The following is a 288,358-nucleotide window of genomic DNA, read 5'->3' as shown; positions in this document are numbered from 1 at the left end:
ATGCTCATTTAAATGAGGGTGGGAGACCAAATCTCGAGCGCATCTCTCCACAGCACTGAGCAGCTCCGAACAAAAACTCCAGTCCTGAAAGGTGAAGCGTACGTCAGGCCATCCACGTCTTTCCATTGTATCAGGGCTGTTATCCACCTCTGTCTCCCCACTTTGAAGGGGGAACACGCAGCACGATTAGACACTAGTGGTGCAACTCACTCAAGTTTTCCATTTTTTTCAACTTTTTAAAAACAAACCCTATGCGTCATGGTCCTGTCAAGCAACTATGAGTTATGAATACTCTAGAGCAAAATTCATGTTGGGAAGAAAAGAATTAATACATGTATCTCAAAAGTATTATAAATACTACCCATACCAACAATAATGTTTGTTTCTTAATTCATAACATGTTGTAGGACTACATAGTTTAACCCTCACATCTCATAGCCAGGAGGAGCTGGCTTTGAAACAACTCTAGCTCCATGAGCATTAATAGGAGTCCTGCAGGGAATGGCAGACTGTCAGTCAGGTTCCAGGGGACACCCTCAGGCTCACTTGTCCCTGCAGACAGAGGGCAGGAGAAAGCGGGTGTGGCCTAGCCGCCTGGCCGTAAAAGGACTGTCTCTGTGATGAGATGATTAAGAATAGGTGGATGAGAACCTAGGAGGGCCAGGAAACAGCGGAGCTGAGGTCCGAAGATGGCCTCAGACCAAAGCCAGAAGTCCCAGGCAAGCGCAGGTGAGCGGAGCCAGACAATGACGGGTCAGCTTCAACAACCTGACTCCAAGTCCAGTTCACTAAAGCATCCAGTGCCCACATGATGATATCAGGGCTGGAGAGTAATCCTCACATTCACTTGTACTTCTGAGAGCCAGCAGTATGTAATGTTCGGGAAATTGCAGTTTCACTATGAACATTAAATTATAGAGGATAATAATCTTATTCTATAGGGAGGGCCCGTTCTCTCTGCTCATAAAACCCATATGATCGGCTTTCTCAGAGAGAATTTTCTTTCTTTTTTCTACTGCCTGTTGCTTCATAGGCCTTGGTAATAACTACACATCAGGACCCACCACTTTGAGCCAGAGAAAAGATGAGAACAGAAAGCGGAAACAGAGGTGGTAGCTTAGACACCCACCCGGGTGGCCACCCCGCTCCCCACCCCCCTCCTCCACCAGGCCTCTGCAAAGCACTGGGGGGGAGGGCACAGAGAGAAATCACACCCACCTCTATTCCTATAGCACCTCTCTGCTGGGTAACACAGAGCCCAATACAGGAGAATCCTGAGTGTGTGTTCCCTGGAACCCCACCAGGTCTTCTGTACTCCATTTGTTTTCTACAGATAACAATCTTACAGAACTAGTTCATGGGGATCCTTACATATCCTTGAAGCTCCCTGGGGTTGCAGGCAGGAAAGTCAACCTGCACACTGGGTGAAAATGTACTCAGCCTAAGATTCACCCTCAAGTTTCTCGCCAAGTGAAAATGTTGAAACACAAACTTTTGAGGATATTTGCATACGAATTTATCTTGAAAAGAGTTTTCATAAGCCCTGGGTTTACATAGTTTATTGTTTGTATTTTATAGCTTGTAATTTAACCCAAACACTTGCCTATCCTTTTTAAAAAGAATGCAGGGCCTTGAACCTACAGCCTTACACAAGGGAGGCCAGCACTATATCACCGGGCTACATTCCCAGCCTTGATTGTTTTGCTGAGACAGGGTCTTAAAGACGGTTCAGGCTGACTCAGGCTCACAGTTCATATGCCTTCACCCCTCAAGTGCTAGGGCTACAGGTGGCCTTAACTCTTCACGCGCTTCCGAAGGAGCATCGCGACAGCAGGTGACATGCCACTCTCACGATGGACTTTCTGTTTCGAGTATTTGCATTTTCACTGACTAATCTATTTGAACATCTATCTATTCTGTCTTCCTCTTCAGGCTCTCTCTTGTAAGGGAAGAACAGAAAGCAGCAACGGGGGGGTCACATACGAAGACAAGCCACAGTCACGAAAGCAAGGCTGAAACTGTTCTTCCAAAGGAAAATAGTTTTGCTGCTGTTTTCAGTACTTAGTTAAAAGTACTACTTATGCCAGAAATTAAATTAAAATAAACACAGAAAGATATAAAGGAAAATAAAAACCACTCTCAAATTATAACGCTTAGAAGTTAATCATTGTTAATGTTAAAGACATCATAATTGTGTCTCTTTATATGGACATTAATTTGGGTGGGGTGGAGAGAGAGACAGAGACAGAGAGAGATAGAGACAGAGAGAGACAGAGACAGAGAGAGAGAGACAGAGAGACAGAGAGAGAGACAGAGAGAGACAGAGACAGAGAGAGAGACAGAGAGAGAGAGACAGAGAGAGACAGAGAGAGACAGAGACACAGAGAGAGAGAGAGACAGTCTCTTAACTCCTCACGCCAAACCTGGTACTGTCCCTCGATCTGGTGCCTAAATGTTGTCACCTAGGACAGATAGATAAGTACACCCCATGTTTCAAAATTACCCACAGCGTAGTAGCTCCACAGATCAAATTAACCACAGGACAACCCTAAAGATCACTCAGGAAAATTGCTAGAACCACACTGTTATCTTGTTTCCAGAACAATTCAGAGCCTCTCTGAGGAAACCGGGGAGCTATGAAGCCCTGTCTGACGTACACAATCATCTGATGGAGCCGCAGCTCCCGAGCCGCCCAAAATACCACAGTAGTGGGTGGGGAGAATCTCTGCAGCATTTTCCTACATCGGACTCAGGAGAAAGCCTGGTTTAATACCTGCAGTTTACCTTTACTTAGGGAGGGAGGTATCCTAGAAAACCCCAAACAGAACTTTTGGAATCCCTCAGCAGCTGGCTCAAGGGCTGTGCTGTTTTCTGGCTTTTTGTTGTTTTGTGTTTGAGGCAAGGGTTTCACCGTGTAGCCCAGGCTGCCTTGAACGCAGTGTCCTCTCATCTCCATTTTGGGTGCCGAAGTAACAATGTACTCAATGTTCTAACCACTGCTCTCTGACCTACCCGCTCCAGAACATGAAACTGTCAACTTTTGGGGGAAATCTGTTTGTAAGTTAAAATAAACATACAACATAAAACTGTTCTAGCCAGGGATGAGGCTCAGGATTGGTATTATTCCCAAGCAGAGGTTCAGGTAGGTCCTGGGCTTCTGTTTATGGGTCTGGCAAACCCTCCACCAACTCACTGATGCTGCACAGGCACTTTCTAGAACCTTTAGCTCCGACCCTGTCTGGTCCAGGAAATGACCAGCTGTGTGGTTACTGAGGAGCAGTGGGCATCCATTAAGCAGATGTTCATGGACTGCTGGTCACTCAGGAAGTGACACCCATCCCCCACAGATGACTGCTGAACAGCACCTCTCTCCTTCAATGGTGATTAGCATAGACAGCAGACGCTCTGTTTGAGAAGATCAAACAGATCCTCTATGACATTCTTCTGTGACAGACAGCTTCATGGTGGTGACTATTTTACTATGTATGCGTGCATACATCAAAACACTATATAGCATAAATACATACAATTTTCCTTTGTCAATTCTATCTCAATAAATCTGAACAAAAATATTTCTTTGAATAAATGACACTTGAACTTTAATGTATATACCCAAATGTATGTCCTTGCGTACTTAAAATGTCAGTACCCTACCCCTCTAAACCTGCCCCCTCCATTTTGTTTTGTTTTGGGCACATGGTCTTGCCCAGGCTAGCCTGGACTCTATGCGACCTTGAACACGAAATCCTCCTGCCTCAGCCTCTGAGTGGTGGATACCAGGCCCATGCTGTCTTTTGCTCCATGGTCTTAGCCCTCAGTTATTGGGGCACTTGCTACCCATTGATTGTCCATGTGAGGGTCCTGGTCATTTTAAACTCAATGGTAGTTTATTAATTATGTTTAAAACAAGATGTTTTACCTCCCATCTCTGTTCCCTCTTCCAACACTGCCTATGAGGCTCTTTTGATACTATCCTAACCAGGCAGGATGCTGCAAGTCCTGAGCCTTGTGACTCTGTCACTCTGAGCCACTGTAGTGCTGTGTATCTGTATGCTGTGCAGGCTGTGACCTCTGCCTGACCCACTTTCCTCCTCAATAAACCCTGTCTTTCAAGACTGTGTATGGTTTCCTCCAGGAAGTCTCTTGTAGGGGAAAGCCAGACAAGACTGGGGCTTGCTGTTGATGCTGAGTCCATTGGGAAAGTCTCAGAGTTCTGTGACTGTCTCAGCGACCTGGGCTACCATGTCTACTAGCCCACATCTACCATCTTTGTTAAGGTTAACTATACCAGGAGAGCCACCAAACTCAAAGACTTCCATAAGTAGACGGGCCCTACTCATGAATTCTGTTCTGAGATCCACTTGTCTTCAACAGGGCAAAGATGGCCCAACTCTCTTGGGAGTTTGAATGGAACAATCAGTCTCAATGCCAATGTTCAGCAAGAGTGGGAGGCACAGGAAGGAGGCGGGAATGGAGCTCTGATGAATAACTGTAATGCCAGATGAGGCATCAGTCTTCATGAGACACTATACCTAAAAGCCCTCGGCTCCCCATATGTTTTTCTAGAAGAATTGCTATTTCTTTGTGTGTGTGCATGTGTGGGTGTGTATGGCCTCCCATGCATATGTATGGGGGATTAAAAAAAGGAACCCCAGATACTTGCTGTGTTGGTCAATTTCCCAACTCCATGACAAAAATACCTAAAATAAACAACTTCAAGGAAGGAAGATTTATTTTGGACCCATGGTTGTTTGGTTCTGTTGCTTTGGGGCGAAGGGGGTGTCAGAGCATATGCTGACAAGGTCTGGCTCTCCTCTTTGAAGACAGAATTGTTCCATTTCACTGGCACCCCTGAAAGAGGTAGGCCTTGAGATGCCAGCACTACTCCAAGTACGGACTCCACAAGCAGGGACTACTGTCTATTAAATGCCAGTCAACCTGTCCATTGTGATTAGAGTCGGTGTGATGTTGACATCGAGAGGGAAGCTTCCATGGGACTCCTCCAGGACTGAGCATTCCTGCAGGGACCAGAGAAGAAGCCGGTAGAACCTCCTCTGAACAACTTAAGTCCAGCTGCATGGACTGTGTCAGAGTCACCCTGGAGCTCACCCAAAGCTCATCCCTAGCCTCAGGCTGTGCAAACATAGGCACAGTCAAAGCAGGGCGAAGCCCCCAGGGCTTCATTGATGTGGCATTGTAGGAAATATGAGACAGCTGCTGGGAAGCATTGAATACAGATAAAGGACCAGGCAACAGCAAAATACTGTAAGAAAAATGATTCCTTACACAGCTCTTATAACAATGGGTGGGAAAAGGCAGTGGTGAAAAACGTTCTATCACATTGTATTAAAAGGTTATGTTGGGCTAAAGGCTGCGAACACACCGTGGGAGGTGAGGTGCCAACTGGAAGGAGCCGGTCAGAAGTGGACGCTACTACAGATGACTTTTTATCTTCTTGGCAGCTTTCCCTATTTACAAGATATTTTACAAGGAATAAGCAGCACTCTCTAATGGTAAACCTGGGTATACTGCTGGGTATAACCAGAAGTTCGTTTATGTGGTCTCGGCCAGACTTTTACTGGAGACAGGGCTAAGCTAAATGGTTCCAACGTTCCCCTCTCTGTCTCCCTGTGGTGCCTTAAGATTCACTCCTGGGCAGTAGATAACCTATTCAGGGGCATCAGAACTGTTTTAAAAGCAACAATATCCCACATCTTCCCAATACTAGACAGTACTGAGATGCCTGAGATGGCAACTATTAAAGAGCCTGGAAAACGTGGAGCTGGGTGTGCCCAGCACTGGAGAAAAATACCTGGTAAGAATTCAGCCCTTCTAAGATGTCACAGAATCAAGCCAGTCAGCATTCTAGTATGGAGTGGGAAGAGGTTCACAAGACCCCCCCCACTCCCCCCCCCCCCCCCCCCCCTGCAAATAAGGAGCTGTGGACAGCTAGTGGATGGCACCTGTGAGAACAAGTTCATTTTCTTCAATGGTGTGGCTTCCAGTAGGTCAATCAAACTCCAGTGGATGGCCCTGCATCCAGGAGCATATGGTCAGCACGACTGGACTTGGCTATAGAAGGATGAGGATGAGGACAGGAAGAGGAGGAGGAGGAGGAGGAGGAGGAGGAGGAGGAGGAGGAGGAGGAGGAGATAAAGTATGGGAAAGTTGGGGAGGTGGGGCAGGTCTGGGAGAAGTTAGGGGAAGAAATAGGCAGTGAATATGATCAAAATTCATTGCATGAAATTCTCAAAGAATAGATACTTTCTTCTTATTTTTTCTTTTCTGTTCTTCTTCTTCTTCTTCTTCTTCTTCTTCTTCTTCTTCTTCTTCTTCTTCTTCTTCTTCTTCTTCTTTTTAAAGAATTCAGTCCTTCGAAGAAATCTGTGTCTGTTTGAACTCAAATATCCTGGCCAAAACTTGAAATGTTTTCTAGCTTCTGGGATGTCTGGACTCTGTCCCCCAACATTTCCCCTAGACCTGGGCGCTTCTTACAGCCTGGTCCTTACTACACTGAGCAGTGAGCTCCTAAGGGTGTGTGGATTTCATGAGGCACCTCAGGTGTTGACTCTCTACTTGCAAACCACATCTCATTAAAAAAAAAAATCAAAACTCTGAGAACAGATAGCATTTCCCCCTCAAGATCCATTGTGAAGCACAACTAGCTAGTTCTCCAGATTTGGAGATGTAGAGTAATTTCCCATTTCTGTTTTTGGATCCTCTGGAGGCTGAAGTGGGTAGGGTTTCACGGCAGCACCCTAGACCCAGCTTGGAAGGTTTGTTCCTTTGTGGGGGGGGGGGGGTGGTGTTCTGTTCCAACAGAGCAAAGGATGAAAAAAAATGGTAGAGAGAGCTGTTTCCTCTTGGCTGCCTCTGGGATTCCAAAGATTCTGAGCAGTTTTGACACAGTAAGAGAGTCTTAATCCTTACTCTGCTTAGATAAGGCTAGCCTGGGAATTGCGGCAGCCTGGCAAACTGATCTCTTTGCTTGCCCTGTCCTGTGATCCTATCCTAGGTGCTATGAGAACCAGTCAGGACATAAGGCAAAGCTGAAGCCCCTCTGCTCTGATCCTTCTTCTCTCAGCTGCGCTTGCTTCAGTATCTCTCTGAGAGAAAGAGAGAGAGAGAGAGAGAGACAGAGAGAGAGAGAGAGAGAGAGAGAGAGAGAGAGAGAGAGAGAGAGAGAGAGAGAGAGAGAGAGAGACGAGAGAGAGAGAGAGAGAGAGAGAGAGGCAGGAGCCAGAGCAAGAAGGGGACAACCCCGCAGGAAGGCAAAAAAGTCCTTCGGCAGGCAACTCTCTGAGCTACCAGAGCTAACACAACCGAAGTGACTGACTCACCGGGAGTGAGGATGAGACACCCGTCCCCACACTGGACAGCATGAAGGAGCTATGATAGCAGACCTGTAGGCTGTTTGTGGAGTAACAGGAAACCAAATTAACCACAGCTTCCTGCACCTCTATTGCGACTTACTTCAAACCAATTGGACTTTTCTGGACAGGAACCCAGGAAGTTTGAAAGTAAACCATAGGGCAGCAGAGACCCAAGCACATGGTCTATGGTCCTGGGGAAATACCATCAACAGGCAACACAAGGAATTCGAACCAGATTGTGTTATATTCTCATTCTACCACAAACAAGTTCATTTCCAGATTCTGAATTACTTTACATTAAACTAAATATGTACTTCACTAGTTTGATTTGTATAGCAGATACCATGTTTGGCTTACCCAGACCTTGTCTCACAGCCACGTACCAACAAGAGATAGTCATGGGACATTACTCTTGGGCTCACAATATGTAAATAGAATCACTAGCCCTCCTTTTTTCTACCTAGAATATAAACTTGATATCTTGAGTGGCAGCATTCATTTTGTGATCATGAGATAATACGATATGCACATAGTTTACGTGTGTATGTGTAAGAGGCCGAGAATCACAGACACTAATCATGATGTGGAGTTTCAGGGCTAACACAGCAAATACATATGGTCAGATTCCTTATGTGACACAGATGCATTTTGTTTGAGCCACTCCATTGATGTTCTGTTACTTTCAGCCTTAAACATCTCCTAATTGGTTTGGGGTGCAGCAGCCTGGGTGAGGCAGTTAGGTATTGGAGGTTTCACTTTCTATTGCTTCTGTTACCCACAGTCAACTGTGCTCTGAGAGTACTGAATGGAAAATTCTGGGTGTAAACAATTCAAAGCAAGGCTTCTGTTGCCACTGAGGAGCATCCAATTTGACACTAAATTTGGACATGAAACTGAAGTAATGTTAAGTCTCAGAACTAAATGTGAGGTGCAGTTTTTTGAGTGGGAGGATGAGGTGGATAGCAGTGAGCATCCCTGGCTGAGAGGTTGAACCTCAGCTGGGAAATAATTGGTAAAAACAAGGACCCTAGTGGATAAGCATGTGCCCACTGAAGCTGTGATGCTGGAAAAATGATATGGAAATGGGTATTGGAGCTGGTCTCCCGCTTTCTGCAGACGGAGTAAAAAGTCCCGTGACAGACGACAGAGAGCTGGGGCCACGGCAGCCCCGCTGACAGCAGAAAGACACAGGCTTTCCTCTCTCCGAGGAGACATCCTTTCTGTGGGTGGCTGAGAATCTGCTGAGAATCCAGTGTTGTCAGGACTGCTTGTTGAAAAACAAAGACGAAAGGAGAGAGAGAAGCAGGAGACTGGCGTCCAGTCAGCTCTGGCCTTCACTGTGGAGGTGGTAAATGTCAGCACTTCCTCACCCAGCTTGATTTCTCTTGAAGCAAAAATGCTTCTTGTCTTTACAGGGGAGGAACTAAGTTCTTACTTGTCCATCCATCCTATTGGCCGACTGGCTAGAGTCTGTGTAGTAAACTAGCAGAAACAAAAGGAAAGAAACAAGTTAATTACCAAGTGCATTGCTTATGCACACAGGCACTCAGGAGCTCTGTGGGGTTAGAAGGAAGGTGGTGGTCTAGAACCTAACAAACAGTGATAAATTTACAGGGAAGTTGAACTCCTAGGGACAGCAAATTGTAGGAAGGTATAAATATTGGGAAGAATGGATAGTAATATTTGTCTTCCTTGCAAATGTGTGTGTACATGTCTAACTATGGGGTGAAAAGGGCCTAAAATTGTCTCTAAAGATTAAAATCTGCCATTCCTGGCAATGATATGTTTACAAATTCAGGAAAAGGAGGAAGACAAGAATGTTCCTGCTCTCTATTTCTTGTCAGCATGCTTTCGGCTCCAGATAACCAGTAGCCACAGTGTCGTAGTTAGGACAGCACATGGCACAGCAACGTCTATCAGCCTTTCCCCAGAGAGCCTTACCTGCACCGTGAGCCAGCGTTTCCTGAAAGCACTGGTATCTTAGAAACCAGGTCCTGATACAATCGAATTAGCTCTACAAGGTATCTAACCATCAAATGAAACAATGTTTTTAATTAAACAAAGTGCTTGTCATTTCCCCATGAAACAATGTCCCCAGTTATGCAGCAGGGGAGCATTTGGAATGGTGTCTTGCCTGCCTCTCTTTCCTTTGCCTCCCGCTGTGTTCCCAGGCCCTGTGTATGGAAGAGAAGCTCTTCCGGCTGTCTGGAACCCAGCTGCAAGTCAGGAAGGTCCACTGTGAGGTTCTGGCCAGAGAAGGAGACTTAGCACGAAAGGGGGAGACCTCACCCAGTGTGTGGTCTTTCTAGACATGCTGTCTTTCTAGAACTCATTTCTCTCTCTACCATTTAAAGCTCTTTGCACCCCGAGGTCCCCAGAGATGAGGTTTGAAGTGGACAGTGCCAGCTTTGGATTGACTTGCTTTCTCTGTCAGTTCCTGTCTCCAGCATCTTTGAAGATCAGGAGCTGCACAAACCTGATCCAGCAACAGTTATCTGGAAAACCGAGCCACACAATCTTCTGTGCAGAACTGCAAGACAACGACTCCCCCGTGGAGTTCCTAAATCCCTCCACTGTGCTATGGGTTTGTGATGATGTCATCTATTTTTTCCTTGATATCAACCTGACTTAAAGTTGGGAAGAAGGTGCTGTTTCTCAAAGAGTGAATCTCTATGAGAAGAACAGTAAGAAAGGAGTTTAGGTTTTCCCAAGATCTTTGTGCCAATTCTTTCACCTCCTCACAGGCTCTTACTGTCTACCCAGAAATGTAGAAGAAAAATCAGGTTGAAAAAGAAATCTGATTGAATAGAAAACCAAATTTTAAGACGATGGTATATTAACCATTTTCCATGTAACTGATTTGATAAATTTAGTGTTTTATCTATTCTATGTCTAGTTTCTGACTTAGTTATGATTTAGAGCAGTGGTCTTCCATCTTCCTAATGCTGCGACCCTTTCATACAGTTCCTCATTTTGTGGTAACCCCCAACCATAAAAATCATTTTCTTTGCTACTTCATAAATCACAGTGTATTTTTTCCAATGGTCTTAGGCGACCCCTGTGAAAGGGTCATTCGACCCCCACAGGTTGAGAACCCCAATTTGTGTGGTCAAGCAACATAAAAACCCACTAGAATAGTGAAGGCAGGTGTCTGGAGAAGATGCCCTCTTGTTAGTAGGCTGACTACAGGCGCTCATAGGCCACAGTGAGCGACAAAGGCCACTTTGTACCTCTCCCCCATGTGACTATTTACAAAGTTTCCGACTTCTTGTCAGGGCAGAAGCAAGTGTGTGTGTGTGTGTGTGTGTGTGTGTGTGTGTGTGTGTGTGTGTGTGTGTGACATGTGTGTGCAGGTGCACGTGTGTGTACCATGTGCAAGTAGTGGAGGCCAGAGGTTGACATGGAGTATCTTCTTCAGTTGCTGTCCACCTTAATTTTTGAGACAGGCTCTGTCGTTCATTTAGAACTTGGGGATTGGCCAGAGTGGCCGGTCAGTCCTGTCTAGGGCTGCTCATTCACCAGTGTGGGGTTAGAGTGGGATGCTGCCATGCCATGTGAGTCCTGAGGATCTGAACTTGTTTTCATCTTCTGTAGCAGGCTCTTTATCAACTTAGCCATCTCTCCCTTCCACTAGAAGAAATAGTCTTTCACCCTGATATTTAATTTAAGGCAACACTCTTTCAGAGTTGGTATGTTTTTTTTTTCTGCCAGAAAATTAGTAATAGTTAGACTAATAGAAAGTATAAAGTTATTCAACTGTAGTTCTGAAATATAAGCCATATCTATCCCAGTATAAATATACATCACATTTTTTCTAAAAATACTTAGCATAATCATATAGAGAAAGCCATAAATGTTGTCTTTTGTTGGAAAGGTGACTTCAAAGTGGAAGACTTCCAGGAAAGTATATGCTTTCACTTCAGATTATAAATAGCCATCAAAAAAAGAAAAAGAAAAACAGGGAATTTATACTTCACTGCAGATAGAAATAGCTAGAAGGTACAAAAGGGGGTTTTGCTTTTCTAAGAGTGTGACTTTTCTCCAATCTGCTCAGAGGACATGTTCTTCTGTAGTCAGTCACAAATCCAGGAGACCATCTTCCTGCACTAACTCTCCTCAGAGTACAGGGATACCCACCAGGAGAGGTAATCTGACCTTACTTTTCAATTTTTTAAATTTGTTTTAAAATTTATTTTAAAAAATCTTGCAAAAAATCATACAGTTAATGAACTGCTACACTGTTGAATCACCATTGAAATGGAAGCTGTGAGCTTCTCCCTGGATTTTAACTTTTACTACTGAATATATTTTATGCACTTATCCACTACCAAAACCAAACAAAATTCACAACAAAGGTAAACTCAAAAAACAATTAGTTTTATGTCCTCTCTCATAATAATTTGTTTCTATCTCTTCAGTCCCTTATTTTTAGCCTTTCTTGTTCTCTTTTCTGCATTTATACTGTGTCCATGTGTACATTTGTTTAATATATATGTTTATTATTGGCTACATTCTGCACATGAAAGAGAGCATGTGTTTTCTTTCTTTCTGAGATCTTATGACATTTCTAAGTCTATCCATTTTCCTGCAAATTTTGTGATTACATTTTTCTTTAGAGCTAACCAGTATTCACACATGTAATTTTCATTATCTGTTCACTTGTTTATGGACAACTAGGTTGATTCTAATTCTCTGTGGTCGCAAACGTGGAGTGCAAACATCTCTATGGTAGGGAATTGAGTTCCCTGGGTATATGTCTAGTAATGAAACAATGGCACTAAATGGTAGTTCTCGTTTTAATTTTTTGAGACTTCTTCAAGCTTATTTCCACAACTACTGTATTAATTCACCCACCAACAGTGAGTAAGGTTCCCCCTCTCCTCATCCTCTCCAACATGTGCTCTCAGATTTATTGATGGCAGCCTTTCTGACAGTGTAGACGAGGTCTCTCAAAGTAGTTTTGATTTGTATTTCTCCGATGGCTTGAGATACTGAACACTTTTAAAATTAGTCATTGGTGGTTTGTCTTTCTTTTTTTTTTTTCTCTCTTTTGAAAACTATCTGTGCAGGTCATTTGCCCATTTGTTGATTGGAAGTTTTACTCCCTCGGTATTTAATTTCTGTCATTCTGTAAATTCTGAGTGTTAGCGCCTGGTCTGCAGTGTGGCTGGTAACGCTTTTCTCCCGTTCTGTGGACTGTTTGCTCTGCCCTACTGTTTCATGTTTTCACACCGTCCTGTCTGCTGATGCCTGGGTTAGTTCCTGAGCTGCTGCTGTTCCTTAAAACATTCTTGCCTCCCCCAGGATCTGGAAAGGTATCCTCTATGTCTTCTAGGGGCTGCAGTGTTTCATGTTTTAAATTAAGGACTTTGATCCAATTTTGGTTGATTTATTTGCATAAAGTGAAAGATGAGGCTCTAATTTTTATATCTCTGCAGGTAGAAATCTAGGATGCTGTACCTACCGGGAGGTACATTTTGACCTTAAAAAGAAAAAAAATAAAGGATTTTCTTCATAAATAGGAATTCCCCAAGAAGTCAGGACATCAAGAGGATGCAGGCACACACATCTCTCTTGTACCAGAACTCCCCCAAGGAATCTGTCAACACGAGGACTAAGTCTGCCCTCACAACAGCATTGTTTCTTTCATTATAAGCGCTTTAAGACAATTAGGTAGCCAAGTAGACATCAGCAGTCTGGAAAGCAACCGAGAGCGTACCTTTGCCCTTGTCACCAGCAGCTTGTAAAACCAGACCTGAAGCTGCAGGCTCTGATTCCTGACTTAAAGAGTGGGGTCAGAGTACATCTCTGGCCTTTGGCTGAGATATGACAGGCTGAGCTACTAGCATTGAAGATTACTTGAATCCTGAACTGCTAGGGTTTAAGATTACAATCAAGCCAGTTGAATCACTATTGTAATGGACGCTGTGAGCTTCTCCCTGGAAGAGTTAATCCAAATGGGCCTATCAGTCACTAGGCAGGAAAATGCCTACGAAGGAAAGCTGTCTGTCCTAGACGTCATAAAAACAGCAGATGCAGCCTGCCTAAATGTGTGGGTTGATGCAGTGGGCTCTGGCTATTTTCAGTCTCGCCCTCTAACACTGCTTCACTTTCCCTTGTAATAAACTCTACTTCTCACCCACACTACATCCCACACGTCTCCTCTGAATTGTTTTGATGCCAGTCATGAAGACTGTGCCTGATGACAGCTGGCATGCATGGGCCACAGATTTGCACACAAATCTAAGGCTGAGTGTCCTGCTGCAAGTGACACGCAGCAAACAAGTTTAGTCAAGAAAGCACACGTTGTCTTCCTAAACAAGTTCGGCTCCAAATAGTGTTCCTCAGAACTTGAACAGGAATTCACCCACTGGTGACCCTCTCTGTATTACTTCTGTAGGAATCGCTATAAAGTGCAATAGAAATTTTCCATGGCACTCCGGAAAAATCTCACTTCTTTAGAAAGACATACTGAAGGAATCTGTGGAGTGACAATCATCTATTAGAAATTGTTACGAGTCCTGGAGTTTGAAACAAATAAAGCTGCTGCCTTCACTGAGTTCAGACAAGTACCAAGAAACAAGAAAATTAGGCTGTGTTGGGAAGTGATAATGAGCCATACAGGAAAGAAAAGGCAAAGAAGAGAAATTGTTATTTTTTGGAAAAATCAATGTTACTAACATCATCAAAGGTCTCTGTAGCTGGAAGTTTTCCTGTGTCCCACCTGGCCCCAAGGTCAGGACAAATCTCTCCCACCCACGGTCAGCAGCAGCTTGGTTCCAAGTAAACACACTGAGTCTTATATTACTTACAAGCTGTATGTCCATGGCTCAAGCTTTTTACTAGCTCGTTCTTTTATCTTAAGTTAACCAATTCTTTCCTATTAATCTATATGTTGCCATGTGGCCATGGCGTTACCAGTCTGCTGGCATCTTGTTGTTCCTTTGGTGGCGGGTTGGCATCTCTTGCACCTCTCCTTTCTTCTTTCTGTCTCCTTCTTGGATTTCCCACCTGGCTATAACCTGACTCACCGAAGGCCAGAGCAGCTTCTTCATTAACTAATCATGGTGGTTTAAGGTTAAATTCTGAAAACAGAACAGACAAGTTTGTGTGTGCATGTGGATGTACATTTGTGCATTTCAATGCATGTGTATGCTTAACTGAGTTGAGAAGACCCATCCACTGTGGGTGGCACCATTCCATGAGCTGGAGTCCTGGAAGGAGAAAGTGAACTGACTTTCATTGCTCTCTGCTTCTTGGCTACAAATGCAACATGAACAGCTGCCTCAAGCCCTTGCTGCTGTGAACTACCTGCCATGGTGGGCCAAACCCTCCAATTATGGTTCCTTTTTAAGTTGTTTTTTCAGGGTATTTTATCACAACAAAGAAGACAGTTTTATCTGAGATGTAGATAATAAGAAATAAAGTCAGGAGTTTAAGTGACTGTGGTTGAAGTACTTTGTACAAGCAGGTGGCTCAGGGGAGAGGTCAGTGATGAGGTCCTGGGATGCTGCAGGCCGCAGGAATATATCATAAGAACTCAGCTGGTTATGGCAAAGTCACTACCTGGAGGAATCAGGGAATTCCTCCAGAGGAAGCCAAATCCCAAGGAGTTTTTGGTGTTACTTGGCTTGTTATATATCAGCTGTATTCTGTTATGAAAATCATGTGTGCCTTCATAGTTTTCCCAATTGACTTTTCCCTAAGAAGGGCTAACAGTGTGGACTGATCACTCTCTGGACATACACATTCCAGGTATTTGGAGAACAGCCTCGGGAAAGGCTTTCTCTGGAATCAGATTCTCCCTTGGCCACTTTCAAGGACTAGCAGTAATAACAGTCCACATGCAAGTCTCCTGGTAAATTCCACAAGGAGACACCACCTAGGTCAGGTGGACGTTAAGTAATAGCTTTACACAATTCAGCTCGGACCCCTCTTTCTTACAGCCTTACTAACTTTATAGACTGCTAACTCCTTACCTAACCACTTCTAGGAATATTTAGATAACCTCCTGCACTGACAGCTATGCTCAGCCAGAACCCCAGTTCAAGCCTCCCTGTAATTATCATCATTAGCAGCATCCGGCCAGGTCCATCCCCAGATGGAGGAGAGTACTTTATCAGAGATACCTCTGTATTCTCTAAGAACAGACTTAACCATCCAGGCTACCTGTTTGAGAAGGCCTGGCGGATGTGCCAATTAAGCATTACTTCCTCCTTTCCCAAACCTTACCTCCAGTTCCAGATCTCCCTTTAACTATCACCAGAGGCATCCAGCTGTATACAGGTTGCCTAGCAACTGAGCACACTTTCCCCCACCCTGCAGAAAAACGGCAGATAGCTTGGACAGATAGGAGGACAGTTTTACTTTCTCCCATTGACCTAGCAACTTATAGATTCTTAACATTTTCTACCAATCACATTTAAGATTATAGTTGAGCACATAAGAGCCCTCTTCTTAGATATTACCTGAATTCAGCCTTTAGTTAATTCATTTCCCCATTGGTCACTTCCCTTTGGGGTTGCAAATGATAATTAACGGTTATTGCCTCCCTATGTGATTCTTATCACCCCTCCGTTTGACCCTGGAAGCCTGGCTTTATATACCAGGACTTCCAGGGCACGGAGAGACGGAGAAGTGAAAAGAGAATGGAAGAACTAGACGGGTAAGAACTTGAGAGGAACAAACTGAGATGGAGAAGAACTAGATTGAAGGCTAGAAGAGAGTACTAGAGGAATGAGATGGAAGATGAGGATGAGCCAGATGGGGAACAACAAGATGAGGAAGAACGAGATGAGGAGAGAGAAAGAGATGGGAGAGAAGATGATATGGGAAGGAACAAGATGGATGAGAACCTAGAAGGGGCAGAACAAGATGAAGGAATTAAGATAGAACCCAGAGGGGACCGCGGACAAGTGTAGAGAGAAATCAGGCAAGAAAAGACCTAAATATGAGAGCAGAATATAAGCTTGTAACTGACACAGAATAATAAAGTATATGGACTAAGGAGTTTCATGTACATAGATTCATTTCTCCTCATCAAAGATTAATTATCAGCTGGTTGTAGAGTCTTCCCGGACCCTGGGAGGGGACTATCGAGGGGCTGGACCCCCTTAGTCCCCGATACTGGGACACTTAACACTGAGAAGATAGGAAATGAGGAGGAAACGGCAAAGGGAACTGAGGAGGATCCACCAGAGAGCAAGAAAATTACCAACCACAGCATGCTGTGCAGACCAAGGAAAGGGGTCTGAAGGAGAGAGCACAAAGCATGAGACTGACTGAGCAAGAGAAAGAGTGAGAAATGCCCATCAGAGCTTGTCACATGGAAGCAATGGGGGCTAAATGCCTTTGACACAAAATATGATCCAATATAATATTTATAAATGATGTTTTAGTGAAATAGTTTTCATACTATTTCATGCACCAGGGTTGTAGCTCAATTGGTAGAGCACTTGCTCAGCATTCACAAAACCCTAGATTCAATCCCTAGTACCACAGACATAAACATAAATAAAAATGTATGCATAATTTATAGGTTGCTAGATAGAACAACTTGTCAGGAGGGTTAAGTATTTCCTTGGAAGATTTTTTTTTTTAATTATAAGAATCTAGAAGAGGGGCTAGGGAGATGGCTCAGGAGTTAAGAACACTGGTTGCTCTTCCAGAGGACCCAGGTTGGACTCCCAGCACTCATACGGAAGCTCACAACATCTGTAACTGGAGTCAGGGGGATCCTCTTCTAGCCTCCAGAGATACTAGACTTGAATACTGTGCACAGACATATATGTAGGCAAAACACTCACAAAACAAATTTAAAAATAACTCAGAAGAGATGGCATGCTTTGATCAACACTGTTATATTACACTTATTTACTCCTCTGTTGTGTGAGTGTGTGTACTTGTATGCATGTGCACACATGCTATGGAGTACATGTAAAAGTCAGGGGACAACTGTCAAGATTTGGTTCTCTCCTTCCACCAAGTGGGTTTGGGAACTGAACTCAGGTTGTGAGGTTCTGTGGCGAGTGTCTTCAGCCAGTGGGCATCTTGTTGGTCCCCGACAAACACTATTCTAGAATAGTGAAAAACAAATCAAGTTAACAAATGAAGTTATATAAAATGGTAGGTGTAGCATAGAGATAAGCAGCTTTTTCTTTTTAAAAAACATTTATTTCCTGCATAGTAAAAATCTGGATGTATACTGAAGATTGAAAGTGAGAAAATAAGATCGTTACCCTTTATACACTTATTTCCCTTTTATAAAAAGAATTTACTGTATTTGTATTCATAAATAATAACACTTAAAGGAAATTTCAAGTCTAGCACATACCTTAATCTGCCTCCATTTTCAAATTAACTAGCCTAGTTCTAGACCACAGCCAGAGAAGGTTCTTTGTGTCTGAGCCATCTTTCCTGCATAAATGTAGCCGCCACTATCTCTTATCAAAGAGGCTTCTCTTTACAGGACACGGAGTCTATCACAGAAAACCACAACTGGACACAATGCAGAGATCAATAGATTGTGGGGAGTCCAATCACAATGGATTAATTGACATCACAGCTCCAGCTTCTAAGGCTCAGAAAACATCACAGAAGAGGGGTCAGAAAGACTGTAAGAGCCAGAGGACCAGGAAGTCTGCTGTGAAACAGTCTCTCCTAGAAAACAGACTCTCCTAGAAATGGCTGCATAAACATGACCAGAGCAATGGTGATACGAACAGACATGATAACATAGAAGGGGCAAAATCCTTCAGGGTCCCACCCCTAGATAAAAGACTATTGGCATCCAGTGACTGCTGGAATGAGGAGAATTAGGCTCTCCCAGGGATGATCTCCCTAACTGGTTATACAATACAGACTGAAACTATATACACACAAACAACAAAACTGACTCAGCAGGTTGTCCTTGTAGATTTGCACATGTGCACACACACATACACACACATACACAACATTTATAAAGAAAAAGAAGCTACTAACAGGTGAGGGGTCGTGAGAGGGGTCAAGGAAGGGTAGCTGAGAAAGGCTGGAGGAAAGAGAGGGGAAGTGATATAATCTTTCCATTTAAAACATAAAAAAATAAATTTCAAGCTAATTTAACACTAAATTATTAATAATATTAGTCCTCAGGTAATTATTTTTATTATATTACTTTGATTATTATAAAATGAATTATCTTAAAATATTTTTGAAGTTCATTTTTTTCTCCTAACTTAAATCTACAAGTAGTGAGTCAGAGTATGACCTTATCACCCTGCTTGTTAGATATTCTTCTTTGAAGAATGTTGCAGGAAAAGTTCCTGATCAGTCCAGTAATCACCAACTCTTGGCAAAAATATGCACTGACAAAAAAAATATAGGCAAATCTCACATTTAATTACTATTTAGATAGGAATTGTACTAGTGCTGTGGGATGTCTTTCTACATGCTGTGAATATGTGTTGCTCTGATTGGTTGATAATCAAAGCTGTTTGGCCAATGGTGAGGCAGAATAAGGTTAGGCGGGACATTCCAACTGGAGAGAGAGGAGAAGAAAAGGAGAGTGGGGCAGGTGCTGTGAGCCACCACCAGGAGAAGCAAGACGTGAAAGTAACGGTAAGCCATGAAGCCACATGCCAATGCAGAGATCATTAGAAATGGGCTGAGTTGAGTTGTAAGAGCTAACTAGTGAGAAGCCTGAGCCATTAGGCCATACAGTTTGTAAATAATGTGTGTTTACTTGGGACCAAGCCACTGAGGGATGTGGGTGGGAGAGATTCATTCCCACTGCGGGGGTCGGGTAGGACTGGAGAAACTTCCAGCTACATACTAGGCAATCATCAATCATAGCCAACGAGGGACAGAGTCCTACCCTCTGAAACTTAAGACCTTAAAGGAGATATACATTAAATGAGTAAGTGCAAACAAATACTTAATTTCAAATTATAAAACGCTCCCCTGCAGACTCCAGAGCACAGTATATTTGCATACTCCCTCTCCTGAGCAGTGAGGCTGTGGTAAACACACAGACCCTGCTAGCTAGTCTATCAACCTCAAGACCCTGTCATCAGCCCATTCCTGGACTGCCGTGGTGGGCTGACTGTGGTCTGAATGAACCTGATTGCCAAGAATGGCTGATTAGCTGACTGGTGAGGAACTTTCCTGGCAAATCTAGACTCAAAAAGACTTTAGGATTTAGTTCAGTGGTAGAGCAAGTGCAAGGCCCTGGGTTCGATCCTCAGCTCAAAAAAAAAAAAAAAAAAGAGAAGTCACTGCATCTTCAAATGTACAGGCATCAAGGTAAGTTTCCAAAAATCACAAAGAATCAGGGAAACATGGCACCATCAAGGAACAAAATGAAGCTTCAGTATCCACACCTAAAGAAATGGAGACCTATGAACTGCCTGATGAAGAATTTAGGTCTGAAAGAACCTCAGTAAGTCACAAGATAGGACAAACAACTAACCAAATCAGGATGGCAAAAGAAGAAAAAATAGGTTCAACACAGACAGAAACCACCAAAGAGCCAAGCAGAAATTCTGGGGCTAAAAATTATTAATTTTTATGATCCAAATAAAAAAATTAACATAGAACTTTGACCACAGCCTTCATCCAACAGAAGAAAGGACTAGTAAATTCAGAACTGTACAGGTGGAGTGACAAAAAAAACCCAAAGTCCAGTACGTAGTCTTCTCCTTGGCCACTGAGATTTGCATGTGTGTGTCTGGTGGAAGTTGGGTTGTGAGGAACTCACTCATGAGTGAGCTAGTGGTGTGTTGCAAGAGAAAGTCAAGACCGACAAGAGTGGATTAGTTCCTATGAAACATCAAGCCTGGCCACCTTGCCTTGCTGCTCATGCATACTCTTCATATGTACATAGCTACTTCTCTTTCCACTGCCTCATCATGCTGTGATGTAGCTGACTGGACCACAAAAGGACACTGGCACCATATGTTCTGGACCTTATAGCTACCAGAATCATGAGTAAATAAATCTCTTTATTTGTAGATAGCAACATAAAATTGACTTTGTTAAGTGCACATAGAACCTTCTCTGCAACAATCAAATGCTAGGTCACAAAACAAATATTAACAAGCTATTAATATTTAAACCATTTTAAATATCTTTTCTAGAGAAAAGTTAGGGGGATAAAGGAAGGAAAATGGACCAGCACACTCTTGAACAACCATTGAACAACAACCAAAAGGTTGGAACAACTCAAAAAAAAAAAAAAAAAAAAAGCAGTAATATACAGGAAATTTAAGAGCAAAACACTCCTTTAAAAAGATGAGAGCCAGGCCTGCAGGCATGCAAATAGACAAGAGGCACATGAAAAGATACTGTATCAAAGAAATGCAGATCAAATCTCAGTGAGGTGTCCTCCTGCACCTGACAGAATGTCATTAGGAAAAGACAGAAAGGTGGGGTGGGGATGTGTTGACACCTGCGCATACCATTGGGAGAACTCCTAGGGAAAACTAGAATTTCCTCTAAAGATTAAATCTAGGACTATCAAATGATCTGGCAGTTTGTCTTCAGTGTATAGTACCCAAAAGAAAGGACACTAAGGCTCAAGAAGATGGTGGCACTTCAAGTACATCCCCCTGTTCACAGCAGCTAAGTGAGGAAACAACCTGAGTGTCCGCCAATGAATACTCGGTAAAGAAAGCCTATATGTTGGGGTGGTGGGATATTATCTAGTCTAGTCCCGTCCGTTGCAGCAATATGAGCATGGGGTTCATATTGCTGATGAAATAAAGAAGATGCAGAAAGACAAAACACTGCGTGAGCTCACTTGAATATGGAATTTAAAACAGCCAAATTAGGAGAATGGTCACTGCCAGGGGCTAGAGAGGCCAGTGGAATAGAATGCTGTTTTTCACAGGTGGTAAGGACTTAGTTGTGCAAGATGAATTAGTCATGGAGATATAATGGCAGCAAGGTGACTATTGTTAAGAATGTCCTACTGTACATTTGTACTTTGCAACAAGAGTAGATCATAAGTATTCATACCACACATATGAAAAAGATGCAGTTATATGAAGAAATTGATATATTAGCTCTCTTTCAGTGGCAATTTCACAATGTCTACACACAAACCAGTTGTATATATTAAAATATACCAATATATGTGTTCGTATGGTTTTTATTTATTAAACGATTTATTGCTGCTTCAATTTTAGGCATTACTGCACTCATTGGTATTATGGGAGCTATTGCTGCCTCTACAACTGCCTTAGGTTCATACTGCAGAGCATGTTAATCAACTCTCAAAAAGTATGTTTCTGGCACTTATCACTCAAGGAAAATTGATAAAAATCTAGAGGATAGGGTAAATGCTTTGGAAGAAGCAGTCTTATTTATGGGTAATCAAATTCAAGACATTAAAGTTAGATCAATTGTTTCCTGTCATTCACAATTTAAATGGATTTGTGTCAATCCACTTCCAAACAATGCTTCTAAGATGACCTGGGCACAGGTTAGGTCCCTCCTCCACAGCCTACGGAACAATTCTGAGTTATCTATAAACATGCAGTCTTTACATCAACAAATTATAGCCCTTAGTTCAGCTCAATGGGAGTCCACCTCGGCTTGCAAATAGATTCTTACCATCTCTCACTTCTTTTGTCTCGGGACAGGACTTTTGGTCTATTATCATTAATTTGGGAGTAATCCTGGGAGTTGTGCTTATTTTGATTCTTGCCCTTCCAATCTTCTTCCAAGGACTGAGAAATGCCCTAGGTGTCACACAAGATCTATAGACTCTCAAGTTAACAAATAAGGGGGAGATGGTTCAGCCACATCTGATGTTATGGAGAAAGTCATAAAGCCAGCACAGCTGCTTGACAAAGATCCAGCAAAGCTGAGTCACATGATGACCTCCGTGACACTTTTGGTTTCGATCTCCCCACATTGCATGCTTAGGGGGCTTTTAATATTTTCACAACTTGGGGATATTGGATGGATGGGAACTTTCTTATGAATTATTTATGCTTTCTCTTGGTAGTACTGCTTCCAAGCTTCCCCAGTAAGTCCTGAGCATACTGCCCCCCTGCTTTTAGGGGAATATCCTTATCTATAGGGAGGTCTTCCTTACACCCTGGAATTTGTGACATACATAAAGAAGTCAGAGGTCTTCCTAAGAGGCTATGAGATATTTTTGAAACATCTGCCCCTGTACTTCCTCAGGAATAAGACAATCAGAACACAGGACAAGTCTCTTCCTACTGTGGCATATACAGCAACAAAGTTAGAGTGGCTAGAATTACCTCTGTTCTACCCAGGAACTCATACTGATGGACAAAAATGGTGTGGAAAAATGATAAAAGAATGTAGTATCTGGACCTCCCTTTCTTAGAAAAGTTATTATCTTGTGCAGGGCCACTGTAGTGTCATATGACCAAGGAGCAAAAGAATGCCAAGATAGGCATATAAATAAATTCTCTCTCTATATATAATGTAACATTATGTCAGAAATTGAATAATAACTGCAGTAGGTTTGACCTGAGGAGTTTTTCTTGGGCACGCTGACCATTAAGAGTTAATAATACACTGCTCAGGGCTTGACAATCTGCCTGAGCTGCCTTGGAGATTTTTTCTGTTTCTAGTGTCCTTGAAACCACAAGAGCTGCCTAGAAGTTGGGTTATGGGGTTGATGAGGAAAAATGGCTATAAAAGATAACTCTGTTCTGGTTTATCAATGATGACTAAAAACCATGCAAGAGGAACTTAAACATGTGTCTGGGAAGAGAAATGATATGATCTATGTTTTGGAACATGAATCTATCTCTGCTTACTGAATTCTGTATAAATATAGAAGCTGCCTGACTGCCACTCAGTCAAGCCGCAAGGTTTTCCCAACTACCAACGGCCTCACTTACTTCTTCCCTTGCCTACTCCTTGCATCCTCTCTGGAATCTGTCAACTGCCAAGCAACCCATAAAATTTGGGAGGAAGAACACTGGCCAAATGATCAGACTGATATTGTAGATTTCACAGAGATCAAAAGTGATTCATACAGATGTTTTTAGACACGAAGTACTTTTGTGTCTCTTTATTAAAAGTTCATAGCAGTTTTATGAGGAAAGGCAGGAATGCTGTCCATTTGACAGATGATAAATCTGCTTGTAAACAAAAAACAGACTGACTAGGTCATTAGCAGTTCAATTTAAGAGCCAGCTCAAATGCTTACTGTTTTACTGGTTTTCTGAGGTGATCACAAAACTCCCATAGCTAGGCAATACAGAACAGCTCTGTCGTGATCAAACACTCTTACTCAAAATAATATACGGAAGGAAAGGGTTTATTTCACCTTATAAGTTATTGTCCATCATTGAGCAAATTCAGACAGTAATCAAGCAGTAACTTGGAGTTCCATGGAAGAACTCTGCTTGTTGGCTTGCTTACAGGTTCATACTACCTGCCCAGGGAATGCTGCTGCCAGTAGTGATAGTCCCTCCCATACCAATTAACAATCACAACAATCTCCCACAGGCCAATTTGATCTGGCAGCCTCTCTATTAAGACTCTTTTCTCAGGTAATTTTAGCTGTGTCAAGTTGGCAGCTAAAGGTAACACGGACAGGAGCTGAATCCAAGATCAGCAGGCCCACTGGCCTTTGGCAAAGGCTTCATGGCAGATGGCGTAGGCATAGGGTATGCAAAAGAAATCCCAGTGTAAGACAAGACAGGAATTCAGAGATCAGGCTTTTCCTTTTTTTAAACAAGTTCTCATGAGAACTCACCAGAACTCCTTCTGATGAAGGTACTCCCAATGACCTATGTACTTCTCACCAAGGCCCACCCCCACCTCATAGAGATTTCATTAGCTCAGCAGTTCCCCATTGGAGGCAAGGCTCTGGCACATGAATGTCTAGAGAACATCCACAAACTGTCCCCAAACCATTGCACCTACAAAGTCAGATTTGTAATATAAGGAGTGAAGTGGCCACTTGTAAGTGCACAGGTAACCACTGCATGAAGGCATTTAAGGGACAACAGTTCCCAGCATCGGCATATGATGGCCAGGGAGGCGTTATCTTCAGATTTTCAAAAGAAGGTGTAGTAGAGGATTCTAGGTTAAATAGCTCAAATTAAACATAATGTCTTAACTGAAATATAAAATAAACATCATAAGGCTAAACACATACAAGCCACTTCTGAAACCACAGACCTTTTATTTTACTCAATGTTCTGCTAGTTCTATGCCAGCCAGAGGATGGACAAGCAGGCATTTGGTGTATCTTCTCCTGTAGAGATTTGATACAATTGTTACCTCATATTAAGTATAATGGTTTGGGGTAGCACATACCACACTGATGACTGCCGCCTTTTCACTGGCCACACCACCTCTCTATCGTAGTTGTTAACACCTCTATTTTCCTTACAGTGAGCTTTGAAGCATTCGGATGTGCTAAGTTGAAGGATACAATTTTCATTTACTATCATTTATCTCTTACATTGATGCTTATGAGCCACTTTGATCTGAAGGTGAAATAAAGCTCCAGCCTCATTCTTCCACATGCACAAACCTGTTCCCCTTGTGCTACATGTTACAAAGACCACTCTCCCATATGGTTATCTTGGCACTCTTGTCAAAACTCAATCACAGATGTAAGAGTCCATTTTTGAACTCCATCAATCATATCGTATCCATCTATATGTCTAAATGTATGCCAGCAGAAGCTAGACCATTTTACACTTGGGAATTAAGTACTTCCCCATCCCATTAAAGTCATCTTCTCATATGGGAGCAACCCTAGGTGCCTGTCTTTTACTAAAATATAACATTCTTAGGCCAGAGAGAACTATGCATTTTTATGTCCCATAGCCAATGATGACATTTAACAATATTCCTTAAACACTTTGAATTAGTCCAATGTGCATTTCTAGAAAGAACGTGACCTTACATACTCACAGCACTGCCACCATGTACACAGCTGTGATCAGCCTGCTTATTTTCCCAAGAGAGACACACAGAAGGCTTGGTCCAGGGTAGCAGTGTTGAGAAGAAGTGGAATCTTGAGAGCTGAAATCTTGTGGGAGGTCCTTGAGTCATCTGGAGTCATGTTCCCAAAGACTACCACAAGGTCTCCATTGCTTTCTTTGTCTTCCATTTCCAGGCTCATGAAGTAAATGGTTGCTCCACCATGTGTTCTCATCAAGATGTGCTGTCCTCACTAGTGGCCCCCAAAATAGGGGTCACTTCATTTTGGATTGTAACTTCCAGAACCCTGAGTCCAAATACAACTTTTTTCTTTATAAATAAACTGTCTCCGGTATGCGGCTACAGTGGAAGGAAGTAGGCCAGCTCGATGAGGAACCCAAAATAAAAGTGGCTTAACTGACATGTTTGTTGTCACTCACATGAGAGAATTTAGGAGCCAGAACCAGAGTTTATCGGCAGCTCCATGTAGCTGTTTGTGTTGTCCTAGAGAGTGGTAGGTACCCTGTCCTCATGTTCCAGACAATCATTAGAACTCCAGCTACTGACTGTACCTGTCCATAACTCCTTGCAAAGATCATTGGAGAACATGGTTATTTAATGAGGAGCAACAAATACATCCAGTTAAAAATCAGGATTCTGTTTCTAACCAGGAAGGAAATTAATTGCTATTAGGGGAAATTAGCATTCTCCACAATGGAAAGGAGAAGTTAGCTTTGAAAACTCGGCTGGGCCTAATGAAAGTGGAGTATTTAGGAATGTCTAGCTGCCCAGGAGCAATGGACTTGAAGTTTGGTGTGAGTGGAATTTGGATGGGTGTGGAGCCTGCTCTTTCTTTCTCCAGGTTCTGGGGCCCTAGAGCAACCTGTGTGTGTTCTCCCTGTTGGGGTATGACACCTGAATTTATATTCCCTAAGAAACAGCATCATTTTATGCCAACCTAAATCTCCCCTAAATGCCTACTCCATAAAATAGGTTGCTGGAGCTGGAGAAATGGCTCAGCAGTTAAGCGTGAGTACTGCTCTTACAGAGGACCTGAGTTCACTTCCAGCACTGACATCAGGTGGCTTGTGACCACCTGTAACTTCAGCTCCAGAGGGACCCAACATCGAAGTCCCCCACATCCATGGACACCAGTATTCACATGCATGCATCCCCCCAACACATACACATACTAAAAATAAAATTAACTTTTGAAATAGGCACTTGATGTTCCATTCCCCCACAAATTACTCTAGGATAGAAAACATTTAATTAAAAGCTCTTGAAACATACAAGTTTATATTGTTTATTATAGGTAGTATGCAATTATGTCAACAGAACTTGCAGTGATGTTTGGCCCCCAGAAATATTTCTAGTAATTGAAAATTTAGCTACTACAGCCAAGATAGTTACCCATGAATGATGAATTCAGGAGCGAAACAATGTTATGTCGGATTATAGAGCTTCCTTTCAGTATAAAGTAACAAAAATTCTTTCCTTCTGTTTATTCAACACAGAAAATATATTCTGCCCCCTCACCTCTAATTGCAATTCTCAAGAAGCTTTTGCTCTTTTATGCTGCCACTATCCTCTCCATAGGGATTGGTTTTGTTCAGAGACAAGATGTTGCTATGTTGTTCAGGCTGGCTTTGAACTCACACTCATCCTTATCTCAGCCTCCAAAGTAGCTGGGATTACAGGCAGCTGCCACTCTACCCAGCTAAGGTCTATTAAATCAAAGAATAATAATTCCTTACGTGAAAAGGAAATACAATTCTTAAGAATTACTATTTTACCTCCTGCTAGTGTTCATAACACCACAGAAATAAGGGGATACATTAGAACATCAAAGCACAGAAACTGAGCAAGACCGAGCGAGACTCGGAATTTCAAACAGTGCTGAGGCTCAGTAAGCACCCATGCTATAGCCTCTTTGCCTAGGCTCTGTGCTGTCTCCTGAAAGTCATGCTCAGAATAACAATGTCTAACATGCCTTCTCTCTCACTCCGACCACACCAAGAGTTTACTTTTACATTGTTGGCTTCGTTCTTTCTAAAATGTCATATAGCCAACCATTACTTCACAACTTGATTTCTTTATTTTATTTTTAATGTATGGATATTTTGCCTGCATGTGTATCATGTGTGTATCATGTGTGTACTGTGCTCTTAGAAGTCAGGAGACAGAATTAGGTCCCCTGGAATTAGAGTTACAGGTAGTTGTAAGCTGCCATATGGGAGCTGGGAATCAAACCCAGGTCCTCTGGAAGAGCAGCCAGTTCTCTTAACTGCCGAGCTATCTCTTCAGCCCCTGTAGCTGAAATTTTTAATGTGTGTATAATGTGTGTGTGGGCATGTGTGTGAAATACAAGTGTGTCGGTATGGCATATCTGTATGTGGGTATGAAGGCCAGAAAAGGACCCCTGGTGTCCTTCTGTATCACATTCGGCCTTATTTCCTTGAGACAAGGTCTTAGTTAACTTGTAGCTAGGCTGGTGAGCATCAGGCCTTAGTGATCCTGAATCTGATCATCCCCACGGTGCTGGAGGCCCATGCAATCATGCCCAGCTTTTGGTGTGGGTTCTGGGGACTTGAACTGTCCTCCTGCTTGTATACCAAGTGCTGACCTGCTGGGCCATCTCTCCAGTCATCTAAAGAGAAGATGGTAGGTGATAAGTATTTTGGCTATACTTTATAATTAAATTAGCTAAATGGTTTTGTAAGAACCACTCTATTATTTTTTGGCTCACAATATGGAAACTGTATATGGAGAAAGTGAGGTAGGCAGAGAGGAGAGAAGAGAATCTCAATTTTTCCAGGTTAATGTCACACGAAGTATTATTGACATGAATATTTTCAGTGATTGCATGTTTTTAATACAGGGGAAGACTTCTTCATGTTTGTGTGAAGGCTGATACCATGGCATTAAACTGGCAACATTTTATTCCTAGGATAAATACTGGTAGTGATAGGTATTCATCACAATTTATGGATCAGTTTAAGTTATCTCATGGATTTGCCAACTCCTGAGTCTATATGTATTGGTTACAAAGACACACATACATACATACACACACACACACACACACACACACACACACACACACACACACACACACACACACGTTTTTCCTTTTGGGTGCTTTCAGTTACTAATAAACTAACCCAAGAAATTCATTGTATTATTTTTCTTCTCGTGTTTCCAAAAATGGTTGTACCATAAATTGAGGGTTTGTGTCTCTTGGAAGGAATGTACAAGCAGTCTAGAACCTCAAAGGACAGAGATGGGGAAAACCAAGAGTTCCCAGGGCTCTTTCAGACCAGAAACACGGTTTCCTAAAGTTTTGCTGTTGACTCCAGGCCGGCACATTAACATACAGCTAGCTAAGCAGAAGCATATTACTACTAACTATCAGAATAGGAATTCATTACTTGGACTGAGTGACTGGTGTGAAAATCTGACTGTGGTTCTTGGAAAGATTGTGGTCTCATCCATTGTGTTCTCTACTCTGGCGATCTTAAATCATGAAATCCTTTTGTTCTCTTTGTACTATTCCAGACCACCAGTTTGGCAAAGGAACCCAAGTCACCATGTTAGTGATTTGGGCAATTTTTGCCTTCACTTATGCACTGTCTTCACTTATGTACTTCACAGTGATACATACAAGTTTTCCTCATGAGATCCGATATCAGCTAATCTAAGTCAACTCTGTCCTATTGGTCCAAGCTGTAGGAAATAGAGGTCCTAACTTTGTAAGAGAGAGGAGGTCTATGCAGGGAAATCTGCAAACAAGGAGCCCAAGAGGAAATGAATTCTACAAGAACCCTAACATCATCAGCTGAGGAGTGCAGACTTGCTTGTCTGATGTTGGAGGACTACACTGGTAGTGGTCAAGGACAGAGATGAGAATTAAGAATGAGGTATATACTGATAATCTTCACAATTATATGAGGCAATGTTTTTAATTGAAAAAATGTTTTCATACAATATATTCTGATCATGCTAGTCTCCCTCTCTTAACCCCCCTAGGTCCTCCTTTTCTCCCTACTCACCCAACTCTACACTCTCTCTTTCTATATTTACAAAACACTCAAAAAGTAAACAAACAAACAAACAAAAACCTCATACACGCAACAACAACAACAACAACAAAAATCCACAAAAACACAAAATGGGAAATCAAAATATGCAAGGAAAAGACCAATAAGACAAAAAATGCTTAAAGCTATATGAGACAAAAGGTCTACAAAAATATAATTGAGTACATTTTGTGTTGGCCATCTACTCCTAGGTGTGGGGCCTGCCCTGAAGTATGGTTAATATGCCTTAGGTTTAAAATTAGTGACCCATGTAGCTTTAGTTGGAAGCCCTAGCCATAGACAAGCAGTGACCCTGAAATGACGGGCACTCCTTCCTCTCCACAGCAGGAGCTACCTGGTTTTCTCTTGCACAGTCTCACTGCCCCCAGCATCTCCATGGGTCTTGGCAGACATTCTGGCTTCCTTCACTTCCTCCTCTTCTCCAGAATAACTATTTTTTATAATAATAATTTTCCCTAATCTTCAAAATTGTGAAGCAATGTAAGTTAACAATTGCTAGCTTTAGTGGGCAAGACTACAAGAGATTTTTTTTTACTTATATGTTTTTAAAAGGCTTTGCATTTCTGAAATTTTCTATAATAAATATATATTATTTTATTTGGAAAAATGTGTTATGAAATGTTGAATAAATGGGCTAGATTCCTGTAAGAATGTATTATTTAGAGTTACACTCCAATGGACTCTGCCATTAGTCTATCCAAACCACTGTAGGAAAGAAAAAAAAGGAGCTTAGGGAAAGTTATGACAGGAACCATCAGGTGCAGATGAGCTGAAAAACTAACTAATAATTTTATTTTCACAATTTTGATGAATTCACTTGCCCTGACAGAGAGAAATGCTAGTATTTATCTGTGTTTAACATATAAAGAAAGTCACTGGATATATGAAACTGTTTCATCAACAATTTAGTGAAATGAGATGACAAGATAAAGAATGAGATATATGGATGTGAAAGTGCTGTATACATTTGCCGTGTTTGGCAAAGCAATCACCACTGTCAGAAGAGAAGTACATTGAGTCTCTAGGCCTGGCCTGTGATCTCTATTTACTTGAGACTCCTCAGGGTTTGAAAGACGCTCCAGTTCTTATCACAGGTAGTAGCAGGGTTCTACTGGCTATATTAAAAGTCACCAGGATGTTTTCCTGTCAGCTTTGGGGCACTGCACTTCTAAAAGCACTATGCTACTTGGATGCACTGTGAGTACAATCATTTCCCTACTTTAGATGGAAAAGTTAAGGACCACCAAGGGCTCTAGCACTTTTAAAGGTCCTAAAATATATTTTAAAACCTAAGCAATACCTAGGCTGCCATGTCCTACACAGCTCTGGACTTGATCTGAATGGGCAATAAGGTAGAAGAAAAGACAGCCACACAGATACATGTACAGAAAAGCTGGGATGGGGTGGGTTGTACATACTCTGATAGAGGGCACCTACTGTGAAACAGCCCAGAGACAGCACAAGGATGCAGGCTAGCTAGGCTCGGTGGGAGGTATCTGAAGGGGAGCAGTCATCTGGGAGGAGAAAGCTATGGTTGCTAGTTTTTGTGCATACTGGTCCATCATCCATAAACACTCGCACTTGGATCAGAGGAAGGTTTTCACAATTTCTCGAGCCTGGTCCAGGGAAGGTTTTGACAATACTTGTGGGTCTGAGGCACTGGGGTCCTCGCCATAGCTCTGTAATACACATTCACTCAGGACTCCATCTGCTCTCCACACCAGGATTTGGAGCTACTGTGTAAATCTAGCTATTCTAAGTTCTGTGGATCCCCAAAGCTGCTCAGATGACTTGTAGGCAAACAGAGCCTTCCCCGAGTTCCCCAGCTGTCTTTCATCGGCTGGAGTGAGATGGAGCAGCAGGCACAGTTGAATTCAGCCTGTCTCAAAGGGACTTCAGCTTCACTGTCTTTCACTTGACAATAGATGGGATGGTGAAGAGGTCAGGAAGATTTGGGTTTTCACTACAACCTGCCACCAATCGAGAAAAGAATCATGGAATCACCCAACCTCCTTAAACATCAGATTTCTTATCCATTAAATGTGACTCAGCGAGAATGAATTTGAAAACTTGTGAAAATTAAAAGTACCAAAGAAATAAAAAAAAAAGTTTCCATGCTGAAGGCCATAAACATCATTAAAAATTGCCTAGTAAAGACCAAGTCTGGGCACCACCCCGAGGAAACAAACAGTACATCCTACTTTCAAAGGGAAATGGCAGGATCTTTACTGAAAGCCAAAAGGACTTTAAAGAAACCAATGAGATGAATAACACTGGCCTCACACACACCAGACCAAACTGAAGCTTTAAGCCCATGGAAAAGCAGGAAAAAGAAATTCCTGAGGGAGGCAGAGTCCTCAGAAGTAGTTTGCACAGATGGGCCGTATGTACAGTGGCTGACTGCCTTCCTGGTCAGCAGCTCTAGGGCCTGGGGCTGCCTTACCAAAGGACTCTGGAGCAGCTAAAAGCTAACGCTGAGCAGCAGAGCTCTGTGGGTTATGACACAGGTGGTAGTCAGGCTGCTACTGATTATATCACCACTTCAGCCAGAAACCCCAGCTGCTGTGTCAAGTATGGTGAAAATGGAAAGTGCACCCACCGTACTTGATGGTGGCTTTCTTCCCGAGCACTTCAAGAAACTGTGAGGCCATGTTTGTGCTTGTCTATTATGCAGTGGCCTTAGGGGTAGACTCTGGCCCCAGGAACTCCACTTTCTATGGCCTTTAGAAATGCAGCCATGTAAATTTCTCTAATGGAAACAGCTGGAGAAAGACAGGTAGCAAGCCCGTGAGGCCATCAAAGGCCTCATTGTGGGGGAAAGCCCCGACACAGGAAAATATGTGGGCCTGACTTCTTCCATTCTGGAAGGGGGAGACCTGAGTTGCTTGGGCTGGGATGAGAGACTGAAGATCTGAGAAGTGAGACAAGAGCATTGACGCTGACAGGTCATCAGGTAGCCTGGCCTCACAATGGCATGCTTTAGTCGGAAAGGCACAGACAAAAGTCTTTTTTAGGTAACAAATAAAGACCAGGAGACCTGCCCCTGACCTGCCTTCCTTCAATCATGTCACCAAGGAGCTGTCATGCTTACTGCAAGATATGTGCGGAGTTTTGTTTTGTTTTTCAGAATTTGCCCAATGCATGGAGAAGTGTCCCAGAATCATTCTCTCTGTTATTTGTGAGAGATTACAAGCTAATATTCTCTACAATGCTTAACCTTCCTGCTTCCACTATCCCCAGTGTCAAAATTCACCTTAAATAATTGTCTGATTTTCAAAATTCTTTACAACACTCAACATCCACCATCTATTTCATTTGTCTACGCCCAAGCATTAGTTCAACAGGAACACAATGTCAAGAGAGTGGATTCTGGAGTCAGAACATTCTAGTTTCAAATCTTCATCCTACTCTATACTGGCAGCAATGGCTAAGTAACCTCAAACAATAACTTCTGTGATTCTCATTTTCTTTCTTTCTTTCTTTCTAAAAAATGAATTATATCCATTGTTATTTCCTATATGTATGCATGACGTGTATGTGGGTACATGTACCCACAGTGCACACGTAGCAGTCAGAAGACAACTTTGTGGAGTCAGTTCTAGCCTTATGTGAACTCACAGTTCTTATGTGAGTTCTGGGATCAGGGTGCATGGTTTGCGCAGCAAGCACATTGCCCCTTGGAGCCATCTCATCAGCCTTGACACTCAATGTTTGGATCTGCAAAATGAGATCATGTCACAGGTATGTGGTAAGGCTTAAGTTAATCTGTGTACTTGCACATCTTTTCCCTTTCTATGTACCCAAGAGTGGTTTAGATGCTAGATAAATGTCTGCATAAAGACTAGACCAATATAAGGTACTAAAAATGGAGAGGTCACAGACAACCTCTTTGAGAAAGTTTTCATCTTTACCAGTTGATTCGGAAGTGTGTTCCTATCCCATCACTCAGCCAGTGTACTACACTGGGGATGAAGGATCTGATGTATCCTTCTCAGTCTACCCACTGAGAACACATGGTAATATTCCCTTGCTATGACTCTCACAGTGCCCCAGGTACTTTTGAGGAAAAATCCAAAACTATTCAAGAAGGGGAAGACAAGGTTGTCGGGATGGCTCAGTGGGTAGAGGCATTTGCACACAGACCAGATGACTCTAGTTCAAATTCCTGGGTCACACAAGGTGATGGGAGAGAACTAGCTAGCAAGAGTTCTCTGACTTCCACAAGTAAACTGTGGTGCATGCACCCTCTCTCTCTCTCTCTCTCTCTCTCTCTCTCTCTCTCTCTCACACACACACACACACACACACACACACACACACACACACACACGAAAATATTCTAAAAGAATGAAAGTGCAACTAGAAACATAAAAATAGCATCAACATCCTTAGATGCTAACCTTTCTGAAAATTTGTTAGACATCATACTCTTTTTAAAACGCATAATAAACATTAAGACTTTTGAACAGATACAGAAACATGTTAAATTAAGTTTAAAACAAGTTAAAGTAGTACCGCCAACTCGAAAGTGCTTTAAGTGTCCTGATCTTACTATTTCCCTGGCTAACTGTAGGAAGCCACCTATCTATCACCTTGTGTGCAATTAGCTCATCGTGTAGATAAGAAGGTAAAACCATCCTGAAACAGGAAACCAATAGTCTTCCTGTCTAATCAACAAATCTAAAAGATTTATTCTTTTCATCTATCTCCTCTTGCTCTTGTCCACCACAACAGGCTGCTTACAGGCTCAGAACGGTTTTGACACAGAGTATTTTCATGAGTTACTTTTGTATCTCCACCCCCTTAAAGAAAAGAGGAAAATTTGTTTCATACAGAAGGCGTTCATTGTATGAATGAAAACTGCCACCTAAGTGTGGGCTAACTCAACCAAGAGGGATTTCACCTACATCCATTCAGTCAGTGTATGGGGGTTTAAAGAAATTCCAGAGAGTCATCAGAAGAGGAAAAACAAAGGTAATGCTTTCTGCCACACAGGTAGAGTCTTTGAAAATATGTGTAATATGTAAAACATTCTGACACCCCCGTATTATTTTTCCAGCATTAACAGTATAAATTGCCTCCCATGCTGAAAGGCTGCCTATCACCCTCGCTAATCACTACTCAGTGACCTCAAGTCCTGCAGGCATGTACAACATGCAGCTTGCATCCTGTGTTGCACTGACGCTCGCACTCCTCGTCAACAGCGCACCCACTTCAAGCCCTACAAAGGAAACACAGCAGCACCTCGAGCAGTTATTGCTGGACTTAGAGGTGCTTCTGAAAGGGATCAATGTAAGTGCATGCCCTTCCTATCTATAGACATTACATTTAGCTTTCTTGCCAAAGGTTGTGTTTTAATAACAATGCGTTATGCTTTCTCAGAATTACAAGAACCCGAAACTCCCCATGATGCTCACGTTCAAATTTTACATGCCCAAGGAGGTAAGTGAGTTTCTATGTTCAATTGGTGCTTTAATGAATTCAAAGTGGCATGCCTGTTTGCACACTGATCAGATGAATAGTACCTCATCTAAAGAAAAAAGTTACTTCAATATCTCTGTGTAAAAGTTCCTGTTTGATAATGGCATTTCTTTTAAGTAGTTTTATCTAAATTTTTCTTATGTATTTGTGTGTTGGGAAAGAGGAATTGAGAAGAAAACACAGGATAACTGCATTTTGATTCTGGGATAATTTAAAGACTTTGCTGATTTCTGTTTTATGCTTATCCTAGAGATATTTGAATATGATGCATTATTTTAGCTTATGAAATCAAAATTGACTTCAGAAGGGCTCATTTTATGAATACTTTACTGTTTTAAGGAGGATTCCTGGGACTCCATGTTTGAGGAACAGCATATCCAGTATTCATAGATTATAGGGCAGATGGTCTGAAATGAAGTCCCAGCTCTGCTAGGCACTAGCTCTGATGGCCTCGAAAGTTGCCTATGTTCATTCACCTACTTACATAAATGATAATTGTATGCTTATAGCTTGGAAGGCTTCAGAACAGTGTCTAGCCAGCACCACATAAACATGCTATTAGTGCTAGTGAAGAAAAAGTCTGAGATGTATAAAACAATTTTGGGTTTATATAGTCTTTTTAAAACCAGGGGAACCAGAGAGCTGTAATATTTCTACATGACACTATCTTCCAATATTGAAAGTTTGTTTTGTGTCTTGTGGATGCAGAATGCTGTATAATAAGCAACAGCTCACCCAAGCTCCTAGAGCTACATCAAGGGTAGAAGTTTGCTACAGTCCTGACAGTCAAAAGAGGGTGAAAAACTTTGGTGCTAGAAAGAGCTTTTCCCAGGATAAATCCAAGCCTAGAGCAAAATGGGACCTAAGGGGACAAAGAGGCAATGCTGTTGACGCACTTGTATGAAGTCAAGGGAACTCTGCCTCTAGCTGTTCTGCTGGAGATGAAAAGGAAATGGCCTGTAAGTGCTCTTCCAGCTTAATTAGAGTCACATAACTTTCAACTCCAACAATAAAAAACTAGATAGTTCTGTGAGGGAAAGCTCCACACTGAATATATAGAACTCATCATAACAAGTTGGAAGGCAATAGATAGACAAATCCAGAAATAATGTTGTCTGGTCAGACCTCTTCCTCTAAGGTTTGTTAGAGAGACATGAGATCATGTTAATGTAGAAAGTGGTGAAGTTCCTAGAAATCCAAGTTTTTAAATAACTATTGGAAATGAGAGTAGTGCAATAAAGCCTGTTTTTTTTTTTCAATTTAACCTCCATTCTGTATATATGTAAGATTTAAAAAATAATAGAGGCATTTAATTCAAAGGGTGCAGTCAATGAAAAGGAGTGACCATACCATCCATGACCCACCTATTTATGTGGCTATAGGGAAGACACAAGTTCTGAGACTTAGTAAAATGGAGATAATCCAGTTCACTGCTTGCTTCTAGAGAACCTGCAGACTTAAAGTGGATGGCTTTTATGGAAATCACAGTGTACTATAGTACTAGACAATATTATTTCTCACTGTATATATGCATAAATATGCATGATATATATGTATCTATATATTCTTCCAGAAATGTATGGGAAACTTCTCCAAATATTCTTTCCAAATATTGTGACTTGATTTCATTGAGACAAATAGTTTTAGAATTATGTATGTATGTATATATGTATGTATGTATGTATGTGTGTGTGTATGTGTGTTTGTGTGTGTGGAGGTACATGTGTACCACAGTGTACGTGTAGAAGTCAGAGGACAAGATGTGAGAGTTGTGTCAGTTCTTCCACAATGTGGGTCACTGAGATTGAACTCAGGTCATCAAACCTGGTAGCAAGTGCCTTTATCCTTCAGAGTCATCTTTCTAGCCCTGACAAATAAGTTTTTAAAAATTCATCTTTAGTAATTGCAGAGAAGTAAAAATTTCAGAAATATTAAATGTGCCTTCCTGGGTATCTTGACAGTCATCATTCTGGGTCATGATAACCTAACCTGTAAGATTTGGGTCTGTGACAGCTGGCACCCAAGGACTCCTGTTCCTTATCATTCTGTGATTCTCAACTCTGGGATTATTAGACATTAGAGTGTAGAATGTGAATCTTGTACTTCCACATTCTCTATGATTTCTTTGCAGCTTGGAAAAATATTCTACACCTGTGATATGCATTGCGACAGGGAAATGCAGACTTTTTACAAACTCTAATGAAGCCAGAACAAAGGACTCACTAGAGTGACCTAACAGTTAATGTTAACCATAGGACTTTGAGCTCTTGCTCTTCTAGATTTACGGTATCCACTACTTTAGTCCCTCTTTACACTGAGAACAGGGAGTGGGTAAAAGCTATGCACTGCCTACTCTCGATTAGATAAACTGTGGATTGCCTTCTGGTTCTTCAGAGTGGTGAACTGAGCTGAGAGTTGTGCTTATTACTCCTCTAGGCCACAGAACTGAAACACCTTCAGTGCCTAGAAGAAGAACTCGGAGCTCTGCAGCGTGTGCTGGATTTGGCTCAAAGCAAGAGCTTTCGCTTGGAAGATGCTGAGAATTCCATCAGCAATATTAGAGTAACAGTTGTGAAGCTAAAGGTAAGATGTTGCTTTATTTGCTAAGCTGGAAGTAAAATAAAGGAGAGAAGCATGCATTTTAAAGTGGCATGACATTTCTGGTCTTTGCCAGGTTCCATGCATTTAATCAAACAAAATTTAAAGTCACTGAGAGCATGAATACTTCCACTACAGGATGATGCTAGAGTCCCCACCCATCACCATCTGCAAGGAAATTCTGGGAACACCCTGCTTCTTCTCACACTAGCATATAATTTGAAGTGAGAGAAAGTACTGAATTCCACAAGGGAACAGGCAGCTTTGGTTGCCTTCACATGTTTATCAGAACAGGACCAATGATCTGAAAGGCTTTTCCAGAGGTTTGCGGTCATTGACAGAAGAACACAGAGATTTGTCTCCAAAATAGCAGACATTAAAATGGACAGAGGAAAACAGTGAGAGGCCACTTCAGGTTTTTGTTTTTCGTGTTTGTTTGTTTTGATTTTTCAAGACAGGGTTTCTCTGTGTAACAGTCCTGGCTGTCCTGGAACTCGCTTTGTAGACCAGGCTAGCCTTGAACTCACAGAGATTCACCTGCCTCTGGCTCTCAAGTGCTGGGATTAAAGATGTGTGTCACCATTGCCCAGCAGGGTTTTATTTTTAAATGCACAAGAAACATGGACTTTGGTGAGGCAAAGGAGAATTGTAGTTCTCTTTTCTCATTCCATCTGCCAAACAAAATTGCTGAGTTGACAGGTATCCTGAGCAAGCAGCATCATTTTGATTTCTGCAGTAGCAGCAAGCCTCCAAGAGGGTGCCAGGGTAGTCCTTTCCAAACAAAATTCACTTTTTCTGTGCACTGCTTTCTTTTGTCTGAGGCTTGTAAAATAGGCTGATGTCCATGTCATCTAGGCATTGAAAGGCTCAGGTTCTTAGCTATGCAAAGAAGTCTGCTCTAAAATCTCTAGCCCACACTAGAAAGCTCACCCCAAATATAATTTTATGTAAGTATACAAAATATAATTTTATGTAAAGTTTAAGTTTTAGAGGTGTGTGAAAACTAGAAAAGCATATTTCAAGAACCACACTTAAAAAATCCAAGATATCAGAACATTCAAGTAACTATGTAAAGAGGGTATATAAGATCATGGCAGCTTATTTTAAAAGGAACATTTATTCAAAATAAATAGTCTACCTCATTTGACTTACAAAGATTACTCAGATTTGGAAAAGTCATCCCATAAATCTATCAAAATATTTCCTCTCAGCTTGTTACCTAGAAACAGAGTTGAAGTATATCCTTTTAGCAAAGGAAGTTAGCTTCCAAACAGCCAATCTACACAACCAATTTATAATATTTCTAGCTGTATAAACTGGGAGAATCATCTGTATTGATACCAGGGTAGGTATCTCCATTAAATGTTCTCCTCCAAATTTCCCCCAATAGACTTTTGTCCTAACCTACTCTGGGTTGTTTCTATTCTGTGACTTGGGGAATTAAGAGAATAATAGAATCTTAAGGTTTCAAAAAGAACAGGTAACATGTATCATTTCTTCATCCATACAACCTAAATCGATGCATAGCTGTTTTCACTTACCAGAATAAAGAGGTCAAACAACTGCATTCTACAGAAGTGTTCAAAGCTTTCATTCAAATGTTCATTTGTACTCAACTCAGGAAAATTTTATCTTGTATGCTTTTATCATTTGGCATCATAATAAAACATAATCTGACAATCTGGATCATTCAAGAAGTGTGAATGATTAATGTATTTAACAAGTGTTAAAATAAATGCCTAGAGAACTTAGTGAAGAATAACTGTATGTAAGTTAAACTACCTTAGCCTAAAACTTTCTATTCTTTTTTAGGGCTCTGAAAACACATCCACGTGTGAATTCCATGATGAGACAGTAACTGTGGTGGAATTTCTGAGAAGATGGATCACCTTCTGTCAAAGCGCCATCGAAACAATGGCTCAATAATCATGTGCTCCTGCTTACAACACACAAGGCTTTATATTTATTTAAATATTTAAATCTATATTTATTTTGGATGTATTGTTTACTATCTTTTGTAACTATTAATCTTCAGATGATACATATGGATCTTTAAGGATTCTTTTTGTAAGCCCCAAGGGCTCTAAAATGTTTTAAATTATTTATCTGAAATTATTTATTATATTGAATTGTTAAATATCATGTCTATGTAGATTAGTTAATAAAAGTATTTACAAGAGTTGGTGAATATAAAAAAGCTCAGATGTCTGTCATTTTTAGGGCAGTACAGAGTAAGCTCTAGAATGTTTCTCAGTTATTCTTGTGAACTCTATGATGGTCAATATGGTAATAAGAATCACTCTTCCCCTGGAGAAGGATGTAAAATGAGACAAGAATTTCTCAATTTCCTTGCACTCTTCTTTAAAGTATTGATTGGATCTTTAGTTCTGGCCTAAGAAATGAATATATTATTTTCCTTTGCTTTAAATTTAAACAGGATACTAAACAAAAATTCTTGAAACCTTTTGTCATAATCTGCTTTGTGTTGTAACAACACAAAAGTCTTGATACTTTATACAGAGAAGTTTAGCTCACAGTGAGTTTAGTTCATGTGAGGATCTCATGGCAATATGGCATCAAAATAGTGGGAGTATGTGAAGAAGACTGATAATCTGTGTATATGTGTGTGTGTGTGTATGTGTATGTGTGTGTGTGTGTGTGTGTGTGTGTGTGTGTGTGTGTGTGTGTGTGTGTGTGTGTGTGACTTACAACAACTCATTCTTGCAGGAAATAGTTCAGTCCCACATAAACTGACCCACTCTCCTGAAGTCCTGGACCATAACATAATTACCTTGAACCAATCCTACCACTACCTACCACTTTCACACCACCATACTGACAACCAACTTTCCATCACATGAACCTTTGGAGGACAAATCAGCACATCTCACAGAATAATGTGCCTTCTACAGTTTAACACTGCTCTCTGCCTTTAAGACCCTCATCTGGCTAAATCAAAAGGTCTCTCCTCTTCTCTGGTTTCTCACTGGGGCCTGACAATGGCAAGTACTGGTGAGAGGTCTAAGAGAAAGATCCCCCTACCTTTGGCTGTGTCTCTCGGCCAAAAAGCCCACCTTCACTCACGGTGGTTTTATTGGGTATATTTTCTCCCTGGATCTTACCTTTCATTCCACAGCTCCTTTAAAGCTGTGGGTTCTCCTTTAGTTGTTGCTAGCTATAGGGTACCTGTGTTGTCCTTTACAGACTTTTATTTTGACCAAAACTTTATAAAATTACCCCTTTATCAAATCTCCCTTCTTCTTGGGAATGCCATCTGTTTTTTGCTAGGACTCAAATGAACTAATTATATCAGAAACAGCATGAAGAAATACCCCCCCAAATAGGACTCTGGAACTGTACTGCTCATATATTGAAGGAACACAGTGGTAGCACCACATGGTATGTCCTGAATTCATGCTATACCAATGGTAGCATGTGATGAAATAAAGCTAAAAGGCAAGCACTACATGATATGTTCTGATTTTATGGTGTGCCAATACCACTTATATAACTATTTATATAATCTCGTTTACTTAAAACTACTCTAAATAGAAGAAGGAACACTTGAACAGGAAATAGCATATGCTACACAAATACTAATCCTGAACAACAACAACAACAAAACAGAACAAAAGCTATACGTAGCTAAAGCAGACTTTAAAGGAAGAAGAGCAGAGAGAAGGGCATTATTTTATAAAGATCAGTGAGTTCATTCAAAAAAACATACACCAGTTCTAAATGTGATCCATCTCATTGTAGCACAACTTTCAAGTACACAGACCAAAGCTTCTGCATCCAGCCTTGATAGAGCATGGTACCAGAGCAGCCCTCTTGTGACTACCCATGAAAATGGCACTCTGAATCACAGGCAGGGACATGTGACATTAAAAAGTGGACAAAGCTGAGCTCCCACAAAAAACACTGTAATTTTGCTGACTTAAAGAAATAGAGGCTAAAGTTCAGGTTTACTAAAATAATCTTGAGGAATGAGTGAACCACAGTAACAAAAGAGGCAACTATAAAAGTAGCTACAGAAATATGAATAAAATATCTAATTTTTGTTTTCTGGGCAACAAACATATTTTTAGGTACTAGAATCTACAACTCTAAACCAAGAGTAAGAGTCAGGTAAAGAATGTACACTGGAACACCATAACCTCAAAAACTAATGATGCTCAAACAAGACTGGAAGGCATCCAGGTTCAATCAATCAGATCGGAGAAAGCCTTAGACCACTCTGGGCATGTGTCTTAGAAGTTAAGAGCCACATAGCCTCCCAAACCTGGAGTAGGAACCTCTGAGCATAGAATACTCTAGTCTGCTCTAAAAGTTTTAGAACAGCCAGCAATACAGTTCAGCAGCGACAGCACTTGCCACCAAGTCTGATGACTTGGTTGAAGGAGAGACTTGCTCTGCAAGTTGTCCTTTGATCTCCATAAGGGCACATGCCCAGCGAGACAGTGTGCACTATGTAGCTCAGCCTGGCTTTATACTCATGTTCCTTCTGCCTCGTGCTCTTCAGCGTGGGGCTACAAGTGTATAATGCTGGTTTTAGCACCATTTTTGCTCAATGGTCTGACATGGGTTTAAACAAGTGTGGTGAATGTGAGAAAGGCAGGAAAGGGTTGCAAGGAATATGTTAAATTATTACTCACAGATGTGTAAATGAAAGATATGGAATGAAAAATACTAGGGTAAATGGGTGAGCTTAATGGGATTACTAATAATATGGTTAATATGTATATGCAGTCAATTGTATTTTTATATGTCAGCATCACAAAGAATGTATTTAAAAACAATACTATGTACAATAGAACCCAAAACATCAGATATCTGGGAATAATTGTAATAAATATATGCCTGTTAAAATAAGAAATTAAGTGACATTAAAAGCTAAATAAATTGAGTAATCTAATAGTTTACTGAATTGAGGCTTCAAATCTTAAGATGTTAATTCTCCCTAAGTCTATAGAATAAAATTACACTAAATATTCAGTTAATTTGATATGAATGTATCCGACAAAGGAAAACAAGGGCTCAGACATTGGTATTAGATGTGTTAATAGCTTTAATGCTTAGGTCTTTTGACTACAATCCTATAAGTAAAAGTATGCCAGTTAAAACAAGGCTACCAATAGTTAGACAAGATGATGTAAATGGAAGGGTGTTTTTCTTTTTTTTTAGTGGATTACCTATTTTTCAGATGTTTTGTTCATCATTTAGGATGTGAATAATGGATCCTGAGCATATAAAAAACATAGCTTTGTATAACATGAATCCCAAAAGGTCTTACTAATAAAAACAAATGCGGAACCAGGTATTGGTGTGAACGCTGAAAGATCAGAGAAACAGAACCAGCCACAGCTAACCTCACTTCGCCAATTCCTCAGCTGATCTTCTTTCCTCAGACTGGAAGCCTCTGAGTCCTCATCCGGAATGAATCTAGCTGAACTGCTACTAAAAGCCTAAAAGCTTAACCAGACTCTAGTTCCTGGTTTTCACACCTTATATACCTTTCTGTTTCCTGCCATCACTTCCTAGGATTAAAGGCATGTGTCACCATGCCTGGCTGTTTCCAGTGTGGCTTTGAACTCACAGAGATCCTCATGGATCTCTGTCTCCAGAATGCTAGGATTAAAGGTGTGAGTGCCACCATTTTCTGGCCTCTATGTCTATCCAGCAGCTGTTCTGTTCTCTGACCCCAGATAAGTTTATTAATGTTCACAATATACTGGGGGATACAATATCACCACAGCTTTGAAGAACACCATGTGCAAATGTGAAGGAAAGCTAGATAGGATTGATTTACACATAAAGTTACTATAATAAGGCCTAGTTGGCTGGACATAGAAAATGCTACCATTTTTAAATGTCATTTTTAGTAAGTGCACAGATGGCAGTGAACAGTGTTGGTTAATGAGCCAGGGCATAATGTAAGTGTCAGAACAGTACTATTATTTGAAATACATGGGTAAAAGCAGGCTAATAAGATTCCTGCAACAGCCACAGTACTTGAGTGAAGGAGAGGTAGGGCCATCTATGGCTGATGGGAGTTAGGGGAGGAGGCCAAGTTGTTCCAATTTGCCTGGGGCTGCCATTAGAAGGCCAAGGAGAGGAATTCAGTTGATGTTGTTGGAAAGAAAAATTTGTTAAAGATCTCAGGAGTTGGTGTTTAGACAGAATCATATTGTAGTTAAACTGAATCCAAAATCTCCACTGTGATTAATAAGATTGCTTATAGGCCTGCAATGTCTGTGTCGGCTCAACCAAATCATCAGCTGGTAAGAAATGATATAGTACCAGGCAGTGGTGGTGCACACCTTTAATCCCAGCACTCGGGAGGCAGAGGCAGGCAATTTCTGAGTTCAAGGCCAGCCTGGTCTACAGAGTGAGTTCCAGGACAGGCTCCAAGGCTACAGAGAAAGCCTGTCTTAAAAAGAAAAGAAAAGAAATGATATAGTACCTATGCCTTCCTAACCTATAAACAGCTGTTGGCTGAGGTAAGGATAATTATGGTGATTAAAAATAGAAGGTATTTGATAAAAGAGTTTAAGTGTTGGAATGTATAAATCATGAGGAAAACTCTATTATTGATCAGGTTACAAATTTTAAAAGAAGGACCAGGTAAAAAGATGCAGAAATAGTCAAATTTTAAACTGATATTTTGATAGAATTAATAGCAATTCTGTGTCAGTAATTAGGAATGTTAGGGTAGAAGAATGATATTAGGGGTAATAGGCTAAGAAGAAAAGCATATTTGATAGATGAAGTTATGTATAAGGGAAAATTAACTGATTTAATAATGTCAGTTATAGAAATAAAAATTGGAAAGCCAAAGATTAGAGAAATTAAGAAGACAGAAGATGGGCTATATTTATTACTTTTATGTGTTGTTGCACCAAGTTTTGACTCCTAAGGCCAATGTTATTACTTCTATCCTATAAAAGGAAGGAAGCCACATGTTTATATACGGAAGCATGAATTAGCGGTTCTTGTACACTTTATTGGTAGAGAAGCAGCTGACAACTCCTGTTTTTATATTCACAGTCAAATATTTTTTGTATTCTATATTTACAGAATGTGTGTCCTATAATGAATTTGGGGTTAATAATTAATAAAATTAGGGGATAATGTGGAAGGTTTTAAGTGTAGATTCTCATGTGTATGAGTGGTAATACTGTTAATGTGATTAGCAAGTGTGCCTCGTTGAGCTGTAATAATTATGTACATAGAGTATTTGGTGGTAATAAGAATATTTATGCCTGTAAGGATGAGGGAAAAATTAGAAAATCAACAAGTTTTAAAATTTTATAGACATATACAAACTTAAAATATTCAAGGTATTTTTGATGAAAAACAAAGGATTCGCACAAGCACCAAGAGGCTTGTGCCTTCTCTTGCAAGTACACAACACTGGGCCAGAGCATGGTTCCATTGGTGAGAGCTCTTGTTCTGAAAGCCTGACTACCTGGGTTCCATCCTAGGAACACACGACGGAAGGAGAAAACTAGATCCACAAGAGGAGAACTTACTCCCAAGTTGTTTTCTGACCGCCTCCCCCATACACAATATAGTATTTTTTTAAGTACACAACACTGTACACAAAAGCACTCTTGTTTAACAACCTGATACTGAATTTGGGGCCTCCAGATTCAATATTGGTTTCAGAAAATGAAACAGACTGGTAAATGTTATTGTGGAGATGAAAAAGACAAAACTAAGATTGTGGAAAACTTTACAGAGGAGTCAGTATATTGGACATATTCAATTACAAAGACTAAACAAAGTGATAAGAAATCCATAAATTAATACTTAGCAACTAAATTCCACTATACAAATGTCATGGCAATTCTGGTATCCCATATAATGGGATACTATTATGGTGTACTAAAACAGTTGAGGAATTTTATGTGATCTTACACTACCCACATTTAAAAGCTGTTAAAGCAATATGATGGATACATGGAGACTCATTTACTATTCTCTTTTTTAAATCCTCACAATTTCTGAGATAAGGAAGGACTAGGGATGTACTCAATTGATACAGTGCTTGCCAAGTATGCATGAAATTCTGGGCTCAGTTCTCAGTGCTACATAAACCTTGTGTGGGGGTGCATGGTTATAATCCCAATATTTGAGAGGTAGAGGCACATGGATCAGTTCATCCTTAGCTATATTGCAAGCTTAAAGCCAGCCTGTAGATGAGGCCCTTTCTCAAACCAGAACCCTGAAATCTTTTTATTTTCACAATAGGAAAAAAATGTTTTAGAAAATTTCATTTCCCAACATAAATCCTTCAAGAGCTTTCTCCCTACTGTGTGCTAGATTTAACTCTGAATTTTTCCTCCAGTGGTCTGCATGATAGCTCCTAAGTGCTGTAACATTTCTTGTCTTAGCATTGCTTCAGTGTTTCCATTCAGAATGCGTTTTCCTATCTCCATCTGCCAAATGTTACCCGCATCCTTCAGTGTTTGCCCCAAACAGTAGAACAATGGAGCTAAAAGAGACTTAGCTGTAGATCCAACTACTTTAGCTAGTGAGTTTTGAACAAGCTTAGGAGTGGAAGTTTAAAAGTCTGATTTTAGAAGCTTCCTCAAATGAACTATCTTGCAGAATCTAAATAGATCACAAAGAAAGAGGCAAAAGGTAGAGTTGCTTTTGATAAGGTATCCAGGGTCCTCAAGCCTTAATCTCTGAATGATGAATGACAACCACGAGGATTCATCCTTGAATGGTAAGAGCTTGAGCTAGAAGATTAAATTCCTTCCAACAGTCATAGTCAATAGGCCCACGCTGCCTTCAGGTCCATCTTCTTCCACTTCTGTTGACTCACACTGCCTTATACCAACGAGTCTCCTCTTGGTACCCTCTCTATACAGACACCCATGAGTAGGAATAGTATCTCGAAACAGTCAATGACTAGTTCTGCCATAAAGTTCTATGACAGATGAAGAGACAGCTCAGTAGTCACAAGTAGACACTGGTCTTGCAGAAGACTGGAATTTGATCCCAGAACCCACATCAGGCAGCTCACAATCAACTTTAACTTCAGGAGATCTGACACCCTCTTCTAGACTATGGGTACCTGCACTCATGTGCACACCTCCCCCACAACTGAAAATAAAATCTAACTTAAAAAATTAGAAGCAACTGGGCATTTGTTTTATTTCCCCTCAAAACTGCAACTTTGAGAAGAGAGATCATTTTTTACTGACTCTCATTGCAGGAGAGCACTATGACCCCTGACTACAGGGACTTCAGAGACTAGCCATCTGCTGCTGCCTTCCCAGATGGTATAAACGTGAGAGGCCAAGAGAAGGTGAGGCACTTCAAGTTTTCAAAGGCAATTTTACTGTTAAGTAGCAAAATCAAAGAAATAAAGGCAGAAATTTTTCCTTGAAAGGAAGCAGCTTATAAGGAGATTAAAAAATATTTACAAGGAAATGTCAGCTAATCATAAATATCATACAACTGACTAAGATGTAATTTGCTAATATAGTTGTGCTGATCCATAGGAAACTGCCTGTATTTTAATCATTTTTATCCTATAAAAATGCAATTTCCCATGGTTCAACCTAGTAAATGGTCTAGACCAGCCAGAGACATCAGTGTTTTTACAGAACGGTTGAACACACACTCAGAGCAGAACAATCTCATGAGAACAGCTTGTGTAGGGTGAGTAGGACTCATAAATTTAGTAAAGATATAAGAGGAACACATTTGAGAACCAATAATACTCAATAACACTCTGATTAAAAAGGAATAAAATAAAAATACTAGGTGTGGAATAAATAATTACACTAAAGATACCTAAATGATTAAGCTGTACCTTCATCTAACTACTATATAAACAAAAATGTATGCTGCTCAGGAATGTTTTATTTCCATATAAATTAAAAATCTCTGCTAATTTAATTATAAAGAAGTAAATTACATGTGTTATAAATTCTATAAGGCACTTAAAATGGGAACTCTTTTTTTAAGAATATATGGAAATTATGTATTAATCATAATCATTTACCAGACCCTTTCCTACTGTGATTAGATTTTTCAGGTATTTGTATGTGGAGTATACTCATGAACTTCTGAGCCACAGATTGACATTCTAATTATTGGTTTTCTATCACCTAGCACGGTGAATGGCATGGATCATACACTCAGATGCCTGCTAAACTAATCACTAAGCTAGTATTACTTTTATTCTTGATTTTCACTTTTAATTATAAAAAACCTAGCTGGGCGGTGGTGGCGCACGCCTTTAATCCCAGCACTCGGGAGGCAGAGCCAGGCGGATCTCTGTGAGTTCAAGGCCAGCCTGGACTACCAAGTGAGTCCCAGGAAAGGCGCAAAGCTACACAGAGAAACCCTGTCTCGAAAAACCAAAAATAAATAAATAAATAAATAAAAATAAAAAACCTATAGTGGGACACCAGACACAACATTGTATATTACATCTGTAAGGATAAATTTAAAGTAAAAACAAAGGAATATGAGTTCTCTTTTAAACTATAAAAGGTTAATGGCTTCTTAAACTATATAAGGGCTATAACAGCTTTATGTCTATAAAAATAAATGGAAAATGTCTACATGTTTAGTCAAGTAATTCTTTTTATAAAAGGCAAAGGAGCATAATGTTTCAATCAAGGTGACATAGGTATTTACACTTTTAGCAATATCTGGGCATTGCTGTTGCAAGATTTCTACTGTGAAGGCTGAAGCCTCCATGTTTTAAAACAGTCAAACACATCAAAAATAAAAGCTTTTTAATATGACAGTGTGTTGTCTAATTCACATACTAAATTGCTCTATACAGGGAGACTTCACAATCCAGGAGCCGTAGCCGTGCTGCTGTAAGTAGGACTTCAGTAGTGCTTTAGCTTCTTGATAGGGTCCAGACATACACTAGAGAAGAGAAAAGTTGAACTGAATCAACTGGCCTACAAAGTCAATAACCCTACACTGCTTAACTTTATGTTAAAAAAAACTAATAAAAACTCAATTCCTGTGCTAATTTAAAACAATTATTTCCCAACACGCCTAAAAAGGCAATTTTGCTTGTTATTTAACATTTGCTTGTTATTTTAATTAAGAGTAAACAAATTCACGACAGAAAAACTGAAAGAAAAAAACATATAAAGTATGCACTATAACACCCAAACTGTAGATAACTCCCATTGCTATTTTCATGTATTCTCATTTTCTATAAACAAACATATATATACCTTTAAAAAGCTACTTTTTATGATTTATTATAAAACTCACCCACTGCAAGTGTACAATTTTGTCTTTGTTAAAGTTATTGAGATGTACAAATGTCATCCAAATCCAGTGATAAACTTCCACCTCTAAATCTTCCCTTGTGCCTGCCTGCAGTCAGTCTGTATTAGCCCCACGCAACTACACATTTTTCTGTCTCTAGATTTTTTTCCTGGAAGTTCCATATAACTTTATTAACACATTAAGCACGCCACTATGTTAGGCTAGCATAACATTTTCATGCTATTCCACGTCAGGGTTAGGTTTTTATGGTAGATTAATACCATTGTATAAGTCTACCACATCTGTCCATTCACCAGCTTATGAACTTGCATTGTTTCCGGTTTTTACTATCAGGAAAATGCTGCTATAAACATGTCAGTTTTGTTTCTCACAAATACCAGTGGTACTGCTGAGTCCCACAGCAAGAATGTTTACCTTTGGTGGTGGAAGAAGCCAAATTGTTTTCCAAAGTGGCTGCACCGTTTTTCCAGTCTCATTGTAATGCATGAGCACTCATTTCTCCAAATGATTAGCAGCACCTGGAGTGGTCCAGCTTATGGACTACAGGTTGTTCATGAGGTTTAGAGAAAGAAGCTTACTCCACCAAACTGTGAAGTGTAACAGCAAGTGCTGATGAAGAAGCCGAAGAAATGACCCATCCCTGTCTAGAACTGGCCAATGAGACTGAATTACACAGTGTTCATTGTAAAGTAATCAGCTTTATCTTGAAGAATATGTCATCTATGACTTATAGAGAAGTCTATGCCTGGCTTAAAGTTTCAAAGGATAACCTGATTGTTTTGTTAAGGGCTAATGCAGATACTGGCTATAATTGAAAGTCAATGTTCATTTAGTACCCCAAAAATCCTTATAGTCATCGAAAGAATCATACTAAATATATTTTTTGTGATTTATAAATGAAACAATGAAGTCTGGATGAAAGCACATCTGCTTACAGCATGGTTTACTGAATGTGTACACAAGTATATTTTTCTAAATAGATATAAACTCTGATGTATAAGATTTGCTAATTATTAAGCAAGTAAAAACATAGATAATAAAACATTAACGTGAGTACAGAATAAAGTTTTTCATTTTGTTTGACAACTATAGTTTACATTATTTATGACATGCTTCAGAGTATGCTAATGAATAATCACTACTTTCTTACAAAATACTATTGTGAGATATAAACAAGTACCTAAAATACAGTGTTAATAAATTTTTTCTGAATATACAAGTAAGATGTTAGGCTTTTATGAAAAACTTAGGGGAAAAAGCTATATAGATTCGTTCCACAAATAGAATTTATTTTAAAATATGATAGATCCCTTGGCATATCAGTTTTTTAAACATTTTTTTCTCAGTTAGTGAACAGCTTTATTCTAAGGAGAGCACCCCATTTTTGGCTGCTCCAGCAATGGGGCATCTGGAATGCATGACAGTAGAAAAATCAGTCCTAAGAGGATGAGCACATCATTCCTCTTCATCTTCCTCAGCCATGCCCAAGGCCTGGGTGCTTGGGGCCCGAGCAGGGGTTGCCTGCTGAATAGAAACAATGCCACTGAGCAAGGCACAGCCCACCATGGTTGCCAGCCCTGCCAGCACAGATAGAATCTGGTTCCAGCACCGGTATGGCTCCTCCTCGGGTCTCAGGGCCTGCTGGTGTCTGGCTCAGCTCCATCTCAGGGAAAGTAGAAGTTAAGGATGTGGGTATAGTAGACACAGAGGTTGTGTAGCCCATGAGGGTGGGCCTGCAGCTTCCCACTGGGCAGATTTGCCTGCAGCAGGAGGACCAAATGGCTAAAAACAAAGGCATCCAGGGAGGCAGGGGCATCGTCAAAGAAGAACTTCTGAGAGCCCAGACCTTGAGAGAGAAGGGTTAGGCACTCCCGAGCCTCTTGATACAGCTCTTTCTCTAGTTCTTCTTCAACCTCTAGTTTGTGCTCACCACACAGCAGCTGCAGCTGCTCCATGTACTGGCGTTGCATGCAGCCTGGAAGGAAGAAATTGAGGGAAAGGGCAGAGCCTCTGCATACCACTTTCAGGTCACTTCCACACAGTTCTTGGCATCTATCCAAAAAGTATGTATTAGCACAGGGAGTAGTTTCTCCTCCAACAGAGACATGAAGGCTAGGGTATCTGCTCCTTGCCCAGCTAACAGATCATAATCAGCATTATACTTCTCTTTACAAAGATGGGTGATGATCTTGTGTGGTATTGAGATGACCTCTCCACTACTGGTTTGAAGGGCAGGCAGAATTCCTGAAGGGCTCTGCCAAGAACTGCTGATCTTATGTAGCTTCAGTGGAGCACCTGTAAATCTGGTATAGGTCAAAATGGCCAGACTGCCCAGGTCCACAGATGGCAGGCCCCAGGCCCCTGACCAGCAGAATAGCCCCATGAGTGCTGCCATCTTGCACTCTCTCTCCAGTTTTTTTTTTTTATATTTCTATGACACAGAAAAGTCTAATAGATTCCCTAAACTGATGTTTGCTACAACTGCTCCCTGAAACACAAGTATTTTTGTTGTTTGGAGGCAAGGGTCTTCTATGTAACTCAGGCTGGTCTCAAATTCATGCTCTTCCTGCCTCAATCTCTCAAGTGCTTAAGGGGGGATCCATTCCTGGTAGAGGCTGTGAACATGTTGAAATGACAACAAAGAATTTAAAATATGACTTAAATTTACTTGATGAACAGTGGCAAGGTTTGAATGAAGTTCTACTTGGCTTAAAATGCTAAAAAACATACTATTCAGAAATCTTGCATGAAAGAAAAAAATGAATGTGACAAACCTCACTGCTATCTTGAGAAACTGTAGCCATTTCAGCATGTGGGATGTGGAGGAAGGATGATTGCTGAGAGTTAGGCTAGCCTGGGCTATATATACCGAAGCCTTGTTTCTAAAGAGCATCTATATGAAAGCAAGGCCCTCCACTGCCAAAGCAACTCACTAAGTTTTTAATGTTGTTGTTCTTAGAAATATTTAAAAAATCATGTTTTAAAGAAATGATGTTACCTACACACTTAACAGGCTACAGTATTATACAAAGTTAACTATTACACACATGACCATAAAACTCTGTGTGACTCCCTGTATTGAATGGTCTGGAACAGATCTGCAGTATCTAAGGTACGTCTAGTTTAAATTGTGAAACAGGTAAGTTTTCCAACTTTGTTCTTGTTTCCCCTCCACTTTCTACACAAGCATCTGTAGCAGCATTGATTTTTGCACTGAAGCAGTAGATTAAATTTGAAGACATGTGCCATCTTAACACTTGAGATTTCCAATTCATGAATTTGTTACATCCTCTCATTTATTTACATCTTCCTTAATTTCTCTCAGGAATGTTTTTGCTTGTTTGTTTTTTGTTTTGTTTTGTTTTTTTTCCGAGACAGGGCTTCTCTGTGTAGCTTTGTGCCTTTCCTGGAACTCACTTGGTAGCCCAGGCTGGCCTTGAACTCACAGAGATCCGTCTGCCTCTGCCTCCCGAGTGCTGGGATTAAAGGCATTCACCACCGCCGCCCGGCTACTCAGCAATGTTTTATCACTCTAGTGCACAAGTCTTATAGCTCTTTTGTTAAATGTATTACTGTGTGTATGTGCCTGTGTATTTGCTGTTGTGTGAAATGGCTTTCTAAAATAAGATTTTTGGAATATCTGCTCTTAGGATGTAATTATATAATTTATTTTTCATATTGTTCTTATATAGGGGCTGGAGAGATGGCTCAGAGTTAGTTCTCGCTGCTTTTCCAGAAGACTCACATTTGGTTCCCAGCACTCACATCAGTGGCTCACAACCACCTGTAACTCAAGCTCCAAGGGATCTGACACCCTCTTCTGGTCTCCACAAGTACCCACATACAACATAATTCATACATATACACATACATACAAATAAATAAATTGTTCTTATCTGTGACATTCCTAATTTACATACAATCTAACAGCACATGATAAGTTATCTAGCAGATACCCAGGAAATCTATCCTATAGTTTTAGCAATGTTATTTCCTAACATTTGCAGCCCACAGAGGAAGAAGACATGCTCCATGTTGCTGTTTGTTCTTTTATTTGGAAACCTCACCCAAGGGGACACTCTGCCTAGGTCCTCCAGGTGATGGTCTTACAGGGCTTCTCCAGTAGGTTTCTGCACCAGATTATTTATTATTAGTAAATTTATTATTATCATTAGTAGTAGTAGTATTGTTATTATTTTGCCATCTATCTCTTGCTGTTTATTCTTTTACTTTGGCTTGCTACATACTCGATAAAATTATTCATTCTAAACTGAAACTATGGTTATTGTATATTGCTCTATGGGCCACCAGAACAGATGAACAGAATAATGTAAGAGGGGTAATGGGCCAGGTAGTGGTAGTGTACACCTTTAATCACAGCACTTAGAGGCAGAGGCAAGCAGATCTCAGTGAGTTTGAGGCCATCCTGGTCTACAAAGCAAGTTCCAGGACAGCCAGGAACATTACACAGAGAAACCCTGTCTCAAAAATCAAAACAAAAAAAGAGGGGTAACAGATAACATTTCTGTCTTTTTTCCAGTCATAGCTACTAGGGAAGGGAGATTTCAGGTTTTTCACTATTAGAAATAATACTACTGTTAAGTTCACTGTTGATACCCTTTATGAAGTTGTAGTAAGTTCACTTCTATTTTTTTTACTTCCTTAGTGCTTTATTATAAAATGCTAGACTGTTCATTTTGAACATATTTAAGATAATTATGAAAGCTTTAAACTTGTATTATTAATATAGTGTTTTACATAAAAATAATTTTCTGATGTTAAATCAACCTTGTAAACCTGATATAACAAACAAACAGAGTAGAATACTTATGATTTCTATATGCTGCTGGATGGTTTTTCAGTATCTTGCTAAGGTCTTTTCACATTTATGTTGGTATTGTTATTTCCATTCTGTGATACTTTTGTTAGTTTGGGTATCAAGGAAGTATTGGTCTTGTAAGAAGACTGGGGAAATGTTCTTTTTATGTGAAAGTGATTTTGTAGGATTTATATAATTTTGTTATGTAGAATTCAGGGTCTGATATTTTAAATGGGAAAAGAACATGTTAACAATTCACAACTTCTCTATTTGATTAAGTTACAGTTGGATATTGTTTATTTTTTTAGTCGGATTTTGTTATTTGTGTCTATCTAGTAACATGTCCATTTTATTTAACTTGTTAACAAACAGCTGCTGGAAATCCAATGGCTCCCTGTGGTCCATAATGACGACCCTTTTTTTCATTCCAGAATTCAATAATTTCTGTTCTCATTTATACTCCTTTATCACTAAGAGATTACATTTTATTTCTTTTAATGAAGCAATTTTAGATCTCATTTATTCTATTAATTTTTGTTTCAAATTTCATCGATTTCACTCTGATTCATACTATTTATTCCATTTTACTTATTTCTGTGTTCCCGGTTCCCCACTTGTATTTTAACCAGCTTCTTGAGTTGGAAGCTTAAGTAACTGATTTTAGAATTCTTTTGTAATATAAGCATTTAAAGCTATACACTTTCCCTATTTCTTTAATCATCCATGCATTTCAATATATTGTCCTTTTTAACTCATTCTAAGATAATTTCTTAGTTTTTCTGAAAGTTTTTTTCCTATGATCCATTGGTAATTCATAAGTTAATTTCCAAATATATGGCAATTTCCCAGATTTTATTCTATTGTTAATTGACATTTTAATGCCACAGTGGCCAGAATATATTTTCTGTGATGTTTATGTTTTATTTTTAAGTTTTCCTGCTTTTACTATGAGATCTGTCTATCAGGTATACAGCTGCTATGGTCTCATCCTAGTTTTTTATTCTATTTTATTTTTTATTTTTATACTAGGCCTAGAATCCTAGTGGTTATCGTGTTTTTATAGCTTAGAGATAAATGATTTAGTAACAGCAGACATTGTACTCAAACACATAAGACCCGTAAGGCTTCTGCCTTCTTCTGGCAAACTTGCATGAAGAAGTGGGTATATTTAACATTGCATCTGTATCTTAAGCATCCTTTAGCTTTTGTTCATTGCCTGTTTTTCTTGAACCTTTCATGTTTATGACTCTGCTACAAGTCCCTGGGAGAGGACTATTGAGGGGCTAGACTCCAATAGTCTGCATTAAGACTCTATAGTTTTCCCATTGGCCAGAAAACACAGAGAATTTCAAATTCATTCTAGTCTTTTAATTTCCCCATATTATCTTGATAACCAGATTTACCACTTGCCTCCAACAAGGACTGCAACTTGAGCCAGTGAATTCACCAGCTTTTCTTATTCATTTCCTACCAATTTTGGCACCTTAAGCAGAAAAAAAAAATCCACAAATTGTTATCCTCTGACCCACATCAAGCCCACTCCTCTGACAGTAAATCTATGACTTTAGCAGCACCTTCATTCTGGGAAAACTACACTCCCCATCTTCAAACTAGAGACATGAAGACAAGAGAATGAAAACAGCTCCAGGCAAGAACATAAACTCGTTATTCTTATTTAAAATCCTAGCACTTTTTCAAGAATATATAGTTTTGATATTTGAATTTTCTACCTTTAATTCACTTCCAGAGTTATGAAAGGCTGTTTTTGACATTTTCATTCAGTTTTTTATACTTTTTTAAAAGACTTGTAGCCTTTTGACATCACTGAAAACAGCAATGATATAAAGAAGCTTACACTTAGTTGTATGTGGGTATGTGTGCATAGGCTTGTAGTTGATACAACTGTAAGTGGGTATGTGTGCACAGGCTTGTAGTTGATATAACAGTATGTGAGTATGTGTGCACAGGCCTATAGTTGATATAACTATAAGCTGGTTTATGTACACAGGCTTATAGCTGATATAACTGTCAGTGGGTAGTGTACACAGGCTTGTAGTTGATATAATTATAAGTGAGTATGTGTGCACAGGCGTGTAGTTGATATAACTGTAAGTGGGAATATGTACACAGGCTTATAGTTGATATGAAGCTTTGCAGCTCAAAAGTATGGTTTGGTCATTTCAGTGCTTGCAAAAATTAAGTGACTTTCATACAACATTGTATTATTAAAATCAGAAAATCAAAATACTAATGATAACATGGAAGCATGCACATGACATGTCATATTAAATGAAAGTAGAAAAAATAAAATCCAGTATGCTATGTGACTTTAGCTCAGTGTTTGCCTTGCATGTGCAAGCTATCTTAACTATTGATCTATTGCCCCCGTCACTAAAAATTTGTTTAGAAAGAAAAAAATCTTTATTATCTGCTAAATCATGTCCAAATTAGGGTCTGAAATTAAACATATTTTGAGTAATGTATTATTTTAAGACATAACATTCTATAGTTAATAATGCTATGCAGAGTAAAAGGTTTTATTACCTTTGTTTCTCTGGGTATAACAAGAAGGTGTTAAGCAATACTGTCAAAATAGGTTTGATAATATGTTACATTCAGAACTATTTAACACATCTTTGCTCTCTCCATAGATTCACCACATTATTGTCTTTAGCTGTACTTCTATGATCACCTTACCTTAGCTGCGTGGTATGTCCGAGCTTCAAGTAAATCATCTGTTTTAGCTTCCTTGGCAAGCAGATTAAATCGACTTAGCATTGCAGCCTTACAAAGCCGACTTGCCATTGACAAACCACTTTTAAATGGGGAACTAAAGTTGAAAGAAATGAAACACGCAGTAATCATAGTTAATGATTTATGTTCACAATTGTAGGGATTAAATAACAGTTCACAAATATTTATGATATCAATTAGGCAGAAGAATGCATGTTGGAGCTTTATTTTAGATAAGAAGCATCTTGAGTACTTAACTGCTGTCAGAAGCTAACTTTAATTAGTTTAACTTATTATTGTACTACATCAAAAGTTAAAAGAATGTATTTGAATATTTCTATTATTTGAGATAAAACTAATCTATGATAATACAAACGAAAGCAGTTGTTTTCCCATGACTGACTGAAAGGGAGTGTGAAAATACTTTCTGGAGTGGTGACAGCTATTGAATTTTGACTAGAGTAATAGGTGACCTGGATGGATACATGTATCAAATCTCCTGAAATTGTACAGTGCATTCCCTGTAAGCAAACTTTAATTTAGAAAACACTACTTCAAAACCATCCATACATGTGTACATGTGTACATATGTGTGCATAATTTGTCTGTTCTAATAAAAGTGAGTTCACAGATCACAAACCTTTTTACTAAGTAACTTTTCCCTCTCGTTATAACTCATTAGCTGTTCTGTGACAGATGATTAAAACTGTAAAATCCCTCCATTCTTCCAGTTTCCAGGTAGCTTTCCAGAGCCATACATCCCCTTGAATTTATGCTAGCCTTGTGATTTGTTATGGTGAACAAAGAGAAAATGTACAAGTTCAGAGTCCAGGTTTCAGGGGAAGCCTTCTCTTGTGATTCCTTCATGCTCAGCTAAGTGTGCTGTGACTACCATACTAAAGGGCAAAGAACAGTTATTCCTCTAAGAGATCAACCAAAGTGACTCTTCATTTGACCCACACCTGACTTCAGATGCCTGAGGGAGTTCTAACCAGATCCAGAAGGACCACTCAGCTGATCCAAACATTTATGGAGAAGTAATAATATATTGTTGCCTTAAATCACTGAATTTTGAGGTAGTTTTATATGTACCAAATGTTAGCATGCACTTATACATACAAAATGTATTAATCTCTAATTACTTTCCTACCATGATAGTGTTGGTAGATTTTCTGTAAATTTCTTGGGCTTTTCAGTAGAACTGGGGAACACAGGAGAAGAGCATGTGCCTAGTGTTTGTGAGGTACTGGGTTCCATCTTCAAAATCCCCCTAACAGTGGTAGTTTTACCTCCTTTTCCCCATATTTTGTTTCTACTTTTTTCTTATCCAACATACCGATGTTATGCAACAGCAGTAACAGTAACCAATCACCCTGACATTTTCTCACCAATCATGATAGTATTTTTGAGTCAATAAGGCTGTATTTTATCCCCCAACAAACCATCTACTATTCTCCTTTTTATTCTTACTCCTTAGTAGATCTGTTATATGCTCTAGTAGAATAATGATATGAATAATGATGATAAACTTAAATTTCTAGTTTGATGTCACCTCTGCCACTATGTGGAAAAAACTTCAATTAGTACTGTTGTATACAATATCTAAGTGTTTTTAATATGCTGCTAAATTTTTGTTGCAGTTTTGATTATCAGGAAGCTTTCTCTGTAAGTTTTGCGTGTATGTTGGGGAGGAAATAATCTTTCAACATGTTTCATGATGCAAGATACATTTGCTTCATGTAAGGATTGGTGGATTCATAACAGATATGGTAGTCCATGCCTGTAACCCTAACACTTAGCAGGCTGAGGCAAGATAACCAAAAAACTGAGGCTAACCTACATAGACTCTGTCTTAAAACACACACACACACACACACACACACACACACACACACACTCTCATGCATACACACATACAGTTGGATGCTCTTAAAATTTTTATTTACATGTGTGTGTCTGCATGTGTATATGAATATAGTGCAAGTTAAGTATCCTTGGAATTCAGATGAGGGAGTCAAATCCTTGGGAACTGGAGTTACAGGTGGTTGTGAGCCACCCCATGTGGGTGCTGGGATTCAAACTCCCATCTGCAAAATCAGCAACTGCTCTTAACCATCAAGCCATCTCTCCAGCACTTAGATGCTCTTCCTTCCTTCCTTCCCTCTTTCTTTCTTTCATTTCATTTTTTTTCTTTCCTGAGACAGGGTTTCTCTGGGTAGCCTCAACTGTCCTGGAACTCACTTTGTAGACCAGGCTGGCCTCAAACTCACAGTGCTCAATACCTCAGTTCTTTGTTGCTTTTTGTTTGCTTTTTAAAAAAAATACGTTTTAATTGAAATAAAATGGTCTCCTTTTTCCTTCCCTTCAACCCCTCTTATGTCACCATCTCAAGCTGATGGCATATTATTATTATTATTATTATTATTATAGTATTATTAGTATGTGTGTGTGTATACTCTAACTACAGCCACATGATACTTGACAAAGAGGCAAAACATACACTGAAGAAAAGACGGCATCTTCAACAAATGGTGCTGGGAAAATGGAATGTCCACATACAGAAGAAGGAAATTAGACCTTTATCTAAAATTAGATTCAGCTGGGTCAAAGATCGCACTCCGAAACCTGAAACACTAACACTGCCAAGAGAAAACACAGACAGTATCCTATGAGATACAGGTGTAGAAAAGACCTTTCTGATAAGACTCCATTCGCTGAGAAATTAAAGTGGACAACTGACAAGGGGGCCTCCTAAAACTACAGAGCGTCTGTACAGATAAGGAAACAATCAAGTGCCTGAAGAAGCCCCCAGAGTGGGAGAGCCTTTTCCAGCTACACACCGGCAAAGGGCTAATAGCCAGACTATACAAAACTCTAACAAACAGGAATCAAGGAAACTAGTGACCCAATTTAAAAAATGGGCTAGGGAGTTTTCAATTTAAAACAAGTGGCTAAGAAATACCTCAAAAAAAAAAAGTTCATCATTCTTAACAGACAGGAAAAGGCAAACTCAAACAACTTTGAGATTTCATCTCACTCCAGGCAGAATGGCTAATACGAACAAAACAAGTGGTAACAAATGCTAGGGAAAACTATAGAGAAAGCTGAACCCTTAATAACTTTTGATGAGAATGCAAACTGGTGGAGCTACTCTGGAAATCAATATGGAAAATCACCAAACAACAATCAATCAATCTAACATATGACCCAGCTGTATCATTCTGGATATATACCTACTCTACAGATACTTGGTCAGTCATGTTCATTGATGCTCTATTTGCAACAGTCAGGAAATAGAAACCTAAACATCAGGAAATGGAAACTTCAACAGAAGAATGGATAATAAAAATGTGATATATACATAACTCAAAAAATGTAAGACATTCTTGGGAAGCTGGGTATGGTGGCATACACCTTTAATCTCAGCACTCTGGAGGCAGAGGCAAATGGATTGCTGAGTTCCAGGCCAGCCAGGGTCTAACTTGTTAAAAGCCCAGACTAGTCTAACTCAGGATCCTCTCTGCTTCTTCCTCCTGGGGCCAGGGTTAGACTTTCTTTGCTTTACTGATTCTTTGGGGCTAAAATTCACAGTCTGTAGTTGGATACATCTAACTGCTTTATTTGTAATTTATTTGCAAATGCTAGACCATAATAAGAAATTAAACTAGGGTTTGGGATTTAGCTCAGTGGTAGAGCGCTTGCCTAGAAAGCACAAGGCCCTGGGTTCAGTCCTCAGCTCTGGGGGGCTGGGGGGGAAGTCGGGCGGTGGTGGCGTACGCCTTTAATCCCAGCACTCGGGAGGCAGAGGCAGGCGGATCTCTGTGAGTTCGAGGCCAGCCTGGGCTACAGAGTGAGTTCCAGGACAGGCTCCAAAGCTACACAGAGAAACCCTGTCTCAAAAAACCAAAAAGAAATTAAACTAATTTCACATTTATTTATTCCATTTTGTCATGCCATTATTTTCTGAGTTTTAAAATATCATTAATTTGTTTGAATGTGTAAGGTTGAATCCATTTATAATCCAAAGCTCAGACAATGTATTTGTTGTGCTACAGTCTGTATTATTCTTGACTTTATTCTATTACCCCAAGAGTATTATGCTTGATGATATTCATGCCAAGAAATAGTTGTATTGGTCTTAATTAAATGTCCTTCCAAAAGGAAGATATTTAAAGCATGTAAACTTGAAAGAAAACAAAAGCCATGCTCAAAGAACACTGGGTTTACTCTGGGCTGCTTGTGTGTGCATGGATGTAAGGTTATTTACTAGACCCTAGACAACTTACCCTGACTATAGTCCTAAAGAAAAAAAGACTCCTCCTCCCCCGAGCACTAAGCTTTTAGCATTACTCACTGCTCATGTAAATAGAATATATCCATTACTACAAGGTTTTATTTTTATTCAATAACGAATTATAGGAATATGACAAAGAAATATCCAAAATGCATAGAATAGTATGGTTAACAATAATGTCTTTGGAAATAAAAATGTCTATATTAGAATTCCAGTTTGTAATCCTTACTACAGGGGTGGCCAGATAAAACATTAGAAAACCACATGCAACTTACATGACTATCATAATAGAAGGCAGCATAACATTTTATAAAGTTCTTACACTTATGTGTTCATAATATTTGCAATAGAATATGAAAAAATGCAGATTCCTAATCCCACATCCAGAAATTCAGACTTAGTAGAACAATTTCTATGGTTCTAATATTTTAACAACACAGGGTTTAGAGCCAGATTCCATGGGTTTGAGTGCTGGCTTCACCATTTACTATATGGCTTTGTAAGCTTGTATTACTCAAAAAAGAAATTTATAATGAATATGATGTCAGCAACATGGCCATACTCAATACAAATTGTTCAGAATCTAATAAATAATATAAAAAATTGTTAGAGTAAAATTTCAATAAAATGCCTTCTTTTGCTCAATATATGATTTTTTTAGAGAAAGTAGTAATTCTAACCTTTCAGTGATCTTCCCACTCAGGCCATCCACAATCTCCAAAGAATTGTCCCCTTGTGCCCAATTCAAACTGAGTGATTTACGGTCCAAGTTTATTTGCAGTGGATATGCAGTGGGTACTAAGCTAATATGAGGTCTGTTGACCAAGTAAAACATGGGAAGTTTTGAAGTGAGTGCATCATCAACACGTTGGTTTATTGCGATTTCTAAGCCTCTAGTATCACTGCAATTCCCATCACCTAGAAAGCAAAAACAAAGCACACTCAGAAATTCAAAGTCAAAAGAAAAGGTTGTGCTAAAAAAGAAAGATAGATAATGGAAACAGGTTAACTGTAAATAATCCAAAGCTCACATCTCTTTTCTCTAGCCCACATCTATTCTCTTAGCAGTTATTTTCATAGATTTGACCTGAATCAGGACAAGGTAACGGCAAAATTTCCATCAAGAAATTCTCAAAAATGAAAAAAGAAGCAATACTAAAACAAAGAACCAGGGGCTAGAGGATGCTCAGGGGTTAAGAGCACTGACTGTTTTTCCAGAGGACCAGAGTTTGATTTCCAGCATTCACACAGCAGTTTACAACCTTCTGTAATTTCAGTACCAGAGGATCTGATGGCTTCTGGCTCCCTCAGGCACTGCAAGCCCAGGGTACACAGACACACATACAGGCAAAACACCCACATACATAAAATTTTAAAAATTTAAAAATGCAAAGAACCAGTACTGACACACAAAGAAATGGTACTTTTTACAGAGCTCTGCCAGAAAGAACCTCATTCTGTCTTGATTTTTTGGTTTCCACATGAAATCAGGAGCAGATTGTTGGCAAAAGTCAAGCAAATTTTTTATACCTAATGACCACACATTATAAACTGTTACAGGATCACAATGTTCCAATTTCAGGACACAAAGTAATTCAAAGAATGACCATTTTGGTTAATATTATGAACAGTAACAAAAGCTTTGTATTTACACAATATTGTTGAAGAGTGAAGGTATTCTCAAAAGACACAAGTGCCACTCACTTTGGCTACTAAACTACTAAAATTTAGATGGACCCCAAAAATTGGAAAAGCCTGGGATCCTAGTGGCATCCAGGGAAAGGGTAGGGGTTGTCTCTCAGAAAGAGATTTCATACTCTCTTGACAACTTGTCAGATATTCTTGCGGGAAAAACTAGAATTGAAACGATGATGGGTGGGACCAGACCCCAACAAGAGACTGTTTAGTTATGCATGCCTCCTGCCCTTTATTGAAACATAACCCTCCTACTAAAGACCCTAAAAACCTTTCCAAAACTAAAATGAAATTTTAAATATACTGTTCTTTCCATTGATATTCTACTAAGTTAACATAGGCTTGGTGGAATCAATATAAAGAATTGTAGGGTCACTGACATAACTCTTACTGGGTTTGATCCCAGAACCCACATAGTGGAAGGAGCTAACCTACTCCTTCAAGTTCCCTTCTGATCTCCACATGCACATATATACTGTGACAGGTGAACACACAAACACAAATGAAATATAATTTTAAAATTATTTTAAAAGGAATTATAAACATTCTATAGGACTTAAGAGAAAGACAGTAAAGTCATCTTCAAAGAATTAAATTTAATCTGTAATGCTCCGCACTACAGAATTAAAAGGGAAACAAAATTCAATTATATAAAAGGAAGAAGTTTGTAAAGAACTGGAGCTGCTTAATTAACACAATTGTTTGTGCTCACACCTATATTCCATTTTACTGATTGTTTTAACACTAGGCTTAAATGAATACCTACTTAGAACACATTTAGTAAGTGCTATGTGTTAGGTAAGAAACTGTATGACACAACAAGTAAAGTTCCATTAACTCTCAAGATCTTCCAGGTATCAAATCACTCTCTTTTAGAATACAGTCATTCAAGTGAGAATTGCTAAAAATGTGAGCCACTGAATGACCTGCATCAGAACCCCTGAAAAATTTCTAAAGTGTGTGTTTCTGGGCTTACAGGACAGATTCCAGGAGTTCCAGAAATCTTCATTTTCTTATTCATGCACATTACACTTTAGGTTATACCAGACCACCAATTATTTTCATATGGGACCCACAGAGATGCTGAGAGGAGAAGTCTGAAGCAATTTTCTAGAGCCGTTTTCTTTTCATTGACTGTATACCACCCCCCGCAACTCCTCCCCACCCCACCCCCACCCCACCCCTGCCCCACTGCCCCAAACTGCCAGGTACAAGATGGCAGTCAAATGACTGATCTAATTTTTATGCTCCTGTTCCAAACCACTAACCAACTACGTACATGAATCAATGTCTATCCTCTTAAACAACACTATAACTACAGTGTGAAGTTACATCACACAAATGACAAATTTTTAAAAAGATCATAAACTTAACAAAAGCTCTGACCACCAAATCTGTGATTCCAGAGAATGCACACAAATTTCTTAGATCCCATACTCATATTTATCAAGAACAAAAACAATCTGCTACAGAAGATTTAGAAAAACTTTAAATGTCTTGAGAAAGGATTTGAATTGATTGACTGAATTGACTAAAACAACAAACATAATAAGAACATTAGCCAACAATATGATCTTAGAAAGTGTCAAATGTAGTTCCCCATGGAGCATAAGAAATGACCATGACTGCTAATGTGGGTAAACAGGTATTCTCACCCACAGTTACTGGGGAGGTGCACCAGGGGCTATTTGGTAATATTTTTAAAAGTTGCACATCTTTGACCTGCAACTGGTCTATAATATAGAAAGGGATTAAACACTACCCAGCTCATTCTATGATATCAAAGACAAGACAAGGATACAACATCAAGTATATACTGATTGCCTCAAAGAACACAGATGTAAAAATTCTCAATGAAACATTTGCAAACCAAATTCAATGATACATGAAGAACATGTGCCACATTCGGTTGGTTTCATTCCAGGCATTTAAGGATAAATGTTAGCATATACAAATGGATGCTTTGTGATGCAGAACACTGTGGGATGACTCAGCCCTAACAGGCCTGAGGGCCAGCCAGCCAAACCAGTAATAAGATACTTTCTGAGAGCCAACCTGGTCTGCCTAAGGGCCTTAGTAACAGCAGCTGAGACATGATCTGAGATGACCTGGACCAATGAGAGGCAGCCATGTCATGCCAGCAGATGCATATTCATCAGACCTTCCCCTGGGGTGGGGTAGAGGGTATATAAGGCTTGCCTCTTCCTGAATAAACTGAGCTTGTTTCAACATTCTCCCAGAGTCTGTGACGTTGACTCTTCACTTACTCACTCTCTCCCCCAAAAGGGAATAGCACAAGACCCTGTCACAGAACATAAATGGACTTAGGGATAGAAATCATATCATAAACTCAAATGGAAGCAGGAAAAACCTTGAACAAAGTTCAGTATTTCTTCATAAGTAAAGCCTGGAGAAATCAAGATAGAAGAAACATACTCTATATAACAGATTTATAGCTAACATTATACTAACTGGGGAGAAACCTTAAAGTGTTTCTTCTAAAGTTAGCAATGAAACAAGGATGTTCTTCTATGAACAAAGATCTTTCTTATAAACATTTTTCCCAAAGTAGGTCACAAAATCAACATTTAAAAAATAACTAGCATTTCAATACGACAGTGACAAACTTGCAGAGAAAAAAACCAAGGAAAGAATCCCATTCACAATAGCTTAAAAAAAAAGTATTTAGAAATAAATCTACTCAAGCAGATGAAATAGCTTTACAATGAAAACTTTAAAACACTAAACAAAGAAATTGAGGAAGACAGAATATGGAAAGACTGATCATATCCATCGAGATGCAAAATTTATATTGTAAAAAGACTAAAAAAAAACAAACTACAAATTTGATACAATCTCCATCAAAATAAAAATGGCATTCTTCACAGAATTAGTAAAAACAATTAGAAAATTCCTATGGACACATAAAAGATCCAAATAAACAAAGTAATCCTAGCAGAAAGTACAATGCTAAAGCCATCCCAATACCTGATCTCAAATTACCGTATAATGCCATAATGACAAAAAAAACCATGATATTGGCATATGCGCACGTGCACACACACACACACACACACACACACACACACCTGACAGCAGGAAAAGCACAATACCCAAGACATGAAACCTGCCTAGGTGCCCTTCAACAGGTAAATGGGAAAGGGGAATTTAGTATATAAACACTATGTTTTTAGTCATGTTTTCTCTCATATGAAGAATCTAAATTTATATATATATATATATATATATACATACACATACACATACACATACATGCATATATGTGTACACACACACACCATGCAAGCCAAAGGGGACCAGAAGTAGGGGGAAGGGGAGAAATGAGGATGTCGTTAGTAGATAATAGGACATGGATATGGGCACGGTACAATGACATACATGCATGTAAACATCATGATTCCCATTATTGTGTGAGATAATACATAAAAAACAACAAAAATAAGTATAATGACATGTATATATGAAAATGTCAAAATGAATCACATTATTTTGTATACCAACTTAAAAGAAGAAGAGCCCTAAACTCTTTTTCAATGAGATAGTATCTGGAAAGCCATTCAATTATAAATCCAAAATTGTATAGCATCCTCTATCTAGGAAATGAATAATTTGTCCATTACATTCTAGTTAATCATACTCATTTGACCAATTAGAAGGATCTACATAATGATCAAATGTATTAAGATGATATAGAGAAGGAGCCAAAATGGGTATTTAATTTCTTATATCAGAGAAGATAAAACAGAGCATAAGCTTTTAGATTTAGGAGGTTCAAAAGAGCATCTTATCCCTACAGAAATGGGGTTCATTATCAGGTAAATGAAGCTGTAAGTTCAAGACAGAATAAATCTAAGTGACTAGTATGTTAATTCTTGACCTCCTATAAGATTACAGAAGTCATATAGTAAGTGTAATTTCTAGTCACTATAAACCAAACAGCTCAACAAAGCAAAAGCTGGCTGTATACCGGTAAGTCAAATATAGGCATTTTTTATTGAATATATCCAAAATGTGCTAAAACTCACCAATAAGTATACTGCTGATATAAACTGGCTGTATAAAGTGACTCAGCAATGCTCCCTGTACCCCAAGTACCTCCCATCTTGTTAACTTGTCACTTGAGGACATACTGTTTACTCTATTAATTCCATCAGCAGAACAGTAAACAGTAAGATAAATTTTGCCTTCAACAGCCACATGGAGACTCAGTTCTTCATTGGCTTCAAATGCAGAAATAGAATGTGGATTAAGGCGTCTAGAGAGAGAGAGAAAGTTTTCTTTAAAATAATAACGGTACAAATTTGTTAAAAGTAAAATGTGCATGTTCTCAAGACTTGTTTTCTAACAGGTTTAATTTGCCAGCACACACTCCACTCCAATAACATGAACAGATGCAAACACAAAGAAAATAGGGATGGATTCATCAACCCTCACAAAAAAAAAAAATTAATGCAGAACAAATCACCAACACAGAGCTTCAGCATAATTTTCCTACTATCATTCTTTACGTCCCTTAAAAATAGAATGGTAAGGCCTAGTACGGTGGTAAATGCCTTTAACTCCAACACTTGGTAGGCAGAGGCAGGCAGATTTTCATGAATTCAAGACCAGCTTTGTCTACATAGCAAGTTCAAAGCCAGCCAGGGATATATAGTGAGCTGTTGTCTCAACCCTCTGACTCCTGCCAAGAAGTTCAAGACCAGTCTTGGCTATATAATGAGTTCAAGGATAGTCTGGGCTACATGAGACCCTATCTTAAAAAACCCATAATAATAATAACAGAAATTTTTGTTCTTGTAATTTGTGAGCTAGCTTCTTCTATATAAAAAGATTTAAAACTACAAAATGATATAATCGAAAAAGTTTTATTTAAGAATCACCTATGGTAAAACGTCAATAAAATCTAAAGTTATTTTTCTTGAATTTTATCTATCCATAGATCTTATTTTCAAAGTGATTCTTAGGATCTTTTATAAAAATACTGCCCATAGTTATTTCTAGATGGTCAGATTTAGGATAGGGTTTTCTTTCTTCACTATGCCTGTCTGTACTGTTCAGAGTTTGTCTTACCTGATACTATGTATTCATCAAAGCAATGACATTTTGACCACAGAGCAGTTTTTAATCTCCTGTATTTGAATATAAGTATTGCATAGACCTATAATTTCCTAAAGCTTGTGAAATCTTAAAAGCAGATTTTTCAATAGACTAGAAAAGAAAGTGATGGAGCATGAGTACTTTTAAAAACTGGTCTAGATCAGAGTGAATGGAGAGGAGGGAGAAGATTTGTGGTGCTCTGAAGCCCACAAATAACTCAAGGCTACACAGAAAATATGGATACAAATGAGCTCACTCTTGAGACAGGGGTTCAGAATGTGTATACAGTGATCATCCTATCTTTTAAAAGCAATAATACTTACAACTGTGACTTAATCTGGGCTGATCCTTTAGGCAACTGGTTCATGTAGAGGTAAATGTTGATGTTCTGTTTCAGAGTAAGGAGATTAGAAGCTGGTTCTGTACAAAAGATTGACTTTTCCATCATAGCAGGGTTTTTGCTATAGAAGAGTAGAAGTTGTCTATAAAAATACCTAAAATAAATGTTGTAACTTTGTTGAGTAATAACATTTATTGCAGCTATTATCTTAATGAGTATCATAACCAAATATAACATGAGCAATGTCTCTGTATATCAAAAGCTTTGATATTGATAAGAGTCTTAACATAACTTTAGCTTTAGCTAGTGAAAAATCAAGTCCCTCAAGAAGTCCTCACACTGGACTGCCCTGTAACTTGGATTAAAGTGTCATTGCTTGATTACTATTCTACACTGCACATTTGAGTCTCTATCGTACCTTATAAAAAACAACAAAACCCTGACTCCAGGTTCCCCGTTTCTTCCAGAGATAGTTCTGAAAAGCCAACTTGTTGCCTTTCTTTTCTATCAAAACAAGCTACTCCTACTATTTTACTACTACCATCACCAACAGTGGCTCCTGTTTCTTAGCATTGTTAAAGAAAAATCCAAGAGGACAGCTACAACACAGAGAACATTACATTGTACTAAGAAGTGAAGTAGATATCCTGAAAGATGGCAACTAATCGATAGGGGACTGCCATTACTTTACAAAACATCATGACCTTAAGATATACTATATTTATTCCCATTACCAGAAATACATAATTAAACACCAGTATATAACTATGCCAAGCACAGGAAAATGCCACACTTGAGAAAAGCATTAAGAAGGTCAGATAATTCCATCAGCATCAAGAAAGAATGGACAACCATGAGTTGCAATGTCCTAATGGGCTTCCATAATAATGGTGTGTGTGTGTGTGTGTGTGTGTGTGTGTGTGTGTGTGTGTGTGTGTGTGATTTATGTACACAAGTGCACATAATAGTGCACATACAAAGGCTAGGGCAGGGTGATGGGTGTCTTCCTCAATTCCTCTCTCCCTTACTGCCTTGAGAAAGGCAGTTTGGCTTACAGTTTCGGAAAGGTTAGCTGGCAATCGAGCTCTGAGGATTTGGCTGTCTCCACTCCATAAAGCTGGGGGCACAGGAACATGCAGCCATGTCTAGCCTTGTATTTGAGTTCCAGAGATTTGCAAGCAGGGCCTTATGCTTGCAGGGCAAGCACACTGACCCATCTCCCCAGCACTCACTCTAACAAATTTTAAAATTTACAATTCTTTCTTTATTAGAGATACCTACTTGTATTTTTTCAGGTAAAACAGGTCTACATTTGTTTTTAGATATTCCAACAAAGAAAAGAGCAACAGTGAGCATACAGAAATTAAACAAGAGTAACAGAATGTTAATAACTGAAAAAACTGAATGAGGACACATACTTAGACTTGGATTAGACATTTGGTGTAATGGAAGTTCATAAGAAGTTTAATGGCTTAAGAGAATCAAAAGTTGGTGTATATTATGAGATGTAACACTCAGTTCCCAGTGTTAATGTTTTTATATACAGTAACTTCTAGAGAGAAAATTCTTGGCCATTTTGAACCACCTGCTACTCCTTCCTCTTGTTAAGAGCAGAATGACTGATCAGTCTGGAAAAAGAGAGGGAGATAGAAAGAGCTAGAGATAGATAGATAGACAGACACAGACAGACAGACAGACAGACAGACACAGAGACAAGAGAAATCTGACTTCAGCACCCTTCCTTCTCTTTTGATCTATCAGTCTAAAGCAGTGGTTCTCAACCTTCCTAATGCGACACTTCAATACAGTTTCTTATGGTTGTAGTGACCCCAACCATAAATTTATTTCATTCCTCGGTCTTGGGCATATACCCAAAAGATGCCCAACCACATCACAAGGACATTTGCTTACCTATGTTCACAGCAGCACTATTTGTAATAGCCAGAACTTGGAAACAACCTAGATGTCCCTCAACTGAAGAATGGATAAGGAAAATGTGGTACATTTACACAACAGAGTATTACACAGCCATAAAAAACAATGGCATCTGAAATGTGTAAGCAAATGGATGGAACTAGAAAAAAAAATCATCCCGAGTGAGGTAACCCAGATCCAGAAAGACAAACATGGTATGTACTCACTCATAAGTGAATATTAGATGCAAAGCAAAGGATAACCAGGCTACAATCCACAAGCCCAGATAAACTAGGTAAAGAGGAGGACCTTAAGAGGGACAGACATGGATTGCCCCAGGAAGGGGAGAGGGTTAAGATCTCCTGGGTAAACTGGGAGTATAGGGGGTGCGGTAGGAACATGAGGGTTTGAGATGGCCAAGTTGGGGGAGGGATAGAGAGGGAAAGCAATGAAAAAGATATCTTGATTGAGGAAGCCCTCTGAATGAGGTGACAGTTGTGTGGCTTGATGTGTTTGTGGGTCCCCTAGTAATGGGACCAAGACTTATCCCAGGTGCATGAACTGGCTTTTGAGAGCCCATTCCCTATGGTGCAATGCCTTACTCAGTCTTGATGCAGCAGGGAGGGCTTGGTCCTGCCCCAACTTGGTATGACAACCTGTGTTAAAAACCCAAGGGAGGCCTTACGCCCTAAGAGGAATGGATGGGGGTGGGATGGGGAGGAAGGTTGGAGGAGAGAGGGAGGAAGGGAGGGAGGGGGAACAGTGGTTGGTATGTAAAATGAAAACAAAATTTAAATAAATATTTCATTGTTACTTCATAAATGTAATTTTGCTACTGTTATGAATTGTAATATAAATATCTGATATGCAGGATATCTGATATGCCGCCCCTATGAAAGGATCATTCAACACCCATCGAAGGGGTTGAGACCCACACGTTGAGAACCATTTGTCTAAAGGATATATTGTTTATACTCTCCTAAATCACAGACTATGCTTGGAATTTGTAACTGGAAACCTGTGCTTTTCTGGTGCTGCCTTTGGGTAATGTGGTAGTCTGAAAGTAATTGGCTCCCATAATCTCATAGGGAGTGGCACTATTAGGAGGTGTGGCTTTGTTGGAGTGGGTATGGCCTTGTTGGAGGAGGTGTGTCACTACAGGGGCAGGCTTTGAGGTTTCCTATGCTCAGGATACCACCCAGTATCTTAGTCAGCTTCCTGTTGCCTGCAAGATGTAGCACTCTCAGCTCCAGTACCATGTCAGCCTGCATGCCACCATGGCCACCTCCCCTACCCCCCAGCATGATGATAATGGACTGAACCTCTGAAACTGTAAGCAAGTCACCTCAACTCTTTATAAGAGTTGCCGTGCACATGGTGTCTCCTCACAGCATTAAAAACCCTAACGAAGACAGATAAGTATATCTAATTTAGAAGTGAAATAAGATCAAGTTTACTTTGTGCAAATTTAAGCTACATTTTCCAATAACTTTAATCATTCAAAAATGGAATTATAACTTTAAAATATCTTGCAGGGCTCTTAAAACTTAGTTCACAAGGAAGTCACCAACATCTACACAAGACATTGTAATTACCGTCGTGAGGTTACCACAGTAACACAAAAATATCAGATGACTTGTATTAGAGGTTGTCATATTCTTTGCTCTATTATGAGTATCGTTCTACTTGTAAACAGGGAAATTTCTTTATAGTTTTCTTTACTTTGGTCTGAAAACATTAATATTTGAAGGCTTTACTTACCTAAGGAGAGACCTTCTTGCTGTAACAACTGCATGAGTATCATGCAGCACCCTCCCATTCGGCTTGATGCACTGGCTGTAGTTGTATTCACCTGTGCCTACAGCTACAACTTCATGATGTCCAGCTGAAAACAGGAGCAAGTTGTTAGTTTTAACCTCTCTCTTTCATTGCTCAAATTCTACCTTTATAATCATTTTTGAAGATTTTATTTTTTATTTATGTGTATGCATATATCTGTGTTTATGCTATGTATATGCCAGTGCCCCAAGAGGCCAAACGTGTTGGAGCCCTTGGAACTTTACAGGTGATTATGAGTCACCCAAAGTGGGCACTGGGAACCAAACTTGGGTCCTCCGAAGAGCCAGTAGGGCTCTTAACTGCACAGCCATCTCTCCAGTACCCATCCCCAATTTTCAGTCAGATAAAACTAATAGAAAACGCAGTTCCAACAGTCTTAGAATGTTTTCAGAAATGAAATTTAGATGTAGTTACCTCAATTTAAGTGGCAACTATCTTATGTCACAGTTCATCATCTAAAATTTTAATATAAGCAACAGAATTACCAAATAACCTTAACCTTCAATATGTACCACAATTAATCAGACTCCATTTACTATTCTACTTCTGAATACTCTCTATATAATGCCTCTAATTTTTTTCAGTCCACTCAAACTCTATAAACCGAATTAGTTTTTTTCTGTTATACTGAAGCTGATTTATTTTAAATAAAAGATCTCTATGTATTTCTCTGTTTTTTTTTCCATCCACATTTTGCTGTGTTCACACTTGAAATTCCATGCTTTGAAAATGTGCAATTCAAATCAGCAGTCTTTTTTCCTCTCACATCCTAATCATGAGTCCTATCAAGTGCAGTGAGTAGTTCATTGCTTTTCCTTCAAACCAACAAAATTCACCCTATCTTCCTCATTCCATCTTTTACTTCCATGTTGATGATTTCAGATAATCTAGTCTCAGCCCTTTGAACATAGTTCAATTTACATCTGCAACCTGCATGACTTACTAATTCAACAGAAATTAGAAATGTCCTGACATAGACCAGGCCTGAATAGTGCTAGGATTAAATGTTAAAAAAGACATACTTTCATGCAGGAGACAAGGGGGGAAAGCTAAACAAATCCCAGATTATAATATGTTCTTTGAAGAAAACAAATATGGAACTGATGTGAAGAGTAACAGGTTATCATGCAAGGTTGGTGCTAAATCTTCTCCAAATAAGCTGGAATTGAAGCTGCAACCTAAGTGGGTAAAGAAATCATGCAAGGTATCACCCTGAGGAAACAGAGACAGCCAGCACAGCTGCACTAGGAAGTGTGAGTGTATGCTCAAGTGTGTGTGAGGGTGTGCATGCCTGTGCGTGTGTTCATGTTCAGAAGCCAGAAGAGGATGTCAGGTCTGCCTCTCCATTACTCTCTGCCTGATCCTCTGAGGCAGGATCTCTTCGTGAACCTGGGGATCACTTCTTGGCTAGGATGGAAGCCAGCAGCCCCAGCAGTCCTCCTGTTTCTACTCTGCTTGAAGGTAGGGTTACAGGCATTTAAAGGGACCACTCAGCTTGTTATATGGGTTCAGGGGTTAAAACTCTGGTCCTCGTGATTGCAGACCAAGTGCTCTTAACTGCTGAGACATCTCCCCAGACTATTTCTTTTAAAAAAATTTTCATTGTGAAATGTGCACAGAATTGACATCAATGATAATAATCCCTGAGGTACATGACTGACAAGGGCCTATCTACATGAACAACATACCAAAGCCAGAATATATTCTTTCTCATTTTTTAGCATGATATTTTTCAAACAAAGTTTGTTTTTCTTGTTTTTTGTTTTTTAATTCTCCTCCTTCAGTCCCCTTCTCTACCGTATAGCTTTCCACCTCAGCAGGCTCCTTTCTGCTTTTATGTCGCATGTATCCTTTTGCCCTTACTCCCTTTCCTTAACACTTACTCTTGTTTCCTCTTGTGGTCTCCTATCTAGTTTCACAATCTATGCCCACTCCCACTTATTTATGCACATGCAAACACTAAAAGTTAAAATCTGCATATGAAAGAGAATGTGATTTTCTTTTTGGGCCTTTGTCAGAACATTTAACTACTTTCCAGATCCATCCATTTTCCTGTTAGTTTCTTACAACTCAACTAAAATAAGGCAAGGAAGGTAATGAAGTCTAGAAACACATGAGTTACTACAGGAATGTTCACTTAATTTCCCTCAGATTTTACTAGCCCACATACACACTTGTATTTTCTAGAACATTTTAGTTCTCTCTCATATTCTTCATACAACTTCATGTCACCTTCCAGAATTTCTGTGAACATGGAGACACTATTCTACCATGTGAACTTGAAGTGATGTTTTTATCCATTATAGTTCATTATCATCATCTTCATATCATCAATTTAGATATGAATTTTCTTTTTCTGTTCATGTTCTTAGTTCTTACACATTCCAGTATAACAGCTTCAACTGTGATGATCTAATTCAGGTTTAACTTCCATCATCTTTTCTTTAAAGTGGTTTTCAACCACTACACATGAATTTACCTTAATTAAAGTTTTAATTCACAGTATAAATTAGTAAATTTAGTAAATCACTAAACTCTAAATATTGGGTTAAATTATTTACATTATAGTATTTAATTCAATCAACTCTAAAATGTACACAGGTTATTATTTCCATTATCTCTATTTTTAAAAATGAGAAGAAAATTAAAGCACAGAGATGCTAAGTATGTAACTTGCCCAAAGTAATTTTTGGTTGTAGATCTGTCTGGTGCTAATGTTCCCAATAACAACATACATCAAGTATTCCTGATGTATATATATTTTGCATTATCTATCTTATTAAATCTAATTTTTAGTTGGCTTTTAAGCCATCTCTTAGTCTAGTACCAACCATAACTTATCTAAATATATTTTATTTTACTCCTTTACATATAAAAATATTGATAATACCTTGTATTATCAATAAATTCACCTCCTTGTTGTCCAATAAATATTTTTTGTATTCTTTTCCCTCACACCTCCCTCTCTCTAAAAATATTTCCTTTCCTCTACTCAGAGAAACCTCACTAGCATTTAAAGTTTCTGCCTAACTCTTGCCTGCTGCAGAAGATTTTCATTCAGTTACTTCTCTCCTATCTATGAATTCTCATAACTTGTTTTTTGAGATAGGGCCTCACTATGTAATTCCAGGCTGACTCTCAAGTCAGGATCCTCCATCTAAGACTCCCGAGTTCTGGGATTACAAGAGTGTCTCAACATATCCAGCTTCTCACACATGTGCATGATTAAAATCAGTTTTTCATGTTTCACCATCTTAGATTTTCAACTTATATATCTATATCTATATATAAAAGATATATGTATATATAAGATATATATGCTGTATCTAATATATATTTATGATCTAGGTGGGAAGAGAAGATACATATGCTGTATATCATAAAAATTCCTTAAGAATATATCAAATATCAAAAAATGTTTTATCACAGGGCGGTGGTGGCACATGCCTTTAATCCCAGCACGCAGGAGGCAGAGGCAGGCGGATCTCTGTGAGTTTGAGGTCAGCCTGGTCTACAGAGCAAGCTCCAGGACAGGCACCAAAACTACACAGAGAAACCCTGTCTTGAAAATACCAAAAAAAAAAAAAAAAGGTTTTATCAACATCTCTAATGCAACTTCAGGGATTACCATGAAAGTTAACTCTAAACATTAAAAGGTAGGGTAAAGTTAAAATAGAGCTGCAACATCAACATGTCCACAGGAACAGACTCTTCCAAATAGCTATATTTTCAGTGTCTGCTATACTGAGGTCTAGATTTGGAGATGGCAGAGCTTCTGGTCTCTATTCTGCAGCTCTCCACTGGCTCCTGGTCAGTCCATTTAATTTCTACCTTTGAGAGGCTTTGCATCTAATGACTCACCTACCAGAAAAGGTCACTTCAAATCAATGCATCACTACTGTCTACAGAAGCAGACAGTTAACCCTATTACTGAAGTATAATTCAAATCACTGAGGTTTAATTAATTCTGCAAAGTAACATATACCAAATGTACGGACTTACCTCTTTCAATTATAAAAGCAGCCAATGAACTGCTACATTTCAGATATTGCGAGTGGGTAGAAATTAGTTGACTAAATGTTTCTTTAACAAGCTGTGAAATCTTGGCATACTGGACTTGTCTCCCTTCTAGAAAAAACAAAAAGCAGTACAAATTTGAAGAGCATTTTTCCAAGAAATGTTTTATTTTTGCAGTTACACTAGTTATTAATTTATAGAGACACATGGACAAATTTCCATTTTTTTGTCATGGTTGTATTCAGTTGTAAAAGAATACAGATTAAGCTGGGCAGTGGTGGCGCACACCTTTAATCCCAGGACTCTGGAGGCAGAGCCAGGTGGATCTCTGTGAGTTCGAGGCCAGCCTAGGCTACAGAGTGAGTTCTAGCAAAGGCGCAAAGCTACATAGAGAAACTCTGTCTCAAATAAATAAATAAATAAAATACAAATTATAGAGCTTTGTGAATAACTTCTTATGAATGATATGTCAGTGTCAACCTCACTACCTGAACACTCTGCTTATGTTTGCTGAACTCAGTCTAGACATGATATTCAAACTCATGATAAACATGGTATTTTTTTGGCTGTACATTACTGTCTATGCCACATATTGCAACATTCCACTTAATGACAATAATCCTACCCAACTTGACAATCAAAACACATTCATCATAGTCATCATGACACAAATTACTTAGAATCTGCCCCAATGAGAACCGCTGCAACCCAAAAAGTATTTGCACTTCTGATATAGTTCCACATTCCAACTAAAAAACTTCCTGACCTTGAAAGATGGTTCAAATAATTCTCAGTAGTAACCAGAATCACTATAGAACAGTGTATATAACCAAGAATATAAATTAGTTACCCAGGAAGCTTGATTTATTTTTATTTTTTTAATATGATGGTGCCTGAAATAGCACGGCAGAGCCCTGGAGACCTAATATTTTGTTCATTTACAACTGTGCATTGCTAATGAAAGGTCACTGTCCAGAGGGTCAGCAATGGCAAAAGGCACTTACTTCAGTGTTTCTCAAAGTTGGTTGTATAGCACTGCTTTTTGTCTCTTTGTTTTGTTTCTAAGACAGTATCTCACTGTATAGGCCAGGCTGGCCCTAAACTCGTGATCCTCTTGCCTGGCCTCTGGAACTCTAGGGTTATATGCATTTGCCAACATGCCTAGACCACTGAAAAAGGTTCTTAATTGATAAGTCTTTTCAGCCTGAAGGCCTCTCTGCTGACGTAGCAATTCAAATTAAATCGAAACAGACCGAATTGGAAAAGTCCAGGTTTAATGGGTAAAGTGTTCCTGGGTGATTCCCGGGCCCCTCAGAGAGGAGACCAGGACGACAGACCAGAAGAACCATGAGTCTGTTTTTTGGGGATGCAGCTTATATACCCTGTGGGAGTGGTCTTGAGCCTCTCTGGGGGAGGAGCTGTGTTTGATGGGCTTTGAAGGGGCAGGTTTGGGGAAAGAGATCAGGAAGGAAGTTGAGGTGGATCTTCCACCAGAACATTCCAGACTCTTTGGGTACAGGGATGCCAGGGTGCCAGGGGTTGAAGTGAAGCTCCCATCCAAACATTGATATTAAATTGGTGGATGTCAATGGTTTATCAGGTGGTTCACAGTTCATTTAATATTTTCAAAGATAACTGAAATGATTTTGCATTTGTGCAATGCATGTATATGAAATGTATGACTATTTAAATTTTTCAATAAATTCTTTTAATAATCATAATTTTCTAAAGGCACACAAATGCATTAGCAGTCTCAGTACCTTGCTAAGTGGATATAACTTATTTTAAGTCCATTTATCTGTTCTCATTTTCATTGAACTTACATTTTTATTTGTTAATATTATTAACACTATACCTGAAACAAAACAGGTGAATCACATTACAAAAAAGATAAAGAGTAAAAGGACAGTCATAAAATTACAAAATTAAACTTTGAGTTAAAGCTAAGTGAACTGTTAGTGGCTCTGTTTATCACCCAGAATTCATGGTACAGGAAAAGAAGCTTCCATTAAAATGCTTTTAATTATTCTTTTTTTATAGAGGAAAGATATAGATTCATAAGTTCCCTTCTCCAGATGCAGGACCACTACCACCAATTCTCTACAGGTATTTTGAAACACAATCTATAAATATGAACATACTTCATTGAAAAGAAAAAATAAAGCCAAGACCACACTAAAGCCTACTCTTTGTATTTACTTAGTCATGAACAATGAAGGTGGCTGTCAATATTTTTTCATTCTCTTTAATCGTTCCAAGAATGAATGTACTATATGGTTTGCAATTATTTTGTGTCTTATTTTATGATACAGAAAGTACACTGCAATTAGGGCCAACAGAATACAAATTATGGATATGGTAAGAAAATGTTTTGCTGCATATTAAAAACATCACAAAGAACATTTGAGACTCATCACTGTGCCAATATATGAGGAGGGTATAGCTCAGTAGTAAAGTGCTTCAAATGTACTCCTGGGTTCAATCCTGAACACCATAAAAAACAAAACAATATGCTAAAATAGCTCTTCTCTTAATTTAAAGATTTATTTTTATTTATGTGTGTGCATTCTGTTTTTCTGTGTGAATGTGCATGTGTGTGTGTGGGGGGGGGGGGGGGGGGGGGGCTCATGGAGACCAGAAGAGGATGTGAGATCACCTGGAGCTGGGAATTACAGGCAGTTGTAAGCCACCCAATCTGGGAAACATACTCCCTCCATTCCAGTCCTCTGCAAAAGCAGAACACACTTTAACTGCTGAGCCATCTCCAGCCCCCTTGGTCTTAATATTGAAAGAAATAATATTTTGAATATAATCAAATCAAATAGTTACTAAATATTCCTCTCAGCAAATGAGTAAAAAAATGAGCAAGTACAATACTATTTTCCCTATACATGTGTGCTAGCTATTGAGGGAATAAAACAGCATCGCAAGGTATTAGGAATAATGAGATGAAACCGTGACACACATAAAATCTGTTCACAATATCTTTTAAAGGTATTTTATCATGTGTATGTGTATGTGTGTATGTGGGAGGGGTGTTGTATATGTGACTGCAGGTACCTATAGGAACCAGAGGTGTTGAATCCTCTTGGAGCTATAATTACAGGCAGTTGTGGGTGGCCTGCTATGAGTGCTGGTAACTGAATTTGGATCCTCTACAGGAGTAGTAGGAGATCTTAACTACTGAGCCATCTCTCCAGCCTTCTTATGCTACTTCTTTGACTACAAGTTGCTAGCTTCAAGAGATACCCATTATCATGATAACCTGAATCTATTTTCAGAGCCAGTATACTACTGAAATACAGTCTATTAGAAATGTTCTTCGAAGCAGACAGACCTTGATAACTGGCCCAACATGAAATGTTCAGTAAATTTTTTGTGGGTCTCAAATCTTTATTTTTTCTTCAAAAGCTTAAACATTCAATTCCTATTTTAACCCCATATATTTGTTTGCTCACCCTTTTCTGACATTTGGCTCCAAAACTTAATTTCCAAAACTGGACTCTACCTTTGCATTATTAACTGTATCCTTTCTGACTCGCATACTATGACAGGTTCTCCTAGGGTAATATGATTTAGATCCTTTACCAATTCTTTGAAATCTACCCCCTTGATCATTACAGACATTCAGAGGCTAATAGGAATGGCAAAACCTCTTCTACCATAAGCAACCACTCTTGCAGACGGAGCCATCAGGGATGTTCATGAACTCTTACACCTCTGAGGTCAAGTGACCATACCTATCTCTTAGTGGATTTTGTCTCTTGAATGTGCTTATTTCCCTGGTCTGTCCATGCAAGCACACAAACAATTGAGACCTTTTTTCTTTGTCTTAGAAAGACGACTAGAACAGCGAGGCTGACTGGAACCAAAGTTCTCAAACCCTAACCTCCAGGCCTAGAAAAATGAAATGAAAACTCTTTTCAACTTACAAATGCCTTCCTTAAAGTCTGAAGTGTCTCTCAAATATCATCAGTATAGGAATTAAGAAGAATTTCCTGCCTTCCAGGAGACAATAGGCTACCAGTCAAGGATACAATTGCTTTACAATATTGAATATGACAATCATGATAAAACAATGCAAGTTCTGATTTAACAAACACTTTCTATACGCCAGAAACCAATGTATTTTGTGCCTATCAACTCAATCCTCACAATAACTAGATGAGGCAATTGCCATAATGGCAATTTTAAAAGTGAAGAAATTAAAGTACAACAAGAATTAATTAGTTCTTGGTCACATAAACAGTAACTTCAACTGAAGTTTTATACACACAAATATATATGTATATAAATATGTACATTTACCTATATATTTAATCTCATTTATACATATATAAAATGTGTATTTTTATATGTATATATACATGAGTCTTAAAGATTTTATTTTATGTGTTTTGTCATCATGTATATGTGTTTACCATGTACATGCTTTATTAACTTACCTCTTTATTAAAAGGATCCTGCCCACCAGTATTTCATGTGGTTCTGGCAACTGAGACAAAGTTCTCATACCATCTAGGCAAGCACTTACCACCAAGTTATGTCCAAGACCCCTTTCCCATTTTTAGAGAAGCCTCACTACATTGACAGGCTGCTTGGTGGACTGTCAAGCCTTGAACTTGCTATCCTCCTGCCTCAGCCCCGAGAACAGCTAGGATTTATATATGGCTGTACCATCGGAACTGGCTAAAATCCCTTTTTAAATCTTTCCTTTCCAACCTCATTTCTCTCACTACAAGCAAATTTTGAAGGAACATTTCCCCTTTAATAGAAGCATGAAAGGTCTGAATAAAATGTTAAGGTACATTTTCATATCTGTGCACTTTAATTTCTCATCGGGTTAATATTCTAAAAAGATCATGTCCTACCATATTGTACTTTTGAAACATATGCTGCTTCGGGTGTGACAACAGGTTCTGCAGGGATAGGAGGAGGTCCTGTAAATAAAACAAAGACATAAAGAGACAATGAAGTGGCAACCTTAGAAAGAACTGAGAGCCAGCACTTTACTGTTCTGCAGTAATAGTAATCCAAAAAATGCACTCCAAAAAATAACAACCCAAGAACAGCCATACATAATGGTTCTATTTTCTTTACACTTCTGTCAACTCCGTCATCATCAAATACTCACTGGCTCAGTTGGTCTTCCTATTTTGACATCAGCTGTGCAAACTAATTTCTGAGTTTCCTGATCTTAACAGCACAGCCTAGCTTCCTTTGTAAAAGCTGCACCATTCTGAAACTCAGCTTACTTCAGATACATGGGAACAATCTGTTTACAATAATACTTTGCAAAACATTTAAAATTAACATTTTATCAAAATGAGTAAAATTATTTTAAATGCTCTTATTAGGCTTTTAACAGGACAGTGCTACAAATTTTCTAATAATATTAGTCCTGTTCTTAGGAAATGTTTTCCAGATCAGCCCTAAAAGCTACAGAGCACATGCAAAACAAGATAATGACACAGGGACAGAGGGACACATGAGGAAAAAGATCAGGAAGGTTTAACTGAAGAGGCTCTGGAAGCTAAGTTTTTTTAACTTAGTTAAAAGAAAACAAGATGAAAAACCAGTTAAAGATACAGAGACAAGTAAAGACAGAGTGGTGATGTTACCTGACATCTCACACTAGAGAAAATGCTAACTAGAGTTAGACACATATTCCTGGACTTGAGAAAAGCAAGCTGAAAACTCAGAAAGAAGGATTTAAAATCCATTTACTCAAGAGAATATGGCTTAAGCAGAAGGAAAACTAGAGATATTAAATTCTGCTTATTATGAATAAATAATCTCAATAACCACAACAAAACTGTACAAGGAAAACTTCATTGTAAAATACCAGGTAAAAATAGCCAAACAAAGTTGAAAAAGAATAAAAATAGAGAGTTCACATACACAGATTTAGTAACTTATTCCAAAGCTGTGTAATCAAAACAATATGACAGTAATAAAAACAGTGTATTACTGGCATAAGGACATATACACAGACCAGAGAGCCCAGAAAGATATAATCTGGTTGTTTTTAACAGGGGTGCCAGGGGCATTTTTTTTTGACAAATGCTCCCATGAAAACTAATATTCACAAGCTGTAGAATAAAGCTGTACACTGGCATCTTATACGAAAATAAGACTTGTAAAATAAATTTGTAAATGTAATAGCTAAAACCAGAAGCTCTAAAAAGAAACCACAGGGAGAAACTTCATGACATGGGATTTGGCAATAATTTCTTGGGTATGACACCAAAGATTACGGACAACAAAAGAAAACTGGATTTATCAAAAAATAAAATGTTTTATATATCAAAGGATACTACCAATAAAGTTAAAAGGTAACCCACAGGATGGAATGTTTTTATTTGTACATGAAGTATCTTATAAATACCCAGAATATACCCAGTTTTAAAAGTCACTAACAATAGAATTAGTTTAAAATGGAAGAAATGACTTTAACAGGCTTTGTCTCTCCTCCTTAAAAAGATAATGTCCAATAAACACATCATCAATAGGGAAATTTAAGTCAAAACCACAAAAGATACTACTTTACATCCTTTAGTATGACTACTGGCAAAACATGATTATATCTTTTTGTGATGAAAATGCAAGATCATTGTAACTATGAAACATTTCAGCAAACAGCAACTGAGAGAAATTATTCAAAATCTAATTTTGTAGTTGTTAAGTAATCCTTCATTAAGTCTTTCAGATGACTCCTTCTGGAAAATGACACATTCAAACACACTGTAGTCAGTTCAATTTACCTGCTGGTTCTATAACTCTTGGCTCGGCCTCATCAAGTTGTAGAAGCTCATCAAGAGCTAATTTTGCTGCATTGGATCTAGATTCCTTTTTATTTTGTCCCAGTCCAGTCTTGTACTGAATACCATCCACCACAGCACAAAAAGCAAAATATGGTCCCATAACATTACCTTGAAAAAGAACCAAGAATGAATACTACAATAATTCACAGAATATTCTTGCAATTGATGTCTGAATGTTAGGAAAATATTCCAGTATAAAATTCTAGAAAACTATTTAGTATTAAATGATCTCATTTTAGTATAAACTCAACTTTCTGTAGACCAATTAGGGATTAATGCCCCTAAACTGATTCTATGGGTTCAAGCAGCTATATTGGCTGCAGATATAATGCAAGCAATAAAGACAGCTTCAGAATACAGTATAATGTATAGCAATGGTTAGCACTCAAATATTTACTAAACTACTTGAGAGGTAATAAAATATTTGAAGACTTCTAGAAATATTCATGTTCAAAACTTCAATACAAATAAAATTAAATTTCATCTTTGGATGGCCCTATTAATTTTATAAGCTCCAAATTATAAGGGATACTTTTGGAGAAACTTTGTATACCCATTAAAGCATCATAGTAAGCAACTGAATCCATTACCACTCAGGAAAGGGAGGGTCGGAGAACATACAGGAAGAAACAAAACAAGAAAGAGAAAAGGCATCTTCATGAATTTAACTGAATACCCATTCTTCCACAAATTCTCCAACAGGATTACCTTTACACTATTACCTTTACTTGGATTTTGTATTTGCCTCATGAAAAATGAAATTTAATCAATCTTCTAAATTTACAGGTAGAACATTTTAATGTTAGGAATCTATACTAAATTTCTAAATCACTACTTTTTGGCTAGGGACTGTCTTATTTTCTCACAACCATGCTATATTAATTGGTTTTAAAAGATACACTCAAGATTTTATTAGGAACTTAAATCTATATCTGGCTAACCTTGCTTTTTCTCCCTTACCTAAACATCTCTATTTTCCATTTTTCCATGTTTACATGTATTTTTATCTAAACTACCAAACCAGAGAACATTTTACATTCTTAACAAGTATGATTCTTAGATATATTACATATTAAATTTGTTAAAAGTGTTCTGTATTAGAATGCTGAGCTTTGAACCTCACATTGTTTACAACACAGGTTCACAAATGTACTGAATCATACTTATAACAAAACGAACACCACTGGCATTCTTCAGACCAGTGAAGCATTTACACTGGGCATTTTTTTTATCTTTTTCTAATAGCTTACATTTTCTAAGGCTTATCTATTTGAGAATAGTGTAGGAAAGCTAAGAAGTTAAACAAGGATTGAGACCACAGTTTACTTTATACTACAGTGCACATTTTTGTCATGTTAAATTTACTGGTATTTCACCCAAAGAAACTTCTTAAAAATCTTCAGTAAAATTTCCAGAGCTTTAAATTATGTTGCAAATCTTTGAGATACATATAGGAATATACAGGCAAAGATGCGAAATAAGAAACAAAACTCTATGCATGCATACAAATATTTTAAAGCTGTGTTTTTACTATCACCTTTTTAGTCAATGCTTCTTCTTTTTTTCTTTTTCAAGACAGGGTCTCTCTATGTAGCCCTGGCTGTCCTGAACTCACTCTGTAGACCAGGCTGGCCTAGAACTCACAGAGATCCACCTGCCTCTGTCTCCTGAGTGCTAGGATTAAAGGTGTGTACCACTGTCTGGCTAGTCAATGTTTCTTAAAAGTACCTAATCTCTTATTTTCCCAAGTTCCTAAAGTTCTTACTTAGTGTCCACAACATAAAGAGATTAGAAGCCTCTTTCTGGTCTTAACTGATTACACTCCTGAATCCATCCACAGGTACAACATGGTAAGAGACTTTTCCAGGTTTAAGGGAGAGTGGAAGAAACGACAGACAAGTCTGCACATACAGCATCAACCACAGAAGCGCTCTTTTCAGATCAAATCCTTGAATTTCACAGGCCAAATTTGACCATATTGTTTTCTAGGCATCACAGTCACAGAATGTTTCTTACACTTCAGGACAGATTCCCTAACATCGCCAGAAATGTGTCTTTATTGTACAACTATTTGCATCATAATACACTCATTAGCCCTAATAACGCATACCATAGTGAACATAGAACCACTTATATGCCCTACTTCTATCGGGAAAAATGCTAGCACTGGGATAATTAGACATAACTTCAAACTTGCCTGTTGTTACAGTCTCCTTAAGGTCAAGCTGAACACGCTGCATTTGTGCATATTGGTGCAAGGCTGACACAGGATTTATCTCTCCACGTTTGTATTTCATTATAAATTCTTTAGGTATTTTTTTTGGAGGAAGGACAGTGTTTGAAATAGATGAAAGACCTTTGGAAAGCAATGGCTCTGGAAAGTTACCTAAGAACAAATGTTTATACTGGTCAGTTTGGTTTAAAGAAAATGAGCAAAAGTACTAAATCCTTCTTAAATAAGCATATCTTTCCCCCAAAGTACTAAATCCTTCTTAAATAAGCATATCTTTCCCCCACGTTCCTACTAGACAGTCTGGGCACACATATAAGCACAACCTGCTGTTGTAAATGTCTTTTGGCACACTGAGGACACACCGTACTGAAATATTAATTATATTAATGCTAGAAAAAAATATTGGAGCTTTAGTGATGTTTTCAGAGAGAAGTTATTTTTACAGATGGGCTCACTAAGGCCTAGAATGGAAACGACACAGATCTGGTTTAGTTGGGACTACAATCTAGTTTGTGCTCTAATCTGCAGCTATAATGCCTATCCCACTGAGTCACTGAACTGATTCCAGTTCAGCCTAAGGTTTACAGTATGCTTGCCTCTGCTTTATGTTATACTAAGTGGTCTATAGAATACAAAGGACTTATTAGCCTAGTTCTTTCCCTGACACCTCATGGGCGGGTGTGTGTGTGTGTGTGTGTCATACTTTAAGTAATTTAACAGTGAAGGTGGAAACTAAGAAATGCAAGGTTAAAGAGTTCTACAGGCCATCTACTGTATTGTAAGTCACAGTTACTAACTCCAAATGCGACAGGGCCACGGAGATGACAGACAGGCAGACACACCCCCCAAAACAAACACACACTACACTTCTTGGCAATCCCAGGGTCTTAATGTACCAAGGCACTTCTACAAATAAAAAGGAAGCTGTACCTGTCACTTGTGTAACCTTGGATGCCATATTCGACAGGCTGCAACTTTCGGAGGAATACCCGGTGGGCAGAGTGACCGTCTGAGCTGATGACTGAACTGGCAAGTTCTTTTTCAGCATCTGAGCAAAGCTGGGGACCCTGGAACTCTGAAACCAGTCATTGTTTCCAGAAGTTTTCTCACCTGTTTAGGATGAAATTGGCAGAAAATAAAAAATCCCAGGGAAATAAGTTCCCGGAAGGAGGAAGAGAAACCCACGAAAACTTTTAAATCCACAGATTGCCCCCCCCCCCCCCCGACATACACATAGGCTCCTGTGGCTACTGACTGCCACATCCCTCTTTAACTGACCTCAAAGCTGAGTTGTTTTTTTGTTTTTTTTTTTTTTTGTTTTTTCGAGACAGGGTTTCTCTGTATAGCTTTGTGCCTTTTCCTGGAACTCACTTGGTAGCCCAGGCTGGCCTCGAACTCACAGAGATCCGCCTGGCTCTGCCTCCCGAGTGCTAGGATTAAAGGCGTGCGCCACCACCGCCCGGCTCCTGAGTTGTGTTTTAACAGACAATGAAGTCTTCGGAATTCCTCCCCCAAGCTCAACTACAAAGGGGAATGGAGGGACCACGGGGTGGGTGTGAAAGGAAGGACCAGGCGTCTCCTGGACACTGAGGGGCCTCATTAGCAAGGTCTAGAGAGATGAGAACAGGCGAGGACAGAACCGAACGGCGCCCGCTCCCCGGCCAGCGCACCCCCGAGGCTGTCCTTCGCGCCCTCCCCGCCCAGGCTGGCGGGCAGGTGAGCGGCCAGAGGCAGGCCGAGCCGAGGGCCCGGGACCGGGGCTCGTCGGCTGCCGCCCGCGGTCGCCATCGCTGAGCTGCCACCGTCGACCTCTCGCCTCAGGCCTCTGCCGGCACGCGGCCAGTCGCGTCTTTCAAAAGGCCCCTCGTGCTGACCCTGAGGAGTGGGGCCTGCGCCCCCGCGGCGCCCGTCGTCCAATCAGCAAGGACCCCCGCTCTCGGCCCCGCCCCTCCGCCCCTGCGCCCCTGGCGCATGCTGGCTGCGTAGCCTGGTCCAGGTCAGGGCGAATGCTGCGCGGGTTCCAGGCCTCGTCTCTGTCCTGGCCATGGGCACGTCCGCAGCTGTCTATCTCTGTGGAAGACAAAGTCCCAAGGTTCAGCCTCTTCTCCTACCCTGCCCCCCTCACCTGCTCATGGGGCTGCTTGTCCTCACCCCAGTTGTCTACCCTTAGTGTGACCCCAGTCCTCAGAGTGCATGGCATGGCTGCTTATCCCGGCCTCACTGAGGGTGACCCGAGCCCTCACAGAGCACCATGTCACATCGGTTGTCTACACCTAGTGTGCCAGCCCTCACAAAACACCAGATGGCTGTCTAACCCTGCCTAAGTGTCTTTGCCTAGGAGGACTTCCCCAGGGTCCTCCAGGCAGCCAGGGATACCTGAGACTTGTTTCAAAGACATTTTATCTCTAGGTAGGAACTGAGAAGGGCCCAGGGGTTAGACCTTTGACAAGTAGAAGCTCCACTAGTGTGGCCCCAAAGAACCGTAAGGAAGTCAGATGTGAGGCTGGAAGCAAATGGCCCTAATATGTGGGTGACTGATTCCAACCCCCTTCCCCCAAAATACACACATTTTTTAGTCTTTTTTTTTTTTCCTCATAAAAGTCGAAAGGAAACCTAACCAAGGTGTTAGCTGATAGGTAATTGAAAATATTTTAAACTGTAAATTACCAAGTGTTGGCATGCAATCAAGAAGGAATTCAAAGTATTGAGTTTTGTTAGCACAAAACTTACATTTTGATGCATCTACTCTTTTATATGTATGGGCAGGTTTTCTCAAGAATTAGAGGTATTTTTAAAATTAAGGGAAGAGAAAAGGACAATAGGATTGATGGCCATTTACCTAGTATAGCAAGAAATAATATTCATCCACAAGTATGTAATGAAATCAAAGACAAAACAATCCCATTCTTGTAAGTAACATTTGCAATAAGTGTTTTTGTTTAGTTATTATCAAGATGTCTTGATTAGTTTGCTTGAGCAAAAGCCCATTAATAACTAATAATCCAGAAATTTTCATTGATAAGAATAAAGATGAGAGTAAAATGTTTAATAACAAAATCCAGTTATATTAAGGTCAAATAGTAAAGGTAGATATGGAACAGAAGTTGAACGAAGAAACATATATGTTTTATATATATATATATATATATATATATATATATATAGAGAGAGAGAGAGAGAGAGAGAGAGAGAGGGAGAGAGAGTGTCGGTGGGTAAAGGCATCTGCTGCAAAGCACAACTTAAGTTTGATCCTTAGAAGGAGAGAATTGACTCCTATAGATTCTTCTCTAACCTTCATACTCAAACACACACACACAAACACACACACACACAATAAGTGAAATTTTAAAATACACAGTTTGCAGAAAAATTATGACAGTAGAGCCCCTCTGTTTCCCTTGTGTTACCTTGTATAAGCATGGCAAATTTATCAAAACTAAGAAATTAACACTGATACGAAACATTCATTTGGATTTTAGAGTTTCCCTACTAATGTCCAGTTTTTCTCTCAGGATTCAGGTTGCCACATACATTTAGAAATTGTTTCTGTTGTCTCCTGTGGTCTGTACTAATGTTTTAGTCTTGTTTCTCATGCTTAGATATGTTTGAAGAGTATAGGTCAGGTATTTTGTTGAATAGCTCTCTCTAGCCAGAGTAGGTATCTGAGAGACAAGAAAAAGAGGTAGCCTGTGAGACATATTTACTGAGACTTACTAACTGGAAGGCTAACTAGGTAGACAAAGTTACTAGCAGAGTCAAATGCCCAGTGGTTGCAGGACTGGACAGGTAGCGTGTCTCTCAGGGCCTTGAATCAGGAAGCCCAGGTTAACACGGGTGGAATCTTTCCCTCATTGCTTTGCTCTCATGGCTAAGGCAGCAGTATTTCTCTTTCCCAGTGGTTCTCCTCAAGAAGCTAGTTGGCTGTAACTCCCATTATGAAAGGCAGGAGTCCTCAAATAACCCTTCCAAACATGTCAATCTCAGCCAGCATTCATTGTTCCCTTGTCTTGGAGACAGTAAAGGCATTCCAGAAACATGGTGATAAAAGTCCTCCCCATTTCTATGATCATACACCCTCAACTTTTGTTGGTCTGATGTTTTTTCATGATTATATATGGTTATAGAAATTATGTAGAGGTGAAGGAGAAAGTGGAAGTAAACTAATATCATAAAGGGTTTACCACTAAGTTTGCTTAGAAAATATTAAGTTACACAGAAGAAGTTAGTTGAAGAAACATTGTCTTAACCTTAACTCCAAATAAATATCATGCTAACCTAGACCCCCTAGAAAATGATAAGAACATAAGAAGAGTGCAGCTGAACTTCAAACATAACTAGGTTTTTAGATGTGCTGAGGATGTTTCAGGTCAAGATTTGTTCTCCAATACAGAGCTTATCAAGCACTATTCACATATCAAAACGAATATACCTCTGCCTGGCTAACAGCTGATCATAAAACCCTGTGCTTCTTAACAGGGAAGAGCATAGTTCTGCCAGGCAGCAGTGACCCTGGTTAACAGCTGCCCCAAAGAACAACTGTGGCTTATTTCACATAACTGTAACAATACCTTACTTTGTAAATCTCTCACATGTCCAAAGTCTTGCAGTTTTCTGTCTCTGTAAGGCTGGTCTAACTAACCAAAGTGAAACTTGGGGCCATGAATCTAAAGGCAACTTACCTATATAAGCCATAAGAGATTTCTCTTCAGGGCCAGTTCCCCTATGTGCATTAGCCAGAATTAGTCCTGGGCTATTAATAAAAAACTCAGTGCCAGCTATTGGTGTAAATTCTGAAAGATCAGAAAGACAGAACAAGCTACAGCTAACCTCACCTTGCCAACTTCTCAGCCGATCCTGTTTCCTCTAACTGGAAGCCTCTGAGTCCTCATCCGAATGGATCTCAGCTGAACTGCTGCTGAAAGCCTAAAAGCTTAAAAGCCTCTAGTTCTTGGTCCTCACGCCTTATATACCTTTCTGCTTCCTGCCATCAGTTCCTGGGATTAAAGGCATGTGTCTTTCCCAAGCAAGACATGAGATCTCAAGTGCTGGGATTAAAGGTGTATGCCACCACACCTGGCTCTGTTCTCAGTGTGGCCTTGAACTCACAGAGATCCATCTGAATCTCTTTCTCCTGAATGCTAGGATTAAAGGCTTGTGCTACCACCACTGCCTAACCTCTATGTTTAATATAGTGGCTGTTCTGTTTTCTGACCCCCAGATAAGTTTATTGGGGTGAACAATATATCAACCACACTACTTCTGTCAATCACTCATCCGTTTTTTTGTTGTTGTTGTTTGTTTGTTTCCATACTACTTTTTCATAATGTCTTGTAATTCTTAGTAAGTAACATTTGGGCTCTGGCATCTTTTTAATTTAGGAAAATTAAGATTCATGCATGTGGGCTGGAGAGATGGCTTAGCAGTTAAGAACACTGGCTGCTCTTCCAGAGGATTTGGGTGGTGTTGTTTGTTTTTACTCTTTTCTCTTTGTGGTCCTGCCACCCAGCTCCCAAATAAATCACATGGTGTCTTATTATTTCTTATATATGTCCAGCTTTAGTTTGGCTTGTTTTTAGCCAGCTTTCCTTAAGTTATCCCGTCTACCTTTTGCCTCTGGGCTTTTACCTTTCTCTTCTGTAATCTTACTTTCACTCTTACTCTGTGGCTGGGTAGGTGGCTGGCCCCTGAAGTCCTCCTGTCCTTCTCTGGCTCCTTCTTGCTTCTCCCAGATTTTTCCTTCTATTTATACTCTCTGCCTCAGCCCTACCTGTCCTTTCCTCTGCCTCACTATTGGCCATTTAGCTCTTTATTAGACCATCAGGTGAACACTGGAAAATCAGAGAACCAGAACAAGCCACAGCTAACCTCACCTGGCCAACTTCTCAGCTGATCATGTTTCCTCAGACTGGAAGCTTCTGTGTCCTCACACCAATGGTCTCAGCTGAACTGCTGCTCAAAAGCCTGGAGCTTAACCAGCTAAAAGCTTAACCAGGTAAATGCTTCTAGTTTCTGGTCTTCACGCCTTATGTATCTTTCCTTTCTACCATCACTCCCTGGGATTAAAGGCGTATGTCACCATGCCTGGCTGTTTCCAATATGGCCTTGAACTCACAGAGATCCAGAGGGATTTCTGTCTCTGGAACGCTAGGATTAAAGGCGTGAGTGCCCCCATTATCTAGCCTCTGTATCTAGTGGCTGTCTGTTCTCTGACCCCAGATAAATTTATTAGGGTGCACAATATTTTGGGGAATACAATACCACCACAATCAGGTGTTTTAGACAGGCAAAGTAGCAAAGTAACACAACTTCATAGGGTTAAACAAATGAAACATAAAAGAATGCAGCACATCTTTGCATCATTAACACAAATGTTCCACAGCATAAACAAATGCACCACATCTTAAAATTATATTCTACAATGTTTGGGTTCAATTCCCAGCACCTACATGGCTGCTTACAACTGCCTGTAACTCCAGTTCAAGGACTTCTGACACCCTCATACAGACATACATGCAAGTAAAACACCAATGAACATAAAATAAAAATAATTTTTAAAAAGTTTCACCATGTTATTGTGTAGGGTCGATAACTTTTTTAATTGCAGAGTTGTAATTCTTGGCAGTATATTGTGCCACTGCTTATATGTTCACTTGTTGAAGGATATCTTGGTTGTTTGCATTTGGGCAGTTTGAACATGTCATAAAAAATTTTATATATGAATTTTCACTTATTTAGGTAAGTACCTAGGAGTGTTGCTGGGGAAATTGGTAAATGTATATTTAACTTTATATGAAACCACCAAACTTCCAAAAATGATATAATTTTTGCATTATTAAAAATAATCAGTGGTAAATCCTATTTTTACGTTATAATAGGTATATAACTGTGGTTTAAATATGCATTTGTCTAATGACCAGAACCCTTGCATCAAGACAGTTGTGTAAAATCTTGATGACACGTGGCTCTAAAGCCCGTGCTTGGGAGCTGAGGCAGTAGCACCACCAGAGTGCAATTGTTTGAGTATATTACTAACAACATAGTGAGATTGTAGCCTGGCGGTGGTCTTTTGGAAGGAGTGAGGTAAGCCCTAATGGTGTGAAACAAACAAACAAACAAACAAACAAACAACAAACTGTGGAAGTGGAATTTCTAAAAAATTCCTAGATGATAAAATATATTCTACATTACCAAACATTTTAAACTTATATGTTATTGCCATGCTGCTTCGCAAGAATAGAAAGAAAATGAAGGGGTATGGGAAGGAAAGGAAAAGAGATCTCTCTTGCCGGGCGGTGGTGGCGCATGCCTTTAATCCCAGCACTTGGGAGGCAGAGCCAGGCGGATCTCTGTGAGTTCGAGGCCAGCCTGGTCTATAGAGCGAGCTCCAGGACAGGCACCAAAACTACACAGAGAAACCCTGTCTCGGGAAAAAAAAAAAAGAGATCTCTCTCATCCAGGAGTCTATTTTGCTTTTCCTGTTGTCAAGAAACTTGGGACACCTCTCATAAAGCCAAAATAACCACAGAGAAGATATCTCAAAATGTTAACAAAAATAATGATGTTTACTTAGGTCCAAAATGGTTTATAACCATGAATTTTAACACATTTTTAAGGGATAAATTATGTTTTAAGTTTAAATTGTGTGCTTAAGAGATTTATAAAACAGAAATGCCTCTAACCTGTTAGCCCCACGGTTAGCAGAAGGACAGATCACTTCCTGGAATGCTGGGGGCTGTTGGCACGTACGATAACAAGGCCAGTGTTTTCACTTCTGTAACAAGGCTGGTTGCCCCAGTTGCACAGGCTATGCTTTATCACATGTAAGTGGGAAGTACTTAGGCAAGAAGTATGTCAGGATGTATGCTTGCCCATGATTGGATGAAGACAGGAAGTACTTAGCCTTGCGGGTTTTGCCATTATAAGCCTCTGACTAGTGTAATTTCCCCACCATACTCTGGGAATCTAAGGTATGGACCTGGCCAATGTCCATCATCCTGGCCAGTATTTAATAATGCCTGCTTCAAATTTGGCTCAAAAATTGTGGTAGTGGTCTTACTTTCCCACAATGGGATTAACAGTTTCTCTCATTCCCAAGTCTAAACCATATCTCTCATAAATCCAACTTACAACTTTTGTTTTAAATGAAAGGAAATTCTTTAATTTTTAAAACTTATAAATTTTACTCTTGAGCAATGCAACTTAAAAATAACTCACAGGATTCTTTTTAAAAATTGTTTAAAATTCATTTTACATGCCAATCACAGAACCTCCTCTTATCCCGTCTCCTGCCCCCCCACCTTCCCCCCAATCTCTCATTCCCTCCTCCAACAGGGTGAGTTCTCCCATGGGGGGACAGCTAAACCTGGTACATTCAGCTGGAGCAGGACCAAGCCTCTCCTCACTGCATCAAGGGTGAGCAAGGTGTCCGACCATAGGTAATGGGATCCTGAAAGCCAGCTTATGCAACCAAGGATAGATCCTGATCACACTGCCAGGGGCCCCTCAAACAGACCCAGCCACATCACTGTTTCCTGTAAGAAGAGGATCCAGTCCTCATGCAGGTTCCACAGCTGTTGGTCCAAAGTTCGTGAGTTCCTTTGAGCTTGGTTCAGTTGTCTCTGTAGGTTTCCCTATCATGATCTTGACTCCCCTTGCTCATATAATCCCTCTTCCCTCTTCAATTGGACTCCTGGAGTTCAGCCTGGTGTTTGGTTGTGGATCTCTGTATCTGCTTCCATCTGTTACTGGATGAAGGCTCTATGATGACAGTTAGGGTATTCACTAATCTAATTACTGGGGTAGGCCAGTTCAGACACCCTCTCCACTATTGCCAGTAGTCTAATCTGGGCTCATTCTTGTGGATTCCTGGGAATTTCCCTAGCACCTGGTTTCTCCCTTACCCTGTCTCCCTCTATCAAGATATCTCTTTCATTGCTCTCTTCCACTCTGTCCCTCTCCCAGCTCAACCATCCTGTTCCCTCATGTTCTCATCCCCCATGCTCTCCCCTCTATTGCTCCCCCTTATCCCCAGTTTACTCATGAGTATCTCCTCTTTTTCCCCTACCCAAGGTGATCCTTCTTGTTTCCTATCTTTTCTGGAGCTGTGAGTTGTAGTCTGATTATCCTTCGCTTTACCTCGAGTATCCACTTACAAGTAAGTACATACCATTTTTGTCTTTCTGAGTCTGGGTTACCTCACTCAGGATGATATTTTCTAGTTCCATTCATTTGCCTGCAAATTTCATGATGTCATTGTTTTTTACATCTGGGTAATATTCCATTGTGTCTATGTACCACATTTTCTTTATCCGTTCTTTAGTTGAGGGGCATCCAAGTTGCTTCCAGGTTTTGGCTATTACAAATAATGCTGCTATGAACATAGTTGAGCAAGTGTCCTTGTGGTATGATTGAACATTCCTTGGGTATATGCCATAGAGTGGTATCGTTGGGTCATGAGGTAGATTAATTCCCAATTTTCTGAGAAACCGCCATATTGATTTCCAAAGTGGCTGTACAAGTTTACAGTCCCACAAACAGTGGAGGAGTGTTCCCCTTGTTCCATATCCTCTTCAACATAAGCTGCCATCAGTGTTTTTGATCATAGCCATTCTGACAGATGTAAGATGGTATCTCAGAGTTGTTTTGATTTGCATTTCCCTGATGACTAAGGATGTTCAGCAATTCCTTAAATGTCTTTCAGCCATTTGGGATTCTTCTGTTGAGAATTCTCTGTTTAGATCTGCAGCCCATTTTTAAATTGGATTCTTGGGTGTATTGCTGTCTAGTTTCTTGAGTTCTTAATATATTTTGGAGATCAGCTCTCTGTCAGATGTGGGGTTGGTGAAGATCTTTTCTCATTCTGTAGGCTGTCATTTTGTCTTATTCACTGTGTCCTTTATATTACAGAAGTTTCTCATTTTCAGGAGGTCCAATTTATGAATTATTGTTCTCAGTGTCTGTGCTACTGGTGCTATTTTAAGAAGTGGTCTTTTGTGCCAGTGTGTCCTAGGCTACTTCCTACTTTCTCCTCTATCAGGTTTAGTGTAGCTGGATTTATGTTGAGGTCTTCGATCCACTTGGATTTGAGTTTTGTACATGGTGATAGATATGGATCTACTTGCAATCTTCTACATGTTGACATCCAGTTATGCCAGCACCATTTGTTGAAGATGCTTTCTTTTTTCTACTGTATAATTTTGGTTTCTTTGTCAAAAATCAGGTGCTCATAGGTGTGTGGATTGTCAGGATCTTCAATTCGATTCCATTGATCCACATGTCGTTTCCAATACCAAGCTGTTTTATTACTATAGCTCTATAGTAGAGCTTGAATTCAGGGATGGTGATGCTTCTAGAAGTTGCTTTATTGTAAAGGATTGTTTTAGATATCCTAGGTTTTCTGTTTTTCCATATGAAGTTGAGTATTGTTCTTTCAAGGTCTGTGAAGAAGTGTGTTGGTATTTTGATGGGGATTGGATTGAATCTGTAGATTGCTTTTGGTAAGATTGCCATTTTTACTATGTTAATCCTACCTATCCATGAACATGCGAGATCTTTCCATTTTCTGCTATCTTCAATTTTTTTCTTCAAAGAATTAAAGTTCTTGTCATACAGGTCTTTCACTTGTTTGGTTAGAGTTACCCCTAGGTATTGTATATTATTTGTGGCTATTCTAAAGGGTGATGTTTCTCTGATTTCTTTCTCGGCTCATTTATCATTTGTGTATAAGAGGGCTACTGATTTTTTTTGAGTTAATCTTATATCCTGTTGTATTACTGAAGGTGTTTATCAGTTGTAGGAGTTCCCTGATCAAATTTTTGGGGTCACTTATGTAGACTATCATGTCATCTGCAAATAGCAAAAGTTTGATTTCTTCCTTTCCAATTTGTATCCTTTTGATCTTCTGATGGTGGTCTGATAAAATACAGGAGGTTTTTTTTTTTTAATCTGTTGAGATTTTCTTTGTGAGTGAGTATGTGGTCAATTTTAGAGAAGGTTCCATGGGGTGCTGAGAAGAAGGTACATTCACTTGTAGTTGGATGGAATGTTCTGTAGATGTCTATTAAGTACATTTGAGTCATAACATCTGTTAGTTCCCTTATTTCTCTGTTAAGTTTCTGTCTGGCAGACCTATCCATTGGTGAGAGTGGGGAGTTGAAGTCTCCCATTATTAGTGTGTGGGGTTTGATGTGCAATTTAAACTTCAGTATGTTTCTTTTACATATGTGGGTGCCCTTGTATTTGGGGCATAAATGTTTAGAATTGGGATTTTATCCACACAAAAATCTTGGTGTACTTTTCCTGTGATGAATATATAGTGTCCTTCCTGATGTCTTTTGATGAATTTTAGTTTGAAGTCTATTTTGTTAGTTATTAGGATAGCTACACCAGCTTGCTTCTTAAGTCCATTTGACTGGAATGGACTTAACTCTGAGATAGTGTCTGTCTTTGAAGTTGAGGTGTGTTTCTTGTATGCAGCAGAAAGATGGGTTCTTTTTCATATCCATTCGGTTAGCCTGTCTCTTTTAATAGGCAAATTGAGTCCATTGATATTAAGAGATATTAATGACTAGCAATTGTTAATTACTGGTGGTTTTTTTTTTTTTTGGTGATAGTGTTGTGTTTCCCTTCTTTGGGATTTGTTAGTGTGGGACTGTCTATTGCCTGTGTTTTCACTGGTGCATCTAACTTCCTTGGGTTGGATTTTTCCTTCTAGTGCTCTCTGTAGTGCTGGATTTGTGGATAGGTATTGTTTAAATCTGGTTTTATCATGGAATATTTTGTTTACTCCTTCTATGGCAATTGAGAGTTTTGCTGGGTATAATAGTCTTGGCTGGCATTCATGGCCTTTTAGTGTCTGCATAACATCTGTCCGGGACCTTCTGGCTTTCAGAGTTTCCATTGAGAAGTCAGGTGTTATTCTGATGGGTCTGCCTTTATATGTTACTTTTTTCCTTTGCAGATCTTAATACTTTTCCTTTATTCTGTATGTTTAGTAATTTGATTATTATGTGGCAAGGGGACTTCTGTTTTGGCTTCAGTCTATTTGGTGTTCTGTAAGCTTCTTGTATCTTTATAGGCATTTCCTTCTTTAGGTTGGGAAAGTTTTCTTCTATGATTTTGTTGAATGTATTCTCTGTGCCTTTGAACTGTTATTCTTCTCCTTCTTCTATCCCTATTATTCTTAGGTTTGGTCTTTTCATGGTGTCCCAGATTTTCTGGATGTTTTGTGTTATGACTTTGTTGGCTTTAATGTTTTCTTTGACTGACAAATCTATTTCCTCTATCGTATCTTCAATGTCAGAGATCCTCTCTTCCATCTCTTGCATCTGTTGGTTATGCTTGCATCTGTAGTTCCTCTTCATTTACTCAGATTTTCCATTTCCAGCATTCCCTCAGTTTGTGTCTCCTTTATTGTATTTCAGTTTTCAAGTTGGAGTGTTTCCTTCACTTGTTTGTTTGCTTTTTCTTGTTTTTGTTTTGTTTTGTTTTGGCTTTCTTTAAGGGATTTATTGATTTCTTCCGATTTTTTTGTCTTTTTCTCAATTTCTTTAATAGAAGTTTTCATTTTCTCTTTAAAGGCCTCTATCATCTTCTTAAAGTCATTTTTAAGGTCATCTTCTGCTTCTACATTGGGATGTTCAGGTCTTGGTGATGTAGAACCACTATGTTCTGGTGGTGCCATGTTGCTCTTTATGTTGTTGAATGTATTCTTGCACTGGCACCTACCCATCTCTTCCTCCAATTGGTGCAAATAGTGTCTGTGTCTCAAGGAGCCACTCTTGGTCCAATTGGAGCTGGCAGAGTTCATGTCTCAAGGAGCAGCTGCAGTTTTGGAGGATGAATGGGTTTGGGGGATGGTGTGGGGCTTGTAGGTTACAGGGTCCAGTGGGGTGGTGGTGGTCAGGCCTGCCTGCAGGAGTCCTGCCTGCTGGCTTGCAACTGGGACTGCAATGGGTGGGTTTATGGGGGCACTGGTTGTGCCCCTGGGCCTAAAGCCTAGAGGCTGGGTTGATCGGCTAGGAGAACAAAGATTCACCTCTTGATCCATTGGAGCTGGTAGTCTGTGTCTCAGGGAGCAGCTGCAGTCTCAGAGGATGGGTCCAGGATTCTCATAAAACCATTGTAAAGATACTTAATCATAATATTTTTTTTGAGAATCCTGTATCAACAGCTAGGTATGTCCCATGCTTTCTTTGAGTTTCTATTAATCTCTGTGCTTAAAGTCTATACTAAAATTGCATTTTAATAAACTCACAACTCTTGTAATGGCTTGTCCAGAGTCACCCCCTAACATCTTTAAATTTTATGTTATGGGCATATGGCAGCCAGCATCCATGATCAAATAGGATCAAGCCAATACAAAAATCTGCCTTTACCTGTGTCTAATGTAAGATTCTTCCTGTTAGACTTGGGGTTGGGGCAGACTAATTGTTTTAGAGTCTATACCCACAATCAGCATGTGTAAACAACCTGAAAAACTTAGTGAGTGCCCTCAATCCTACAAAAAATATATATTTTGATATTTCCCACTGGAGGTCACTTTTTTCATCTTCCAGTTTATGCTTAGTCCAGGCTCAAATGCAGAAAAATATCAGGTCAAAGGATGGGGCAGTTGCTTATCTGTATGGTCAAAGATGTTTCTTTTGGTTTCTTCTTTATCTTTTCCTCATGAGCAGGTATGAGAAAAAAGGCCCTAACCAATGTGTCCTTCCCACCCTATGATTAATGCTTCTTGTATTTTGTCTGGTTAACTTTAAATAAGTGGTAGAAAAATGTGGAATAAACCTCAGGGACAATCATTAGACCTAGGAATCAGCTGCAGCATGCACCACTTAATTCCAGAATTTCTTTGGTTGACAGAAGAGACCCAAGACACAAAGGTTTACAGGGAGTCAGGGTAATTTTGAAGATACCTTAGTCACCAGGGACTAAGCTTCCTGACATGTAGGGTGCCTTGATTTGCAGTGATCAAGCTTTTATTCCCTTTTTTCCCCCATAAAAAGGTTATGATTGCCTCTCTCAGATCTTGTGATTCTTCTTGGGATGATCAGAAGGGGAACCCAAAAGTAAGAACTGCCTATTTTGACAAGACATGTTTAAGGCATGAGAAAACAACTTCCCTTCAAGAGACCAGTTGGTACACTGTATAAATTGTCTCAGAAACCAAAAGAATCCATCTTGTACATATGGTATTGGCTCTTTGTCTGATACAGGAAATGTAATGACTGTATCACATGACAATAGGGACACCCAGGAAACATGATTGCACCCTACCTTTAAACAAACAACAAAAATAAACACCACAAAAAATGAGCACTGGAGTTAGCTTGCCACAGATATAGCAGCAATTACATATGGAACTGGGAACATGACCCTGAGGTATGAAGTCCCAAAACAGCAAACTAAGGAAATGGAGGAGACAGAAAAGAGCAAGGGACACCATGGTCTCAATCCAAGGAAGGGGGTCCATATGCCTTACCATCAGTGGTAACTGAAAATACTGAAGTATGTCATTGGATCTTGTTTGCTCTATGACTCCTGAGTCATCTGGGACAAGAGACCATGAAAGAGTTGGGGTGGGCAATTGGGCACCTGTTGGCACTGTTACTTTTGTATCACACAGAAAAACTTAGAAGGAGAAAGCATTCCATGCTACCATTCTGTTCCATCCAAATGAAATAATCAAGGTAATGCCATCCTGTCCCAACTTCATGTCTGCCTGGTCACTTCTCAGCCTTCCACCCCCCAACAGATATTTCTGCCTTGGGAATACTTCAGGGACTGTCTATGACCTTGACCATGGTCCAAATGTATTATGTAATGTCTGGAAGATTCCTCTGAGTGTGCAAGGAAAGCAAATGTTAAGAGGCTTCTCTAAATTCCCCACTAACATGATATACCCTTAGGCAGTGATGCAATTATGTTTTTTTCTTTAAAAACATGGTACCTCTGAACTTGGGTACCAAGAGACTTTTCAGAGTGATGAGCCCACTCTTGGTTTCGCCATTAATAAAAAAGGACTCAAAACTTTTAATTGGTTTAATCAGCATGGCCATCAGTAACTATCTCACGGATAGTGTGGGCTGAGACAGTATCTTTCACTTTCTGTGTTAGCAGGCATTTTAGTCCCTTAGAAACCAACATGTTAGAAACAGTTAAACCTGACAAAGTTTCAGCAGCCTTGTGTGTACATCTACCCACTTAGATTATCAACTGACTAGGGACCACATAATTTAAGGTCTAAGTCAGTGAGTTTTCAACCTGTGGGTCACAACCCCTTTGGGGGTTGCATATCAGATATCCTGTATATTAGATATTTACTTTACTAATCAAAACAGTAGTAAGATAACAGTTACAAAGTAGCAATGAAGTAATTTTATGGTTGGGGTCACCACAACATGAAGAACTATATTAAAGGGTCCACAGCATTAGGAAGGTTGAGAACCACTGGGTAAGTGCTGGTGTTACAGGGAGCTGACCAGAGCTGACCACTCAGACATGTTTGTAGCCAACTGAAAGTCTTTATTCCAGCTGGCTGGGACTACACCCAGGTATACAGGACCTAACTGTTGCCCTAAGTGTTTAGGATACAGGGGTTTTGGAAGCAAAATCCCCATCTGGTAATCTTGCTTGGCAGCTGCAAGGGGAAGTTTTGGGCAAGGAAGCAGTTTAACAGAAGCTAAGATAAGCAGTTAGCTGGAGGGGATGGTTTGTACAACAGAAGCTAAGTTAACTGGATCATCTGGATCTCAGGCTCCTAGAATACAGTTGGGTAATCTCTCACTGGATTTTCCATCAAGATCAAATTTTAGTTAAATCTAAAATGGCTCCAGCACAACAAGATGAAGAAACCTCTGCACTGTCTTGCCTCTCACTGGCACTATTTTGACCAGGGACCTGCAGGCCTAACAATGCCAAGATGCTTTGCTCTCCTTTCTTTCCCTAAACAGGATGATCCAAGGTCTCCATAGAACTGAGAGAATAGCAGTGATGTATGAAAGAAGTGAGAGTCCAGAATCTTGGAATATGCTCACATGTTCTGTCCTCAGAACTTTCAAGATTCCATCTGGGTTGCAATGTTACAGGAAACTTTGGGAAAGCCCCATGTTGGATGCTAGATGTTATCGAGGAAACTGGGGTTCCCTTTCACAAGTTCTTAGTTTGTTAATAATTTAATAAAATGGACTCAGAAGGAAGTTTGGGGGCAATTTTAGTAGTTTAAGAAAAACAGGAAATGGAGGTCATCAAGTAGACACATGATGGCATGGCAGAAAGGGAAGAGCACTGTTAGCTTCAGAGAAAAGCCCACTGTCCAAGAAAGCATGCTGATGAATATTGAAGAGAAAAAGAAGAAAAAGAAAACTTATACTTCCTGAGTAACTCTGAACGCAGGCAGGATTAGCAGAGCTATATAGAGGCAGCTCTGGAAGGAACTGTATGGTAGCAGTTTCTGGGAAGGTCAATTATATTACCTCATTAGATAATTATTCTTATCTCCTACCCACGAATTCAGGTGAATCAGGATTCAAGGGAGGTCTCCTGAAGAGGTGATAGGTACAGCAGAAGTAACTTTTATCTGAGTTTAGGTCCCTAAAGGGCAAGGGAACACCTTAGGCTGCAGGTGACAGCATGGAGATGGGCTTCTGTCACCGTTGACTATATGTGTGTGTGTGCATGTGTGTTAATTTTATAACTTATGACCTTGATACCAGTAATAATGAAAATCTTACACACACTATAAAAGAAAAAATATATGCTAGCAAAACATCAGAAATGAATGTTTAGCACAATACTAAACACTCTAACCAGCAGCACTAGATAGAAAAAACAACATTCCCCTTTGAACTTGCATTTATTCTGAGTTCAAACTTTGTAGCTGCCACTTTCTAGCACTGCTTCCACAGAGATACAGGGGTTGTCATATTGACAGCAGTTGTTCTTTTGGGTGCTTTTCAATAGCATTTTACTAAAAACAGAAACATCTCCCAACATCTGGGAGTTGTGAGGACTTTCTTATTTCAAAAGGATATTTGTGAACCTCCCATCAGAATGTAAAACAAGGTACCCAGGGAACTGGAATCTCCCCCTAGAAATCATGCTAGGAGAAAGAGTGGAAAGGGACTGGGATTTCAGTGCCAAGAAACTTGTCATATCATCTTTCAGGAAAGATGATGGGTCAATGATAAGTGGGACTACACTTTTCCCAGAACTCTTTAGAGAGGTGTAACTCTTGCCCTCTATTTAAACCTAAACTATATATAAGTATTTAGAATGGGATCAAATAGGAAACTAGTTGATTTTTGTTGTTGTTGTTTAGATTTAACTTTCTGGTAGTATTTTCTTAGCCTTTATACCCAAAATAGGTACATAACGTGCTTCTCTGGTAAGCTTGATTAATGAAATAATATTTCAAAGATACCTCTGGGGACCAGTTGTTGGGGGTACTAGAGAGGATTCAGAGGTTGACATATGACAGACTGTTATTGGACTTAGTGTCAACAGCCTGTGCTCCAACAAGCCATGTCTGGCTACCTGTCCTTGATAAGCTGATTAAAAGACCCAAATCAACAGTGAAAGGAAAGGCCATTTTATTCCATGTAGTCACAGAGGAAAGGGGGACAAAGATCCAACCACACCCCCAAGTGTACCTTCCGGGTCCTGAAGTGTGGCTAAACAGTCCTGGACCAATCATTTGGCTCTATCCTCCTGCAAGGGGGTCTGTCAAGTTGAAAATCTCTTTCCAGGAGAAGTTTCCTTTCTGTCTATCTCAGTCTTTAGGATTTCTCTCAACATGCTGTGGGATGTTCTGTATGGCAAATGTGTTGCTGATTAGTCAATAAATAAAACACTGATTGGCCATTGGCTAGGCAGGAAGTGTAGGCGGGACAAGGAGGAGAATAAAGCTGGGAAGTGGAAGGCTGAGTCAGAAAGACACTGCCAGCCGCCGCGATGACAAACAGCATGTGAAGATGCCAGTAAGCCATGAGCCATGTGGCAAGGTATAGATTAATGGAAATGGATTAATTTAAGCTGTAAGAACAGTTAGCAAGAAGCCTGCCACGGCTATACAGTTTGTAACCAATATAAGTCTCTGTGTTTACTTGGTCGGGTTTGAGTGCTGTGGGACTGGCAGGTGAGAGAGATTTGCCCCGACCTTGGGCCAGGCAGGAAAACTCTAGCTACATCAACATGAGATTTTTCTGGAGAAATTCCAATTCCCTGAGATCTATCTTTTCAATAGTGAGTGAGCCAAACTGAGGAGCATAGTGTCATTTCTCAGTATCTTCATTTCTGCCAAGCCACTTACACAATGAGATGGCAAAAGGATAAAGAACTGATGCCAGCAGTTAGTTCCCCTTTATCACTGTTTACTAGACATAGTCCTGTGAGTGAGCATGTGGCTTTTCTGGAGGTTTGTTCTATTATTAACACTCATCTTTATGCAAAGGCCTACCAGAAGTTTCCTTGTAGTTTCTTCAGTTCTGCTGTATGCCTAACCTTTAGACTGTCCTGACTTGGCCAAATTTCCAACCTGAGTAATCAACAATATACCTACTTTTGAATATTTATTTATTTAGATACACTGAGGACTGGAGGATTATTTTAGATACTATAATTCTTTTAAATTATTTTTAGTATGCCTACACATGTACGAGTGTTTTTCAGAAATGTATATTAGACATACATGTATATTAAATTTAACATTTATACCTTAAAAGCATAAAGGGTTACATACATACACATAATGATTAAATAAAGTATAATGATAAAAATGAGCATCTGTGTACTCACCAGCAGAGAAGAACAATATAGAATGGCTCTGAAACCTCTGAAACCTTTTCCCTGGAACTATTTTTATTAAGTACATTTATGCATTTAATTTTTTAAACGTACTATCTACAAAAACATATGGTAACTGTGAAACAGAAGGAGCATATACACATTAACACACTAGTAAATGAGAAAAAGATAAGAAACAACTAACCATGGACTGAAGCCATTATTGTGACTTTATTACAATAGTTACAAACAATATTTTTGTGGTATACAATCATCACAATTACTCAAATTATATACAAATAGATATTTATACAAGTCTACATAAAAAAAAATAAATGACCCCCCCAATCACATTATCAAGATTTTTTTCTAAAAGTTATGGCCAATAACAAAAAAATTCACAGTTACTCTGCAAATATTTTAAATGCAGAATCATATTGCACATAAAACAATCATAAATTTTGTGTATATTTTAATGTAATTTTCCACAAAATTTATATTTTCATGCAATACTTTATTGTATACAGAATGGTAGAACTAGAATAAACAGATTAACTTACAAACTGTTACAATAATGGCCACAAAATTAGAATTATTTTAAAGTAATATTTAAAGTTATGCTGAAAAAAAATCCAGTGTAATAAAACTTAACGGACACAATCAGGTTTTTCACAGATCAAGCTACTATTCTAGTGTTCTTCTTTGTCTTTTCCTTTCTTTTCCTTTTCATCCTGCAGTGCAGTGCCAAGTTTTTTGATAAGCACGGACAACACTTTGTCCAGTGGGTCCATCACTCCTCTCTGAAGCCATTTGGGAATAGTGGTCCTGGCATGGTGAAAGCCCAATTTTTGAAGAATATAATCAACACCTACTGGATCAATCTTTCTTCCAGTCCAAGAAATTAATCTAAAATAGTAATTAGAAATGGTCATTGTTAAGGCATATGATGCAATTGCATAGTCCTGAGGGTAGGTCCATGAGCATTATTGCATTCCCTTTAATATAGTCTGGGTAAATACTTCAGCAGATATATTTGAATACTTGAATCTAAAAGCCTCAGATCCACTGTAATAGTTTTCTGAAAATAACTTATTGGTGATGATAAGTCTTTGACATACTACATACAGCAAGAATATTGATGGAATTCCAGTGTGCTAAATTTATTTCAGGCCTGTTACATGGTCATTTTAAATATTTAAAAGGACAACTGGTTAAAAGATTTCATAAGCATGTGGTTGTAATAAGAGAAAAGTTAAAATTTACTGAGTGCTATGTGCTGAACATGTTTGAAAAAAGAACCATTTTCTCCTTGATCTTGACATTTCCTTTCATGAGGAGGACAGGCTACTGGTGACTCACTTCTTGGACTTTCAGTCTATACTGAAGATTTATCTGACTGGTAAAGTTAATAGAAGAACTGAGTGGTATATTAAGTACTTCCTGATTTTTTTTTTGGGGGGGGGCAGGGGGAGGCTACTCATATTGGTCTGTTCCTGCCTCATTTCAAGGGCTTGAAAAAGGTTATTCCAAGGCCTACAGCTAGGTGAGTACACAGGTAGGTAGTACCATTTTTTCAAAAGTTTCATGAGGAAACTAAAGAAGGAAAAGAAGGAAGGTCTTTTGGACTTGACTACTGAATTGCTCTGTAGTAAAGCCAAGCTTGGAGCCAGAGCTGGTAACAATATTCTTTAGTATTCTATACTATTCATCCTTTAGAGTTTGTTGAAAACAGATTATAGTAACTTCATATTCACTTGAAATTTCATTTATAGTCAATTTAAATACACTCTGAAGACATTTAGTTCCATTATAATTTAGATTTACAAATCTAAAATGTATCTTCCAAATATTTTACTGCATTTGTACCTCTGAAAAATACTTATGTTGGCCCAAGTAATAACAATGTTAAGATTTCTCATAACAAAATGTTCTGTTGATTTGGTTAAGGCAAATTTTATTGAATATACATTACTAACAAGCCATATCTGTACAAGGTAAAATTTTGTTGTTTTGGAGTTATTTTGTGATACAAATATGTCTGAATAATCACTTAATTTAAATATATTATCTTGCAGAATATTGGGCTAGAGTCCATTTTTGGATACCATCCAAGGATTTGGAAAGTTTTGAATAACAAAGCAGATGAGAAACAACAGAAAGAATGTTAATCACCAACAATATATAAAGCGGGTACCACTAATTTTAACAAGAATACTAGAAAATATTTTTGAAGATTTGATATGAAAAGTAGTTTATATGTCATGACTAGAAAAATGTGACCATTTTTAATTTAAAAAAAATGAAAAGAAACTATTATCTGATAGCATTAAGTTCAGCATTGTAGGCATAGTTTTATATTGTTTAACATGCAAAAGGAAGACACAGTGACACTGTGGAACTGTCACTGTAGGAAACTCTGATGGCTCCTTATTAATGATGTATGATTACTGTACTGGCTGGTTTTGTGTGTCAATTTGACACAAGCTAGAGTCATCAGCTGAGGAAATGTCTCGATGAGATCCAGCTGTAAGGCATTTTCTCATTTAGTGAACAAATGGGGGAGGGCCCAGCCCATAGTGGGTGGTGCCATTCCTGGGCTGCTGGTCCTGGGTTCTATTAGCAGGCTGAGCAAGGTACAGGGAGCAAGCCAGTAAACAGCTCCCCTCCATGGCCTCTGCATCGGCTCCTGCCTCCAGGATCCTGCCCTATTGGAGTTCTTGTCCTGACTTCCTTCAGTGATGAACAGTGATGAATAATGTGGAAGTGTAAACCAAATAACCACTTTCCTCCCCAACTTGCTTTTTGGTTATGTCATTTTGCTGCAGTAATAGAAACCCTAACTAAGACAACTAATGGGTCTTGTTACTGTGGCTGTCTAAACTTAAAAGCAAGGTCCTCGCCAGAAGGTGAAGAAAGACAACAGCATAAGGAGTTACTCTAATCTAGTGATTGATCAAGAAATGACAACACTGGCAGATCATGGCAGTTGAGCTGCTCTCAATGTATTTGCTTCACCCAGGGAACCTTATGAAAGCAAAATGAAGTGCAGAATAGCAGCCAAAGATGAAAAATTACCTGTGACTGACTATAAATTTACTCTAGGTAACCACAATCAATCTACATAAGATACTCATAACTTTCCTCACAGTATCTATTGTAATTTGACTATGAAATGTTCCTCATAGGCTCATGTGTTTCAACACTCAGTCCCCAGATGGTGGCACTGTTTAGGGAGACTATGAAACCTTTAGGAATGAAGCTGGGATGTGGGAGCTGTGGGTAGGCTTGAGTTTTACAGTTCTGCTCTATTTCCTATTTGTTCTTTGCTTCCTGATTATGGATGCCTCATGCCCTTCTCAGGCCTTCCCTTTCTTACTTAAGTTACTGCTTGTTGGGTACGGTCACAGTAATGGGAAAAATGACTAATACATAAAATTAGTACTGAGAATGGGGCTGCTGCTGTGATAATCTTGACCATGTGGTTCTTGAGCCTTTGGAACTGGTTTACTAGAGGAAGTGGAAGAGTTTGGAACTTTGGGCTGAAAAAGTCCTTCAACGCTACAAGCAGAGTTTAATGGGCGGAAGTGTAGAATTCAATGGAAAAAAAAATGGACAGTGAAGGTCTAGCTCATGAGGGGGAAAAGGATTGGTGGGAACTGGGCTGTAGGCTATTCTCCCTACATTCTTACCAAGAATTTGGCTGCATTCTGTTTATGTTCTGAGAACTTGAGTGAGACTGAATTGAAAAGTAATGGACTGATATGTTTGATGGAGGAAATATTATAGCAGAATAGTATTCAGGCTACTCTTACCAGGTCTATTGTAAGAGTAAGCAACAAATGGAGAAAAGAGAAATCATCAGTTTGATAGAGAAAGAACTAAGTTTAAAACTGTACTAAGACTAGTGTTACAAAAATGGCTGTAAAGAGATTAACACTATTGTGGTCTGCAATGGCGTAATTGGAAAGGCACCCTGGCAAGACCTCACTCATCAGAAGTTCCATCTTGTGAAAATGCAAATTCATTCATAAGGAGAGAGCTCCAACTGAGAATGTTGCCAAAGGGGTTCCCTAGTAGGAGAACAACTGCCTAGGATGCTTCTCCATGGACCAGTACATAGAGCCTGATTCCTGTCCAAAGCGGTAGGCTACATTTTCAGCTTGCAGCAGAACTTGGCAGTACTGTCTACATGGTACTGGTTTTATAGGTAAGCATGATACAAGGATAGGGGGATCATAGAGGTTTGTGCCAAGGTTCCTGAGGCTACTGAAGCCAGACAACATGTAGCAGTATCAGAGGCTCTGCCTAGAAGCACCAAGAACTTACTGCATGAAGCTGTGAAAGTAGAGTACAAGTAGAGGAGGAAAGCCTGGATAATGGAGATGCCAGGATCATGGGATGTCTCCTGAGCAAAGCTGTAGTAGGCATGGAGAACTGGTCCAAGAGAGAGGGTACATGTATTGCAGGAGGCCAAGCTGAAAGAGTAGAACTGAAGACCTTTGGAGACCTGATTTCTGCCCTGCTGGGTTTCAGTACTGTTTTGGCCCAATCTTTCCTTGTTATGTCCCCATCCCTCCATATGTAATGGGGAAGGTTTACTCTGTGTCATTGTATAATGGAAGTATCAACTTGTTTTTTGATTGTACAGTGGTTCACAGTTAAGAGGCTGCCTTAAATCTCAAGAGATTTTGGACTATTAAATAGGGTTGGGAGTATGAAAACTTTTGAAGGTGAATGTCTCCACGGGCTTGGTACCCAGTTGGTGGCACTGCTAAAGGTTGTAGAACCTTTAGAAAGTGTAGGTCACTAGGGGAAGGCTTTGAGGTGTTACAGACTGGCCCCACTTCCTGTCACTTCTCTAGTTCTGATTGTGATACACTGTTACCAGCTGTCTCATGTTGTGCCACCAGGATGGACGGTATCCCTCTTAAAGTATAAGCCAAAATAAACCTTCCCTTCAGCCTCTTGTCAAGCATTTGGTCACAGCAATGGGAATAACAACTAATGCAATAACTCTGGACATGTTGAGGTGTGCACACCCACTTCTTACCTAAGAGTAGGCTCCAGATGCCATGTGTTGCACATAAAGTCTCTCCAGTCAACAGTGGTGTAAGTGATGCTGTCTTCTCTATCTCTGTCAGAGGAATTATCATCATGCATAATAATTGAACTTTTTTGTCCTGGTCGAGTAGATAGAATTCGAGGTGGAAAAATGGCTACAATGAAAAAAAAAAACAAACCAGATCTTATAACTTTTAAACCATCTTAAGAATCACCATTGGCTCTATCATTTTATCTATTACCATGCCAAGCCTCATTTAATTACACTTACTAAAAGGTATCTTAAAATAACCCAAGAGAAAATACCAATTTTTAGTATTTCTGAGAAAAGCAAGGTTGCCACTGTGGTAGACTGTAGAGAGCACATATGTGACAGCAGGTGTAGGGCATTGTAATCAACAGAGGTGGCACTAATCAATGACTAGCAGCTAGGTATGCTGGTCACATCTGTAACCACAGCTGACTAGGAGACTGAGAAGACTGCCAGTTTCAAGCCAGCCTAAAATTTAGTGAGACTTTGACTCAAAATAGAAATTTTACAAAGGGCTAGGGGTTATTAATTCCATGGTAAAATACTTTCTTAGCATGCATTGAGTCTAAACTTCAGCATGAAAAAATAAAAAAAGGTTGTAACTTGATGACTTAATTGGACTGTTATTTATATACCATAAAATTCATTTAAAGTACATACTTTAATCAGTGCTTTTTGTATGTTAATGGTTGTATAGTTATGAAAAGTGTCAATAAATAGCATTTTGTGTAAAAATCTTTTCTTCATGGTGCTCAATTATGCCTTATAAAAGACAAGTCTTTTTAAAGTTGGCTACCGTAAACACATGTATGACCACATCTGTGACACACATAGCTTTTTATGTGATCTTATTGAATAAATACAGTGGTTCTCTTGAAGTACAGGTTTCAAGACACAAAGCAGATTAAAACAATTGAAGATGATGTTCAATGTGCAGTTCTTATTGCAACTTGATTTAGGTAATGAGCGAGGCAGTACCACACTGTCAGAACACAGATCCCTGCAAGTTCTGCTGTACTTGCTGGGCTTTTATTATTGGTGGTAGTTACATTGCTATAATATATCTTCATGTCCTAGAAATTATTAATTTTACTATAGTCTACACAGATCCCTGCAAGTTCTACTATACTTCCTGGGCTTTTATTATTGGTGGTAGTTACATTGCTATAATGTATCTTCATGTTCTAGAAATTATTGATTTTACTCTAGTCTTATATGATGGTAAAAACTTTCTCAGAGATGTTTATGTTTATTCTGGCCTAAATTTGTAATAATGAGCTATACTTAAGTAGCTATTATACTATCTTTATAACTAAAGCCTCACAGACAACAAAACTTTGTCTTTTCCCATTCAAATGTCTTATAACTGTTTATGCAGTACTGGGGTTTGAGTCTAAGCTTACCGGATGCTATACAAGTGCCTTACCACTAAGACATATATCTCTAATCCCTTTAATTTTTTTTCCCCTATGAGAGACTCTCACTAAGTTGCCTGGGTTGGCCTAGAACTTGAAATCCTCTTAAGTCATTGGGATTATAATCCTATGCTGCACACCTGACTATAACAGTTTAAATTAAGAGATTTGTGCTTTAGAGATAGACTAGTTTGAGGCAGACTATGACCAAGACAGTATTTCATAAAATGTCAAATGTCTTATATAACATTTGAGAGAAATAAGTACAGGCTTTCACACATGGGCAAACTGGAAATGAAGCCTGAATGTTGATTTGCACAGAGCAGGGCAACTAGTGGCTACTACACTTCAGTGCTACGTTCATGTTTTGGGTAGGCCCAATACACAGTGCTTTCTAGGGTAAGGTGTGAGATATGCAGGAGTTTGAACTGAGGCTTGATTATTCTTCCCACCGCCACTATAGATCTTACCCTCACTCAATTTTTGGCACATTTCTGATGAACAGTAATGAAGAGTACTCCAATCTAGGTTATGTTAACTTAGTACTCTTTTAACATAGTCTTTTTGATAATCTTTTAGTTTTGATGTATCTGAAAGGTAAATTTAACATTTTTCTTCATGAAAAAACATAATAGTATTATAGTGTGCTCTGAACAAGTTATCTTTTCCAAGCTACATTTAGTAAGAACCACATGTAGAATTGGGCCAGGCAGTGTAGCCCTGTAATCCCAGAGCTATGTGGGAGGTGGAGGCAGGAGGATCAAAAGTTCAAGGCCTGCTCAAAGTCAGCTTGGGCAACTTAGGGAGAGCCTGCTTCAACACTAACACCAGCAACAACAAAAGGTAAAAAGTAGGTGTGTGTACATAGCTCAGTGGTGGAGTGTCTGCTACCCACACATGAGGCCCTAGGTGTCAGCACTGGGAAAAACAAACACATCTGATATTTAACCCACCATAACTTTATATTTCATAAATACAGAACAGCTGTGTAATAAATACTGAATGGAATAAATGATCATGTTTGGGAGGATATTCTTTACCATTTCAAAGACCCTCACTTCATCAATAGCTATAAAGGACTACAATACATTGAACCAATTCCAAATAGACTATTAGGGTCACTGTATGTTTCTTAATGAGTCAACATTTATGTGCCAGTAAAGAAACTGGGCCACTAAAGTCTAAGTAATTTATTTATAAAATTAAACGTTCTCTGCACAGATTTATCTCCTTACTAAATTTAGTTTCTCCAACTGTATGCTATGCATAAAACAATGCTACTTTATTAGGTAGCTATTTCTTCAGTCATTTTACTTAAATTGTAGTATTTCCTCCATTCCCCACTTTGTAAAAATCATCTATAAGGCTTAACTGCAGACTTTCTTATTTTTAGAAACGTCAAAGAAAACATTTATTTTTTATTTTTATTTATGTGTATGTATGGTGTGTGTGTGTGTGTGTGTGTGTGTGTGTGTGTGTGTGTGTGTGTGTGTGTACACGTGTACTGGCAGGGGCCAGAAGAGGGTGTTTGACGTCCTGGAGCAGGAACTATATGTTGTTTTGAGCCACCTGACTTGAGTGCTAGGATCTAAACACAGGCCTTCTAGAAGACAAGCAAGAACACTTAAGCACTGAGCCATCTTTCCAGCCTCTATTAAAAACAAAACAAAGAAACAATGATTAAAAAGAGTACCACTGTAGGTTAGTCAGATAGCTCAGCAGGTAAAAGTGCCTGCCAACCAGGCTGATGACCTGAATCTGAGTTTCACCAACACCACAGAAGGACAGAACTGACTCCTGTAAGCTGTCCTCTGACCTCTATATGTATGCCATGATGCACCCCCGCCAAAATCAAAATAAATAAATGTAAAAAAAAAAAAATTAAGAGTGCCATGTATCCAGCAGATACTCAGGAAATCTGTCATTTAGTCTTAGCAATGTTATTTCTTGACATTTGCAGCCCACAGAGGAAAAAGACATGCTCCATTCATTCTGTCACTAGGCCGCAAAAACATGCTCCATGACAATCCATTGATACCTGCCTTTCCTGTAAATTGAAAAGAAGAAAATAAAAATATGCAACACACCCTTTTCTTTCTCTTTCAGATATGCTGACACAAGATCATGGAGAAACATGATGAGCTCCGCATCCATAGTCACACAAATGTGGTCAGTAAACTCTGTCACCACACTGCATTCCACCTTGGGTTTCAAGTTGGCATCTGCAATGATGAAGTTCTTTTATAGTAAAAAATTTCAGAACAAGGCCTCTTCCCATTAATAAAGATTTACATAGATCCATGTATATGCAACTATAAAGAAATGCAACTATAAAGAAATCAGCAATTGCTATATGCACATGATTTACAGACTATCCTTAGATAATCTATCTGTAACAGGAATCTTAAAAGATCTTATTAATAAAAAACCCGGATATTGGGGTGACAGCTGAGAGATCAGAGAGAGAGAACAAGCCACAGCCAATCTCACCTCGCCAACTCCTCAGCCAATCCTGTTTCCTCAGACTGGAAGCCTCTGAATCCTCACCTGAAAGGATCTCAGCTGCACTGCTGCTAAAAAGTCTAAAAGCTTAAAAGCCTCTAGTTTCTGGTCCTCATGCCTTATATACCTTTCTGCTTCCTGCTTCCTGCCATCAGTTCCTGGGATTAAAGGCATGTGTCTTTCCCAAGCAAGGCATGTGTCTTTCCCAAGCAAGACATGAGATCTCAAGTCCTGGGATTAAGGATGTGTGCCACCACTGCCTGGCTCTGTTTCCAGTGTGGCCTTGAACTCAGAGATCCAGACAGAACTCTGCCTCCTAAGTGATAGGATTAAAGGTGTATGTGCCACCACTGTCTGGCCTCTATGTCTAATCTAGTGGCTGTTCTGTTCTCTGACCCCATATAAGTTTTATATTGGGGGATACAGTATATCACCACATCTATTAAATATTCCTACAATGTGTCATTGTTCTTTTTAATTAAGTCCAATTATTATTCCCAGTACTTGGAAGAAAAGGCAAAAATAGGCTAAATAATTTACCAGAGGCCATGAATATCTGGTAAGAACATAAAATTAACTTATATCATCAGTTTTATTAATTAATATACCAAAATAACCTGTGGTAAGAAAGCAGTAATCTGAAATTGCTTTAGAATTTTCTTAGTACTATTAAGACTAGAGATTCTTTCTCCACATACCTTGTAATGAAGGCTCCTGTGGTTCTTGAACATGAATTGATTTAAATTCAAGTTGCATCCTTGGTAATGCAAAGATAGTCTCTGTTTCATGATTGTAGCTAGAACCTCCCCTGAATCCACTCAACAAACTAGAATTCTTCACAGTAGTACTGTTCTCCATGTTATTAGCATCAACATTACGAAGTAAGTTTAGCTCTACACACATAAAACAGTAAGGGTTAAGTTAAACCAAAGGGCACTATGAACACTGCATTTAAACAATGTAGAATGATCCCTAGAGCCTATGGACAAAACAAAACAAAACAACCACCAAAAAACCAAAAACCTAAAGAACAAAAACAAAAGCAAAACATATGTTTCTTAAAGTGATAAACTGTATTTAGATCCAGGCAAATAATTGTGGCCTCCGAGTAATAGATTTAGCTAAGCTGTACAAAGTATGGCTTTAAAGACACTATAATATATTAAACTTATCACTTTACAAGTTGGAAATAATCATATTCTTAAAAAGAAATGTGCACATATACTTACTTGTTATCAAAGCCACAATCTGCAATGTGAAATTTGGATAAACACAATACTTACTAGTTTTGGTTTCTTCAGTTTTAATGCGACTATCACCCTCAATTTTAATCATGTCTGAAGTTGGATTTTATTAAACCCAATGGTCTACACAGACTGAACACTCAATATTGTCCCGACCCTTGAAATTATGTAGAAGTCCTTATTTTTCAGAACATATGACTACATTATTTGTAAAGTTTATTGCTGTAGATAACAAATAGTATATCTACAGTATATTTAACATTCTAGTTAAAAGAGAATCTTTTCAACAACAACAAAAAACTATTCCAAATGTATAATAGTCAAAATAGGCCATAAATCTTCTAATTTTCTCTCATCCTCTTTTATTCTTTTTTGTTTTTTGAGACAGGGTTTCTCTGTGTAGCCCTGGCTGTCCTGGAACTAGCTCTGTAGACCAGGTTGTGTAGCCCGAATCCTAATTGGTCTTAATAATAAAATCCGGGGCCAGATCCTGGGGTAAATGCTCAATGATTAGAGAAGCAGAACTAGAAAGACTTCTAGTCTCTACCTAATCCTCAGCCTGAAAGGGCACAGAGTTCCTGTCTCCTCCTGCGTTATAGTCCTCTCTCCACCCAGCCATATCACTTCCTGCCTCCACCTCCCTAGTGCTGGGATTAAAGGCGTGAGATCCCAAGAGGTGGGATCAAAGGTGTGTGCCACCACTGCCTGGCTCTGTTTCTCTTTTAGACTGGATCAATCTTGTGCATCCCAGAGTGGCCTTGAACTCACGGAGATCCATCTGCCTCTGCCTTCCTGCTGGTATTAAAGGTGTGCAGCACCACTGAGCCCTCTTTTATTCTTAACATATTTTTACTCATCCCATGTGTCTGCCTATTTCTTGAAATTTACTCTAAAATCACATGGTACAACTAATCTTTTTTCATTTAAAAAGGTCATTTTTAAGTAAAACATTAAAATCCTAACATGCCTTAATTTATTCAGTTTTCCAAACACCAGATGATTGATAAAAGCCATGTTGTACACACAAACCCAAGAAATCAAAGAATCACCTGGCAGATTACCATGGAACTGGTCTAGTAGATAAAAAATCCATCCAAAGCATTCTCTTTAAAATTATGACTTGACTGGAATAATATTACTGAAATTTTATCCCAGGTAAGCAGAACCTTACATTTTTGGCATTTTGTTAGCCATATAATAAATTTCTCAAATTCCCAATTTTTAGAATAACTATAAAACATTTCCCAATAATTCCTAAAATATTTCCCAAATATTCTAAAATATAACAAATTTAATTTGTTTGTTTAAAACCAATTTATTTAGGATGGTTTCAGTTATATCTAATTTGAACCTATAAAATGCTGTACTATCAGGCTGGTGATTCTTGTATTAAATAATCACTTCATGTATCAACAGAAATAAAATGAAAACTATATCAAGACATGACAAATTCACCTCTACTTATATTCTAAACAGCTGACAGAGTTCAAAATAGAAAAACAAAATAAGCCCAACAAAAGCTAAATATTTAACCTTCATTCCTTGTGGCAGTGACATAGTTGAACCATTCTTTTACACTTGCTACTCCATGAGGTGGGTTTTCGTGGCGACGCCTTGTTATCTTGGTTATTGTTGCCATGGGACTTTCCAGAGCACCACATGGTTTGGTAACCATGGTATTATGACCCAGATGAAAATCCAGTGTTTGAACAATGTATGTAGAATGATCACTAGAGCCTAAAGCACAAGAAAAATATGTTTCTAAAAGTGATAAATTGTATTTATATCTAAAAAAATAACTGTGGCTTTAGCAAAACTATACACAGATAGGGTAAAAAGGCTAAATAAGTGAGAAATCCCACAAATAGTTAGTTTAGTTAACTGGATTTATCCCAGTGAGATGAAGGACATCAACCATTTTAAGAAACCACTGAGTGGGTCAGGCAGTGGTGCACACTTGCAATACCAGCACTCAGGAAGCAGAGACGTGGTGGTGGTGGGGGGATTATGACTTACAGGACAACCCAGGCTAAAGAGTAAGGCATTATCAAAAACCCAAACAAAACGAAATACTGAATAGGAAACTGCTCAAAGGAACTGGTCTTTGTAAATATTTTCATTAGTTCTTTGAGGATTTTGTACATGTTTTGGTGTCCTTTTTTATCTAGACCAAATTGTGCTGCCCAAATATTCTTGGAGATGTGGCCTTCCAGGGTTTTACCACTGTAGCAATTCGTGTTACAACTGCCCTCAAGTTTTATGACACACTCTTGTTTGACAGAGAATCTCCTCAAACTGCTACTGTCTTCATGCTTTTACAAGGAATATTTCTACATATCATACTAAGGCCAGCCACAGAGGCACTAAATTTAAGTAACAGGGAGTAAGACAGCAAGTTGAGAAGTATGTTTAGATATTTCTTTAACAAGTCCAGACTTTACAGATGCTGATTCACTGGCAATGAATTCTCCCCTGAGGTTAGGTACAGAGTAAGAGATAATTTCTCCAATAAAAACTCGAAAGGGGCGGAGGAGATGGTCCAGGGGATAAAGACACTTGCTATCAAGCCTGACAACCTGATTTTAACCCCAAAGACCCAGCTCCTCAAGCTGTTCTCTGACTATCACACGTGTGCTACAGCACAAATGTGTCCTTCTCAAAATAAATAACTGTAAACAAACAAAAGCACAAAGAAGTCAGAGAGATGGCTCAGAGTGTAAAGCATTTGCTGTGCAAGTATGAGGTCCTGAGCTTGAATCCCCAGATCCAGGGTAAAGCTGGATACAGTAAAGTGTGTCACTAATCCCAAGGGCTCCTACAGTGAGATGGGAGGTGGACACAGGAGAATCCCTGTTAGTCTGAGTCAGCTAGCCTAGTCTCAAACAGTGTGGAGGGTGAGGACTGATACCCAGGGTTGTCCTCTTACTTCCACAAGCATACTGTGCATGAGCATGCCTTCACTCATACACATCATATAAAAACACATACACCATACACACAGACACATACACACCCTCAAAAATTAATTTACAAAAGATCTAAGAAAGAAAAATTACATAAGTCATTTACTATCATGCCAGAAGATAGCAAGGAATGAAAGCTGGAAATGTGTCAGTTTACCATCTTCCCAGATTTTCTGAGCTTCAGTCCAAAAGGCGATATTTGGTTCTTCTAAATGAAAAAGGGCCCAGGATTTTGAACGGAAATTTGGACCATGAAAACAAGCCAGGGTCATGTGATTTCCATGTAAGCTCATGGATCCTCCAAACTGCATCCCATCTTCTGGTAATGGAATCTGAAATAAGGATATATGGCATCCAGATACCACCTTCAACACCCCAGGCCAATGTCGATGGTGCGCTGCATCAAGCACTATAAGAGAACCAAGAAACGTTTGTCATAAATTGTCTCAAGCATCTGAGCAGGGCAGAGGTGGGTACATTCTACATTGACTCAGAAAATGAGTGGAAATAATGGAAGATGTTAAGCAACTGCTAAATATACAGTGGGGAAAGATGTTGCATAAGGATGGACAGAGCTTGGGAAGGTATTAGCTTTTTTTTTTTTTTTTTTGGTTTTTCGAGACAGGGTTTCTCTGTGTAGCTTTGCGCCTTTTCCTGGAACTCACTCTGTAGCCCAGGCTGGCCTCGAACTCACAGAGATCCGCTTATCTCTGCCTTCTGAGTGCTGAGATTAAAGGCATGCGCCAACACCACCCAGCAGGTATTAGCTTTCTATTGTTCACAACTCGTACAATGTCTATAATGCTGACTGACTTACAAAGAGCTCATATAGCATTTTACACAATTTCTACCCAACAATAACAAGCAATTATCAATCAGGCTTAACAACTCTACATAGATAAACAACAGGAATGAGAAGAATGTTTTCCTCTTCTTTGTGCTTTCTAGTAAAGTGAGGTCAGAGGTCCAGCACCAGCAGCACACTAGGAGCTTGTTAGAACTCTGTATTCTTAAGTCCCACTATCTGCTTTATCAGATATGCTTTTTGAAGGAATTTGCTTGGCATGTACAAGCCCCTGAGTTCATTCTTTAGCACTGTCAAAATATAGATTTCCAGGTTATAGATGCACATTAATATTTGAGAAGTATTAGTTGATCACAGAATTCAGAGTTTTCTCCCCCACTCATTACAGTAATGTCCTTTTTGGCTGTTTACCATTCTTATCTCAGCACTACCAAGGATCATGCTTTGTGTTTAACTGGCACATTTTCTTTAAAACAATTCTCGAAATCTGGTGACTGCTTCTCTTGACAAGGACTTTTCAAAAGAAAGTAAACCATATACTTTGTACAGAACTGCAATTTACACATGCTTGCAAACAATACTGTTTAAAAGGAATATAAAGGCCTACAGAAATAAGAAATAACACTACAAAGAAGTCACTGAAAAGAGGAGGATGTCCTGCAGACAACTGGTCATGTCTGTTTAATGAGTGCAGTCATAAAAAAGAAAATACGCCAAACTAAAGGGGAGAAAAGATAAGTAACAAGCAGATTTAAGCTTCGAACATGGTTTGGACAAATTACTTGATATTTATGGGTCAGCCATGAAGTTTGAATATGCCCTGGAAGCCAGAGGAGATAACTGACTGGCAAAATAGAAAGCTGGAGTATAGGAAAGGGTAGGCAACACTTTGGCTGAAAAAAAGTGCAAATATGTAGAAAAATATCCATATATAAGCTCTAAGCTGTTTCATAGTGATGATTTTAAGGAAGAAATATGATGTTTTATTTTTGTTTATATTTTCTAGTTTCCTTTCAATGTACACACATTATTTCTGTGATTAAAAAAATTAATTAAGGAGTTAGGCTAGGCATAGTAGTGCATGTCTTCAATCCCAACACTTGGGAGGCTGATGCAGCTGAATTTGAGTTTGAAGCCAGCCTGGTCTACACTCTTAGTTCCAGGTCAGCTATGGCTATGTAGAGAGACCCTGTCTAACAAACAAAAAAATCTAAACTATAAATAAACAAACCAATTAAGAGTTTTCATCATTTTGCTTACTATTCATCACATTTACCACTGTCACCCTAGTTAAGGGATTCTCACAATGTCCTTCTTGTGTCCATTCCTAACTGCCTATATAGTCTGTTCTGTACAGTTAGCCATGGTGATGTTTTGAAACTTGAAAAGGAATATTTTAAGACAAGGCAAACCAAATAATACCAAATCTCTTAAAGACTCTACAATACTTACTCATCATATTAAAAACTCTATTTATGACCTGTATCCAAATTAATGTCCAATATTTTTCTTACTGATAATTCTGCTCTGATTTTTTTCTGAAAAAAATCAGTTATTTTAATGATTCTCATTTTCCCCAAGCCCCAAGCCGCCATGAGAACATGCTGGGCAAGGGCCCTACACTGAATTACACCCCCAGACCACTGTGACCATTTCTTTTGAGAAAGGGTCTTATATTAAGTTGTCCAAGCTGGACTTGAACTTGTTCTGTAGCTTCGGCAGGCCTTGAACTTGTGATCCTCTTGCTTCAATTTACCAAGTAGTTGAGATTAGAGAACTGTGCTACTAGGTCCAGCAATGATTCTCAAATAAGACAACTTTGTGAGGAACAATAGGGGTCTCACACCTCCATGGCCCTCTGCCTAGAACTTTTCCCCACATCTTATCTCAGTTCTTTCAACCACTAACTCATTTCTACCAACATGTCACTTCAGAAAAGGCTTCCCAATCATCTTTTCTGAAATAGCCATTCTTCCACCTTAGCCTTCTTTATGTCCTCCCCTTGCTTTGTTTTTAAATAATCCTATCTACCTAAAATCATGTCATTTATACATTTAATTATAGTCTCCCCCTCCTATTTGAACATAAGGTTCATGAGGTAGGGATGGTCATTGTGTTGCAACTCCTGTATCTAGAGAAGTACCAAAGCATATGGTTGTTGCTTAATAAATACAAACTAATTTCTGAATTACTAAGTGAACAATAATAACCTGTCTAGTATCAAAGTTAATAGACAGACTCAGTTATTCTGACTCCTCAGTCCATACTACAAATCAGAATACAATATTGTCACATAGCAGGCATGCTGCAGGTGAACTGTGGTGGAGTAGTCAAAAGTAATACCTTCCCAAAGGGCAGCTGATGCCATTACCTGGAGCATAGTCAGTGCTGAGTGGATGGGATGGAGAGCCCAAAGGGTATTTTCTAAGTGTGGCATATAAATGTGTTACTTAAGAATATACATACAGGGAAGATAAAGAATACATCAATATTGAATTCTAATTCTTACATTGTTCTTGTGAATTTTTCTCCAGGTTGTTAGTCATTGTCTTGGGTGGAAGATAAGGAACAGGTCCCCAGGTTGACAGAGCTCGTTTGCTGGTATCAAACTGTTGTGTGAAAAATTCCTGGAGCTTCATTCCTATTTTTATCAGGTCTGGTGTGGTTGATCTTGATATCATTACTTGGAAAATATCCCACTTCAAATCTCCATGCACAAATATCTCACTAGAGTATGAAACAGAATCTGTATCATAAATTTCACAGAAGACAATAAATAACACAAGAATAATTATCCTCCCTGTCCAGCTTTTCATTTGTATTAGTTGTATAATATAAAATTAATCTGTAGAAAAAAAATGAACTATCCCTCCCATCCTGAATGTTAAAAAATGTTAAAGGTAGTCACATAAAGTTTTCAGAAGGGGGCATCATAATAAATACCTTTTATCAGTCATGCTTGAATCCAGGGTGTTATATAAGTTTACTTTCCATTCATCCTGAAGCTTAAGATCAGCATTGCTGAAGATACCCATGAGGATACTTGAGCCCATGTAATCAACCCGAGATTCAGTAGAACCCATGGTAATCTGTATTTTGTGGCTGGGTTGCTGATTTGGATGTTCAGAAATATGAGCTAAATAAAAACAATAATTACTTTCCATAGAAATTCATAGAAAACTTACCAAATTCAACTTTCTAAAACTTTTATTTTTTTCCAATATAATGTTTGAGGATATGTTAGTGTAAAATTTCAACATACCAACCATCTCCAAAGCATTAACATCGATGGTCCCACCAACTACTCCTCCTTTGGAATCTAACTGTGACCTTCCCAGACCGACAGACATGCTAATCTCTCGATCACGGTTACTTCCTACAGAAAGCCGGCCTTGGCTTTTCAAACCACTAGTTGTCCAACTAAAAAGAAGGAAAAGATTGTTATATAAGTGGTTGGTTGTCATAAATTAAAAACAGTAGCTAAATCAGATTATTAAGTAGAAGATCCAATTTGACAATGAACTATTTCTTCCTTTTTCTGAGTCTAGACCTCACAGTGTTGTTGAAGCTGATCTTGAATACTGAAATTCAAGATTCTCTAATCTAAGAGTGCTGGGATGAGTGGCATACATCCACCATACCCAGCTCAACACAGAACTTAACTAAGAACTATGTGGTAGATGTTTGATTATTAAAACTAATGAAGCTTCCTAGATAGAAAATTATCCTATTTCCTTATAATTTTCCTTTTGGGAATGTGTTTTATGTTGTTTGCACTACAGTATCCTTACAATTAAGCCATTTTCAGAATAAAAAGTTTATAACTTTTTATCCACTATATTCACTGTCTCAAAGATTTCTACATTTAAAAGGGTTTGAACTGCTTTATAACATTATAAGAAAATTTAAATTTTATTAAATATATTTTCTTTGCAGCTAAACAGCTTACGTTGTATTTCCCATGACATTACTCATATTCATTTGAACGTTTAGTTGTTTCAAGTTGATAGCGAATACAACAAGTGTCTCCCACGGAGTCCCTTGCTGGCTTGCTGCTTTGTTTGATTTGTTAACAGGAGTTGATGTTTTTGAAATTGAATCTGAAGGTAGAAAAAAAATTAAATGTGCACTTATTCACACAAAGCAAAGCTTATTACAAAGCAAAACCCACTGTTTTCCATAATCCACAAGGTGAACAGAGCTTCTTGTACCAGACCAAATGTCTAATAGTTGCCATATGGCTACTAAAACAGGTGAGATGAGGGAATTTTGGTATGTATGGGATATAGCTGCACAGGTATTTCATCACCTAGGATTTTCTTTATAAAAGAGAAAACTCAGAAGTGTTTCAGTCAACTAGAAGACTCAAAGGTAGGGACAATTCTGAAATGCAGCATTGGCTGGGTACCTGGCACTTATCTAATGGACTCAGTGTACAAATGAAGTGCTGACTTTGCTCATTATATTTTATTCTTAGTTGTGTGAAGAACTATATCCTTCATTTTGATACATTCAGACACAAGCACAAAGATAACTGTAGCTAGAGTTTTCCTGCCTGGTCCACGGTCAGGACAAATCTCTCACCCGCCAGTCCCGCAGCAGCTCAGACCCAACCAAGTAAACACACAGAGACTTATATTGTTTACAAACTGTATGGCTGCAGCAGGCTTCTTGTTATCTAGTTCTTCTATCTTAAATTAACCCATTTCTATAAATCTATACTTTGCCACGTGGCTTGTGGCTTACCAGCCAGTACCTTACATCTCACTTATCATGGCGGCGGCTGGCAGCATCTCTCTGCCTCAGCCTTCCACTTCCCAAAATTCTCTTCTCTGCTTGTCCCACCTATACTTCCTGCCTGGCTCCTGGCCAATCAGTGTTTTATTTATTAACCAATCAGAGCAACACATTTGACATACGGAACATCCCATAGCAGATAACACCAGCACTCATGAGTTGAAAAAACACTGACTAAATAAATGGACAACTGAATCAATATAAAGATTCATTTCTTTAATATCAGACCTTCTTTTGTTACATTCACAACATTACTGGAATGTTTTTAAAAGCATCTGTCCTTATAGAGTACAGTGACAATATGGCAATTCCTCAATTCCTATGGCTCTGTGAAGTTAACAGATATCCATAGAACTCTTCCACATGCAGTACTTTTAAGTATTTGGTATTTGCTGGTTTTGTGTTGTTGCTTTCTTTTCCCAGTGATTAAGATTTTTATCTTAGGAATCCTGGAGGGCTATTGGTAACAAAAAAAGCAGTGTTACCTCTTCGAGGAACTGAAGAGTCTGACACACTCCTTGATCTTATGGAAGCTGGGGACTTGAGGCTCTGTGCTGCTGTCCCTGGTGACATGGTACTGTTGGTCATGTGCTCATTGAACACGTTAGGTGACTGAGGCATATGAGTGAAAGAGGCTGACTGACTTGGCTGATCCCAGGTCCTGCAGTAGGCTTTCCTTGATGACTCAGGAGAAAGGTGCTGGCTCACCCCTTCAATGGAATCAGGAGTCCCTGGACCAGATGCTGGCACAACAGTAGAAAATAAAACAAAATAAAAGTCACAGGTAAGAACATTAATTGATAAAAGTCCTTTGACCCAGACACCTTTTCTAACTATATTGTGTATTCTTTCCACTTCTGTATTTCGCAACTATATGGCAGTAAACAATTTGCAAAGAACAATCCTGTACTTTATTTAATTCTGGCAGAAACTGAATGAGAAGGGCAAAACAGATATTTTGGTCCCATTACAGGAGGAAAAATAGACCCACTCAAGAGACTTTTTTACATTTTTCTACTGTATGAGGCCAACTGTATTCTTCACTTCCACAACCTCTTCAGCTCAACATAACTTATAAGATCAAGAAAGAGATAAAGGCAACCTGGTAGTATGTCTCCAATATTTTCATTTTCCCATGCATAACTATGATTAACTTGGATAGTTAAATGTATACTTGCACTTGCAATTTTATGAAGATTACAGAGTAAATTATTATAGAATAAAATGTTAGTTAGGAGGTAATCTTCAAGAGGGTAAGGCATTTATTTGTTTGGAATGCCTAGTGCTTGCCATTAGAGGGACTCATTAGACATTCTTCGAACAAATTAATGAATTACATGGTATAGCTTACAAAGTAAGTCAAAATTTGTGTTATCAATCATGGATCTTGTTTACTTTAACCCAAATTAAAAGAAATCTAATTACAATAACAAGCTTACTTGGCAAATTTACAGTTTGGTCTCCAAGGAACAGGCGCCTTGCAATACTTCTCCTATACCAGGCTCTTGGAAATGCTAGGATTTCACTGAGTCGGCGCATATCATACTTAAATGAAGCAGACCCTATATCACAAACAGCTGATACAGAAATAAAGTTTGTTAGAGCTCAGAACAAACATCCAGAACTTTTAACACTTTACATGGTAGTTATCAGACACAGTACTATACCTACTGTTCTAACCCATAAATACCAAGATACATTGTATCTAACAAGTGATTTTATGTCTTTCTTCAAATTACACAAACAGTGCATTGTAAGATCATTAGCTCTGTGTCCTTTTCTTGGGGAGGTGGCAAGTTAGGGCTCTGCCACAGTTACCAGAGAGGTTCTAGAGATTAACTATACAGCAAGCTTTCAGTTTAACACAGGGCTCCTCTCAAATATGGAAAATAAATCAACAGTATGTGCTACAATATGAACTTGCACAAAAAGAACTGCAAACCAAAAACCAAGTACTGCAAAGGAGTACTTATTTTTCTCTTTGTTCCAGGGTAAAAACTTTCACACGAAAAGCACCCTTATGGCCACCGTCAGGGGTTCTGTTCTGGCGTCATTCTCCTTTTGCATCTTTTCTCTTCTGTTCCTCTTCCACAGCTTCTTTAGATTGACATGTCGGTGACTTCTAGTGCAAGTGCCTGAGCCCATACTCCCAGACTTGATGGCCAGCTGACCCACTGATAGGTCTATAACCATTCTCATTTTAGTTTGGTTTATAGTTATCTAAGTTAATGGTTTAAACAACCACCACCACCACCATCAAATCATCTAAGCTCAAAGCCACCTTAAAAACAGAGGCCATTGTTTAATTCTTTATAATAACAAGAATATTTTAATTAAAAGTTATAAAATAGAATACCAGATATATTGATTAATGTAGTGTCCATTTTGCTTGTAGACTTGCTTACAGACTGACTTTCAAAAAATGAGGCACCCCCTGAGCGCCTTATCCGAGACAAGCTCACTTTTACAAACTCAAGGTTTATACTTAATGAGTCTTTTCGACCAGTGACTGAAGTAGGTTCTTCGTCTACATTCCCTAAGAATAAAACCAAAATAAGAAAAATGTTCATATGTATGCATATGCACAAAGAGATGTGTGCGTATGCAGACAACTAGTTAATGAAAATTATACAGCATACAGTAACATGTCACCAATCAAAAGAGGTTAAATTAGGGAAAATTTAGACAGAATAATCTAATGAGCATTTGCATTCTTCATAGCAGTTTAGGAGGTTAAAGCCTGTATACAGAGGTGGAAATTTTAGCAAGCTCACTCCAACAACAAAAGCTAGAATTTACTTGTATAAATGTAAGAAATATTCATTTATGAGGCCTGAGCTTTAAAATGCAGATTTCATTTTACTAAATGATGGCTTATTATCAAGCATAACCTACATACTTTAAAATTTTACTTTTTATGGACTAAAATTTTATGCATAGTGATTTGATAATATATTTAAATATGTATTATAAGAAAATTTTTGTATCTTTAGCTATTATGCTATATATATCATTTAACAAGCATTCTTAAGTTTTAAATCCTTGTAAAATCAGTTTATCTGAATATCTTGTTTTGTATTTTTACTTATAGGGATAAAATAGGTATTATCAAAAGGGAAAAACACAAGCTTTTATGTTGTTTATACCCATTATTTAAGGTAACATAGTCTAAGAATAGAAAGCTTTAAAAAACATAACAAAAGGCACAAACAAGTAAATATACCTAGTCCTCCTGATCCGGATGTGAGACCAGAAACAGTGGACTTCTGCTTCCCTGCACCATAGGGGTGAAACACATACAGGGAAAAGTCAGACATGCATGCAGTGAAGCTCAGGCCAGATGAGCTGCTGCTGGAGCCAGTCAGATCTGACTGACTGCTGCTGTGTCGACTTCGGCCAAGCGGGCTGCCTAATCCTGATGAGCCTGTAAAGAGGAGATATCCCAACATCATTAGTCACAAAATCCTGATGAGCCTATAAATAGGAGACATCTCAACATCATCAGTCACAAGTAAGTCTACAAGCACTACCATGCTCTCAAAAGCCAAACATGAGGCTATTTGGGTAAGATTTTGAATTCAAGATAACCACAAAAAAAAGGACCCAAGTGATTCCTTCCAAATCTGAAGGCTGAGTTCCCTTCAACAGTTTTTATGCTTCTCTTGAAACTGGAGTTTAGGATTTCATTCATATTTCGCTTTAATAAGTTCAACCTTCTAGCATTTTAGACCAAATAATTCTTTTCAGAAAGAATGATTTTCAGATTGGCAGGTTGTTTGCACAGTGTTCCCATAAGTTTCCAGTTAAAGTCTCAGTTGTGAAATCCCAATACTGGAAGGCAACTGCTGCCCTTGGTTAAGAACCACTATTTTAATGACATTTCAATTCTACTGTTAATTCCCACTTAAATTAGATAATATTGCTATTGTTTATATTTATATTTCTATATGAATTATGGGCACAGAACTTTTAGTGAGGAAGGAGTGTTACCTCATTAAGAAATCCTCAACTGTAATTTACAATAAAACCTTTCATGAAAAAAATGAGGTAGAGAGCAAAATTTACTATTTAAAAATATAAGTGCTACTTGGTAAAATTTTTATAAGAACACAGATTTATAAAAGCATATCTCTTATTTGCCATTTGAAAACCCCATTGTTCCCAAAGTGTAAACTCCAACATGATACAAAACATTCAAAAGCACATGGATGTGTAGATTATAAGTATTCTTATCATAGTGCTTCAAGTAGCACTCAAGCTGCAACAACAATGCTATCTAACTATCGTTGAGCTACAAATATATATCAAAGGGGATTCATATTCTACTAACACATGAAATATACTTACAACTTTGGTCTACTACAGGTTTTTTTCCTACAAATGTCACAATTCTCTAATATTCTGCTTTCTTAAATCTATTTTAAATACAGATGAATAACTGTTAAAATTTATTTAAAAATAGTACTTGGATTTTTATCAGGTGACTTAGTGTTTCTATACCTGGTATTCCAGCTTTGCTAGCAGAGGTCTTTGTTCCACTCTGAGGAGCATTACCAGCAGGGGATAAGGTCTCTGCAGGGTATGTAGTCCCCAAGGTGTCCAGTTCTCCTCGGTTTGAAGAAAACACCAAGTCCAGAGATGGTAGCTTCAGCATGCATTCTACTCTTGACACTGGCAAGCAACTAAATTTGATTTGTGAAGGCTAAAGAATAAGAAGCAAGAGAAAGAAGATTTCCAGGAACTGCATAGTTAAAACAATTTCATACTGGACTCTAAAAGTTATATGTAATTTCCATTTTAACATACATATACCAAATGTATTACATTGAATCATCTGACATTTAAAAGCAATTAAATTTAATGCCACAACTTATAAAAACAGAAGGATGGCATATATAAACCAAAATATATTAACAGAATGGTACAATCTTTATGAATCTAAATATTCTAGGCACAGAAGCTCATTCTAAGCCCAGCTCTCAGGGGGTCTGGGGAAGAAGGATTATTGCAAGTTCAAGGCCAATCTACAGTACATGCCAGCCTGGGCTACGGAGTTAAGATCTTATATAAAGCAAGCTAAATATTTGAAGATTCACTGACATTTGGATAATTCTGAACCTTAAACATATTTATGCCCACACTATTTTTGCAAATCTTTTAAAGGAAGCAATCCTGAATTAAAATACTGAAAACACGCTGGGCGGCAGTGGCACACACCTTTAATCCCAGCACTGGGAGGCAGAAGCAGGCGGATCTCTGTGAATTTGAGACTGGCCTGGTCTACAGAGCGAGCTCCAGGACAGGCATCAAAGCTACACAGAGAAACCCTGTCTCAAAAAACCCAAATAAATAAATAAAATAAATATTGAAAACACTTTTGTGTTAGTAACAAAGGTTTACAAACCTTCAAGTACTTAGTATATTTTCATCAGACCTTTAACAAAACTCCAGAGTGTCAGACTGGAGATCTTTTGTAGTTACTGTAGGAAATCCTTGCAACAGACGATACCAGCACTTTTCTTTTTCTTACAGATTGATTTTAAAATTTTAACTGAACTTGAAGTTTGGATACAAGCATCTTTCTAATCCTCTTTAACACATGGATTGAATCAAAGGATGTATTGGTAAGATTGCATTAAAGAATAAAATATTTTAAACTACATTAACTGTTACACAAATTCCATAAAAGGTACTGTTGTGTCTTAATTATACTGTAGATCTGCTCAGAAAGAAGTGTAATGGTGAGAGCTAAGAGTATCACACTAATACAGAGATGAAATGCTTTCAAAAGGTTTAAACTTACATATTTTAATCTTGTTTCATAGAAAATTGAGATTCAAAAATGGAAAATCCTAATCTATGAAACTGCTCAGAATACTAAGTATATACATGCAGTTTTACATGCACTTCTTGGGATTTAGCAAACTTTTAAGCCATTGTAGACATATCAAACGTTCGTGAAACTGTGACGCAGAAAAATTTGAAGGGAAATAATGTTGAAATTTCAAGTAGAATATTTTCATTTTGAAGAAATGACACACATCACCTGAACTCGAACATAAACCACAACATCTACAGGGAAGGAAGAGTAGGCAGACGTTGAAGATGACACTAGGGATGTTGTTGATTCTTCCATAGGATCTGGGATTTCAAAATGCCCCATATCTTCATCTTGTGAGCTGACTGCTGTTAAAATATTTAGTTTCAAGTTTTAGATCACATCAAGGGCAAACCATTGGAAGATCCCTATCTCTAACTAGTATTGACATAGACATATCAACACCAGAAGTGGCTTTGAAGTCTGTCTGTTTACATATCCCTGCCTACTCAAATCTCATGTTCATTTCCCAAAATTAAATTCTCCCACATCACACATTATACACAGAAAACAGCATTTATGTCTTGCCTACAATGAGAATCCACTGCAAGAAACACATGAACATAGGACCCACAATCATTAATGTTGTCACTATCGAGCTGTTTCCTTGAAAAAAAAAATCATAAAGCTTCACCACAGCTTGGGTTCTCCACTTGCAAATGAGAATGAGATGATCTCTCTGGCTCTTCTCCAATTCTATAACTTGTTTTATAATGGAATATATAACAATGTATAATAGCACTGAGAAAGTCTATGAAACAAGACCTAAAATTAGAAAGCATATGAGGAGAACACTTACCTGTATAATTCCTTTCAATTGGTGTAATTGGGATAGTTTCCAGAGCCTTTTCCAGAAAGTCCAATAGACAAGGGCTAATAACCATTTCTTCTGGTAATGACTGAAGCGCTACCCAGGCATATAGCTTGGCTGTTTTTACTCCTCCACTTCCTTTTCCTTTGGCTAGAATGTCAGTAAATATGAGGTACATTGAATGAATTCAAGAAAATTGTCCCAACAAAACATGGCAAGTTAATGAGAAATTAGAATTGTATGACAACTTAATTAAATGAAGTACTTTACCTAAGACTACATGAGAAAACAATAAACATAGGCTGATAGAAATGATATATTAAAGGTAGACTACACATATCATTAATGATTTATAATACTATGTTTATTCTTAGTTATGCTAGGTTACACAATATGTTTCAAATTTTCAACTTCATACTTTTGCTAAGTTTTTGGCTAGTGTTAGTCCATTTGTTCACTTGAAAAGATAGCAAATCTTGACTAATGTGATTTAGTGGAAGGAAAAATATCACAGCTTTTGGATTTCTTATGCTTAGTATATACATATTGACAATACTTCTCTACATAGGATACCATGTCTCTTTCTTCTTAATCAAGTATTTCTGCTTCATAAAATGCATAAAAATATCTAACAAAGTCTTAGCTAACTTTGTCTCTAATACCCAATTTGAACATTAGTTGTATAAATACAGGAAAATGCCCCAAATCTATAAGCCCTCACTTTCTCCATTTATAAAATGGAATACTAGTATCTGCCTCATTCTTAATGAATCTAGCTATACTTTGTCAATTGAGAAGTGGTAAGCACTAGGTATTATCATCAGGATTCATTACTATTTTAAAGGGTTTGTATATCATGTGAAATTTCCAAATGAAACTTCTTTAATAATTATTGTCAGCTCTAACAGTCCCTATATTAGAGATTCTATCATATACATGAATGTATATATGAATATATATAATATATATAGAATGATAGAAAAAATATATGCATGTGTAAAGTATCATTTATATACTATGATAGCCATTTCCAAGATGGCTTTCAAGGATCCTTGCTGGCTTTCAAGTTCTAGTTCCCATCCTCAATGGTCTGTATAATCAGTAAGAAACTGTAAATGTAGTACTCTGTGACTTTTATAGCTAAGCTATTAAGCATTGCAGGTTCGTCAGCTTTTCTATCATTCTACTCAAAGGATGTTAACTGCAGTATCATAAAAATACTCTCATCTCAGTTGTGATGCCCCACTGGGCACCAGTCAGCCAGTCACATGACTAGGACAGGATGGAAAATCTTTTTAGTTTAGTCAAGTATTCAGGTGACCTAGCCAGCATCTTGACTTCAAACTCATTAAAGACTGTGAGTTGAAATTTATCAAGGCAAATTCCACTTGGGTTTTTTTTTTTTTCATCAATAGAGCACTGCTATTAAGGTAATAAGTTTTGGGTAACCTGTTGTGTCACAACAGATAATTAATAATTGCAAGTAATCCCAGTGTACTCATAAATGTGTAAATTAGATCCCTGGCTGACTATAGCTCCCAAACTTAAACCACATGAACTACCCTTTGGTAAATATACATTGTTCTAAAAGTGTGGTTTGTTTATGAAGATTATTATTATCAAGAAAGAATCTCAAGTAGTTGTTTTGTACTGCCACAGGCAGATTTTATACAGTCACTACTGATAAGTCTATATCCTTTCTTAAACAAAGGAATTAAAAGGTCTCAACAGAGCAAAAGGAATAACTAAAAATTTATGAAAAACATGACAAAATACAGTACAGTCTCAAATACCTGAGGGAATAGGTGGGGGTTGGGGAGGAAGTAAGGTGTTAGTCTTGCTCTGGACAGTGCAAGGTAAAGGAGGAGAAGAAGGAGATGCTGCGTTATCTTTCATACCATACAACTTGGACTCTTTGGAGAGTGTTCTAGGCAAGGAAGATCCTCTGGAGGCATTAGGTGACTCAGTCTTTAATGTCTTAGAATTGTAATGCAACTGTATTAAAAAAAATCAAAATAAACATTTTGCAGATAAGGAAATAGCATGAAATATAGAAGATGTAGTTCAGAGGAACACTGGTTCAGGAGCCTGAAAACTTAGCTCCAGCTTTGTAAGTTAGCTTTAAGATTCTGGAAACTACTTGCCTTTTTTTTTTTTTTTTTTTTTTTTAATCAAAGAGCTCAATCCAGATCATCTTTAAAGTTCTTTTGAGCTTAACAGTCTAGATTCAATAATTTTAGAAATTAAAAACATTATTATTTGATGAAATTACACTCGGTAAAGTTTAGCAAGCCTATTATGAATATCAGTATCACTTCTTTCTGCCAAACTTTCATAGAAAAAGATGTATGAGCAAAATGGTAAGCCACAATTTACTCTCATGTTCAGACTATGGCTACATTAACTAAGTCAGAAAGTTTCATGTTTTAATAAAATAAGCAAAAGAAAAATATATGGTAGAAAATAAATACTGCTATTAATGGTCTAGTCTCTTATTCCAGACAATCAGGTTTTTACCTTTACATCCACTCCAGGAATATAAAACACTGTTGTTTCTAAGTCACTGGTCTTTGTCTGTAGAGAGGATGGCACTTTCTTGCCCGTCATTAAATGGGTAGTAGAAGCATAATTAGTTTGAAACTTTTTCTTTTTTGAAGGCGAATCTTGATCTAAACTCCTAGAACTTCGATCATAACTCCTACAGAAAAAAAGGGGGGGAGGGGTGTTATTTTTTAAAAAACTATTTTCTTTTCTTTTGTTTCAAAGCTAACTTTTATTTATACAATAAAGGGAAAGTAGTAATTCAAAAAGTAGAAAAAGGAAAGATCAGAACTTCTAGTTAGATTAGTTATTTTTTTAGAAAAATGATAATGTTACATGTTTTAAAGCTAGCTATCTCTATGTATGAATGTATGCATGTATGCATGCATACATGTATTATTTGTTTGTGACAGGGTCATGGTTAAGACCAGGCATTTTCCTGCCTCCACCTTCTGAATGCTGGAATTACAAGTGTGTACAGGCATACACAATTGCCTTTATGCTTTGCTAAGTTCACAATTGTATCATTTAAACATAATAGTCTTTTATGGTTCAATTAAAATGGCCTACCAGTTATTCTTCAATCACCATTACTACATTTATGAGATACTGTAATTGTCTACAGTGTTTTTTTATCCTCTTATTTTTTAAAAATTTCATTTGATGGACCACTAAAATCTTTTTTTTTTCAGACATATAAAAAATAAAGGGAATGGAGTGGAGAATCTTTATTACCTATTTCAACAGCTGTTAGCATTCTGCCATTCTTATTTACATTTTTACCCTCTCACTTACTAGTAACTGTTACTTTACTTTCATAATTAATTTTTTGACCAGGAAAGAAAAAGAAAAATTCAAAGAAAGAGCTGAGGAAATGTCTTAGCCAGGAAAGCATTTCCAATAGCAACTATGAGGACCTGAGTTTAAGCCTCATAGCTCAGAAAATAAATCATGGTGACACACACTCATAATGCCAGTGCTGTGCAGGTACAGACAGGAAGATCCTTTAGGCTCTCTGGCCAGTCAGCTTAGCCTACTTGGTGAGCTGTTGGCTGGTGAAAGACCCTATCTTAAAACACAGAGTGGATGGCATCTGAGGAGCAATACCTCAGGTTGATTCTGACCTCACACATAAAAGCACACCCATACATCCATACAGGAACATGCACATACACACCCCTTTAAAGAAACACAATCTAATGCTAAATCTGTTTATATCATCATTTAGTTAATGATAGAAACAAATGGTAATCTTGCAATTATATCCATAATATTTCCATTTAGTTAGGCCCTATTTGCATAACTACTTCCAGTCTGTTTTTGTTTGTAAACACATCAAAATTCTTAATGAAGAGTCCTGCATTAATTATTTTTTTAAGACAGAAATGTATTCAATACAAAGGCAAGACAGAAATTCAGGCTTGTTGAAAGAATTCCAAAGAATTCTTTACTTACATCTATATATGTGTAGTGTGTGCTACTCGGGATTAAATCCTGTGCTCACTCAACAGGTACACATTCTACCACTGAGCTAAAATCCTCAGTCTAAAGATCTATAAGTAACAAATTTACTAGTCTCTAAATCAGATATTCACTTCTAATTGCCAGAAAATATGTATTTGTTCTAAAAAATTGCATATTATGAAAATGACCACTGTAACTACAACCAGTTACTTTTAAAATTTGCAGTTTTGGACAGGGGAAAGTTTGTGATAATTTATGATATATAAACAGTGTTTCTAACTAATGAATTCCATGTAACTTTTCTAGCTAGTCTCTTACCTTCTTAAACTTATATCATCATGCTCCTGCAAAAGTGTGGTTGGGTGGAGGACACATTTCCCACTGTCAATTTCAACCCGTATATCAAGTTCAAAGTCAATATTTCTCTCAGTAGCTGTGCCACTAAGACTTCGGTTGACTGGTGTTGTAGGCCAGCGTTCAGTAAGCAGCTGATGAACAGCAGCAAAGCCTGTTGCTTTCTTCCGAGAGGTATGTCTGCAGAAAACAAGGAATCATTACTTATAGTAAATCGAGGTCTTCCTAATGAACTATTTCTCAATGTTATGTGAGTAACAGTCTGTAAAGAAATTTTATTATTTTATAAAATAACAAAAATTATTCAACTAGTTAATACTAACTGAATTTTTTTTCTAGGTATAATGGATCCACAATCATGAATTGACCATTATCTGCTAGTAGGTGCTAGGTGATGAAGACACAGGCATAATCACAACTATTAATGAATGTGAATACCAGTGTATGAACTGTACTCTATGTTGGTAGAGGTATCATTTCTACAAATTATAAAATCTAAATGCTGCCTTCCTGTTGTTATTAAAAGACAGAAGAACAGGGAAAGAAAGAGAAAAAAATGCCAAAGATCTTTGACATGTGGTGGAAGTAAATACCACACACAACTGGTGATGACATTGATCCTGATGTTGCTCCATAAATTCATTCATGCTGGTATCCCAGCACTCAGGAGACTGAGGCAAGAAGATTGCAAGTTCCAGGGCAGACTGACTACAATGCAGGAACTTATCCCTGAGAAAAAAAAAGTAAAACAAAACAACCCCCAAAACCCTCCAACTAGACTAAAGACTTATGATGATAAAACTCCTAGGAGGAAACAAAGGGAAAAATTTCCATGACACTGATCTTGACAATGATTTCACAGATACCACAATTTGAAAAGCATAGGAAAATAAAAGCAAAACCAGACAAAATTATATCACACCAAATAAGTGCTGTGTCTCCAGAGCAAAGGAAATAATCAGCAGAGTGAAATTTAGCATATAAATTAAGACACAATGTTAATTTCTAAAAGAGACTTACAGAGCTAAACAGAAAAAAATCAAAACAACCAAAAAACCCAATTATAAAAAGAGCTGTGCCAGGCTAATCCAGAGGCAGGTGGATCTCTGTGAGTTCAACGCCAGCCTGGTCTACAGAGTGAGTTCCAGGATAGCCAGGGCTGAAACACAGAGAAACCCTGTGTACCAGGCCTTTTCTTTTGGGCTACCAACCAGTTCCCAAATCATGATACAGAGACTTATTTTTAGTTCTGAATGCTCAGCCTATCTTTGGCACATTTCTGGCTAGCTCTTTTAATTTAAATGAACCTGTTTTTCTTTATCTACCCTTTGCCTCGGGGCTTATTCCCTTTCTTCCTTCTGTTTATCTTACTTTCACTGCTTCTCATGTCTGCCTGGCTTCTGGCCCTGTGCGTGCTCCCCATTCTTTCCTTCTCCTTTTCTCACTCCTTACTCTCTTCCCCAGAGTTCTCCTCCTATCTATTCTCTCCACCTGCCAGCCCCACCTTTCTCCTGCCTACCTAGTGGCTATTCAGCTCTTTATTAGACCAGTCAGATGCCTTAGGCAGGTGAGGTGAAACAAATACAACACATCTTTACATAGTTAAAAAAATGCAGCATAAACAAAAGTAACACACCTTTACACAGTTAAAGTAATATGCCACAGCATAAACAAATGTAACACATCTTTGTCCAGTTAAAATAATATTCTATACCAACCCTGTTTCGAAAACCAAAAAAAAGAGCTTATAGCTTAAACAGACATTTCCTCAAGATGACGTAACAGTATTCAACAAAGACACATACAGGCATTATGAATGGTGTTCACACTAACCATCAAAGAAAAGCAAACCAACCTACAGTATGGTATAAAAGCAAACATAATGGAACAGACTGTTAAAATGACTATTAACAATAGTAGGCCAGAATTTACAGGAACTAGATCCTTCTCCATTGGTAGTAAGAATGTAAAATATCTAACGATTAGAGGAAACTGGCTCCTCAAAAAATTACAAACACAGTTACTGCAGGATCCATTTCTGGGTATTTATCCAAAAGATCTAAAACCAGGATCTTGAAGAGATAGCATTTCCATGTTCACTGTGCCATTTTCCACAACAGCTAAGATATGGAATAAGATATGTCTGTCAAAAGGGTAAAAAATATAGATATCTATTAAAGACTTAAATAGAAGACCTATGATGGTAAAACTCCTAGGAGGAAACAAAGGGATATATGTAACTATTCTGCCTTGAAAGAAATGCAGCAATACGCAGTAACACAAATGAACTTGAGGTCATTACATGAAGCAAAAGAAACTCCAGTCAAAGAAGAAAAGATAGTACAGTTTCCTCTTTAAAATAGTCAAAACCACAGACATAAGGAAAGGAATGATAGGTGCCACAGGGAACTGCCAGCAAAGAGCACTGTCTCATTTACTCAGGAGAGATTCTAGAAAACCTGCTATGCTGCACAGGCCACAGAAGAATGGTGCTGTACTACATACTCGAACAACACATGCTGAGTGTTCTTGCCAAAAGAAAACATAAATATGATCAAGCTGGACACCTGGAAAAGATTATTAAATCAGTAAAAAAAATAGGAAGCATAAAAACAAATAAAATAACTACATATCGTGTACACAGGAAGCAATTGTCTGACTCAGAAGTCTACTGTTAAAAAAGAAAATAGGGGCTGGAGAGATGGCTCAGCAGTTAAAAGCACTGGTTGCGCCGGGCGGTGGTGGCGCACGCCTTTAATCCCAGCACTTGGGAGGCAGAGCCAGGTGGATCTCTGTGAGTTCGAGGCCAGCCTGGGCTACCAAGTGAGTTCCAGGAAAAGGCGCAAAGCTACACAGAGAAACCCTGTCTCGAAAAAAACCAAAAAAAAAAAAAAAAAAAAAGCACTGGTTGCTCTTCCAGATGACCTGGGGTCAATTCCCAGCACCCACATGGCAGCTCACAATCATGTGAAACTCTAGTTCCAGGGGATCTAATGCCTACTTCTGGCACCTCCAGGCACTGTACACACATACATACATGTAAAACATCATACACCTAAAATAGAAAAATAAAAATAGAACTATATAAAGCAAAGAATATACCTAAACAAGTCTAAAAAAGTGTTTCCCTAAAAGCCCAAGTACACTTTTGTATTTTAAGAACTACCAAAATAAATGGAAAATTTATTTGGAAAGGAAACCTGGACACACCACTGCAAAATTAAGAGGCAACATCTCAAAAACCCTTAAAATGCCCAAGTACAGATAAACACTTAGAAAACAGAGCAATCCACACTGACAGTATTGAGAGGATTACAAACAACAAACACTAAACACTGATGCTGGAAGAAAAGGAAACAGATTTTCTTAGAAGAAATATTAATTCTTAGAATTCTATACTTAATCCAATAATCAAACCTGAGCACATTAAACTTATTTTATATTTTTAAAAACTTTAAGAAAGCAGATTTGAATTGTGATTCTTCTTAGGTTATTTGAAGCTACATTCCAGTAAGTGAAGAAATAGGCCAAAATACACTAATACAAAAGATTCCAAAGCTAGTAGCTCCACTCTGGAGAAAGGGTAAAGAATCATCTTAGCTCAGTAGGAAGATGACGGGCACAGTGGAAACTCTTCTCTTATTGTCACAGCTGCAGTGCAGCTTTAAAGGTGGGTGGATTTTAAAGGTCCTTCTAACTCCTCATGAGGGCACATTCTCAGTAAGACTTCATACATACATACCTTTTATTATCAACACTATCTTATCTCATTTCTTTCAAGAATGATTTGAAATCTTCATCCACTGCTACATACTTCCCTTTACTATTTATTATTTTTCTCAACTAATGATACTTTTCAGTGTTTCCTTTTATTTTTATTAAGCCCAGGAGAAATATTGCTTTCACCTTTATTAAACCTATAACCTTATCTCTATTTCCATTTTATTGACAGGTATTATCATGGAGAAATAACTTAAGTAATTTAAATAAACCCACTAAATTAAGAAGAAAACAGTACCATATAAAGTTAAATTACATTAGAAATTATGAATACTAGTACTTTTTTGGTAACTTATTATTGTTATGACTTTGTAGTTTTGAGACAGAGTCAAATGTAGCCCAGGCTGGATAGAGCTTGCTAGGTAGTCCAGGAGGATCTTAACTCCTGATCCCACTGCTGGAATTATAGGCATGTGACATCATACTTGGCTTGCTAAATATTAGACTAGATAAAATGCCTTAGGTTACGTCTAGATTCTGACATATCACCTAAAGATCTTAAAATAAAAGGTTACTCACGAGGGTTTCCTGTAAATATAGAATCTCTCCCTCTCACGATCTTCATCTTTTTCATCCTTCTCAGAGTCTTCACTGGTAGAAGACAGACTGTCATCCCGTCGGCCATCTTCGGATTGGAAAGGAACACTTGGTGAAAAGCCTCCTGTGGCTTTGGGAGAGCTGAACACTGAACATGATCCTTCACTGTTTGATGAGTAATGTGACGGACCTTCAATAGTAACTGACAAAAGATCCAGTTCTGTCTCCTCTGGAAACTGATTACAAAAACAGTAAAGACAAATCAGATTTGTTTTTCAAGTTCTTTCTCAAAAAGAGAGGAACTAAAAATATGAAAGATATAAGTCTAAACACTTGAGAATCTCTGAGTTGAATTTTCTCATTCTGAAGTGAAAGGCAGGTCAGACTTAGGAACATATGAAATGGCACACCAAGGAAGGAAACAGGTCAAACCACAGACAGTCACCACTGACACTTGAAAATCACAGTGAAATTTTACTTTAGAGGAACATAAAGGATCATATTTAACTAGTGCACAATGAGTAGGAGCAGATTATGTGGAAAGAAAAAAAATCGAATATAAATCAGGATGGAAGAACAGCTCATGATGAGCACAGGGACTGTGAGCACAGATATTTCCTAGAGGAGTTTCTGGGGACAAATCTTTAAAATGAAACCTTGATGGATTGACGGAAGATGTGTAAACAGTTGAGTAATAAAACATGTATCAACTACTCAAACCTAGCAATGTTGTATTTTAAGTAAATAACTTGTTTAAATACTGATCTCTAACTTGGGATTTTACTGGAGGCCACAGTTTTTAAGTGTCCAAAACACCAGCAAAGCTTGCTCTGCACTGATTTCAGTTTTTCAGCTACAGAGTGCTGCTCCAGTGTCATCTGAAAATGGTTAGCCCAATACAGTGCAACTAGCAAGGTAATGTAATTTATTATTAAAAAGTAGATGCTACTGTAAGATTCATAGTAAAATCATATAATTAGAATATCAAACATTTGTAGAAATCAGGTGTTCTTCACTTAAAAAAAATGAAAGTGTCATAGAGTAAATAAAATTTTTAGAACATATCTCAATTTTTAAAGTTGATAAATTTCTGTAGAAGATCTCTTTGCTTGATACTTATTTTATATGGAATCATACCTTTATAATCTAATTTTTAAATTTATAACTGCCAAGTCTAATATCTAATCTCATGTTCTCTAACTTAAGTTTTTTAAATATAAATGGGGTATACTATTATTTAAAAATAGCACTTAAATTACCTTCAATTATTTTTATATTTAATTTGTGTGTGCTGGGGGTGCAGTGGGGTGGGCGGCAGCATACATGTGCCATGGGTAAACCTTTGTCAAACTTACTGTATCACTCATTTAAAAAAAAAATTAAGCTGGGTGGTAGTGGCGCACACCTTTGATCCCAGCACGTGGGAGGCAGAGGCAGGAGGACCTGTGAGTTTGAGGCCAGCGTGGTCTAAAAGGCAAGCTTCAGGATAGCCAGGAATACACAGAGAAACCTTGTCTTGAAAAAAATAAACAAAACAATACAGTGTGAAAAATATTAATTTTCTTTTATGTGTATGTGTCTGAGCATATGTATATGCACCATATGTGTTCAGAATACAGAGGTCAGAAGAAGATATCAGATTCTCTGGAACTGGAGTTATATGGGTGGTTGTGAGGCACCATGTGGATGTTGGGAACTGAACCCAGATCTTCTGCAAGGGTAGCAAGTGCTCTTAACTGCTGAGCCATGTCCCCAGCCCCTGTATTACATTCTAATTGCTTTGAGATCAAATACAGTTTGATTAAACACAGTATAACTATGGGATGTATGTTGAGACTCAAGTCTGAAAGAATAAAGACAAGGAAACATATTTGGAGGGATTGCCAATTTTCTTTTTTAAAAAGTTGAAATTTGAAAGAAAACTCTAGGCAAGATTAAATGTCTGGTGTTGTATGTGGGATTTTATATATATCAATGTGTGTGTGTACATATATATAATATTGGTACTTTAGTTTAATGACACATTCAGAGGAAAATTTGGCTTAAAATGTTAAGTATTTTGTAGCACATTTTCACACTCTCTGAATACAGCAACCAATTTTTAAATGAATCTTTTTATTTTTTGGTGCTAGGGATCAAATTCAGGGTTTTATGCATGATGGCAACTATTCTACTAGTGAACAATATCTCTAGTTCTGTTTTGGTTTAGAGACTGGGTCTCACTAAGTTGCTCAGGCTGAGAACAGGAGCAGTTGCACATGACTATAATAAGAGCATTTGGAGGCAGAGGCAGAAGGATCAGGAGTTCAAGGCAATCTTCAGCGACATAGTGAGTTTAAAGCCAGCCTAGGCTACATGAGACCCTGCCTGAAAAACTGAAACCAAAGTAAGTTATTCAGTCTGGCCTTGAGCTTCCTGTTCTTTTGCTTCAGCCTGTCAAGGAGCTGAAATTACAGGCATGCATGTGTCATCACATTTGGCTCTGAATATAACATTTAATAAACACTAGTGTATCACAGTGACTTCAAAGAATTGATAGTCAATGATCAATCAGTTTACTGTTTGGAGTTAGATTTGACTTGCGTTTGAAGCACTTAACAAAGATTGTTGACTTAAAAAAGACCCACTTTGTAGTTAAATGTAAGGAAAAAAGATTGATTTCAGGGTTAACAAATTGATAATAATTGATTTAGTAAATTGCAGTTTCAGAGTTTAAAATCTGGTTCAGCTGATTTGATAAGCTGATTAAAGTTTCTTACTTTTGAAGATCAAATAAAATTAAACTACATGTAAATATAAAACCAAAATGAGGTATTATAAAATACACATTAAAAAAAAAGAATTCCAACAATCATAAATCTTTACATAAAGTATTTCTGAGGCCTCAGCTTAGCTTGAAAAGAAGACATTTTGAAAGCAAATTTTCAGGGCAATTAGTTTTAAAGTAAAATTTTATGTTGTATTCATAAGTACCTGAAAGTACCCTTCCCCTGGAGAGCTGGACTGTGGTGAACTTCCCCACACTGTATTTTTCAACTTAATTAAAATAATAAGAAAAGAAAATAAAACTCATGAAAAATAAAGACAATGTAAACAAATACTTCCCAAATAAACATTTTAACATAAATTTTGAAGTGCTACAGTGTACAATTCTAAAGCTGGCCTTCCTTATGGCTTCTACTATTTATACACTACATACATAAATACACTACATACATAAATACATAAATGAATATGTATTTCACATTAACAACTGTGTAAAAGACACAGTTTAACGTGGGCCCTCATTTACTAAGAAAAACTGCTCAACAAAACCACCCCATGTAAAAGGAAGCAGCTAAGGGCTTTTTACTGTACACATACTTGGTCTTCTGCAGTGTTGCTATTATCAGCATCTGCTTGCAGGTGGTACAGATACTTCAGCTATGACAACTCTCACTTTCATCATAGGCAACAATTCATATTTTTAAACTGTATAATATTGCAAGTCTGCAATTTTTTAAACTACTTAGCAACAGGAATTTCTAACAAGTACTGTCTCTCTTACTGTATCCTGGATGTTAAAAGTTACTCTGGGTCCAGGAGATGCCGCATCCACACGGATTTCTGGGAGCTCATCAGTTTCTCCTATTCGAGAACTATAAGTAAAACGTAGTTATGAAATAAGCATAAATATGTAACATAAATATAAAATATAAAACACCAATAGTCTCATTTTAAAAACACTTGGCTTTATAGAAGTCTTATTAATATTAATAACATTAACATTCTATGTCTAAATATTGATCTTATCATGATTTAATTTTTGGCATTCCATGTATTAACCTTCAATATCTGTGAAAAAGCCTCGATGTTTCAATTAACTTCACATTTTCTAAAACTAAACCATATAAAAAGGCTAGCCTCAAAACCACTTTGTAGCTGAGAGAGAATGCTCATCCCCTTGCCTGTTTGTTCTAAGAGCTACCAATACAAGGCATAAACCACCCAATTTATGTGGTACTAGGGATTGAACCCAGGGCTTCATGTATACCAGGCAAGCACCCTACCAACCGAGCTACAACACACCTCAGGAATTTATATATTTTATTTTTATAGTGCTGACTTAATACTAAAACAAGTTTTTAATGTGCACAATCATCTTTTCTAAATTGACTATTTAGAAAGCAACCACCAGTATGCAAACTTTCTTTTTTTTGGACTATTTGTAAGCTTATACATAAATCATATCTAAATAAATTTGCTTTACTAAAACTTTCTTACTGCACTGCGGAATAAACCCAGTAGAGCTTTCCTCAAACCAATGATGTATGACAGTAAGTAATTAGTGATTACTATTTTACTAATGAGGGTGATTTTTTTTACTATCCAATTGAAACACAGTAAAAAAAAGTACTGAATCTTAGTTGGTTTGAAGTCAGCAATTTTATAATTTGCCTCATTGGTTGAAATATGTATTACCTTGCTCTTTCCATTCTCTTAAGAGGTGGTCTTCCAGAAGCCGAAATGCTCTTTGATCGGCTGTAACTTGGTTTGTAACCTAAACCCCACTTATCCTTGAGGGAAGCAGCCTAATAAAATGGTAAAGGAAAAAAAAAGTGACTCAAGGCACTTGTATACTGATGTGGTATTTCACTACAGCTAAAATAAAAATTATGTTAGTTCCTATACCTCCAGGTGAGTTTCAATGACATTCAGCATAGATGAATCAAAGTGCCACAGCAATCAGCTATCCTGATGTCATAATATCACTTAGGAGGACTATACAATGGAAATAAGAGCCACTGGCTAACTCAACAGAAAAGGAAAAGATTAGAGAAAGGAAGAGGAGTACAGAAACAAGGCGAGAATAAAGGAACTAATTAGAAGAAAAGAATGGAAAAAGAAAATGAGCAAAGATTCTGTGGAAAAGCTAGGTATGTGTTGGGGAAGAGACCACTTTATCATTTCAAGGACCATTCTAATTGCACACCCCTGCTGCAGATCTCTACTTCACTGTAATAGAGGAAAGCAAGAGACGGGTACATTCCAATGTGCTGAGGTGCTGGGTGCTAAAAAGATTCTGATACAGCTGAGGACTCATGAAATGGTAGAGATTAAAGGGAAATGTTGAGTGAGACAAGTATTATGACTGCAGATGAAATTTCAATGGTATCTTTAATCATCTCTATCAAGTTTTATTTTTAGAAACCTACTACCAGATAAACTACCTTAGAAACAGCACAGATGTATTATTTTACTTAGTGTATGACTTTCAGCATAATTTTAAATGTATAACTATGCACTGTCCCTTATCAAAGTCTGTTACTATCAGAGAATAGCAATGTATAAATTAAAATGAATTTTATCTTCACATAATTTAGAGTAGAACTTGAAGAAGGTTCTCTGGGAGTTAGAGGTGACTGAGGGATCACATACAATTTCCCCCCCTACCCTTTAATGTATGGATATGCTATCAAACCTTCATTCTGGCAAAAAATAAAAAAGGAATCTTCTAATTAAAAAAGTTCTCTTCTTTTGGAGTTTTTATTTTATTTTATATTTCTGGTTTCTAGTTCCACAAAAATCTGAGCATATAGAAATCAATAATCCTTCCTGAGCTGTAAGAGAAGGGCAAAATGCTGCCCTAAGGATTTAGAAAAGCAGGTAAACACTGGAGTTTCAGCTGGTAAGAACAGAACTCACAAGTAGAGAATGCCATAAGGACAGTGCTGGGTAGGAAAACCTAAAGCTCAGTGCAAACCATTCTGACAGTTAAAAATGCTACCTGGTAAAAAGTGAGATTTTCCTCAGGAGTTTGACAAGATTCCTTCAATAAATACCAGAGGAAGAAGCTCTTCAAGCTTTCAATAAAAGGAAGGGGGAAAGGAATGTTTTGAAAATCACCAGATTATAGTTGTACTGAGGATGGCAAATTTTCACATGTGCAAGTCTCTTATTTAAAATGTGTTAGTACTTGTATATAACCAACTTCTTGTATAGTCTAAACTAGGTTACTTATAACACCTAGTATGATAACAAACACAAGGTAAACAGTTGTTACAGTATGTTGTTTAGGGAACAACAAGGAAAAAGTCAGTACAAGTTCAGTACTAAATACTTTTGATCTGTGGCTGACTGAGTTCAGGAATGTGGAACCCACAAATACAAAGTGGCAACTGCGAAGTTTTTATGTGGCCTGTCCTTGACAGAAACTAGCTACCAAGATCCCAACCTGATCTGAGTGATATTATCATTGCATACCAAACAAAGAAAAGGGAGACACTGAGGTCTAATCAGCAATACCAGCAATTCCACACTGGGAAGGGTGAAGAAAGGACAAACGTCTGTGAAGTCAAATATCTAATCACAAGTCACTGTAGCCCTGCAACCCTGAAGGAAGTTTCACAGCAGTTTCTCTCACCTGGTACATCATGTGTAGCTATCAAGAAAGAAAATTACAAAACATACTAAAGGCAAAACTGCAGTAAGATCTGAAGCCAAAAAGAAAAAAAAAGTCAGAAGCAAGCATGACAAGAGTGCTGGAACCAGCAGATTAGAGTATTAAAGGCAGTTTTAATTACCATGTTATGGTCCTCATGGATAATAAGAAAGACCGTAAGAACAGCTGGACAATATAACCAGAAGTGGACATTCTAAGAAGGAACAACGACAACAACAAAAAAACAGTAGAGATAAATACACTAACTGAAATGATCATTTGATGAGCTTATTAACAGGCTGGACATACTGAGGAAAGAATCACACTGAGATTGAAACAGATTCACAGAAATTTCAGAAAGTGAAAAGTAAAGACAACAGAGACCAAACCAACCAACCAACCAACCAAACAAACAAACAAAAACTCAAACAAGATCCCAACAGAATATCTATAACTTGAGGGGAAACTACAAAATGCAGAGAGATGTGCAATGGCAATACCAGAGAGAGAGGACAGAGAGCATTGGCCTCTACAATCAGAGTTCTCTGTGGACTGGGGCAGTCAGGGACGGCACCTGAGGGGAGGTGACCTCATTCAAGTGTCTCCTCCATTATGGGTGGCGGATCTACACTCCCAGTGGACGCTCTTCCCTGTTGCTTAGCCATCAAGCAATTCAATGGCTCTAACTCTGTAACTGAACTGTCAGTGACTAAGATTTCTTTAGCAATGTAAGATATCAAACCACAGATACAAAAAACTGAGGAACCAAATAGTATAAATACCAAGAAAACTACACATAAGCACACTGTTTTCAAGCAACAAAAAGATCAATATAAAAAAAAAATCCCCTTAAAAAACCCCCGAGTATCTCAATCATTGAGAAACAAAGAATAAAAATGACACCCAGTTTCTCCTAAAAAATCATGCCAGTAACAAAAGAGTGAAGAGCAAGAAAATGGCCCACAGAATCAACTAACCAGGGCCCATAGACACTGAACTGGCAATCAGGGGCCTGAATGGGCCTGACCTAGGTCCTCTACATATGTTATGGTTGTGCAGCATGGTATTCTTATGGGACTCCTAACAGTGGGAGCAGGGGCTGTTTCTGAATCTTTTGCCTGCTGTTGGGACCCTTTCCCTCCTTCTGAGTTGCCTTATTCAGCCTTAATATGAGAGGATGTGCCTAGTCTTATTGCAACATGATATGCCATGTTTGGTTGATATTGAGAGGCCTGTCCTTTTCTGAAGGGAAACAGAGGAGGATCTGAGGGTGGGGGCTGGGAGGATAGGAGGGAGGAGAAACTGTGGTCGGAATAGAATACATAGAAAGTGAAGAAAACACTTAAAGTGTTGAGAAAACAAAACCTCCAAACAAGAAACTACTACCCTTCATAGGTGAAGGAAAAGTAAAACTTCCTCAAGCAAACAAAAAATAAGGAACTGTTGTCTACAGAATTACTTTGCAAGCAAGTATAAGAGTTCTACAGAGATGGAAAATGATACAGGCTAGAAACATGGATCTCTATAAGGAAGACCATCAAAGAATCAAGTGAAGGTAAATAAAAACTCATTTTTCTACTCTTAATTGATCTAACAGATAATTTGTTCAAAATAAATAACACTAATGCTGTGTTATGTGTGCTTACATGTATTACAAAATAAATATGCTTATATAGTACTTATACACACACTTACTTACATTACATATCTTAAGTATATACATACATCACACTCATATCCATGCTTACATGTAAGAAATTAATGACCATCATGGCAAAAGGGATTACTTTATTGCTATAGGTACTCATGTTACATATGAAGTAGTAGAGTGTTATCGGAAAGCAGACTTGGATTTAGTTGTACATGTGTATTGTAGACTTAAAAACCACCACTAAAATTTTATTAAACTATAACCACTTTTAAAGAAGAGAAAATGGAATCATATAAAATGTTCAGTTAAAACTATAAAAGACAGAAAAAACAAAACAAAACAAAAACAAAAACTAGAAGACAAAGGCATGAATAAAGAACAAAAGCAGGTAGATGTTTAATCCAATATTATCAAGAATAGTCTGAACATCAATGGTTTAAACTATGCAAGACAAAAAGTAACAGAATTGCAAAGTAAAATGGATGGTTTTACTATCATGGTTGGAGACCTTTTATCAGAAATGGACAGACCCAATACACACAGAAAATCCCTATGTAGGAACTCACGAACTTTAGACCAACAGCTGTGGAACCCGCATGGAACTGGACTAGGCTCTCTGCATACAGGAGAGTTGCTTGGTCTGTTTGAGGGGCCCCTGGCAATGGAATTAGGATCTATCCCTGGTGCACGAGCTGGCTTTCTGGAACCCACTGCCTATGGTGGGATGCCTTGCTCAGCCTTGATGTAGAGGGGAGGAGCTTGGTCCTGTCTCAATTGAATGTACCAGGCTTTGCTGACTCCTTATGGGAGCCCTTACCCTTTTGGAGGAGAAGATGGGGATGGGTGGGTAGAGGGGGAGGGAGGGAAAGCTGGAGGGGAGCGGGAGAAGGGATGAAAAGGGGATCTGTGGTTGGTATGTAAAATAAATGAAAAAATTTCTTAAATAAAAAACAAAACAAAACAAAACAAACTAAGTAATCTCCAATTGTGAGAGGAGTTTTCTTTTGTGCATGTAGGCTAGAAGTCAATGTCAGGTGTTATCTTACTTCTGAGGCAGGGTCCCTTAGGAAACCTGTTTCACCAACTGGGTAGACTGGCTGGCTAGCAAGTCTCCCCGTGCCCAGTGGTTGGGGTAAGTTCTGGAGCACAGTGCCATACCTGTTTTTGTAAGTGGGTAGTGGAGACCTGAACTCAGCTGTTTATGCTTGGGTAGCAAATTCACTTTATCCACTAAACCATCTCCCCAGCCCCAAGGGGAGTGGTTTTAATTGGGTAATGGGAAAAAAATGCAGAAAACTGTACAGCTAACATATTAAATAGCCAAAAACTCCAAATTTACCCATTAAGACAGAAACAAGACAAGAAGTCCCCTTTGAATCTAGAATGTCCCCCAAAGGCACGTATTGAAAGGCTTTGTTCCAGCCCACAACAGAACTAGGAGGTAGTTGAAACTTTAAGAGGTGAAGCATAGCTGGCAAGTTAGGTAACTGTGAGCATGACATGGATACTGAGACCCTCCTGTGGCTGTTTCTGCTTTCCTTCCACCCTTCATGATCCTCCCACCCCAATCTGTATCTCTCTTCCTCTTTCACCTCTTCCTGGCTACCATGAAATGAACCCGTCTCTGCTATACCTCCTATCACAGTACCACCATAAACACAAAACAACAGGGTCAAATGTCATAGACTGAAGCCATGAGCCAAATCCATCTTTCCTTCTCTTCTGTTGATCATTTCAGGCATTTTACCAGAGTAAAGTAAAGTCAACTAACAAATTCCCTCTCACCACTCCTTTTCAACACTGCCCTAAAAGGAATACAGATTAGGAAAGAAGAAGTAAAGCTCCCTCTGCTCAAAGATATAATACAATGGTCTATGTAGGAAATACAGAATGGATAAAAATTGTCCTTGAACTTATAAACAAATATATCAAGATTACAGGTTATAAAATTGATATATAAATGTCAATTTGCTTTCCTAAATACCTGCAATGAACAAAGAAAATGTGAAATTTGAAACATAATGTAATTTATTTTTTTTTAATTTTATTTTATTTTACAATATAATTTAATTCTACATATCAGCCACGAATTCCCTTGTTCTCCCCCCTCCTGCCCCCCTCCCCTTCCCCCCAGTCCACTCCCCATTCCCATCTAGGGCAAAGACTCCCCCGAGGATTGAGATCAACCTGGTAGACTCAGTCCAGGCAGGTCCAGTCCCCTCCTCCCAGGCCGAGCCAAGCGTTCCTGCATAAGGCCCAGGTTTCCAACAGCCGACTCATGCAATGAGCACAGGACCCGGTCCCACAGCCTGGATGCCTCCCAAACAGATCAAGTCAATCGACTGTCTCACCAATTCAGAGGGCCTGATCCACTTGGTGGCCCCTTAGCCATTGGTTCATAGTTCATGTGTTTCCATTCATTTGGCTATTTGTCCCTTGGTCTCAACAATTCTCGCTCATATAAACCCTACTCTTTCTCGCCAATTGGACTCCCGGAGCTCCACCCGGGGCCTGGCCGTGTAATGTAATTTATACTTGTCCAACCAAAAGTAAAATATTTAAGTATATATCTTATAAAATGTGTACAAGAACTATTATATGAAGAAAACTATAAAACTGATGACAGAAATCACAGAACTTAAAAACTGGAGAGATTCTTGACATTCAGTATTGTCAAGTATAATACTGTTTAAGGATAAGAAATAAGAAGGGAGCATATTGTGTTTTTAGGGCAGTGAAATTATTGTATATGTTACATCAAAGAATAAGTTTGTCCTAAACCACTCAGCCTTAAGAATTGTGTACATGTAGATGCATCAGCTGTGGCAAGAGTAATCCTCTCAAGGAGAATATTAACAGTGGCTGGTACAATATATGTGTGCAGGGAAATCTCTGTACATTCTTCAGAATTTTGTTAGGAGCTTAAAGTTGCTCTAGAAATTGTGTTTTATTAAAGAAATAAAGCAGGAAAGAGAGAAATTGTAGCTTAGAGGTAAATACTGAAAAATTGGAAGCAAAAGCATGAAAAAAGATTGCACATTTCTGAGAGCACACATTAGAGATTAAAAAGCCAGTGTGAGTTCATGAATGACAGAAACACCACAGTGGCTTGGGCTGAACTGCAGAGTTCCATTGCCTGGCTTTGAAACTTGATTCCATCAGCAATGCTGGCTATATAAACTTGGTCAAATTACTTGACCTCTCTGGGCCTGTTTTCTCATTTTTAAAATGGAAGAAAAGGTTACTTCATATAATTATTGTGGACATTTATGGTTGGTTAAATGTAAAGTGTTTTAAAGAGTTTCTGGTACACAGGTCTGCTTTTCAGAAACCAGGTGGTATTATTACCAGCATAAACAAGAACATATTATCACTGTTAGGTGTCAAAAAGTAAGCATTTAAAAATAGCCGGGCGGTGGTGGCGCACGCCTTTAATCCCAGCACTCGGGAGGCAGAGCCAGGCGGATCTCTGTGAGTTTGAGGCCAGCCTGGTCTACAGAGTGAGATCCAGGAAAGGCGCAAAGCTACACAGAGAAACCCTGTCTCGAAAAACCAAAAAAAATAAAAAATAAAAAATAAAAATAATCTGAGCTTTATCCAACCTTGGTCTCAACAATTCTCGCTCATATAAACCCTCCTCATTCTCGCTAATTGGACTCCCAGAGATCCACCCGGGGCCTAGTCATGGATCTCTGCATCCAGATCCCTCAGGCCCTCTGAGTGGGTGAGACAGTTGACTGGCTTGATCTGTTTGGGAGGCATCCAGGCAGTGGGACCGGGTCCTGTGCTCATTGCATGAGTCGGCTGTTTGAAACCTGGGGCCTATGCAGGATCACTTGGCTCGGCCTGGTAGGAGGGGACTGGACCTACCTGGACTGAGTCTACCAGGTTGATCTCAGTCTGCAGGGAAGGCTTTGCCCTGGAGGAGATGGGAGGAGGAAGGTGAGGGGGGTGGGAGGGGGGAGAACAAGGGAATCAGTGGCTGATATGTAGAACTGAATTGTATTGCAAAATAAAAAAAAATAATAATCTTCTGAAATTTTTAAGATGTACTCACTCGCATACTGGATCTCCGTAACTTTTTACGAACATCTCTTCGGATGTCATTCACAGCCACAGACTCCAGCTGTTGGTAACGCTGAATTTCCTGGTTTATGGTTCCTTCACTTGCACCTAATTTTCTAAAGGAAAACAAAACAAAACCCCAAAGAAAAAGAAAATCAAAACAACAATAACAACAACAACAAAATCCCACCAAAGTGAAGAGAGGTTAATGTAAAGAAGGAAGTAAAACTCATTTTCAGTTCTCTTACTTGTAGGGAAGCAAAGGACAGTATCTGGATGGGCACACCTGCAACTTTAACACTAGTATCTGGAAAGTTAAAAAGACCCACTTGTTGTGGGATATTTGTACACTGTGTGAAGATATATTTGTTGTAAATGGTATAATAAAAAGCTGAACAGCTAATAGCTAGGCAGGAGGTATAGGTGAGATTTCCAGGGAGAGAAAGAAAGAGGAGGAAGAATTGAGGCCAGTGAGAGATGCCAGTGTGACTCTAAAGAAGTTGGATATATGGTACAAAACAGAGGTAACTGAGTCACTAGGCAGAACGCAGATTAAAAAATATGGGTTAATTAAATTATAAGAGCTAGTTGGGGAAAAGCTAAGCTAAGGCCAACCTTTCACAATTAATAATAAGTCTCCATGGCATTATTTGTGAGCTGGCGGCCCCCCCAAAAAAATAAAATCCATCTATACCTACTAACATCTGAGGAAAGGCTTTACACTCTCTATCCATTGATGTAGCAAAAGGTGCTAGCAATCTCATGCAAACCAAACACTCACTCTGCAGAAAAATGTATATATGATTTTGGAAGACTAATATATTTTGCCTCAAGTAATTTTTCTCCCTGAGGATAAAACTCAAATTGATGGAAAATATGAATCATTACACAATAATTTATAGATGAGTTCTAAGGTCTTTCACTTTTCAAAATTCCTGTATTTGTGGAATTTTGGAAAATTCCTGTATTGTGGAAGTCCTGATTGAACAACAACAACAAAATCCCCACAGGTGCAAGTATTTGAAGATTAGGAAAGAGGAAGCATGGCCACCAACTTTGAGAAAATCAAAGTTTCAAAGTTTAGCAAGAAAAATATTTATCCTTGCACAGAAGGTACTAAGTAAAATTACAATACATTAGACAAAAAAAAAAAAAAAAAGGTTACTGATGCTTACTGCCTTACCTCTATTTGTGTTCTAAAGAACTGTTAAAATCATCAGGGAAGACTTAACAAAAAGCCCCAAGACTTTGAATTCATATTTATACAAGTAAAAACCTCAGTTTTTTACTCTGAGATAGTTTTCTTATCAGCACATTTGGAAAATGCTATTTAACTTCACAACTACACTGTGAGGTTTACTGTGAGACAGCATGTCACACCAGAACAGGCACCCATAAATGCTGATTCTTAACTCCTCAAAAAAAAAACTTTCAGAAACAAGGTTAGCAAACCAATAAACATACTCAACTATGCACGTGAATACATGCAAGCACAGACATGCACATAGAGTTGTGTATATGTGATATAAAGTAAGCCATTCACTTCAGAGAGATGAGGAGCTGTGAAGACAGAAAACTAGGATTCCAAGCTTAACTTTATTATTAATGAACTCAGAAAAATTACTGTACTTCTTGGGGCACTGATTACTTCATTGATAAACTAAAAGGTTTCCTTCATCTTTAGCATCCTATTTTTCTATTACTACAGAATGTTATATTAAGTTAAAAACCAATGACATACTTAAGATCATCTATTACTTTGGCTTGTTCATTCAGTTCTCTGATGTCCACTAAACGCTTCACAATCTTTCTTCCTCTGGGTTCTCCTGGCTGGCTAGAAGATGCTCCTTGTCGTCGATAATCTATAGCTTCCTAAAAAATTGAAAGTATATATGTTAGTACCACTTTCAGTTCATACAGACAATCTATACTACAAAATTAATGCCTCAGATCAAAGAAAGCATGCAAGGAATCAAAGCCATCTACAGCAAGTAATATGATTGCAGGTTTCCACTGATTCAAATCCCCTCATTTCATAAGAAACCTATTGAGTTGCTACCTACGTTTCCCCATGAGTGTGCTCTGCACGCTTTCAAATGGGACTGGCTAGACTGAGGGGAGCCCCACATCTCTGAATCACACAGATACTCTGCAGGAACAGAATAGCGCTGATTTGGGGGAGCCAGGCCTAGTAGGTGATTTACAAGTCGCTGCCCAAAGGTGAGTTTGTGGCCATCTCCACTTACTGTACTTCCATCTGAACTCTAAATAATAAACAGTATTATTAATTTAAAATTACTTTAAAAGACAAAACTATTTCATGATACAACAGATAAATATATTTAAAAATCTCTTTACAAATCAAAACCAGGATGAAATCCGAAAGTCATTTTCTTTTTGACTACTAAATAACTTGATACTACAGTAAGCAGTATAGCTGGAAAAACACATTTTAAATGTATATGTCACAGTGTAAGCACTCTGCTTTTAAAAGACTTATTTATAAAACTCTTTCCTGAGCTATGGTTTACAGACCATGAGACCCATCCATTTAGCATGTACACTCCATGGTTTTGGGCTATCTAGAACTCTACAGTCACCACCACACTCTCAGCATCACTCAGGAAAGCACCTTTCTTTGTCGCAGGCCTTTCCATCTCTGTTCTCAAACCTCATCACCCTCCCAGACTGAGGACCCACTGATCTACTTTCTATGTTTTGATTTATCTTACTCCACTTTCAACGTTATTACATTACATTAAGGTTAAGGCACATTTCATAATGGCATTATTATGAAATACACAACAGCACTGTAAAATGCAGACCCAGAAACCACCACCTTCTTCCCTTCCTCCACAAATAGCAACCACAACACACAAAATAACATTGAATTATCAGGTATTTGTTTCAAGAAAACCAGTCTTGAAATTCCTGCACTTACATTATGGATTGTGGGAGACATAGTATCAACTTCATCTTCATCTGATAGGTCAGCTATGTTTACTGAATTGAGGTCAGCAATGTCATCTATGTCTTCCTCTCCTGTCAGTGTTGTAAGAGTGTTGCCCAGAGCATTAAGCCTTTTGCCAATGTTAGGGTCCATGTGGACATCAATCCCACACATTTTCCACAATACATTGAGAGTCCATGTTCCAGCACTACTACTTTCTGTTTAAATAAAGAAGTGGTATTAAAAAAAAATCCTAGGAATAGGAGTATAAGAAATTCTGAATTGTATGATGGCCTTTCACAGCAAGAGCTGTCTGAAACACCAGACTATACTACAGTATAGTCTGTTTCCAAGTGTACAGTGTGCATCTACCTCTTCTGTATAAATAGCATGGCTCTTTATCTCAAGGACTACATGTTCCCTCTGAGCTCAACAGATCTCCCTGCCCATGAGACTAGCATGAACCATTATAAACTCATCCATCAGCTACAAGTAACTAAATAACTGGTCAAAGTAAACATCAAAGCTATAAAAACAAAAATCTTTCTCTGTACTTAAGGTTGGTCTATTTTAAATGAGAGTGGAAATGAGGCCATGGGCTCTTTCCATCCATGTGATGTCATCAATTAAAGCAAAGCAAACAAACAAAAAAGGATCCAAAATAAAAGAGGCAGTGAAAGAGGAACAAAAGCCAGAGTTGAATAGGCCCTGGTGACAGTTAGATACTGGTTCCAGTTGTCCCCTCCCTTCCCTGACACAGCATTCTTAAATTTAACATCATCTTCAAATATCCTGGGACAAGACCTTGCTTCTTGTTAAGCAGGCTTGAGTAGGTTGTATAAACAGACAGTCCTGGTAAAGACATGTGTCTTCTCACAAAAGTTGTGTTTGCTCAGTCTCTAGCCTCCTAGCAGGGCTGCTGGAAACTGTCTTAACTTTTTAATCCTTTGTTGCTGGGGATGGCAGGTGCCTCTTGAGATAGCTATTCAGGATGAACACTAAGGGTAAAGTTGGAAGAGTGTCAAGGAATATCGAGAAAAGAAAAGATCACTAGAAACATTACTGGCTTCGATCAATCTATGCCTCTCAACACCCCAAGGGCCTTTCAGTAAATGTCTACTTTTATGCACCCTGATAACTTTTATTACTCAAGAAATTAATAGTTGACCCTGTAATCTTTTTAGCTGCGACACTCCCACACTCCCACAAGTTACTGTCCAACTGTTTCCTATGCCTTACTGTCTTGAGGTATTCCTTTGATGTATCACCATTTGATTTCTTGCTCAAAAATATTTAATAGTCTCCCTATTCATTAACAAATCAACTCCTGAATTTGGCATTTGAGACTTCCTATCTTATTTTCACCTAACTCTGTTTTAGTCAAAATGAATAGTGAACCTACCAGCTGCAGCTTGCCCTGTAGTCCTTGAACAAACTTCATAGGTGCCATCTGGAACTACACCTGCACAAGAATGACCCCAATACAATTACCAATAAAAATATGCTTGTAATTAAACGCAATACCACATGTTTTCTCCCAAAGACAATTGCCTAAATGTAAACAGGATTTTTAGTTCTGCTATGCTTCAATTCCTCCCCACAAAAGGAGAATCTTTGGACTCAGCCCTGTTCTACAAAGTGTAGCATTTTATTTTATGATTTTAGCAACTTACCTAGAGTTTTGGCTTTACTTGTAGCATGTAGTTATTAGAATCACACTACTTGGTCACTTCTAGATGGCTTTCTACCAACCTCTAGATTCTATGATAATTTGTGACTTTGTGTATACACCACACACACACACACACACACACATTGTTGTTGCTGGTTTTGTTTTTTGATGACAGGCTCTTGCTATGCAGCTTGGCTTGACCTTGAACTCACAATCCAGTCTCAGGCTTCTGAGTACTAGGATTAGAGAGGAGGCACTAAATTTTGGTGAGAATATTTTTTTAATTAAAAAAATTTTACATTTCTTTATTATGTGTGTGAGCATGTGCAAGTGCCATGACATGATTAAAGAGCAGGAGTTAGTTCTCTCTCCTCCTACCCTGTGGGTGCAGGAGATTGAACTAACCTTAGTGGCAAGTTCCTTTACTGGCTGAGCTGTCTGGACAGCCCCATTTTAAGAATGGAAGTCATTGAAAAAGAACTGACAATTTAGAATTACCATATTAGGTTAGAAATAATCTGTCACTTTTGTCATCTCTTTGCCAATTTGTCAATTTCATGATCTTGGATCTAAGCCTAGAAGCACAATTGCTTTTAACTACAAACTGGTACTACCATCTGGCTTTAACTTGATACCTTAAACTTAATCAGTGAAGAATATGCTATCTTTGAAATCATCTCTAAACAGAGTAAGTTGTAAAGAAAGAATTAAGGTCACCTACAGTAAACCTTAATGGAAATAAAGTATCAATCAATCTAAATTTGATTACAGTACTAAGTGAAATAAACTTTGTGTGAATCCTAAATTGGTATTCACATGTTACTTAAAGTTGGAGTGACTTCCCTTTTCTAGGTACTTTGACATTAAGTTTGTCTTTCCTTGAACATTTTCTAAAAAGAAAAATATTCACCGGGCGGCGGTAGCACACGCCTTTAATCCCAGCACTCAGGAGGCAGAGCCAGGCAGATCTCTGTAAGTTCGAGGCCAGACTAGTCTACAGAGTGAGATTCAGTACAGGAACAAAAGCTACACAGAGAAACCCTGTCTCGAAAAACTAAAAAAGAAAAAAAGAAATGAAAAGAATAGAAAAGAAAAAAATATTCCCAACTTAGGTACACTATCCTTTGTGAGGAAGGATCAATTCTTTTTTTCTTCTTCTTCTTTTTGAGACAGATCCTTGGGGCCTCATGGTGTAGTGCACTGCACACTGGCTTCAAACTTTTGCTATATAGTTGAGGATTAGTAGGTTGACCTTGAACTCAAGATCCTTTGGCCTCTTTGTGTGGAAGTCTGTGATCACAAGCATATCTATCACGGCCAGTTTTATGTGGTGCTAGAGATCTATCTAACCCAGGGCTTCCTGATAGTAGGCAAGTACTCTACCAACTGAGCTAATCCCCAGCCCTATTATCTTCTTAAAAAGATAATGCAGTAACTGTTAAAAAATTGATACTTTTCAGTTCTGAATTAACAGTTAAAAAAATTTATACCCTGTCAGTTCTGAATTACGATAAACAAGGCAAGATGTGGCTTCAGATAAAGATGTGCTCTGATTACCTTTAGTCAATGTTACAAGTTAGAACAAAGCCTACATTACTAGACTTTCAAATTCAAGAATACTACACAATAAAAACTTTAAAACTTGAACATCATTTCTTTTCTCCAACAAATATGAAAATTATATAATAGCATCCCTCCCACTATAAACTATTAAATCAATTTGACCATTTTATCATTTTGAATTCATATAACATATCAATAAAACAATTACTCTGTTCACCCTCCCTCCAATTTTCTTCCCCAAAAATGACAGTGAGCTACAAAAGTAAATGCTCTCCAAAGTCTAAATCCAGTTATTTTGAATACCAAGAGATCAGAATGGAAAGGTTCTTTATCGCTATAAGAATATATACTGAGGTACTGAATAATTATGTATTCATTTTAATAATATGTTTTTAATTCTGAGCCTACTGGGGTACTGAATAATTATGTATTCATTTTAATAGTATGTTTTTGATTTTGAACCTAAGGTCTATTTCTTATATAAGATAAAATTTCTTAATTATTAGGAAAATGGTTTATTTCCTTTCCATCCACAGTGTATTTATTTTAAGTAGTGCACAGATAACATTTGACACAAATCAGGTTTAAATTAGTTTTTACCCTTACTTTGGGAAAATATTAAGTTACAGTGAATTTTTAGAAAGGAGAAGTTTCATAAATGATGTCAAACCACCTTCTTAAGAGTATTTGGATCATAGGATTGGCTGAAGATTTCAGTTTCATCATCTTTTAGCTTCTATATGTGGACTTCTTCATTATAAAGAATGGTAATTCCGTAGTATCTCTGCTTTGATACTTAAAGATATTAAAAGTGATACAAACAAACCTTTCTACTTTGAAATCAGCACATACATGAATAGTGGAATTGGAAGAATTCCCAATGATACTCTCAAATCCTAGAAACTTGGGCCATGTTATTAGGTTATTCTTGTGTCACCAGTAATTAAAGCTAGAATTCTAGTCCAGGGGATTTACAGGTTCCTTATGTTTAATGAATTGGATCTTGCAGTTATTACTTTCTTTCAGGATCTATGGAACAAAGATGGTTTATCTGGTCATTCTGGGTTTGACCACAGGAAAAAACAGGGAGAGATCAAAGCCTCAAATGTATAGAAGTTTCTCTGCCTCACTAGAAGGTAGAAGTTATAGGTTTTTACAAATGTATTTTGTTACCTTTAATAATAAGGGCTACAAATAGCCCTTATTTCATTTCTAAAAGCATTCCTCTATCTGAACATCCTTTAGTTATCAACAGACATTTTAATTTTTTATAATTATAAGCCTCATAAGTAGAAAATAAACAAAACTCACAAGCATTCATTACTAGATCTCCACGGATTTCTGGTTTCCAGTCATCCCACGATGTCTCAAAGCCATCAGCAAAACGGATACAAAAGTTCTTAAAATGGCCTTTGCTAACCAGAGACTCTGAGGAACATGCAGTGATGAGAGTACTTTCAATGGTTAGCACTAGAGCAGAGCCAGTGTCAAGGTCTCCAGTGTGATTAGACTGAAGAAATACCACAGGAAAATAGAAGCAAAAGGTGAGTTAAACTTTTTTTTTTAAAAAAGACTTAATTTATGTGTATGAATGTTTTGCCTGTCCTTAAGTATGTGCATCACACGAGTGTGTGGTGCCCACAGAAGTCAAAAGAGGACTTCAGATACACTGAACTAGAGTTACAGATGGTTGCAAGCCATCACATGGGTGCTGAGAATTAAAACCAGGTTCTCTGCAAGAACAACAAGAGCCATTTCTCTAGACCAGATGACTTCTGAAATTTAGAAATCTTCACATTCATAAGAATAAGAATCTAGAAAAGGTCAAATCTAGAAATTCTCAAAACAAAGCAACTTAGAAAAATAAGTTTTAAACATTACTCAAACGAAAATTTTGCTTGTGTGTTTCCCTTTTTAATATGAAAAAGGCTAATTATCTGTTTTTCTAGCCTGTTTAAATAATGGGGAACACTCTCACTATGACAACCAGTTCTTGTGTGTGTAGTTTTCTTGAAGCCTCTCATCATGTCATCAAAAAGCCTCCATGTTTCAACTCTTTAGATATAAACAACACTGCCCCTCTTCAACTCCAAGTCTCTCTTAGCAGTGTTCTGCCAAACAGAACCCTAAATATGAATTCATCCCATTCACAAGGCTTATCTCTGCCATAACATTTAAAGTATTAAAAGTGACACTTAAGGGAAACTGTAACAACAAGACAGATCTTAGCATGTGATTGTTAGGGCTATTTCTCCTTGGTCTGACAGGGGCTCACAGCATTTTCTTGCTTAACCACATGTTCAAGTACATATACCTTCCTGAAAACTGGGCCTAAACTATGAAGACAGCATCCTTGCCTATCCAATTACACATATAACTTGCAAGTTTCCTTATCATTATTTAACATTCATACTTAATACAGTTTGTAAGCAAACTGAAATTCCCTGCCATATCACAGATGGCATTATTAAAATGCATTCTGAAGCCGGGCGGTGGTGGCGCACGCCTTTAATCCCAGCACTCGGGAGGCAGAGCCAGGCGGATCTCTGTGAGTTCGAGGCCAGCCTGGGCTACCAAGTGAGTCCCAGGAAAAGGCGCAAAGCTACACAGAGAAACCCTGTCTCGAAAAACCAAAAAAAAAAAAAAAAAAAAAAAAAAGCATTCTGAAATATCCCTTCGTTTCCACTTTAATACAAAGGTTATATAAAGACTTCTTTGCTTAAAAAAATAACAAGATTCTGAAGCTTAATCACAAAAGCAAGAATTAAGAGTTCTTGTTCAAGTTATAAACTGTTCTACTTAAAATTGTTATACTCTAATCTTGGAATAAAGACTCCTATGTCTTGATTTTTCTGTACCTGTGCAGTATTTGTTATAGGGAGGCAAATTCCTAGATCATTTACAGTCAGCTGGAGGAAGAGAGTCCCAAAGGCCTGGGCTGATGTTTGCTGGATACCAGGGAGCATGTCTACCACTTCCTTTGTAGCCATATGAATATCCTTATGTAAAGCCATTCGTTGTTCATTCCAGTTGTCATAGGCAGCCTTATAATTCAACCAAAACAGCACAGCTTTTGCAAATTAAGAACAGGCAGAAAGAAAATTAAAGTCAATAATGTAAGTGATTTATTACAGTTAGTAAATTTCAACTACTACAGAATCCTGATGATTAATAATTATGAATAAAAATTACTCCTAGAAAATTATGATACGACAATTGTAATGAAACTAAAATGATATAGTCAATACTTTTCATGGACAAGTAAAAAAAATGAAGCAGAAAGCAAGCAATTGCCTAATGGCAACAGAAAGAAAACACAGGTCCATTTATCCATAAAATATTGTAGAACTCCTATTACACATTTGGTCCTGGGTGGAATAATAAATGCAAACAAACATGACCCTTGACCTTAACTGTACAGTTTATCTTTTGTGTTGGTTTGACCAAGAAATGTCCCCCTTAAGCCCATGTATTTAAATACTTGGTTCCTAGTTGATGGTACTATTTGGGATAGGACCAGAGCCTTGCTGCAGAAAATAGGCAATGGAGGTGGGTGAGAGTTTATAGCGCTGCCCATTATAGTTTACTCTGGACTTCCTTTGTGTGGCTGAGATATTTCTTAACTTCTTGCTCAGGCTACCTGCTATCACGCCTCTACAGACATTTTCCCTCTGGATCCCTAAGCCCAAATAAACTCCACATCTACAAGTTGCCTTTGTTCATAGTATTTTATCATACCAACAGAAAATCAACTAATATACCCTTACTGCTCTGAAATATTTCTAAGGATGTAGACACAGGGTAAGGCATATATCTTAGGATGATTTGGAAAGGTCAAAGTCATTTGAGTTTGTTAGTAAGAAACACTCCCCCCAAGGAAAATCTTCATCTCATAATGAGTGTGGAAGTTTAGGAAGATAAAAATGGAGAGAGGAAAACCAAGAATGGTGCTATGCACCAGTTGGGAGTGTTTTAAGGCCCTAGTGAAGAACAATGAAAGGCTGGTAAAATGGAAGATGCATAGCAGGAGCAAAGGGTTCAGCAAACAAAGTGCTATGGTAGCATTGCTAAGAGGGAAGTTTTTTTAATGGCAGCTCTAAGACCACTGCAGACTGAAATTTTACAGGGATTCAGAAATATTGCCTCTGAAAAATAATTTAAACATTAATTTGACAATCTAGTCAGCCTTCTATACCACTCTTCTTTTCTGAAAGCTGATGTGCTTATAAACACTCACTTGCTTCTCTCACTTGACAAATGTTTAGTTAGTAGGTAGTACTGTTCTAGGCCCTAGGATAAAAAAGTAAATAACAGATGATCTCATCTGCTTATATCCTTGCTAAACTTTACAATCAAAGATGAAACTGAAGAATTTGTTTCTCCTCTAAAAAGAATAGGAAGTTACAGACTCTTTCAAATTTAGAACAAACATTTCTGACTCCATTTAGAAGTCTACCTGAACTCTTTTTCAGCAGACTACATTCCTTGAGGGAAGGGATCCTGATCCTGTTATTAATTTTTATATCCCACATTTAGCCAGCACACAGTAAACCTTTTCAGGATAAATGACTCAACCCATGGCAAAAACACAAATGGGTAGATATTCCAAACAAAAAATTTAGCATCTAGATTGAAACTTGTCAAAAGCAAAATAATTGTAAAATATGAAATGATTTTACAAACTAGAGTTAGCAAGACTTGTTTTAGGTGCTCACATTTCAGATTTAAGAGGCATTTAGCTGTCAAACATCTGCACTAGAAAGCTAAACAGATGTATCCAGAGCATGCCCACCACCCAGAAGACAGTAATGGCCAATTGAATCTTACCTCTATCAAAGGCCACAGGTTGTGCATAAACAATTGGTCTATTCAAGGTAATAAGCACAGCTTCCCTATCTGAAGAACCACTGATTTCTTCTCGAAGGGCATTCCTTAATCCAATTCGAGTTTTAAAATAGGCAACTTGATGAAAATCAGAACCAGCTTCCTCATAAACCTAAAAAAAATAAAAAGCTTAACAGAATCAAATAATGGAAAATTTTTTCCAGAACAATTTAAACATTAATAGTATTGTTCTACAAAAGACCTACATACAGTATATGTCTCCTAATTCAACCATTAAATGGTGTATTTCTTACATTCTGTACCATAAATGGTTAAATCAATATAAAATGTGAAGAACTATATAAAAGGTAAACTTGGAGCTAGGCTGTGGCTCTGTGGTAGAGAGCTAGCAAACTGAGTGAACCCAACAGAGGTAAGCGTGGCGATGTATTAAATCTTTCAAAATATATATAAGATTTATTTACTCTCAAAATATGTATCCATTTGAAAAATTAGTTTTTCCACAGATAACAATTTAAAATAGTTAATGCAGCCATCAATTTTTAAACTATAACTGGTATTTAAAAAACAACTCTTCAAATCAAAATTAGGTGGGGCATATAAGCAAAATTAAAACAAACAGAAAAGATCTCTGATAAACAGTAAAACTTTGTTTATTGGGGAACTATACTAGCTACTGCCTTTTTCTTAAAACTTTAAATAATTAACATTCATTATATGTGAAATTTTCAAATATTCTACAGAGAAGGTATAAACTTAACACTTTAGATATTAACTAATGAAAGCATGAGATAGTGAAATAAAAATAATAACAAACTGAAAAATTACAAGCAAATGTTTATGCAGATACTGGATAAAGTCTCATGAGATTGCCATTGCACTAACCTGTAGTAGACAGAATACAACCAAAAATTGTAATGAAATGGCAAAGTAACATTGTAGAGGCCTAAGTAACTTTTCACCAGAATTTATAATATAAATTTTAGGAACTTAAATATTTCTAAAATTGTAACACATAAATTAATTTAAAGACAACAGTGACAATACCAATATATTCTGTACAAACCTGATGTTTGACAATTTGTCCTAATGCCAGATTTAAGTCTACTTGGCATTTACCAAATAGTTTCAGATAGCTGCTATTTCCTGGTGAAGCTTTGGTTTGAAGTCGGTTTGAAAGTTCCAATTCAATCAGTCCAGTTTCAAATCTCACAGCTCTCATTGAAGGGGTGGTGGCTGTTACCTGAATACCCTAGCAGGTTACATATTATAAGGAAAATAAGAAAATAAACCAATTATAGACTCACTCAAATGCAATCTTTTGAAATATGATAAAAAGTCATGCTTAAAACATATGTAGGATATATATGAGGGGAATATTTAATTCAGTTATATTAATAGGACTTTATAGTTAATAAATTTCATTTTAATATTTTTACTTAAAATTCAAAGTATAGGTTAAATATATGAATTATAACTAAATAGTCACTATGTAAATATTTTGAACTTTAATAAACAATAGTATTTTTATAGGAGATAATTAAGGTTTAAAGTATTATTACAGTTTTCTGCTTTGCTTTTAGCCATGCCCTGTTCTCCTACCTTTGGTGCTGAGGATAGACTGTTTCATTCAGGTAATTGCACATGTGGGCAAGTGCTCTACCACAGCCCCTAAAATATTATTATTAATTGAGCAAATATCCAACATATTCTTGCAGAGTAAATTATAAAAGAAGTAATTAGAAATATCAAATGTTCACCAGAATGTAGCAAAATAAACTGTTTCAACTATATAATACAATACAGCTTTCAGGAAGAAAAAGCTGCAATAATCTGATATAGAAAGATACAAAAGTGTCTCCAAATAGATAAATACATGCATATATAATAATAACAACAGAAGCCGGGTGGTGGTGGCGCACGCCTTTAATCCCAGCACTCGGGAGGCAGAGCCAGGCGGATCTCTGTGAGTTCGAGGCCAGCCTGGACTACCAAGTGAGTCCCAGGAAAGGCGCAAAGCTACACAGAGAAACCCTGTCTCGAAAAAAAAAACAAAATAGTAACAGAAGGTCCAGGCATGGTAGCACACACCTTTAATCTCTCCACTTATGAGTCGGAGGTAGGTGGATCTCTGAGTTCAAGGCCAGTATAATAATCTATATGGTGAGTTCCAGCAGGCTAGTCAGGCTGCATAATTGAGACTGTCAAAAGAAAAAAAAGGGAAGGAAAGAAGGAAGGAAGGAAAGAAGGAATGAGGGAGGGAGGGAGGGAGGGAGGGAGGGAGGGAGGGAAGGAAGGAAGGAAGGAAGGAAGGAAGGAAGGAAGGAAGGAAGGAAGGAAGGTAGGTAGCGAGCTGGTAGCTCCAGGAAGCTTGGTGCCTGCCCTTAAAAAAAGGACTGAGGCTGCAACTCAGTGAGAGAGAGCCTACTGTCTATTTGTAAGACCCCAGGCTCAAAGCCAAGCAGTGTTAAAATGAAAAAGGTTTCCCCTGAGTAAACAAGATTAGTTTATTTTTACTTTCTATTTTGTAATTTATGTACTATACAAATATCCCACAACAAACACAGACTACTTAATTAGAAAGATGGCCCTAAAAGTTATCTCTGTTATGGAAATTTTACCTTAAACTGTAAATTCAGGGAATAGAGGAGAATTTTTGGCTTATCACCATCTGTTGTTCCATCATGTTCATTCCAGAGAGGAATAGGCTGCTCCCCACCTAGAAGAGGTTAAATACTGAAGAATTAGAGAAGCATCCTTATCAGAAAAAAATGAGACTGTATTTTGTACATTAAAAAGAAAATAGCCAGTAAAAAGAATTAAGACATATAGAAGATGAGACTTAAGAGATTTTATATATACATATACATTTCTAAGTGTTATCTTATTTATCTGTTCTTGGTAACACAAGCACTGACTTAAAAGAACAAAATGTGTATCTAATCAAGGTTTATTTAAAAGTGCTTAGTTTTTGCCCAAACTTTATCTATTACACAGTAGTTAAAGTACTCAACTGTTGCTAACAAATCTTCTGGGTGTTTAGTTACTACTTGGATGGCTATACTAATGTGGACAGAGGGATTAAGCAGCACAGTATTTTTGTTCTTTGCCTTCCAAGATCAACTCCTAGTGTAGCCCTGGTGAGTCAAATCTGCCTGTTTTTCAGGGATGCCATTAAGACCCCACCAGGTAGACAGCAACTAATATCCATTCTACAAAGAAGGTTAACACAGAGGAAAAATGTCCTCCATGTTTCCAGATGAAGTTATGGTCAAGCAAGGCCTTTGACTTATCCTCAAATAGATGGAACAGCTAAGCAAGGCTAATGAAGCCAGAGGCTCCTCCCAAGTGCAAGTAATCCCTGAGGACCAGAGCCTAAATGTCCATGACAGTTAAAAAAAAAAAAAAAAAAAAAAAAAAAAAGCAATTAATTTTGGTCATCGGCAAATTCTTAAGCACACAGCAGGAAAGTATAACCAATAATTGATAATAATATAAAACAAAAATTTTAATCAAATTAAAGTCCTTAGTCAAATTAAAGGACTCACATGTTTCTCCTTACCACAGACATACTTTTATTTATATATTTCTGATAATTCTGCTTATGTTTCCTTTGTTTTACAAGATCTATAAAACCATGCCAAAGACTACCAGGTAAACACTCATTGGTGATTAGCTTTACAACTGGATCTCTGAAGTAAAAACAGGTTAAATCTATTATAATCTTAATGGTAATGCTATTCTCTAGATTTTGTACATTAACCACTGTCTTAATTTTGTCTACACTCATTTACAGTTATTCTGTGTTCAGAAGGTCCTAAGATAATCTGATTCTGGGTCCCTTTGGCTGTTCTCCAGTTCTTGAAAGTCAGCAAGAATGAAGACTCTAAACCCCTGTATTCTTCCAATTTTAGCTGGAAGCAGTTAGACTTATTTAATATCCATCTTCTAAATGGTTTCAAGACCTCAACTCATGAGGTGAGAATGTTAGCTAGCTAGATAGGTACTAGCAGGCTTGGAAGCCACTGAGGAAGGACTCTACCCTTATGGTATCCTCTTCCAAAGTTCCCAACACCAGAAACTGCCCTCAAACCACAAAGAGGATGCTGACCTTGACAGCAGGAAAGAGCTACATGAACAACAAATATGCCCCTTCTCCATCTATCCATACAAACAAAAGTCAAGAATGTTAATCATGGTCATGGCATTTTGAACCCCTACCTCTACCCCTGATAATCACCTAGATTTCTGCCACACACAGTTCTGCAGATCTTAACTATAATAAGAGATGTCTACCTATCACCTGACCTTCTTTCACTCACTACTCACCATTTCTTTGGCCACTCCTAGAAAGAGCCCATCTTTGATCCCAAAGGAAACTTTTCATCCTCCTTTCCTGCTTCTCCTCATGTCTACTCTGTAACTGCCCAAGCTTGCAAGTGAATGGTGGGCTTTGATTCTTAAAGAGACTCCCCCTGCAGGTTTTCTTTCTTGAAATAAAGGTCTCTACACTTACAAATAACAAAGGGCGAGCTCTAGGTTCAATGAAAGACCCCAGCTTAAGAGAATAAGATGAAGACAAGTAAATGAAGCTAGCTGACACTCTCTTTTTGTTCTCCAGGTATGTATCCTCTCTCTCACCTTTCTTTCTGTCTGTCTACAAAACACACACTAGTTATCAACATAATTTTTGCCCCTTTTGTGTCACTTCAGTTTTCAGATCCTGAAGTCTCACATGACAAATGAGAACAGAAACTTGCATTGCTAGGTCCCAGACAGTCTTACCAGACACCTTCTGTATTACTTCATTCACTTCCTTCATGAACACTTTCTGTACAAACACCAAGTGGTTTAAAAGATCTGTTGTGAGATTGTGCTCAAAGGAACCAACCTGCCAAACAAAATCAGAGTGTGAGACTATACTACTGAGTATGTGAGCTCTATACTGCTTTTCCATGAAGTCAAAAAACTTAGGAAAATGATATAATTATCTACATACTATATGAGAACAATGCACTGAAAAGGGGCTTAAAGTATTCAGTCCCGCCGGGTGGTGGTGACGCATGCCTTTAATCCCAGCACTCGGGAGGCAGAGCCAGGTGGATCTCTGTGAGTTCGAGGCCAGCCTGGGCTACCAAGTGAGTTCCAGGAAAGGCGCAAAGCTACACAGAGAAACCCTGTTTCGAAAAACCAAAAAAAAAAAAAAAAGTATTCAGTCCCAATGATCAACTCTATTTGTATTAAATGCTAAAGATACAGTGATTAAAAACAAAAACTCCAAAACAGCACACTGTAGATCTCAGGATTATATGAGAGTGAATTATCAATCAGAGATACCTAATCTACTCATACTAACATGTGTCTTGTGATTAGTACAAAGCACTGGTTTCTGACAGCTGTTATTCAATAAACAGATGAAGTAGAACAGCTTCTAATTAAGTGACCATTACAAAAAACACAGATTTAAGCACTCATGATTAAATACTTTATCATTGTGATATGGTTTATATTTTGATCAAAAATTAAAGGAGTAAAACAGATTTGTCATCTTTGATGAGAAATCACAAAAAGCTTAAGTGTACCAGGAGGCACTTTTTAAAAAATACATATTTTTTTTTAATCTTTAAATTATGTGTCTTGTCTGCATGTGGGATTGTGCACATGAATCCAGGTGTTCACACAGGCCAGAGGGGTGATATTCCTATGGACCTGCTTGATGTAGGTGTTGTGAGCAGAACTCAGGCCCTCTAGGAGAGCAGTACATGTTCTTAACCACTGAGTATCCCTCCAACTGTGCACCAGGCACTTTATCTTGCACAAAATAGTATAGATAGGACAAAGATGAGTTTCAGTGTGTTTATTTTAGGCCACAATAAATTAGGCAATTTTGAAATAAGGTACAACTTGAGTTGCTTTGAAATTAATTTATTTTCCTTTCCTTTTTGGTAAATCTAGGATTGTGATTTTTTTTTTCCTAAATTCTTTCTTTTTAGTATCTAACATTAACATGGAATTATACAATACAATGCTTTAGATTTACTTTCTTTGAAATGAAGCATTATTAACAGTACTGCTCAACTAGTTTGGGCCACTTATTTTTCTATGTGAAAAGCATACATGCCATAAAAAATTTCCTAATTCAATCTGCGGCTTCTTAGAATCCTGTGTACATTTGGATACATTTGTTTTTCAAATACAAATATCTCAACTCCTGCCTCGTGCCCTGGGTAGGTGGATTATTGGGCAAAGGAGCTTGGCATAAAAACCTGGAGATCTGACTTTTATCCCCCCAAACTAGGTGAAATAGAAGCAAAGAACAGACTCCACAAAGGTGTCGTCTGATCTCTATATGTGTACTGTGACATCCCACTTCCAATCACATATCATGGAGACACACACACACACACACACACACACACACACACACACACACACAAACTAAAAACTAAAAGAAATCCCAACTCTCAAGTGCGATGGTCCAGTTTAGAAAATGAGTATCAGACTTAAATGTGTCTCTTCCAATTATAGTATTTCTATCAAAAAACTCAAAGAGTTTTCTTATAGATCTTCAAAACAAATGAAACAAGTATGTCATGCTTTTTAAGTTTTTAACAGTAATATATAGAGGTGAAAAAAAGAATGAGGTAGTCAGGAGTACCAGCTTTTAACATTATCTTAAATAATACATGAGTCTGTTAATTTATTTTATCTTTCCATATGACCTTTAGATCATGACTTAATAATTATGTTTTAAATCATATAACTAAGAAATATTAAAAATCAATTTTGCTCCCACTTAAAAAGAGAACAAGTATGTTTACCTCAAAGTTAATTAAAGGACCACAGGAGTTAACATATTGCTGTGGGATGTTGTGTATGTTAAATGTGTTGTTCTGTTTGGTTAATAAATAAAACACTGATTGGCCAGTAGCCAGGCAGGAAGTATAGGCGAGACAAGCAGAGAGGAGAATTCTGGGAAGTGGAAGGCTGAGGCAGAGAGACGCTGCCAGTTGCCGTGATGAGAAGCAACATGTTAAGATACCGGTAAGCCATGAGCCACGTGACAACTTATAGACTAATAGAAATGGGTTAATTTAAGATAGAAGAACAGATAGCAAGAAGCCTGCCATGGCCATACAGTTTATAAGTAATATAAGTCTCTGTGTGTTTACTTGGTTGGGTCTAAGCAGCTGCGGGACTGGCAGGTGAGAGATATTTGTCCTGACTGTGGGCCAGGCAGGACCAGGAAAACTCCAGCTACAACATATAAAGCTTTTGATGTTAGCTGTTATTCTCTTTTTATAATCAAATAAGTCATAAAAATATTGCCATGATGGATGTGAAATTTAACATATAAAATATAAATTAATAGATGACTAGTATATTGTTTTAAAAAGCATGTTTCAACAAAACATGGCGGGAGAGGAGACAGAGACAGACACATCCCCATTCTCTTGAAATTCAGCAGATTGGTCTTCTGTAGAAACAAACAATTTAACATTTAACCTTGAAAGTTTGGATCACTATATATTTTGGTATCAAAATCATGAAAACTGCAGAAAAGTAACTTTGAAAGTAAACTTACTTCTGCCACACAACGTAGATAATTCCCTTGTAAATAGTAGCCCTGTTTAGAAGGCAGTTCATCAATACTCCACACTTGATCTGAGTAACTATCATGTTCTTCCATGATATATTTCCCTGACATGGTAACAGGTGGAAGGTTAAGACTTGCAGAAGGAGGAATAGTTGACATATCTGTTGCAGAAACTTTTGAAGTAAAACGCAATCTGTGATTTGGTAACTCAAATGTAAACCTTGTCTGTGCACCTGTAAGAAGTAAGGAACTATATTATAGTCATTACAAGCATGCATTAATATTTTCACTTTTACAAAAATGGTGTCTAAGAAAAATGTTTTGTTATCCCACAATTTATGCTGATATACATAAAAGCAGTATTTAAAATTTGTATATGAGATACTCCCTACCTTTAAACAAGTACACTCATTTTAAAGAATTAGTCAGCAAGTACTTTAAGCCAGCAGTATTTAAGAAGCCTACTGGGTACTTAGCATTGTATCTGATGCAGAGAGACACTTACAGATTCTGTGTATCATAAAAGGGAGAACAGAAAGACACTGCCCTTCACATAGTGGAGCTGTACTACAACAACTCAAGCTAAAAACAAGTCCCAAATTCTGAAATGTTAAGCACATATTCCTTTAGCCTTAACAACTATTAAGAGGCCGAATAATAAGCTACAAACTTTAGTTCAATATTGTGTTAAATTTTTTAAGTCTTCTGTCTGGCAGAGTTGTTCAAGCAAAATATTAATGTATAGTCAATTCCATTATTTTGCCAGTACTGTTTAGTTGTCTATGTGGGCATGAAGAATCGGTAGAAGCTGCATTGCCATCATCAACTCTATCATTGCTCAGGACTTAGGTAGTATATACACACCCATGTTCTTCTCATAAACAGAAGAATGCCATTCTCCAACTGTAATGTCTTTGAGAAGGCCACAAAGTTCATGACTACACAGTTCATGACTCCTCTTATACAACTGCTACAACCAAGTATATCTTTGACTAGCTCTGCAAGCTGCAGGAGGTAGGGTTTGTCTCCTATTATCTCTCCAACCAGCATCACTAAATAAAAATCATGCAGATTAAAGGAACCCTAGGCCTCAGTTATCACACATCTATAATCACGAATGTGTCATTCTTTTAATGGTTCTATCCTTTTTCTTCTCTTACAGAATTCTAGGTTCTTACTTGTATGGATATTCAAGAAGGTGTTCACTCTGTTCTTTAATATTTCTACTTTTTCAGTTCTAAACTGCCTATCTGGCTTGCTCTTTCCACTTAACCTATGGATTCCAGATGACAGGAATACATGAACGAATTAGCCAATGTACTACTGAGAGGACTGGCCTCTGACAGTTGAAAGCCCATGCTTTCTAACTTTGCCAAATCCAAAAGTGCTCACCTTAGAGGGCTTCTATTTTTGGTAATACAAAGGTTGAAATGATCAGAAAACTCTCTTAACAGACAAACTCCAAAATATAAGGAGTAGTAAGACAGATATCCTTAATGTAACATATCTATGTTGAAACCGATTTATTAGTGCTTTAAAAGTTAATGGTAATTTATTATGTTAAAGCAAGAAAAAAAGGAAGAGACATTTTTATGTCACAGAAGAAAGTATCTGTATATAGTCACCAATTATTCTTTACAGAAATTTCATAGCACAGTAGGAAAAGAAATCCCTTTCGTTAAAATGACAAAGGAAACCTATGAAAAACACAGCAGCCTCATTAGTAAAGTGTTATTATACCTTAAAAACTGGAATTGAGACAAGGCAAAAATGACAAAGAAGATTCAAACGTTTTATAAATGGGGTAAAAAGAAGGTAAGATGTTGAAGGGTGATTTGGAGGTTTCTGGGAGAAGCTGGGGATGAGGGAAGTGGGTAAGATCAAAATACACTGTAATCATGAATGAAATTATAAAAGGCTAGATGAAGAAAGTTAATAAAAATATCATTATTGAAATTTAAATGATCCAATAATTTAATTTTTGGTTTTGGTTTTTGCTTTTTGAGAGAGTCTCTAACTATGTTGCTCTGAACTTACTACTTAGACCAGGCTGGTCTCAAACTCACAGAGACCACTTGTCCCTGATTCTCTAGTGCTGAGATTAAAGGGTGCACCACCATGCCTGGCTATTTAGATTTTTTAGTATCACATTTTTAAGAATTTTACCTTTTCATCAAAATATTACTTTCTTTTCAAAATTAATTTCTTTTCAAAACAATCAGTTTTACATGGTTAGACTCAAAATTCAATGTTACCTGTCATTCCATGGCTTCTCATTCTCCCCATCTTGTACTCTGCTTTCAGTGATGGTAAGAGTGCTGCTCCAATGGCTATGCCATCTAACATGGCACTAAATTTGAGAACAATAGGCTTCTTCTCTAAGCCTTCTGGGAGTTGAGGAAATTCATTTGTTTCAATAGGAGTTTGATTAACACTTGTTGGAGTTTTTTCAGAAGGCAGTGGGGTTGCAATATCTTCTTTCATAGGCTGTGGGCTATAAACCAAAATACAACCCCCCCAATAAAACGATTAGCAACTATTATTTTATTGAATAAAATTACTGGATTTCTCAGTAGAAAAACAGTTAATAAAGGACTATGATCTACAAAAGCAGAGTAATAACTTGTGCCATTATTTATTAACATGAGAACTAAAGACCTAGATAAAAAAGTTGTAGAAAAAAGCCATTGAGACTATCAAAAGATATGCTATTTCATCACTTTATAGGATGGGGAGAAGCATGCATGCACAGACACATGCATGTGTACACACACATACACACAGAGAGACTTTATAGGACAGGGAAAGGTAAGCATGCATGTGCACATGCACATACACACACACACACACACACACACACACACACACAGAGGAGGGTAGGGTAGGGGTGGGGAGGGTTGGAGAGGGTAGAGGAGAGGATGGGAGAGAAGAGGAGGAGGGAGGATCGGAGAGGAGAGGTGAGAGAGAAAAAGATCAGAAAAGCAGATACTATGAATAGTGGCAACATGCAAAGGGAATAAAAGTTACTGTGAAAAGGTCTGATTTCACTGCTTTTTAAAATGCTATATGGCATTGTAATCTGTCTTCAATCATAAACAGTAATTTCATAATAAAGGAACACCCAAAAGCATGCAGTGTTTGACCACTGCAATTTCTTAAAATTAAACAAGGGTTAACAGTTCTAGAATTCATTAATTTGCTTTTTATTGGTATTTCTTGTGATGCCAATAAAAATCTCTAGGATCTCTCAAATTTTATGTTTATGCTCCCTATTAAGCATGAGACAATGACATGGTCATTATGATGTAATACTTTAATGATATGCACTATGATTCTCTCATGATGTCATTTGAATACTCGCCACCAGCCCAAAAAGTAGTCAATATTTATAGGAACTGTTCATATTCCCACAAACTTGTTATCACAACAAAAATAAAAGGTATATTTAATTGTGTAGTCACAGAATATATACAAAATGAAATAACTCACGCTGTAGAAGGCTGTCTAATAAGGTCTGAGATTTGTTTGGATAGTTGGTGAGAACTTCGAACCATCATGCTGTGCAAGGTAGCAGGATGCTGAGGGATGTTGATGCTGATAGCTCCTACTTTGAATACAGCAGCATTGTTTGTCTTCAGCCCTCTCTGGGCACTGTAGAGGGCTTGGGACTTGGCAATACTACATTTCACCACGGTTCTAGCAACAGAGGAAAACTATTAAAACATAGCCAAATGAAAAATTTAGACAAATATCAATAATATACTCTTACTCAATGAGTTAGAATGAAATCATTCATGTGTCAAAACAGTCTGAAAAATTAGTTTAAAAGATATTAAAATATATTCATTTTATACTGCATAGAAAAGTCTATTATTTCTTTATTATATACTAACATGTAAGTAAAAGCACAAACATTAGCACATTGTTAACTTATGTATACACACACAGAAAAATCCCCCTTTGATTTTTTTTTCCTCACTCAGAACTCTCTTTTTTCCTCCAATTTACTTTTGGAATCTAAAGAGATAGATACTGAATACAAAAAGAAAAAATACTTACTATACTTCTAAAATGTTATCAAAGAACAAACAAATTATCTAACAATCATCTTCTCTGTTAAAAGAAATTAAAGGCAGGCGGCCTGCTGCTTGAACTTAGGAAAAGGAAGAATAGGCCCTGGTGTGATGAAGCACAAAGGTAGTTGAAGCCAAGACTAATAGATCTGGCAGAACTCTGTAAACTTCACTATCCATGAATCTTTAGCCAGTCTTTCTGGACATCTGCTAGGAACTTTTCATAGATATAGCGGGCATACCAAGCATCCTACAAATTTTGAGTCATTTTTTAGGGAGACCTTGACCATTTCTTCCTTGAATAAATCTTGAGAGATATGCGTTGTGTAGCTTAAACTAGGTGGTAAGTCTTTTCAATATTAACAAAACTGCAAACAGATGACTCATATTAACAACCTATAAACTAACTTGTAGTCCAGGTCTCTCTACATCTCCTTCAAGGCTGACAAGAGCATCCTTTACAATGTCCAGTTTAAATTGATCAGTGCAGGATCATCATGCTGTTTAACTCTGTGTAATGCCTTTATCTCCACCATAAAGCTTACTGATGCTTACCTAAGAGCAACAGCTTTGCTCAATGTACACTGAACTTTTATTAGTTCTTTACCATACAGTAAAAGTTGAAAATAAATCAATGTATCTTCATTATTTTTCATATCTACCTTTATAATCTGTATTAGCCTGCCTAAGTATCACTTAAGATTTTATAAGCAAACATACAAAATTTAATTCTTAATTTAAACCAAGATTTAGAATAGAAAGCTCATCGGGCTGACTGAGATTGCAGAATCTACTAAGGTGTTCAGTGGAAATTTTGATGTCAAAGACTTAAAGATATGTCTTCTTCAACAGTAGAGGGTCTTACTTACACTGTAATCTTATCAGCCTTACACCAACCTTGTAGCGCTATCTCAATCTCTATACCTCCCTCCAGGGCCTGCCTCCTTGAAACTTAAAAAGGGAAGGAAGGCAGAGGATATTATTTTACATAACTTGGCCTGTGCTATCTCAAACCAGTTTGCTTGAAATTTTCTACAATAGAAATGTGGAGAGTGAAGTGACTACATGCTATCTAGTCAATGATTAAAGCCAGAAAGTCTTTCCAACTTAGAAACTGGGATATAAATGATTGTCTCTCTCAGCAGAAAACCTGAGAATGGAAAAGGGTGGCCTAACGTGATGATATCACAACAAAGACCACCTTTTGCTTTTCCATTACTGCCTTCCTGTAGCCTTTCTAGTACATAATATCCAAGTCCATAAAAAAATTTCTTCACAGATGTGATCTTTGGCCACTAAAAAAGTATTCTCTCCAAAGTCAATATTGATTTTTGTTGTTGTTAAATATCCAGAAAAAGTGAATAAAAAGAAAAAAATCTCTAGGTACTGTCTGAGTGGAATTAAATGTGGTTCTGTTTGTTTTTCTGTAAAAGCAAAAGACATAAAAGACACTAATGTTACACAGGATATTTTCCAGAAATTAAATTTACTTTTTAATACTTTAAATGGCCCATGAAGTGAAACAGAACATAATATTCTTAACAAATGACTTTTAACTGATGTTTTGTCTATGGCTTGTTATCAATAATGAAACAAATTTCATAAAATATGATAATCTTATCAGCAGGGAACATAATTTATAGATCACCTACCTACCTATTCAACATATTTAAAATTTATAAAAAATGTCCAAAGACGTAACTAATACTAAGTAACATAGTGACAGACTCATGTGATGAACATTGATACATACACCTCAAATATAGCTGACTGCAAACAAAATATCATATACACAATGGTTAAAATTAAGATACTCAGCAGCCGGGCGGTGGTGGCGCACGCCTTTAATCCCAGCACTCGGGAGGCAGAGCCAGGCGGATCTCTGTGAGTTCGAGGCCAGCCTGGTCTCCAAAGCGAGTTCCAGGAAAGGCGCAAAGCTACACAGAGAAACCCTGTCTCGAAAAACCAAAAAAAAGAAAAAAAAAAAAAAAAAAAAAAAAAGCCGGGCAGTGGTGGCGCACGCCTTTAATCCCAGCACTCGGGAGGCAGAGCCAGGTGGATCTCTGTGAGTTCGAGGCCAGCCTGGGCTACCAAGTGAGTTCCAGGAGAGGCGCAAAGCTACACAGAGAAACCCTGTCTCGAAAAACCAAAAAAAAAAAAAAAAAAAAAAAAGATACTCAAAACATGAATGTATATGTAGTAACAGCCATAGATAAAACTTGATAATCAGAAATTAAAATCTTCCTATTAAAAACACAATTATAAAGCTGAAACATGCAGTTGTGCTGTTAGTTTTTAAAAATTACTTTGTAATCAGCAAAAACACACCAAGTTAAGTTTTTTGGTTTCTGTTATACTACTAAACAATAACATGTCTACATAAGCACAAGCAATACACACTAAAACAAAGTCTGTCTTACCTAGGAGACAGCCCTCACTTAGGCTGTGATGGACTATTAACATGTTTTAATCTATTGGTGTCTATGGTAAAGCTCTGAAACAGTAACTAACTATACACATCCCACAAAGATAATATAAACATTATACAATATGGTATTAATCACAAGCCATGAAAAATAGTATGACATACAGAAACTCTTGTTTGGCTGTACTTGTAGGAGATGTAGGAAAATCCTCCAATCTACAGATGCAGATTCAAGAGAAAGCAGGAAAACAAAAGGAAGCAAATCAGCATTCATATGTAAGTTAGTTACAACAGGACTGCACATCAGGAAATTTTACTAACGTCCAGCTCTTAAAATTTTCCTTCAAATAACTTTTGAAACTACTTTTTCCCATTCTATTTCCTTTCAATTGCAGTTGGAAATGAAATGCTGAAGAATAAATTCAAAAAGTGTTAACAAAAAGTCTTAATTCTAAGAGGTTGGCAGTAACAAATGAAGGAACTTCGGTATTTCAAATAAAACTGATAAAGGGAAAGATAAGAACCTTATTTTATAAATATTAAGTTTTACAAGCTGAAGAGACTGAAGGCATTCTCTTGAGAGATAGTACAGACAATGAGACCCAGATAAAGCTGGCACTCAGGACATCTAAGAGAACCTGGCTTGCTTTCAGAAGAGGCTAAAGTAAACATGGCTCAGAGTCAATGAACAATCATGAAATGTGCTTTCTGTGATGACTTGCTGCAGATGAGTGAGGAAGACAGAAACAGTGCGGCTCTGGCTCTTCTGATTGGACCATTTTAAAAAGTTTATGCTGATATTTTGATCTTTCTAAATCTCAACTTCTTTTTACTCTATAAAGTGGAGATAAAATCACCTCAACTCACAGAATTACAGTGAGGATTAGAAAATGAACTGATATTCGGTTCCTGACGCACAGCAGGGGTTACAGAATACAGTAAATATTACATCTGCTGCTCTTCTACAGTGAATGGAGAGAAATCTGTTTTAACCATGGAATTTCCTCCTCCTCTTTTCTTTTCTTCTTCTTCTTCTTCTCCTCCTCCTCCTCTTTTTTTTTTTTTTTTTTTTTTTAAAAAAAAAACTGCTTAGTAAATGGGATCTGGGCCCTGGGAAACTCCTATGAAATAAACTGTCAATGATTCCAGGTAACAGATCTAAGCTACTTGGGCAAGAGATCTCTTCTACCAGTCTCTGGCCTGTTTATCAATATCTACTTGAAATGCTGCCCAAGACAGGTTTTGCATTACCCAGATTTCCAAAACACTGTGACTAGAACTGTAACTGATTATTTTTTCTAGTTGATCTATTAATAAGTTTTACAGTAGGAGCCAAATTTTCTATTTAGTGATTATCTAGCCTGAGGACTATACTGCAGGACAACATTAGCATAACACTAGTTATACCATCAAAGAAGAACAAATTCTCAAAATACGACCTTAGCTATTAAAACACTTTTAGTTATAATGTAAAACTGACCCACTGAAAACAAATTAGAAATTAAGGCAAATATTGCCAAAGATATAAACATGTCATATGGTTAAATGCATTCTTCATAACAAGTGTTGGCAAACTGTGAGTAAATGTTATCAATATCAGAATAATTTTGAACAGACCCAAGAACAGAACTTACAGGGGGAAAAAAAAAAAAGAACAAAGAGGAGTTAAAGTGCAATATTTGGGTTTTATTTATTTGGTTTTGTTGTTGTTGTTTCTTTTTCTTTAAACAGGTTCTCACATAATCCAGGGTAGCCTGGGATACAATATATAGCCAAAGCTGGCCTCTAATTTGTAGTAACTGTCCTGTCTCAATCTCCCAAGTACTGGAATTATAAGTGTGAGCTACCACACTGTCATGATATGCTCTTTTAAAAAGTTTTAATTTATGCTGTAACAGATTTCAAATGCTTTAACTGTTAGTTTGTTAAATGCAAAATTACAAATTTGAAGTCTAGGTGAGTATGAGTAATGATTACTTAGTTACTTAATAAAAGTAATGATTACTTAAAAGTAAGTAATGGTTACTTAATATAAAATCAAGAGTTTGTATTCTTGTAATTTTAATTAACTATTTAAATGACAGGAAACTTTACAATCTACATGCTAAACAGAAATCTGTGCTGTGATCATTTTTTCAAGACAATCTCACAAAGTACTAAAAATTGGGCTTTTCTTTTTCATTCTTTCTTAAACAGAGGTGAATTTAGGGTAGGAAGGGGTAGCAAAATCAATTATTTTTTCCAAAAATAATTTACTAGGTGATACTCTTGGGAGCACGTTTGGAGGTTCTAGCAGAGGAACGCAGCTAGTTGTACACTAAAAACTGGTCCTCCTCTATTAGAGGTGAAGGAAGAAGGGCCCGCTTAGCCAGCTAAATCAGCCAAATCAACTATGGAGACCAATAGGGTGACAGATGTTGCAGCCAGATTGCCCTCATATCCTATTAGGTGATATTCTTAATGACAGTATCTAGAAACACTGTAAAAAAAAAACCTCAAAATTCATCAAGTATGAGTTCATTCAAGGAATTCCAAGTGTTCTATAAACTGTAACAAAGAAGTATAAGAAAACAGCAAAAGTAAACACACTTACTGTATATTTGGTGTGATCCCTTCAAGTAGCACAATATTAACCCCACCAATGTGAGCAGTAGCACATGTCTCAGTCATCTTTTGATGTAAAACATCTTAAATATGAGAAAAAAGTAATATGAATTCTGGAAATAAGATCATTGTATCTTATATTAAAATTATTTTATTCACAATATATTTGGTGACAAATGATAACTGTAAATTATAATAAAATGTGGTCAATTATTGTCAAATGCCTTAAGAAAACTTCCTCAGCTTACTTTTTTGTATTCATATATGCATACAGAGTATATATGAAAACTGGAATTATATAAAAATGTACTTTAACTTGCCTTCATAAATTAAATACTGTACTGGTATTAAATGGTCTATACCACAGATGTACTTTGAAAGGAAAAAAAGGAAATCAAATAAACTACTACTCTTGCTTCATGTAATTCCTATGATTTTAATATATGTATTACTTACAAAATGAAATAAAACGAACATGTCATTTTGCTTGATTTTCTATTTTAGCATTTGTTTTCATTTAAATAAATCCATTCATACAATTTATAATGGATAAACCTTAAACTGTCTATAAAAATAACAATCAAGTCTTTAACATCTGTCATTTTCTCACAATTATGATTTTTTGCTTTTTCTAGGTTTCTAAGAACTAGAATTGCTAGGCCAAAGAATAAATATAGTTTAAAGACTATTGATAAAACCTATTAAACTTTGGGAAAGTTAAATCAATTGATTTAGAAGTGAATGTCCATTTCCCAGATTCTAACCAAAAGTACCAATATAACTCTTAATGCTTATTAAAACAATAAAGAAACTAGTTTGAAAACCACTAAAGTTAAAAAAATTTTTACTTTAATGTAGCCATCTGAAGTATATGCACTACACATCCTTTACCTTGTATTTGAGAATTAATGTGTTTCCATGTCTCTCAGCAATTTATAATCTTTCATTTCTTCAATAATTTTCTTTAATCTCACAAATTTTCATTTAAAATCAGTGTTTGATTAACTTTTGATTCATAATCAGGGTATGAAACAAAATATTTAAAGACGAGCATTTAATGCAAAATTTAGACTTATTTATTGGGTAATCATAAAATAATAAAACATATGGTCATTCATAATTTTTTCTTGTGTAATACAACAATTTCTGAAACTGAGCTACATTTTACAAATGATTACATCTGGTGGAATTATTTTTTTGTGATAGAGTTATTGGAGCATATTTAAACAGATGTTCTCCTATATTTAATGAAGAATTATACTTTCTGTGATCAATTTTTAGATGAATGGCACATTTTCATTACTAGAGGGGAACTTTTCTATCCACTAACAGAAGTTTTATAAAGTTCTTAACTTTTATAAAGATACTAAAAATGAGTTTTAGATTATGAGATTTCTATAGTAGTAATAAAGAAAAACAAATATTTACGAATTTCACTTTTTTCTTGAATTTTCAGACATCAGAAACATTTTAGTAGTTGACATTCAAAGACCAGATAGTGAATAGGTACCACTCAGCATCAGACATTAATGAGTCCATGCCCAAGGACTTCTGCTAGGTATCAAAGCTCCCTCTACTCACTGATCTTGACTAACTTGCAGAATTTTGGCAAGTCTCATTTTCTGAAGAAAGCCTGATAAGTGGGAATTTCTGCAATGTGGTGGCATTTACTTTTTTCAGCAAAGCAACATTACCATACTAGAAAAGCATTATACCTTTCATTTTTTCCTTAAGAGTGAAACTGCCATGGATCCTCTTCAGTTCTGATTCCATTGTCAGCCCACCAATATCTGCCTCTAGGTGTGTGCGGTTCACCATGCCAATCCCAAACACGATTAAAGTAACATGCTGAGGTTCAGAGGTTACCAGACTTCGTTTCCTCTGTGTTTTAGTCAAACTGTTGTTGTCTTGTTCATTCTCAAACACTACTCTACATGTTGGCTCTGTAGGACTCCGAACACCTTTTTATTAAATAGAAGTATATGGTTCAAGATTTGAAAAATGCAACATAAAGAACATTCTATTAGCTTTCTTGGTTTCAAATTCTAAACTAGACCTCTTCCTTCTCTAAATGATGTAGCTATTTTTTTCAACATCTTCCCTAGTATCTACTGGAGTAAGGATATTTGAAATTAAGTCTGTCTGAATCTTTTAAAGAGTAGTCCATGTTAGAGTCAGGGAAGATGGGAAGTATGCTGATAGAATATTTGAATATCAGCATGATTTTCTCTCCTTGGTGACTACCAGTTTCTCTGCATTTCAATAATTTATACCATTAATATGGTGAACAATTTACCATCTACTTTAGCATTCCTAAACAGAAATTTTAAAATCATAAAAATGCGTGTTACCTGCTGGTCCAAATGTTTCTGAAGATTTTTCCAATATTCCTGTTGGATCTGAGATAAGTGAATAGAAGTTAAGCAATTTATACATATTCTGCCAGCACTCAGCAGAAGGCTCACTTTGTTCTGACACTGTAATGGAATCAGAGTCATCCATATGAATGGTCATGTGATCCACCACATCTTTTGAACCTTTCCTAGATACTTTCGAAGTTCTTCTTTCAGATCTTCCTAGTGAGTTTTTGTTTCGGGATTCTTTTTTGTTGTTCTCATTGTTGGCCCGTTTGTTCTTGGCATTATTTACTCTGTTGCCGCCATTGAGACTTCCTCTAGAACTGCGGCTGAAGTCAGATGAACGGAAATCCCGGTGTTTTCTGGTTTTGAAGGTAGGTGTAGGGGAAGCTGATCCAGCTGTGTATCTACTAAGTTTAATGTCTGTCTGAGTTGCTTTGATGTCATCTATCATTGTACTGAACTGATGGATAAGACGAACCAAAGCCATATCCACATGTTGACTTATCGACTGACAGGAAATAGTGAAGTTGCAGTGGAAGGTATTGTAATAGCGCTTATTGAGATCGTGAAAGGAAAGGGCACTAGTGGAGTTCTGAGGAGTACACACGGATTTTTCCATCACAACAGCACTGATGCTGAAGGTCTCCAACATTAATGCTGGCTTGAACTCAAGCGGGGGAAGATTCACATGGCCTTGCCTAAAATGTTCAAAAGAAAATCAAAGGCTGCTACTTCATTTTTTGAAGACCAGCATAGCAAATTCTTACAGCTTTATACACATCATATCCTCCAAGGTGAAATGTACCATTAAGCAAGAGATTCAATACATTATGTGTTTGAACTAGTTTAGTCTTTTCAGGAGCTAGCAGATAGCCCTTAGTTTTTCTTGTTTATTTTACTCTAAAATTTACTCTTCAATTTTAAAAGTTTCAATAAAATAATGAAACTCTCTTTTTCTTGCTATCCAACAGCACATCCAACAATACCCAACAATATGAAAATTTAGAGTTAACAAAGAGATCAATTAGAACCAGTCCCTCAATACTAAATGATGAATTGAATTTTCAAACATAATTTTATTTGTTATTGAAAAGAAAATCCTCACAGCTTGGTTTGCCAAATTGCAAGTGGAAATGAAAACTAACTGAAACAAAATCACACTAAAAATACCTGAAGTCTTACACAAAAATTATTGTTAAATCCTTCACTTGTCTAAAAACTTTTGTGTAAGAATTACAGTCATCTTAAACATTTTATTTTTAAAAGCCATTCAAGTTTTATCAACAATAACAATAAATCTCAAGTAAATCAGCATTTCCTTTCTTTTTCCATACACTGCCACACAGGGCAAATTAAACAGAGACTATTTTCTATTTTAAAAAATCAGAAACTAATTTAACTATGAGCTGATAACCAGAACGTGTAATTTCTTACTGAGTAATAACATTTATTAATAAAAAGTATGTCACATTATAGTTATACTATGTAAAAATGTAGGCAGTCACAAGAAGTTCTGCATGCGGTTACAGAAGGAAACACTGGACACTAAGAACTAGAACAGAAGACTAAAAAGATAAGAAAACAATCCAAAACTGAGGGGGGGGAGATGACAAATCTCTGAAAAAAAAAAAACCAAAAAATCTGAAATATATAAAGATGACCAAAAGGAAGAACAGTTGAGAAAAGAAGAAAAGAATTCTGGGTACATGCTGACACAGTCACTTAGGACAAAAGCAGCCAGGTGAGTTAAGGACTGGCAATAAGGTCAAAGGTGGCATTTCTGATAATGTTTTTGTAACATATTTAGGTTTTCTTTGTAGTTTTACAAGGTATTAAGAGTATACCCAAAGTAAAATTTCAACTTATAAAAAAAGAACAGTAAAACCTATTAGTAGATAAAAAAAAGTGCCTACTCAAGCAGTAAGGAAATGAAAGAAGTACTCATGAAAACACAGAATGGCAGTAACAGATAGCTCCTGCCTTTAGTGCACACATGCTACATTTGTCTTCCTGTATGTTTGTTTCTGATGGCTATGCTCTCAGGATGAATTTTACTCCATTCCTGATACAAAATACTGTTTGAGGGGCTGGAGAGGTAGCTCTGACTAAGAGTGCATGCTCTGCAATCATGAGGACTGGCATCCAGACCTCAGCATTCATTTAACAAGCCAAGCATCCATGAACACCTATAAAACCAACTCTAAGGGTTTAGGAAATAGGAAAATTTCCAGGGCTTGCTAGTTTCCAGCCTAGCCAACAATATATTATCCTCAGGTGAGGAGAGACTCTGTCTCATATGAACAGATAGAAAATGTTAGAGAATACCTTGTAGCTAGATAAACCCAATCAGCAGGAAGTAGTATGAAAAGCTATGCCCAAATTCCCAAAACACTGTTTATGAATGTTTGTTTTTATTTAAAGGGGATTGATTATAAATGCAATCTCTTTCTGAAAAAGGTGGGGGGAGGGGAAGGGAGCTGCACTATCTTGGGTGGTGAAGACCAGATCAGGCAGTGTGAAGCAGCATGTTTATAGGTCTCCAGCTTTCCAAGGACTCTGTAACTGGATTTACCTTATCCTGTGTATCAGTGAGTCTGTTTTCCCCATAGAACCCCTTAGTAAATTGATTATATATATATTATATATACACACACACACACACACACACACACACACACACACCGAGGCTCTTGTTACAATACCCAACATCTTCTGGTCTCTGTGCACATGTACACCCCACCCTTAAATATACAGGTATGCATACAATCACACAGACACATGCATACATATATAGATATATCCATAACTACACAAATCTGCTAAAAGTCTACTCAAAAGGTAAGTTAGGAATAAGTTGTAAGTACAAAGATTAAAACCAAAGAACCAAAAAATCTCTACTACTGAAGCTAAGCATATAAATGCTAAGTGCATTTATCAATAGATATACTTTAGAATACCCCATGTTCATGCTATAAAAATATGCCTAAAATCGACTGCTTGATTCATTAATAAAATCAACAAATTATTTATAACAAAATATGATTACTGCATTTATTAAGTAGAAATTATATTTTGTTACTAAAATTAATTATAATTCTCGAATAAAACTTTATACACTAGAAAAAATACCTTCTTGCTCTTTTGCCTTTCCTGTCTTTAGCTGTGTCTGAATCTACAATATCTGCTCTGAGGCAGTCCAAAGTTCCTGAAAATGAAAGGTGTTCTCCAAAGTACATCCGGTAACAGAGGGGCATTGTGTCCTGTGACTGGATTCCAGTATGACTCAGAAGAGGTTTAAAAACAACCTGGAAGACATCAAACAACCATATTAACATAATTAACTGTTCATTGTTTACTTCTGTTCTTATTCTAGCACATAGCATCTATTATCACTAAATGAAACAAAACCAAAAGACATCATAATGGTTTTAACAAAAACAAAGATTACCTATAACTTTCCTGAGAGTAAAATAATTTAAATTACACTCACTCATGCTTTTTAAAAAATCTATGTGTGTTTCCATTAAACAAAACTGGTACTAGGCCTTGTGGTACAAGCCTACTATCACAGCTAATACAGAAGCTAGTCAAAATGAATGAGAATTCAAACCCTGGGCTACAGAGTGAGTTCAAGGGCAGCCTGGGCAACTTAGTGAGACCTTATCTCAAAATAACTTTTTAAAGGGGGATGGGGCTATAGCTCAGTAATAGACACTTGCCTAGCATGAGTTCAATCTCCAGGAATGGAAACAAAAACAAAACAACCCAAAACCAATATATAAGGTTCACTAATAAAGTTTAACACTTCTTGTAATAACATAAAAACAGTTTACATGTTGTATTATGAACATTTATCCCATTTTAAATGATATTACTTGGCCATTTCAGTTATTTAACATGTTTTAGCACATATATTTTAAAGATTCGTTCTCTAAATGCTTACAGATATGCATTACTCTGGTCAAATCTCCAGCTAACTCAATGTCACAGAAGCAACTATGTATGTCTAATAGTAGAATACTCTATCAACACCGCCCCTCTGTGGATTCAATTCCATGGATAGTTGTTAATACACACCTTTCTGATGTCTGCCTTCAAAATCACCTTACCCCGCTTCCAGCATGCCCTTTGGCTCTAAGGTTATAGTCCTTTTGCTAGCAGTAAGAATTCACTGAATCTACATTTGAATTGAGTCTAAGTCTTTGTGTTTCCCAGTGGATTCAAATATGCACAATGAACTTGAAACAGGAGCTAAAAAGATTTCCCTACTCTCCCATTTAAAAAAGAAGTCCTAAAAACTACTCCAACACATAAAATAAGTAAATGTGGTATATGTGACACAGAAGAAAAGGAAGCTAATAATTTACAAAGCTCCTTTCCCCAAAATTTTTAGAGTAAAAATACATATTATGTCATTATTTCTCATTTGTGTACAAATGTCATTCCATCCCAACACTTCTTTTGTGGGTGGCCTTCTGAACTCCTCATAAGTACATATTTACATTCAAGCCTCTTTCACTCTGACAGTTCTTAATCCCTATGTCCTACTCTCCAATTTGCCTTTTATTCATTCAAACTTAAAAAAGATATTCTAAATGATTTCACACTATTTGTCTATGATAAGTGTCAAACCCTGGGACAAATGGCTGAGATGCCTATTAATAAAGACTGTGGGATATGATAAAATTTAACTTTCTAGTCATGTTACAGTCAATTTTTAACACATAACAAGAACATCATAATCAGACTTTCAATTTGATAACCTATTGGCTAATCTGCATTCATGATTAATCAATGTACTTTTTAAAAGCTGTTCCTGTTCTGCATGAAGGCTTTTACCACAGGCACAGAATAGAGTTCATTTGAACTTCAGGTACCTACTGCTTAATGGTTCCTGCTCTAAGCCCTGCTGCAGGAGGTGACATCAGCATCAAGTAAAACAGGCAAGCTCACCTGTGCATCAGCAAGCTGAACAGCAGGAAAGCCTTGGTTTGCTTCTTCCACACCTGCCACATCATCTTGACTAGTACTGTGCTGAGAATGTGTCCCATCTAGAGTATTCTGATCACTAGACAAGACGGTGTTGAAATCTGAGGCTGACGGTATTGTAGGAAGATTGGGTGCAACTCCTAGCAACAAAATTTCAAGAGTAAAAAGTGACTCCATTTGGAAACAGGAAAACCATAAAAGAGCATAACAAGTCAAATTTAAAAACAATCTATGTTGTAGTACCCTTACTAGACCATTGATAAGGAAAAGAAAAACTAATAATATGTAATAGTAAAATTTTATAGATGTAATTTATTAATTAAAAAATGAAAATAAATATTCAGAAAATACTAGTGATCTTTATCCAGGTACTCAAGCCAGTCAGTCCAAAATGTAGAATTTTATGACTGGAAAAATCTTTGAAAAGTAAATGTAGCAGGGCAAAAGCCACAGTGTTAGTTAATAGAACCACATCTAGGCTTTCCTGAGAATGAACAAAACCAAATGAACTAAGGCTCCCCTCCCCGCTCAAGTTCTTTATCATGTAAGTTTCCAGACAAAGGACCCTTGAGAGAGAGAACTGTTTCATTCCAGTTCTCTGGTAATTTAAACTAAAGCCACTCAGAACAATAGTGAAATTGAGAACCAGAAAAGATGCCAAGAACTGCAGGGTGCCATCTTTCTATTGTCTTCAGTCTAGAGTCAATGCAAAGACCTAGCATGAAGCTATCAGATGACTTCAAGACTGAGGTGGGCCACACCAACAAGAGAGAAAGCTGAGTAAGCACTCACAAATCAACTACTTTTCACATTTTAATAATTTCTATATGGAAAGAATTCACATGGTTCAGATAGCTGTTTTAAAGATTCATTTTAGTGGCCTTTAGTAATCAGTACCAAAGTTTACTTCAATATTTATTAACTTGGAAATATAGGAAAAGGAAGGCTAAAATACTTACACTGGATATAGCCATTACTTTTTTTTTTTTTTTTTTTTTTTGGTTTTTCGAGACAGGGTTTCTCTGTGTAGCTTTGCGCCTTTCCTGGAACTCACTTGGTAGTCCAGGCTGGCCTCGAACTCACAGAGATCCGCCTGGCTCTGCCTCCCGAGTGCTGGGATTAAAGGCGTGCGCCACCACCGCCCGGCAGCCATTACTTTTTTAGGGGAACATCCTGTCAGTTTTCTTCCTACACATGCACATTCTTTTAAAATTAATAAATGGGCCTTATTTATCTCTCTCCTTGGGGAAAGAAATCTTACTTTACTGTTCCCATAGATCTGATTAAGTATTTGTTAAGTAACTACAAAGAGTACGTGAATTAATAGTTATGACGTCTCAGAGAGAGCTAGACAAATTCAAAATATTTTCTATACTATAGATACACCATGTTGTAACTACACTTTTTGTTTTTTAACCTGCCTCCTTTGGTGTTATGAATGTTTAACCAACCACATGAAATGGAAGTTTTAAATTCTTTAAATCTTGTATTTGATATAGCAAGATTACCAAGGGATAGTTTAACTTACCATTTTCTGAAAGAGTCCAATTTCTACCAAATATCACTTAAACATCTGACAATTTAATTATCCTCTGAGAAACAAGATTTTGCTATAACTATGTGTGCCACTTAAGACAGTTAAGATAAAAACGACAATCGTAATACCTGTTGGAAGACTGTTATGTCCTGACTTTGTAACAGGAGATTCCTGTACCACACTTCCACGATTACCCACAGCATTTGACATCCAATTATAAAAACTCACAGATGATGGCTCAGATAACAAAGGATGTTCAGACAACATGTCAGTGGCCACTGTATTTCCTGAAAACAAAGTTTACTGAGAATAAAATTACCATATACTATAACACAGAGAATGCCACTTACATATTTTCAGAAAGTCAGATAAAAATGTCTTTGTAAATATTTTTTTAAAGATTCCTTTACTTTTATTTTATGCATACAGGTGTTCTGCCTAAGTGTGTCTGTGTACAAAGTGCATGCAGTGCCTGTGGGAGCCAGAAGAGGGAGGGCATCAGGATCCACTGGAACTGGAGTTAAGATGGTTGTCACCGGTGCATGTGGACGCTGGGAAGCAAACCTGGGTCCTCTGCAACAGCAGCTAGCGCTCTTAACTACTGAGCCATCTCTCCAGGCATTTTTAACTCTCACTTCATGAGGTTGTTAGGTGGGTTCTAAAGCATTAGTACAGAATTCATTTTTATTATCATAGGGTGATGATTCTACATTCCTTAGTATCAGCATGTGTAGTTTGGCATTAGTCAGCACTTATTTGAAAACAAAAGGTGAAAGGCATGAAGAGAAAGTTATACTTTTATTCTAAAATATTTTTTCAAAAACAAAGTATACTAAAAAGATTAGTCATGCAACCAAAGTATATCATAAACTTTTTTCTAATTCTCCACATTAGAAAATTAATTGAAAGAATTGGTTTTTTGGTTGTTTTTTCTTTGTTGTTTTTTCAAGACAGGGTTTCTTTGTATAGTCTTGGTGCCTGTCCTGGATCTCGCTCTGTAGACCAGGCTGGCCTTGAATTCACAGAGATTTGCCTGGTTCTGCCTCCCGAGTGCTGGGATTAAAGGTGTGCGCCACCACCGCCCAGCCGAAAAAAATTGTTTATTTTTAATTGTGTGTGCGCGCACACACACACACGCACACATATGTGAGTCCAGAGGTGAGACCAGGATCCACTGGAACTAGATACCTGTTCTTGTTAGGGAGCTACTTTTCACAGCTGCACCACTTCTCTGAGGAGTGCCTTCCAGAAGGTTGTGCAGGCTTGGGAAGCTTCCAGTCAGATAGCTGAGAAGGCTCTCCTTCCTTGGACTCTCCTTTACTGGCATCCCACTGCGTCCAACATGGACTGGAGAATCGGTAGCAGTGTCTCCACTGGTGTAACTCAGAGAATGATACGGATGAATGCCCTAAAAAATGAACACAGGAATTTTTTCTAACATAAGTAAAAATGACTCCTGATAATTACAACCTCTCTGACAGTTGCTATTGCTGCTAGCTATCCTACCCTTTAATATAGTGATTCTGTCTAGTAGGATTGTTGAGTGTCAAATATAAAAAAGCATTTTCTATAACTCTGTAGTACAATACTAAGGGCTACACATCATAGTCAAGTATATTCCTTGAAGTATTTTAACAATGAATCACTAATCAGTTTCTACAGTTGAACAAGAGTCATAGAACAGAATCTCAAACAGAATACAGAAATAAAATGCTTGTAAATATCTAAGGGGCCAGTAATCAGAGCAACAGGACTTAAGCAAGTCTTTGCTTATTGGTTTTGACTGTCAACTTGACACAGTCAAGTTGGGAAGACAGTCTAATGGGGCATTGTCAAGACTGGGCTGGCCTATGGCCATATCTGTGGAAGACTGTTTTAACTGCTGAAAGACGTGGGAACACAGCCTGTTGCAAGTGGCACCACTCCCTAGAAAAGGGGTCCTGCACAGTATAAAAGAAAACAAAGATTAGCTGAATGCAAACAAGCAAGGATATTCTCTTTTCTTTCTTGATGGTCAATAAGATATGACTAGGTGCTTGAGTTCCTGTCCTGACATCTCTGAAGTGATGGACTATCACGTGAATTATAAGTAAAAAAAACCCAAAAAACAAAAAAAAAAACCCTTTCCTTTCTGTGTTGCTTAAGAGCATTTGTCATAGCAACAAAAATGAAATGAGAATACTTACCCTTCTAGCACTTTAATAATAATGAAGAGTGCATCAATCTATTACTGTGTATGTTTTAAAATTACCACTTTAACAAATAAATTAATTTAAAAGGCAATATGTACACAAAATAAAAACTTTAAAAGCATAAGAAACGTTAGTAGAAAGTTCTGTGTTCCAATTTTCTAGATCCCTTTCCCAATGTTTTTCTAGTTTTTTATCTTTCTGTATTATTTATGTGCTATAAAAGCATACACACTGTGGTGGTTTGAAGAAGAATAGCCACCATAGGCTTACATATTTGAATGCTTTGTTGTGCAGTTGGTGGAACAATTTGGGAAGGATTAGGAGGTGTGGCCTTGTTGGAAGAGGTGTGTTGGGGGTGGCTTTGAAGTTTCAAAAGCCCATGTCATTCCCAGTTAGCTCTCTTTTCTGCCTCATATTTGTCTTAACAAGTAAGCTCTCAACTACTGCTCCATTGCCATGCCTGCCTGCCTCCATACTTTGCACAATGATGGTCATAGATTCTAACCCTTTGAAACTGTAAGTCCCCATTTAAATGCTTTCTTTTATAAGCTGCCTTGGTCAGGGTGTTTTTTCACAGCAGTAGAAAACTAAAACATACACACACACACACACACACACACACACACACACACACACACACACACCTATATTCTGCTATTAATTCAATCCATGTAACTCGTGACATCCATAGCTGCACACAGACCTAACCCCTTTTTGGAAAGGCTTTGTGGTAGGCATTTATAACTGTACATAATTTATTAGCCCTCTAATGTTTAATTATTTTATGTCATGTTCATTATTTTCCCATTTAGTATTGCCAAGAAAGTTCTAGGATCTATCTGATCATTATGGTCACTTCTAGAATGAGTAGTCCTTGACATGAAAAGATTTTAACTTTCACATATAATTGCCATACTGTCCTTCAAAAGTCAGGACCATGTTCATTTCTTGTGCAACTGTGCCTTCCCAGATTGAAACATTCCATTCTTACTCCTGAAAGTAACCCAATAAAACTCACTGCTTCTCCAGGTTGGACTCTGGTAGTATCTGTACTTTGGTATGTCATAGGTTCTCTATTTGGGGTGAGTAGCCATGTGTGTAGTGTCTCCCCAGGACAAGGTTTGTCATATAACAATATTCTAATATTGTAGGAGAATGACTGTTTTCTTAAATCTTCACATATAATATATAATATCTATGGTGATATTTTATTTGTATTAAAATGTTATTTGTATGTTAATAAATAAAGTTGCCCAGGGGTCTGAGCTATTAGCAAGCCACAGGAAAGCTGGGCGGTGGTGGCATACATTTGCAATCCCAGCACTTGGTAGGCAGAGCTAGGTAAGTCTCTGTGTGTTCAGGGATACAGCCAGCATTGGATACACATGCCTTTAATCTCAATACCAACCATAGAAGACCTGGAAGTCTATACAGACAGGCAGTGACAAGGCGGTCATGTGGTTGGGTTTACAACGAATGAGAAGGCAGAACAGAAAGTCTATATAGAGACTTTTAACACAGGAAGTAGCTCTCTTTCGGAGAGTTAGGACCACTTCAGGAGGAAGGGTAAGGTTTTAGCTCTTAGCTCTGACCTCTTGGCTTTCTTCTTTGCATTGGTTCTGTGTTTCTTATTTAATAAGACTGTTGGTTACATCTACAAATACCAAAAGTTTTAGTATGCTAATCTTATAGATAAAAAAGGAAATGTCATTTTATTTTATATTTCTTTATAAGAGAATACATCTGCATATGTGTATCCATATTTCTATGACATATTTTATGCCTTTATCCATTTTTTTAACTTTTCTTTTTAGTATCTTGTCTTTTTCTTAATGATTAGGAAAAAACTTTTGTTGCTGTTGTTTATTTGGTAGCCCTTTTTCATGTGTATTTTATTTATAAATTTAATATTTTAATGTCAAAATTATTCTATTACTGTAAATCTACATGCAGACTTTGAGTTAAAATAAAACTATTAACTAATATTTTCAGTTCTTAGGAAAGCAAACTAACAACAACAAAAAAACCCATAATAATACAAAGTAATAGATACACTTACATGTCTTAACTCAGTTATTTCTCACCATAATCCTCCAAAGGACGTTGCTATCAAAATACCTACCTTACAAATAAGGATGCACAAATCAGTCAGTAATTTTTCAAGTTACAGAGCAGGATTAAAATGAGGGTATTGCTCTATATGCTAGTCTACTCACCTGACTATACTGTCCCTCTTACCGAGCATTCTTTAAACTTATTAAAATAATGGAATGTAAATTAAGATCATAATTTATAAAATCCCAACCTAAGCTTTGTAATTGATAATATACAGCCTAAAAGGCTTCTCACTAAAACTGAAATGACAAGACTATCAACATTTTTAATACTGAATTTTATTATATATAATATTCAATAAGATTTAAAAAACCCACAAAGGTTGAATAGTCTTTTATTACTAATCATTGATGATACAATTTTCATGGAAATATATACACCAAAAGTTATTAACCAAATTAATTTCAATATAAACTATTGGAATATTTAGAGTAGACATTTAATACATTTAATATTGAAATAAAAAAAATTAGGTCAATAATGTAAGTTTTAAATTTTAATCAAAACCAGCAATACCATACCTTTATTTTTAATGCAGAGTCACTATGGGTGTGAGTTTTAGAAAGCTTCCTCATTATTTCAGCTCCAGTGACAGGTCCAGAGCTACCAGGTGGTGGCCGGTTAGCTGTTCCTTCTAGAAGCATTGTATGTTCACTAACTGTGGCTAAAATGGTTAAAAAAGAACAAGTTAGATATATGACCATACATTTTCTTGACAAATCAACTAGCATTCTGATCTGTATAATTAAAATCCATCTTTACAAACTGAAAAATATAAATTTTTATAATCTTCATATTTTTGTTTCCTTACTCTCCAACCTTAATCTGAGTTTACAACATCTACCAATATAGTGACCAAAATCCAATTCAATTACCCTCTAGACTATGCAGTGTGGCACAAATGAATACAGGTACTATGAACAATTAGAAGGGAAGTCAGTGAACTAATCAACCTCTGTGCATACTAAATTCTGGATAATAAGCAATAAAATTCAAGCTACTTTTAATAATATGTTTATTAAAAGTAAAGTTTTAAAAATTATGCCACACAAATGTTCTGAAAGCTGTAATTTTAGGACTACCCTTTCCCCCTACTTTTAATTCTTTTTTCAAAACACTTTAAGACAATCTATCATCATAATAAAAAGTTAAAGTACAAACATACATTTCAAAAACTTCATATATAACACATTTTTATTTACAGAATTGTATGCTAAGCTCAGGCTTCTAAATTTACTTAAATATCAAATATATGTAATAGATAACAAGATAAAACTCCTTTAAAAATAGATAAATGGGGCAAATACAATTTTAAAAGGCAGGTTTTTTGGGGTTTTTTTTAATGAGTTTGCTATAGAAGTTGTCTCTACTGGATAGATCCTAAATCTAATGTATCTCACAAAGCCAAATTATAAAATTTGTTCAATAAAAAGATTCCAAAGTCATTTGTGACTTTTTGTTTCCAAAGTCATTTGTGATTTATAAAATTCACAACTGCACAGTTAAACCACAGCATTTTCGAATTTGAGACAAAAATTAAAATTATTGAATACCATGTGATCAACTATGCAACAGCTAGGATTTGCTTTTATTAATAATTCACTAATAGCTACAGGAAAAAGGTCTTCATTGGTATCTTTTAAAGAGGTATATTATTAACATGAAGCTATTCCTACAAGAGGCACATACCCAACCCCACCCCACAAAAAAAAAAAAAAAAAAAAAAAAAAAAACAATGATTACACTGAGAAAAGAGAAGTAGAAAAGTACCCTAGTCTAAAGGTACCTGCATCAAACTCAAACTCTGCGCCATCAGCACTGGTATCACTTTGAAGACCACCTCCATTATCCAGGCCAAGTCCATCTTCATGCTCCTGGTCCATAGCAGCTGGAGGTTTCAGTGGCTGAGCTGGTCGGTGTAAGCTGACTCCTTTGAAGGCAGGTGTCACCACAATGAACTTCATCCACTGCCGTGCCAAAGCAACTAATCCTTTCTTTAAAGTTACCAATGCAGGGAGTCCATCACTCTACGGTAACAATGAAGAATTTATTTAAATCTCCAAATGCCCATTTACGAGATGAAGAAACTAAAATTTAGATTTTAAATAATTTGTTCAACAATATCTAGGACTTCAAATTGACAATAAAACTTCCTACACTACACATACATTGCAAATGTCCCTAGAGGGTTTATGGACTTTAAAAGTTTGGGGTCCCAGTGTGGCTATATTTTTGGAAAGGGGAGGAATCTTTAAGAGGGAATCTAACGGAGATCACTGAGGACAGTGATCTTAGAATTCATTACAGCAGTTATGGTGAGACCTGATTAGTCTGTACATGGGCTATTATTAAAGAGCAAGGCCACTACTTCACCTGCTTCTGGCTTCCTGTCTTGGCATTGTGATATCTCTCCTTTCTCTTCCCTTTCTCCCTCTCCCTCTCCCTCTCCCTCTCCCCCTCCCCCTCCCCCTCTCTTTCTCTCATATACCATGAAGCCACTGCCAAGGGATTCTGGTCCTCACCAGAGCCACACTGATGCCAGTGCTATGCACTGGGTACTTGAGAACTGTACAAATGTCCTTTGTTCATAAATTACCAGCCCCAAGTATTTGATTAGAGTAACAGAAAATACCTGATACAGAACCCAAACTCTAAATACAGCATTATATAATTTTGTCATAAAACACCACGGCTACTTTAGGTGAACATGACACTAAACACTGGGTACAAAGTTGCTTTTGTTTTCGTTATTTTAAGAACCATTTAATTGACTTTACTTTTTTGGCCCAAATGAAGATTCAAAATTTCTTTTGAGCTACTTAGATGATTCACTAAGTTTAGAAGAAATAAAATTATTCACTGCAAAGATTAGTAATCTATCACGTATCTCTACTTTTAAATATTAAAATGTATTGCTGCAAATTAAATAAATCCTGGGTATAAATGGATTTGTAACTATCTTGAAAGTTAACAATGAAGATGATTACAGGAAAGAAACTTCGGCTACTTTCTATTTCAGTCTAAAACGAAAATTGTGAATTCTCCTCAACTCTTCTTTACTGCAATTTCTCACACTGACATAAATGGTCACTTTGGCCCAAGAGCTCCATTTATAACAGGGTGGGAAAGTACACCCACTTTCTAAGGAACATCAGGTCTTCTCTTTCCTGCCTAGACACAGTGCCATCTGTACCTCTTTCTTCCTTTTACATCTTGTAGAACATCCCCTCAGGGTTAATGCCTCAAGTTTCTCTGTTCTAGTTTCTCAGACCACAACTAGGATGGGCATGTCAGGCTTACATTGTACAACTTTGTCTTCAATTTCCAGAAAGTAGAAACTATTTTAGTCTTAGATATAAACATCTTTTTAAAACGCACCACTTATAGATTCTTTACTTGCCTGGTGAAAGGTATGGTTGGCCATTAATAGTACTGATACATAGGTGCCTAATTTGACTAAATATTGTTGTGTATGCTCTACTACCCAGAAGCCTGGAGAAGACAAGCAATGTTCTCAAACTTCTAAAACTCCAATCACAATTTGCTATTTGCTTTCCTAGGGTCAGGGATGAGTTGTGCAATTTATAGTCTCCCCTGTATTAATCACTCTTTATTTTACTAAACCATTATGACTCCAGGGATTATTTCCTGGCTTGAAACTTACACTTTCAGCTTCTAGGATACAACTGTCTCAGTTCTCCTATCTCTTTACTTCCCTTCTTAGCATTCAGTTTAGCTTTATCCAACCTCTTTAACCTTCTTGAAGTTAGGCATTTTTTCAGAATTCACCTTTGTTTCTCATTTAATCTATCATGCTGAGAAATCCTATTTATGCTGACAGCTTCTACTAACACCTTTATACAGGCCACTCCGAGAATGTCAATCAGAGCACAATGCTATCTACTGATCTGTATTTCTAACCAAATTTCTCATCCTGTCCATCAGTACTACTGCTACAGAATAGCAGCTTCCTTAAAGCTAATACTTACCAATCAGGTATGGTGGTGCAGGCCTTTAATCCCAGCAATCAGGAGGCAGAGATAGGTAGGATCTGTGAGTTTGAGGCCAGCCTAGTCTACAAAGTGAGTTTCAGGAGCTATACAAAGAAATCCTCTATCAAAAAACAAAAAAAAAATATAGTACTAACCATTGTGGCATCATCAATGATGGAGTAATTTGCTTGGTGGAGGTAGTGATGTAGAATATTACATAGTAAACATGAAGGATTTTCTTGGAGAAAGCGTGCAACTTTTGTAAGTCTATTGTATTTACTTCTGAGAGGAAAATGTACACTTTTATTCTGAAAACCAAATAAAAACAAAAGACTTAAAATTATATGTATAAGAGACCCTATAATCAAAGATATCTAGTAATTAAGAACTTGTAGATCTGGTATCTTCCAATAACTATTATAATAGTGAATCATTTTCAGTAACCAATGTATGATACCTTATATGATTAAAAGACACACCTCTAATGCTTCTGTCATTATACATCCCATAACAGCACAAATTCTCAGGGTTCCCTCAGTCTCTAATTTGTTTAAAGATGACTTGAGTTGATCAATGGGAACCAGCCATGCACCAACAGCTGGAGTTGCAGTGCTTAAAAGGTTCAGCTGCCTTTTAAAATAAAAATAAAAAAAAAATGTAAGATCAAGCTTTATATTTCAAACAATCTCCTATATCTATAGCAATTACTATTATTTTACTGAGGCAATATTTTTCTGTTTGGTCATTAACAAATTATGAACATATAAATAAGAAATGGACACTTGGAAAGGAAATAGGGGCAAATATGTCTGAAATGAAGAATAAAACAAAAGTTTTACGACAGCAAGACAAGTAAATACAGCTAAAATACTGGAAAGAAATTGGGCTAAGTAGAGAATATATAATGTCTACAGAAAGTGTCCAATGAGAAAGACAGGAAGAATAGCCACCTTAGCACTCACAGAGTATTAGATGTCAGAAAAATATTTCAGGAAGTAAATGTAAAAGAACAGTATACTGTCTGAAATAAGGACAAACTGTCAATGGACAAAACTACATTTTGAAATTTTTTACCTAGAAAACGCATGCATAGGAGATCTCACATTGGTGGGAGCTGCAAAACTAAACCAAATTTCTTTAATGGTCAACTTCATGCTACATGAATCTGGAGGTGGTGGCATTAAAGGTAGATCTTTTTTCAAATCATCAGATTCAACTCCTTCATCCTATATTTAAAAAAAAAAGCCAACAACTTAATAATGTATTCATCTTGCAGAACCACAACACAGGCTTTCTAGCACAGGCTTAATGCACAAAACCTTTTCATCTATTAGGTTCAACAGAGTACACCTTTACATAAAACCTTGAACTATGGCTACTGCTCAAAGTAACCTTCTGGTTGAGATCTAAACCCAGGGCATCCATCAGGTTTGGCAACAAGGCAGCAAATGCCTTTGCTTGCTGAGCCATCTTACTAGACCCCATATACTTTTCTTTGAGAAAGAAATCTAAACTTGTAGTCCTAGATACTCTGGAGGCTTAGACAAGAGGATCTTTTAAAAGCCCAGGAGGTCAATACCAGTCTAGGCAACATAGCAAGACTGTCTCTGAAAAACAGAAACAAAACAGCAACAAAAAAAAAAAAAGAAACCTCTATGGCTGGGGAGGCAGCTAAGTGGTAGGGCGAGCTCTTGCAAAGCATGTTACAAGGTCCTGAGTTTAATCCTTAGCATCAGAAAACGTAATTAAATTTGAAACGTTGCTTTTTCAAGGAGCTATGAGTCAGGCACTTGGGTGTATGAAAACACAGAACTTGACATTTAAAAAAAGGAGGGAGACTTATGCATTATTACTGAGCAATATGCATGGTCAATAGGTGAGCGGGAAAGAACACTGAAAGAACTCTTGTTCAGTTCACAGCCACATGTGTCTGTCTTTATTTCCTTCATTACAATTCTAACTCAATCCTCCAAACACTTCTAAAGAACTAATAAGGAAACTGATTAACTTAAAATGTTATTTTTACTATAGTGTGGGGGTGTGAATATTAAGTGTAAGTGTGGGTGCAAGAGTGCCATGGTACAAATATGAAGATCGGATGACAACTCTGTAGAGTCAGTTTTCTCCTACTATTTTTATGAAGATTCAGGAGATCAAATTTTGGTTGCCAAGCAAGCTACCTGGCAATTGGTTCTACCTGCTGAGCCATCAGGCTGTTCTGGATTGATTAACTCTACAACTATGGACCAAATAAAAATAAATCCCCAGGGGCTGGGGATATGGCTTGATGGGTAACAGCATTTGCCCAGCAAGCCTGACAACCTGAGTTTGAATCATCAGAACCCACATTAAAACAAACAAACAAACAAACAAACACTCCCCAGGCAGTACTACACGTCTGTAATTTCAGTGTGTTCCAACAGGGGAATGAGAAGTGGTGAAGGAGAATCTCAGGATGCACTAATACCAGCCAACCTGGTTTACACAGCATTGAAGAAACCTGTCTCAAGGAGAAGGTGAGGGCTAATAGTCAGAGGCTGTCTCTGATCTCCACATGCAGGTTACATACAGCATACCTAGACCAACACACTGACATCTGTTTCTCACAACAGAGAAATAAAAATCAATAATTCTCAGGAAATAGGGTTCAGAAGTGAGTATAACCATGAATACTAGGTGTCCACAATCTATTTCTTAATGAAAGTGTGCTTTCTTAAGCTTTTTCTGTTTACTTTCAGAAGTTTAAGTGTATCTATATACATTCACTAAATTCTTGCTTGTACTAGACAATGAGTAAAGTTTTTCATATATGGTATCTGTTTCAGTCTTCAAAACTCTGTAGAGTCAACGACATTACTTACTACACTATTATAACTGAAAAAAAAAAAAAAACAAGAAAAGCTAAAAAACTTGCTAGTCCAAGGTCACCAAGCAGTTAGCGACCCAACTTCTCCACAATACAGAATTTTAAATACTTTTACTGTTACCATATCCATCACAATTAAATTCTACTAAAATAAAAATAATTAACTGGGGTGGGAGGGGGGAGAACAAGGGAATCCGTGGCTAATATGTAGAACTGAATTGTATTGTAAAATAAAATAAAATTAAAAAAATAATTAACTGAATATAAGGTATTACTTAAAATGGTATCCAAAATAAGCAGATATTGATAAAAATATTATCTACATAAAATATTACTAATGACTTCTAAATTAATCAAAACCTAATTAATTAATCAAGCTTACTTTTCTTAAGTTCTATAAATTCATTTATTTAACAAATATTAAGTGCATACATAAGCAGGGTATTATGCTAAATACTATATTGGGCAGGAATATGCATCCTAGGTATATATTCCTATTCCTATTCAGAAAATATCTAGTCATAGTATATTCAACAATATGTTACAACTCCCAAAGAGGAAATGACAAGAAGATATGCCTTAGAAACTCATTTTGAATTGTGTAGTTTCCTAATTCCAAACTATTAGTATCATTAGAAATTCACCAACTTGTTCATCTGAGACCGAGTTTCCATTTATGTCAGAAGAAGGACTGGTTCGGTCACATGGAAGGTTATCATCAGAGACATCAGTATTGTAGCCGCTGCCCGTAGGAGAATCAGAAGAATTATTGGATGTCAGCACTCCACCCCTTTCTGTGACACCAGCCTTACCCATAAGTCCAAAACTGTTATATAAAACTGCACCAGATTGTCTTCCTCCTATTAAAATGAAAGGAGTAATCTGTTAGAAAAAGAGTAGATATGTGTTTTACTGCTATACTCTAAAATATCTGTATATAACTTCATCAAGACCAAGTTTTTCGTCACTAGCTTTTGCCCTTATCTAAAAGCATTATGCCTGTCTGACTTACTAGGTCAAAAGATATAGACATACAGACAGCCACTAGTATTTTAAGTATTTAATCGAGTCATGTAAGACTAAACCTGAAAGCCTTATAACAATTGAACTTTGCTACTTTAAAGTATTATTCATAATGGTATAAGACTTACCTTCCTCCTTTTCTCCCCGACCCTGTCTTATATAAGAAACAAGTATAAATAAGTAGTTTTCATTAAATGAAGAATTTACATGAAATATTTACTTGTTATATGGCAAAGCTCTAAACTCTGAAAAGAATGGGATGCTCCAGTGAACTCAGGAATTTCTAAACCCTGCTGTTCTGTGATGCCCTAAGGTTTGGGACAGAAGGACTGTCTAGATGTGGAAGGAAGTATCACTGGTATAATTGGGATTGCTATCCACCAGGTACCACAATTTCTGCTGTATTATGTTGATCCAGGTTGCTACAAGTAACAACTGTTAAACACATTTCAGCAATGTTGGACCGAACTGTCTCCACTTAAGCAGAACTCAGAGTTAAAAAAAAGCTTACCTTTTATAGTTAAATTTTCAAGTCCACATTCAAACATTATCCAGCCCCATTTTTCTTGACTGGGACCTATCCGTGTTACATCTGGGATAGTTTGCTGATCTGTCTCATCTACAAAAGTAAATTCATCCAACTCTTCAAGAGTAAATAAAACTTTGGACTTCTCAAAGGGAATGGCAGTGATGGCACAGGTCCCGATGTCTATTATTAAGAGAGCACAATGAACTTTTTTAAGAAAAAAACCAGATGTTAATATTTGAGAAAATAAATCACTCACAATGGTTGTCCTAAAAAAAAGTATCTTAATATTCTGCAAAGACAGAAAAATAAAATAAATAAAACACTTTAAAAAAAATGCTGTCTACAAAGAAGTAAAGAAAATTCCAAAGTTAACAATGAATTTATCAATTTGGTTTTGAAAGATCAGAGTATTCTGTCAACAAAGGTAATAAACTCCTAAATAATCCAGCTTTATGGTAAAGTACTTTAAAAAGCTTTCATCATTTGCAACAAAATTATTCAATTATGTGGCTGGAGGAAAAACACTGTTTCCTAGGAAAAGTGTAACTTTTATTAAAAGACTGCCTTATAAAAACATTTTATGTAATTGCAATTTATTAGACATTGCTATAAATCCACTGTTTACAGATGCAATGTAGTAAAATGTACCTCCATTTTCCCAAACTTTTATGATTATTTAGTAACTTGCATTTCTCTTTAAATTTCTTGAACTTACTTTTAATATGGGTATAAGGGGAGAAATTTATTTAATTTCATGAGTAATCTACACCCAGTGAGAAATTCATTTAATTTCATGAGTAATCTACTCCCATAGATATGAAGGCATACCCAATGGAAAGCCCAGAACACTGCACTCAGAAACCTACCTCATCTGTCTTTGGCTCTCAAATGCCATGAGACTGAGTATCTCAAACATATGTATAAACATTTACATTTGTTTTGCATTATTATGCAAATATATCTTAGAAATTCATGGGGAGTTTTGTTTGTAATGAGTGTTTATTCTGGACAGTGAGTTTCAAGTTATATAATACAATGCTTATGATCTGGCATAATGCTTAAGTGCAAACTGGTCACCACTGCAATCTACAGACATTTTACAACTCGAACTACCGTGTTTTGCCCCAGTTTTAGGGCTATAGTTTGCAGGTAGTTATAAAAAACATCTCCTGAAGCTGGGCGGTGGTGGCGCACGCCTTTAATCCCAGCACTCGGGAGGCAGAGCCAGGCGGATCTCTGTGAGTTCGAGGCCAGCCTGGGCTACCAAGTGAGTTCCAGGAGAGGCGCAAAGCTACACAGAGAAACCCTGTCTCGAAAAACCAAAAAAAAAAAAAAAAAAAAATCTCTTGAAAGCCACAGGTCGGATGCTGTGAAGTTATATACAAATAAGCCCTTTGCTAGATACTTTTATGCCAGCTTGACACAAGCTAAAGTTATCTGAGAGGAGGGAACCTCAATTAAGAAAATATCTCCATAAGACCGGTTGTAGGCAAGTCACGAAGAGCAAGCCAGTAAGCAGTACTCCTCCATGGTTTCTACATTAGCTCCTGCCTCCAGGTTTCTGCCCTGCTTGAGTTCTTGTTCTGGCTTCCTTTGATGATGAACTGTGATGTGAAAAAGTAAAGCAAATAAACCCTTTCTTCCCTAATTTTCTTTTTCATCAATAGTATTTCATCACAGTAATAGAAACCCTAACTAAGACAAACCCTGAGATAGGCACAGCAGTTACACTGACCTAGAGCACAGTTAGGAAGAACCCACAAGACAGGGAGCAGATTCAAAAAACCATTTGTTCATTTGGGATTAGTTATATGCTCAATATACAGATTTTGGGGAACAATCATCCCAAATAAGACTAACAAACAAAAATTTTTAAATTCAATCTGACATTCTGAGATCGTTTCAGTTTCTAAAAAGCACTAGAGTTCCAGAAACAACAACAACAAAAAACTAAAACCAAAACAAAATAAAACAAAACCACATATACTAAAATGGTATCTAACAGTTCTACTTTTCTCTTTCAGTTTACTAGGGATATTAAGAAAAAATATCAAAAAAAAAAAGAATTTTTCTGATTTAAAAAAAAAGAGAAAGAAAAAACATCTATCTAGATATTACAATTAGTTCTTTTTAATAACACAATTTTCTTTTTTAAAAAGCTCTATATATGATGTTCTCTGTTCTATGAGCAAGAACTAGAAATTAAAAGAAAGAAAAAAAAACCAGAGGAGATGAAGTAATTCCAAATTTGGGACCTAAAACTTACTTTCCATTCTGTACAGAATATAAATATGGAATAGTTAAATGCCTCACTGTAGAAGTACTTTCTCTTCCTTACAATGTCAAATTGCTGTACTAGTCAAAGGAAAATGTTCTATTTTGGAAAATTTCACATTTAAAAATGCCAAAGAAACAGAAATATTTTGAAGCCTACCTGTAGTATCAAGACCTCTAAGTTGCCCATGGACTCGATGGATATTTAACTTGGCAGCAATTTCTTTGCCTTTCTCTGCTCCAGCATTTGACCTAAGTGACCCAGATGACTGAGGCTGCATCTTGCTGGCATGAACATATCTATCAAAATTTGATATTTTACTAGGGTCTACATTATTTGAAGTCTCTTCAACCACACCTCTTAATGAAAACAGAAAAATACACAACAGTTAACATTAAATAATGCGGTCAATAAAAACATTTAACTAAGTTGTTTAAAAGGAAACACTGTCTAAACTAAACCAATATTAATAACATTACCTAAGTGTTTCTTGAAAATAATTATGAACAATTAAGGTAATTAGGACTTTTCACATCGAACAATCAATCATGGCTTAAATTATTAAACATTTTTTACCTGTTCATACGAACTTGCGTAGCAATTCTGTCAAAACACAAAGCCACCAAGGAAACATGAGTCACACTTCTATTAGGAACTGTGGCTGGAGATTCTTCCACTGTGGCTTGTAACAAGCATAAGTTAACCTAAGACACAAATGTCACAGATTTCAGAATTGAAAAGTTAAAAGGTGCACTTTATACCTAAATCACAAACAAAAATGAAAAAAAAAAACCTACTAATAAGAGTATATAGATATATCTGAGGGTAATGAAGAAGAAACTTAAAAGTTCTCAAAATAGTCATAATTCCTGCCAAAGAAATGCCCACTAGTGCAATAGTGGCAAAAATGTTATGGGAGTAATCAACACTTTCTGACTGGATTTAAGGCCTGGTCAAGACAGAATTCATACCTGGAATTGCTAACTGTGGCTGGGTAGGTCACAGAATCTGGGAAAAACCTACTAATATCGTTCTGCTAAATGGACACAGTACTAATGTTTTTCCTAAGTATATCTTTATACTCATACATTAGTGCATCTCAACACTCATTAAAGAACTATTTCTCTCTTGCTTTTTGATTAGTTGAGAGTTTTAATCATATTCTTCCTCTTCCCCAACTCTTTCCAGATCCATCCTTTCCTTCCCTAACCACCCAATTTTGTGCCTTTTTTTTAGATCCTTCAAGATCAATCTGTGCTGCCCAAATACTAGTAGATAAATGTTCTCCCACTGAGTGTGGTCAACTACACTTTTAAAGAAAAATTCAGAGACATTTCTTTTTGTAGTAGATGGCAATAAAGAAACCTCACAATTTGTCAACATGTAGAGAATAAGAGTGCTCATTCAGAAATAGAACATTTGTATCTTACTCTCATTCCCAAGTCATTAGGAATCAATGAGGGGAAAAAGAGCCCAAAATGGTGGATAACTGCTGTGAAACTATGTTTTCTAGATATAACCAGACACTGCACACAACTAACAAAGGATATGACTTCATGCACAAGATTCGCACAAGACCAAGTCAACCCTAGCATTTATGATACTGGCAGGTACTCTGCACACTACTGGAGAAAAGCAATCATCATTATCTCTAGGCAACCTACAACAATGATATGCCTGCAAGATGAACTGCTGCAATAGTGGCACACATGTTATGGGAGTAACCAACCACTTTCTGATTGCATTTAAAGCCCTCTCCATGAGATAGAACCCATACCTGATAATGTAAAAAGGACCAAGAACCTGAAACTAGAAAAGGACTAGTCATGGGACTATGGGAAAAAAACCTACTACTATTATTCTCCTAAAGGAACATAGCAATAAAATAGCTCCTTATGACATACTGCTATGCCCATAAATTGGAGCTTCAAAAAGAAAATGATTCCTAATGACATATTGCTATATCCATAGGTCAGAGCCACTTAACTCCTCTCAGAGAAGCTGCTTCTTGTAACTGATGGTGATTAACACAGAAACCTGAAACTGGACAATGTGTAAAGAGTCAAGAGACTTTGGAGCACAAGGTCCTAAATGGGATATCTTCAATGACTCCTTCTCCTCAAGGATCAAGGTTCTATGTGAAGGAGGAGGTGGAAAGATTGTAAGAGCCAGAGGTGATGGTTGACTCTAAGGAAACATGGTCTTCCAGGAACAGCAAGACTGATGGACATATGAACTCACAGTGGCACCATGCACAAGAAGACCCCATACAAGTTGAAGCAGATGTGGTCCTAACATTGAGAGGGGGAAATGGACATGAGCTCCCACCTGTAACTAAAAAGCTATCTGTAACTGATATCCACTGGCAAAGGAAAAATCGGTTTTCTCCAGTGGAGTTTCACTGGGTATATTAACCACATTTTAGGTCAGGCTCCATGCCCAGTAGTTGGCCAACACAAAATGTACTCAATGGTGTGTTTATGGACTTTTTGACTCATTTTGCTTTGGGTTAAGCATTTTTTGACTTTTTGGACTTTGCTTGTTTATTTTTTATTTCCATTTTTTTTCTTTTTACATGTTTCTTTATATCTTAAAGAGAGAGAAGAAAAAAAAAGACATAAAACTGGGTAGTTAGGGTGGTGGTGGAGTAATCTGGGATAAATTGGGGAAATAAAAAAAAGTGATCAAAATATATGCATGGAAAAGATTTTTCCAATAAAAAAAATAATACTAAGAAACAACAACAACAAAACAAATCAAACCAGCCAAAATCCCAGCATAAACAGGTGCTCACCAAAGTCCTAATCCTATCTGAGGAGCTCTAGTTAATTGATGGCTGCCATGGGAGTCAGTTTTCTTCAGGAATGTAGCCCCTGATTGCCAAGCACACACTGGCAGAACTAACTCTTGACCTCAGTGGGTTTAGATAAAAGAGTACACACATGAAATTGGGAGGGAACAGTGGTAGTGAGGGATAGGGGAGGAGTTTTAGAGGAGGGAATTGGGGAGGACTTGATCAAAACACACTATATGCATGCAGGAAATCCTCAAACAGAAAACGGGCACAATTCAACTTTTATTGGATGGATATGAAACATTTTACTAAATATTTACTAATAGTCTGCTATAGTGAGCTACTTATAATAAATGTACATTAAATCATCAAGAGAATGGAATATATCTTTTGATATTGCAAACTGTTCACTAACACTCCCTTTGGTGAATGTAAAAGGTAAAACAAACTAAATGTGCTCTCCTGTATCAGGAAAATGTTTCTGAAAAGTTTAACATTACCTTTGGTATGCTCACATTAGCCTGTAGACCTTTAATTGTCACATTATCTTGCTTCGTTGTGGCATTTGTCTGAATTTGTCCCTGGTTAGTTGTTCCTATCACAGGATGCTCAGTTTTTGGTCCTCGAACATCTTGCTTAGGGGACAACTGAAAGGATTGAATGGAATTATTCTCCAGACATTTCATAAGTTCTACATCAGCCACACCATCATGTGTATTCACTGTATTGTTACCCCTCCCCAAGTCTACATGACATCAACTATCCTAACACTCAACCTTGAAATTCAAGCAAAAGCTGGCAAATAGACCAGCTTGCCAGTCTGAAAAAGTACTATATACTTTTCTGCCTATAGATAAAAGATGGTAATAGTATACTTTTGTAAGATATTATTATTATTATTATTATTATTATTATTATTATTATTATTATTAATTTTAGGCAAACTGGACTCTACAGTCTTGAAGGCTGACTTCATTTCTGACAACTGACTCCCTATTGGCTGGGAATAATTCAAATTTCCTTTTTTCATACTGCTCTACTCTAACTACCTGAATGTAGCACATGAAAGGTCAACACAGGATGAGTTAATAACTAGCTTACTAGAAAGACTCAGGCTTCTTTTTACCTCTACTTTGGTACTAATCTAAATGTAATACAGATAAACCTGAAAAAATCAAAAGAGCACTAGACTATGGCTGCTAAGCAACTGTGCTACAGGAAAGGAAGTTACTCAATTCACTGAAGTGAACAAGAAACAACATAAAAATAAAAAGGAAGTTAAAAATATGTATACCTTTGGTTCTTAAAGACTAAAATAGTAATGCTAAAGAATGTTCATTATAGGGATGGAGAAACGCTCAGCATTTAAAAGTATATACTGCTCTTTCAGAGTACCATAAATTTAAAATAAAATAAATTTAAAAGTTTTTTCATCACGTAAGGACAAGGCTTGTTAGAAAGGGCTTGGAACTAAGCTACTTTCAAAATAAAAGAAAAAAATGAAGCTATGATTTTTAAGTAGTACTACTTAATCCACAGTAGTTATTTGTACTAGATTTCAATTTAACTTATTGATAAAATTTTGATACATTTGAGTTTTTCAAGTTTGGATGTTCTTACACATGGTGAATACTCAACTTGCTATGCCATTGAAACAAAAACTTCTTACGTTTTCTGAGAAGGTAGTCTTGCTATTCTGGACTGCTTCTCTAAGGACTTTAGTGTGAAGATCATCTACAATTGTAGCTGGGTGCCGGGTACTAGCACGGTGAACCATAGCTTCAATATATCTAATGAAAAAAAGGAAAATGAAAAATTAAATTTTCATTTTATACTATGTCCTTACCACCATCTCAATATTCACAGATTCTTCAATACTGAAATGCAAAATCCTAAATTACATCTTTAGAAACTCTACAGGGAAAACATTACTGAAATTACCTACTATCACCCCCAAAACCCTGAGACTGGGCAGGAACATTTGCCCCTACCACAAACGAATAATGTTCAACATTTTCTACAGACTTCCACCTTACATTGATAACTAAATCTTTGTTCAATTTATTTTTACCTGACACATAAAAACATTAGGATTGTACATACTAACAAGGTACCATGTAGATGTTATGAATGTCATTTATTTAAGTTGAAAACTTTGAAAACCCTTTCTTCTGTGCACATCAGAGCTTCTAACTGTAACTCAGTACCAGTCGATCAACATTCTTCTGCCTTTTTCTCTATCTGACTCTTGCTGGACTCTGGTAATCACTATTCTACCATTAAAATTCTGAGACCAAACTGTTTCAGATTCCATAAGAAGAGATTCACGTACAACTTACCTGTGCCTTGCTTATTTGACTTAACCTACTGACTGACCTTCAGTTCCATCCATATTGTTACAAATTACAGGATTAATTGTCATATGGCTAAACGGTATTCCACCATGTAAATGTATCCAATTTTGTCAGTTGGTGGACCATGGGTCATTTCCATTTCTTAGTTACTATAAATAGTGCTGGTGCACGTGGAAGGAAGATGTTTCTTCAACATACTACTTTCATTTTCTTTGCATATATACCCACTAATAAGGTTGCTGAAATATAGTAGTTATATCTTTTGTTTTGTGAAGAAACTCAATATGGGGCTGTATTAACTTACATTACTATAGACAATACACAACAGTCCCTTTCCCTTTTTATTTTTTTTTTTTTGTTTTTTTTTGTTTTTGTTTTTCGAGACAGGGTTTCTCTGTGTAGCTTTGCGCCTTTCCTGGAACTCACTTGGTAGCCCAGGCTGGCCTCGAACTCACAGAGATCCGCCTGGCTCTGCCTCCCGAGTGCTGGGATTAAAGGCGTGCGCCACCACCGCCCGGCCCCTTTCCCTTTTTATAATGGTCATTCTTGCTGGGGTGAGGTAATATATCACTATAGTTTTAATTGGCATTTCCCCAGTGATTAGTAATTTTTTCATATACCTGTTAGCATTTGTACATCAATAATGAGAAATGTCTACTTAAATCTGCTATTAGATTTTTGGCATTCCTAATATATTTCAAATATCCACCCTTTGTCAAATGTTTGGTTTACAAATATTTTCTCCCATCCTGTGAACTATGTCTTGTGTCTGCTAAAAATTTTAATTTGTTAGAATACCATTTATCTATTCTAATTATTTTTTGCTGCTATGATTTTACATCACCACCCCATCCCTCCAAAAAAATGAAGAATTCTTGTACATTTTAATGTCCTGAAGTGTCTCCACTGTCCATTTTGTGTGTGTGCACATGTGTGCGTGTGGGCGTGTGGTAGTTTAACATGCAGGTATTCTACTTAAGTTGTTAATACATTTTGAGTTGACATTTTTGTTTTCTGAGACAGGGTCTTGCTTTGTAGCTACCCAGGTTGACATCAAGCTCAGGACTCTCCTTCAGCCTCCCAAGTGCTAGGCATAAAGACATGTGCCATCATATCTGGCTTTTAAGTTGATTTTTAAATGAGTAAGTCTTTTAGACTCTCCTAAAGACAATTTCCTGTATTCTTCATTAGTATGATTCCTTACAAGAATCTTGACAGTTTATAAGAAAAAAACTATGTACCCTTCCAGTAAAAGGAATATTTTCATGAAAACTGGTCCTCATTGAGTCTTTCTGAACTTCTTCATTTTCTACACAATTTGCATTCCATTTTGTTTCACTTTGGCTTCTTACTTATGTCAATTTTATCTCCTTCAATAGATTACATATACCTTGCAGGACAGAATAACTATTTATCTCTTCAATTAGCTAGGAAGAATATGAAATAATTACTTCCCAAGTATTTGATCATTTTATGCTTGTTAGTCCAAATGTAAAAGACAAAATATAACTATTATAACATTATAATATATTTAGTTTGAAAAAGTAACATGACCTCTTTAAAATCTATGTCTAATTCTACTCAAAACAACTAGCTAATAAACTCTTAAATGAACACTCTTTCACATTTACTTATGTCATGTAAAACATGTCACTTTATAAAGAAGTAGTTATATTTTTAGACAAGTTAATACCTGTCTAAAGCTTCAGCCACCAGTGGAGTCAGAACAACATCAACAGTTCCTTTCACTTCAATAATAGCTGTTGTCTTGGTCTGAGCAACAGGCTGGTCCAGGGTCCACTCTTCTGTTAATGTTTCATCATCTGTATTATCAACCATTTTCTTGTCTAATGGAGTATATGGTGTGCTATATAGTTTAATCAGAAAAGCATGTATTTAAAAGACTATAAACAAGAATAGTAAGGTGCAACTTCCTTAAAGTAACTAAACTTTTATTTTTTATTTATTTTTTATTTTTTATTTATTTTTTTTGGTTTTTCGAGACAGGGTTTCTCTATGTAGCTTTGCGCCTTTCCTGGGACTCATTTGGTAGCCCAGGCTGGCCTCGAACTCACAGAGATCCAACTGCCTCTGCCTGCCGAGTGCTGGGATTAAAGGTGTGCGCCACCACCGCCCGGCGTAACTAAACATTTAAACTACAATTATTTCAGTGAAAAAAAATCTCACGGAGACTAACACTTCAAGTCTAAACACTTCTTAAAACCAGGCCAAATGAGGTACTAAAATGCAATTTGGTCAAACATGTCAATTATATTACATGACAAAAAATATTTTTCATGTATTTATTTACTTGGTAAGCCCGTCTTAAAATGTGCAAACATGTTTATCTACTCCTACACAAAAAATTATTTGGGGTAATTTATTCTTAACATAGTGCCTAAAATCAAGTACAAAATGGTTATTACTCAGAATAAACGCTACGAATCCCATAATCAAGAAGGACTATGACTCTGAACTTTAAAAATGCAATTTTAAGGCACCTCTACCCTAGCTGCTTTGAAAACAGAGGCAGGAAGATTCTTTTAGCTCCAGAATTCAAGGTCAAGCCCGGCAACATAGTAAGATCTTATGTCTAAAAAATAAAAAATAAGAGTGTAAATTCTTACTTTGAAGTTGATCCTGAAAGTTGCATCCCTCTGTCTAGCAAAGAATTAGCAGTGAGTCCCTGTTTGATGACCTAGAATAGGATAAAATATTGTTTCTGGTCTAAAATTTTTATTATTTCTTATTGTTATGATAAACAATATTTGTGAATACCCAAAGTAACCTTGCTATTATGATCTTAATACATTCAATATAAATATTTAACAGAAAATATTCAATGGGTAACCATTCAAGTAAGTGACAAAGTTGTGAGGGTGGAATGAGAGTAACTCATGACTGAAACAGGAGTTTCAAATGTCTTTCTTCCATGAGTTCTTTTTCACACTGAGTTAGTTTTTCTGAAGCTGATTTCAGTCTTCTCCTAGTATAACCACAAAGAAGCATCAACTATATACATGAAAGCCTAGATGACCATTGCCTTTGCCTGTAATCCAGAGGTCCTAGGTCTGATTCTTATCCTCAATGACTCCTCCTTCTTCAACTTTCAGTTAAATACTATACCCTGGGCTGGGGAATATGGTTCTGTGGGTAAAGTGCTTGTTGCATAAACACGATGACCTGAATCGTGTATCTCTAGCACCCATGTAAAAAGATGGGCATGAAATCATGTGCTTATAACCCTAATAATGAGTGTAGTGCAAGATAGGTAGACCCTGGGAGTTCAATGGCCAACTAGTCTATCCAGAAAAGCAATCTCCAAGTTCAGTGAAACTTCCACCATCAAAAATAAGATGGAGAGTAATGTAATACACATATACACAAACACACTCTAGAAAAAGATTCCCAAACACTGTTCATTAGGTACATAGACTTTATATATCTTAATGTTTAAGTTAAACAAGACATGATAAAACTTTGTCTTATTCATTGTTTTAAAGATAAGAATTCTCATACTGGCTATTATCACTAAATATATTCTGAAAAGTTTTTGGCTTTTCTAAAGTCATTTACAGAAACCACATTCACATTAAATTATAATAGTTCAATCATTAACTGAGTTGAACTTGATATGCTGGAAGCAGTTATGGACCAATAGAAAGAAAAGTATTTATTCAAAATAATTCCAATATCTTTTTATTTTTAATTATGTGTATACCAGTGACTGTGGGTATGTGTACATGAGTACAGGTAACTATGGAGGCCAAGAGAGACCTGAATCCCCAAGAGCTGGAGTAACAGGTGGTTGTAAGCCAACCATGGGTGATGAAAATGGAACTCCAGTCCTCTAGATAAACATTATGTGCTCTTAACCACTAAACCATCTCTCCAGCCTCCAATTTTTTTTTTTTTTTTTTTTTTTTTTTTGTTTTTCGAGACAGGGTTTCTCTGTGTAGCTTTGCGCCTTTCCTGGATCTCACTCTGTAGACCAGGCTGGCCTCGAACTCACAGAGATCCGCCTGGCTCTGCCTCCCGAGTGCTGGGATTAAAGGCGTGCACCACCACTGCCCGGCCCCCAAAATCTTATTTTTAAGACACAGGAAACCTGAACTCACAAAGGAGATTTGATCCTAAACTTAGGAGTCCTAAAACTGTAGATTAGGCTACATGCTACTTTACTACAGTAACACAATGAAACCTTAAGCCATATTCAATTTGTTTAAATTTATAATACTCATGAATAACCCTATAACCTAATTGTTGTACATGGAGTCATATATAATACAAAGTCTCTGTTTCAGAAAGATAGCTAAAATGACTCAGTAGTTCAGAAAACAACTTAAAAAACAGTTTTACTATATAAGTATGTTAGTGGAAAATAATGATTTGATTTATACCTTAAATGTTGGAACAGAGAGCTGTTCAAATGATGAAGAGCTTTCTTCACTGGTTGGAGTATCTAGGTCAAGGGGGCGATGCAATGAGGACTTAGAGGTTCTTTTGTTGGTAGGATGCTTAACTGACCAGTTAATTACCTGAAACTGAGTAAGGTAAGTCTGATAGCAACTCATTACAGGCTGTTGAGAGGTGATCTGCTCAGTCTCTACTGTTTTCTCGCCTTCCACAACGTACAGATGTTCTATGACTTCATCTTCACCACCTAATGCAGAAACAAAGGACGCCTGGGAAGGATGAGTTTTGAATGGAAGAGTCCGGGGATCTGTAATGCTTTCTCCATGGACAGTAAGGGGTCCTTCTACACTGTGATATATGGAACCCCTACTGTAGTCAATCTGTTGCATTTGCTTTTTCTTCTTTTTTCTACCGGGATAAGTTCCAGGGCCTTCATCACTGCTAATGGGCTCAAACTCTTCAGCTGCAGAGAAGTAGGCTTCACTATCAGCCATTGACATACTGGAATCCATTGACCGATACTGATGAAATGAATTAGAGTCAGCTGATGGTGTGTATGGGAATGAACCAAAACTTCTCCTCTGTTTTGGTGAATCTAGTACATTTTCATCACTTCGAGAGACATCACTACTAAACTGGACTCCAACTGTAACAGGCTGTTTGTCTCCATAAAAAGCAGCAGTGAGACTCTTAGTACTCCCAAGTCGAGTGGAACACACAGAGGCTTGCCGCTTCAAAGGAGATCTGAGAGGAGACTGTCCTACTGACTTGTCTTGGGTGTTAGGAGACACAGGACTGGTTCCTGAAATTTCTGTAGGAATACTAAAACAGAGAGGAAAACTGTTTATATTTTCAGCACATCACATAATTTAAACATAAAGTACTTATAAAATCATTTTAGTAATTTGATCTTCTTAAAATAAAATAAAACTAGAATTTTACAATATAATGTTGATTCAAAATAGCAAAACATTACATGAGTTCATATTCCCCATAAAGCTAAAAAAAAAACAAAAACCAACCATCTTAAACATCACAAAAATTTAAAGAAATTCAGGAACACTAGCACATTTATATGGTTTTTTCTTTCCAATCTTCTAAAAGCTCATCTAGCAATATACACTTGTGGTGTTTGACTAAGGACAAGTGAAGGACTGAGGGCTAGAGAGATGGCTCAGGGGTTAAGAACACTTACTCCTCTTACAGAGGACCCAGCACCCACTTGGCAGCTAACAATTGCCTGTAACTCAAGTTTCAGAGGATTTGGTGCCCTTTTCTGGACTCCAGGGGCTACTACATAGATATGGTACACAAAAACTCACACAGGCAAACACACACAAACACACACACACACACACACACACACACACACACACACACACACACACACACACCTGCCCACTTTATCAGCTCTTTTCCTCTAGAGCAGTAGTTCTCAACCTGTGGGTTGCAAACCTCTGGAAAACCTCTATCTCCAAAAATATTTACATTACGATCCATAACAGTACAAAATTATAGTTATGAAGTGGCATTTTGCAGTTGAGGGTCACTACAACATGAAGAACTGTATTAAAGGGTCACAACATTAGAAAGATTGAGAACCACTGCTCTAAAGAACTATACGAAAACAATCGTATAGTTCTGAAAACAACCTGAATTGAAGGTCTTCGTGTACCTCGGCTGGAGGGACAAAGGTTTTGACTGTAGTTTTTACATTTGAAAGATGTTAGCTATAGTCATATTAAGCTAAGTAGCTACTGAGACTGGCTAGAGAAATTGCATAGAATGAATGGAGAAAGGATCAGAACATAATTCAGAGGAATGCCACCACTCAACAAATGCCAGGCTGTAGGAAGAGGAAAAGGAAAGAAAGCCAAGTGGAGCCTGGTAATGGAGACAGAAGATACAGAGAAGAAGGTGGGAGCAAACTGTGAAAAGGGTCACATCTTGTCAAGCAAGGGTAATTCAAAAGAAGGGAGTGTTCAACTGTTAATATGTTAAGAAGACCAAAAAAATGTTCAACAAAGTAGGATAGTATATGAAAGTAACAAAAATTAACTGAGTGGTAGGATACATATATCCATTATAAATATATCTTTGCATTTTCTAATATCTGCAAAGATTACATTAATTTTATTTGGAAAGACAAATTGATATATAAATATATGTTCAGGTTCAAGGAATAAATCTAAAATGAAGGAGTGGAAAGAAATTTCTTGTGCTATTATTTTAAGTAATTATAATCCAGTTACCATCAAGTTTCTAAGTCTAACTGAATACTGACCTTGCTTGGCCATCATCTCTTTTGGTACCATGTAAGAAATCTTTCTGAACCAAGTGGTCATCAGCAACAGAAGAGGGGCTTTCCTTCTCACCAGCCAGTAATGGCTGCGCAGCACTGGAGCTGCTATTCTCCTCTGAGGAAGAGGATGAACTGTGAGACCGTAAGGGCACCTGAAGACTAAGGTGCTGAGTTTTTCTCTCTACTTCTATTCCCACTGATTTGTTTTCCCATTCTTTCCTCTTCATACCATTCACATTACCTAAACAAATAAAATGTGGGTTAAGTGACTGTAAACGTTTTTGAAGGAATATATGAAAAATATACATTAAAAGTGTTGTGTCCTTTGTTTAAAAGCACAAGTATTTAACTTCACATAGTAACATGTTACACACTACAAAATTCCACACTCTATAATATGGAAACTTTTGCTTTTTCTTCTTTAATCTTTCATTTAAAGATTTTTTTTTTTTTTTTTTTTTGGTTTTTCGAGACAGGGTTTCTCTGTGTAGCTTTGCGCCTGTCCTGGAACTCACTTGGTAGCCCAGGCTGGCCTCGAACTCACAGAGATCCGCCTGGCTCTGCCTCCCGAGTGCTGGGATTAAAGGCGTGCGCCACCACCGCCCGGCTTTCATTTAAAGATTTTGAAGACTAGGGTATATCAGTAGTAGAGAATGTGCTCAGGATATGGAAACCAGCAGTTCGATCCCTGGCTTGTATGTGCATGTGTGCACACTTATGCACACAATTCATATTTAACAGACAACTTTAATATACAAGCATTATGTATTTCATTTAAATTCATTTGTTTTAAACATTTTTCCGTATTTGCTGTAAAAGTTGAATAGGAGCAGAGATTGTATCATCTTCTATTCACTAATATATTTTCAGTGTCTAGAACAACCTTAAACACAAAGCAATAAATGGATGTTATAAATAATGAATTCACAGCTAGAATGCATCAGCCCTATGTCAAAGTTTTGTAAGAGCCCTTTAATGTGCTACGAAAATTAAGGAGCAAGCACTTACAGATAAAGGATAGCTCTTTAGCTGCCCAGAGCCCCTATATCATAAAATTTGCTCAATTTCCCCTTTCAACCACCCATTCCTGAACTACTCAAGAAAAGGGACCTCTGCTGATAAACAGAAAACATACTCTCTAAGAGAATACAGTTCCAGGTGAAATTCAAGGAGGACAAAGATAGTATAGACACTATGGAAATCAGTATGGCAGTTCCTCAGAAAATTGGGAATTGATCTACCTTAAGACCCAACTATACCACTCCTGGGCATATACCCAAAGGACACTCCATCCTACCACAAGGACACTTGTTCAACCACATTGAAAGCAGCTTTATTCAAAATGGTCAGAAACTGGAAAAAAAAACCCTAGATGTCCCTCAACCAAAGAACAGATAAAGAAGACGAGGGACATTTACACAATGGAGTATTACTCAGCTGTTAAAACCAATGACATCATAAAATTTGAAGACAAATGGGAAGAACTAGAAAAGATCATCCTGAGTGAAGTAACCCAGACCCAGAAAGACAAACATGGTATATACTCACTTTTATGTGGACATTAGCTGTTAAGTAATGTAAAATCACGCTACAACCCAGAGAGGCTAAGTAACAAGGAAGGCTCAAGAGGGGACATATGGATCTCCCTGGCAAGGGGAAATAGAACAGATTTTATGGGTAGACTGGAGACAGGTGGGGATGGGAACAGGAGGGGTAGGATGGGGAGTGGGAAAGATAGAGGGAGAGTGTACTGGGAGAGATGACTGGAACTGGGTGGGGGAGGGATGATGTAGAAACCTAGTTCAATATTGGGAAACTTCCTGGAATCTATGAGAGTGACCCTAGCGAAGTCTCCTAGTAATGGGAGCTATGGACCCTGAACTGGCCATTTTTTATAACCAGGCAAGGTTCGTTGCAGTAGGACTAGGACATCAACACAGCCACAAAACCTTTGATCTACAATCTTTTCCTGCCTGCAAGACTGCTGGGGCAATGGGGCACAGAACTGTGGGAGTGGCCAACTCATAACTCATCCAACTTGTAGCTAGCCCACGCCATGAGAGGAAGCCCATGCCTGACATTGCCAGTTGACCATAAACCAGAGGCAGGACAATCAAGAGACCCAGGATAGAACCAAACACAACTGGGGCAGAGGGGCGGGGGACAGAAAAAAAAATCAATGGAATGATTACTACTACTGATAGTCTCCTTTATTCATATATTGGTGCCTAGCCAAATTATCATCAGAGAGGAGTCATCAAGCAACTGATGAGAGCAGATGCAGAGACCCACAGCCAAACACTAAGCTGAGCCAGGGGAAAGCCTCAGAAGAGGAGGAGCAAGGATTGTAGGAGCCAGAGGGGTCAAGGATACTACAAGAACACAAACCACTGAGTCAACTAAGCAGAGCTTATAGAGCTCACAGATACTAAAGCGACAAATATGGACCCTGTGTGAGTCTGAGCTAGGTCCTCTGCATATATGTTATGGTTGTGTAGCTTGGTGTTCTTGTGCGACTCCTAAAAATGGGAGTCAGGGGTGTCTCTGATTCTACTGCCTGTGCTTGGGACCCTTTTCCTCCTAGGGCCTTATCCAGCTGTGATATGAGAGTTTGTGCCCAGTCTTACTGTATCTTGTTAGGCCATGTTTGGTGGATATTCTGGGGAGGGCTGCTCACTCGCTCCTTCCTTCCTTTCTTTCTTTTTTGAGTGGAAACAGGAGGAACTGATCTGGGGGAGGGGAGGTACAGGGAAGGACTGGGAAGAAGATTGGAGGGAGGGAAACTGAGTTGGGCTATAATGTATGATAAAAGAATAAAGGTTAAAAAAAAGATTTATGGATTTAACAAAGCAAAATAGTACATTGAAAGTCAAACGAAAACCAAGTTTGACTCATTTCCACATGACAGACACTAAGTGAATCCTTAATTCTACCAGTATAAACTTGTTTATTCCATCCTGACACTACACATCTACACTTAGCTCCAGGAAGACTCAACAGTCAGAAACCACATACTGTAGGCATTAATTGTAATGTCCCTTACAAATGAATCCTGGGTAATTTAGTAGATACTAAATAAACCTGCTCTCAGGAATCCCAAAGGAGATTAAACGCTGTAAAAATTATAATTAACTTTGCCCTTGATCTGTTTACATTAGAAATTGCTATCTTTCCCCCTCTTTGCCCCATGTTTAAATTTCCCATACATAGTCTTCCTTGAGTTTGTGATGGTTAGGTTTTAATCTGCAAGTCAGAAAATCAAGCAGTCCTCATTGTTAGTGCCAACTTTAGGATAGCGGAAAGAATATCAAAGCATCTTTAGTGACCTGGATTCCAGCTTCTACTCAGCCATGCAGTTGGCAGCTGTATGATTTGATACAACTTAGTCTCAAAAAACCCTTCATTTTCTACCCTATAGAGCAGGGATAAACCAGGTATGTTGGCACAAAAAAGCTTATACCCTTAGTGGTAGGAGAATTGTGATTTTTGAGGCCAACTGTATAGAAAGAGCATGTTTCAAAAATACTAAATGAATAACATATAATGCACATGATAGCTTGAGGAAGAAATGAGAATGTCAGGGTTAACACTCTGAAATAAACATTATTCACCTAGAAGGTTACAAGAAGACAGCCATATGCTAATATCCATTTTATTTTTTAAATCCCAAGAAATTTAACTAACTTGTAAGTTTTATATGATAGTAACATTCCTGAAATAAAATGTCCCTAAATAACAAATACACATGTTTGTATTAACATTAAACAAGGATTTAGCATGGCAGCCTAGCTGTCTCCTTCAAAACCTTCTATGTATAGAAAATCAATCTGGTAAAAACCTCTTAAAACTTTTATTTTAAAAATATACCAAAAAAAAAAAAGAACTAAGTCTTTTTTTAAGTAGCCCTAAGGGGAAAATACTAAATATTGGATATTGGTAAAACATCAAGTTTTTTTTATATTTCATATCTATGTAATGTGGCAACTTTAAGCAGTAAAGATTAAACTTAACTGTAGAAATGTAGAACTAAGACGCCCAAAAGAAAACTCATTTGGAGTTCTTTGGAGAAACGACACCATGAAATCTAAATCTAGCACATCAAAAAGTCACAGTTGCACTGCTCAAGCCAACCCTGTTTATCTATAACACCATCCCAAATACACTCAGAGAAGGTAAGATGTCTCTCTTGACATGTTCAATTTTACTGGTAAGAAAAATATCTTGGAAAATTAGTTGGTAAGATAGGGCATTAATGAAATGTTACTGGTGATAAGTTATTCTGTAAAAGTAAACTAAAATGAGCTTCAGAGAAATGGTATATATGAAGACAGGCTTAGACTAAGCTTTGCAGGGAAAGCTGCCCATTATCAACAGTAGGAAGTCTGAATAGTACACCTAGTTTGACCACATGTCACCACCCTCAAAAAAAAAAAAGAAATACTACATTTACCAGGCTTTAAGTTAGTTGCAAAATGAATATAGATTATTCTAAGCCTTTTCTCTAACACTACTCAAAAGAATCAATTATATTGAATAAAGTAACAACATTTCTCTCAGAATAGCACAGGGACAGAGGGAAGAGATTAGCTCCAGACATACAACACATTTTTATTACCATCTACAGTTTTAGGGATTTCTTTAGTAATGATCCACTCTCCAGGCTGTAGCAAAGACTGGCCATAATACATATCAGATTCCGCACTTATGCTTGAAAATGCAGAGCTACTGGAAGGTGTCAGCTCTTCAAGTTTGAAAAAATCTAGGCCAGTTACTGTGCCACCAAAGAATCTGCAACCACCAAGACAGCCACACTTGTTTCTGCACCTCTTATTCTTCAAGGTATCATCTGGCCACAGAAACCACAACCTAAACAGAACCCAAAATAAAACAAACAAAAACAACATAGAAGAAAACTCATTAATCAAGTATAACTCAATTGCTAATATATATATATCAAAATCAAAGTAAATACAATCAACCATTTAATATTGCAGTATATCTATTTAATCAGTTCACCTTTCAAAACAAAACACAGCTGTACCACAGCAAGGAAGATGAAAATAAGTAATAATAATAATGGGCTCTCGCAATTGTTTGAAAAGGTATAATCATTCCTTAAAAGCTAATGAACCCAGGTGTAGTTGTTCTTACTCCTCCCTCAAGTTTTGAAGGCCTGCCAGAAGACTTTTCTGCAGTACATAATGGTGTGATGCTTTCTAGGGGTGATGAATTAGAAGCACAGAGCTGAGAGAAAGAGTAGTGTCTCATAAAATGTTATCTGGAAATCATAATTTAAATTGTATTGATGTTAAAATACATAGTATAGACTTGGAAAACATAAAAAAAAAAAAAAACAGCGTCATTTCCAAAACCACACCATCACTACAGAACCTCAAATGATACATTTACTTATAAGTATCAGGTCTTCGTGCATTAACCAAAGTACAGGAACACAATCACAGTAAATCTTTATTTAAAATATTTTTAATCCACTCCAACTGTAGAATTTCCTCTAAAATTATCAAGTAATTTTCAATGGAAGCCAATACCATCACTCTTAAAAGACTTTCACCTACCTTTTAGTTCTGGCGTCGTGAGTTTCCAAGAAATGTCTTTGAGCCTCATGTTTAGAATGATGATCAGCAGCTAAGGCAATATCAACTGTTATAAGACCTAAGTTGGCTGACCCAGCTTCTAGCCAGTAGGCTCTCCGTAGCACTGCTGGTTGAAGTCCAATTCTGCAGTTATTTAATTGTTCAATATACTGTCTTACTTGAAAGTCCTGAATTGCAGCACTTATTCCTTCCCCAACTGACTGATTGTGGAGGTTACAGTTTGCAACCCGAATTGCACCCATCTAAAGTTCAATTAGAAAATGAAACAAAGCTGTAATTTCAGTATTTTTAAGCATCTTAGCAGAAACTACAGAACAGGTGACTACTTGAAATAAAGTAAAAGATAGGAGGAAGAAACAAAAAGAAAGAATAAGGGAGAAAAGGGGAAATTATCAAAGAAAAAGTACAACTCAATAATATATGAAAAGTAGACATGCAATAAAAAATAAGCAGTAAGGGTCAGTGAGGTGGTTCAATGGGTAAGGGAGCTAGCTCGTCACCAATCATAACCATCTGAGTTGGATCCCTACAACCAAATGGTAGATGGAAAGAACTAAATCCTCCAAGTTGTCCTCTGATTTTCAATATAAGCACCTAGGCACTCAACAGGTATGTACACTCTAGCACACACACTAAATAAATAAATAAATAATAAAATGTAAGAACAATGCTGTTTAAAGCAGGGCTGGCAAGACTGGCAAAGTGGGGGAAGAAACACATGCTGGCAGGCCTGGAGTTGGATCCCAGAAACCCTATGGTCAAAGAAGAGAACACTTCTTACTAGTTTTCCTCTGACCTCCACACATAGCATTTATATGTCCCCCACACATCTAAATAGGTAAGTGATTTCTAAAGGGCAGATGCAAATAAAGGAGCATAACTACAAAGGAACAAGAGAAGGTAGAGTATTGGGTGTATTAAGTAATGAAACCCCAGGAACATAACTGGGCATGATTTAAAAAAAAAAAATAAAAGCAATTCATAAAGCAGAGGGGGTAAGCAAATGCTTTCAGAAGGCAAAGAGAAAATATATATGGGTAAAACCAATAGATATTCAAAACAAACTTTTTATAATTATTATTTATTGATTGAGTGAGTGAGAGAGAGAGAGAAGGGGAGAGGGAGAGAGGGAGGGAAAGAGAGAGGGAGGAAGGAAAGGAGGGAGGGAGGAGAAGGAGGACACACTACTACCTTGTGCTGTGAAATACATGTGGAAGTCAGAAGACAACTTTCAGAAGTTGGTTCTCTCCTTCCACCTGTTGAGGCAGGATTTCCCGTTTCTGCTACCACTCTGAAATTCTAACTGGCTTGCAAGTGTCCAGGCAGTCCTCCTGTCTCTGCCTCCGACCTTACCATAGGAGTACTGGGAGTATAGATGTGTGCCATGGCATTCAGCTTTTTAAGTGACTCAAAGTAGTATCCTTTTTAAAAATTACTATACCATGGGCATAACTGCAACCCGCTATTTGAATCAATGTTATAGTAATTCATAGTGAGAAAGTGGTAGACATACTAACAGAAACAATACTTCAAGAGAACATACAGCAAACAGTATGAATAGTCTATGAGATGACACAGTACAAATGTTTCAAGATATGGAGACTTGATTTAGCAAAAAGAAAAAAAATTACCCTGGCTAGGATATAAACAAATGGTTACCTTTATATTTGTAGCACAACCATGTTCCACAATATAAATATCAGCTCCATCTACTGCTAAACGAGTCATGGTATATTTTAAATCATCTGATGGTGGACAAGGTCCAGGAATACAACTCAACTAAAATAAAAAAGGAGAGTCCAACTATTAATTCACTATTTTGACACTTAAGCCAATCTCATTATTTAAGTAAAATTCTTCTTACATGCTCATTTTTTACTCAATTAAGTTTCATTCTTTTATAATGATAACTAAAATAATCAGAAATCAAATTAACCAACTAGAAACTCAGCCTTATGCAACCATGTACCAATTTCAAAAGTGGCAAATCTCTCAATCTGTCTTTCTCTGACTACATTATATGTATGTATATACTATATAGCATATATTATATTGTATATATAATACTTATTATTGAGACTAAAAATATGTCAGAGTAAATTGATGAAGTTAAATACATCACAAGCTTAACATAAAGCTGCACAGCATTTTACAGGTATAAGATTTCCTTATAAAAATCACATGCACAGGCACACATGTCACATATGCATGTTTTCCTACCATATATGGGTAAATAAACTATGAATATTCTCATACTTAGGATAATACAGACAAACCGAAGAGCATATGGGAACACTAGTGGCATAGCCACAAGAAGAAATAGTTGCTTTTCAGGGCAATCAATGCCCTATACTAATGGATTTCCTCTAGGAAAAATTAGAAGGAAGGGCTTTCAAGATGGCTCAGCAGGGAAGAGCACTTGCCAATGCAAGCCTCCTGACATAAATTCACTCTCCAGTACTCACATTAAGATAGAAAGAGAGAAACCGACTCCACAAAGTCATCCTCTGACCACTACATAAGTACTGAGGCACATGAGCACCCATGTACATGTATCAAATACACATACATATAATAATAATAAACTGTATACAACAGAGCTAAGCAAAACAACATGAAGTGACAAAAGAGGCAGATCAGTAGTTGTGTAAGGCAAGAGCTGACTGAAATAAGAAAACAAATTTTCCAACATACAAAATGTTCTGTATCTGCACTGGTGCTAATGGCTACACACATGTATACAGCATTTGTAAAACTTACATTGTACAACTTAAAAAAAGTAAATGTATCACATGTAAATTATGCCTCAATAAGCCTGACTAATAAAAACTTTAACAACAACACAAACATTTTGCTGTTTGATTTTTGTGGGGGCACTGATGCCTTTTTAACATAAAATTTTAGTGATGTAACAAATACAATTTGCATGGCAAAAGAACATAAAGGGAGGCACTATTAGGAAAAGAAAGATTCAGCTGTTAACATCTTATCTGCCACAAAACTATGGTTTGAAAACTGCCATGATTTCTCAGTTTTCTGAAGTGTGCATACTTCCAAAACAGGGTGCAAATGGCCCTCTAAAACCTACACAGGGCATGGAGTGACAGTAACACTGTGCATTTCACTGGCTACGTAAACAGTCTGTAGAGGCTCCCATCTATACTCTATGACCCTTGTGGAGGTGCTAAAATAACCCTAACTGAAGGTAGCTCCATATTCTGAACAGAACATACAATCTGTGGAGTCAGAAATCTGACAAATGCCAATACTAAAAGTAAGTTTCAGGATGGTGTGTGAATCAAGTTACACAAGGCATTTACTTGGCCTTATTGCTTCAATTTCTAAATCTATATATGAACAGCTAAACTACAAATGGATAGGATCACAGTACAGTAAGATAGGAATTTTTAACAGTAAAAATGCAAAGTAATACAAAACTCTTATAATATCTGTGAACTATTTTCATGTGGCCTCATTTTAGATACAAGTAAGTAACTGGCTAAGAATTTACAAAATCATTCACGGAAATTAATGAGCTATTAACTTCACGGTTATGTTCATTTGATTTAAAGCTAAGCCTCAAACTTTCATTTTTAAAAGGCATGAATGGATAATAACATCACCAGTATGCTTGTTAACATACCTTGGATTCACAGAGCCGACGATCAATTCCATGCTGGCATATTATCACTGACTTTGGTCTTTCCAGTTCATACTCCCGACATACCACATGAAAAACAAACGTCTGCCCCCATTCTAAGAGACATGCCAACTATAAATAACAGGTGACAATACTATTAGCATTCTAAAGAAGTGTTCAGTATTCAAAAGCTTATGAAGTCTAACATGACCTGAAAGAACTCAAAATTGTATAACTGCTACTTAATAAATACTGGTTAGCCAATAATTTTCTATCTTGATATTATTTATAAGCTTGCTATTTTTCATTTGTGAATGTCAATACATTGTTAAAAGAAAACCAATTTCAACTAGAAATTCTCCCCTAGCAACTTCTAAAGTAAATACTGTCTAAAGCTAACTAGATCCACTGTATAGGTAACTGAAGAAAAAGGTACCTAAAACCCTATAATTAAGATTTAATCTTGAAAAATTTAATTGCCTATGAAAACACTGAGTTACAGTTTTAAAAAACCAGGTACTTTTAAGATTAAAGCATTGAGCCAGGCGGTAGTGGCGCATGCCTTTAATCCCAGCACTCGAGAGGCAGAGCCAGGCATATCTCCGTGAGTTTGAGGCCAGCATGGGCTACAGAGTGAGTTCTAGGAAAGGCGCAAAGCTACACAGAGAAACCGTGTCTCGAAAAACCAAAAATTAAAATACAATAAATAAATAAAGCATTGAATAGCTTAAGTGAATAGAATTAATTATTCAGATTCTGACTAAAAATACCCCTGATTTTATAATTCACCAGAGCTGTTAACAATAAACACATTGAGAGATGGGTACAAACATATCATTCCAAAATACATAATATCAGAAATTAGGCTATATGGACTTTACATTTAAAACAAAGAATACAATAAACATAAAATTATCTATGGGTTAAAGTAATATGGTTCCATATAACATATGAGATGAGAAAAACACAAGTTGATGAAAACTGTTCTATAAGAAATGTATTATTAAAGCTAAATTAGTTGGTCTTCCAATACTGGAGCATCTTTTCCCCCCAAAATAAAGTCTAAAACTCATGTTTTAAATAGAATTCATATTAGTCAATTATATATGGCTCAGAAAAGTAAAACTTGTCAATGACTTATCTGCTGCTAAATTCTGAGTGTCAAGAATGACTACCATTAGAACGGCATTACTGGAATCAGGCTGGCATACAGTGATTCTTAAGAAGGTGAGTAAGGAAACAAGATGGCAGAAGACAGTACTGTGAGAATGAACCTATGCAGACAGCAGTGTGAGAACCTACCTGTGGTGCTGTGACTTTAGCTGTAAGGTTTCCAGCCTGCACATCAATCAACCATGCATATTCTAAAGAGTCACTTCCTAAGGGAAGACCTTCCGCTGAGAACATAGCATGTGCTCTCAGCTGGAGACCTGACAAATTGATGTGACCTTCCCTGAGTACTTCATCCACAGGTGGTCGCTGCTGAAAACAACAATAAGAAGTCCAAGAAAACACACTGTAATTTCTAGTTGCTTTATCCCCACCCCCCAGATATTAACAATAAAATTATGCTGACTTCAAAATTAACCTTGGGCATTTTGTGTTCAGCTGATGTGGTACAGCATCTACACATCTATGGAGCCCACCACAAGGAAAGGTACTAAATCCTGAAAATATGCAGCTCTCAGGCTGGTACATGAATGATAACAATTTAGTACTCTGACATGAAATGTACGAGGTCAATCTTGTGGACTAGGAATCATGATATTAAAATACTCAAACGAAGAAGAAAACTGAGGAAAGACTATATAATCAAGAAGATGGGGAATGGAAGGAGGACCAACATCTACACAGATTTTGAGGACTTTATAGACTTACTACCAAACGCATGTCTTTCAGAGAGAAATCTAAGACATTCAGAATTGTTTATAAGTCTTTTATCTAAGATTAGGTGTCTAAGATAGTTAGAAAAACAAAGGATATATTCTAAAACAAAGTGTTCTTTGATACACTGGCTTCAAAAAACATTATTAAGAATACATATAGGTCTAGATGTATTCTGGTCCAATGACAGAACTTTGCCTAGCATACACAAAGCCCTCAGTTTGATCCCTACTAACACACACACACACACACACACACACACACACACACACACACACACACACACACACACATGTCCATAAACACATGGACATTTTCCCATCTTTTCCATCATCTTTGTTCATTTATTATTACCTCCCATAAGAATTTCACACAGCCTTCCAATATGTATTTTATCTTTTTGCTCCTACTCTACCAATAACCAAACTTATCTTTCAAAAATGCAAATATGATCATATTCTTGCCTCCAGACCTTATTACATGCTACCAAAGCACTATATACATCTGTATACTTTTTATACTTGAAATTATTTATTTTAATTTCAAATTTTCCATATTATTTCTCCACCAAAATCACTTGGATAATGATCAATTCTGTTTTGTTCCCTAAGAACCTCACTTTATTTAACAATGTAACACAAAAAGTGGAAGTTACTAACTAGCTAGACAGATCTCTTTTGTTGGGGCCTTCAACAATCAATATATGTTAAGACAGTTCACAGATATTTAGTAAACTATTACTACTATGGTTTTACTTTTGTGTATGTGTGTAGGTCCTATCATGAAGTTAGTGTCCCTGCCTTGAAATACATTTATGAAAATGTACTTTTTAAAACATTTTTTAAAGACAAGGGCTAAACCTGTAAGTTTTCTACAAGAAATTTCAAATTATGACTGCAATAACTAGATGCTTTTTTCCTACAATTTCAATTTTACATGAACTGTATGACTTTATATAAAATGTATCTATTCTCTATGCCTTAACTCCTTTTATCAGAAAAAAATGCGAAAGAATAATCAATAAAAGTCTCTTCTGCAAAAAAACTTTAGAATTTTCAACTTATCTGATTCATCAAAATAAGTACTATATTTTGAATGTTATGCTTTGCATTACACTGTATCGAATTGAATCATAATTCCTAAAAAGATAGGTTCACAGACCTGAAATTACCAGGTGTGTTGCTTTATAATTGTACATAGCAACCAGTATTTCACTTCAGATCCTTTACTTTAAAGCACTGAGTTAAGAGTAATGTTACCAGGAGTAAATAATGGCAGTTTGACTGGTTCATCAGTGAGCCTTGGGAAGGGTTACATTGTGAAGCTTCCTATCACAAAAGCACATTAAACAGTTTAGACAAACGAAAAAGAGCTTTCTTACTCTAACAGAATGTGAACAAGGTAAATAGGTAAGTAAATTCCAAGAGGATGTACACGGCACCTTTGCCTTTGGGAAGAAAGAGCAAGTTCAAATAATTTAGAAAACAGAACACCAACAGGGCTTCTACAACTGCTTTCACATCTCCTTCCCATGAACTATTTTTCTAATTCTCAAATCATATTTTATAATTTCATTTCTCTATAAATTTGCTGTACTTCAATAATACAGGTAAATGTAAACCTTCATAATAAACTCACCAGAATGGTTTTTTATATCTGGTAAAGCCTTTTATGAATGAGATAATTAAAAGTTGAAGGATGATTTGGTACTCCACAGAACCTAGAAACTCATCTAAAATTCTTAGAATTCACCCCTAAGAGATTTGTTTCCCCTTTTATTAATTTCTTCAAGACTAACAAGAAACTGAGATGGCCTTCCTTTCCTTTCCACAGACTTACCCCACAAATAAACCATCTGTAGTAACCCACTGATCACAGAAAAGAGGGGCAATGTTTTCTTCAAATTCTGTGACAAGTTAAAGCTTTATGCAAATGAGATCTCTGTGATGACAGTTCTGTCTCTTCCTTTTGGTGGTGTTCACATGAATATACATGTGATGAAATGATGCCAAACTATGAGCACATACCTATGTACCGTCTGAGACTGAAATACAATTACGTAAAAGTCTTATACTATGAAAGAATTTGGGTAGAAGGGGATATATACACGCGTTTTAAAATTTTATGGTACTGGTTAACAGAATTTATTTCCCTTCTATAAACATATCAGAAAGTCATGAACTATTCCGTTTCATTTCTAAAAGCAAAAGAAGTAAAACATAATTCGGTTCACATAAATAAAGAATTGCACAAAAGAAAAAATATGGACTCTTCAAACAACTCTTAAATGTCCACATTCATACAAAACTGCTACGGTGAAAATAAAAATCTAACTTTAAAAAAAAAATTACATATGGAAGCCAACACTGTTTTGACCCCATAAATATTAGTAATAAATCTCTTAAGTCTTTACCACATGTCACTTTGACATTACCTGATAGTTATCAGTGATAAACACATTCAGGGGTGACAAGACAAGTTGCAGCATGGTTTCCCTGAATCCTTTTTTCATTTCAAAACACAGTCTTTCCAAGAATGCTGTTGGGCACTCAGGACCATCAGTAGTTCCATGCTACAGTTAAACAAAACATCACTATCAAAACACAAACTTCAAAAATCACATTTACCATGATTAAGAGAATTTGATTCTTCAAAAGGAACAATCAGCACTACTAACCAAGCTAGCTATTCTGCCCCTCTTTTAACAACATAAGAACTAGAAGTGACTTCTGCTACGCAATGGTGGTATATGGCCTGGAGTCAGTCTGCAACACAATGCTCGAGAGTCCCCTCTTCCCTGTATGGCCCTGGTCTGAAGCCCCTGGCTCCTCAGAATAGTATGTCAGGCCCAGTCAGCTTCAACAGGCTTAAGGACAAGCTTCAAGTGAAGCAGAACCAAACCTACAACACAATTCCACCTCCAGAGTGTTGGGGAATATTATTTTAAGGTGTGTTATTTTGTTTATGTTGCATTTGTTTAACTCTATGAAGCTGTGTTACTGTGTCTGTCTAAAACACCTGATGATCTAATAAAGAACTGAACGGCCAATAGCAAGGCAGGAGAGAGAAACAGGCGAGGCTGGCAGGCAGAGAAAATAGGAGAAATCTGGGAGGGGAAGAGAGAAGAGGTAGGAGCCAAAGGAGGAGGAGGACCCAGGGGCCAGTCACCCAGCTACAGAAAAAGAGTAAGATTTATAGAAGTAAGATACTGGAAAAGCCCAAAGTCAAAAGGTAGATGGAATAAGTTAAGGAAAGCCGGCTAGAAACTATGACAAGATAAGGCCAGGTATTTATAATTAAGAATAAGTCTCTGTGTGTGATTTATTTGGGAACTGGGTGGCGGGCCCCTCAAAAGAACCAAAAAAACAACCAACAACACCAGAGTCAAGCCTGAACCTTCTTTGGGAGTGGGAGTGGGGGTCCTATGCAGCCAGAATGCCCTAAACTGGTTTGTGGACTCATGATAAAAGCTAAGACAATGTAAAGTTCTAGAATATCCATTAGATTACTACAACATATGTCATAGCAAAATATTCTAAAGTTATACAGCACAAAGAAGGAAGAACTTAAAAGAAAATAAACAAGCAAAAAAAAAACAAATGAAATCATTGATGACCAAATAATTATATAATGAAGAAAAACATAAAGAGATAACTTCAGAAGCTTTTGAATTTAATTTTTTTCTTATGTGGGTATACCAAAGCACAAATATACAGTTTCCTGTAATAGACAGATAACATAATATACCCCAGATCATTTTAATATTAAACACTTACCACGGGAAGACGCCCATGAACTTTATACAAATTAACAAGTACTGTAATATCCCAGGGACGTAAGGCAAGTGGATGAATGGACTTGGCTGAACTTTCATTTTCTTTTTTGTCATTGTCCACTCCAACAGCAGTCCACCCAGAACTGGAGGATGTTGACAGTGACAAAACAGGGCTTGAAATAACCTCTTCAAAATCCATATACATGTCATCTTCTCCAAAGTAGTTTTCCTGTAAATATTTTAAAAACAAGCTGCCACTTAAAAGGTATGTAATAAATTTTCTATAAATATTTTTAAACAAGCTATCATTAATAAGAGATATACCTATGAGCCCTACTTTTAGATAATATGCATCTCTCTAAACTGCTGTATTTAATTAAAAACATCAGGTCTACTTATAGCATATGAAACAATATTTTTCTTTTAGTAAATAAATATTCTACATCAAAATATGCAATATAGTAAAGCTCTTTGACAACTAACTAAAATGTACATCCTCAAAGAGACCTCTGAAGGTATAAAGGGCTCAATGGTTTTCAATCTTTGCTTCTCAGAGTTATGAGACAATGCCAGGGAAAAGTTTCGAGCAAGGCAGATCTAGTCACTGAAAATTAGTTTGGCTAAGTTCAATTAGATAAATATATAATTATACATTCCAGTTGTAATATTTATCAGAAATATTCAAAAGCTCTTAAGAATATCCAGCTTGTAGATGCAGAGATCCACAGCCAAGCACCAGGCCGAGCTCTAGGAGTCCAGTCAGAGAGGGAAGAGGGATTCTATGAGCAAGGAAAGGGGTCAAGATCATGATGGGGAAATGTACAGAGACAACTGAACCAAACTCTAGGATCTCATGAACTTTGGACGGACAGCTCTGGAACCTGCATGGGACCAGACTAGGCTCTCTGCATACAGAGGACAGTTGTGTAGCTTAGTCTGGTGGCAACGGGATTAGGATCTATACCTGGTGCATGAGCTGGCTCTCTGGAACCCATTACCTAGGGTGGGAAGCCTTGCCCAGTCTTGATGTAGGGAGAAGGGCCTTGGTCCTGCCTCAATTGAATATACCAGGCTTTACTGACTCCCCATGGGAGCCCTTACCCTTTTGGAGGAGAGGATGGGGGGGGCAGCAAAGGGAAAGATGGGGTGGGGGTAGGAGCAGGAGGAGAGATGAGAGGGATCTATGATTGGCATGTAAAGTGAAAACAAAATTTTCTTAAATTAAAAAAAATATATCTAGCTTTTGCTGTTACTGAAATGCAAACATGCTTTACCAACAATTAACCAATTTCTTTTCATATAGTTCATTGATTTTTATTTTATACACAAGAATTATTATTCTGATTTCCTTACATTTGCAAATAAAACTTAATTGTCTTAAGAAACAAATTTAGTTTTGAATGAAGTTCTTTTTTCCAACTGACTATAAAGTTTCATTTTGCCTATTTGATCTGTGAGTATGAAAGAAAAGCTGTTAAGTATTATCATAGTTATATTGTTAAATGTGGGAACCAAGTCAGTATTTTGCCACAGCACCTTTTCCCAGGAAAGGATACTCTTTAAGCTCATATAAAATAGGAAGACTAAAATTAAAATTCCACTGCTACTAACTCAACTAGTACCTTTCCCTCTATTTTCTAGTGCTGTCCACCTCTAAATAATACAGATACAATCTAAAACCTTGGTAACTGTCCTTATAAAACAGAAACAGAAACAAACTGAAGCATAAATAAAAAGATAAACACTGTGTTATATCTTAATTTCAACATTAAATTTCCTGTGTATGCATGTATGCTACATTGCGGAGTATATAAATATATGGTGCATACACATGCAGAGGCCAGGGTGTCTTCCTTAACTGCTCTTCTTATCCTTTGAGAACACAACCTCACTGAACTGCAGAATCACCATTCAACCAGGCTGGTTGGCCAGTATGTTTCCCAGATCCACTTGTCTCTGACCCACACGCTAGTGTTATAAGCACATACAATCGCACACGGCTCTTTATATGATGCTCAGGGTTCTACTCAAGTGCTCATGCTTGCACAGCAAGTACTTTCACCCACTGAGCCATTTTCCCGGGCTCTATAATATTAAATTTATAAAAACTGAATGTGTTTACTGATCAAACTCAATTCAAACCATTATTTTTCTGTTTTTAAAACACACACCATCTCAGTCTTGGAGACAGGTTCAGCAGATATGTGGCAGGCATGGAATCCAGACAAGTATGTAGCAGAAAAAATTCCTTCAATTGATTTTATCTGTAAATGGTATTCTGACCCAAACATCTGAGGCCCACCTTCCTACAAACCAACAACCAACCATTTTACCCAGTTATGACATATATGAACCACAAAAACTACCAGCATGGCACAGTAACTCTAAGGATGCAGTAGTGGCATGTATATCTCAGTGGTAACCAAGAGCACTCTAACTAGATGTAAGACCTACTCAACAAGAGGAAAACCATGCCAAGTACTGGAAACCTAGCTAATTTGTAGATGTAACCAACCGTCTTATTAAATAAGAAACACAGAGCCGATTCACAGAAGAAAGCCAAGAGGTCAGAGCTAAGAGTCTCACCCTTCCTGCTTCAGCGATCCTCTTCAGTCAAGAGAGCTCTCCAAAAAGGGACCTACTTCCTGTGTGTATGTCTTTATATAGTCTAGCTGTTCTGCCTTCTCATTGGTGTAAACCCAAACACGTGACTGCCTCGTCACTGCCTGTATGTACAGCCCTCCAGGTCCTCTATGGTATTGAGATTAAAGGCGTGCATCACCGCCGCCATGCACTTGCTATGGCTCTAATAGCTCTGACCTCCGGGCAACTTTATTTATTAATATACAATTAAAATCACATTTCAGTGCAAGTAAAATACCACCACACTAATTATTTAGTGTTGTGAAGTCATGGATATTAGAAGAGAATCTACAACCACTACGAAACCAGCATAATCCCTAACATTCTAAACATTTGTCCTTATACCCAGAGATAAGTGTAGTCTTCACCCTTCATCAAGGAAACTTGACTTTGCAACAGATAGAGACTACTACAGAAAACCATAACTGATCAAAATACAGAGTTGTGAAGTCCAGTTCCAATAAATACATCTGCAAAACATTACCAAACCTAAGGTTAAGGGAAAAATGAGGAAGGAGGGTAGATCAGGGAATCTGCTGTGAGACTGTGTCTCCTGGTAATGTCAGAAACCACACCCAAGAAGTCTCACAAACTTGACTGCCTGAACATGAGCTAAACAAGCACAACACCAATGAACAGGCCAAAGTAGACAAAAAAGCCCATGAGGCCTCAACCCCACAAAAAGAACTACAGGCAACTGAGGAATGCTAAGACCAGAAGAAACAGTCTTCTCCAGGGAAGGGCACACCAATTGGTCATATTTAGGAATGTATATGTATATACATACACATATATGCATACAATAACAATTGTTGAAATAAGACATGAATTTGAAAAACTAGGAGGAGTACTAGGAGGGGTTGTAGAGAGAAAAGGAAAGGTACAAATGTTGTAATTATAATCTCAAAAGAAAGAGAGAGACAGAGAGAAAGTCAGCTATGCTGGCTCATCTAGTAATCTTAAGTACTTAGGAGACTGAGGCAGGAGGACTTCTGTGAGTTCAAAGACAGCTTAGACTACAAGATGAGTTCCAGGCCAGCCTGGGCTACAGAAGGCCTTGTCTCACAAAAACAAACAAAAGTCCCTCCCCTGCCAAAACAAAGATGCTGTGGGATGTTCTGTATGGCAAATGTGTTGCTCTGATTGGTCAATAAATAAATCACTGATTGGCCAGTGGCCAGGCAGGAAGTATAGGTGGGACAAGGAGGAGAATAAAGCTGGGAAGTGCTGTGGGATGTTCTGTATGGCAAATGTGTTGCTCTGATTGGTCAATAAATAAAACACTGATTGGCCATTGGCTAGGCAGGAAGTATAGGCGGGACAAGGAGAATAAAGCTGGGAAGTGGAAGGCTGCCAGCCGCCGCGATGACAAACAGCATGTGAAGATGCCGGCAAGCCACAAGCCATGTGGCAAGGTATAGATTTATAGAAATGGATTAATTTAAGCTGTTAGAACAGTTAACAAGAAGCCTGCCACGGCCACACAGTTTGTAACCAATATAAGTCTCTGTGTTTACTTGGTCGGGTCTGAGCGGCTGTGGGACTGGCAGGTGAGAGAGATTTGTCCTGACTGTGGGCCAGGCAGGAAAACTCTAGCTACACAAAGATAACAAGCAAATGGTAAAAGTGATTCACAAACTTCTGCCCAATTCTATTAAAAATATTTTAAATAAGGAACATATATATCACATAAAACTTTCATCCACAATTACTATTTGCTACCACTAACATGACTATAAAGAATAAGACTGTCTTCTTCATTAATGAAAAACAGAAAAGTAAATCAAGCTAAGTTTATTACTATTATTATTAGCCAACCTTATGCCTTGACAGAAGAAATTAAGTCTTCACATAGATGTGAAGATTCAATGACTAAAATAACTTTGGGCTGATGCAGTTATGCTTTCCAACTTCCTTACTCTATTAAGTAGCTTTAGAGACTTTAAAGCATGCCATCCTATACGTTCTTCTTAGACTTCCTTGTCATGTGATAAAGCTAGGACCAGTGTTTTTTGTAGATCTGACATCAGCTTTTCAAACATAATCAAATATAGAGGCTTTTGTATATATTATTTATAATTTCTTTGATAGTTAATTTGTATAACTAAGAAAAAAATCTCAGTTAATCTTTATACTTTTCATCTATATATGTGAATTTGATCTATATATATAGATAATTTAAAAAGTTTTAAAGTTTTAACATAGACAAGACACCAACAGAACAGATTACACATTAAAAAAAATAAGGTAAAGATATTAAGACAGAACATCATCTTATCAGCATGATACTATGCTTTCTAGTTTACAAAAGACAGTAACTTAAAGAATTACTACAAAAAAGCACTGAGTTCACTGGACTAGAAACATTTTTGCCTAAAATATAAAATGTATATTTAATATCAAATTATGCATTTTTATAACCTCTTTTAGATATTTAATACAAGCTCTAAGTTATTAGATGAATTCAAATTCTACAACCATTTTTAGTGCAAGACAAACTTTTGGTACCACACAAAAAAAAAAAATCTGTATCAAAACACAAAATAGCAACAGGACAAAATTTTAGAGAAGTTATAAAGTATGATATTAAGTCATACACTAATTTGTCTGTATTTTTGTTTGTTTTAGTCATATTCAAACACTGAGGCAGCACATAATGAGAAAACTACAGGGACAAGGGAGGGAAAGGGGGACCACCATCCTGGAGAGTGTCTGAAATCTCTCACCTAAGAGTCAGGAATGCCAGCACAATTAACTACATAGAAACATTCCCTGACACAGAGATATTTCAAATAAGAATGTTAAAAGAGCCATGCTCTCTCTATGCTTGATGCCTAAGTATATACTGCCTTACTTATTTCCTATAAGTAAACCTGCAATTTTAATTTTATAGGCATTTCACAAACAGGACTATAAACTTCCTACAGTATTGTTTTGTTTTGTTTATCTAAACACTATGCACAACCCTTGTCACTTATGGTTTTATCTTATCAGTTGCAATCAGATCTAAGGCAACTTGGAAACTACCTCAGGTCTCACTGACGTTCCCAGTAGCTCCTTAAAATTTTGGAAGCTACCTGTGATGGCTAATCTTCATTTCTACCTGATGAGATTTATAAATACAATGGAAATATATACCTTTGGGTTCATCTATGAGGGTATTTCCAGGAAAGTTTAACTGGACAGAAAAGACCTACCCTGAATGTGGGTAGCATCCATCTCCCTCTGCTCACTGACTAGATGTAATGTGTCATAGGAAACTGTGGTCTGTGCAGCTACTTCTTTGGGCCTGACGAAGGCATGCACTCATGACACAGAGTGGCTATAGTGACCTACAAAAGATCTTGGCATATAGCCAAAGCAACCAAATAAGCAGGATACAGCTCATAGATATGCCTGGGGTAATAGTAATGAGGCTACTAGCATTCACAGTGGAAGGGTGAGGGTCGTTACAAGACCCTCAGCTAAGACTCTGCCCCAGCTGCACGTGGTTCTGGAGGGTACTATAGAATATAGGATGTAGCAGGTTGGTTAAGGGTGGGGAACAGTTAGTGGTGTAGCTGTTCATAACTAAAAATGCTAGAGGTGGGACTTTACAGTGGTGTAGCTACCTCTGAGTTCCCCATGCTTCTGTTAAGTAATCCCAGTACACTGATACACCAAGCCAGAGCAAGATGCAATCTTTGATCTTTTGGTGCCCTTTCTATCTGAAGGCAATAGCTTCATTGTCTCCCTAGAAAAAGTCATTTAAGAAATTCCCATTTAACTATTCAATAACCATATCTCTGCAGTTGTAAAACTGAAAAGGGGGGAGGGGAGCACTATAAAATTAGATCCACAAAATATCTTTGTCACAAGTAACTCTACTGCTGTTAAAGAGAATATCTCTTTGATTATCAGATACAGTTTACATCCAACAGAAAAATAAATGGGAGATAGGGGAGCAAAACAAGGTTGCAATCTCCTGAGAAAAAGCAGTTTCATGGAATTCATATAACTGATGTTAGAAAGCTGCTCTAATCATAAACAACACTGTTAGTTGTACAATAGGATCTGACAAGTTATAGCATTTATTAGAGATAATAAATAAGATTTGATTATGACTTGTAGGAGCCATTTTTAAAATGTGATCTGAATATAAAAAGAGTAAAAATAACTTTTTTCCAAAAATAGCCCCTGGGATATTATGTGAATAATTATCCTATGGGCATCTAGAAATGGTATCCAACTGTGCAGTTAAACAACATTAGTGAAAAAGTTATGCCAAAAGGAAGCATCCCTGAATTTATTTTTCTTTCCAGAATACAATGTACATTTACTTAAAACTTATTTTGTTTACCTGAGATAAATTAGCTTCTATTTATAGAATATAGCTCCAAAGAAATCTTAGTCAATTGTGCTTAAGTATTGAGTGATACTTCTGTTATATTAGTTAAATATATTAAAACCTATCCATAGATATGTCTCCCCTTCAACTTATTCCTTTAGCTTCTATGCCTCTAGCAACTACTACTAACTGGATGGCTGCATGTAGAAGAATGCAAATAGATTCACATCTACCACTCTGCACAAAACTCAACTCCAAATGATCAAGGACCTCAACATAAGGCCAGATATCCTGAATCTAATAGAAGAGAAAGTAGGGTACTCATTTTCATAGGAAAAAAATTTCTGAACAGGACACTGGTAGCACAGGCACTAAGACCAACAATTAATAAATGGAACTTTATGAAACTGAAAAGCTTCTGTATGACAAAGGAGACCATCATTCAGACAAATTGGGAGGCAAGAGAATAGAAAAAGATCTTTAACAATTACAAACATGATAGAAGCTTAGTGTCTAGATTATAAAGAACTATAAAAGCTGTAAATCAAGAAAACAACTCAATTAAAAAATGGGGTACAAAACTAAACAATTTTCAAAGGATGAAACACAACGGCTGAGAAACACTTTAAACATGTTCAACATTCTCAGCCATTAGGGAAATGCAAATTAAAATTATTTGAGATTTCATCTTATTGCAGTCAGAATGACCAAAATCAATAAAACAAATAACAGCTCATGCTGGTGAGGATGTGAGATAAGGGGAACAACCATCCATTGCTGGTGCAAGTGCAAATTTGTACAACCACTATGGAAATCAGCATGGTGGTTACTCATAAGCTGTGAACAGATCTACCTCAAGATCCAGCTATACTACTCTTGAGCATATACCCAAAGGGCTCAACATCTTTCTACAGAGACACTTGTTCATTCATGGCCACTGCTGCTCTATTAATAAAAGCAAGAAATTAGAAAAGCATAGCTATCCATAAAATGTTGAATGAATAATAAAAATCTGAAAAATTTACACAACAGAATAGTAGTCAGCTGTGTTTCTTTTTTGTTGTTGTTTGTTTCTAGTTTTGTTCATTTGTTTTTTTGAAAGAGAGAGAGAAAGAAAGAAAGAATATAAAGTAGGGATTGTAGGAAGGTAGGGAGGATCTAAAGGAGTTCAGGGAGGGCAAACATAGAAAAAATATTCCAATAAAAAATCCTAGGATTGGGGAAAAAAAGTCTAGTAACAAACGTAATACCTCAACAACAATTTAAATCATCCAACTAGCTGTTTCTTATGGCCCTAATTTTCTATTAGCACTGCTTAGCACATGTTTAAAATTTTTTCTTCATACCTTTATACACAAAAAGGCATTTAACAGAGGTCCATAAAGAGTTATCTGAGAATCTGGGGACAGTTCCATTTCTACATGAAGTTTATCAGGTGGAAGTTCTGAGGGATCAACAGGCGGACGTGGTGAAGTAGATGGAGAAGAAACAACTCTCTCTGATGTTTTCTGGGCCGGCCTTAATACAGATAGCATTGTTTCTTCCATTTCTGACACTGGAATAAATTGATCGAGGTGGTAAGGTAAGTATTCCAGGAAAAAATAAAATGACTTTTTAGAAATTCAAGAAAATTGTAAGAAATTTCATTATGCTTATATAAAAATCAAATAATCATAATATTGTATCTGCAATATTTAACAAAAAAACAAACCTGAAAGACCAATAATGAAGAAAGGAAAGAATTTCACTGAGATATGGAAAGAAATGCATAAATTAAAATTTATGAGAAGAATAAATGAAAAGCTCCCATTACATAAAACATTATAAATCCCTAAAATATAATTTGAGGTCACTTTTAGGCACTAACAATATCAAGGCATTAAAGTTGTTTTCACATAAATAGCTATTTAAATAGGTGTGACATTATTAGATTTGGAAAGTATGAATAAATATGAAAACTGTTCTTTGATATGTAACAAATTGGAAAATACAAAAGTAAAATCACTTAATTCTTGAGTTCTTTTTCATACTGAGAAATGTAGCAAATTAGCTTTGACAATCCAGGAATACAGGATAGTTGTAAAATTGCAATTAAAAACTAACATTTCATTCAATTAGTGTCATAAATACACCATATATTGCACTGTACTTTTAGTCCAGCTTTGTTGCTTTTACTTTGGTAGACCTTGGAAAAAATACATCTCTTTAACTCTAAAATAAATATAAGTATATTACCTGTATCACAGAGTGCTAATAAGGATTAAATGGGGTAATGTAAGTATGGAAACTACTTGATTCAGTTTTTGATACAGAGGAAATGCTCAATAAAAATTATATAATTATTCCAAAATAGTTAAAAGAATAAAATTCATATGTATTTGAGAATATATGCCTGTCGATTAATTTTATCTTTTCTCTCTTCGATAAGTATCAATTAAAACAGCAGCTGTTTCAAAACCCAAATGATATTCAAGACACTTACATGACTGTTTTAGCTGTTCATCTGCTTTTTGTGGATAAATTGGATGCCAGGTATAATCAATGGTAAGCATGACACTTGGGACAGTCCAGCATTCAACCCAACCAGCCCTTGCAAATATAAACAACAAAAAAAGTCTGTTTAAACACTTAATCTTTAATTGTATAAAAACAGTAGATGCTTATTATTTGAAAGTAATTTCTCTACCAATAAGCACAAAATACTCAGACCACTATTTTATGCCCTTACTTTTCCTGAGTAATATTGCGCCATTTTGGTTTAACTGTTTTCTGGCCACTCTGACACTCAGCAGGAATACCAGTTTCAGGAACCATTTTATTTGGGTGACAATTCTTTACCAGCATAAATAATGAATATTTACTAGGGTGGCAATCTGGTAGAAATAAATGAAGATCAACATCTTCTCCCTAAAAAAAAAAATTATAATAAAAATCAGTACATAAATATGCTAGCACACTATCTACACTTAAATCTATTGATACGATCTTAAAAACAAACTGAAAATGATAAATTTTAAATAGTGTATTTCACACTGAAAAGTCAGACAGATAACTGGAATAAGATTATACAATGACTAAAATTAAATCTTTATTGAAAAGTACAAAACAGGTATTACAGAAAGCAGTGCACAGTTTCCAAGTAACAATAAAAAGACTATCTTTAATAGTTGTTTATGGATATTACATGATACTCAATTTAAGAAAATCAAAACTCTAATATGGGATCAGGAGAATAGCTTCTACAATTTTCGTAACTTTTAAAATAGCTTAACCACTAGACATTGGTTGGGTTTCACTTTTTTGTATGGATCCTCTATTCTTCACTTATTTCAATGCCTAGTTTCTCAGCAAATAACATAGTAGAATACAGTGGTTAAAAAAATGCTGCACCCGAAACTACATTGGCAGAGTTCAAATTCCAACTTAGCAACTCACTAGCCACATGAAATTTTACATAAGCTGCTTCCCAATTCTTTTGCTTCCTTCCTCCTAGCTTCCCTGGGATGGGTCTAAGTAGCTCAGATTCTCCTCAATTTGTGATCTTCCTGCTTCTGGGTCCTGAATACTAGAATTACAGGCATCATGCCCAAATACATTTCAGTTTTCTAAGATACAAATGCAGGTAACTAAATCAAGAAGGCTTTTTGAGAACTAAATGAGTTACTAGGCATATTTAAAAGGGATTAAAAGGTGTTAGCTGCTCCTTTTATTACTGCCATTCTTGCTACTATGATTCAAATAATATTATGATTGGTAATGATTACCCATAATTTAATATTAGATATATCACAAAATTTTGAGCTTAGAAGTACATAATTGCTACCTTTTAGATATAGTGAAGAAAAGCACTTAAGGCTAATCTCTGAGTTTATGGTTTACCTAGAAATCAAGTACAAGAAAGCATAAAATGTGTTTACCGTATGTTACAGGTGGAAGGAGTTCAAACAAAAAAAAGATTAAAGAGATTAGAAATGAATTCTAAGAAAATAATTTGTCATTTTCTCAGGTCAATTTCTTGGGGCTGTCAAGATGGACAGAGGAGGAACACTGACACTAAAACTACTAGTCACTGAAGGATGCTACACTCTCATGGGAGCAGTGGGATGGACAAGAGCCCACAGAAGCTCTGGGACATCAAACCTCTGGAATAAACAATACATCCAATTATACGTACTCTTAAGGAGAATCTGGTATTGCATGTAGCTGGAACAAAGTCCGTAAAAGGCAAAGAAAAGTCAATGTTCAATGTTTCCCCACAGGCTGCCAAATATACTATAAAAAGAAATAGTAAATATACTTTAATGTCAACAAAATTTAAATGGCAAAACTACATCAAACGTATACCTAAATAAAATGAACTGTATGTAAACATAAAAATCTAAAAGCAATTATGAAATCGTCTCAGAAGATAATAGAGGAAAATCAACTCCAGTTGCTATAAGGGAAAGAAAAGAGAAGCAGATTCATGGATAAAGGCTGTCATGAGACAACTAGGAGTTGTAGACCTGAAGACAGAATTGCCCTAGGAGAAATATTCACCATGTGTAGCACTGGGATGGGGATGAGCGTATCAGGGTGAAGAAAAGAGCTTTCAATATCAAAAACAAAGAGAGTTTTTGACTCATAAATTTTTAGGGGGTAGGAAACCTTTGCACCACGTATATAATTTGGTCTGACCTACCTACTGAGGAGGCAGGCACTAACGGGACAATAAATTTATCTTGTAGCTAGAAGGGAGCTTACTTTTTCTGCAAAAGCCTGAGGGCTCGATCACCACAGACACCTAACAAATTTTTGTCTTAAGAGACAGACTGTAAAGGCACACTGTCTGATTTTCAGTAAACAGGAAAGAAGGGAGGGAGGAAATCCACTGTATTTTAACATTTATTTTTGTTGGCACATCTTAATGAGTAGATTGACCAAACTTGTAGCATTCTTACCATTTTCCTGCTGTTTAGTGGAACAATCAATCCAGTTATGTTGATTGGCAGCCCAAATCATTTCAAATTGATGAAACATGATTTTAAAATTCCATGTGTATGGAACAAATGAAAAAATATCTGGAGCATTATCACTAGACCAGTCTTGAATCAGATCTAAAAATAGAGAACAAAAAGTAAAATTAACATGTATTACATTGTACACACACACACACACACACACACACACACACACACACACACATCCTAGTTATCAAAAATAATTTTGTAAATTTAAAAAAAAAAGAATCTTTATATCTGCAAACTTACTTCTTTGACTCCTCTTCTTATTATGTTTATTTCTACCTATCTGTTAATTGGGAGGCATGAGGGGCTTGCTATAAGTGAAAAATACCTCACTTTAATAAACTTTCTTAATAATAAATACAGCTAAGCACGGCGGTGAACCCCTTTAATCCTAGCACTCAGGAGGTCAAGGCAGGTGAGTTCCAGGCCAGCCAAGGTGCATAGTGAGACCTTGTCTTAAAAATAGGAAAAATAAATAAATAAACAGAAAGAAAAAAGAAAAGAAACACCACTAATTTTAAATACAGATGAACATCTTTCATATTTGTTCATGAAATAAATATCTGCTGAGTACCTATTAGATGACAGTCTCTGTTCTAGACTATGGGACTGCAATGAAATAAACAGATGCAGTCATCTTAAAAGTTAAAAACAATTGTCACTGTTTATGTGTTATGCTTGAATTGTTGCTTTTAAAAAGTGCTTTAAAATTTTGTATTTATTATTACTATTGTGTGTGATATAGGTGTCAGGCCATAAGCATGCTGTAATGTACATATGAGGATAAGTTTGTGGAGTCAGTTTTCTCCTCTCACCTTTACACAGGTGACAGGATTCAAACTCAGATTATCAGGCTTATGCAGCATGTGGAAGCATTGCATCAGTTCCTAATTGCTGCTTTTAAGTTTGTGTTTATACATTTAGTCTGTTTCTCTCTGTTATCTTAATTTTCTTTTAAACTTAAGAAGTAAAGGTTCTCTATATGATAATTCTAGCTCTGTTGTACAGTAGTTCTCACAACTTTTTCTTCTGTCTTCCTATTATTTGTTTGCACTGTATATAGTCATCAACATCTTTCTCAGAGGTGTCAAATTCATCTTTGTACATTTATAGTACAAAGAAGCCTGGTACCACGTATATGAAATTAGGTATACATGTTTGACTTTGAAATCAGACCATAATAACTTTAAATTTTGGTTTTATTTTATTAGCAATATGATTTTGAAAATATAACTTAAGTGTAAAACAATTTGTCTAACTTTTTAGGAGAATTGAGATGATTTATGTGACATTTTAAAAACTAAATGGCACTAAGTAAACACTCTATAGAGTGCATTTATCATTGAGGATACTCTAAGGAAATTTACAAATAAAACCTAAATATTTAATGTCATTTTGTTTTTAAAAAGGATCTTTAAAATGAAAAAATGAGTCAGAATAATTACAGAAAGCAGTCATAAATGTATCATATAAGTTCATTTAAAAATTAGCTGCAATCCACATATATTAAAGAGATAAAATTCTGACTTAATAAATGTCAATCTTAACTGTAATTTCATTAATAAGATGTAAAAATAAAATAAAAGGTATGTAAGTAGTAACTTTTCCTATTAATAGAAAAAGAAAATTCTAGTGTATAAAATTTACTTTAAATATACCTTTATTTCATTTAAACATTACAGTGGGTAGCCACCTCTTATCATACCTACGCTTACCATCAAAACGTACACATACACTCAATGTTTCATTTTCTAACAAAGGAAGTGATTATACCAAAACTATAGAGGCAGACATCCCATGTATACAAACTTCATTATGGCTGCATACATACAAACATCTCCACTTCCATCCCCACTCCCAAACAGTTATCTTCTTCCCTGTTTTACAAAAGTAGATATTGTCCTCAAAAACAGAATTATGCAGGGAAAACATTCAAGGAGATACTTAAACTTCAGTTCTAAATCCCAGTCTCTTGAAGGAGCCTGACTCTATTCTTTTCTTTAAGTTTTATTCCTTCAAAATTCATCCCTGAAAGTAATCAATTTCACAATATAATTCATCATTTCTAGGCTGACTTCATTTTTCTCATTAATAAATTCAGCATTCCTACTCAAACTACATATCCTGTCTGAAACTAATATAGTCATGTCTCCATAACCATAGATTCAATCAACCATGGGTTGAAAATGTTTTTCTTTGTGTAAGAACTAAACATGCACACATTTTCCTGTTATTATTCCTTAAATATACAAGTCATTTTTTGTGAAATATCCATACTGTGATAAGTATTTTAAGGAACTTGCAGATGAATGGAAGTACACAGGAGGATATACAATCTATATGCTAGAACCATACCATTTCATAGAAGGCATTGAGCATCTACAGATTTTGTATCCACAAGGAACCAATGACCTATGGATATCAAGTAATAACTACACTGTCATTCATATCCTTTCTGTGAAAGGAAAACAACCATTTTTAAAGGCAGGTACTACAGAAAACAAGAAGTCTGAAGTCTAAACACTAATCTTAAATGTCTCATCTACATATGCTTCAATAATTCTATGCTTCAAGTTTCTAATTGTTAACTCAGAGACAAATAATACTATTACCTTTTTATAGTTGTGTGAAGAAGATAGAAATTAATGTACTTTGTACATGCCAAAATGTTATGTAACTCATACTGAACATATTACACCAAGGCTCATTTTATAAAGGCCATTTCCACCATTAATAACGCTTCCTTATTTTCCCCGAATGGCTTCAGATGGTAGTGATTTCTGATGTCCTTCCATCTTAGATGCAGTGCTAGCACCACAGTTTACTCTACCTGAACATAAATACTGTTTGGCATTGTTTCATTTTATGTCTAGTGTGTCTATCAATGTACTTGAGATTAGTAATTCCAAACAAGACAAAAACCGTAAGTGATATGTCCATAAGTGCTCTGTGGGCAAAAATCATACTTAGTATTTGTTTTAAATTATTATGAGGCTTGGAATGTCTAGTAGAAGCATTTATCTATCATATACTTACATTGGTTAAAAGCCTAAAATGAAATTGGTATAAAACAGAAATGTGAATGGTCTCATATCTCAGGAAATGAATGTAGCTTCTAAATAAATTTATTTGCCAATTTTTAACAAATCTTACTGTAAGTTTTTCTTCAGTAGTAACTGAAATGGTACAAACAGCTCATTTCTACTTTAATAAATCTTAGATTTTAAAACCTTACTTGAAATTTTATAATATCATGTAATATTGTCTCTACACCAGCTCCTATGATATCTTTACTGATAAATATTAAGAATTGGGGTGAAAAATATTTTTACATACATAACAGAAACTTAATTATTAAGTTTCCACTACAAGAGACAATAACTTCAAACTGTTTAACAGAAATCTCTGTTCAAATGAGAGGTCAAATGGATCCACGAAAGATGAAAATTAAATACTTACTCAAAAGGCCCTATGACATCACCAACCAACACAGTGGTAGTAAGACAGACAAGGAGGACTGCTACAGCAAGAGATCTACTGTGAATGTTGGCAGTCACACAGCAAGAAGCAACTCTGTCTTATAGAAGACTACGGTACAATAGTGATTGCCAAAAATATTTTATTAACATCTGCAACATGCACTTGCATTTTAATAGCATTTTTTTCCTTAGATCAAAAGCTGCTCACATTACCAGATATGGTCTTATCAAATACTGTGATTAGAAAAATGAAGCACTTTCTTTACGACCTTCTTCATTTGTGCAAGAAATTTAAAAATTTTAAAGACAGTAAGTTAAAAATTAATCTGAAAAAACACATCAATAACTTACTTTGGAACTAAGCTGTTATGTAACATCCTATAAAATGTCAATCAGTTGGTATTAGAGCTTTGTATCATTCCATTATTGTCTTCCTCTCCCCCCATCATAACAATATAAGCCAATTTAATTATTTCTACCAGAGGCTTCAGTTTCTACCTTTGTTTGTCAGCTTTTACTCTTGGAGCATTATATTTATGATAAAGCTCTGCCCCACATCCAAATCTCTGAAGAACTATTTTATCTTGTTATAAAAGGTGTAAGAATCACTGCTGGACTCAGGAGCTCACAGAGTCTGAACTGACAACCAAGGAGCCTACATGGGACCAACCTAAGCCCTCTACATATATGTGACAGTTGTGTAACTTGGTCTGCTTGCAGGATTCCTAACAATGGGAGCAAGGGCTGTCCAGAAAATACCTGTAAAAAAGTTCTTCTGTGCAAAGATGAAGTGGTAGGTGGCTTTATAAACCTCTAATTCACACTGCCATGTCTGTGGCATGTTCCAAATTCTGGGGTAGCTGGCATTGATGTGAAACTGCAAAATAAATGTTAGAGCTTAAAATGTGATAATGCTAGCGGCATTGGAAATGAAGTCACACACACTAATGAGTAATTAAAACTTATTTTCCCACTGAGCTGAACAGAAGGTGTCTTAAAACTGCTATAGCACAAACAGCAAAATAAAAACAAGAAAAAAAGAAGTCAATGAAATGATTCAAATAATACTCTGCTATATTTCTACACCGGAGCCTAGCAAAATTGTCATCAGAGAAGCTTCATCCAGCAATTGATGGGAGCAGATGCAGAGACCCACAGCCAAACCTTAGGCAGAGCTTGGGGAATCCTGCAGAAGAGGGCAAAGAAGGATTGTACAAGCCAGAAGATTCAAGACACAAGAAAACAGTCCACAGAATCAACTAAACAGGGTTTATAGGGACTCACTGAGACTGAAATGACAATCAGGGAGCCTACATGGGTCTGAGCTAGGTCCTCTGCATATGTTAGGTTGAGTAGCTTGCTGTTCTTATGGCACTCCTAACAATGGGAGCAGGGGCTGTCTCTGACTTTTTCACCTGCTTTTGGAATTCTTTTCCTCCTACTGGGTTGCCTCATCCAGCCTTAATATTGAGGGGATGTGCCTACTCTTATTGCAACTTGTTATACCATGTTTGGTTGATGTTCTTGGGAGGCCTGCCCTTTTCTGAAGGGAAATGGAGGAAATGTGGGTTGCAGGGAAGGAACTTGGAGAAGAGGGAGTGGAAACTTTGGTTGGGATGTAATATATGAGGGAGAAAATAAAAAGTAAGTTAAAAAAAACCAAAACTGCTGTAGCAAAATATCAGTATTCCTGGTCAATACTCAGATCTTTGAAATACTAAGCTTTGATAGGGTCGAAATTCTCTGAGAACAAAGACTCATGCTTTAGTTTCAGCAACACACACCAGCAAACTACCTAATTCCTCCTCTGATAATGGAAGGAGGGTGAAATATCATGCATACCATCATACAACCTGATCCTGGAATTTCTGCAAAGGAAAAAGCTGCCTGCCTAGGAGCAGCAATGTTTTAACATGGCCTCATTTATCAGCAATAGCTTGAGAATTCTAATGAGTGCTAAACTGTAAGTAATACTGATTTTGATAGATTTTAATACTACATTTTATATAATAAAAAATTTTCTGTAGTACTTTTATATTATTCACATGTTTTTAGTTATGAAATACGAATGCTCCAAAAATAAGTTTTGTTTCTTTTCCAACTATGATGGCATCAACTTAACTCATACCAACAGAAAAGACTACACAGAGACTCTCAGGCTAAACCAACATACCTGACTATTTGTGAATGCTGTCATAGAGGATTATAATCAATACACATATATGGGTTTTTCTTAGTAATTGTGAAATTTTCTTAATTTACTTGTAGGTTATATGTATGATGTTGGCTTAAGACAAGTAATTAAGAACCTTATGACATCATCTTTTTATAAAGGAATTTTCTGTGAATACCAACCAGTCTACATAGTGGGTTTTGTTGTTGTTGTTGTTACTGCCTTCTTTTTTTTAAGTGACAGATTAACGAGTATCTTAATCTGAAATTTAAACTATAAGCACTGTCAAGAAATCCAGGGTACCATCAAGATTTTTTTCCTTTAAACTTAAGTCACTGACTTAGACAAAAGACAAAATTAGTTAAGCTCTGAGAGAAAATCCAATAGGGCCAGAACATGCACTCACAAATTATTACTTATAATTTAGGAAAAACACATGTAGTTTAAAAATAACATTCTAACAACTTTTGGGGCCTTCTACTTACTTCCTACATATTAGAACCAGAGCAATAAGCTGGGCAGGGGGCAGTGGTGATGTACACCTTTAATCCCAGCACTTGGGAGGTAGAGGAAGGTGGTTCTCTGTGAGTTCGAGGCCAGCCTGGTCTACAAAGCAAGTTCCAGGACAGCCAAGGCTGTTACACAGAGAAACTCTATCTCAAAAAAAAGAAAGAAAGAAAGAAGCAGAGCAATAAAGGAATCCCACAGGCAGTACACACCATTGGGAATCTACTTCTCTTCCCAAGTATGGTATCACTAGAGTACTTACTTGGCAGTTCTTAAATAAGAAAACAGATAATTATTTTTTAATTTTACACTGGAAAATTAAAGCCAAATCTATATCTACTAAAAGAATGCATATCATATATTTAGGCTTACTGCTAACATTTCTGCTTCTAGAAGGGTCCGATATTGCATGCTGGTAGTAGCATCAACATGTAATAGTTGTCCTTTAATTGCAGGGGTATAACCTAGTAAATAAAAATACAAAATGTAAGAACCAGAATAAAAACTATACAATTTAGGTTTTTGTAGAACTACTCAAAAAAGAGATCCCTGAGAAACAGCTTAGGTATACTTCAGTGAAAGAGAGCTTGCAAATGTAACAAGGATCCTTTTCAGATTAGGCAACTTTGAGAAAACATCTTCACCATATGTTATCTACTCTGGTTTGATTTTGAGTGTGAACCCACAGAGGTCTCTCAATATCCATATGGGATGGTTCCAAAATCCCACACTTAAACCAAAATCTATGAAGCTCAAGACCTTTATGTGAAATGTCAAAGTATTTCACATTATTTCATATATTCTCCACATGTCAAATTATCCCACATTACTTATAATTAATATTTAATACAAATTAAACACTATGTAATAACCATTAAATAGTATTGTTTAGGGAATGACAAGGAAAAAGTATACAGTACAAACTCAACTTTACTTAAATATTTTCATATAGCAATTGCTTGAGATTATAGGTGCAAAGCCCATGGACATGAGGATTAGCTGCATATGCTTATGCTCTAAGTAATGCTTTTCAACTATTAACACAAGCCCCATACTTTTTATTTATCCACTGACTCAAGTATGTATTTTTTCATCACTTTTTTCAACTACTCCCTGTATAAGGACAGTTGCCAAATATCATCTATTTCTCCTACAATGAATGACACTTTCACATCAATAAAGACCATTCTCAGCACAAGTAGGAACGTTTAAAATGTCATTTCCTTTCTTAATGGGCTCCTTTTTGTAAGAACACTAGCTGTATGCTATTATTCTAAAAGTTTTATAACTAGTCCACCACACACTCTGCTATAGGCTTTCTTTCCCATCCCAAACATCTGAATTTGAAAAATATTTTAGGCTTCTGTGTGTCTGGAATTGTTTTTTTCATGATGCCTAAATCCATTTGTAGCTCCGCAAAGTCATCTTAAAATCCACCAAATCCTTTTGACAAATTTTATTACATTTTATTCATTTGGGTATATGTCTGTGTTGAGGTCAGAGGATAACCTGGGAGAATTAGTTCTCTCATTCTACCATATAAGTGCCTGGGATACTGATTCCTCAGTCCTCAGGTGGCCCACTTATCTCAATGTGCCAACATTTGAACAATAGTTATACACTGTAAAATGACATAAGAATGCTTACTATGTGCATTACTGTGCAGGCTACTCTTAGGTCAATTTGACACAAGCTAGAGTTATCTGAAAGGAGAACCCCAATTGAGAAAAATGCCTCCATAAGATCCAGCTGTAAGGTATTTTCTTAATTAGCAATTGATGTGGGAGGGCCCAGCCCACTGTGGGTGGTGCCATCCCTGGGCTGTGGTCCTGTGTTCTTATAAGAAAGCAAGCTGAGCAAAAGCCACAGGGAGCAAGCCAGTAAGCAGCACTCTTCCACAGCCCCTGCATCAAGCTCCTGCCTCCAGATTCCTACCCTGTTTGAGTTCCTGTCCTGACTTCCTTAGCAATATGGAAATGTAAGCCAATTAAACCCTTTCTTCCCCAGTTTTCTTTCTGGTCATCATGTTTCATTGCAGCAATAGAAACACTAAGACTATCAACTTAAAGATTTTATTTTGGAAGTACTTTGCCTGTCTGTATGTATGCATACCACAAGTGTGCATGGTGCCCTCAGAAGCCAGAGAGAGTGTTATAGATACTTGTAAGCCACCATGTGGTACTGGGAACCAAAACAGGGACAAGTGCTTTTAACTGTGGAGACATCTCTCTAGCCCCTGTAACATCAATGTAAAAGGCTGAAGCATTCCCATATTTGAACCATTATTAATTTTGCACAACCTCCAACTTCCTTTCTCCCCTGTGATACATTGTAATTAAGATACTTCTAACAGACTTTTCTTACCAAATAACTCCTATGAATCAGGCAATGCTAGAGAATCTCAGCTCTCTCCTTCATGGCCTCACATGATTATTATTTTAAAGCTAGCTAATGCAATGGTTAGTTCTTCACAAAAAAAGGACCTAGAGTTGGGCGGGGGTATGTATTATGCCATCCTCAGTCACTGTTTCAATGGATTATTTAAACATGAAAGTCCAGATACTTTTATGTAAATATAAGAAACAAGTCAATCTCTTTTTCTCTCTTTATATAGTAGCACCAATATAGGTGACAGAAACAAGATAGGAGAGCTAAATAAAATATGAAGAAATAAAATTAAGGACAGTGATCATTGCTATTTAATGGTCTTAACATAAGAGAACATTACTATTCTCCTTACTCTCAAGAAAGTGATTAAGTACACCACAATTTTATCTTAACTCTCCTCAGTCACAAATATACTAAGATGGGAATAAAAAAGCAAAATTTAACCAAAAGCATTTATTCATGTTACTGATTAACTGCCCAGATTTCAAATATGCAATGATTTATAGTAGCTCAGAAGAAATTGAAGCTGTAAGAGAATTATTTAATATTTTAAGTATGCACTGTTTTTTTTTCTTTCTCACAATTACACTGTTCTAAGTACCCATTTTATTCTATGAAAAAAAAATCTACTAACATTATACCCTAAAAAATTTAAGCCTATTTATCAAACAATTACTGTTCAAATCCCAGGAGTCAAGGTCAGTACTAGACTTGTGAATGATACAGCATCTACTCTCACAGTACCAAAATCTAACTAGAAAAATATTAAGCAAATTATGTTCAGTCCTACAAGAGATGTACACAACACAATAAAAATACAGAATTACAACACCAAACAAGTCAAAAATTGTTCTCTCTAGATACTCAAATAATTATGTAATAACTTAAGCTACAGGTACATTAAAATTTAAAACTATTCTCTCATCTGCTCATGGATACGTCAAAAAAAATTACAAATAAAACCATCACATAATCCAGCAACCCCATTATTGGGTATATCTCCAAAGACAATGAAATACATATGCTGAAGAGCCATCTGAGTGCCAATGTTCACTGCAGCACCATTCACAAAAGTCATGCTCTGAAAACAAACTAAATATGGTATCCATTAACTGATTAACGTACAAAAAAATGTGGTACATATGTGAAACGTTAAAAAAAAAAAAAAGATGAAATCCTATCATCTGTGATAAAATGGCTCAAAATGAAAGTCATTATGTCAAGGGAAATAAGCAAGACACAAAAAAAGATGTGATCTTATTAGTGATCTCATTAATGTATGCAACCTAAAAGAATAAAAAATAAATACCGAGCTTACAGAAGTTGAGAGTAGAATGAGTTACTCAGGCTGAGGAGAATAAGGAGAAAGGAAGGGTTGGGAGTAGGTGAAAAATTACTGCTAAGTTATATAGATAAGAATTATATGCTGACCCACAGATAATGAGAACATGCTGTATACTTCAAAAAGCTCAAGGAAAGCCTGTCAGCATGGTGGTTCCAACCTGTGATCACAGCACTTGGGAGTCTGAAGCAAGAGTATCTCAAGGGAGGGACAAGACTAAGCTACATAGCAAGTCCTAGGTCAGCATGGGCTACACAGTGACATGCTGTCTCAAAAAAATAATTAAGTGCAAAGCTAAACAAAAGGATTTTAAATTCTTTTACCACACAGAAGTTATAAATGTAGAAACACATGTTTACTTTGACTTGAACATTGTAAGTCTACAAACATGGGTTCAAACATCTCATGGCACCCCATTAATAGGTACAATTTTATGTATCAGTGAAAAACTAAATTATATTTAAATTAAAAGACAAAAAATTAAAACATCACTAATGTTAATCTGAAAGGATAACAAACTACATTAGCATATTAATCGTGTCACTAATCATTTCAGGCAAAATAATAACTTACCATTTTCTTCAACTGTCATTGGAATATTAATTTCTAAATATGAGCCAGCCCCTACATTTACATGTACAGCATTTGTTTCCTACCAAAAGAACAAGATTAATTTACATGAGATTTATTATATTTATATTTATATCATTTTACTTTTAAATTATCAAAGAAATATAATTAATAATATGAAGTATTAAAAATTTGGAAAAACCAAGGTTCTAATTTATACCAAAATTATATTAAAATATTTTAACAAAATACAAAGGAGAAACCAGAAGGTAACTTAAAAGTCCATTGTTATTACTATTAATCATTATTAATTTCTTTCCATTATTTGCATTTAATAAAGTATTATAAATGTAAAATTTACAAGATTACTTAAGGAGGTATAGGGAGCTCAGAGAAATAAAGCTAAGCATATAATTATGACCCACAAAAATACTCTGAAAATTAATTTTCAAATTTTAAATAATATTTTCTACTATCTTATAATAAATACCCTGTTTTTAGTAAACAGCAAGTCAATGGTAGCATCTGCAATAATATTCATTCGTAGTTCAAATGCAAGGATCTGTCTTGGTCTTCCAGGCTGTGCAACCTCAGAAACCTTCAGAACTTGATAATCAGGTGGAAAGAAAAACTTCCATAAACAATCTCTACATAATAAAGAAAAGGAGTTGGCATGTTAGTCAAACACAATCAATCATCTTTAATAAGGGGCCAAAATCATATTTTAACCTATCATTGCTATCTCACTTAACAAACTATTTTTCTATTATCTCATACTTCTAGATATCAATAAGCTTTGAACACCTAATACACTATTACTGAGTGAGACATGGGCAGGCCCCAATCTAAGTGTTATGTGAGTTCCAAAAACATGCTACAAGTACATCAATTGTGCAAATAACAAAGAACTGAAAGAGATATCTTAATTCATCATTTCTCCCTCAGCAAGTGAATTAAATTTTTCTGAAGAAAGATCAGCTTCCTTGTCTGTAAGAATAACTAATCTCAGGGACTGACACTGAGGATTAAATAAAAATACTTAACAGTGTGTGACACATGGGAGAATTTTTGTATTATTTTCACAATCACTCAAAAAATTACCCTTTATTTTTATTTTATGTGTATGGGTATTTTGCCTACACTTGTATCTGTGCACTTCATGGATACAATGTGTGTGAGGAATAAAAGAGGGTGTAAGATCCCGAGATAAGAGTTATAAACAGTTGTAAGGCACCAGTTGGGTGCTGGTATTCCCATGTCGTCTGCAAAGACTAACCAGTGCTCTTAACCACCAAGACTAGCCAGTGCTCTTAACCACCAAACCATCTCTCCAACTCCCCACAATCACTTTTAATCAGCATAATATCGATGAAAGGACAAAGAGCAATATATTCTAAAAAGTAAACAAGTATTTAGTTGCTGAGCCTAGTGTATGTCTCCCTATAATATCATTTGACAAGGATGAAAGAACTTAAGAAATATTCAACTCCGAGTCTTCTATGGGAGCAAACATTAGTTTAGTATAATGTTCAGAGAAGGTAGCAGTGCATGTCTTTTAAATAATAGGGTTGAAGACAGAGTCAACAGTGACAGAAAAGACTACTTAAAACAGACTTGGAAAAAAGTAGATGAACAGAACAAAATCTGAAAACTGAGGTTCACAGAGTTCAACTTGCCATCATTAAATGAAAATGCACAAAAGAAATTCTGCAAATGATCTGAAACTCACAACACACTAAAACAAGACAAAAAATACAGCACACCAGGCATGACAGCCAATGGGCTGTAATGGAAAGAACACTGGATAGGAAGGGCTGATCTGAACCTCTTACTGCTGTGGTTTCAATACCTTCCCAACATCACACAACCATCTTTCCAAGAGAGTAAGGAAGCTAACGCTACCCACATGAACAAAGCACACTGAAAAATAAAACTTTTGATTTAATGAGAGTGAATAAACCTTGTTATTCAATAAGTTCTAAATCTAAATAAAAAATACACTGGAGTATTCTCTCAGCAGAGGAAAAGCTGATAGAGAGGGTTGTGAAAGTGAAGTTCTAATGCACAGAAATGCAGTATCAATTCTCTAAATACTACTACTAAAATTGGTCAGTCTCTAAGATGGGTTTTTGTGTCAGGCGTGGTGGTGCATGCCTTTAATCCCAGCACTTAGGAAGAACAGGTAGATCTTTTTAAGTCTGAGGCCAACCTAGTCTACATAGTGAGGTCCAGGAGGACAGTCAGGGCTGTGTAAAGAGACCCTGTCTCAAAAATCAAAAACTTATTGTAAAAATTTAACTTGAACCTGGGCAGTGGTGGTGCATGCCTTTAATTTCAGCACTCAGAAGATAGAGGTAGGTGGATGTCTGTGAGTTCGAGGCCAGCCTTGTCTACAGAGCGAGTCCAGGAGCACCAGGACTCTTTCACAGAGAAACCCATTTCATGTTTTTTTTTCTTAATATAACTGTTCACCAGTATACCCCCTTCCCTAAAACAAAGGCTATTTTCTACTATGATTTCTGAATACAGTTCAAATGGAGTTATTGCATTACTTAGTAGAAACCTCTCATTTTTCAACTGATGCCAGTGACTATAAGCATCATTAAATTAAAAAAAAAAAAAGAAAAAGAAAAAAAATACTATAAAAGGAAAATTAAAATCTAATAACATACAGAATCTTTGCTTTCTAACCTGAAATTTTAAGCTCCATTGATGTTCAAGCTTAATAAATAAACACAGAACTCAGTAACTGTCATAACATATTTCAAAGGTTTTTAAAAACCTTATTCCAGTTTTTGAACAACTGTTAAACTATGACTTATTGAGGCATGTTATTTCAATATACCTGAACTACTAACATTAAAAGAACATACTGAACAATCAATCAGGAGCCGTTCTGCCCTTTCCAGGTCTGAGCCGGCAGAGGACACAGACAGCTCCCGCCAGACTACTTGGTCAGGTACCATTATACCAAGCACTGCCCAAGGGTTCTATGCCTGGGTGCATGAGAGAAGAAAAGCAACAGCTCCGTACCATGCCTTGTGGCTGGGGTGGGCAAGACTCAACCAAGCGCCACCTGTGACCCAACCAAGAGCACTGGCAGAGAGTGGATGGTGGGTACGGGGTGGGGAAATGGAAGAGAGAGGGAGAGGCACAACGGTTCAATGGGCTATGGTTAGAGGTGAATCTAAAGAGGTGAGGGTGGTGAGGAACAGGTTGACATGAATGGTCTGTTAGCCACCCAAGGCCAAGGTGATATCTGGGCCTGGGCTATTGCCAAAGGCCAGGTCTTTGTCTGAGGCCCTGAAGCAGCTTGAAGGGGGCCTGTTAGTATCTGTGGCTCCAGTTACCACTGAAGGCCATGAAGAGGCCTGTAGTCTAGGCTGCCACCTGGGGCCATTTGGTATTTGAGAGGCATGCTGCCACAGGAGCCATGCCAATCTAAGTGGCCTGAGCTGCCACCTGGGGCCATGGTGACTTCCTGGTCCAGGTTGCTTCTGAGGACCATGTCTGGGTCTGTGGTCCTATCACAGCTGGTGTCTGTGTTGATATTCCTCACCATGTTGCCATCAAAGGGCACACATATACCCAGGTTCTAGGCCAAAACCTGCAACCATGTTGCTGTCTGAGGCCTGTGCTGCCACTAGGGCCAAGCCGATTTGAGTGGCCAGTGCTGTCACCTGGGGCCATGGTACTGTCCAGGACAGAGCTGCTGCTGAGGGCCATGTCTGGGTCTGTGGCTCTTCAGCAGACATGGTCTGAGTTGATATCCGTGACTCCTGATGCCATTGAAGGCCATGCCAATGCCAGGGGGCTAGCCAGCCATCTTAGACTATATCGATGTCCCAGGACCATGCCGCTGCCAGGGCTATCTATACTGGGTAGCTGGTTCTGCAACTTGAGGCCATAGAGGCATCTGGGTCCAGGCCACTGCCTATGGCCATGTCTGGGCCTGTGGCCCTGTAGCATCAGGGTCTGGGGTGATGTCCCTGGCTTCTGTTACCACTGAGGGTTCTGCAAGTGCCCAAGGTCTGGTCAGCCACCTGAGATCACGTTGGTGCCCAATAGCCATGCTGCCGCTGGGGACATACTGATCAGGGTGGCATGTGTTGCCACTGGGGCAACAGTGACACCTGGGCCCAAGTTGCTGCCAAGGGCCATGTCTTGGTCCATGGTCCTGCTGCAGCTGGGGTCTGTAATAATGTCCATGGCAACATTAGCACAGGGGGTTCCTGGACCCCTCTACAGCAACTGAGGTGCCCTGCCCTTCACCTGGGCAAAACAGTAGAGCTGGCCCTGGTGCTGTGAGTGTGGGTGAGATGAGTATGAGAGACCTGAGAACAGGAGAACTGGCCCTGCTCCTTGATGAAGGCTACACTGGGTGAGCTAGCCGAGGCAGTGATAGAGAGCTCACCCAGGTAGTGATGATGAGGGAAAGCTATTGAGCTCACCAACACAGCTACCACCCAGGCCCAGAACCAGGGCTATGAGTTGGCCCACCCCAACATCCACTTCATCTATGAACTGCTGGTGCACATGAAGGGGATGAACAGAAGGATCTCCATGACACAGGACAACAACAGAATATCCAAAAGGAGCCCCAGTGAGAGCCCATTATCGGTGGGATAGCAGAAGCCAGAGGCCTCAAGCCAGCAGGGCTCAGACCAATGACTCTTGGCAATAAACACTTGCAAGTAAAGATCAATGGACTAAAGGGTATACTGTGTGACTCAACAGACCACACTACAGATTCCACAAGATTCTTCTCCCTTTTTTTTTTTTTTTGTTTGTTTTTGTTTTGTTCCTTTGTTTTGTTTGATTTTTGGTTTTTCTTCTAAATTTGGTTTTGTTTTGGGGGGAAGTATGCAAGAGCAGAAAGCATATTCGAGGAGATGGGAAGATGGGTGGGACTGGAATATAGGATATGAAATCCACAAAGAATCAATAAAAGTAGAAAACAAACAAACAAAAAAAATACTCAGACTACTTGCCTAGAATATGTAGGGTCCTGGTTTTATCTCTAATAACATTTTTTAAAAAGAGAGACCATATTACTTGACAGTATATAATTATTCCAATAATGCAAGATAGGGAGTTTTGAAAGTAAAAAGTATAAAAAGAGCCAATGTATCAAGAGTTAATTTCACTACTCCTTCATCAATAGGTTAATATCACCTGATTCACTAAGGGAGTTGGCTTATCTCTCTATTTTCAAGAAAACTAGACCATGACTACAAAACTAGACTAATTTTAAGCAATGTCTATTCTAATTTCTCAACACTTCCTAATAATCAGTGCTAAATGTCTCCTAAATTCTTCAGCAGTAAGAAATTGGTCATAATATATTACGAATAAAAGTTACTTCAAAATTAATAGAAGCCTAGTTTTAAAAAAAACTTCCAGGTAGACAGGTATGATAGTCAAGACTACATGTAGTTCCAGACACTCAGGAGACTAAAGCAAAAGGATCACCTGAACCCAGAGTTTAAGGCCAGGTTGAATAAGAGCCCCACCTCAAAACAAACACACATGCAAACAAAGCCATTCAGATACTCCTATACACGTACTTATTATTAATTTATTTCTTTTCTTTAGGCCTTGCACATTAGATAGGCAAGCACTCTGCCATTTACTTAAAGCCTCAGCCCCTGGCTTTCTGAGTTGGGGGTCTTACTTCATAGCTCAGGCTGGCCCCTACCTCACAATTCTCCTACATAGGCCCCCTCTGGAATGCTGAAATGACAAGCATGATTCACTGTATCTGGCTGGCCATGTTTCTTTATTACAGAACTCTGAACTACCTACAAGACCCTCAGGGCAATCTTCTACTGTCCTTACTCATTTTTCCTTGATTAGTCACACCCCTTTCTTCCCCTAGCAAACCTCTACTTATCTTTCATAAACTATACTCACACTGCCTAGTAAGGCCTTCTTTTTTCACTGTGCTAACCTTTAATACAAGTAGCTTGTTACAGGCTAAACTGTATCCTAAAAATTCATGTTTAAATCTTAAGTTTAAATCCTTTAGTACATGACTGTATTTGGTGACATAGATTTTATAGATGATAAAGTTTGCACAGGGTCATCAGAGTATACCCTAGCCCTGTATGGCTGGTGTTCTTCTTAAGTAAGGGATCAACATACTCTAGGACAGGGCATGTCAAAAGAAGAGACAACACATGTTGCCTTAGCTTCAAGAAGGGGCCTGGGACACATCCTACTCTCATGATGCTCCCAAGGAACCAACATTGCTAACACTTCCAAGTGAAACTCTTGAAATCCAGAACTTGATTAAACAAGTTTCTGTTGCTGAAACTATATCTCAGCAATACTTAGCTATTTAGTCAGAAACCACTACTGTCTTTCTGAGCCTGTCATCAAGACCCTTCCCCATTTATTATGGCTTCACTAAAGCTATTGTAGCTTTTCATTTCTGAATCTATATATCCCCAAAATCCCTAACTCACAGAAGGTCAGTAAATAAATGATCAATTAAATACAAAAATAAAATAATGGAACCAATAAGTAGGCTGCTCTTGGAGTTTGCCTGTAGTTTCTCCACAAACAAGTTACTATTTGGATCAAAGTGTTTAGTGAAAACTTACTTTGCCACAACATAATAGTTTACTAAAATTAAGCAATGGGGGCTAGAAGGATGGCTAAGCTATTAAGAGCACTTGCTGCTCTTCCAGAGGACCTGAGTTTGGTTCTCAGCATCCATACCAGGCATCTCAAAACTGATTATAACTCCAGCTCCAGGAGATCCTCTGGCCTCCATGGGTACCTGAGCTCAGGTGCACATACCCGAATACATATGGATACATATGAATACAAATACACATGAATATACATAATTGAAAATAAAAAATATTTTTAAATATTAAGCTAGTATTCAATAAGAAATAAAATCTCAAAATACTTGAAAGACTATTAGAAATATAATTCACTCAAGTACCTCTGCCTGTCAGCCCAGGGTCCATAATTAAAATCTGTTCCTTTACCACAAACAATATCTAGTCCCCAGCAGGGAGGTAAATCTTGTAATTTGCAATCTTCACTGCTTACTTCTCCTTCTACACTCTCTTCTGTTTCTTCTGGAACAAGTCCTACATTTCAAAATATAGAAAGGCAATTAGTTAAAACCTCAATTAAGAAGCTTCCTTATATTAGCAGTTCAAATGTTTCAGTTTCAGGTAACCTTACACTTAAAAATTTAAGAGTCCCAGAGAGATTGGTGTTTTTGTTTTGTTTGTATGTTATACATCAAATTTACTGTGTTCAAATTAAAATTCCATGATTTTAAAAAGGTTTTATTTAAATAATAAACACTATTTACTTACATCAGGAATAACTTTTTTAAAGTACAAGATAAAATAAAAAGTAAATAAAAATTATGTTTTCATCACAAGAAAAAATTTTTAAAAAACTATATTTTCCAAAACAATTTAGTGAGAAGTGTTTGTATTGCTTTTCTAAATCAACAGGTATCAGTGTCCAGCCAAACAGAAAATAGGTAGATTCTCATAGTTACTCTGCACTTATCTATTGTTAAAGGATCTGAGGCAGTCTGGCCTTAGGTATAGATAGAAAGGGAAGAGACATTTCAATAGCCTTTCATATATAAAGTTGGATGATATTCTGTGATACTAGAGCAAAATTCAACAAGTGGCACTTCAAAAAGATTACAGTGTAGACCCTGAAACCCATTACTCAATTTTTCAAACTCTCTCATGTTAAAATCTACTGCTCTCTCTTGTATTCTGAATCTATCTTTTATCCATGCATGACTCTGTATTATGTACTGGTCATTTGGAAAACACTGGTTAATTGAGTTATGTTCATTTTTATAAATACTGGCAAATTTATTATTAAACTTTTCCTAAAACCACATTAATATCACTAACAGTTTCATTAGAAAAGCTGTTAATACTGAGATGCTGTCAAACAGCACCAAATTTCCAAAATTCTAATTTTCACATGCAAAAATGTATGTTTTGTCTTGAATTATTCTTCAAGTAAAATTAGTGCTCCATGAAAAAAAGCAAAAAGGCTTGTGACTCAATCAAGTGAGTGCTTTTTCTGAACTCACTGGAGCACTCTGGCTCACAGCACAAGTGTTCCATGTGTACTTCCTTCCCAGTTCATCATACCAAATGCAAAGACTCTACTTATGCCTCAAAAGGTGATAAAATTGAAATTCTTATGGTTTCATCAAAGAATTCTTTTGAGATATGACATTTTCTGTTGAACCACAAATGTGTGGCAGTGACTCCTGAATACTACTGCTTCTACAATGTCATGACAAAAAGACAAGTAAAATCCTGGTCCTATACTGAAAATACTGTGACCACACAAACCACCAGGAGGCAAAAAGAACCAAAGCATGATAAAAGAGCTGAAATAATCCAATATTAGGGACTTTTCTCAAACGGAAGCTATCTATCAAACACTGAAAATAGCTAAGTCTCAATTTTTAAGTTTGAAGTCCAAGTGCAACAAATTGTGATCCCCCCCCCCCCCCCCCCCCCCCCCCCGCAAGTTAAAACAAACCACCCTGTTACCATGTACCCTAAGGGTTTTTCTTAGGAACCTCAAATGGTTGAAAGGCATTTAAGGAATTGCTCAATGTCCCTAATCATCAGGGAAATGCAAATCAAAACAACTCTGAGATACTACCTTACACCCATCAGAATGGCTAAGATCAAAAACACTGAAGACAGCTTATGCTGGAGAGGATGTGGAGCAAGAGGAACTCTCCTCCACTGTTGGTGGGAACTTGTACAGCCACTTGTACAGCCACTTTGGAAATCAATATGGCGCTTTCTTAGAAAATTGGGAATCAATCTCCCCCAAGACCCAGCTACACCACTCTTGGGCATATACCCAAGGAATGCTCGATCATACCACAAGGGCACATGCTCAGCTATGTTCATAGCAGCATTGTTTGTAATAGCTAGAACCTGGAAACAACCTAGATGCCCTTCAACTGAAGAATGGATAAACAAAATGTGGTACAAATACACAATGGAGTACTACTCAGCAGAGAAAAACAATGACATCATGAGGTTTGCAGGCAAATGGATGGATTATTTGCATCCTCAATTTTTGAGGCACACCTATGAAATGCAATTTGCAGAAAAGATTAGTCTACAAAATAGTAATGTAATACTCAACTCTTAAGACATGACATCTTTTATTTGTTTTAGAAATTAGATACTCTCATAGTAACATTTAACACTTACTGATGCTAACTTTCAGAAGATTTGAAATATGGAGACAATAGCATTTTATAGAAGAAACAGAATCATTCCTGTGCGACATACTTTCAAAGAGGACATACCTGGCTCATCCATGTAATAGTAGATGTCAACATCGTTTGATTGCATCACCACAAAACCTTCTCCCATTAGTCTTGGTGGTCTATGAGAACATGTGTGAGGCACAATAAATACATCTTAGACTACAAAATGCTCAGCACTCTAGTGAACAATAGTTAAAGAGTGAAGAGAAAAAGGGGAAAACTACAAAGCACATGACAGGTTATATCTTAAAAAAAAAAGAACATCTTTCACACAGACAAACCCAGTAATAAATGTAACAAATTACTCTAGTAATTATATTATATATAATATATAACTCTAGTTTTATATTATATCAGGTTAAGTGATAAAATGACCCTGAAAATTTACTGGTAAATTAGTTCAATAAGAAAAGAACTGGCTTATAGTCCTCACTTTAGGTTTTGAATGAGATAAATCTATTTAAAACAGAGGTTAACTACAACAACAATTAATGAAATATAATAATCAAATTTTGTTTTTATGACCAAATTTAAATGATTTCTATTATAATCCTAAGTAATATTTAATCTACCAGCATAATAAAGTATAATCATTCAGAAATAATAAAAGAATTGTCATTTTTATCTGTAATAACTTACTTTTCCTCTGAGAATATTTTGCTGATTGATTAACTTAAAATAAATGTAAAGCAAACATCCTAAACTTAAAAGCTGGCATCAATGTATCCTCTAACTCTTTAGAGTTAACAACTTCTCTGCCATATAGCACTGTCTTCTACATAAGAATATATTTCTCATTAGATAACAGCATACCAAAATGCAATAATTTTCTTCTAAACATGTTTTAAACCACAAAAATTAAGCCAATCTGCTTTTTTTAAAAAAACATAATTTCATGTAGCCTACGGCCTGAAACTTCCCAGCCTTGATGCAGGGGGAGGAGTTTGGTCCTGCCTCAATGTTATATGACATGCTTTGTTGACTCCCATGGGAGGCCTGCCCCTTTCTGAGGGGAGGAGGAGTGGATGGAGGGAGGAATAGATGGGAGGTGGGAGAGGGGACAGGAGGGAGGAGGGAGGGGAAAATGGTTGGTATATGAAATAAGTGAAAAATGAAAGAAAGCAGGCTGAGCAAACTATGCAGAGCATGCAGTATGCAGGAATCCTCCATGGCTTCTGCTTTAATTACTTCCTTGAGTTCCTGCCTTGGTTTTCCAAAATGACTGAGGCCCAGAATATAACAGCCAAATAAAAACCCTTTTCCTCACCAAAAAAAAAAAAAAAAAAGAAAAGAAAAAAGAAAAAGAAAGAAAAGAAAGAAGATTAGGGACTCTTATTCCAAAAATACATGACCTGGTGTCTGGCAGGAGTTAATAAAGGGCTGTCTCCTCCAGGTCTGGTCCATTCCTGCACAAGTACCTCATCATACTGGTGAGTCTAATGTAACATATCTTCTACATAAAACAGCTATTTCAGCACAGGGGGAAAAGTTGGAATGCTAGGTAGGAAAATTCTTTGGGGCTCAAAGAAAAAAGTCAAGTAGTTATCTCAAAATTGGACTATTCTAACTTAAGCAATTTTTCCAAGAGAACGTTTGATTGGCTTTCAACTTCAATTTATTACTTATCCTAGCCTTCCAGATAGAAAAATACACCTTTAATAGGCAAGTCCTAACATAACATTAGAGTTTAATTTAAGCCAAAATAAGTGAGAAGAGGGCATAAAAAAATTATCATTATAATCACACAGAAACACATTGAAAAGTATACCTATCATTTTTAGTACAAAGGCTTTAACAGACTGAAAAATATATGTGATTGCTGTACAACTTCTACCATAGAAATGAGAAAGATGCTACAGGCTCCAGTTGGTACTTATATTAGCTACAGAGAAGTTACTATTTTTATGTTTTCTTACTCATCATTTTGTAGACCAACATATCTTGGACTAGGAACAAGCATGACTCGGACATTTTCAAGCTTTCCTTTCACAATGTGCATGAATTGGTCAAGATGACTTGAAGGTGGTTTTGTAGTATAAGTTAAGAAAGCATCATCAAAATTGATACACAGAGTCTGAGGTTGGTAATGATTCCCAAAGGCCAAACGTCCCTAAAAACATAAAAGAGATACATTGTTTTAGTCATTGTTTTTCCTTAGCTGACCTAATAACCAACATTTTCAAGCAAGAACTAAATGATTCTGTTTTAGCTGTATATGCTATCTAAATCATTATTTAAAATCATTATCATTTATTTAAACCAGTATTTAAAGACATCTAAAGATAAGTTTAGAGTAACTTAAGCACTTGTAAATAGCCTTTCAGTTTTAATAAGCATCCAAATACAGAGCTGGTACTAAAACAGTTCATTTCACACCCTACAGAAATAGGAACTAAAATGTGCAGAAAATTGTTTTCTTTTCTTACATGGACTTTGTATTTGAAAAAAAAAGTTCTATGGGTTAATGTGCCAAACATTACCTCGAACATAATTTACTTACTGTGCTCACATTGACCTTAATGACTGGGATAAGTGATCTCCATGAAGATGTGGGGTCTTGAGATTCTGTTTTTACTTTAACTCTGATGAGAAAAATAAAACTGATATGAAGAAAAACTTAAGGGTATAAAAATTAAACTTCTTCATAATTCACATCATTAATGCCAGCTGCATTTTCCAAATACATCTAATGAGTATTCAAGTAAATAAAAAAAAAAATCATGTGAATATTCCTCAAAGTATCTCTTGGCATGTACTTTTTCATACTATTTTTTTCTTTGTTTTTTAAACAAGCTATAATGAAAAACCATCTATCTATAATAATACTCTTGAGTAGAATATGACATCATTATTGTACTGTGATACCCATTATATCATCCCACTTTATAATACAACAAAGTTAATCAGCCAGGTGATTTATGCCATCAAGGTATATAAGTCAGTATTAATTCTCATCACCTTGTAACCACAATTCTCTCATCACTAGCCCCTTGTCACCACAATTCCACTCTATTTCTTTGAGTTTAAGATTGTGGGAGAGGGGACCTGTGTTCTTGGTTTCTTTTAATTTTTTTAACTTATTTTTAAGAGTATTTTCATTAATTCTTTGAAAATTTCTTTTTTTTTTTGAGAAAGGGTCTTACTATGTAGCTGATCTCAAATCACATTTGTCCTCAAGTCCGGCTGAGTTCAATTTTTTTAAACTCCACATATAAATAAAATTATGTTATATTTGCCTTTCTTGGTTTGGCTTATCTCATATTATCTATTTTGCTGCAAATAACAAGATTTTCTTTTTTAAAAAAGCTGAATAATATTTCATCCAATGGAATAATTTTCAGATAAAATATAAATAAAAGGAAAAGCTGTGTCTAAAATGTAACAGTAAGTTAAAATTAAAGTAAGCTTCATTTGAAAACAATAGTTTGATTAAAAAAAATTCCTGAATAAAATTATTAATTTAAGTAACTTTAATTTCTCTAGAAAGGGTACATGAGTCATTTCATTTCCTAATCACTAATTGTGGCTTATTTTCCAAGACTCATACTAAATTACTATGCACTGAACATCGAGCTGACTCTCTATTACTTTATAAGTACCTTCTTAAAGATATTTCTGTCTTTCTAGAATAGATTTCCTTTTATTTATGTGTTCCTGTTCTGTCCCTTGGCCTTTCAACAACATATATAAAAAAAGATGAGTGACAGTGATACATATTTGTATGGCAAGAGCTTATTCTATTTTCCTATGTAAAATTGTTATATATTTAAAGTATACAGATACAGACAGACTTTAACATATATTTCCAAATGAATAGCAGATTACAGAGTTGGGGATTAGCTCAGTGGTAGAGTGCTCACTTAGAATGGGCAAGGCCTGGGCTCAATCCCTAGTACCACCAAAAGAAAAAAAACAACAACAACAACAGAAAGAAGTCACATTACAACAAGAAGCCACAGGTGATTTTCAGAAACACAAAGAATACAATATTTACATGTGTATTTTGAATATATAAACATGATGTACATTTATGTACACATATTAAAAGGATAAAAGGCAAATTAATAACAGTCTATGAATATGGACTAACAAGTTAAGAGATGGGACTTTTTATATAAATTAATCTTACATTACTTTAATTTTTAAAAGATTATATACCTATATAAAACTAAGAGATTAGATTCTGTTTAGGTGAACACTGTTGATGATATTCTACTAAAAAGAGTTTAAATATTAGAAATTACTAAAATTCAAGTGACATTGAACCTTTCAATTTTGGACTGAGTTCTTGTTCTTCCATTTTCCCGGGTTTTATCATCATCCTTCTTGGGTGGAATTATAGTTGGTTCCAAACCGAACAACTCTTGAAGGTGCCCATAAAGATCCGAACGATTGTAGACATGAAATTCAAAGTCATTAACTGTGATATATAATCTGGTTTCTGCCTTTGGATCTAAAGAAACAAGTTACAAAAAAAAAAAAAATTGAATGAATGAATGAATAAAAGCAAGAAAGGGAGTAATGAAAAGAAAGGTTTCAGTCAACTTTTCAAGAATTTTAATCAAAATATTTTTTGTCCAGTCTTGTTTTCACAAAGTAAAACAAACTTACTTAGAAGAGAGAGGACATTTGCTTCTACAGAGGAAGTTGTAAGTCATCAATCTCATGTTAACCATAGCAGAAGAAATTTACTTTTGATTTCTTTTGTTCTAAAATAAAATGTTACATTTTTGTAACATCTTTTGTAATCTTAGTCTATTTTTTCACTTCTATCTAACAGATTCTATTGAATATTCTTTAAAATTGGATAATCAGTTTAAAAAATAACCTTAGCTTTTAAAAATGAGTGAAAAAACGTATTAATTTTCATCTTAGTAGATGAAGCTATAATTTAAACAAGAGGTATCTATCTACCCTTCATGAAGATACCAAATTTCACCAATTCTTCATGCTTCTTGCAAAAAAAAAATATGTAAAGTTGAAACCTGTAAGCAAATATAGATTTTTAACTAACAAAATACACTGCCACTCACATTTAAAAAAAATAAGAAGAAAACAAATCATAAACATTTATTTTTCACATAGTAATCATGTTATTTCAATTAAGGTATTTTCTAGGACAACTGGTAGAAGGGGGGGTAAATTCAGTTCTTAAAAAACAAAATCTATGGTAGTAAAAATAAAGAAAAGTAATATTAACTCCAAATACTTGATGGCTATGAGCTGTATCTTTCCTGACATTTATGTAGTTCTTTGACCTAGATTCTCTGCTGTTTCTCCAGTTTTACCACATGACTAAGAGCTAAGACAAAACCTATTACATCAACCATTCCATCATTCTTTCTTACTGCATATCAAATTCTTAAAGCAGACAGATAAACAGGTAATTTTTTATTCATATGCATAAAGTACAATTCTTGAAACCAGTAAGTATAATTACCCATTTTAAACAAGTAAATCAAACTCTTATCATGCATCAGGATTAAACCTTTGCTTAGTAATCAACAATGGTGCACCCCAGACTCCAAGGTCAAAGAGCAAGTGGACAGCATGCACTCAATGTCTCCAACTTTTCTGAAACAAGACTTAACCAACACCTGATTTCCTTACCCAAACCCAATATACAATATTCCTCATCAACAGAAAGTCTGTCTTTTCCATTGCTGGAGCTCAAAAGTTTTGACTGCTCTTTCATGTCCCAGAAATAATCAGACAATCTTAACAGCTTTTCTTAAAACATTCAGAATCCAAACACTTTTGAATGCTCAGGCTCAAGTCACCATCTCTTTCCACTTTTTCTGTCTCCTAACTAGTCTCTGCTGTTGTTCTGTTCTTCCTCATGCCTGTGCTTAACATAGCAAACAGATTATTTAAATCTCAAGATCATCTCATCCTCTATTCCTAAATTTTCTAATCTTCCTATCTCATCCAGAAAAATAATATGTAAGTTCTACAAAGTCTACAATGTCACCTGGTAATTCTGCTTTCTACCCCAACTCCAAGTAAACTAGTCTAGTGGTGGTATTGCCCCTTGCAAGGGGTGAATTAGCCAGGGCAATGTTGGAGAGCTCACTCTGGTGGTGAGGACAGGGGAGAGCTGGACTGCTGACCAACCCTGCAATCACCCCGGCCCAGACAAGAGTCATGAGTTGGCCCACCCCAACATCCACCCAGTCTATGATCTGCTGGAACACATGAAGGGACCGGTCCTGCAGACCCAAAGTTGTAGGATCTCTGCAACAACAGGATATCCAAGAGTCCCGATAAAGGCACAGCATTAATAACAGAAACCTCAAACCAGACCAATGACTCTTTGCAATGAACACTTGCAAGTAAATATAAGGGTAAAAGGGTTTACTGCATGACTCACTGTGTCTCACGACAGCTTCCATGACTAGACTGATTTTTTTCTTTTTGTGTGTGTGTTCTTTTTTCTCTTAAATTTTATCTTACTTTATTGGGGGGGGGGGCTTGCAAGGGCAGAGGGTGGATACGAAGGGACAGTGAAATGAATGGGACTGATATGCATGACATGAAAGACACAAAGAATAAATAAAAAGAAAGTTAAAAATAAAAAAGAATTTGTGGACCTGAACACCACTCTTCTCTTCGAATTAAACAACTCTAATTTCTAATGAAAATTTTGGCCCTACCAAGAGGTAGTCTTTAATTCACCTCCTTGGAAGTCTGTGTAGCTTCTATTGTTTTCAGGTCCACACTCCAGCTAGACTTCTAAGATTTCCATCAAGGAATGTCAACCATCTATACTGATTGGATAATTGTCAAAGCACATGAATCTGCCCTTAAATCAACAAAAAATAATATATTAGCTATAAAGTCCTACTAGAGAATATAATCCACTATTATAATATTATATGTTAAAAATAATTACATAATTTACTAATAGCGCTTGGATTTTATCAGTGTTAAATTCCAGCCTATTCACTACTCTATGTACTTTATTCTAAAACTCTGATCCCAAATCATGAAAGACTAGCAATACGTATAGATTGAACAGTGCATTCTACCTTGCTATTTCACGTTTTTACTTTTGACAGGTATGATTATGAGCACATTGTTAAGAACATCAACTCCCATAATAGAGAATTCCCTTTAAAAGTGTGAGGAATAATAAGCTCATAGCTAACATTAACTCAATAGTGAAAAGTGGAACTCTTTCCTCTAAGACTCAGTGAACACAAGAATATCTACCCTCATGTCTTTTCAAAATTGTTGTAGTTCCTTGTCCAAGCAATAATCCAAGAGAAATAAACGAGATATCAAAAGGAAAGGAAGACATTAAACTGTTGCTTGCCAACAACATGGTCTTGTTAGAAAATCCTCAACATTTCACCAAAAACTGTTAAAGCTGAAAAAACAAAAAAGAACTCAGCAAAGTTACAAGAGTGGAGATAATCATCATACGAAAATCATTCACTTTTCTCCACACTGACAGCAAGTTTTCAAGGGAACAATCTCAACAAATTACCAGAAATAAAAACATAAAGTATTTAAGATTAAATTAACCAAAGGAGTTAAAGTCCTAGACACTTAAAACTGTAAAACATGAAAGAAAGAAGTTGAGTATCAAGAGAAAACATATTCCATATTCATGGGTAAGAAGAATACTATTAAAATTTTACTAATGAAAGCCTACTCTACAGAGTCGATGTAACCGCTTCAAAATTCCAGTATCATTTTTCACAGCTGTGATGGTTTGAATGAGAATGGCCCCCAAAGGCTCAGAAATTTGAATACTTGGTCACTAGGGAGTAACACTATTTGAAAGGATTAGGAGGTGGGCCGTGTTGAAGAAAATACATCACTGGCTTTGAGGTTTCAAAAAGCTCATTCCAAGCCCAGATCCCTTCTCTTCCTGCTGCCTGCAGATCTGGATGTAGAACTCTCAGCTACTACTCTAGCACTATGTCTTCCTGCATGCCACCATGCTTCCTACCATGATGACAATGGTCTAAATCTCTGAAACTGTAAGTCAGCCCCAATTAAATGCTTCCCTTTTTAAGAGTTGTCATGGTCATGTTGAAAGCAATAGAACACTGATCAAGATAACAGCTAAAGGGAAAATAATCCTAAAGTTCATGTGGAACTACAGAAGAACCCAAACTGCCAAGGAAATCATGAGCACAAAAACAAAGCTAGGGATGGCTCACATAGTCCATGTTAAAATATATACAAAGTGATCGCCACTAAAACAGCACAATACTGGTGTAAAAGGAGACATATAGGCCAACAGAACACAAGAGTCTATTAATGAACCCAAGAACCTACAGTACAACAAAAGTGACAAAAACATACAATGGGAAAACAAATCTCTTTAATAAATGGTGTTGATAACTGTAAATCCACATGCAGGACCTCATCTTTAAACCATATACAAAATTCAACTGAAAATGGCCTGAGGACTTGTAAAACCCCAAATCATAAAACTACTAGAAAAAAATGATAATGTCAACAAAGTAATAACTAAATACCACCCTGGGTCCAGGTACTGATATTTAGACTTGATCCCAAAGACAAACAAACAAAAACCAATGAGATTATGTCAAAATAAAAGTATATTCATAACAAAGGAAATAATTAACAAGGTATAAACTATTCATTAGGAGCAAATATTTTTAAACCACATAACTGATAAAGAAGTTCTTTGATAAAGACTGTACAAAAAATATGTAAGGAACTCAAACAACTCTACAGGAAGAAAACAACTAGTTAGAAATGAACAAGGGAGCTAACATTTCTCAAAAGAAGCCATATGAATGCTAACAGACATGTAATTAACACCATTAATCATATGCAGCGTAGTGGCACATACTTATAGGCCCAGTTACTAGAAAAGCTGAAGCACAAGGATCTCTTGGCATCCATGAGGTTGAGACAAAGCTGGGTAACAGCAAGTATGAATAAAGATAAGCTGAAGAATGTGGATGTCTTAGAAAGATTAGAGTGCTAGGAGGCCATTTTATGATTATATGATTAGGTCCACATATTCAACAGATGATAGAAACAGGGAGAGAGCATACTGAGGACATGACTGAATAATACGGCAAAATGAAGGATTAAGCAACAGATAAAATAAGAGCTTTGTAAATTCCAAGTTATTAAAAACTATTATGTGAAACATTTAATACATATAAAGGAAAATCTGATTATATGATTGAATACCTTTGAAACATATAAAAAGGAGAACTTACCATGTTGTTTCTGCTTTGGGTTGTACATTTTCCACCACCGAAAAATAATAAATCCATCTTGAATCCTGAGGGAAGGCAGATTACAACAAAAAACAAGAAAACAATTTACTGAACTCATTTTTTAAACCCAGGCTGACCTCAAACTTGCTGTGAAGCCAAAGACGACCTTGAACTTCTTTCAGATCATCCTGTCTCCACCTCCAGGTGTTGGGATTACGGCATTCCCCACCACACCCAGCTTTACTTAACTCATTCTTGTTTCCGCATCTTTCAGTGAAAGAAGAAATTGCCTAACTCCAAATTAAGAAGTAATGTTTATTTTTAATTGATAAAAATTGTACAGATTTATCATGTATAACATATAAAAATTACTCAACTTTTCTAATTAGGTAAAACATAATGCTAAAATATATTTACAGGAAAATGAAGTGCAGAAAAAAATTATATTTTAAATAACAGTTTAAGTATAAAATTTTTATTTAAAAAGTCAAATATTGCCAGGCTATGGTGGCACACACCTTTAACCCTAGCACTTGGGAGGCAGAGGCAGGTGAGTCTCTGTGAGTTTGAGGCTAGCCTGGTCTACAAAGCAAGTTCCAGGACAACCAGGACTGTTACACAGAGAAACCCTGTCTCGAAAAAAGTCAAATCTTAAAGAAGGTGTTAATAAACTCAGGGAAAAATTTCTAAGATGTTCCTTCCTATCTATTAATGATCTATGACTTCATACCTTAAAATGATCAACTCTCAGCTTTATAATTATGATTTTTACTTTGATTTAGAAATAATTATAGGCTACCACAGAAGTTGTTTCCCAGTTTTAAATGAAGTACAAGCAATGCCAATTCATAGTAGCTTTAAATTAATCCAAAATTTTTTCTAAGTCACAAATTTTGAAAAAACACACAAAAATAGTTTTTCTTCAAACCTTACAGAAAAGACTTTATGTTATTTTTTTCCTCTTATATTCCTATTAGTTTTACATTCTCACAGCAAAATAATAGTTGCTAACACATGCTCAATACTTGCATGCTACCTTGAATAAGGAGCGAATTGAGGATAATACCAATATCCCTGATACTTATTTCATGTAACAACCATTGAAATGGTCAGTGAACTCAATGGTTCAATTTTCCAGCCACAAATCAAATGAAATTACTTGTTTCTATAAACTAATAGCTAAGAAACTTTTTGCTGGTCTAAATAAACAATTTTAAATATTACTGAATAAACAACTTTTGATTTATGGCTTACTGAATAAACATGTCATATTAAATAAAACCATAGTAAGAACATTTTTATAGTATTTCATATTTGTTTGGGTCTCTTCATTTTTTGTTACCTAATAGACATGTCTTCTGTAATGTAATATATTTCACGAACCATGACTTTGCCAGAAAGAACAGAGAAAGAGAAGGAACCTGTTACAGAGAAAAGACAATGGTAACTACAGTAATTCTTTTAATGCATAGTAAAGCATTTAGAGCTTAGACTAATCTTAGCCTTTAAATTAATAAATAATTCATCTTTTTCTATTCTCTTCTCCATATACTCGCAAGTCTTATAAATCTCTCATCTCTCTTTCCCAATGAAATAAAAAGGGCCAAAATATCACTATGGACTGGACTACTAAATAACCATTTATGTAAGTACTCCATACAGGTAAATCCTTTAATTACAAACGGCCACTACACATAAACAAACAATACCTAATTCAGCATTTTTCTCCATTACTTTGTCTGCATCAGTCATTTTCTCCAATTAATAGAAGACATTATGCTTCAGAGAAGATTTACTTGTACTCATTAAGAAGTATTTGAATATGAGGAAAGCTGGAGTGGCTCTATCCAGCCACCTCTCCTCCCATTCCATCCAATAACCATTGGGCTTCCCATGGAACAAGGTTTCCTAATGTAAATTCCCATCCTCTTGCAAAATTTCTCCTGGTAGTAAGAAACTGACTAAAACTGGCCACAAAATGAAATACACAAAATTATCTCAACTTACAGATTTTTAAAGTATCAACTTTATAAAAAGGGGGAAAGCCTATATTGAATATTCAAATTCAAGGCAAACTCTAAGGAAATTCAATTTAAGTATTTTAAGTTTCTCAAATATTTTTATAAGCATCTTTTTTAAGGAAAAAAAAGCCAAAAAAGTTACTATAGAAATACTTTCAGCAATGAGAATAGGGTAAAAGTAACCAAATGGCAGTTCATTACTGTCTAAGGAATGTTACAAGAAAGGCCAGACAGATTGATTACTTCAAACTTTTGAACCAAAAATGATGTTCTAAAGCTACTATCTGTTTATAAAATATAAATTCATAATATAGTATCTCATGATAATGTGAAAGAAAGAAAAATAGTGTTCACAGACTTACCAATATGGATATAGCCATGCTTATACAACCTGTTAAGGACCAGTGTTAAAATAAGACCAACATTCCGAGAATTATAGTATGTGAGATAAATAATCCATCCACAAGACAAAATGGTAGCTGGTGAGAGGAAAACAAATCAGCAAAGATTTACTTCCATATAGTAATCTATATTCTCACAATTTAATACTGGCAATTTTAAAATCATAGGTTCTTCCTTTCTTATATAACTTTCTTTTTTCTTCAGTTATTTGCCTAAAATAAAAATTTATGTTTGTTTGTTTGTTTTTCGAGACAGGGTTTCTCTGTGTAGCTTTGGCACCTTTCCTCGAGCTCACTCTGTAGACCAGGCTGGCCTCTAACTCACAGAGATCCACCTGCCTCTGCCTCCCAAGTGCTGGAATTAAAGGCGTGCGCCACCACCGCCCAACTTGCCTAAAATAAAATTTAAAAGTGTAGATTCTAGCCGGGCGGTGGTGGCGCACGGCTTTAATCCCAGCACTCGGGAGGCAGAGGCAGGCGGATCTTTGTGAGTTCGAGGCCAGCCTGGTCTCCAAAGCGAGTTCCAGGAAAGGCGCAAAGCTGCACAGAGAAACCCTGTCTCGAAAAACAAAACAAAACAAAAAAAAAAAAAAAAGTGTAGATTCTAATCAGATAAAGTTCAATGCTTCAAGAACTTGAAAGGTATTGCTGCTCCATGCCTCTGCCTTCAGTTTTGGTTAAGAAAACTAGTTTTTTGCCCTTCCATGTAAATTGGTGCCTCACTCCTAGAGCCTTCAAAATTCTTTCTTTGTTCTATATACTGTTCTACTCCCTCTTCTCTGCCCATGATTCCCAAATTTGTCCTTCCAATGGTATTTCACAAATCCTGCATGTTCTGTTTTTACTATTTCACCCTGATTATTCTCTGAATATTTTAATTTGTCTATCATGTCTTTAAGCCCTGGAATTCAATTTTCACTTAATCTATTTTATTAATGAGGTTTTTTCTCTAACTTTTTTATTTTGATTTATTGACATTTTCATTTCCAAAATTTCAAACTGATTTATTTTCAGCACTTGTATGTCTCTATTGAATTCCTCTATCTCTCTGTTTGACTTACTTCATTCAACTGTTTGTTCTCTTTGAATTCATTCATTTTATTCATGTCCTCTTTCTTTCATTGAACATTCTTATATTATTCTTTTGACTTCCATGATATTTCATCCAATTTGCTCTCATTATTACTATGGAATTAGCCTTGCTTTTTTGTTTTTTGGGTTTTTTGCATTTCTGTGTTGGGATTTAAGCATCTGGGATGAGTCACTGGCTAGACTTTTTTTAATCATCCATATTTTTTTTCAGTGCAAATATTTGCAGTGTTCAAGTAGAACTAAGTTATAATATGGTTAAGGTGTCATTTTCCCCCATTGGACTTGACTCATCTCTGACAGCAAACCACTACTAACTTCAGGACGGGTCTATTATGAAAACAGAATAATCTTCAATAAAAATAATTGCCCCAACCCTAGTAATTTTGGATGAATACAAACACACAGTGTGCAACAAGGTATTAGTGACTAAGTACAATGATGGAAAGAAAGTAAAACTAGTGATTAGTATTAGAGCAGTACACAGAAAATAAAAGGAAAAATGAATAGAAGGATGTAACAGTAAAGATAAAGGGAGGAGATAAGGCAGCTCCATTTAATAGTAAAATGGAAAGAGAAAAATGTAAAGAAACACAAACAACCAACCTAAAACCACCCCAGCACTTGAGAGACTGAAGCAAGAAGACCCACAAATCCTGGCCAATCTGTGTTCTTAAGGAAAGCCAAAAATAAGAGGGAAAAGAACAGAGCAGAACAAAACTGGTCCAATTCAATTGAATTAAATGAAATATAAACATGAAGGAAAGAGAAATGGCTTCTCACAAGAGCCTGATCTTCCCCTAGGCAGTCACTCACAATGCCCAGAGCACAATGCCACCTCCCACTCTGCACAATCCCAAAGATTTCTGTTTCCAAATTTCTTTTGTCCCTTCAGTATTGAAACCAGTGTTGTTCTCTTACCCCAGCTTATTGGATAGCTGCATTCCATCCATACCCAGTTTATTCCCCAAAGATTCTAACAGTCTACGCAGCTTCACTCCTCCCAGTCGTGCGCTGCCCTGCCCAGTGGAAGTCTGGTGCAATGAGCCAGTTAAGGAACAAATGGCTCAGCTCCAAGGACAGGTAGGTAAGCAGCTTAAGAGCTGCCGCCACCACAATCATATCATTCCTGGTTAGGCCACAGATACCAGAGCTACTACCTCAGCCATGGCTCTGGATGATTTTTTTTTTTCAACTTAAAGAGAAAAATCATTGTTTTTTAATCAACAATCTCTACTTTTTAAAAAGTAACAGGAGCTGGGGAAATGGCTCAGTTGGTACAGTCAGTACTTGCATGAAGACCTGAATTTTGGATTCCCAGCACCCATATAAAAGACAGACATGGCACATGCAGCTATAAAAAAGAACTAGGGAACCAGAGACAGGAGGATCCCCAGAATTCATTGGCCAGTTAACCTCATGGAAGCAATGAGCTCCAAGTTTATTGAAAGACTGTCTCAAAACGTAAGATGGAGAGAGACTGTGGAAGGTACCCAATATCAACCTCTAGTCTCCACAAACATATGTACATCACACATATATACACCAACACAAACATGTCCATAAATACAAAGAAAAGGAAATTTTGTCAAAGGAACATTAAATAGGCTCCCTGTGGAAGTCTGAATGTAATTGGCCCCCATAAGCTCACAGGGAGTAATACTATTAGGAGGTGTAGCCTTGTTAGAGTAGGTGTGGCATTGCTGGAAGAAATGTGTCTTAGTTCACTTCCTGCTGCCTTCAGATCAAGATGTAGAACTCTCAACTCCTTCCCCAGCACCAGGTCTGCCTGTATGCTGCCATGCTTCCTGCCATGATGATAGTAATCTAAACCTTTGAAACTGTAAGCCAGCCCCAATTAAATGTTTTCCTTTATGAGAGCTGCCCTGTCTCTTAACAGCAATGGAAACCCTAACTATGATGCTGCCCTCTCCTAAATATTTGTAGTAACTGTTATGACAATAACCTACTTTTGAAGAATGTCACTATGGTAGAATAAATCATAGTCATGAAAAGTTGTCATCTACAAAATTTATATTTTTTAAACACCTTGTTCATGAACACAAAAGGAAAAACACAAAAACCATTGTTTTGATAATGAATTCCCTTTTCTTTTAAATGTTTACCTACTTTCTAAATAAGGAAAAAGTAATGTGCAGCAGGTTAAGATGTGACCTAGCGACATCACAGTAAAATCGTCACTTTGTTCAAAATAATGCTACAGAGTTTTTAAAAACAAAACAGTAGCTTTGTTTCATTTGGGGAGGGGGGCTTTTATTAATAATTTATAGTAGTTTTCTTTTGTCAAAGAGTAAATATAGAACTCCAAGTCTAAATTGTAATTCAATCCTACCTATATATCATGAAGCATTGTTATTCCTTTGGTATACTGCTGTGGGATAATGCTTTTGTACACTGATTTAATAAAACACTGATTGGCCAGTAGCCAGGCAGGAAGTATAGGCAGGATAAGCAAACAAGGAGAATACTGGGAAGAGGAAGGCTGAGGATAAGCAAACAAGGAGAATACTGGGAAGAGGAAGGCTGAGTCAGGAGACACCAGCCCGCTGCCAGGGAGCAGCACATAATGGCACACAGGTAAAGCCACTAAACACACGGCGACACATAGATTAACAGAAATGGGCTGAGTTTAAGTGTAAGAACTAGTCAGTGGTAGGCCTGAGCTAATGGCTGAACAGTTTTAATTAATATAAGCCTCTGTGTATTTATTTGGGTCCGAGCGGCTGCAGGACTAGCGGGTGAGAGAGATTTGTTCTGACCGTGGGCCAGGCGGGACACAGAAAAACTCTGGCTATAGTATATTCGTCACCTCTACCCATATTCCTGCTTTATAGCATATGGCATCAAGTCATAAAAGAGGCAAAAGCAAGTACTTAGGAAAAATAGCTATGTAATCCACAGCATGTAATCCATGCTACTATCAAAATGGGAAAATGAAAGGCTATCTTCATAAAACTCCTTTGAGCACTGAAACAACACATGCAAGCTTCCTATTGTATTCTGTATACCAAATATGTTGAAAAAATATCAGTATGTCCCCTTTTCCTTACTACCCTTCCTAATTTCCCTTCTATATTTCAAGTTCCTACAACAAAATCCAACTCAAACAGCACAATTTCACATCAACTTGTGCAGCAGTAACAGCTTCAATAATCTCTTTTCACTAGTATTATTTTTTACTTCTTCCTTTTCTTCTTCATATTCATTCACTCATTTCTCCCCTCCCTCTCCTTTCTCTACCATTTAATTATGCACTATTTTGAACTATTTGTATATACCTAGAGAACTTCTAGACCATTATACAAAAAAGTTATGAACAACATAAACCACTACCATTTTCCCTCACTGGGAAACAAAGAAATTAAAGTAAAGTATTAAATAAATGTTATCTCACTATAAAATATATTTACCATGGACATTTATTATGTTTATAATAAAAATTTTTGTGTATGTGTTGGAGTAGAGGTGAGGAAGGTAATTTAAATAGGGAAAATAAGCTCAATACAATCTATGTCAGATATACAATCTCATAAGTCAAATAACTAGGCAGCCTAAGAAAAAGAGAAACAATACAGAGCAGTTTCCAGAGCAAATATTCAAAAGACATGTATAAAATCTCCTTTCCCAAAGATAAATGAATGCTACTGGAGCATTCCAGGTCAAGTCAACCACTGCCTAAAATCTGACAGTAGTTAATACATGCAAAAAAACACAACAAAATATTTTTTAAAAATATATCCTACTTACCAACAAGAAGCCAAACAACATTGGAATTGTGTTCTGTAAGAAAATCTTCTAATTGAGTGATACTGGGGACAATGCTGTCATTTTTCCTTTGATCCATTACTGATATTTTTCCAAAACATCTAAAGGCCTAAAAGAGATCAACAGTTAAACTTAGAATCAAAGATTCATAAAACTCCAATAGAAATCATGTAATGGAGTAAAAGGTGAATTAACAAGGTTTTTTAAGTCACTTTCTATTTCTTTCACTGGGAATGCAAGTAAACAACAAATGAAATATATACATATTTCTATCTAAATAGAAGGCCATGGTTCACATTAGTAATGTCATGATTTTATCAATCAAGATAGTCAAATCTCTGTGAGTTCCAGGCCTACATATGGTCTACACAGCAAGTTCCAGGGTAGCCAGGGTTAAATAGGGATACCCTGTCTCAAAAAAATAAATAAATAAATAAAAATAAAATAAAAAAAGAGTAGTTACTAAGAGAAGCATGATTACTATTAAAGACTATAGTGAAAATGTATTTTAATAAGGAGTTCTAATCATCTATATAATTATCCACCTAGATTTTTTTCTCAAAAGTTAGCACTTCATATTATATTTATATATTAAATAAATCTTCATAATTACCATTACCTCTATGTAGTCACCAATATTCGACAAGGTAATAATCTTCCTAGTCAAATCCACTCTGGGTAGCATGTGAAAAGTTAAATGATCTCTTGCCATCACATGTTCGGGATAAATTATAATAAAATGTCAACAGATATGGCCAACTGTATAGATAAATATGTATATAGATATGTATGTGTACTGGTTTGAATAAGATGGACCCATAAGCTCATATATTTGAATGGTTAGTCACCAAGGAGTAGAACTCTTTGATAGGATTAAAAGGGTTAAGAGGTGTAGCCTTATTGAAGAAGTATGTCACTGGGGGTGGACTTTGAGGTGTCAAAAACCCATGTCAGGCCCAGTCTCCTTCCTTCCTTCCCTCCCTCTCTGCCTGTGGATCAAGATGTAGTTCTCAACTACTTTTCCAGCACCATGCCTTCCACCATGCTCCCTACCATGATGACAACAGACTAAGCCTCTGAAACTGTAAGCAAGCCCCCAATTAAATGCTTTCTTTAATAAGAGCTGCCTTGTTCATGGTGTCTCTTCACAGCAATAGAACAGTGACTAAGTATGTATAACACATACACAGATAGACAAGTAACATGATTATGGTTATTTTTATATATAAAGAATTAATTAAAAATAAGAAATAAAGTTCTTATAATAAAAAAGTATTTCCCTTTAGTACAGTATTAATATAATTAACCCAATCCATTTACAACAAGAAGTATCCAGTTACAATACAAATTAAAAAAAAAAAAAAACAACTCAAAAAAAAAAGGGGGTAAGGAATCACATGGAGAACTGTACCATTAATATTCCTTTTGATCAAGTAGCACAGATAAGTTTTGGGGGAGAAAAAATAATAACAGTAAATTTTTCAGGATGCACAAAGAATGTATGATGACAAGTTTTTCATTGAAATTCAATGAATATGACTTGTCAACTTTCTAAATATATTTTTGTTTTTTCGCCATGGCTCTCACTTAGGGGATCATAATAGATCATAATTTTCTTATACACACACACACACACACACACACACACACACACACACACACACACACACACACACTGAAATCTTAGTATAACATGAAAAAGAAAACAAAAAACATCTCTTAAAAGTAAAAGGGGGCAGCCAGGCGGTGGTGGCGCACGCCTTTAATCCCAGCACTCAGGAGGCAGAGCCAGGCGGATCTCTGTGAGTTCGAAGCCAGCCTGGGCTACCAAGTGAGTTCCAGGAAAGGCGCAAAGCTACACAGAGAAACCCTGTCTCGAAAAACCAAAAAAAAAAAAAAAAAAAAAAGTAAAAGGGGGCATGTGCAACAACAGACAATAACAATACCATTAAATAGCAAAAAAGCTAGAGAAAAAAATGGAAAAATGTTTCTACTTTTACATTTTTTCCCATTGTTTACAAACTGAGTAAGGCAAGACATGTTCTCATATTTCTCAAAGCACTGAAAGACCTATCAATCACCAGCCTAAATTTTTGAAGGAAGGGATCACTTTATAACCCATGAACATTCTCTTTTGTCCTTTTTTGTTCACCATTTTATTTTTATTTAAATGGGAGAAACACTTTGAAAAGACCCATAGTTAAAAAAAACAAATATGAGAACACACATTTGATACCCAATACCAAAAGACAGAAGGAGACAAAGAAGGCCAAGAACATACTTAGCTAGACCTAGTAACTCCTGTAATTAGTATATTAACATAATTAATATTAATATAATTACTCCTATAATCTCAGTTCCTCAAGGGGCTAAACCTAGAAAATAACAAATTTAAGCCCAGTAAAATCCATATCAAAAAGTACATACAAATAAATATCCACATATTTTATAATAAATTACATGTGATAAAATGGCATGTACCTATCTTATGCTTATTTTTTATCATCTTAGAGATGTCAAATGAGTATATACTGAAGGAGACAAGGTTAACTGAGGCATATGTTCTGGCATTCCAGTCTCCACACAAAAAAAGATAATGTTTCTAATCAAATCCGAAAAGTGGGACCCATCCACAAAAAAAACCTAGACTCCTCATCCAAAATCACCACCATTTACCACTATAACAACTCATTATTCTTATCAAAGGAATGAAAAAAGAGGGTGTTGAAGCTGCAAAGGCATAAATCTATAGGATCAGTATCTACCAACATTCTCGCCAATGATGAATGCAAAACATTTAAGAAAAACCATCAGACAAAAACCCAATGTTAAAAACACATCTTGAGCAAGTACAGAAGAAAGAAACTACTTTGTGGTAGTTTGAATGAGAATGACGTCCATAGGCTCATATGTTTAAATACTTGGTTCCCAGTTGGTGGAATTCTTTGTGAAAGATTATGAGGTGTGACTTTGTTGGAAGAAGTATGTTACTGGGGAAGGCTTTGTGGTTTCAAAATACTCATCATTGCCAGTGTGTCCCTCTCTGCCTCCCACTTGTGGATCAATGCTCTCAGCTGCTGTTCCAGCCATTTGTTAGCATGCCTTTGCTATGCCATCATAAAAAATGCTCTGGAACCATAAGTCAAATTAAACACTTTCTTTTATAAGTTGCCTTGGTCATAGTATATTTATCTTTATCACAGCAATAGAAACTAATACAGCAGTTGATATCAGGAAGTGGACTATTGCTGTCACAGACCTGACCATGCTGTTTTTGTTGTTGTTTTGGGAAAATGTGGAAGACTTTGGGACTCTGGACTAGAAAAGCAGTTGGATGCTGTAAGCTGAGCCTAAGAGGCCATCCTAGTAAGGGTTTAGAAGACAGAAGACTGAGAGCAATGTAGACTATGAAGGCCAAGCTCAAGAGGTTTCAGGTGGGAACAATATTAGCAACTGGACTGCACACCATTTTCATGATATTTTGGCAAAGAATATAGCTGCCCTCTACTCTTATCCTAAAACTTTGTTTGAGGCTAAATTTCTTTGGCAGTGGAAATCTCAAAACAGCCTACTATTGATTCTGTCATACAGTTATTAGTAATCACTGTTATGCGCGTTCATCTACAATGAATAAAAAGCAAGTAGGGTAAATGGAAATACAAAATGTACAGCTTGAAGAGAAAAAGAACACCAGGAAATTTAGTGTTGGAAGCAAGGCTTGTTCTGATAGACGTAAGATCAAGGCTAGGCCTGATCTGTACTGGAATAAAGGGAGGGGTACACTGAGGGAAAGACCCCAGCCAACTAAGCCTCCAACCTGAAAAAAAAAAAGGCCTAAGGAATTTAAAAGCAACAACAAACTAAAGATGCAGTAAATGTGAGACCAGGCTCCATCCCAAGTGAGCAGCAGAACGTAGTGTTTTCCACAGGGTTCTGGCTTTAGAGTCATGAAGGATAAAAGAGTAAAGAGGTTATAGAATCTTCCTCAGTGGTTAAGGACAATAGTGGAAATGAAGCTGAGTTGTGTGGAGACCCCAAGTTGTTAGAGATGTCAGAGACACAGGATATCTGCCAGGGAGAGCTGAATACAGAGTGGAATTAGCCCAAGAATGAGATGTATGTTGCAGGCAAAGAAGCTGAAAGGGAAGAGCCATCTAAGCCCTTTGACATTAGATATGGAGCTCAGAGGTTTTTCCTGTTGGGTTTCCATCTTTCTTCTAAGCCAGTATTTCATTACTATGTCCCAATTCTTCTCCTTTAGAATAGTAATTCATATTCTAAACCATTGTATATTGAAAGTATTTAGTGTGCTGTTTCATTTTATAAGGGCCTACAATGAAGAGATTGCCTTGAGTCTCAGGAGAGACTTTAAACTTCTTATTTTTTAATAGTATTGAGACTGAAAGACTATGGGGATTTTTAAAGTTGGACTAAATTAATATTCTGATGATGCACAAGTCAATGGTGCCTGGGAGTGAAATGTGGTGGTTTGAATGAGAATATGACCTCCATCGGCTCACATGTTTGAATATTTAGTCCCAGTTGGTGAAACTGGGAAGGATTAGGAGGTATGGCTTGGAGTAGGTTATGTCACTATTGGCAGGCTTTAAGGTTCAAAAACTAGTGCCATTCTTAGTTTGTTCTCTGCCTCTGTAAGCTCTTTGTTGCTACAGCCATCTGGCACCATGCCTTTACTCTATCATCACAGACTCTAACCCTTTGGAACCATAAGCTAAATTAAGTTGCCTTGGTCACGGTGTCATATCATAGCAACAGCAAAGAAACTAATTCAACCTTTGAGTAAGAACAAAGTATTCTGGCATAAGGATCAAGGCAACAGGGTATCCACTAGGATCTACAGCTCAGCCACATCTCATGGTACATCAACTGCTTAATGAAGAGGAGCTAGAAGCTAATATAAGAACCTACTGCATAATCTTCATACAGTAAATGATTCGGGAGAAACAAAAGTGGTTCTTTCCTCTTCTTCTACCATCCTGAACAGTTCAACCTCTTACCAGAAGCTCAAAATGATGCCTGTTATATAGTAGTCTATAAATACCTATTAAATGAATTACATTGCTTTTAATCATGTTTATCCATGTCTTTTATTACTCTCTATAGAACCTATAATTAGAAGAAGAAGAAGAGGAGGAGGAGGAGGAGGAAGAGGAAGAAGAAGAGAAAACACAAAAAGAAGAAGAACAGGAGGAGGAGGAGGAGAAAACACTCTAAGTTTTGGTAATTGTTGCAAGCCTATACCAAGAAGCTGAGACAAGAGGATCTCTAGTTCTAGGCAAGCCTTGACTTTGGAGATTTGGGCTCAAAAAACAAACTACTACAATGATAACAAACAAACAGACATATAAATATTCTTTTTTAAAGCTTTTTAAACATGAGCAGATAATAGAGCAAGCAAAAGACAAGCATACTAGAACTTGGTAATGAAGCAAGGGATTCTCTGGGCTTTCTTCTGCCAAAGCAAAAGCTAAGCACTTGAGTTAATTATCAGTCATGCATCAGCAGTCCAAAATTCAGACAAAATGATTTGGGGGGTCACAGATGTACTGAAACACAAATGAAACATAAAGTCAACTTTTCTCTATCTGGCCTTTAATAAGAAATTCGATTTTTTTTAATCTTAGGCAAAAATACTTACACAAGGTATTTTTTTTTAATCTTCAATGTTGTTTATCTTTCCTCTGCTGAAGGCCCTTCTGTAGCGTTTCATCTTAACAAGTCTGAAAAGAACAGCATATAACCAATTATAAAAGGTATCCTAACTCTGTTAGCAGGGTAACCCTTTCAAATTAAATTATTTAAACACACCAGAAAACTCTTCGGTTTTGGTCCAATATTACATTCCCTTGTAACAAGAACTCCTAGACCTCAAATAAAACTATAATTTTCAAAACCACTCTACATATGAAAAGAATGTGACATAGGAGTCATTGAGGTAGGAGTCAGGACACTGATGGTCAAGTTCTACCCGTAACACACACTTCAAAGTGCGCCCTTGAAACAGTTTAGTGTTGCCTTAGTTTCCTTTCTACTCTGGACATCTGGCACACTGTTTATAAAATGACAATCGCCTTGCAAACTCTATTGGGTGGCATGTTGACTGAGGGGCTATAAAGAAGTGAGACTGCCAGGTTCGAAACAGTTCTGTTTCAAGGTTCTCATCCACAAAGTGTGAACAGACTTCACTTAATAGTACTGGCACAAATTAGATGAGACCATACTAGTCAGTGCTGATAAAGTCAAATTTTCTAATTCATCCTTTATACTTGTCAGACTAAATGTGCTCCATTGTCATGCATGGGATGAAAAGAGCAACACGAAACCAGCTGAAACCTACTCTCTCAGTTCCAGAACCCATGACTTCCTCAGAGGAAATTTACAAGAATCCGTTCCCTTTAATAGACACCCCACTGTCAACACAGGAACCCATGGGGCGAAGAAGGAAGATAACGAACACTCCCCGGAAGGAAGATAACCGTTCTGGACCTTCCTCTGGCCGCAGAGGTGTCCTGGGAGGTGTGCCCTCCTGGACGAGGCTTCCCGCGTCGGCGACGCCGGGCCATCCCGGGAGGCTCGGCCCGGCCCGCTCCGCCGGAGGCGCGCCCGTCAGGAACCCCGGCCCCCAGCTGTCAGCGCCTGCTAGGCCTCGCCCGCGACCTCCGACCTCCGACCCCGCGGCCCGGGCCCGCGCCACAGCCGCGACCCCGCAAACCTCCCGGATCGCCCCGAAAGGCGCTGCCCACCTCCCGACCGCCCAAGCCCACCCCGCACGCAGCCTCACGAGCTCCTCTCACCTGACAGCGCGGCAGCCCCAAGCCGGGACCTCCGTCGATGCCTACACCCTCAGCCTGCGCAGGTCCAGCTCCGCCGGCAGCCTCGGACGCCCATGGGGCGGCGGAGGAGCAGAGCCCGGGCAGGAGCGGAGGCCAGCGGCACTGCGGCTACGTCAACCGGCAGCGTCTCACGTCAGGGCGTCAGCGCCTCAGGGCACGCCACAATGGCCCCGCCCAAGAACCGGGCCGGGGGCGGAGCCGAAAACACCGGCCTGGGCAGAGGGGCGGGGCCTGGGCCTAGGACTCGGCCCTGGGTAGAGGGGCGGGGCTTAGGCTCCTGGGATAAGACGTAGGCCGAGGGGCGGGCCCTGAGCTGTGGGACCTGAGCTGTGTGGACTCCAGGCGAAACCTGTGCCTAGGGGCGGGGCCAGGGCCAAGGAATTGTGCCTCCACAAGGGACACAGCCTGAGTGAAGGGACCTGGCCCTGTCCTGAGGGGCACAAATCAGATATAAAACTACCTTGCTCCAGATTGGAAGTGGGGATAAGTCCTGACAATGTGGATGGTATAGTCAACATAGGAAAAGGAGGCCAAATGTACTTGATTGTGTAAAACACTGACACAGTGAATCAACCAAATACATTATTATTCTAATAATGAAAGTGGTTTGTGCTCGCCACCCTGAATATGATTTAGCAAATGAGCCAAGGCTAACAACTTTCTGTTAGGACACACAATTAACCTGTGTGTTTCTTATGCACAAATAGTGTAAAGCAAAACGTTAAACAGCCTTGGGTGAGTGCAAGATTTCAGAGTGCTTGGAGCAGAGTGGAAAAGTGCTCATAAAACTTGAAATGGGAACAGCAAGAGCGAACTGTTGAGCAGGACTTATGTGCTCGTTTATCCTCCCTAAGTTCTGCAAAGAATAGTCTTATCCCCATTTTTCTCCAATTCAAAAATTGGAAACCTAAGGCTTAGAGAGTTGAAATACATTGCCAGTCTAGAGAGCTAGGATTTGAACCCAAGTACCATCGTTTCCTGTTCATTTTTTTTTTTTTTTTTTTTTTTTTTTTTTGGTTTGGTTTGGTTTTGGTTTTGGTTTTTCAAGACAGGGTTTCTCTGTGTAGCTTTGGAGCCTGTCCTGGAACTCACTCTGTAGCCCAGGCTGGCCTTGAACTCACAGGGATACGCCCGCCTCTGCCTCCCGAGTGCTGGGATTAAAGGCATGAGCCACCACCCGCCCGGCCCTGTTCATTCTTTATACTACTTGTCAATATCTAAGCCTCTGGTTCTGAGAGATTAGGTCATCTCAATATTTCTGCAAGAGGGTGGTAGTGTCTACTCTTAAACAGATATGAAGAAAAAGAAAACAAAACAAAATGAGGTACTGCAACAAATTGTTATTAAATAGAAGCTTGAGGCAGGATGATTATTGGGAGATCAAGGTCAGTCTGGGCTACAAAGTCAACTTCAGACGAGTTTATACTGCAAAGTCAGATCCTGTCTCTGCACTCCACCCAAACCTGGCACCATGCAAGAGCAGGGTTGATCAAAATTCAGTAAGATGAAAACACCATCAGGTAACCTGCTAGTTGGTAAACTACACAAATTTTTAAAAGAAGGAAGGAAGGAAAGAGAGAAGAAGGAAGAGATGAGGGATGGGAATGGGGGGTGAGAAATTTCTACCTAATAATAAAGCTTGAAATGATATATGAAAATAGAAACAAGATATTTGAATAGATATTTGTCAAAAGTCTATAAAAATGAATGTGCACAAGAAAAGTTGTTTAAAATCTTTCATCAGCAGGGAAATACAAATCAGGATGTCAGTTAAATGTCTCTTCACATCCACTCTAGTGACTCTAACAGAAGAAAAACATCTGAGAATAATGGTAGAGGCCTGTAAACCCAGCCATGTGGGAACCTGAAGCAAGAGTATTGTTTAGCCTGATCTGGGAAACATGACAAGACCCCATTTCCACAAACCACAATTCAATAGGTTTAAAAGGTTATGGAAAAAAAATATATGTTGGAGAGGATATGGAGAAACTGGCTTCCTATGTTGCTGGTAGGAATGCAAAGCCATGTAGCCACCATGGAAAACAGTTTGACACTTCTTCACGGTGTTAAACATAGAGCTGTCAAGTGACCCAGCAATTCCACTCTTAAGTGTATGTCCAAGAGAACTGAGAACACTATGTTCACATAGAATGAATATTCACTGTATCATTATTTGTTCACACTAGCCTAAGAAGTGAAACAACTCCCATTCCAGCGCTCAAGCCCTCACACCTCATCATCTTCCCTGTGGCCAGCCCTTCCCCCCAACTCCGCAGGTGCAGGCCACACCAGTCAGAAGAACAGAGGCCTCCCCACCCCCCACTGCTGCACCAAAGGCTAAGCTAAGCACCAGAAGGCCAGCTCACAACTTAGAAAGAGACTCCCTACTAGAACAGAGGTCACATTGGCCATCAGAAATCCAGGCCACAAAGACTAAAAGACCAAAGAGGAAACAAAAACCAAGGAACAAAACATACATCCAACAAAGACAAACTCAGAAATCAGGACCTAGTCCTAATCATCCCAAACCCAGATGTCTAAACGCCAGTGTAAGAATAGAATCAACAAGAGCCAGGGCAATATGGCACCACCAGAGCCAAGCTATCCTACAACAGCAAGACCTGAATACCCCAACGCAGCCAACACACAAGAAAACAACCTTAAAAACGACTTTATGAAAATAATAGAAGTCCTTAAAGAGGAAATTTAAAATTCCCTTAAAGGAATTGAGGAAAAAAACAAAAAATTGGAAGAAATCAATAAATCCCTTAAAGAATGCAAAGAAAGTGGAGCGGGGGACAGGTTAAGGAAACTATTTAAGACTGGAGAATCAAAATAGAAGCAATAAAGAAAACACAAACTGAGGAAATTCTGGAAATGGAAAATCTAGGTAATTGAACAAACTACAGTGAAAGCATCACCAATAGAATACAAGAGACAGAAGAGATAATCTCAGCCATTGAAGATACAATAGAAGAAATAGAATTATCAGTCAAAGAAAATGTTAAATCTAAAAACTTCCTGACACAAAACATCCAGGAAATCTGGGACACTATGAAAAGACCAAACCTAAGAATAATAGGAATAGAAGAAGGAGAAGAATCCCAACTCAAAAACCTAGAAAATATATTTAACAAAATCATAGAAGAAAAATTTCCTAACCTAAAGAAGGACATGCCTATAAAGAGAGAAGAAGCTTACAGCACACCAAATGGGCTGGATCAGAAAAGAAGTCCCTGTGTCACATAATAATCAAAACACTAAACATCAGAACAAAGAAAGACTATTAAAAGCTGCAAGAGAAAAAAGGCCAGGTAGCATATAAAGACAGACCTATTAGAATTAAACTCAACTCCTTAAAGGAGACTCTAAAGCCAAAAGGGCCTGTACAGATAGATGTGCTGCAGACTGTAAGAGACCATGGGTGCCAGCCTAGCCTACTATACCCAGAAAAACTTTCAATCACCATAGATGGAGAAAACAAGATATTTCATGACAAAGTCAAATTTAAACAATATCTATTCACAGACCCAGCACTACAGAAGGTACTAGAAGGAAAACTCCAATCCAAGGAAGTTAACTACACCCACAAAAACAGGCGATAGATAATCTCACACCAGCAAAATACAAACACGCACACACATACACACACAAACACACACACACACACACACACACACACACACACACACACACACAATATACACTACCACCAGCAGCAGCAGCAGCAGCAGCAGCAAAATAACAGAAACTAACAATCACTGGTCATTAATATCCCTTAATATCAATGAACTCAATTCGCCTATAAAAAGACACAGGCTAACAGAATGGATGCAACAGGATCCTGCATACTAGAAACACACCTCAACTTCAAGAACAGACATTACCTCAGAGTAAAGGGTTGGGAAAAGACTTTCCAATCAAATGGACCTAAGAAATATGCTGGTGTAGCTATCCTAATATCTAACAGAATAGACTTCAAACCAAAATTAATCAAAAGAGATGGAGGGCAATAAAGGGGGACATTAAAGGAAAAATCCACCAAGATGAAGTCTCAATTGTGAACATCTATGCTCCAAATGCAAGGGTACCCACATTTGTAAAAGAAACACTACTAAAGCTTAAGTCACACATTGAACCCCACACATTGATTATGGGAGACCTCAGTACCTCATTCTCATCAATGGACAGGTTATCCAGCCAGAAACTGAACAGAGAAATAATGGAACTAACAGATGTTATGTCTCAAATGGACCCAACAGATATCTACAGAACATTTCACCCAAACACAAAATGAACATCATGAAACCTTCTCCAAAACTGACCATATCCTCAGTCACAAAGCAAGTTCTAACAGATATAAAAAAAAATTGAAATAACCCCCTGTATCTAATCAGATCACCAAGGATTAAAGTTGTATTTCAACTATAGAAACAACATAAAGCTTCCAAACTCATGGAAGTTGAACAATTAACTCTACTGAATTACCACTGGGTCAAAAAAGGAAGGAAGGAAGGAAGGAAGGAAGGAAGGAAGGAAGGAAGGAAGGAAGGAAGGAAGTCAAAAACTTCCCAGAATTCAATGAAAATGAATGTACAACATACGCAAAATTATGGGAGTCAATGAAGCGGTGCTAAGAGGAAAGTTTATAGCACTAAGTGCCTTAATAAAGAAATTAGAGAGATTTCATATAGTGACTTGACAGCATTCCTGAAAACTCTAGAACCAAAAGAAGCAAACTCACCCAAGAGCACAGGAAATGATCAAACTCAGAAATGAAATCAATAAAATAGAAACAAAGAGAACAATGTAAAGAATCAATGAAACAAAAGAGTTGGTTCTTTGAGAAAATCAACAAGATAGGCAAACCCTTATCCAAACTAACCAAAAGGCAGAGAGAGAATATTTAAATTAATAAAATCTGTAATGAAAAGGGGGATATAACAGACAAGCATGGTATGTACTCACTTATAAGTAGACAGTAGCTGTTAAGTAAAGGATAATCATGCTACAATCCACAGACCCAGACAGTGTAAGTAACAAGGAGGTCTCAAGAGGGGGATGCATGAATTTCACTGTGAAGGGGAAATAGGATAGACACCGCTGGTATGAATGGTGGGGGACAGATCTAGATGGGGGAGTGCGGATAGGAGCAGGAGGGATCAGGCTGAGAGGAGGATGGAGGAGAGAGTACTGGGAGAAGCACC

General features: G+C 37.3%; 3 protein-coding genes and 1 pseudogene across 8 annotated transcripts; 1 reads left to right on the top strand and 3 right to left on the bottom strand.

The window, feature by feature from the left end:
- The first annotated feature begins 34,525 nt into the window (after positions 1-34,525).
- Il2 (interleukin 2) lies at positions 34,526-39,385 on the top strand. The gene is made up of 4 exons (XM_052730151.1): positions 34,526-34,672; positions 34,763-34,822; positions 37,298-37,444; positions 39,272-39,385. Exons 1-4 carry the CDS (start codon positions 34,526-34,528, stop codon positions 39,383-39,385), a joined length of 468 nt encoding a protein of 155 aa, XP_052586111.1.
- An 8,862-nt stretch (positions 39,386-48,247) lies between these two features.
- Positions 48,248-86,353, bottom strand: Adad1 (adenosine deaminase domain containing 1). Of its 2 annotated transcripts, XM_052731701.1 has the most exons (12): positions 86,236-86,353; positions 85,496-85,675; positions 84,530-84,718; positions 82,273-82,440; positions 80,380-80,448; positions 75,494-75,619; positions 71,414-71,537; positions 67,722-67,892; positions 66,327-66,556; positions 61,266-61,503; positions 56,256-56,388; positions 48,248-48,361 (listed from the first exon to the last, which is right to left on the bottom strand). In XM_052731701.1, exons 1-12 carry the CDS (start codon positions 86,351-86,353, stop codon positions 48,248-48,250), a joined length of 1,860 nt encoding a protein of 619 aa, XP_052587661.1. The 2 variants fall into 2 exon arrangements, with proteins under 2 accessions (XP_052587661.1, XP_052587662.1); XM_052731702.1 differs by lacking the exon at positions 86,236-86,353 and having other exon boundaries at positions 67,722-67,859; positions 85,496-85,652.
- LOC128106293 (metaxin-1-like) lies at positions 50,195-51,143 on the bottom strand (annotated as a pseudogene).
- Positions 86,354-103,557: 17,204 nt separating the features above from the next.
- On the bottom strand, positions 103,558-283,242 carry Bltp1 (bridge-like lipid transfer protein family member 1). 5 transcript variants are annotated; one of them, XM_052732130.1, is made up of 87 exons: positions 283,113-283,242; positions 281,957-282,038; positions 276,280-276,406; positions 271,384-271,500; positions 270,343-270,421; positions 269,001-269,065; positions 264,055-264,241; positions 262,289-262,370; positions 261,705-261,898; positions 259,828-259,907; positions 257,443-257,593; positions 250,978-251,134; positions 250,491-250,569; positions 246,560-246,651; positions 244,267-244,384; positions 239,963-240,118; positions 239,197-239,294; positions 237,751-237,929; positions 237,505-237,611; positions 236,369-236,577; positions 228,054-228,281; positions 226,712-226,849; positions 223,696-223,875; positions 222,397-222,525; positions 220,413-220,532; positions 218,715-218,995; positions 217,754-218,004; positions 213,121-213,379; positions 210,821-211,658; positions 209,048-209,118; positions 208,114-208,287; positions 205,736-205,856; positions 204,567-204,713; positions 201,849-201,976; positions 201,432-201,631; positions 198,980-199,177; positions 198,094-198,305; positions 195,654-195,805; positions 195,059-195,209; positions 194,735-194,887; positions 192,374-192,614; positions 191,109-191,251; positions 187,469-187,688; positions 186,409-186,567; positions 184,708-184,883; positions 182,884-183,059; positions 179,746-180,452; positions 179,110-179,355; positions 177,384-177,477; positions 174,956-175,006; positions 171,782-171,988; positions 170,548-170,786; positions 168,281-168,525; positions 165,481-165,586; positions 163,317-163,414; positions 161,762-161,947; positions 160,678-160,846; positions 158,709-158,920; positions 157,162-157,360; positions 154,018-154,077; positions 152,607-152,833; positions 151,407-151,537; positions 149,658-149,781; positions 141,990-142,099; positions 141,076-141,166; positions 140,502-140,564; positions 137,511-137,764; positions 133,176-133,391; positions 131,370-131,550; positions 130,751-130,847; positions 128,841-129,002; positions 128,210-128,349; positions 126,664-126,865; positions 125,387-125,587; positions 124,520-124,699; positions 123,603-123,740; positions 122,649-122,906; positions 121,316-121,466; positions 120,629-120,786; positions 120,310-120,502; positions 119,876-120,093; positions 116,719-116,970; positions 115,132-115,335; positions 113,053-113,247; positions 111,940-112,074; positions 108,396-108,561; positions 103,558-104,251 (listed from the first exon to the last, which is right to left on the bottom strand). In XM_052732130.1, exons 3-87 carry the CDS (start codon positions 276,374-276,376, stop codon positions 104,035-104,037), a joined length of 14,976 nt encoding a protein of 4,991 aa, XP_052588090.1. In that variant the 5' UTR covers positions 276,377-276,406; positions 281,957-282,038; positions 283,113-283,242; the 3' UTR covers positions 103,558-104,034. The 5 variants fall into 5 exon arrangements, with proteins under 5 accessions (XP_052588090.1, XP_052588086.1, XP_052588087.1 ...); XM_052732126.1 differs by having other exon boundaries at positions 130,646-130,847; positions 283,113-283,241; XM_052732127.1 differs by having other exon boundaries at positions 130,646-130,847; positions 223,696-223,872; positions 283,113-283,241.
- Between the last annotated feature and the right edge of the window lie 5,116 nt (positions 283,243-288,358).

Source organism: Peromyscus californicus, unplaced genomic scaffold, assembly GCF_007827085.1.
Source record: "Peromyscus californicus insignis strain IS unplaced genomic scaffold, ASM782708v3 Scaffold_9__1_contigs__length_137607984, whole genome shotgun sequence".
NCBI lineage: Eukaryota > Metazoa > Chordata > Mammalia > Rodentia > Cricetidae > Peromyscus > Peromyscus californicus.
The sequence above is the reverse complement of the archived record's forward strand: the minus strand, read 5'-3'. Positions and strand labels throughout refer to the sequence as shown.

Bases quoted from the DNA above. Each gene is read 5' to 3' on its own strand.
- Bltp1 (XM_052732126.1), bottom strand. From the start codon at position 276,376: ATGGATCAAAGGAAAAATGACAGCATTGTCCCCAGTATCACTCAATTA. The intron at 270,422-271,383 runs GTAAGTCTGTGA...TCTCTGTAACAG, and splicing joins GCATGGCTATATCCATATTG to GTTCCTTCTCTTTCTCTGTT. The intron at 152,834-154,017 runs GTAGGTTCACTA...TTATTTAAACAG, and splicing joins TACAGGGCAAGCTGCAGCTG to AAAGTAGTAGTGCTGGAACA.
- Il2 (XM_052730151.1), top strand. From the start codon at position 34,526: ATGTACAACATGCAGCTTGCATCCTGTGTTGCACTGACGCTCGCACTC. The intron at 34,673-34,762 runs GTAAGTGCATGC...ATGCTTTCTCAG, and splicing joins TGCTTCTGAAAGGGATCAAT to AATTACAAGAACCCGAAACT. The intron at 34,823-37,297 runs GTAAGTGAGTTT...TTACTCCTCTAG, and splicing joins AATTTTACATGCCCAAGGAG to GCCACAGAACTGAAACACCT.
- Adad1 (XM_052731701.1), bottom strand. From the start codon at position 86,353: ATGGCGACCGCGGGCGGCAGCCGACGAGCCCCGGTCCCGGGCCCTCGG. The intron at 84,719-85,495 runs GTACAGCTTCCT...ATTTGTTCTTAG, and splicing joins CAAGGTTACACAAGTGACAG to GTAACTTTCCAGAGCCATTG. The intron at 82,441-84,529 runs GCAAGTTTGAAG...TTCTTTTTCAAG, and splicing joins TAAGGAGACTGTAACAACAG to GTAATGTTATGGGACCATAT.